The 233,003-nt window shown below is 56.2% G+C and overlaps 11 protein-coding genes and 1 long non-coding RNA gene across 17 annotated transcripts in view; 2 read left to right on the top strand and 10 right to left on the bottom strand.

Moving 5' to 3' along the window:
- The window catches only part of RHBDL1 (rhomboid like 1), a 7,760-nt gene extending 508 nt beyond the window's left edge, over positions 1-7,252 (bottom strand). Inside the window, exons 1-7 of the mRNA XM_063171431.1 lie at positions 7,142-7,252; positions 3,713-3,871; positions 3,303-3,527; positions 2,369-2,517; positions 2,174-2,286; positions 1,829-1,929; positions 1-36 (exon numbers count right to left, since the gene is read on the bottom strand). The exon at positions 1-36 is cut by the window's left edge and continues 25 nt beyond it. Of these exons, the coding sequence (XP_063027501.1) occupies positions 1-36; positions 1,829-1,929; positions 2,174-2,286; positions 2,369-2,517; positions 3,303-3,527; positions 3,713-3,871; positions 7,142-7,180 (822 nt within the window). The 5' untranslated portion in view covers positions 7,181-7,252. The remainder of the gene's footprint in view (positions 37-1,828; positions 1,930-2,173; positions 2,287-2,368; positions 2,518-3,302; positions 3,528-3,712; positions 3,872-7,141) is intronic.
- Positions 7,253-12,388: 5,136 nt separating this feature from the next.
- RHOT2 (ras homolog family member T2) lies at positions 12,389-27,338 on the bottom strand. Of its 2 annotated transcripts, none has more exons than XM_063171282.1 (19): positions 27,272-27,338; positions 26,935-26,988; positions 25,444-25,525; positions 25,294-25,337; positions 23,470-23,523; positions 23,103-23,155; positions 22,353-22,461; positions 21,851-21,952; positions 21,200-21,298; positions 20,706-20,814; positions 20,307-20,427; positions 18,711-18,795; positions 17,318-17,463; positions 17,137-17,237; positions 16,935-17,065; positions 16,470-16,550; positions 16,168-16,290; positions 15,824-16,026; positions 12,389-14,347 (listed from the first exon to the last, which is right to left on the bottom strand). In XM_063171282.1, the coding sequence occupies exons 2-19, from the start codon at positions 26,965-26,967 to the stop codon at positions 14,230-14,232; spliced, it is 1,794 nt and encodes a 597-aa protein (XP_063027352.1). In that variant the 5' UTR covers positions 26,968-26,988; positions 27,272-27,338; the 3' UTR covers positions 12,389-14,229. The 2 variants fall into 2 exon arrangements, with proteins under 2 accessions (XP_063027352.1, XP_063027351.1); XM_063171281.1 differs by having other exon boundaries at positions 26,935-26,993; positions 27,272-27,332.
- Positions 27,339-27,536: 198 nt separating this feature from the next.
- On the bottom strand, positions 27,537-66,583 carry WDR90 (WD repeat domain 90). The gene is made up of 42 exons (XM_063171280.1): positions 66,525-66,583; positions 65,760-65,851; positions 65,501-65,677; positions 65,115-65,232; positions 64,392-64,562; positions 63,106-63,229; positions 62,712-62,779; positions 62,511-62,617; positions 60,890-61,111; positions 60,159-60,227; positions 58,657-58,767; positions 58,435-58,580; positions 57,524-57,581; positions 56,217-56,335; positions 55,654-55,809; positions 51,611-51,738; positions 50,034-50,150; positions 48,918-49,153; positions 47,359-47,498; positions 46,732-46,862; positions 44,970-45,100; positions 44,451-44,612; positions 44,046-44,174; positions 43,402-43,535; positions 43,284-43,321; positions 42,766-42,885; positions 42,190-42,369; positions 40,708-40,802; positions 39,713-39,815; positions 38,976-39,097; positions 38,086-38,245; positions 36,689-36,879; positions 36,268-36,436; positions 34,488-34,599; positions 33,473-33,644; positions 32,762-32,884; positions 32,494-32,680; positions 31,935-32,065; positions 30,118-30,261; positions 28,928-29,047; positions 28,458-28,542; positions 27,537-27,794 (listed from the first exon to the last, which is right to left on the bottom strand). The coding sequence occupies exons 1-42, from the start codon at positions 66,574-66,576 to the stop codon at positions 27,637-27,639; spliced, it is 5,508 nt and encodes a 1,835-aa protein (XP_063027350.1). The 5' UTR covers positions 66,577-66,583; the 3' UTR covers positions 27,537-27,636.
- A 1,185-nt stretch (positions 66,584-67,768) lies between these two features.
- CFAP70 (cilia and flagella associated protein 70) lies at positions 67,769-95,409 on the bottom strand. Of its 2 annotated transcripts, none has more exons than XM_063171277.1 (27): positions 95,337-95,409; positions 94,221-94,335; positions 91,889-92,075; positions 91,499-91,594; positions 91,070-91,149; positions 89,871-90,044; positions 89,295-89,477; positions 88,808-88,899; positions 87,695-87,788; positions 86,519-86,653; positions 84,087-84,215; positions 82,972-83,063; positions 81,326-81,386; positions 79,931-80,122; positions 79,205-79,336; positions 78,289-78,414; positions 77,652-77,785; positions 76,820-76,935; positions 76,509-76,664; positions 75,437-75,532; positions 74,677-74,753; positions 73,815-73,967; positions 71,732-71,893; positions 70,825-70,914; positions 69,145-69,246; positions 68,360-68,407; positions 67,769-68,246 (listed from the first exon to the last, which is right to left on the bottom strand). In XM_063171277.1, exons 2-27 carry the CDS (start codon positions 94,269-94,271, stop codon positions 68,166-68,168), a joined length of 3,039 nt encoding a protein of 1,012 aa, XP_063027347.1. In that variant the 5' UTR covers positions 94,272-94,335; positions 95,337-95,409; the 3' UTR covers positions 67,769-68,165. The 2 variants fall into 2 exon arrangements, with proteins under 2 accessions (XP_063027347.1, XP_063027349.1); XM_063171279.1 differs by having other exon boundaries at positions 75,485-75,532.
- A 682-nt stretch (positions 95,410-96,091) lies between these two features.
- On the top strand, positions 96,092-98,960 carry MSS51 (MSS51 mitochondrial translational activator). The gene is made up of 6 exons (XM_063171274.1): positions 96,092-96,399; positions 96,681-96,836; positions 97,063-97,187; positions 97,297-97,860; positions 98,341-98,434; positions 98,511-98,960. The coding sequence occupies exons 1-6, from the start codon at positions 96,107-96,109 to the stop codon at positions 98,779-98,781; spliced, it is 1,503 nt and encodes a 500-aa protein (XP_063027344.1). The 5' UTR covers positions 96,092-96,106; the 3' UTR covers positions 98,782-98,960.
- Positions 98,961-98,962: 2 nt separating this feature from the next.
- On the bottom strand, positions 98,963-105,980 carry LOC134426339 (cytoplasmic phosphatidylinositol transfer protein 1-like). 3 transcript variants are annotated; one of them, XR_010029964.1, is made up of 11 exons: positions 105,431-105,454; positions 104,711-104,824; positions 103,466-103,614; positions 101,990-102,078; positions 101,820-101,827; positions 101,318-101,389; positions 101,136-101,231; positions 100,883-101,038; positions 100,746-100,809; positions 100,142-100,277; positions 99,720-99,843 (listed from the first exon to the last, which is right to left on the bottom strand). XR_010029964.1 is itself a non-coding variant. In XM_063171276.1 (10 exons), exons 2-10 carry the CDS (start codon positions 104,756-104,758, stop codon positions 99,578-99,580), a joined length of 948 nt encoding a protein of 315 aa, XP_063027346.1. In that variant the 5' UTR covers positions 104,759-104,824; positions 105,963-105,980; the 3' UTR covers positions 98,963-99,577. The 3 variants fall into 3 exon arrangements, 2 of the variants coding, with proteins under 2 accessions (XP_063027346.1, XP_063027345.1); XM_063171276.1 differs by lacking the exons at positions 100,142-100,277; positions 105,431-105,454 and adding an exon at positions 105,963-105,980 and having other exon boundaries at positions 98,963-99,843; XM_063171275.1 differs by lacking the exon at positions 100,142-100,277 and having other exon boundaries at positions 98,963-99,843.
- A 2,015-nt stretch (positions 105,981-107,995) lies between these two features.
- LOC134426336 (myeloid-associated differentiation marker homolog) lies at positions 107,996-109,697 on the bottom strand. Its single transcript, XM_063171272.1, has one exon. It carries the CDS (start codon positions 109,117-109,119, stop codon positions 108,253-108,255), a length of 867 nt encoding a protein of 288 aa, XP_063027342.1. The 5' UTR covers positions 109,120-109,697; the 3' UTR covers positions 107,996-108,252.
- A 139-nt stretch (positions 109,698-109,836) lies between these two features.
- SEPTIN12 (septin 12) lies at positions 109,837-122,039 on the bottom strand. Of its 2 annotated transcripts, XM_063171271.1 has the most exons (11): positions 121,963-122,039; positions 118,955-119,896; positions 113,074-113,292; positions 112,347-112,475; positions 112,101-112,182; positions 111,868-112,005; positions 110,888-111,005; positions 110,716-110,811; positions 110,509-110,605; positions 110,287-110,338; positions 109,837-110,184 (listed from the first exon to the last, which is right to left on the bottom strand). In XM_063171271.1, exons 1-11 carry the CDS (start codon positions 122,015-122,017, stop codon positions 110,040-110,042), a joined length of 2,073 nt encoding a protein of 690 aa, XP_063027341.1. In that variant the 5' UTR covers positions 122,018-122,039; the 3' UTR covers positions 109,837-110,039. The 2 variants fall into 2 exon arrangements, with proteins under 2 accessions (XP_063027341.1, XP_063027339.1); XM_063171269.1 differs by lacking the exons at positions 118,955-119,896; positions 121,963-122,039 and adding an exon at positions 113,944-114,044.
- Positions 115,927-118,368, bottom strand: LOC134426337 (spidroin-2-like). Its single transcript, XM_063171273.1, has 2 exons — positions 118,012-118,368; positions 115,927-117,970 (listed from the first exon to the last, which is right to left on the bottom strand). Exon 2 carries the CDS (start codon positions 117,337-117,339, stop codon positions 116,623-116,625), a length of 717 nt encoding a protein of 238 aa, XP_063027343.1. The 5' UTR covers positions 117,340-117,970; positions 118,012-118,368; the 3' UTR covers positions 115,927-116,622.
- Positions 122,040-127,419: 5,380 nt separating the features above from the next.
- RAB11FIP3 (RAB11 family interacting protein 3) lies at positions 127,420-216,545 on the bottom strand. The gene is given in 16 exon segments (XM_063171268.1): positions 127,420-129,533; positions 130,166-130,306; positions 130,668-130,823; positions 131,692-131,829; positions 134,419-134,500; positions 135,297-135,437; positions 137,532-137,635; positions 138,990-139,083; positions 142,749-142,784; positions 145,959-146,093; positions 150,899-151,072; positions 157,541-157,728; positions 169,949-170,040; positions 192,047-192,140; positions 215,921-216,297; positions 216,300-216,545. Coding segments are annotated over 16 exon segments (2,307 nt in total). The 5' UTR covers positions 216,541-216,545; the 3' UTR covers positions 127,420-129,419.
- Positions 141,900-150,498, top strand: LOC134426334 (uncharacterized). The gene is made up of 3 exons (XR_010029963.1): positions 141,900-141,923; positions 147,096-147,177; positions 150,481-150,498. It is a non-coding gene; the product is annotated as an uncharacterized LOC134426334 (long non-coding RNA).
- Positions 216,546-219,856: 3,311 nt separating the features above from the next.
- DECR2 (2,4-dienoyl-CoA reductase 2) lies at positions 219,857-226,862 on the bottom strand. The gene is given in 10 exon segments (XM_063171267.1): positions 219,857-220,041; positions 221,321-221,456; positions 221,458-221,510; positions 222,468-222,572; positions 223,226-223,319; positions 223,787-223,911; positions 225,024-225,159; positions 226,228-226,279; positions 226,613-226,681; positions 226,756-226,862. Coding segments are annotated over 10 exon segments (903 nt in total). The 5' UTR covers positions 226,854-226,862; the 3' UTR covers positions 219,857-220,006.
- Between the last annotated feature and the right edge of the window lie 6,141 nt (positions 226,863-233,003).

Genomic DNA, 233,003 nt, shown 5'->3' with positions numbered 1-233,003 from the left:
CAGCAGCTTGTAGGGACAGCGCATCCCGGCCCAGTTCTGCGGGAACGGAGAGAGAGAGGGATGGGGGATGGATGGATGGATGGAGGGATGGATGGATGGATGGATGGATGCATGGATGATGGATGGATGGATGGATGGATGGATGGATGGATGGATGGATGGATGGATGGATGGATGGATGGATGGATGGATGGAGGGATGGATGGATGATGGATGGATGGATGGATGGATGGATGGATGGATGGATGGATGGATGGATGGATGGATGAGGGATGGATGGATGGATGGGTGGATGGATGGATGGATGGATGGATGGATGGATGGATGGATGGATGAGGGAGGGATGGATGATGGATGGATGGATGGATGGATGGATGGATGGATGGATGGATGGATGGATGATGGATGGATGGATGGATGGATGGATGGATGGATGGATGGATGAGGGATGGATGGATGGATGGGTGGATGGATGGATGGATGGATGGATGGATGGATGGATGGATGGATGGGGAATGGATGGATGATGGATGGATGGATGGATGGATGGATGGATGGATGGATGGATGGATGGATGGATGATGGATGGATGAGGGATGGATGATGGATGGATGGATGATGGATGGATGGATGGATGGATGGAGGGATGGATGAGAGATGGATGATGGATGGATGGATGATGGATGGATGGATGGATGGATGGATGGATGGACGGATGGATGGATGGATGGATGGATGATGGATGGATGAGGGATGGATGATGGATGGATGGATGATGGATGGATGGATGGATGATGGATGGATGGATGGATGGATGATGGATGGATGGATGGATGGATGGATGGATGGATGGATGGATGGATGATGGATGGATGGATGGATGGATGGATGGATGGATGGATGGATGGATGGGGGATGGATGGATGGATGGATGGATGGATGGATGGATGGATGAGGGATGGATGGATGGATGGATGGATGGATGGATGGATGGATGATGGATGGATGGATGGATGAGGGATGGATGGATGGATGGATGGATGGATGGATGGATGGATGGAGGGATGGATGGATGATGGATGGATGGATGGATGGATGGATGGATGGATGGATGGATGGATGAGAGATGGATGGATGGATGATGGATGGATGGATGAGAGATGGATGGATGGATGGATGGATGGATGGATGGATGAGAGATGGATGGATGGATGATGGATGGATGGATGGATGGATGGATGGATGGATGGATGGATGATGGATGGATGGATGGATGATGGATGGATGAGGGATGGATGGATGGATGGATGGATGGATGGATGGATGGATGGATGATGGATGAGGGATGGATGGATGGATGGATGGATGGATGGATGGATGGATGATGGATGGATGAGGGATGGATGGATGGATGGATGGATGGATGGATGGATGGATGGATGGACGGATGGATGAGAGATGGATGACAGGCTGGCACCAGTGATGCTCCAGCACTGAGTCAGGTGCTTCTGCCAGAGAATGCTCCATGGAGCCCCCACAGGACCCTGCTCCTCCCCCCCCCACACCCACCCCATGATGTCACCCAAGGTGTCCCTCTGTGACAGTGCCACCCCTAATGCCACCCCTAATGCCACCCACAGCATCCCCCCACCACAGTGCCAGCCACCCCATGGCATCCCCCCAAATGTCCCACCCCCCTGATCAGCCTGCAGACAGTTCCCACCCCCGTGGTCACTCCAAGGCACCCCATACCATGCTGCCCGCCCTACAGAGCCATCCCCCCGTCCCCCTGTCCCCCCCCCCAGTGTCCCCTTGTCCCCTGGCTGACCATGACGACGTTGGCGAGGTGAGCAGAGCAGAGGGCGTAGACTCCCCCCGAGCCCCCGACCAGGGGCGCCCTCATGTCCGTGATGGAGACGGTGAGGGAGCCTGGGGGCACAGACAGGGCTCAGCATGGGGCCTCACCCCACTGCACTAATTAATTACTGCCTACATTAATTAATTACAGCCTGCTTTGCCCCCCAGCCCCCGGCCAGAGCCCAGCATCCCCACCAAACTCAGAGTGCCCCTCAGAGGACAGTGCCCCTCCCCGTGCCCTCCCGGGGCTGGTGACAGGGACGGACAGGGCGATGGGGACAGGGGCACAGGACAGTGCCCCCATGGCAGCACCCACCTGCCAGGACCCCGGCCAGGTAGAGGAAGCTGATGCGCAGGATGCCGTGCACCATCTCCAGGGGCACCCCGATCATCAGCTGCAGGAGGGCGTTGAACCCCAGCTGCTCCAGCCTGCCCGGGCACAGGAGGGGACGGGGGGGCTCAGCCTGTGCAGCCCTGGCTGTCCCCGTGTCCCCTCCCGGGCAGGACCTACCCCACGTGCATGAACATGTAGGTGAGGAAGCGCCAGGCGCGGGCACGGTGCCCGGGGTGATAGACCAGGGGGCTCTTCATGTACTCGGGGTGGTAGGTCTGCAGCACCCACTTGTTCAGCCGGGCCCCGTAGCACAGGAACACGATGATCTGGGACAAACCCCGTGGCTGTCACCCCCCTGCACCCCACGGACACCGGGGTGTCACAGCTGGGGTCACCCGTCCCTTCTACCCTGCATCTGAGCCTCTCCATGAGTCCCATCCGTGGGCACAAGGGCATCAAGACTGAGGTCACCCATCCCCTCTGTCCCCAGCACCACCCTGGGCACCAGGGCATCACCAGGGGGGTCACCAACCCTCATCCCATCCATGGGCACCAGAACAGCACAACTGGCACCAGCCAGCCCCACTGCCCCAGCTCTGAGCCACCCACGTGGGCACAGAGATGCCACACCCAGGGTCACACACCCCTTCATGCCCATCTGTGTGCCCAGGAGCTCACACCCAGGCTCACCCATCCCTTCATGCCCATCTGTGTGCCCAGAGATGCCACAGCCAGGGTCACCCATCCCTTCATGCCCATCTGTGTGCCCGGGAGCTCACACCCAGAGTCACACACCCCTTCATGCCCACTTCATGCCCATCTGTGTGCCCAGGAGCTCACACCCAGGGTCACACACCCCTTCATGCCCATCTGTGTGCCCAGGAGCTCACAGCCAGGGTCACAGATCCCTTCATGCCAGCTCTGTGTGCCCAGGAGCTCACAGCCAGGGTCACCCATCCCTTCATGCCAGCTCTGTGTGCCCAGGAGCTCACACCCAGAGTCACACACCCCTTCATGCCCATCTGTGTGCCCAGGAGCTCACAGCCAGGCTCACCCCGTGCCCTCCCCGAGCTCTCCAGCGGGACGGGCAGTGCCAGCCCCGTGCCCGCACCTGGGTGAGGGTGACGGCGGCCATGAAGACGGGCGGGGGGCAGCTGCGGTGCTGGTAGAAGTACCAGCGTCTGTCCATCTCGCAGGGCAGGATCTCGTAGGCCACGTAGCGCACGAAGCGTTTGTAGATGCCCAGGCCGGTCTCGTCCAGCAGCACGTCGCGGGGCAGTGCCCGCTGCCCGTTGGCGATGGCGCGCTTGAAGCTGCTGGAGCGCTTGCTGCTGATCTGCGGGGAGAGCCGTGCCCGCGGCAGCTCGGGACCCCCGGCCCGGTGCCACCCCCGCTGCCACCCCCGGTGCCACGGCCCGGAGCGGCCGCCCCGAGGCTGCGGTGCCACCCCCACCCCCGGGCACCCCCCGCCCCCCTCCCTGGCACCCGCCCCGTGCCCGTCCCCCCGTGCCCGGCACTGACCAGGTCTACCAGCTCCTGGTAGCAGACCTGGCCCTCGTCGTTGCCCTGTGCCAGGGCCACCAGCATGTCGAGCTTGGCGGGGTCCAGGGGCAGCTCATGGCTGTGCACCAGGCTGGCGAAGGTCTCCACGCCGATGAAGCCGGTGTTCTCGGGGTCCAGCTGCGGGCACGGCGCGGGGCATCACCGCGGTGCCAGGGCTGTGCCTCCCTGCTCGCCCGGGCACACCTCCCGGTGCCCCTGGCACCATGGCTGCTGTCCCTGCCTCTGTGCGGGCACTGCAGCCACCATGGGCCGTGCCCTGAGAGGTGCCCTGTGCCCCGTGCCGTGCCCCCTCAGTGCCACGCTGCTGCCTGTGCCGTGCCCCAAGAGGTGCCCTGCCCTCCATGCCGTGCCCCGAGAGGTGCCCTGTACCGTGCCCCTAGAAGTGCCCTGTGCCCTGTGCCGTGCCCCGAGAGGAGCCTTGTGCCCTGTACCGTGCCCCTAGAAGTGCCCTGTGCCCCGTGCCGTGCCCCAAGAGGTGCCCCGTGCCTGGAGTCGTGCCCCAAGAGGTGCCTTGTGCCCGTGCCCTGTGCCCCGTGCCGTGCCCCAAGAGGAGCCTTGTGCCCCGTGCCGTGCCCCGAGAGGTGCCCTGTGCCCTGTGCCGTGCCCCGAGAGGTGCCCTGTGCCCCGTGCCCGGTGCCGTGCCCCCTGTGCCACGCTGGTGCCCGTGCCATGCGCTGTCCCCGTCTCCCCGGGCACAGCCAGCGCTCTCCCACTCAGTTATTTCTCGCCGCCAGCCGCCTGCCAGCCAGGAAGGCACCAAGCTAAACACACGCGCAGCCCTGGCACAGCCTCCTCCTCCTCCTCCTCCTCCTCCTCCTCCCGCTCCTCCCGCCGCCCTTGCCGCTGGATCCACCGCGCCCGGCCCGGGGCACCGTGTGCCATCCCCGGGCACCGTGTGCCATCCCCGGGCACCGTGTGCCATCCCGGGGGCTCGGTGTGCCATCCCTGGGGCACCGTGTGCCATCCCTGGGGCTCCGTGTGCCATCCCCAGGCACCGTGTGCCATCCCGGGGCACCGTGTGCCATCCCCGGGCACCGTGTGCCATCCCCGGGCACCGTGTGCCATCCTTGGGGCTCTGTGTTTCATCCCCGGGGGTTCCGTGTGCCATCCCGGGGCACCGTGTGCCATCCCCGGGCACCGTGTGCCATGCCCCGGGCACTGTGTGCCATCCCGGGGCACTGTGTGCCATCCCTGGGGCTCCGTGTGCCATCTCGGGGGTCCTGGAGCGGGCCGGGCACCCCGACAGCGCCCAGCACGGGGTGCCCCACACGGGGCCGCTCCTGGGCACAGGGAGCCGGGGTGGCACAGGAGGGCGCAGATGGGGAGGGGGCACCCCCGGCCGGAGCGCAGCCCCTGCGGTCACCCCGAGGTCGTGCGGGGTTCGTGGGAGGGAAATGTGGGAGAGGAGCCGCAGCCTCGTGGGACGGGCAGGACAGGGAGAGCCGGGAGACGGGGCCGTGCCCTGCAGGGTGGGCACCCCGTCCCTCCCTGGTCCCCCGGCAGGAAACAGCCACAGCCTCTTCACCAGGGGGGTCTGGATGCCTGGAACGGGGTGCAGGGTGGGATGGGGTGCAGGGTGGGATCAGGGGTGCAGGGTGGGATCAGGGGTGCAGGGTGGGATGGGGGTGCAGGGTGGGCTGGGGGTGCAGGCTGCAGGGTGCAGGGTGGGATGGGGGTGCAGGGTGGGATGAGGGGTACAGGGGGTTATGAAGGAGCAGGGTGGGATGGGCAGTACAGAGCGGGATGAAAGGGTGCAAGGAGGGATGAGGGAGTAGGGTACGATGGGGGAGCAGGGCGGGATGAGGGGTGCAGAGCAGGATGAGGGGTGCAGGGTGGGATGAGGGTACTGGGTGAGATGAGGGTACAGGGTGGGATGGGGGTGCAGGGTGAGATGGGTGGTGCAGAGCAGGATGAGGGTGCAGGGTGGGATGAGGGTGCAGGGTGGGATGAGGGTGCAGGGTGGGATGAGGGTGCAGGGTGGGATGAGGGTGAAGGGTGCGATGAGGGTGAAGGGTGCGATGAGGGTGCAGGGTATGATGGGGGAGCAGGGTGGGATGAGGGTGCAGGGTGGGATGAGGGTACAGGGTGAGATGGGGGTGCAGGGTGGGATGGGGGTACAGGGTGGGATGGGGGTGCAGGGTGGGATGAGGGTGCAGAGCGGGATGAGGGTGCAGGGTGGGATGGGGGTGCAGGGTGGGATGAGGGTGCAGGGTGGGATGAGGGTGCAGGGTGGGATGAGGGTGCAGGGTGGGATGAGGGTGCAGAGCAGGATGAGGGTGCAGGGTGGGATGAGGGTGCAGGGTGGGATGAGGGTGCAGGGTGGGATGAGGGGTGCAGGCAGCACCTTCAGCCTCTCAGCAGCCTCCAGCCCACGGGAGCAGCCCCAGCCGTGAGGAGTGGAAGCGCCCTGGTGTCACCTGTGCCCCTGCCCCACAACCAGCACCCCACAGGCTCCACGTGTGTGTTTGTCACGCCGGCACCTGGCACACGCTCTCCCCACGCTGGCACACACTGAGGCACCGGCCCCAGGAGCACCAAGAGCCCTGTCAGCAGCCAGGGAGCCCTTTCTGCTTTTGGGGTGCATCTCCCCCCATGCCAACCTCACTGGCACCCTCCTCCCGCCCAGGAGGGCCCGATCCCAGCCCCGGCCCTCCCAGCGCCGCTCATCCCCGGGGATGAGGCTGCTCGTTCCCGGGGAGCTGGGGCTCACACGGAGCCCCTGTGCCCGAGGGGGTGACACGGGGGACAGCACCGCGGCTCCGGGCTGGGGACCCAGCCAAGGTCACGGCAACAGCGGGGGGCGAGCGGGGATCGGCTCATTCCCCTGAAATTCCTTCCCCGTGCCCAGGGCAGAGCCGCCAGCCGGGCCGGGGCTGGGTGGGGATGGAGGGACGAGGCGATGGAGCTCAGGGGGGCTGGGGAAAGGCGGGTGGAGCCCCTCGGGGCCGCCCCGAGCCGCGGGCAGAGCCCCCCCGATGCTCCCCGGCCTCATCCCGCAATCAGGTCACGGGGGTGGGCGCAGACCCCCGCCCCGCCCGCGGCCCCGAGCGAGGCACCCCCGGGGCTGCACCGGCACCCGGAGCCGCCGCTCCGTGCCCGGCACCCCCGTCCTTGAGGGCGCCCCGGGCAGGATCGGAGCCGGCGCTGCCGGAGGGAGAGGCCACAAGTGCCATGAGCGGCACCGGGCGGGGGGTGCCCGCGGCCGTCACGGGGGGCACCGAGGGGCGCTGGCGAGGATGGCACGGCCGCGGCGCCCGCCCTGGGCGGGCAGCGGTGCCCGCTGAGCGCAGCCGTGCCCGGAGCGTGCGGGCACCCCTCCCCGGTGGCGATGGCCGGTGCCCGGTGCCCCCCCCCGAGCGGTGCCCGGTGCCCCCCGGGCGGCCTCACCTGCTCCTGGATGAGCTGCAGCAGGGAGCTCCTGTCCATGCACCCGGCGGGCTGAGGGCTCCGCCGCTCCCCCGCGCCCGGGGCCGGCGAGCCGGGCAGGGGAGCGGCGCGGGCGGCGGGGGCGGCGGCGGGGGCGGCTCTCCCCGCCAGCCCCGCGTTGCGGCGGGCCCGGCAGCGAGCGGCGAGCGGCGGCGCCGGGAGCCGCCGATGGCAGCGGGGCGACGGCGGCGGCGGGGGCGGGAGCGGAGCCGAGCGGAGCCGCCCCCGCCGCAGCGCGCGGCGCAGCGCCCCCCCCTCCCCGCACCCCCCGCCGCCGCCGCCGCCGCCGCGCGGGGAACCGGGACCCGCCCCGCCCCGCCCCGCCGGCAGCGCCGGGACACGGCCACGGCACCGGCAGAGAGCCCGCACCGCGATGGCAGCCTGGGATGGGGCCGGCATCCCGGTGCGGCTGCATCCCAGTATGGGGAACCTGCATCCCAGTATGGGAACCTGCATCCCGGCATGGGAATCTGCATCCCTGTACAGGAACCTGCATCCCAGTATGGGAATCTGCATCCCAGTATGGGAATCTGCATCCCTGTACGGGAACCTGCATCCCGGTATGGGAACCTGCATCCCATTATGGGAACCTGCATCCCAGTATGGGAACCTGCATCCCAGTACAGGAACCTGCATCCCAGTATGGGAACCTGCATCCCAGTACAGGAACCTGCATCCCAGTATGGGAACCTGCATCCCAGTACAGGAACCCGCATCCCAGTATGGGGAACCTGCATCCCAGTATGGGAACCTGCATCCCAGTATAGGAACCTGCATCCCAGTATGGGAACCTGCATCCCAGTATGGGAACCTGCATCCCAGTACAGGAACCTGCATCCCAGTATGGGAACCTGCATCCCATTATGGGGAACCTGCATCCCAGTATGGGAACCTGCATCCCATTATGGGAACCTGCATCCCAGTACAGGAATCTGCATCCCAGTATGGGAACCTGCATCCCAGTATGGGAACCTGCATCCCATTATGGGAACCTGCATCCCAGTACAGGAATCTGCATCCCAGTATGGGAACCTGCATCCCAGTATGGGGAACCTGCATCCCAGTATGGGAATCTGCATCCCAGTATGGGAACCTGCATCCCAGTATGGGGAACCTGCATCCCAGTATGGGAACCTGCATTCCAGTATGGGAATCTGCATCCCAGTATGGGAACCTGCATCCCAGTATGGGAACCTGCATCCCAGTATGGGGAACCTGCATCCCAGTATGGGAACCTGCATCCCGGTATGGGAATCTGCATCCCAGTATGGGAACCTGCATCCCTGTATGGGGAACCTGCATCCCAGTATGGGAATCTGCATCCCTGTACGGGAACCTGCATCCCAGTATGGGAATCTGCATCCCAGTATGGGAACCTGCATCCCAGTATGGGAACCTGCATCCCATTATGGGAACCTGCATCCCCCTATGGGAACCTGCATCCCAGTACAGGAATCTGCATCCCAGTATGGGAACCTGCATCCCAGTATGGGAACCTGCATCCCAGTATGGGGAACCTGCATCCCAGTATGGGAACCTGCATCCCAGTATGGGAATCTGCATCCCAGTATGGGAACCTGCATCCCTGTATGGGGAACCTGCATTCCATTATGGGAACCTGCATCCCAGTACAGGAATCTGCATCCCAGTATGGGGAACCTGCATCCCAGTATGGGGAACCTGCATCCCAGTATGGGAATCTGCATCCCAGTACAGGAACCTGCATCCCAGTATGGGAACCTGCATCCCGGTATGGGAAACTGCATCCCTGTACGGGAACCCGCATCCCAGTATGGGAACCTGCATCCCAGTATGGGAACCTGCATCCCGGCATGGGAACCTGCATCCCAGTATGGGAACCTGCATCCCAGTATGGGAACCTGCATCCCTGTATGGGAACCTGCATCCCAGTACAGGAATCTGCATCCCAGTATGGGAACCTGCTTCCCAGTATGGGAACCTGCATCCCAGTATGGGGAACCTGCATCCCGGTATGGGAACCCGCATCCCAGTACAGGAACCTGCATCCCAGTATGGGGAACCTGCATCCCAGTATGGGAACCTGCATCCCTGTACGGGAACCCGCATCCCAGTACAGGAACCTGCATCCCAGTATGGGAACCTGCATCCCAGTATGGGGAACCTGCATCCCAGTATGGGAACCTGCATCCCTGTACGGGAACCTGCATCCCAGTATGGGGAACCTGCATCCCAGTATGGGAATCTGCATCCCAGTACAGGAACCTGCATCCCAGTATGGGGAACCTGCATCCCAGTATGGGGATCTGCATCCCAGTACAGGAACCTGCATCCCAGTATGGGAATCTGCATCCCAGTATGGGAACCTGCATCCCGGTATGGGGAACCTGCATCCCAGTATGGGGAACCTGCATCCCAGTATGGGGAACGTGCATCCCAGTATGGGGAACGTGCATCCCAGTATGGGAATCTACATCCCGGTACTGGTACCCACACCCCAATATGGTGACTGCCTCTGGGTGTGACAGCTGCTTCCCAGTGTGGTATTTACATCCCAGTATGGGCACTCACATCCCAGTACTGGTGCCCACAGCCTGGCCCAGTTCCTGCATCCCAGAGCAGCTCTGTGCATCCTGCTGTGGGTGCCTGCATCCAGCTCCGTGTCCCTGCTGTGATCCCTGTGTCCCAGCACAGGACCTGCACCTGGAATGGAAACCTGCATTCCATTTCCAGTGCTGCATCCCAGTACAGGTCCATGTGTTCCAGTACCCACATCCTGGTACCTGGTTGTGCAGCAGCACCCTGTGTGAGGAATCCATATCCTGGTACAGTACCAGCATCCCAGGATGGACACCAGCGTCCCAGGATGGACACCAGCATCCCAGGATGGACACCAGTGTCACGGGATGGACACCAGCGTCCCAGAATGGACACCAGCATCCCAGGATGGACACCAGTGTCACGGGATGAACACCAGCATCCCAGGATGGACACCAGTGTCACGGGATGGACCCCAGTGTCCCAGAATGGACACCAGTGTCCCAGAATGGACACCAGCGTCCCAGAATGGACACCAGCATCCCAGGATGGACACCAGCAGCCCGGAATGGACACCAGTGTCCCAGGATGGACACCAGTGTCCCGGGATGGACACCAGTGTCCCAGGATGGACACCAGTGTCCCGGGATGGACACCAGCATCCCAAAATGGACACCAGTGTCCCAGGATGGACACCAGCATCCCAGGATGGACCCCAGTGTCCCGGGATGGACCCCAGTGTCCCAGGATGGACACCAGTGTCCCGGGATGGACACCAGTGTCACGGGATGGACACCAGCATCCCAGAATGGACACCAGTGTCCCAGGATGGACACCAGTGTCCCAGAATGGACACCAGTGTCCCGGGATGGACACCAGCATCCCAGAATGGACACCAGTGTCCCAGGATGGACACCAGTGTCCCAGAATGGACACCAGTGTCCCGGGATGGACACCAGCACGCCAGCACCAGCTGCCTGCTGAATCTGGCACAGATTGCAAACATTCCCTCCATCCTGTCCCTGACCCCCAGGCCAGCACAGCCCGGGTACGCCCCTCATGGCACAGGGACCACAGAGCCTCCAGTGCTGTCCCCTGCCCCGGCACAGTGCTCATGGACAGCCTGGCACTGGGTCCCTGGAGCTGGCACCGCTATGGGACATGCCCATTGTCACCCAGGCCAGGCTCCCCTGGGTCTCCAGGACCCATCCCTGGTACTGTCCCCACTTCCCAGAGCTGCAGCTCAGCCCCACTGAGGTGCCCAGGGAGCTCTGGGCTGCCCAGCCCTGCCAGACCCTTCCCTGGTGTCCCGTGGCCGTGCCAGGCGTGTGCCCAGCCCCACACCCGCGTCGGTGCCAGCACAGCGCCCGTGCCCCGCACGGCAGAGCTGTGAATACCCAGCAGGGCACGTGGGCCGCGGCTCCCGGGGGATCCAGCCTGGTTTGGAGTCACCGGGGAGCCCCGCGCGTCCCGTCCGCCTGCGCCGCCCCCTCTGCCCGCACGGCAGCGCCGCTGCGTCCCCACTGTCCCCGTCCCCTGGCTGTGTCCCCACTGTCCCTGTCCCCCGGCTGTGTCCCCACTGTCCCTGTCCCCTGGCTGTGTCCCCACCGTCCCTGTCCCGGCTGTGTCCCCACTCTCCCTGTCCCCTGGCTGTGTCCCCACCGTCCCTGTCCCGGCTGTGTCCCCACCGTCCCTGTCCCGGCTGTGTCCCCATCCTCCCTGTCCCGGCTGTGTCCCCACTCTCCCTGTCCCCTGGCTGTGTCCCCACCGTCCCTGTCCCCTGGTTGTGTCCCCACCGTCCCTGTCCCCTGGCTGTGTCCCCATCCTCCCTGTCCCCTGGCTGTGTCCCCACTGTCCCTGTCTCGGCTGTGTCCCCACCGTCCCTGTCCCCTGGTTGTGTCCCCATCCTCCCTGTCCCCTGTTTGTGTCCCCACCGTCCCTGTCCCCTGGTTGTGTCCCCACCGTCCCTGTCCCCTGGCAGTGTCCCCACTCTCCCTGTCCCCTGGTTGTGTCCCCACCGTCCCTGTCCCCTGGCTGTGTCCCCACCCTCCCTGTCCCCTGGCTGTGTCCCCACTGTCCCTGTCCCCTGGCTGGCCCTGTGGGAAGGGTCTCCCCTCCCACCCCACAAGGATCCCCCCCATGTGGGAGCAGCCCGATCCCATCCAGTGCAGAGGCTCTGGAAAATCCTTTTCTCCGGCTGCGCCCACATTGCCTGTGCCCACATTGCCTGTGCCCAGCGCCCGTGGCTGAGGCAGGGACAGAAATAGCTGAGGGAAAATCTGCCACGGGAAAACAGGAGCAGGGAGGGGAGGGGAGGGGAGGTGGCACAGCCCTGCGAGCTGCAGGTGCAGGGGGAAAGTGACTGCAGGGAAGTGGGGAGCCCCAAACCCCACACAGGGATGGGCACAGAGACCACAGCTCCCAGGGCAGCCAAAGCTCCCCCTTCCCACGGATCCTGAGCACAGAACCACGGGATCCATCACCTCCTCCCCTGGCTCTGCACTCTGGCTGGCACTGGCACAAGGATCTGTGTCCCCAAGCACCAAGGAGTCCTGGCCAGCCCCAAGCCCTGTCCCAGCACACCAGGCCCTAAATCCCTGTCAGTGCCCTCAGGGTGGCCCTGCTCCCCCTGCCTGGGTGACAGGGACAGGGGTCCTGCTCCCCAGGGGATACAGGACACGGCGTGCAAGCTCAAGGTGTGTAAAAATTTATTTTGCTGTAGAGAACAAACCTAAAACATTACAGCTCCAGCAGATGTGGAGCAGGGAGACACCAACAGCAGGCACGGGCCCGGCTGGCAGAGCCACGCACGGTGGGCACAGAGGAGGACATTGAGCACGAGGGATTGGCCCTGGCAGTGCCAGGAACCAGCACTGAGTGTGTGCCCGACTGGCAGGGCAGCTCCAGCACAGGCAGGGACACGCAGAGCTGGGGACAGCAGGATGGGGACAGCACCCTGGGACTGTCCCAAGGAGAGACACTGGCGCTGCCCAGCAATTCCTCCATCCCCTCGCTGGTTCCAGGCCACCATAAAACATTTAAATAGACAAAACACAGAAAAAGCAGCTCTGGTGCTACCCTAGGATCTGCCCCTGCAGCTGCCTGGAGACTGACCCTGAGCGTGCTGGGGAACGCCAGGCTGGTGACACTGCCAGGCTGGTGACATGGCCAGGCTGGTGGCACGACCAGGTTGGTGACATGGCCAGGCTGGTGGCACAACCAGGTTGGTGACATGGCCAGGCTGATGGCATGACCAGGCTGGTGACACGGCCAGGCTGATGGCATGACCAGGTTGGTGGCACAACCAGGTTGGTGACATGGCCAGGCTGATGGCACAACCAGGTTGGTGACATGGCCAGGCTGATGGCACAACCAGGTTGGTGACATGGCCAGGCTGATGGCACAGCCAGGGCTGATCCAGGCTCCCCAGGAACCCAGGGATGGTGCTGGCCTGGCTCTTTGGGACTTGCACACAGGGACTGAGCTCAGTCCCAGCAGATGAAACCAGCTCAGGTGTGGGCAGGGGACGGGACAGGACAGGAAGGAGCTTCCAGTGGTGCCAGGAGATGCAATGCCCAGAGCCTCACGCTCTGGACAGGGCCCCACAGAGGGGACAGCAGGGCACAGGGCCTAGGGCACAGCGTGGCACCAGCTCAGTGATGGCACTGCCAGGGACAGACCGGGCACACAGCGGGCACCCAATGCCCTCCCAGTCCTTACCAGGGCTGCCAGAGCCCTGCAAACACTGCTGGCCATGAATACTGGTGGCCAGGGTGGGGAGGGGATGGGCCGAACGGGAGCCAGGAAAGGAGAGTGGATGGACCCAGAGCCTGGCACGCTGCAGGACTCACAAGATCGTTGTGTAGAAACAACAGAAAGGAGCTCAGGACAAACCCTGGTGGTCACTGTCCCCCCTCAGGCCAGGAGAGCAGCCCCTGTGCCTGGCAGGAGGGGCCAGGCTGATCCCTCACACTGGGCTGGGGGTGTCAGTGCCTGGCCCTCCCTCCCTGGCTCCCTGTGCCAGCCCTGGCTGAGGGAAACCGGGACAGGATCTGGAGCTGAGCCCCAGGGAGCTGCAGCCGTGAGCTCATCTGACAGCTCAGCTGCTGCTGGAGCTCCCCGGGGCCCCGGGAGCGCTGTGCCCTCCAGAATTGAGGGCACCAGCACAGCCCTCAGGGGAGGGGATGTGCCCAGTCCAACAGACACTGAAACACTCGTGTTTGAGCTTAAAAACAAGCGTTAAAAAAAACTGAACAGAATAAAAGACGAGGGTGATCCTCCAGCCGCTGGTGAGGCAGAGCTCTCCTGGCAGAGCTGCCAGCCCTGTGCCCACGGGGGCCAGGAGGCCACGGGCTGAGGCTGCCCGGTGCCAGGGCTGATCCTGCTGGTGCTGCGAGGTCTGGCTTCACTGCTCCTGCAATCCAGGCTGGGGGCAAAGGAGGATTTCCTACCGGGGCCAGCTTGAGGCGGGGCCCCTCCGGGCGTCGCTGGGGACGGAGCTGGTGTCACGGGGCCGGAGCGGGGCGTGGCTCTCACTTGTTCTTGGCCAGCAGGCGGTACAGGGTGAAGCCCACCAGCGCCGTCACCGCCGCCCCCAGCGCCACCCGCAGCCAGAAGGACGCGACTCCCAGCTCCACGGCGTTCAGGTGCCTGCAAGCAAACACAGAAGAAGCCGGTGAGTGTGGCTGTGCTGGTGCTCCCACCCCACACAGGGAGTGCCAGGAGGGTGAGCCCAGTGAGAATCTGAGATTCCCCATCCCTGCAAGCAGAGCTCTCATCACCCGGCATCAGCACCAAGCCAAGGGGGGGCTGTGGGATGGATGTGGCTGTCCCCTCCCCTGCCCTGGAAACAGCTCTCCAACACCTCAATAATTAGACAGGTATGTGTCTTTCTAGGTCAGGCTGCCTTTGCAACTCCCCAGGATGCCACCACAGGGACACTGGTGACAGGGACCGAAGGGCAGCGAGGGACAGGCCCTGGTGCTGCCCCAGGGTACACATCCCCTCCCCTAGCACGTGCTGGCCTGCACTAACAGCTCCTCTCCTCTCTCTGCCTCCATCCATAATTCATTCCCCACTACATCGGGGGAGCACAGCCAATCCCCGGCCCTCCATTACGCTGTTATTTATTTATACCACATACCCCAAGATATATTAAGAATATTTAAATTTTAATACTGCAGAGGGGAGGGAAAAAAAAAAAAAGCGTCAGCTCTAAAAATAAAGTTGTTTATTGAAAAGAAGCTGGAGGGAAAACTACTCACTAGTAATCCCATCCTGCCTTCCAACGCTCCCACACGCTCTCCCCGCCAGGGCTCGGCCCCTGGAGCTGTGCTGGCCCTGCCCAGCCCTGGAGCAGAGTGATTCCACTCACAGGGAGCCTCCTCTCTCCTCAGAGCCCCCCTCACCTCCTGTGACCAGCCTGGTGCTGTCCTGCCCCACTGCCAGCCCCTCTGGGGTGCAGTTTCTCTGTGTGACAGAGGTCTGGCTTCACTGACCTCTTTTCCAGCCTGATCCATCTCATCGGGAGAAAATAGCTGCCACCCCCCCCGTGGGCCTTGGCAAACTAAGCTGGCTACTCCTCTTCAGCATTTTTTTATCTTAGGCTTCAAAAATAAACACTCCTGTGGCAGGATCTATCTACTAAATCTGCCAGAGACATACACACAGGCAGCAGAAAACCTCCCCCCTCTGCAATTAGAGAAGAAGTGGCTTTTCTGTTTCAATTATTTGTATAAGCAGATCACAGAATCACAGAATCCTGGAATGGTTTGATTGGAAAGGAACATTAAAGCTCATCCCATCCCACCCCTGCCATGGGCAGGGACACCTCCCACTGTCCCAGGCTGCTCCCAGCCCTGCCCAGCCTGGCCTTGGGCACTGCCAGGGATCCAGGGGCAGCCACAGCTGCTCTGGGCACCCTGTGCCAGGGCCTGCCCACCCTCACAGGGAACAATTCCTTCCCAATATCCCCTCTAATCCTGTCCTCCTTCAGCTTAAGGCCATTCCCCCCTTGTCCTGTCACTGCATGCCCTAGATGACACCAAAAGCTGCAGAGAAACCAAAGCAAAAGCCCTGTGGCAGAGGCAGGGCTGGGACACAGCCCCCCGTGGGAAGGATACTAACGGGAAGGTGGCAGCAGTGGCCAGTTTGGTGTAGACAGCAGTGCTGGGTGGTCCCTGGCTGTGGCAGGAGAAGGGGAAGGGTGGAGGCAGGCAGTGCTTGTAGCAGAACTCAGCTGGGAAGAGCCCTGGCTGCTGGCTGGCTTCTGGCAGGTCTGTCTTGGAGGCCACGAACACACAGGGGATCTGGCTGTCCACGTAGTGTTGCTGCAGAGACAGAAACCCCAGCGAGGGGTTAGGGACCAACCCCAGGAGAGGCTGATGTCCCCTGTGCCCCTGGTGAGGTCTAACGGGACCCCTGGGTTGCCCAGGACCCCTGTGAAGGCCCCCAGGGTCCCTGCCAGGTACCTTGTAGATGCTGGCACAGTAGCTGAAGGATTTGGGGTCGCTCAGGCTGTAGATGAAGCAGGCGACGTCGCAGGCGGTGTCCGACGGCTTGGAGAAGGTGCTGTCAGCACTGACCTCGGACAGCTGCAGCACAGGGGACAGCAAGGTGGCACTGCAGGGTCCCAGGGCTCAGCTGCTCCTCACAGCAGCACAAGGACAGTGCCAGCACAGCCACAGGCACAGCCCAGCCCCATGGGCCAGGGTATGGGGACAGCCCAGCCATGCCAAGAGCCAGGCACAATTCCCTGCCCTCCCACACTTACTATGAGGTACTTCTCCTGGCCATTGACCTGCACTGTGTTGATGGTGTAGAGGGATGGCTTTCCTGGCTTCTCCTTCTGGGCCTGTCACAAGGAAAACAGCATCTCAGGTTGTGGAGACCCAAGCAGTGCTGGGTGAGGGACTGTTTCACACTGCCCTGAGCCCCCCTGGCCTGAAGGGCAGCCAGGGCCTGGCAAGGGATGTGGGGCTGCTCCTAACAGGCAGTGAAAGTCAGGTCAGAGCAGGGAAAGGGACAAGCAGAGGGAGCAGACCCACTGCTTTACCCACAATAAGGACACCAAAGCCACCAGCATAGAGGGGTGTGGAGCATGGGCAGGGAGGGCAGCACACAGAGGGGCCTGGCCAGGGGCAGGGAGGTGCCACCAAGGGACAGATCACTCCAGGACCCCCAGCTGTGCCTCCTGCTCCATCCTGGGAGCGTGGCCAGGCAGGGAGCAGCCACTCACCGCCAGGCTCCTGCCGAGGAAGGCCTGCAGGAAGGCAGACTTGCCTGCGCCCCGCGCTCCCAGCACCTTGCACAGGAACACATTCCTCTGGGTCTGCCCCTTCTCCAGGTCAATCCTCTTCTCCCGGGTCACTGGCAGCAGAGAGGGTGGTGAGAGCCAGGAGGGACCCAAGCTGGGACAGAAGGGGAGGGCATGGCTGTACCTGTGAGGGCCTGGGTCTGGGAGTCCTGCTCCGAGAGGATGGGGTAGCCCAGGTAGCCCAGGCACTCCAGGCAGTGCCGCACGTCCAGGTAAGCCACGAGCCTGCAGAGACAGAGCACGGCAGCAGGGTCAGCAAGGGCTCAGTGAGGTGAGCAAGGGCCAGGGAGAGGGACTGAGCTTACGTCCACTGGCAGAGGAATCCATGCAGGGAAAGCAGGCCTTTATCAGTGGTGCATACCGTGTTGTAGAGCTCGGGGCCCCAGGGCACGCAGGGGAACACGCTGAAGAAGTTCTGCAGCTCTGTGTGCGACAGGGCTCCATCCTGGTCCTGCCAAAACACACAGGGGAGTCACCAGGGGAGGCAGGGCCCAGCCTGTGCCCACGGGGGGCCCTGCCACACGGGCCACCTCCCTGCTGTGCACTGTCACAGGGATCTGTCAATGGCAGGCATCGATCGGCCGCAGCGAGGCCGGAGCTGGGCGAGCTCAGAGCCTCAGGGACTCCAGCACTGCACAGCAGCAAACAGGCCGTGGGACTGCAGCTGCAGCCAGGCAGGACTGTCCACGCCCACCCCACAGCCCTGAGCTGCCGTTGCTGGCACTCCTGGAGCCAGCTGTCCCACAGCAGCCTGCACCAGGCTAGCCTGGCCTTCCACAGCACTCAGCACTCAGGCTGCTGTGCCTGAGGAGGACCTGCTGGCACCTGGGCACCCAGGGATGTGCATCCGTTCAGTTCTGCTATTCCCCAGGGCTACAGAGCTGATCTGGACACTCAGGGATGTGTGTCCACTCTCTGCTGCCATTCCTGAGCCACTGCCCGTTGTCACAGAGCTGCCATTCCCCAGATGCACATCAACATTTGAATAGCCAGTCCGAGCAGGTGCATGCTGATCCAATACATCCCTTTCTCCCACTGTCCAAGAGCCTGAGTTTGGCACAAATGTGTTGCTTTCTCTCCCTCTCTCCAGCCTGGCAGCCCTCCACCAGGCTGGCAGATGCTGGTGTTCGGTCCATGGCTGCTGGCCAGCAGCTGTGCCCGCTTCCCTGCCCGCTTCCCTGCCCAATTCCCTCCCTCCCTGCCCAATTCCCTCCCTCCCTGCCCAATTCCCTGCCACCCTGCCCAATTCCCTGCCTCCCTGCCCAACTCCCTCCCTCCCTGCCCAACTCCCTCCCTGCCCAACTCCCTCCCTCCCTGCCCAGTTCCCTGCCACCCTGTCCAATTCCCTCCCTCCCTGCCCAATCCTCTGCTTCCCTGCCCAGCTCCCTCCCTGCCCAATTCCCTGCCTCCCTGCCTGCTGCAGCCCAGCACAAGGGCCATGCCAGCTTGATGCCAACTCAGACCCAGTCCCTCAAAGTCCAAACTGTCTCTTGGCCCAGAGTAGTGACCAAACCCCACGTCCCTGACAGGCCTCCAGACCACCTACAGCTTGCTGTGGCCTCTTCCTGCTCCCACAGCCTCCAAAGAGGGAATGCTGTGGCAGAGGAAAGCCTTTCCCTGGTGCTCCCTGGCACAGAGGAGGGTTAGGGGAGCACAGGTGTGCAGCCCCTGCCCTGCAGCCCCTGCCCTGCTGCCCACCTTGTCGTGCTTCTCAAAGAGCCTCTGCAGGAACTGGTATCCCAAGTGGTTGAGCTCTGTGGAGCAGCCAGGGGGCACACGGATCCTGTTGGGAAAAGCATGGAATTACTTAGGTTGGAAAAGCCCTCTCTGATTGAGTCCAACTGCTCCAACACTGTCAAGGCTATCATTGACCCATGTCCCCAAGTGCCACATCTATGCTGGAGAATTTTGCTCAGAGATGGCTTAAAAGGCAGCTGTGAGGAGCAAATTCTCACAGCCTGTTTCTGTAAACAACAAAAGTTCTCAGGCATGTTTATGTAAACAGCAGAAGTTCTCAGGCTGTTTTTAATAACAAGTAAATATCTTGTCCTTGGATAAGTTTTGGGAAAGCAAAAGTTGACAAACATGGAGGCCTTGAGAACTTTCATATCAGGGTGAGAACACAAATCTTGGTTTCAATAACAAACCACAGGTATTGAAAACAAAAGGAGGGGTTGGTGTGTAATCTGTGACCTATGATGAGCTCGGATTTTGTAATATGTATAAGCTTAATTAACAGCACTATAAAAGTGTGTGAGTGAGATCAATAAACTGGAGTTCAATGCTGATCAACAAAGGTGGGTCATCTCCCTTCACTTTCAACACATCTACAGAGCTTTGAATCCCTCCAGTGATGGGGGGACTCCACCACTGCCCTGGGCAGCTGTGCCAGTGCCTTTCAGCAGAGAAGTTTTTCCTACTACCCAACATAAACCTAGGAAAACCTAGGAAATTTTTCCTACTACCCAACCTAACTCTTTCAGCAGAGAAATTTTTCCTACTACCCAACTTAAAACCTCCCTTTTATCTTTCATATCTTATCCTGCAGTTCAGACACCCAAATGAACCTCCTCAAGCCCTGAATGAAGGGCAGTGTGTGAGCACATCTCACCCAGGGGAAACAGCTCCCCACTCCCTCCCTGCTCAAGGTCAGCTGTTGCCTCCAGGCCTGGCTATTCCTTGACACAGCCCCTTTATTTAGTGGAGAATCCCTTGAGGATGCACAGTGGCCTTTCCCTGGCACATCCCAGGCAGCCCAGGAGATGCTGTGCCCTCGCTCTGCCTCATGCCCAGGGCTTCAGCAGTGCCCTGGGTGCCATCCACCAGCGTGTCCCTGTCACCTCCCTGCAGCCTGCTCTCTGGGAAGAGGAGGAGGCAGCTCCCAAGCCAAACCCTTCCATTGCTGCCAGCTCCCCATCTCCAGAGTGGCAGGGAGCAGAGAGAAGACGGGAGCTGCACAATGCGCCGCGAGGGCTGTGCTGACAGCTCACTGCTCCCGACAGAGCCGCTGTGCCTCGCTCAGCCAGGCACATGGCAGCCTCCAAGAACCCCTTGCTGATGTCAAGGCAAGTCTGCATTTCATTCCCCACCTTGCTGTCTGCCTAAATCAGCAGCCCCAGGCGTGCTGTGTTTGTCCCTGAGCCCAAGTGTCAGCTCCTGCCCCAGGGGAAAGTGAGCACTGTGAACCTGACCCCAGAGCAGCTCCTGAGCTGCAGGGAGGATGCAGCCAGGGTGCTGGGGATGCTGGGCCATGCACCAGGGGGATGTGGCCCCTGGGCAGCCCTGGGCACTCACTGTGGGTACAGGTAATCATCTGTCAGCTCCAGCTCGTCGTCGTAGCCGAAGCGGCGCAGGATGGTCCAGGTGGTCTCGTGCCGGCCCCTCTGGATGAAGAGGGTGTTGAGGAAGAGGAAGCCTGCAGGAGAGACCAGGGGGCTCAGCCACAGGGGAGTCAGCTCAGCCTCAGGGCTCAGTGGAGTCAGCTCAGGCTCAGGGGTGCACCCCTCAGCCGTGCTTCCCCTGGGAAAACACTGCTGGCTCAGAGAGCCACAGCAGCTTGCTTTAACAACAGGGACTAACTAGGCCTGGACTAACTAGGCCAGGAGGCTCAGACCAAGGGCAGCCCCTGGGATGTGCTGAGGGAGGAGGATCCCCCCAACCCTGGGGAGGAGCAGGGAGCCCCTGGGCTGTTACCGTTCAAGGTGAGGCCGTTGTCCTGCACCCCGTCTGTCGTGTTCTTCCACACAACCATCTTCACATCCTCCAGGGCCTGGGGAGCCAGGGGGTTTCCAAAACAAGACTTCTGCCTCCCAAGAGAATGAACACCATTGTCAGAAAAGCACTCAGAGAGCACAATCCTGTCCCCTCTCCCTTGGCAAGGAATGGGGCTTCAGGGAGGGAAAATCCACCCAGCTCATGGATTTCTGTCTTATGCCTTGACCAAACTCCTGTTCTTCAGCATCTCAATAATTCAGGGCTCTCAGCACCTCCAGAGCCTCCTGGTCTTCCCATGGCAGAGCAAACAGCCCAAGCTTGGGAAGATGGAGCCCCACATGCTCAGAGATGCACCCAGCTGTGCCACAGAAACACCAAACAGGAACGGGATGGCTGTGCCAGGAGGGGCAGCTCCTCTGCTGGAAAGGGAATCCCAGGCACTGGAGAACTCCTCAACTCTGCAGCCACCCTACCTGGAAGTAGTTGAGCTCATCATCACTGAGGATCTGGTTGTTGTCCTGGTCTGAGAGGTTGAAGATGCGGGTCAGCGCTCGAGCACAGGAGGGTTTGAGCTGCAAGGACCAACCATGGTGACAGTGACAGGGCCAGCCACAGCCTGGCCCTTCCTCCTGCAGCCCCACACTCAGAGGGCTCCTTCCTGCACTTCTAGGCCTGTACCACAGCCTCCTTGGAGGTGGGACTCACGGAATCATTAAGGGTGGAAAACTGCCCCAAGATCTGAGTCCAGCTGTTCCCCCAGCACTGCCAAGGCCACCAGTAGCCCATGTCCCCAAGTGCCACATCCACAGAGCTTTAGAATCCTTCCAGGAATGCTGACTCCACCATTCCAGCTGTGCCAGTGCCTGACCACCCTTACCATGAAGAAATTTTTCCTACTATCCCATCTAAAGTCAGAGAGGACAATCCATGGGGAATTGTTCTTCTTGACCCTTCCCTCCACAACCAACACACAACCTGGAGCATGAGGGCTTCTGCCCCAACACACCCCAGTCCCTGCAGGTGTACTGAGCACAGGAGTCTGTGCCAGCCCAAACCCTCCACCTGCATTCCAAAACCTCCAGCCCAGAGCAGTGTGAGGGAAGGAGACTCCCCCAGGAACCCACCTGCTTCTCCTCTGGGTCATACAGCGGGGCAGTGGGGTGCAGCACAGCTTTCTGGGCATAGTAGAAGAGCTCAGAGATGTTCTTGAGGTTCTTGGCAGAGCACTGGGGATTAAGAAGAAGAGAGAGAGGATGATACAATCTCCCCCAGCCAGACTAGCTGTGCCTCAAAACCCAGAGCAACATTTTTCCACCATGAGGAAAAATCCAAAGGGGCAATCCCCGGGGTTTTGTTCTGGCTTTGCTGTGCCCATTCCACAGCCCCAGAACCAACAGGGCCTGTGTGGAGCTCCAACTAGAGAGCCACAGAGGGCAGACACAGAAAGCTGCTCCTTTGGCAAGGGGTTAAAGGACAGGAAGGCCAAAGGACAGGCTCTCAACCTCTGGACTTGTGTAGAGCAACACCATCAGGGCAGCTCTCCAGGAGCACAGGGGCTCCCTGGCTCCCACCAAACCAGCATTCCCACCCCTCAGGGAGGCCCTGCACACCCCCCAGCCCCCTCACCTCCACACAGGTCTCAATCTCCGAGAACTGGTTCATGATGGGTAGGATGACCTCCATGGAGCTGCCCACCTGCAGGTCAGACTTGTTTCCCACTAAAATAATGGGGGTTCTAGGAGAAGACACAGAGCACAAGTGAGGCCAGCCCTCCCAGCACTGTGCCAGCCATTGGTGCTCCCATGGGCACGTCAGGGAGGCCCCAGCTCTCCTCTGCAAGGTCCAGAGCAGCTTTCCTGCCTCCCACAGCCGGGAGCATCCATCTGGAGAAACAGACTGCCTGATCCTGCTTATGCTTTCACCCAGCAACAATATGCTCAGGAGCCTTTAATCCAGCACAGCAGCCTTCTGCCCAAGAGATCCACACACAAACTAAAGCTTCTGTGCTCCCACACCCCCCTGGCAGCCTCCTCTCCCTGCCTGTCTGCCTGAGATCACGGGGGGAGAAGGATCCCTCCTCAGTGACCCCCTGCCTCAACGGGATCTCAGGTGGAGGAAAGTGCCCCTGTGCTTCTGCTCTAAGTGGTCTGGCCACAAACCACAGTCCTGGAATGGTTTTGGTTGGGAGGGACCTTAAAGCTCATCCCATCCCACCCCCTGCCATAGGCAGGGACACCCCCATTAGACCATGGCTCCCATTCAACCCAGCCTGGATCAAACCACAAAGCTGGTTTGCTCTCAGCACCCTCAGTAGGAGGTAAGGATGGTGGGCACCCCACAGCCCCCAGAACCCCCCAATCACACCCCACACAGTACCTGGACCCCTTCTCAAGTCCCCCGTTGACCATGGGGATCCACTTTGTGCGAATCTGGAAGGTGAGCAGAGGGAAAGGACCGTGAGCACAGCTCCAGGCAGGCAGGAACATTCCCTGCAGCCATCTGCTCCCCAGCATCCCCTCACACCAGCAGGCAGAGCAGCCCCAGGGATGCTGGGTGCCAGCACTGGGATGCAACAAGCCTGCTGTCCTGCTGTGAGTAACAACCTTGGGTGGGACTCAGCTTCTGCTAGCAGGAATCTCTGACCCAAAATCCCACAGGGCTAGGGGCCATCAGTACGTGCCCACACCACAGGGCAGCACAGAAACCCCAGCACTGGAGCAGGGCCGTGGTGGGGACCCATCACCTTGTCAATGGTGGCTTCCTTGGTGACATCGTACACCATGCAGACCACGTTGGCCTGCAAGAGAAACAGGAGAGGGTGGTGAGGGGGTCCCTGCCACACTTGTGGCAGCAGGGAATGTCATGGAAGCAAGGAATGCCAGGGCAGCAGGGAATGCCAGGGCAGCAGGGAATGCCAGGGGAGCAGAGAAGGCCATGGAAGCAGGGAATGCCAGGGCAGCAGGGAATGCCAGGGGAGCAGGGAACGCCATGGAAGCATGGAATGCCAGGGGAGCAGGGAATGCCAGGGCAGCAGGGAATGCCAGGGGAGCAGGGAATGCCAGGGCAGCAGGGAATGCCAGGGGAGCAGAGAAGGCCATGGAAGCAGGGAATGCTAGGGGAGCAGGGAACGCCAGGGCAGCAGGGAACGCCATGGGAGCAGGGAATGACATGGGAGCAGAGAATGCCAGGGCAGCAGGGAATGCCAGGGGAGCAGAGAAGGCCATGGAAGCAGGGAATGCCAGGGGAGCAGGGAATGACATGGGAGCAGGGAATGCAAGGGCTGCAGGGAATGCCAGGGCAGCAGGGAATGACATGGGAGCAGGGAATGCAAGGGCTGCAGGGAATGCCATGGAAGCAGGGAATGCCAGGGCAGCAGGGAATGACATGGGAGCAGGGAATGCCAGGGGAACAGGGAATGCCAGGGCAGCAGGGAATGCCAGGGCAGCAGGGAATACCAGGGCAGCAGGGAATGCTATGGGAGCAGGGAATGCCAGGGCAGCAGGGAATACCAGGGGAACAGGGAATGCTGCCTGAGCTGCCAGGGAAGCGCTGGGCCGAGCGCACGTGAGCACGGACACGTACACAGCCCCCCGCGCCCTCAGCACGAGCCCTCGAGCCCCTGGGAGCAGCTCCTGTGCCTCAGGAGCTCCTGGGAGAAGTTCCTCTGCCTCAGGAGCTGCTGCTCCCACGCCTGCTGGCCCAGACCCCCCTCACAGCAGCCATGCCCCAGCTGTCCTCCCCTCCTGACCCCTGCAGACAGGGCCAGCACCGAGGCTTTATCGGAAGCAGACAGGAGGGATCACTGGTCCTTTCAGCAGAGAGTTTAATGCTAATCCGAGGACACACAAGGGTTTAGGCAGGATTTCCTGGAGCCATTTAAAGCTTCTGTGTACTCCTGCTGTCTGGGTGGAGGGAGCAGGACCCCCGTGCCCACCTTCTCGACTGTTAGCCACCGGGGTTGGGAGATTAAACAGCTTTGCTCACGTGAGAGAAATGGTTTTATTATCCATAATTAAAAGGTCCTCATGTCTGCAGAGTCAAGGTTAATCCCAGGGCAAAGAGCAGCTGGGTCCAACCCAGCCAGACAACTTAATTATTCCTCCATGGCTGCTCTGAGGGCTCCCTCATCCCTCCCTGCTCAGTGCTCGCCTGCAGCTCCAGCTCCCAGATTAACTCCTCTGTGCCACAGCTTCATCAGACAGCCACAGGGATCTAAGCAGGGGTCCTGCCCAAACCCAGCAACTGCTCCTCCCTCTTCTGAGTCTGTGGGGAATATCCTGAGGCTGAGAGCACAGTGTTTGCTCCTGCCTCCTCCTCCTCCCGTGGGCAGCGAGCTGCCCCCACTACTCGCCTTCTGGAGGCTCCCCGGAGGCCTTGGACAAGCCACACACAACAGCTTACAAGACAGAGCAGGATTAAACAAGCCTCTAAACAAACCAGGAGCATTAATCCATGGATAACAAACTGCCTGTGCCTCTCTGGGTGGCTAACAGGGAGGGGAGGGGAGCAGCCATGTGTCCCCTGGGGACCACAGCCTCCTGTGCCCATCCCGGCCAGCCCTGCTCACCTTGGCGATCTCCTCCTGCAGCTCCTCCTCCGTCTGCTCCGACTCTGCAAGGGGAATGAAGCCATCACCACCTGCCCAGGCAGGGCCACCCCGTCCCAAAGCCCTCGGGCAGGCAGGGAAGGGGAGAAGCCAGGCAGGACAGGGCCCTACCTGAGTAGTCCACAATGTGTGTGGGGACCTTCTCAGGGGTGACATCGGCCGGGATGGTGATCTCCTCTGCCCGGGGGGGCACCTGCAAAGGCAGCACACCCCCTCCAGCCAAGCAGCACAGGTGACAAGGGACTTCAGAGCCTTGGCCACTGCCAGGGCAGGATGAGCTGTGGATCATGGATCACTCTTGGCCCACCAGGCTGCAGCAGCCCCCTGCACTTCAGCCCTGGCACAGGCAGTGGCCTCCAGGTGGAACTTCCACCTGCCTCCCTCACACCGAGCTCCTGATCCCGGTGGAGATAAACCCTGGACACTCCCTGGGCTCCTCTGGTTGTATGGGCTGGGCTGGGAGCAGAGAAGGGGTGCAGGGCTGGTCCCCTCAAACCCCTGACCTGATGCTGCCCAGCACAACACCATGGAGGGCACACATGGGCAGCAGGAGAAACCACCTGAAGCTCAGGGAAAATGTGCCTGGACAGACTGATCCCATTTCCCTACCCAAACTATGCTGGGGCAGCCAGATGTTGAGGGGCACATCTGGCTGGATGCTGCTGCTCAGAGCACCAAACCCATCTCCAGAGGGTGCAGCGGGCAGGGAATGGAGCTGCCCCTTCCAAGGGCTTTGTGGTGGTGCCAGCCCTGCTGTGCTGGTGACAGAGACCCCCAGCAGCAGCAAGGGGGGCCCTGAGAGGCACCAACACCCTCCTCAGGGCAGAGAGAGCTGCAAGTCAGGATCAGCCCCCAGGTCGGAATCAGAGCACAAACTGAGAAAAACACCACCCCAGCTGGAGTTCCCTGCGGTCCTCACTGAGTTCACCTGAACCAGCCCCGTGACTGCCACAGCCCCGTGAGCTGCGAGCACCTCCCAGACAGTCCCACCTCCAGCGGGGACACTGGGACAGAGCTGTCCCACCCAGCCCCATCTCCAGCAGGGACACTGAGGACAGAGCTGTCCCACCCAGTCCCACCTCCAGCGGGGACACTGAGGACAGAGCTGTCCCACCCAGCCCCATCTCCAGCAGGGACACTGAGGACAGAGCTGTCCCACCCAGTCCCACCTCCAGCGGGGACACTGGGACAGAGCTGTCCCACCCAGCCCATCTCCAGCAGGGACACTGAGGACAGAGCTGTCCCACCCAGCCCCACCTCCAGCGGGGACACTGGGACAGAGCTGTCCCACCCAGCCCCATCTCCAGCAGGGACACTGGGACAGAGCTGTCCCACCCAGCCCCATCTCCAGCGGGGACACTGGGACAGAGCTGTCCCACCCAGCCCATCTCCAGCGGGGACACTGGGACAGAGCTGTCCCACCCAGCCCATCTCCAGCAGGGACACTGAGGACAGAGCTGTCCCACCCAGTCCCACCTCCAGCAGGGACACTGGGACAGAGCTGTCCCACCCAGTCCCACCTCCAGCGGGGACACTGGGACAGAGCTGTCCCACCCAGCGAGGGGCCTGGGCTGGGGCCGTGCGCGTCCCCTCCCCACTCACCTCTTCAGGAAACTCCTCTCCCACCAGAGCCATGATCAGGGACGTCTTCCCCACCTGGGCTAGGAAATAAAGGGAGGACGTTGACATGGGCACCGGCACGGCAGAGCTTGAGGGGGCCAGCGGCAGGTGGGAGCCACGTCCGGAGCCGGGATCGCCCGGTGACAATGACGGGCCCGGTCTGTCCCCTGGTCCCGCCTGTGACGGGGGGTCCGCCTGGGCCCCCTGCCCGCCCTCGCTCCTCCCTTGCAGAAGAACCCTCTCCCCCGGCTCCCCGTGCCCCCTGCCCCTTGCCGGGCTGCAGGAGCCTCCCCCGGCCCCGTGCCCGTGCCCCCCTCACCCTCCCCGAGCAGGAGGATCCGCACGTCCCGTTTCATGGCGGCGCCGCCGCCTGCCCGGCCCGGCCCCCCCCGCTTCCGGCCGCAGCAGCGAGCGGCGGCGCAGAGAGGCGCGGGCAGCGCGGCGCCCCCTGGCGGCGCCAGCATACACAGACCTCCAGCCTTGGTCTTTGGATGGTTTATTAACGAAAACAAAACGTTCAACGGCAACAAACGGCGAACGGGGCCGTGACACACATTCCAGGCCCGGGCGGGGCCGCGGGCGGGCCAGCCGCTGCAGCCGTGAGGGAGCGGTTCGGGCCTGGCTGCGGCCGGAGCCGGGGCCTGCCCTGCTGGCGAAGCGTCGCTGGTGCGGGGCCAGCCCGGCTCAGGCGCCCGGCAGCTCCCACACGAGCACGGCGCTGTGCGAGGCCGTGAGGAGGCGGCGGCCCGAGGGCGCGAAGCGGCAGAGGTGCACGGTGTCGTCATGGCCGGCGTAGTCCTGCGGGGTCCCGGCGGGGCAGGGCTGCAGCCGCAGCAGCCGGTCTGGGGAGAGCAGCGGCTCAGGGCTCTGCCAGGAGCCTCCCACTGGCCCCCATCGCCCTCCAGACCATTCCCTGTCACTCACAGACCTTCTCCATCTCTAGTCCCTTCCAGAAGCACCATTTGTGGTCACCTCCCACCCCCTTTCCATGTCTTGTTCTGGCCAGAAGCACCATTCCCCCTCAGCTTCAGCCTCTCTCCCGGTCCTTTCCCAGCCACAAGCCCTATTTCCAGTCACCCCCAGCCCCTGTCCCTGTCCTTTCCCAGCCAGAAGCACCGTTCCCAGTCACTCCCCAGGCTCCCTCCCTGCTGCTGAGCTGAGTGACACAGGACAGACAGACCCAAACTGCTCCAGGAGGAAGGTGCCCTTGCCAGGAGCAGGGTCCTGCCTGCACCCATGCTGTGGGAAGGTCCCTGCTGCCTCACAGGCTGCAGAAATGGAGACAGTCCAGAACCCTGGGAAGTCATTGCAGTGACAGATGCTGCCCATGGCCAAGAGGATTGACCTCATGCGTCTCATTTCTGAGCCAGGAGCCTCCTGGAGGTTTCTCCTCTCCCTGGACTGTAGCTCCCAGGTTTGAGGACATGTCTCTTGTTTGGATGAATGAGGACACTTGTTTCCCCTCTGGCAGAAGAAGAAGTGGCCCAGGCACCCCCAGCACTCACCACTAAAGCCAAGAGCCATGAAAGGTGCAGCTGGGGACAGGCTGAGGGATGTGGCAAAGGCTGGCAGGGAGATCTTCCTGAGCACCTGCAGGCCAGCAAGAGAAACACGGGCAGCTCAAAGGGGAGGGCAGAGCCACAGCTGTGCAGCCACAGCCCTACGGAGGGTGATGGGGAGGCTGAGGGTGCACAGCTCCTAAAGCTGCCCCAGGCATCCAGGAGACAATGGAGAGAGTGTTGGATGTTCTGGAAGCAGCCACCTTCCTCTCGCTGGGATCAGGGACTGGCTGCCTGCCTGGATGCAGCCTGAGGCTGGGGCAGGGCTCTGCTGCTCACCTGGGCCACACTCAGGAGTTTCCAAAATGAAAATCTGTTCCCTGAGTAGCTGCCTGAGCCCACCCCACCCCTGGGACTGAGGGTAACACACAGGGCAGCCTCCCCTGTCCCCACTGCCCGTGGCAGGGGACAGGTACCTGTTTTTTCCTCAGGCTGTAGAACAAAGCTTCCTTCTGCAGCCCAAAGCCCACGTAGACCAGGACACCATGTTCCCAAGGGCAGAACGCAGCCAGGCTGGGAGGCAGGCTGTCCAGACCCTGAAGAGGGAAACCAAAGGCAACAAAACAGGCTGGGTTCTCTTATTTGGATCAATGAGAGATAACAGGAGAGCACAGAGGGACCCCAGGGCTGTGAGGGTTTGAGCAGTGAGACATGAGTATGGTGGAGGCTGCTTCCTCCCTCTTGCATTCCCATCTCTGGCTCAGGGAAAGCAAGGGAAGAACAACCACACCCTGCCATGGAAACCTGAAGCAAATCATTTAGTGTTGTAGGAGCAGGTCCCATGAGGCTCCAACAGGTTGAATTCCCACTGACATATTACTGCTGCATGGGCTTGAAGCTGGGATTTGGTTGTGGATCAGCTTAACACAAGAAAACAGGGCCCAGGAGGCAGATCTTGAGCAGGGGATGCAAGATCAAACCTTCATGCTGCAGGGAGAGCTGTAGTGAGCTTCTTTCCAGAGCAAATCCATCTTTTTGGTAATAAATGGAAGAATTACTGACAGAGCCCAGGTGCTGCATGGACCCAGTCTGAGGCACTGCCTCTTTCCCCCCCAAAACCACCCAGCTCCCCTCTGTCTGCCAATGTCACCTGCACCAGGGCCCATCTCCATCCTCTCCAACCAACACAGATCCTCCTGCTTTTCCAGCAGGTGTCCTGCTGCCCAAACCCTGCCCCTGGGCTGGAGCCAGAGGCCTCTGCCAAGCAGCAGGGGCACACAGGGCTGAGTACTTGGCTCTGGGAAGCCATCACCACGCTCCTGGCTCAGAGCACTCACACTCAGGAGTGTCAGAATTAGCAGCAAGCTCATAATTAGCTCTCCCTCCTGCTCACTGCTGCCTGGGCTCTGCTTTGCTGCCACAGGGCTCTCAGCTCTTTGCAGGTGCAGTTTAGGGCTCCCATGCCTAAAGTCAGTGCTGCAGAGCAGTCTGGCCCTGCTACTTTATTTCCACACCCAAGAAGGTGCATTGGCAACACTCTGTGAGCTGGACTAACAGAGCTGCCTTCCCTAAGCACACAGTCACTCTCAGAGCCTTCCTCCTCCATCTCTGCTGGTGCCCAGCCTCACACCAGGAGCAGGCAGGGCCTGGCAGGTGCCACACTCACCTCAGGGCCAGCAGGGGCTGGGAAGCTGAGCCAGTCGAGGAGCTCACACTTGTCCTGGAGCCAGTCGGAGCCCCAGACGCTGACGCGGCGGTCGGAGCTGGCTGCCAGCCACAGCTCCCCTCCTTCCACCCCGAGCTCGTGGTACTGGGGGCAGAAACACAGCCCTGTCCTGGTGAGCTCCCCTCCTCATGGTACTGGGAGCAGAAACACAGCCCTGTCCTTTTGAGTTCCCTTCCTTCTCATGGTACTGAGAGCAGAAACACAGCCCTGTCCTTGTGAGCTCCCCTCCTTCTCATGGTTCTGGGAGCAGAAACACAGCCCTGTCCTTGTGAGCTCCCCTACTTCCTCCTCTCCTTCTCATGGTACTGGGAGCAGAAACACAGCCCTGTCCTTTTGAGTTCCCTTCCTTCTCATGGTACTGAGAGCAGAAACACAGCCCTGTCCTTGTGAGCTCCCCTCCTTCTCATGGTTCTGGGGGCAGAAACACAGCCCTGTCCTTCTGGGGGCACAGAGGCTTTGAAGGAGGGGGACAGTAAAGAGTGGGACAGGAACTCATGGGAACATGGGGCTTGTGTTTAGGGGATGAAAGCCAGGATTAATCTCTGTTTGTTGCTGCTCCATCCCTGGAAGTGTCCAAAGCCAGGCTGGACAGGGCTTGGAGCAACCTGGTCTAGTGAGAGGGGTCCCTGCACATGGCAGGGTGTTGCCACATTTCCCTTCACAGAGAAAAGCAAGGCACAATTCTTCCCAAGGATTTCTGAGATTCACATTCTCTGAACCTCAGAGAAAGGGAAAACACAATTCTTATCACTTGCTGTGCCTGTGTTTGTGCCAAAGTAGAATGCAATATGGAGATTGTTTATCCAAAGTGAGGATATTTTCTTTCCTTGACCTATCAGGGCCAAGAGTGTGTGTGTGTGGGGAATGTTGGGTGACAGTCATGAGATTCAGTGCAGTGTGAGCAGGTGTGTGCAGAGTGAATGCTTGGCAGATTCAGTTTAGATGAAATGTATATAGTATAGTATAATAAAGTAATTAATTAGCCTTCTGATATCAATGGAGTCAGATGCATCATTGTCTCCCCTTTGTCAGAGTTACCTTTGATTTACAATAGCAGGGGGCTGGAAATGGATGATTTTTAAGGCCCTTTCCAACCCAAATTCTGGTCTGAACAACTCAGTTCTCTTCATTGGGACACCCTGTGGATCTGCACATCTCCTAGGGGAGTTATTTCCAGGACCACGTGTCCCCTAACAACGTCTTTCACCTCAAATCAAGGAGGATTTCCTCAGTCTCAGATTACCAGGAAACACAGCCTTGCAGTGTATATGATCTTAAAGCCTGAGAGCTTAGAGAAAACTATTCTCATTTCTGCTGTGCAAAGGGAAAAAATGCTCCATGAAGAGAAGGATAAAGGAGTATCAAACCATCCCACTGCTGCACAGCCAAGACTTCCCAGCTCAGAGGAACCAAAAACCCTTTTTGGGGGGCACAGGGTCTGCAGGCTGACAGCCTGGGCTGCTCCTGAGGGATGCTGCTCTCCAAGAGCCTGTGGCACAGGTTCATGTCACACCCATGTGCAGGGTGTCAACAACTGCCACCAAAGGTCCCCCTGCAGGCACAGCCTCAACTCAGGCTGCACCTGCAATACATGGAGATTTATTCCACTGAATATATCCCTGGAAAAGCTGATCAGAACTTTCTGGAAGGGATGGAGGAAGACTTCCAAAGAGGAAAAGCAAGGGACACCAAAGCAAACTTGCTGACCAGAGCTGTGCAGTGACAGATGGGGACTGGGGTCACTCCTGAGGTCTCACCTGCTTCCTGGTGCACTGGAGAACAGTGATGGGGGAGCCTTTGTGGTCAGCCAGGACATGGATGGTCATTCCAGTGCGAGGGCTGCTGACAGCCACTATCCCATCCTTGCCCCCAGATAGGATCATTTCCCCTGGTGCCAGAGGAGAGGAAAGAATGGGACACTTCTTGTAGGAGGTAAAAAAAGAGGAGAAAGGTCCAAAGCTCTGGGATATCAGTGTCCTGAAACACTGTGAAAGGCTGGGAACATCCCAGTCAAGGGCTGGGTGTGATGAGATGTCTCAGAGACACCCACTACACCTCAATACTGAAGAAGAGCCACAGCAGATCATAAAACAAAGGTGTTTGTTGTACCCAAACCCCTTGGTTATCCCAGAGCCAATGCACCTCCTGTGCCCCACCCAGCACATGCCCAGCTGGCAGAGTCACCAGAGCTCACTGGGACAAGTTCTGTGGCTCTCCCTGGCCCTGGGGTTTTGGGAAGGGGGCCAGGACACAGAGCAGCACCAAGCCACATTCCCTGAGGTCCCATGTCCCCAGTGTCCCCTCAGGCAGCCTCACCATCAGTGGAGTAGGTGACTGCTGTCAGAGCAGCAGCGTGGGGGTGCATTTTCAGCTCCATCTCTGTCCTGGAGACGCTGAACACACGGACAGTGCCATCACTGTACCCTGCCACCACGTGCTGGCTCTCGCCGGGACGAGGCCACACCCCAACGGGACGAGGCTTCCAGGCCAGGCACTGGCAGCTCTGCAAGGAAATTGGCACAGACCTGCTGACACAGGGGACACTTCCCTGTGCCAAGAGGAAGGGACTGATGTGATCCCTTACCTGGTTGAGCACCTGGAACTGCACCACCAGCTCGGTGCTGCCCAGAGCCCAGATCCTCACGCTGCCGTCCTCGCCGCACGTGGCACAGTGACTCTCGTCAGGACTGAAGCACACCTCAGTCACCTGCTCCAGGGAAAAGGCACACAGCAGGGCTCCAAGGGTGTCACAGCCCAGAGCACATCAGCTGCCCTGCCCCTTCATCCACAGGATTGTGCTCATGGGACCCGCCAGATGAGAGGGAACAAAAAAGATGGTGCAGAGCTTTGCTTTTGGGCTAACAGGACAAGAGGGAATGTCCCCAACTTGCACCAGGGAAGATTTAGACTGAATATTAGGAAGAATTTCTTCACAGAAATGGTTGTAAAAGCACTGGCACAGGCTGCCTAGGGCAATGGTGGAGTCACCATATCCTAGAGTATTCAAAAATATTCACCATACCCAACAGTGTTCAAAAAATGTGTAGGTGTGGCATGTGAGGACATAGTTTAATGTCGTGGTGCTGGGTTGGTGCTTGAACTTGATGATCTTAAAGGTCTTTTCCAATCTTATCAATCATGGCAAAGAGTAAACCAACCCCAAAGGTAGTCCAGGCAAGGTGCACTGCAAGCTGTCATAAAATACCTTCTCTCCCACCATTTGAACCCCTTTTTTCTGTAACAGAAAGAGACCCTGAAGCAACAGCAAAACTCAAAGCAGGCTCAGCCCCCTGACCTTGCTCTTGTGGCCACTGATGAGTCGGATGCTGGTGCTCTCCAGCCAGTTGATGTACCACAGGGTCCCTGCCGTGGTGCCCACGATCCCCATCTCCAGGGAGTCATCAAAGGCTGCACTCACAATGGTCCCATCCAGGGTGATCTCGTGCTCCAGCAGCACTGAGCCAGACCTGCAGGAAGGCAGGGTGGGAGAAGGACTGCCTCAGATGTTGGAACAGCCACTCTGCCTGCTTTAAAACCAACTTCCTAATGAGCCAGTTCAATGAGGGGCTTGTGTCCATGGAACAGTCACGGGGAGAGCTGGGGTTGTTCATCCTGGGAGCCCTCAGAGCCCCTTCCAGTGCTCCAGGAGAGCTGGAGAAGGACTTTGGACAGGAGCCTGGAGTGACAGGACAAGGGAGAGGGGTTTCCCACTGCCAGGGGGCAGGGTTGGATGGGATATAGGGAAGGAATATTTTTTGTGAGGGTGGGCAGGCCCTGCACAGGGTGCCCAGAGCAGCTGTGGCTGCCCATGGATCCCTGGCAGTGTCCAGGGCCAGGCTGGACATGGCTTGGAGCAACCTGGGATAGTGAAAAGTGTCCCTGCCCATGGCAGGAAGGGTTGGAATGGGATGGTCTTGAAGGTTCCTCCCCACCCAAACCATTCAATTTCTGTGATTTGTACTTAAACCATCTTTTTACAGGAAAGAAAAGAATAGGGCATGCAATAGCATGAGAGAAGAAACAAAGGCAATGTATTTTCCCTACTTCTCCTAAAGGAATTCCTACAAACCACAGACACAAACTTCAGGCACGATAAACACCCACTTCCACTATTAAGAGGGTTCAGCTACCTGTGGCAAAAATTCAGTCAAAAGATCCAGACAGAAAGAACCAGCAGTCACAGGACGCAGAGAAAAAGCTAAGGATGAAGAGCAGCAGGAGCAGCGTGGTTGCACGTGGTGTCTGTCTGCAAAAAGCCACCTCTCAGACAGGTCCTGGGGGCTGCCAGCTGAGAGACCATGAGCTCCTACCTGGCATTGGGCCCTTTCAGCCTCAGCTCCTGCACGCTGCCCACGGACCACAGGCGGATGCGCTTGGTGTTGCTGCCGCTGAGCAGGCGCTGGTGCCGGCACAGCAGCACCCCTGGGGAGGAGCAAGGGCACCTGTCAGTGTGCAGGGTCCCTGCTGGGTGTGCTGGGGGTAAGGTGTGTGTGTGTATGCTGTCTGACAGCTGTCAGACATGGGGCAGGTATCCTCTGTTCATGGGGCAGTTTTATCTCTTCCACAACCAACCCTCTCTGCTGTCCATGGCCACTGAGTGTCCCTGCAGGGCTGATCCAATTCCAGCATCCCATGGGGAGATGGAGCCAAGCATTCCTCCCTGGATCCAATCTGGGCCTGGCACAGCACAGCAGCCTTTGCCCCCTGCACTGCCAGAGGAGCAGCTTTCTGCTGCCCTGCATGGCCAGAGGGAGCCCAGGCCCATCTGCAGCAGCCCTGGAGCTGCAGAGGAAAACTCCCCCCTTGTGCAGGATCCCTGCTGCAGCAGAGCCACAGCTGGCACTGCAGGAGGGCCATGGAATGAGACTGCTACCAGCACCCTGACCAACAGAGTGTCAGCTCCTATTCTGACTCTGGCAGTTTTTTGTTTTCTGGGTTTTTTGTACTATGGCATTTGTATTTTTAAATTTTTCCTAGCAAAAAACTGTTATTCCTATTCCCATATCTTTGCCTGGGAGCCTCTTAATTAAAAAGTTATAATAATTCAGAGGGAGGGGTTTCCATTTTCCATTTCAAGGAAGGCTCTTGCCTTCCTTAACAGACACCTGTCCGTTCAAACCAAGACATGTGGGAATTGGAAAAAACTGAAACTTCCACAGACACAGAAGGGTTTGATTTGCAGCCTCGGGAGAAGCTTGCATTGATGTAAAAATACAATACACAGACATTAAGCAGAAAATTCAGAAACTTATGTTTCTATAGTTGTAAGTAAGAATATGCCTTAAGCGAGTAAGAAACTGTATGGGAAAGATGGTGAAGGGTTTATACTGTAGGGGTGAGGTTGTACAGAATAAGCTAAGAGTTCTGCAGTTACAACAGAAGCATCAGTGTGCATGTGAGACAGAAGCCTATTGGATAAAATATCTGCAGTGCAGTAGAAGTAAGTAAAGGTGATAGGTTAGAAAAGCAAAATAAACCCTGTGGCAACTGTCCATTGGGTTAGAAAGTTCTATATCGTCTTGTAACAAAGAACTTGTGACTACTTTGTGCTATGGCTGACTGCCTGCTCCTCTAAAATCTCATGGCCTCTGAGACTGATGTTTGTCTGAGCTGTAAATCATTTTAAGCCCAACAATGGTCTCATCCCTTTATTACAGGTGGTGACAATGATACCCTGCCATCATCCCTGGGTGCTCCTGACAGCCACTCAGGCAGCAAAGTGGGAAAGTTCTACAGCCCAGCACTGTTTTACAGACTAGAGGGCTGTGGGTGCTTTGGCACAGGCTGCCCAGAGCAGTGGTGGAGCCACCATCCCTGCAAGACTCAAACAGATTGTGGATGTGGTGCTCAGGGCTTTATGGACCTGGCAGTGCTGGGTCAGGGGTTGGACCTGATGATCTTAGAGAACTTTTCCAACATTAATGATTCTATAAAGCCCCCAGGAGACCCAGGTCACAGATCCATTGCCACCCCACCCATCTTGCATCCAACACAGCAAACTGGTTCCCAAGCACAGCTGAAATGGGAAGTGTGTGAGCTCAGGGCTCCTTTCCCAGCACGTTCCCCTTGCAGCCCTGGCACTGCACCCACCGATCTCGCCCTCATCAGCCTCCCACGTCATGAAGCAGGAATTGGTCTCTGTGTCCCACACACAGATCTGGCCTGAGTTGGTCCCAGTGTAAAGGAGAGCCTCAGCACCATAGCAGAGAGATGTCAGCTCCACCAGCCCCAGCACGTCCGGGGCAGGGGCACGATGAACCTGCCAGAGCATAAAAACCAGCAATGTCAATGGCAATGAACTTAGAAAGAGCTTAGATGAATCAGGAGAAAAAACACCCTCCTCCCCTCAATTCCTGCAGTTAATTCCTCAATACAACCAAAAGCTGTTTGTGCACAGTCAATATCACCTCACTGAGAGAAATCATTAGCTCTCACAGAGCCCTCACCAGGAGCTTGGAAAATAAGTCAGAGATGCTGAAAATAAACCTTAAAAGGTAAAAGGGAGGTTTACCTTGAGTCTGACAGCAGCTTCCTGCTGCTCCAACACCCAGAATGTCACAGCTCCCCTCCCCACACAGGCAAGGTCTTGGTGAGAGAAAGGGCTAAAAGCCACATCGTGGAGAGGCTCTGAGATACAAGTGGACAGCACGAGCTCATAGGTGTGGGTGCTCCACAGAGCCATGGTCTGGTCACTGTAGTCCCCTAAGGAGAAAGGGAAACAGAGCAGGAAGAACTCTGCTGCCTCAGGATGCTCACAAGCATCCACACAGCACACACACATCAGCTGTGCCACCCCTCATCCAGCTGTTGGCAGACAGCTGTTCCCAACACCATTCCAGGCATGGACACAGCTCCTCCTGTGCTCAGCACAAGCTGCACAACACGACAGATGCTTGCCCAAGTTAAGGACAGGCAGAACTGGCCCAGCACTTCACCCTGGAGATTGTGGCAAGGCTGTCCTGGCAGTGGAGTCACCTGGAGCAGCCAGGGCTGGGATTGGGCAGGCAGAGCAATGTCAGAGCAGTTTCCCCATCCTTGGGAGTCTCTGCACACCTTGGGAATGCCCCACACAAACTCTCCAGTGACCTGGGCACTCAGGGCTAACCCTGTCTTGACAAAGAACGGGATGTCACCTTTGCCAAGGTCCCAGCTGAGGTGGGAGCTGACTTCCATGGGGGCCACCACAGCTGGGTGGGAGCAGAAGGCACTGACCTCAGTGATGGCAAAGCTCCTAAGCTTCCAGAGAGCTCAGGAGGACAGTGCTCTCCTGTTGCCTTTCCCAGGCTCCACAAGCTCTGTGGAGCTTTTCCCTCCCCTGCAGCCCAGACCAGAGCTGGAGGAGGAGAGCTCCTCTCCCACACTGCTCCCTGAAGAGCACAAAACTCCCTTTCTCTCCAGCAAAGCCTGCTTTTCTCTCCAAAGGCAGCCTCACCAGCCTGGAGGGAGTGTATTGCCTGCTCCACAGGTCCCCTCTCATGCAAAACAAGAGCTTCCTAATTGCATGTTGTCCTTTAAATGTCCCCTGCCTGAACAAAACAGACAGCTTGAGCATCCATCCTGTGCTGGCATGGCTGCCTGGCAGGAGGCTCACAGTTGGGAGCCTGGCTACTTCTGTCCAAGTCCATCTAGGCAGCAATAACAAGTCCAGAAGAAGGTTTTTCCCTCTGCACACTATAAATAGTACCCACAAACCATTTGCAGGGGGTCTAAGAAGCACCAGTGAGTCAGGAGAAGAAAGCTCTAACTGCTGCATTCCCTGCTGTCCCAAGGATACCACAGCACAGCTTCCTACCCACGAGCCTGCTGCACATCTGGCAGGAGTTTGGTGCTCACAGCACCCTCCTGCCATGAGCTGTCTGCTCTGGGGTGTCTTTTTGCACCCACAGCTGCTGTGAAAGGAGTGCTCACCTATGGTGACAAGGAATCTGTCATCCCAGGAGAACGCCATGGCTTGCACTTGTGTCTCGTGGTGGAACAGCTCTGCTGTGCAGGCCCCATCCTGGGTGCTCCAGATGCAGATCTGACAGTGGGAGTCTCCATCCTTCTGCCCTGAGGCAGAGGCAAGAACCTAAGAGACAATGTGTAAGTAATTAGAGAATGTGTAATTAGAGAATGCTCGTTAGCCTTAACGGTTTTTTCAGTTCTCTCACATTAAAGGGATGTGGCTGGCAAATGGAGAATTCAGTGAGAAACAACCATTCAGTGATGGCAGGAGGGAAAGGCAGCATCACCCACAGGAAGAGAACAGCCTTTACAGAATCACTGAGGCTGGGAAAGATCTCCAAGATCACCAAGTCCAACCTGTGACTGATCCCCATGTTGTCACCCAGCCCAGGGCATGGAGTGCCACATCCAGCTCCTCCTTGGACACCTCCAGGGATGGGGACTTCACCACTCCTGAGCAGCCCCTTCCAATGCCTGACCACCCTCTCCATGGAGAAATTCTTCCTGATGTCCAGCCTGAACCTCCCCAGGCACAGCTTGAGGTCGTTCCCTCTCATCCTGTCCCTGTTCAGAGAGCACAGCCTGACCCCTGCCAGCTGTCCCCTGCTGTCAGGAGTTGTGGAGAGCCACAAGGTGCCCCCTGAACCTCCTTTTCTCCACATCAGCCTCGTGCTCCAGCCCCTTCCCCAGCTCTGTTCCTTTCTCTGGACATTCTCCAGCACAACAGACAGCTGACTCCAAAACAATCTCCATAGCCTCCAGGCAGAAGGAGGAACAACAAAACGGATTTTAGGCTGTGGGACCGCAAAGCGACAGGGACAAGCCCTGTCCTGGGGCAGAGCAGCCCCTCCCACCTGGGCGTGGTGGCTGAGGGTGAGGGTGGAGATCTCCTCGGCGTGGCCCAGCCAGTGGCTCTGCGAGCCCGAGTGCAGGTCTTCAACCACGATGACGCAGCCACAGGAGTAGGCGAAGAAGCCTGGCAGAGGAGGGGGAGGAGAGGGGATGTTTTCATGGAAAGGCTGCACATCCAGCCCCCACCACAGCCCACGTGGAAAATGCTATGATTCATTAATACGTAAAAGCTGAGCCTTTGATGCAGCTCAGCAGCAGCAGGTTGGGAGCGGGGTGAAATCTCACTTTCCCTAACCTGAGTGAAGCAGAGCTGCTGGCCACCATTCCAGCTAGAGAAAGGAGGCAGGATGGGCTTTGGGAGCTCCCCTCCTGCTCTGTCCACTCAACAGCTGGAGTCTGAGTCTGTCCCACCAACTAAAGCTTGCCAACAGCAAGGAGCTACTGGATTTTACCAGCACAAAGAACCTCTGTGTTCAAGCAAAGATCCCCATCTAACAGTCAGATCATAACCTCACTCAGTACACACCCCCAGAATCACAGAACAGAATCACACACGGGTTGGGTTGGAAGGGAGCTTAAACTCATCTCCTTCCACCTCCTGCCACGGGCAGGGACACCTTCCACCATCCCAGGCTGCTCCAAGTCCTGTCCAACCTGGCACTGGGCACTTCAGGGATCCTGAGGCAGCCACAGCTGCTCTGGCAACACATCCCAGCCCTGCAGAGCATTCCCAGTGTACCTGTATCTGGGTTCCACACCATATTCCCTCTGCCATTCCCATTGTAGCCGATCACTGCTTTCAGCTTCAGCACCTCACTGCCCGCTGGAGGAGACACGAAACTCTGCAAGAAAAACAGACACTGGCTTAAAATAATCTCTGGAAGAATGGTCTGGTCAGATGCATCAACACCCACACAGGAAAAAGTGAGTGTCCTCAAACACATCCCACACAGATCCATGCCAACACTCACACAATTCCGTAACGGAAGAGACAAATAACATTCTATAACAAAAGAGGCACTGCCCCAGCACAGGCAGGCACAGATGCTTTTAGATAGGGCACAAAACAGGCTGGCAGCAAATGTCCAGCCAAGGAGCAGCTGCTAATCCTGCTGGGAAAGAGTTCCATGGGTTTGGCTGACTTGGGATGCAGATATTTCAACAGGAAGAGAACTGGGAGAAAAATGCTGCCAGGTGGAGGGACAGAGGAGAGGAGTGGGGATGAAATCTGGATGTAGCTGTTCTCCCAGCACTAGCAGCAGAGCTTAGGGAAGGGCTGAGTTAAGTTTCTGTTTTATCCCTGCTGTGTTTGTTAACAGAGCAGGAGCTGTGCTGTGTCTCTCCTCACTACGCTCCATGGATTTGCCTTCCCCAGCCTGCTCTGCCAATGCAGCTGCTCACAAATATGGGAGCACAATGAATCACTCCATTGCTCACTCGTCTTTCACTCTCAATAGCACATGCCATTTCCACTCCTTTTGAATAAAAATGTATGCAGATTTGGGCAACACAAAAAGAGTTGAGCACAACTCACTTTTTACTAGTCTGGGCAGAGTTACATGTAGAAGAGAACAGGGAATTAACATTAGGATTTCTGTGCTGAACATCAGCCTAGAGGCATAGCTCCCAAATTGCTTTCCAACAAAAGAGAACAAAATGGAAACAATTTGGAAAATCCACCTACCCCAGCCCCAAAATGCCTGTTCTCCACCAGGTAACCAGCAAAACTCTCACCTGGGGGAGCACTGATGCCTTGAAGCGAGGGGTGAAATGCCGGTAGGAATCTGGGCGGATGCAACATTTGGGAGCTCTGGTTCCCTTCCTGGGCTCTGCCACAAAAGGAGAAAATGGTACCTATGGGATGCTGCTCCTGGGAAGGGTTTGGGAGCAGCAGCCAGGCTGTGGCTTGCTTATATTCAGGTGCTGTGCATGTGTGAACACACACGAGGCAAAAAGCAAACTGCAGTGTCACGTGTGTGACACATACATAACGCATACACATTTACATATGTGTGACACATATACATATGCCAAGGGGGAAGGGACCCACAAGGATTCAACCCCTGGCCCTGCACAGACACCCCAACAATCCCACCCTGCACCTCAGAGCATCATCCCAGCGTTCCTGGAGCTCTGGCAGCCATGCCCATTCCCTGGGGAGCCTGTTCAATCAATGCCCTCTGGGGAAAGAACCTATTCCTGATATCCAGCCTGACCATCCCTGACTCAGCTCCAGCCATTCCCTGGAGTTCTCAGTTCCTTTCCCACTTGTAGCAATGTATCTGAACAACTTAGACTACAGTGTGCACCAGTCATTTCACTTGTAACTGTTCTTACCATAATTTTCTCAAAGTTCTCTAAAATTCAAAGTTACTAAGATATAAACTGTATCAAAATAAGAAAGAAGTAACTAAAAAACTGAATTCCAAGACCACAAAGAACTGTAAACCACCTAAACTATAACCAATCACATATTCTTAAAAGTACATACAAAACACATAGACAAACAAAAACACCAATAAAAAATATGTAATCAGTAGAGTTAGAATATATAAATAAGTACTTAATGTAAACAATACACAGCTTCTACTTAATCATATTAATTAGTTATCCAAAAATCCTAAATTTCCCACACCACACTGCAAGCAGCCTAAGGACAGCCACACCTTGTGCTGTGGGATCCCTGTGAAACCACGAGCCCCACAGCTCCAGCACTGGGGGCAGTTTTATCCTGAGGCTTTCCAACAAGTCCTGCAGGGGCTGAGCACTGGCAGCTGCCTGCTCCTGGCAGGCTGCCACACACCACTGCAGCTCCCAGGCTGTGCAGCTATTAATAGAGCCATTGGGAGCTTTAATTGCAGCTGGATTTAATGGGACGTGCCACTCAGAGATGATACTGGCTCCAGGCTGAAGGCAGGCTTCTGGTGTGCCCAGAAGCAGCAGCAGGGAAAGAGCCAGAAAAACGAGCAGATTTAGGGATCAATGTGAGTCCCCCTCAATACTGAGTGCCCTTGGAAGGTCATGACCAAGGGAAAACTCCTTAGGAACACATTGCAGCCTTTCACCTCACAGCTCAGGGCACGTGGCTGGGTCTCTCTGCTCCATAATAATAATAATAATAATAATAATCATGTTCTTTCTTTGGTTTTGGGGGATAGACCAAGCTGCCATGCAGGCCTGCAGCTCTGTACAAACCTGCAATACCCCTGGATTTACCATTTGCTGCTTTTTCAGGAGACCTCGAGCTCTCCTGCCTCACTCTGGGCCTCACAACAGGCTCCTCATTCCCATCTGATTCCACCACAATGACTGAGGCATCTCTGTGCTCATTTGCCACCTTCCTGCTGCTGCCTGGCAGTTCTGCTTCCTCCTCCCTGTCCGACTCAGAGGAAATACCTGGGGAGAGAAATCAGGGGGAAGATGGAGCCACCCATGTCCTTGGGAAGATGGAGCCACCCATGTCCTTCAGGACCACTTCACGTGTGCCTGACCCCTGCTCTGTGGAACAGCTCAGCTGTTAGAGTGGAGGGAAAAGCAGACAATTCCTACAGGAATGACCAACAAGGTGTTTAGCACAGTCAGAGAGGCTGTGCCAGCACCTCAGTGTGTGGAGGAGAGCAGAGGATAAAGGGGGGCTGAACCCCAGTAAAGCCGAGCTGAGGGGAAGGAATTGCAGACTGGTCTGCCAGAAGGGGTCACAGGCAGAGATGGCTCCAAGGATGCTGCTGAACTAGGCAAGTTTTTCCTAAAACAAGGTTAATTTTCCCCTTTCCTGCAAGGAGTTCCTCTTACTTTGAAACCCTGCTGGGTGGACAGAGCTGATATCCAAACATGGTGGGGAGGACAGCAGTGGAAGAGGCACTGTCTGCCGAGGGGTCTCAGAGCCATCCTTGGGCTTCTCAGAGCTTCTGTCTGGGAAAGAAAAGGGCTTGGTGTCACTTCCTTCAGCCCATGCTCCTCTCATCCTTCTGGATGGTGACACCTCAGCTTCCATGGAAACCACTTCTCTGTGTTTTAAGAAAGAGAGGGACAGAGAGAGAGGGGCAATAAGGGAGAAACAAGACAGAGGAGATGGAGGCAGAGAAAGACAGAAGGCAAAAGCTGAAAATCTACCAGAAAGCCCAGAGTGGCTCTGCTCAGAACATCCCCACCTAGGCAGACTGAGAGGTGCTGCCAATTAATTTGAGATTGTCCCTCAAGGCTAATTAGCTGGTTTGCCCCCCACTACATGACCCCCTCAGGGAAGGAACATCCCCCCAGATCCCTCTGGGAAAGCTGCCAGCACAACTCATGGGAAGAGGCAAACTCACCTGAGCCCAGCACCAGAGTGGACACAGGGGAACGAGCCCTGGGAAGGGGAGGAGACTGGAGTCACACAGGGAAGGGGCAGGGACAGGGGACACACACAGGCACTGCCAGCACCATTACCTGCCTGGGGATGACTTGACTGGAGGTGGAGCCAGGAAATCCCAGAGGAAGATGGCATCCCCAATGCTGATGACGTGCTCTTGGTCTGGGGTGAAGGCCACCTGGTGCACGGGCTCTGAGTGCCCGATGAACACCTGGGAGAGAGCAGGCCTTGAATCCCCATCACCACCTGTCCTGTCAGGATGGGGTTCTCCACTCCCTGTCCTGCCCAGCCAGGGTCTACAGGCCTCAGCAGAAGGTCCAGAAGAGGATCTATCACACGTACAGTTCTCACACCTGTGGGCTGATCAACCCGGGGCCGACCTCCAACACACTCACTCAGGGAAGGAAGCAAAAGCTGAAGAGTCCAAAGTCTTATCCTATCTCTGAAGCTTTGGGTGAACCATTTTCCTCTCCATTTTCTCTCTCTGTCCCTAACACAGAGCTATACCTACCTCTGTCCATTGCAGAGGCTCTCACTGGGGTGCTCTGGCAGCCCCAGCCTGTGCCCACTGCTGGGCACAGTGTGGGATCAGGGCTGCATTTCTCTGCTGGGCAAACTGGGACTGGGGACACTGGGCCAGGTCATAGAGAGCCCATTTGCTGCTCTCTTCCCTGGGGACTCACAATGCAGCACCACCCCCTTCCCCCTGGGTGGGCAGTACCTGGAAGTTGATGGTGAAGCGCATCCTGTAGTCCCACACCTTGATGACCTTGTCACCAGCAGTCAGCAGGTACTGGCCATCCTTGCTCAGTGCCAATGAGGAACAGCTCAGCTTGTGCACAGGGGACACCTGAGGACAAGAAATGGCACCAGCAGCCTTAGCTGAGCTGGTTCATATCCTTATTTACACTTCAGCAAGAGAAAAGCAGTGTGACAGCATGGAAAACAAGGACAAGCTCAGGCTCATCCTGAGCACGAGCACACTGGGACAGCTGCAGGCTTCTCACTTGTGCTTCTTTGAAGCCTGTGAGCTCCAGGAAGAGTTTTTCTCTCATTTAACCTCCCAGAAAGACAAGAAGTGCCCAGCCCCCACAGGAGACCTGGGGGATGAATTTCAGTGTCCTACCTCTCGCACCAGCCGCCCAGTTTTTGCATCAAGCACAAGGATTTTATTGGAAGAAGTGGACACCAGGAGCTCTCCCTGAGGCACAGGACCAAAGCAGACCTTCACTGCAGAGTCCAGGATGGTGCTGTGCAGGTCCAGGATGCTGATGTCCACCCTCAGCAGCTGTGGAACAAAGAGCCACTGAACAACACTGCAAGAGCCCCAGGATTGCTCCTAATACTAAGCTATGGAGCCCCCTGGACCCTTCCCTTCCACTTAACAAGGGGCTGCAGGTCCAGACAATGCCCAGGATAGCAGGTCAAGAGAGAGGTGAGAGCTGACAGCCTCCACAGCACACCTCAAATTATCTTTCTAACAGAGAGCGAAGGCAGAGGAGAAGAAACCTTGAATGTGTTATTTCTGTCTCAAAGAAGGGAAAGCAGGGAGCTCACTGTCAGCCCTGACCCACCTCCCCGGCTGCAGCCTGGGGGTTCCCAGGGGACAGCCCTGTCCCCAGAGTGAGGGGACTCTGCTGGGTACCTCATCGAGTGAGCAGGCCTCCATCACTGTCACCACGTACTTGGAGGGCCCCACGAAGGCCAGCAGGCGACTGTCCCCACTGAGCACCAGGGTGTCCACGCCACTGCCACCATCCCGGGCCACCACATTGCCTGGGGGACACAGCAAGGCAGTGAGCAGCAAGCAAAGCCCACTCTGATGGTGCTGCTCAGCAGCAGCTTGAGAAAAAAGCAACCTGTGCTTCTAGGAGATGCTGCAAATTTTATTTACACGCCCAGAATGTGCAGTGAACCACCTCAAAAACAAGGTTGAGATGCACAGCTTGTTGCCTGAGTGAACATGCAGTGTTTTCAAGGAGAGCAGAGCAAAGTCAAAGGAATAAAATTGATTTCAGGGCTTATTTTTTAGTGTTACAAGGGGCTGTGATGAGGAGCTCTGTGAGATCTCAGCTGCAGCCTGGGTGTCGGAACCCAGAGCAGAATGAGGTCAGTGCTCAGCACCACCACACTGATGTTAGTCCAGAGGGCAGAGAGACCCAGAGGTCTGAAAATCACAGAAATTACAGCAATTCTCTGTATTTATTCCATGACCATAATTCCACTGCTCTGTCCCTGGAACGTGACCAGGCAGCAAACACATTTTCAGAGCAGAGGCACCACGTGAAGGTCCAGCTGCAGCACTGACACCAAACCTGGGTGATTTTAGATTAATTCCCTGATTCCTCCAATCCCTGTTCCTTCTCCTGCACACCTCCTGGGGCAGGTTCCTCCTCTTTGTGCAGTATTACACTGTATAAAAATCAGAGTTCCCCTTCTCTGCCCAAGCTTGTGCTGTCACAACTCATTTCCCAAGTGTACATTAAATGTGACACTAATTTTTCCAAACTGCCTTGCCCCTGCCCTGCCTCCAGCTCTCCACCAGCTCCATTCACCAGCACAGAGCAGCTCTGCTGCAGGCAGGATTAGGGCAACAATCCACTTCAAACAAATTAAATTGCACATGTACAGAATGGAAAGAGTCAGGGCTTGGGCATGAATAAATCTCTGTGACCCCAGCACATTAATGAAATCATCAGAGCAGCAGGATGAGAGGGTTTGAACCAGGACAGGTAGGGAAGGGCTGGCAGTCCCTGGGGTTTGCTCACACAGAAGGTACAAACAGAAATCACAGAATTATTGAGGTTGGGAAAGCCCCCTAAGATCATCAAGTCCACTAAAACATGCCCCCAGGTGCCACATCCACAACTTTTATATCCTTCCAGGGATGGTGACTCCACCACTGCCTAGGGCAGCTGTGCCAGTGCCTGACCACCCTTCCAATGAAGGAATTTTCCCATGATCAAATCTAAACCTCCTCTGGTACAATCTGAGACCATTTCCCGTTGTCCTGTCCCTGTTCCCTGGGAGCAGAGCCCGACCCCCCTGGCTGTCCCCTCCTGTCAGGAGCTGTGCAGAGCCACAAGGTCCCCCCTGAGCCTCCTTTTCTCCAGGCTGAGCCCCTTCCCAGCTCCCTCAGCCCCTCCTGGTGCTCCAGCCCCTCCCCAGCTCTGTTCCCTTCTCTGGACACACTCCAGCCCCTCAGTGTCTGCCTTGTGAAGGGCCCAGAAGTGCCCCCAGGACTGGAGGTACCTCAGCAAAGCCCAGAGCAGGGGTAAATGCCAAAGCTCAGAAAGTTCATTGGGAAATATCACTCCAAGCAGGCTGAGCTTGGGCTGGCTCTGGCGTCAGCATGTCTGTGCTAATACAGAAAAAGAAGAAAGGCAATCCCAACCCCAGGGTCTTACCCAGGACTCTCAGAACCTGGATTTTCTGTGCCACAAGTCTGTACAGAGCCAGAGTTCCCTGCAGGCAGGAGCTGAACATCAAATTGCCATCAGGAGAGAAGGTCAGCCCTGTGACTGCAGTGCGGTGCTGCCTGAGAGGGGGCAGAAAACATGGAAAAAGAAAAAGGAATCACAGACAGGAGGAACAGTGGTGATGTTGAGTGTAACACTGTGAAGAACCCAAGAGGATAAATTAACCAGGAGCAGAGCAGGACCCTGCTGTGCTCACCCCTGCAGCAGCCCAGGACAAACAACACTCTTGACTGTCACAAAACCAAGCAGTGAGTGCAGGCTCCAGCCTGGATGGAACCTGCTCCCTTTTCCCTTGGAGCATCCTCCAAACCCCACACTGAGGCTCACAAGGGCTCCCTGCCCAGCACTTTCCTACTGCTGTCCACTGGGAAATCACAAAGAAAGCCCTCATAGCTTTCACAGCTTGGGCTTTCACCACCCAGAGCCTTGGCACAGCACATCTGCCCCAAGCCCACCCAGCTGGGACCTGAGGCTTGTGGAGCTCCATGAGTGTCACTGTGGCTGTCTCATCACCAGGACACCCAGTCAGACCCCTGGAACTCCCACTTCACTCACTTATGCTCCAGCAGGAGGTCAGAGGCAGCCAGGTTGAAGATCCTCACCACCCCGCTGTCGAAGCCACAGGCCAGCATCTTCCAGAAGGGGTGGAAGGCCACAGTACAGGGAGTCTCCTCTGCAGCTGAGAAGTCATACAGCTGCAGGGAAGAGACACCACAGGCACAAAGCTGGAGAGCACTGGAGCTGCAGCTGGACCCAACAACTGATCAGCCTCACATCTCCACCACGAGCATGTCCCTGCTCCTGCCTGGATGGATCCAAATCCCACTGAAGTCCTGGGTCTTTGGGCACTCAGATAAAGCCCTTGGGTGTTATGGTTTGTGCTAATAAGCAATCTTCAAAAGATGGAGGAAAGGGAAATAGTTGTGTCCAACAATCCCTCATTATCGGTAATATTTTTGCCTGACGTCCGGGAGGAATGATGAGGAGGACTTTATCTTATTAGAAGGCTAATTAATTACTTTATTATACTATTTTATATTATATTGCACTACATCACATTACATTTAAACTGAATCTGTACAAGTACTTAACTGCTTAGAATTTTGTGACTGTCTGCTGACTGACAGTCTGCACACTCGCCTGGCCCTGACAGGCCAAGGACACAAACCACCATCACTGTGGGGAAACAATTCTATACTGTATTTCACTTTGGCACCACACAGGAGCAGCCAATGAGATAAGAATTGTTTTGATCATGCTTTTTCTCTGCTTCTCTCAGGTTCAGAAAATGTGAATTCCACAACCTCTGTACTTCCAAAGGGTCTCTTGCCCACGGTACCCCTCACGCTTCAGGGAGGGCTCCTGAACTGTGGGGCTTTGATAATTGCACCAAACAGAGACCAGGGAGACTCTTAATAACCCTGAGACACCACCTCCTGTAAGAGCCTAAATGAGAGATGCAGGACTCCAGGCAGCTCTCTAAAATGCAGTTTATTCCATCCAAGAGGTTACAGCAGCCCAGGGTGGTGGGTGACAGAGCTGTGCCCACAGCTGTCAGCTGCAGCTGCAGGCAGGCCTGGAGACCCTTTGGTTTTGGTTACACTGCATTATAGACTTTTCTTTGCTGAGCATCTTCATACAGCAGAACCAATCTATACCTTAACTTTTATCTATAGCCTATCATAACTACTATAATTACCATATTCATGTCACTATTCTCCAGTCACTAAAAGTCAGTACATTACAGTTTGAGCTAGAAGTTGTTTTTCAGTTTTCTCGCAGTGGAAAATTCTGAGACCTTTTTTTTACTTCCAGCTTTGCTGCCTTGTTTGCCTGTGCTCTCTTTCTGCTTGGTAAAAACATCTTCTTGTTTGAGGTGGGTTTATCCTTTGCTCTAAGTCATAAAAACCCCTTCTAACTAACACACCCTTTGCCTCCTTGGTTATCCAGTGAGACTGGCTCAGCAATTCTTTTCTCCTATATCAAAACTTGCTTCCATCTCTATTCCATCAGACCCTACACTGAAAAATATTTCTGCTAAGCATACACATATCTGTGAGAGTTTCTTGTCAAACTTCCATCCTTCCTAACAACCTGCCTCTTGTGTCACCCACCTGCTGCCTGGAGGCGAGGTCCCACACTCGGATGGTGCTGTCCTGGGCCACTGTTGCCATGTGCCCCCCCTTGCCCTGCAGGGAGAAGCCCAGCACGGGGCCCCCGTGGGAGCGCATCAGCGTGCTGTAGTCCCGGGCCTGCACGTCCAGGTAGCCCAGGCTCCCAGCAGCTGTTGTGGAGAGCACTTTGTGGCCATCTGGGCTGATGCAGACACAACTCACTGAAGCCTCATGCTCTGGGGAAAGACACAGGAGTCAGTAAATCCTCTGGGAAAGGAGCAGCTGGAACATAGCTACAGACTGTGGCAGTGTTCGCAGGGGTCCCAGGATGAGGGAAGAGACAAGGATCTGACTCCATGTTTCAGAAGGCTTCATTTATTATTTTATGATATATATTATATTAAAACTATACTAAAAGAATAGAAGAAAGGATTTCATCAGAAGGCTAGCAAACAAAGGAAGAAAAATGAAATGAAAACAAAATCCTGTGACTGACTGAGACAGTCTGGACAGCTGGACTATGATTGGCCATTAATTAGAAACAACCACATGAGACCAATCACAGATGCATTCCACAGCAGCAGATAATCAATGTTTACTTTTTGTTTCTGAGGCCTCTCAGCTTCTCAGGAGAAAAAATCCTAAGGAAAGGATTTTTCATAAAACATGCCTGTGACACAGACCCACATTAAGGAAAGCAATGCCCATGACTCAAAGACTGAATGCTTGCAGGTGTGAGTTGTGACAGATTAGAGATTAGTCTCTGCCCTTCCTAGCATCCCTGGGCTCTGCTGTAATGGTGATTGTTTCAAAAACAATCAAGGACTGCTCGACTTCTCCCCTAATTTTTCATGGACAGATGAGCTGTGGCTAGAAGGGGACAGAAATCAAGATGGCAAGTCTGCTCTCTCCCAGGAGATCCTGCCTTTCTGCTATGAGTTACAAGAATAAACATGAATAATTGCCACTGAAGACTTCCAAGGCAGTGAGCCCTGGAGGCAGCACACGTCACACAGCCCTGACTCACGAGGATTGCTGTGGGAGCTGTGGCAGTGGAGCTCTGGATCTGCAGCAGGACATGTGCAGCTCAGAAGCTCCACTCCCACCTCTACTCACCTGCCTCCAGGACAGCAGCTGAGAAGTCCAGCAGCCACAGCCTCACGTAGCCATCCTCTGATCCCGTGGCACAGAAGCTCGAGGACATGCTGATACTGTTGATAGCAATCCCAGGGCCTGGAAACCCAAAAAGCAACAGCTCCTTATACAGGTGAAACAAGAAAACTCAACCTGACAGGGGGCCAATGCAAAAGCTGAGGCTGGTAGCCCACCCACACCCAGCTGAGCCTGAGGAGGATGCAGGAACCCCACAGTGACTGGCAGAACAGGCTGAAGGATCTCAGCCAGCCCTTCTCAGGGCTCCAAACTCCTCTTTACCAGAGTGAAACTCTTGCCAGGCACAGAAGATTCCTACCTCTGCTATATTTTTGCCTCAAACAGGATCCTATAGCAAAGGATATCCCAGATTAACTGCCTGAGGTACAAGCCATTTCACTGCCCTGTCCCAAAGTCTCTCTGCAGAAGGGAGATACAAATCCACAGACTGGGAGGTTTTGATTCATAGAATCATTAAGGTTGGAAAACATCATTGAGCCCAACCATTATCCCCCCCACCAGCCCATGTCCCCAGGTGCCACACTCAGGTGCCACCACAGGCTTTTTGAACATTTCCAGGGATAGAATGGGCAGCTTGCTCCAAAGCCTTACCACACTTTCAGTCAAGAAATTTTCCCCAATATCCAACCTAAATTCAGGTCTAAAGGCCATAAGTCAGAGCCAGCACTGAGACCAGGAGGCACCAAGGACTTTGCTTCATCTCCTCTTAGGCCCTTTCTTGCCCATGAAGTGAGAACTGCAGTTGCTTGCCTCTCAAAGGCCACGTTATAGATTGATTAGCTCAATTTGCCAAAGCAAACTATGCACTAAGTTTTAAGATATCAGAGCAATCACACTTGAAAGTGAATTCTTCCTGCTGCTCAAGTTAATGGAAGAGCTGAAAGTTGGTCTACTTAATGTAGAGCAACAAAGATTCCCCGAACGCTCTGCGGCAGCTGAATAATGAAAAAATCCCCAAATTCATCTTTTTCGTTAATCTTAGTTCTTTTTCCATCTCTCCATTAAGCCTCCCATCAGCAAATGAAGACCTTGTCTCATGTTTCTAAAAGTAGTGTTTCTCTGAAAGTGCAATCAGCATTTAAAATGCTAAAATCTTCCTTAAAACGATACTTTGCTGTACTAAGGAAGGTTATTTGTAGTCCTTAAGAGACAAATAGCAATGATCTAAACAACCTCAAAATAATCCTTCAGCAGTAGGTAAAAGAGCTGGCTGGTTTGAGCAGATTTCTGACCCCTGTGGTGGTGGAGGTGGTCACTGGTTGTTGGTCCCCCTCTCTCTGCCTGCTCCTGCTCCCACCTGAGCTGCTCCTGTTCCCACCTGAGTGTTCCCTGCCTGCTCCTGCTCCCACCTGAGCTGTTCCTTACCTGCTCCTGCTCCTACCTGAGTTGTTCCTGTTCCCTGCCTGCTCCTGCTTCCACCTGAGTGTTCCTTGCCTGCTCCTGCTCCCACCTGAGCTGCTCTCTGCCTGTTCCTGCTCCCACCTGAGCTGCTCCTGTTCCCTGCCTGTTGCTGTTCCCACCTGAGCTGCTCCCTGCCTGTTCCTGCCCGTCCTCCTGGGGCTGTGCAGGCAGCAGGCGCCGTGCACTCCGCACACAGACGTTCTTGTAGTCCACCTCCAGCACGTGGCCACTCCTGCTGCACACAAAGCTGTGGAAAAAAAATGGGAGAGATTTGCTTTTAATAAAAAACCACTTTGGTTTACTTTGTTTGTGTAAAGCAATCCTGGCTCACAAGAAATATAAGAGGTCAACAAGGTGTCCAAGTGTTCCGCACACCTTCAAAGAAGTCAGAGCTTCCTATTTAGTTTCCTGACCCTTTGGAATGGAAATTAGTAAAAGAGCTAAAAGCTTGCCATAAACTCCAGAAAGGAGGCTCCCTCTGCCACAGGCTGGCTGAGCTGACAGCTCTGCTTTGTGGGACAACATGGGGTGGCAACAAAAGTCTGGCTTTGATGATTAAAATAAAACAACAAAGCGTGTGTCTGTATGCAAGAAGATGTGTGCCAGGCTCCTCCCGCTGACCCAGGAATCCAACAGAGAGCTTCAGGTGGGGAGAGAGTCACTAAATATGGCACAACAGCAGCATGGCAAGAGGAAAGAGGCTGTTCTATGAGCAGCCAAAGCCCTTTTGGGAGGTGACACATGCTGAGTGGGGAGAGCCTGTCCCAGCTCCAGAGGGCAGCTGCATTTTGAGGGAGAAGCCCAGCACAGTGCCGTAGTGGAGGGGGAAGGAGAATGCTAACAGGGAGAGCTGCAGAGCTCCCTCCTCTGGGCTGCCAGGGACAGGTGACAGTGACAGGCTGTAAGAGACGTCTAAAGTCTCCCTCATGGTCTGAAGTTCCCCTCATTTGCCTCACGACCATCACAAAGACAGAGACCAAGACCCTATGGACCCTGACTGGAGTTCTGGCCTAGTTGGGGTGGATGCACACAGCACCTCACAGGGCACACAGAGCCCCTCACAGGGCACACACACACACAGAGCCCCTCACAGGGCACACACACAGCCCCTCCACAGGGCACACACACACAGCCCCTCACAGGGCTCACACAGAGCCCCTCACAGGGCACACGCACACACACAGCCCCTCACAGGGCACACAGAGCCCCTCACAGGGCACACACACACACAGAGCCCCTCACAGGGCACACACACAGCCCCTCCACAGGGCACACACACACACACACAGCCCCTCACAGGGCACACACAGAGCCCCTCACAGGGCACACACACAGCCCCTCCACAGGGCACAGACACAGAGCCCCTCACAGGGCACAAACACACACACACACACACACAGCCCCTCACAGGGCACACACACACAGCCCCTCACAGGGCACACACACAGAGCCCCTCACAGGGCACACACACAGCCCCTCACAGGGCGCACACACACACACACAGAGCCCCTCACAGGGCACACACACAGCCCCTCACAGAGCACACACAGAGCCCCTCACAGGGCACACACACACACACACACAGAGCCCCTCACAGAGCACACACACACACACACACAGAGCCCCTCACAGGGCACACACACTCAGCCCCTCACAGGGCGCACACACACACACACACACACACACACACACACACACACAGCCTCTCACAGGGCACAAACACACACACACACACAGAGCTCCTCACAGGGCACACACACACACACATGGCCCCTCACAGGGCACACACACACACACATGGCCCCTCACAGGGCACACACACACACACACACACAGCCCCTCACAGGGCACACACACACACACACACACACACACACACACAGAGCTCCTCACAGGGCACACACACACACACACAGCCCCTCACAGGGCACACACACAGAGCCCCTCACAGGGCACACACACACAGCCCCTCACAGGGCACACACACACACAGCCCCTCACAGGGCACACACACACAGTTCCTCACAGGGCACACACACACACACACACAAACACACACACACACAGAGCCCCTCACAGGGCACACACACACACACACACAGAGCCCCTCACAGGGCGCACACACAGCCCCTCACAGGGCACACACACACACACAGCCCCTCACAGGGCACACACACAGCCCCTCACAGGGCACACACACACAGCCCCTCACAGGGCACACACACAGCCCCTCACAGGGCTCACACACACACACACACACACACAGAGCCCCTCACTGGGCACACACACAGCCCCTCACAGGGCACACACACACACACAGCCCCTCACAGGGCACACACACACAGCCCCTCACAGGGCACACACACACACACACACACAGAGCCCCTCACAGGGCACACACACACACAGCCCCTCACAGGGCACACACACACACACACACACAGAGCCCCTCACAGGGCACACACACACACAGCCCCTCACAGGGCACACACACAGCCCCTCACAGGGCACACACACACAGCCCCTCACAGGGCACACATACACAGCCCCTCACAGGGCACACACACACACACAGCCCCTCACAGGGCACACACACACAGCCCCTCACAGGGCACACACACAGCCCCTCACAGGGCACACACAGAGCCCCTCACAGGGCACACACACACACAGCCCCTCACAGGGCGCACACACACACACATGGCCCCTCACAGGGCACACACACACACACAGCCCCTCACAGGGCACACACAGAGCCCCTCACAGGGCACACACACACACAGCCCCTCACAGGGCACACACACAGAGCCCCTCACAGGGCACACACACACACAGCCCCTCACAGGGCGCACACACACACACATGGCCCCTCACAGGGCACACACACACACACACACACAGGTCCTCACAGGGCTCACACAGACCCCCTCACAGGACACACACACACACAGCCCCTCACAGAGCACACACACACACAGAGCCCCTCACAGGGCTCACACACACACACAGCCCCTCACAGGGCACACACACACACACAGCCCCTCACAGGGCACACACACAGCCCCTCACAGAGCACACACACAGAGCCCCTCACAGGGCACACACACACACACAGCCCCTCACAGGGCACACACACACACACAGCCCCTCACAGGGCACACACACAGCCCCTCACAGAGCACACACACACAGCCCCTCACAGAGCACACACACACAGCCCCTCACAGGGCACACACACACAGCCCCTCACAGAGCACACACACACAGCCCCTCACAGGGCACACACACACACACACACACAGAGCCCCTCACAGGGCACACACACAGCCCCTCACAGGGCACACACACACACAGCCCCTCACAGGGGTCACACACACAGCCCCTCACAGGGCACACACACACACACAGCCCCTCACAGGGCACACACACAGAGCCCCTCACAGGGCACACACACACACAGCCCCTCACAGGGCACACACACAGCCCCTCACAGGGCACACACACACACAGCCCCTCACAGGGCACACACACACACAGCCCCTCACAGGGCACACACAGAGCCCCTCACAGGGCACACACACAGAGCCCCTCACAGGGCACACACACACAGAGCCCCTCACACAGGGCACACACACACACAGCCCCTCACAGGGCACACACACAGAGCCCCTCACAGGGCACACACACACACACACAGCCCCTCACAGGGCACACACACAGAGCCCCTCACAGGGCACACACACACACAGCCCCTCACAGGGCACACACACAGAGCCCCTCACAGGGCACACATACACAGCCCCTCACAGGGCACACACAGACACACAGCCCCTCACAGGGCGCACACACACACAGCCCCTCACAGGGCACACACAGAGCCCCTCACAGGGCACACACACAGAGCCCCTCACAGGGCACACATACACAGCCCCTCACAGGGCGCACACACACACATGGCCCCTCACAGGGCACACACACACACACACAGGTCCTCACAGGGCTCACACAAAGCCCCTCACAGGACACACACACACACAGCCCCTCACAGAGCACACACACACACAGCCCCTCACAGGGCACACACACACACACAGCCCCTCACTGGGCACACACACACAGCCCCTCACAGGGCACACACACATAGCCCCTCACAGCCCCTTACAGTGCACGGTCCTCTGGCTCCTGCTGGGGCCCCTCCTCGAAGGCCAGGTCGGTGAACTCCAGGGCGTGGTACTCGCCCAGGGGGACGGGACACGAGCGCAGGGCGCCGCTCCGCAATCGCCACAGCCTGATGTTGTCCCGGCCACACGACACCATCCTGTGCAGGGAGACACGGCCTGAGCACCAGGGCAGGGCTCCACGAGCCCCTGAGGGCAGGGCAGTGTCCCAAGGGCTGCTGACAGCAAGGACTGAGAGCAGGAATGGCAACCAATGGCTGCAGCACCACAATTCTCCCCCAGCCGTTCCAGAGTTATCAAATAAAAGGGGTTTGGGGTGAAGGGACCTTAAAGCTCATCTCATTCCAACCCTGCCATGGGGACACCTTCCATTGTCCCAGGCTGTCCCAAGCCCTGTCCAGCCTGGCCTTGGGCACTGCCAGGAATCCAGGGGCAGCCACAGCTGCTCTGGGCACCCTGTGCCAGGGCTCACTCCACCCTCAGAGGGAACAATTCCTGCCCAATATCTAAGAATCAATACTTTCAATTTCTTTTCCTGGCACACTACCTGGTATCATCAAAGAAAGCAATCTTCATGGCCTGGATGTCCACATCTGTGTGTGCTTTGGCCAGCACAGTCACGCCTCCACCACGGGTCACCTGAGCAGTGTTCCACACCACCACCATCTGAAACAAAAAAATGTGATGGGAGAGCTGCTCAAAACCTTGGCAGCACAAGAGCTTTTCATCCCACAGCTGCTCCAGAGCTGGGCACAAAGTATTGATAACAGAGCTGGAGCAGGGAAATAAAACCCATTGCACAGAGGGTTTAGGACAGTCCAACAGCTTTGCAAAGCTTCATGGCAATATCCTTTTCTGCAATCCATAATTACAGGTTCTAAATCCCAGGGCTGCCTGGCAACAGGGCTCATACTTGGAGAGAAAATCCACAGAGCAGTGGGAACTCTGCCTGCTGGGATACAGGAGCAGTCCCAGGGCTGGGGGAGCAGGAGGCAGCATGTGCCCACTGCTCAGGACAGCTCTGTGTGCCCTCAGTGCCCATCACCAGGGGCAAGAGTCAAACCCTCTGCCCGGAGCAAACAGAAATGCAGGAGGATGATCTGCATTCCAGCACAGTGTTAAACCAAACCCAGCATCACCCCAGAGGCTGGCATGGGCTGAGGCATCACCCTGGGGGAGATACTCCCCCAGCACCCCCATTCTCCCACCCAGCTTTCCCCCCACTGATCCCACCTCCCCTGCTCCCACACGGATCACAGAACACTGCCACGTGCAGGGAAAAACACAGAGCACTGTGTGGCTTCTCCTTCACTTAGTGATGGCACAGCTAATTGCTGATGGTCGTCACTAAAGGATAAAAAACAGTTCCACTGACAAAACAAAACCCCCAGTCCCATGGAACAAGTTTATTTTTGACTGCTCCACGTGGGATCTGCGTCATCCCCAGCTACAAAGCTGGGCGGCAGCTCCAGTGCCTGGCATCCCTTCCCACAGTCATGCCTGGAGCTGGAAGATTTCACCTCACATCTTGCCCTAAATGCTAGTAAAATAAAGATATAATCCCATCACCCTGCCTGGCTCCTAGCTGGGACCATTCCAGGGATAGAACAGCCCCAAAGCACAACCCCAGCATGTCTCTCCAGCTGCTTCCAGAAGGATTTGTTCACTTGCAGCTGAGGAACACCCACAAGCATCAGGCAGACGAAAAGTATTCTCTAGGCAGCTAATGAGACAGGGATGTGTCCCAAGAACATTTCTAGGAAAGCTGAGAGCAGAGTTTTGCCTGGAAAATAACTACAGAATCTGGGAGAACAGCTCTCCCAGGGAAACCTCCCAGCCCGTGTCAGCTCTCACCGTTTTGCTGTGCACGTCCTTCCCCACACCACACAGAACAGCTCCACTGTGGGAAAAGCTGCAGGAAGAGAGACCTGGTGAAAAACAGCTCCTTGTACCCTGGGTTCATCCTCACAGGGCATGAAAGGGGACAAGCAGTGGGGACGGGGAGACAGCAAGAGCTGAGGGATAAGCTCAGCACAGAGGTGGCAGCACATCCAGGCCAGCCACCAGCAGGTTCAGTGACAAACACAGGCAGCTGTAATTTATTGCTGGGGAAGATGAAACAGGAAAGCCTTATAAATATGATTGCCTGGCAAAAGATTTTGAGAATAAGGAAACTATAAGCGAGATTGAAATGAAAGCAAGCTTTGAGATACCTCAGTTACTGAACAAATGGAAAACAATGGTGTGGCCAGCTGAAGGTAATCCCCTCTTGATGGAACAACACCCTCTGCTTGCAGGCAGGCCCAAGGGTCAGAGCAGATGCTGCCAGCTTGGCAGAAGGGGCCCAAAGAGGAGTTTATAGGGCTTAAAATGTAAGACAGTATGGTGATGTAATGATTCTTATAGGCTGTATGGAAATGCTATAGGATTTGTATATTGTACTAGATTGGTTAGTGAGAATCAGAATATTCAACAGAGAAGAAGATTTTATTGTATTGTAACAGGAACCTCGCTGTCTTAGCTCTTACTCTTACCTTTTACTCTCTTATCCTCTCATCCTCTCTCCCCCTCTCTTCTCTCAGGCTGCTCTGAGCTGTGTTTGGCAGCTCCCAGCAGGGCCCTGCCCCCAGGCCCTTTGCAATAAACCCCAAGTTCCTGACTTGGCTGCAGAGATCTCTCATCTCCATCTGTCCCGACCGTGCTACCCCATCAATCCTACAATTCACCCCAGGAACAGCTGCTGTGCTGCACTGCTGAGCACCCACCTGAGGGACACCAGGCCGTGCAGGTGGGTTTTGAAGAGGCTCAGGCAGGTTCCTGTGGGGAAGTCCCAGAGGCGGCCGAGGCCGCGGGGCCCGGCCTGCGCCGAGGCCAGCACGGAGCCGCTGCTGCTGAAGGCCAGCGCTGCCACCTGCGGGGACACGGCCACAGGGGAGCACAGAGAGCCCAGGGCACAGGACAGGGATGGAGCAGGGGGTCTCACTCACCTTGTCTGTGTGGCCAAGGAAGAACCTCTGCTCGCCAGTCTGGAGGAGCAGGGCCACGATGACGGCATGGCAGGGGTACACCACGGCCGTGCTGTCCCGCGTCCACAGGGCCTGCAGCATGGACACACAGGACACTGTGGGAATGTGCCCCCTTGAGGGAGTGACAAAACTATCCTCTGTCTCCTTAAAAAGGAAAAAAACCCAGAAGTTTCTCTCCTCGATTAGGTAAAGACACCTCATAGGACCTGGGGGACTTCACCTCAAATTTAAGGATAGCGAATTGGACAGGAGCCAAAAAGCCCCCCTGAACAATTTACTAGAAAAAGAAGACAATAAAGGAACTAATTCCTTTTGTGAGGTGTTTTACCGGGGCAAGAACCTCTTGCACCTGGCTCAGCTTTTTGCTGTAAAGTTTTGTTATTTTGCCTTTTCTTAAAACTTTTCTGTTTCCAACACTACCACAGAAGCCATCCTGCTGATTTTATGCCTTCTCAGGTAGCTGAGCTATCCTGGGTGTGAAATAAATCTCCAAAAGCTTATGAGACCCAGCTGGAAGAGACCATATATGAGGACACAGCTCCAGAACCGCCCCACAGCCCAGGCACAGCTCTTCCCCAGCCCTGGCAGTGTCCAAGGCTGGGTTGGACAGGGTGTGGAACAACCTGGGCTCGTGGCAGGTGGCCCTGCCCATGGCAGGGGATGGAATGGGATGGGCTTTAAGGTCCCTTCCCTACTACTGGACAGCAGATCCAAGGAAAATGACATTGCTGGCAGAGCCTTCAATTGACTGAAGCAAACCAACCCTTCCTTTATGTTAACACAGACCACAGGCAAGGCCCAGTGTGCCACAGAAACAATCCAAACCACACCCCTTCCTTTCCAGCCTCCAACAAAGCAGCACCAGTTTTAATGTGTTAAAAAGAAGTGGAATTTAGTGAAGGGTCTGGAGAACAAGTCTGATGAGAGGCAGCTGGGGGGCCTCAGCCTGGACCTTCTGGGTCTCCACAACTCCCTGACAGGAGGGGGCAGCCAGGTGAGGGTCAGGCTCTGCTCCCAGGGAAAAAGGGAGGAAATGGCCTCAAGTTTTGCCAGGGGAGGTTTATACTGGATATTAGGAAAACTTCACAGAAAGGGCTGTCAGGCACTGGCACAGCTGCCCAGGGCAGAGGTGGAGACACCATCCCTGGAGGGATTTAAAAGACATGTGGTTGTGGCACTTGAGGACATGGGTCAGTGGAAGGCTGGGGATTCCTGAGAAAATCAGCTGGAATTGATGTCCTTAGAGGGCTTTCCCATCCTATAATTCTGTCTAATGGGCCCCATAATTTTTAATTCACCATCCTAACAGCAGAGCAGTTGTCACAGACGCTCAGGCTCACCCACTTTGGGATCATTTTCCACATCAAGCAGTGCCACACTCAGCTGCATTTCACAGCTCCAAAACATCCATATCCTGGCCACACAGTGACAGATCAACTCCCCAGCTCACCCAAGCCACTGACCCATTTGGTGCTGCAGCCTCCAAAGCCAATAATTGTTCTCAGCTTCAGGATGGGATCTGGCACAAGCCCCTGGAAAAGAAAACCAGAGAGCACCATCATGCTCAGAGCCAGGCTGGGGTCCACCCTCCATGGGCACCCCAGCCCCAGTGCTTGGCTCTCTGGAGCACAGAGGCAGCTTTGGGTTTCTCCTGCCAGAGGGGACAACTTGAAAGCATTTAACCTGGCAGAGTCAGAGCTGGCAGCAGGAGGAGCTGGGGTTTCTGAGTTGAGCAGCTCTCCCACCCAGCCCCAGTGATGCACTGTCACAATCCCAGACTGGTTTGGGCAGGAAGGCACCTTAAAGTCCACCCACCTCCACCCCCCTGGCCATGGACAGGGACACCTTCCACCAGCCCAGGTTGCTCCAAGCCCTGTCCAACCTGGCCTTGGACACCTCCAGGGCTGTCCTGCAGGCTGGGGCTCACCTGTGGGATGGCAAAAGGGCCAGAGCCCTCCTGTACACACCTGGGCAAACCTGGGCTTAAGGTCAGCACATTTGAGCACAGGGTCCCTCTGTGAAGGCAGGGAGGATGCTAGTGGAAAGAACTGCTCCTCTGCATCTTTGGGACTCCATGAGTTTAACTGAAACCCATGAACATTGTGTTCCCTCTCTCCCTTCAGTAGAAATAAAGGGAAATACCCCAAAGAAAAAACCCCAAAGGCACCTTGCGACCCTCCAGAACTTCACACACCTCCTGTGAGCCAGGGACAGCTCGGGCTGTCTGTCCCCTCCTCTGATGAGCATAGACATGGATGCCACCAGCACTGAGTGGCAGTGGCTGCCTCGTGTCCCCTGCACTGTGCAGCTTCTCCTCCAGCACGGGGTCTGCAGCAGGCACAGCTCCCCCAGGCCCTGGCACTGCCAGGTGAACCTCAGGGATGCTTTTTGTGACCACAGGACACCGACGTGGCACCTGAGAAAGAGCAAAGCCTCAGACAGAGCTCAGCTCTCCTCCCAGCGCCCTCCACCTGCCCAGGGGCAAGGAGGAAACATTCTGGAGGGAGAGCAGCCCTGTGGGTACCTGGCTGTTAATCCAGATTGTTAACCAGCCCTCTCCTCACACCCCAGCACTGTCTGTGCACGGTTCATCTCCTCCAGACAGCAAGCCAGAGCCTTGTCCAAATGCTCCTGGGGCTCTGGCACGTTTGGACCCCTGCCCTGGGGAGACTGCTCAGTGCCCAACCACCTTCTGGGGAAGAACCTTTATCTAATATCCATTAAAACCTGCCCTGACACAGCTCCAGCCATTCCCTGGGTCCTGTCCCTGTCACAGGGAGCAGAGATCAGAGCTGCAGCCCCTGACAAGGTGTGACCTCAGTCTCTTTTCCTCCATCTGATCAAACCAAGTGGCTGCTGTACCTCTTAACCCTTCCCCTCTAGACCTTTCACCACCCTCACAGCCATCCTTTGGACACCTCTCCTTTTGGAGAGGTCGTGCTCCTCAGTTCTCCCTCTCCACAGCATGAGGATGGCTTCCCAACATCCCCCACCACACTGGTGAGCCAGCCTGGACCCCAGATCCCACATCACCCCAGTGGGGAAGTGTCACAGACAACTTTTATGAAAAATCCTTTCCTTAGGATTTTTCATCCTGAAGAAGCTGACAGGCCTCAGGAACAAAATGTAAACAATGATTATCTGCTGCTGTGAAATGCAACAGGTGCATCTGTGATTGGCCCATGTTGGATGTTTGCAATTAATGGCCAATCACAGTCAGCTGGCTCAGACAGAGAGCTGAGCCACAAACCTTTGTTATCATTCTTTGCTATTCTATTCTTAGCCAGCCTTCTGATGAAACCTTTTCTTCTATTCTTTTAGTATAGTTTTAATGTAATATATATCATAAAATAATAAATCAAGCCTTCTGAAACATGGAGTCAGATCCTCATCTCTTCCCTCATCTGAAAACCCCTGGGAACACTGTCACAGGGAAGGGGAAACCAAGCTGAGGGTAGCTGCCTGCAGCCCCAGCAATGCCAGCTCCACACCCTGCTCTGCTGGCTCAGGGCACTGCTCACATTCCTTGGTCTCCACACCTCACTGCCTTATCTATAACTTGAAGCCACACGGATCTGCTGCCTCCACAGACACAGGGAAGATGGATGTCTGGAGATGCCAAGGTACTTGGCACATCTCCTGTCTGTGCTGCACTGCACCCCCAGGCAGTCACTGCAGGGCTGCGGTCACCAGACCGTGCCTGCAGCAGCTGCCAATGACAACAAGCAGCTTCTACCTCTTAAATTAAGACCCAGGGAAAAGCTCCATGGGAAGCAGGAAGGAAGGAGCTGCAGCCTCCTCCGTGGTGCACTTACAGCTTTGGGACTGCTCATCTGCTGGACAGGGGGCAGGTCACAGGCTGCTCTGGAGCGTGTCACCAGCTGGGTCGGTGGGTGGCCAGGCTCCTGCAGGACTTGGTCACCTGGGCAACACAAGGAGCAGGTGGAGCTCTTTTGGAAACCCAGGCCACCCAGCTGGGCTGGCACAGCCTTGGTTGCCATCCCTAGCATTCCCACCTGCCACAGGATGTGGGAAACTCTTCTGGATGGAGTTGTGCAGCAGCTCAGGCCCCTCAGATGGGAACCTGAGCAGAAGCAGAGGAAGGCACTGTGTCACTGGGATACTGCATTGGCACCCAGCAGTATCACCGGGCACCTCAGCCTGGCACAGAGGCCTCTTTGCTGTCATAAGATCCCTCCCTTGTTCCTCATGGTCCTCCAAACACAGGGTACCAAAGGCAGATGGCACCAAAGGTGTCTTTGTTACCAACACCAAAATGCTGGAGGTGAGGGGACCAAAACCCAGCCCAGGTTCACCTGGTCTGTCATTCCTTAAGTGGCACTGCCCATCCTGCCCCTCCCAGGGGCACGGGGAGCTCTGGGAGCTGCAGAGGGGTGGGAGCAGCCATACCTGATGTAGTCATAGAGGTCGTGCCACTTCTGCCCCTTGGGCACAGGGAAGGCCAACTCGCGGGGCATGGGAGCCACCCCACGGCAGGACAGGTCACCCAGGCGGGCCCTGGCCAATGTCACACCTGGCAGGACAGGGACACACACACACACACTGAGCTCCCCAAGCCCAGGGAGCTACCTGGAATCCCTGAGGGATACAGGCACACACCCCTTCCCACCAGAGCAACAAAGAGCACAACAAGCCTGAGGTTTGCAACAAACCCACATTTCACAGGTGTATTCCTGCAACTCTGAACCTCCAAAGAAGAACCCAGAGCACAAACCTTTGGGTTTCAGTTATAAACCCCCAGGCTCAAGAATCATGTCATTTCTGTTCACTGATTCAGCAGTTTCATATGATTTCTCTTAAAGCTCATTGCCCATTTTCTTATTTCCTCCACGAATTTTTAAATTTATGAAAGTGAAACAGAAAAGGTTTCAGGAAAGATGCAGTAAGTTTCAGGAATTTGAAAGCAGCCCCTATAACTTCTTCCTCACTGATGCTTCCCAGCAGGCCAGGCAGTTCAGACAGAATTCCAGCACAAAAAAGGAAAGAGAGAAAACAAAGAATTTGACCAAAGTACCTCTGCCACACTGAGCAGGTGGATAAAAAAAGCAGGTTGGAAGATTTTTGACACAAAAAAAAGCACAGGCTCTTCAAACAGATAAAAGCACAAGTCTTGCAGAAGTGAAGTTTGATGATACCTTTCATTTTCACCCCTGAAAAAATTTCTAACCTTAGAAAGATATTTAACTTTGCTCTTTTCATTCACTTTTACAGCTGGAAAATGAGCGGATACTTTCCTCCAGAGGTTGGGAGACTGTATTCCATTTCAGATTTCCTTCCAGTGCCTAAAGGGGGCTCCAAGAGAGGAGGGGAGGGACTTTGGACAAGGGATGGAGGGACAGGACCCAGGGAATGGCTCCCACTGCCAGAGGGCAGGGCTGGATGGGATATCGGGAAGGAATTGTTCCCTGGGGGAGTGGGAGGCCCTGGCACAGGGTGCCCAGAGCAGCTGTGGCTGCCCCTGGATCCCTGGCAGTGCCCAAGGTCAGGCTGGATGGGGCTTGGAGGCGTCCCAAACTTAACACTGTACCAAGTATTTTCCCCTTTCTGTTCACACCATAGAGCACCAGGGTTCTGCCAGGGATGCAAACTCAGCTCTGAGCCCCCATGGTCTCCGCCCAGGCTGGGCTGCAGTCTCAGGAGGCAGCAGAGTTCAGCCCAGGCTCTGGGCTCCTCACCTGGCTCAAAGAGCAGGTCGCTGGTGCAGAGGTTCTTCACGAGCAGGTTGCAGCAGAGTTTGACCCCCCTGAGGTGGCTGTAGCTGCGGGCCAGGTACAGGGCCAGGATGGAGGGCAGGTCCAGCACCAGGCACGTCCAGCGCGCGTCACCCGGGGCTGCTCCGGGCACACCTGGGGACAGGAGGGATGGTGGGAAACAGGCTGCAGACAGGGACCTTGTGGACAGGAGACACAGGGGTCACAGGGCTCAGCATGAAGTATTTACCAGGCAAGATTCCCAAGTGGGAAAACATGTCTTGTAGGCTCAGGGATGGGGAAGGACAGACAGAGATCCCACCACCTCCGTGGGCTCATGCCTGGCCTGACACTGCACCCACTGTTTGGGAGAGCAGGGATGGGGGACAGCACAAGCAGGAGCTACAGCTCTGGCCTGGCTGCAGAGGGGCTCCTGCTCAGGCCCACCACTGTTACCATAAAATCTTGGAATGGTTTGTGTTGGGAGGGACAACCTTTAAACCCATCTCATTCCATCCCCTGCCACGGGCAGGGCCACTTTCCACCAGCCCAGACTGCTCCACCCCCCATCCAACCTGGCCTTGGGCCATCCCAGCGATAAGGTAGCCACAGTTTCTCTTCAAACACATCGAGCCATCTTGAGAGCTCAATTTACTCTCTAACAATTAGTTCTGGTGGTGGTGTGGCAGCCCAGCCCTAGCTCCTCACCCCGCCGGGCCGTGCCCTCGCTGGCTGCCCCGCAGACGAAGGGGAACTGCAGCCAGGTGGCCGAGGATTTGAATTCCTTGAAGAGGTTGGAGAAGGAGATGCGAACCACCTGGTTTTCCTGGGTAGAGACACACACGGAGCTTTAGTCACCCTGGTGGCTTCGGCAGGGAAGTGCTGCAGAGGAGGAGGCATGTGGCCCTGTCTCCTGTCCCCTCCAAGTCCCCTGGCCCTGGCAGAGCTGCCACCAGGATGGAAACCACCTCCAGCCCGGAGTGACCCACCAGCAGCAAAGAACAGCCACATCCTGCAGCCCCCGAGCCCACCAGCGCCATCCCCAGTGCTTCAATCAATGATGGCAGTGTAAGAGGCCACCCCGTGTCACGGACCTCGGTGGTGACATCCAGGTGCACGAGGAAGTGCTTGCGGGGCAGGGGCCTGAAGAGCAGGTAGAGATAGCGCCCTGTGAGCCCCAGGGACTGCGTCCCTGCCCGGGGCAGCTGCAGGTAGCTGCTGGCTGGGTTGGAGCCTCGGATCCGATAGATTGTTCCCTTCATCCTCGTGTCCTTTGGAAGCCAGGGAAGGACGGGGGTGGGTCAGCACTGCCCACCCCTGGCAGTACCCCCTGCCCCATGGTGGCCCCGTTACCGTGAGGGCGGCCACGTCCCCCTCCTTGGCAGAGCGCTTCCACTCCTCCACACGGAAGTGCTTGAAGATGTTCAGGTAGGGACGCTGCCAGGCTGCCAGCACCGGGATCATCAAGCCCCACTGCCCCCTGTATGCCCCCAGGTCCCCTGCCCCATTAGCACCCCACTGTCTGCATGTCCTGAGTCTCCCCAGCTTGTTTCAGTCTCATGATGCAGTCCTGGTGACATCTCCATTATCTCTTTACCCCAATTCCCCCCAGCCTTGGTGACACCCCCAAACCCCAGAGTCCTGCTGAAAACCCCTTTACTCCCCAGGAACCTCCAAGCCCTGAGCTCCTCCAGCACCTCCACAGTCCTGACCCCGCCACCCCAGTGCTGTCCCTGTGCCCCCAGCACGGTTACAGACCTGCTTGTGGAATCCTACGCTCCCCATTCTCCCCGGCCCTGGTGACAACCCAGTATCTGCACGTTCCAAGGCTCCCCAGCCCTGGTGGCACCCGGTTACCTCCGTGCCCAGAGTCCCCATGCCCAGTGACGATGCAGCCCCCCCGATCCAGCAACGCCCCTGTGCCCCCCCCAGTACCCCCTGCCCGGTGACAGTGCCCTGAGCCCCCAGCCCCAGTGAGGACCCTGAGCGCGAATCCAACCAACCCAGCCCGAGTGACATCCCTGTTACCACCACGCTCCAAACCTACAGGCCCTTCACCCCTGGTACCCCTGTGCTCCGGATGCCCCCCATCCCCGGTGCCCACCCCCCTCTGGTTACCGCTGTGCTCCGAGCCCCGCCGGAGCTGCTCCATCCGCGGTGACACCGCCATGCTCCGAACCCCCATCCCCAGTGACGCCGCGTTCCCACACCCCAGTGACGCCCCACATCCCCGGTCACACCCCCATTACCCCGTGTCCCATCCCCGGTCACACCCCCATTACCCCGTGTCCCCCCGTGTCCCCCCATACCGGTCACACCCCCCTTACCCCCTACCCCTCCATCCCCGGTCACACCCCCATTGCCCCGGGTCCCCCCATACCGGTCACACCCCCATTACCCCGTGTCCCCCCATACCCGGTCACACCCCCATTACCCCGTGTCCCCCCGTCCCCGGTCACGCCCCCCCCTTACCCCGTGTGTCCCCATCTCCGGTCACACCCCCATTGCCCCGTGTCCCCCCATTCCCGGTCACATTCCCATTGCCCCCTACCCCTCCATCCCCGGTCACACCCCCATTACCCTGTGTCTCCCCGTGTGCCCCCATCCCCGGTCACACCCCCATTATTACCCCGTGTCCCCCCATCCCCGGTCATACCACCCCATTACCCCGTGTCCCCCCATCCCCGGTCACGCCCCCATTGCCCCCTACCCCTCCATCCCCGGCCACGCCCCCATTATTACCCCGTGTCCCCCCATCCCGGTCATACCCCCATTACCCTGTGTCCCCCCATTACCCCGTGTGTCCCCATACCCGGTCACACCCCCATTACCCCGTGTCCCCCCATCCCGGTCACACCCCCATTACCCTGTGTCTCCCCATTACCCCGTGTCCCCCCATCCCCGGTCACGCCCCCATTGCCCCCTACCCCTCCATCCCCGGTCACGCCCCCATTATTACCCCGTGTCCCCCCATCCCGGTCACACCCCCATTACCCTGTGTCCCCCCGTGTGCCCCCATCCCCGGTCACACCCCCATTACCCCGTGTGTCCCCCCGTCCCCGGTCACACCCCCATTACCCCGCGTCCCCTCATCCTCGGTCACGCCCCCATTACCCGATATCCCCCCTCCCGTCCCTACTGTCGCCCCCGTCCCCCCCGTGCCCCCCCACCTGCCGCCATGGCGCTCGCCGCCGGATCAACCGTCCCGCGCGGCTGCAGCCAATCAGCGGCGCGATAGCGCCTATCACGTGATTATGTCCCGCCTCCAGCCCCGCCCCCGGGCGCTGACCCCGCCCCTTTCCCCTCCCCTCGGTGGCGACTCGATCGCGACAGAGCCGGGCATGATCTCTCGGGGCGGGGACTTTATGTGCGCGGGGTCACAGCGAGGGGTCAGGGGACTTTATGTGTGAGGGGTCAGAGCGAGGGGTCAGGGGACTTTATGTGCGCGGGGTCACAGCGAGGGGTCAGGGGACTTTATGTGTGAGGGGTCAGAGCGAGGGGGTCAGGGGACTTTATGTGTGCGGGGTCAGAGGGAAGAGTCAGGGGACTTTATGTGCGCGGGGTCACAGCGAGGGCTCAGGGGACTTTATGTGCGCGGGGTCACAGCGAGGGCTCAGGGGACTTTATGTGTGCGAGGTCAGAGGACTTTAGGTGTGCGAGGTCAGAGCGAGGGGTCAGGGGACTTTATGTGTGCAGGGTCAGGGGACTTTATGTGCGCGGGGTCAGAGGGAAGGGTCAGGGGACTTTATGTGTGCGGGCTCAGAGCGAGGGGTCCCCGAAGCCGAAGCGCTGCTGGGCCTCGCGGATCTCGTGCAGCAGCGCCTTGTTCTGCAGGCCGAGCTGCGGGAAAGGGGAGCGGGTCAGGCCGGGCTGCCGGGACACGCGGGGCTGCTCGGTGCCCCGGCTGCGACACCGGCGGGACAGGGAGCGCCCCGCAGGGCACGGACACGCACCTTGACGGTGTATTTGTAACACTGCTCCGCCTCCAGCTGCCGCCCGCCCTGCAACACAGCACCGGGAGCACATCCTGGGGTGCGCCAGGCACGGAAAGACCCCGAGACCATCAAATCCACCCATTCCCTCAGCACTGCCAAGGCCACCACTAAAACATGTCCCCAAGTGTACATCCAAGCGGCTTTTAAATCCCAAAAGGCATGGGGACCCCCCCACTGCCCTGGGCAGCTGTGCCAGGGCCTGACCACCCTTCCATGAAGATTTCCCAATATCCATTCTAAACCTCCCCTGGCACAGCCTGAGGCTGTTTCCCCTTGTCCTGTCCCTGTTCCCTGCTGTCCCCTCCTGTCAGGAGCTGTGCAGAGCCACAAGGTCCCCCCTGAGCCTCCTTTTCTCCAGGCTGAGCCCCTTCCCAGCTCCCTCAGCCCCTCCTGGTGCTCCAGACCCTTCCCAGCTCTGTTCCCTTCCCTAGACATGCTCCAGCCCCTCAGTGTCTGTCTTGTCATGAAGGGCGCCCCATAGGATCCCAGGATTTAGGGTGCCTCAGCAGTGGCCAGCACCCCAGGAAAGACATGAGAGAGATCTCTGTGGAAGGACATTTGTAAGAAGCTCAGCAATCAGTGCCTCAGGGTGCTGCTTTTGCCATCCAAGCACTTCCTTTCCCCAAGAACAGCCCCAAACAGAGCTCTACACCAGCTCTTCAGGTTCATGAGCAGATGCCAACCCCCTCAATAAACCCCCAGGAATCCCTACCCCATCAGGCTGGCACAGGCTGGGCACTCACCTGCAGGCAGATGAGGGCGAGATACCCCCACACTTCAGCGTTGGTGTTATTCAGGGCATTGGCTTCAGAGAGAGCATCTTCTGCTTCCAGCATCTCTTCCAGCTTGAGGGAGAGAGGAGAGGCATGGACAAATGACAGAGAGCAGGCAGAAAGGGCTTCCCAACTCAACAGGCATTGCTCTAACAGCAGGAGTGCAACAGAAAGCTCCTAGGAGGGCTTCCCTGAGAGAAACGTGGGGGAAAGGATTTAGGGCACAGACAAGGAGTCATCCTCAGTGCCAGAGCATCCAGATCTCCAGTCTGGAGCAGGAGCTTCCACTGCTGACCCCTGTGGGATCACACACTATTTCTAACTTAGCCTCCAGCTGTAAGGGAAGCTGCACAAAGCCCTTCACCTCCAGGAACAGAGTGATCCAGCTGCATGAGGAAACACGGCTGTGTTCCTGCTCCCTGTTCCTGCTGTGCAGCTGCTCTGGGCATGCAGGGGTAGCTGATGCCCTCTCACCTCCCTAACCTGATTCCACAGGAGGTAAACACTTGGCCAAGGGGGAACAGAAGTTTAAATTCCTTCCTTGATTGCTTCCTCAGCCAAGCTCCCTTGGAGGAACCTGGCAAGGTGTCCCTTGGGGAGACACTGCACTGCTGGTGCCTGGGTGTCCTTGGCAGCCCTTCAGAGGTGCTGGATTCCCTTGGACAGGGAAAGCACCGAGATTCCTCCCTGCTGACATCCCACCCATGCAGGTCATGTGCAGGCAGGAGCTCAGAGCAGAGCCCAGATTGTTTGCCTTGACTCCCTGGGGAAGGAGGTGCTGCCAGGAGCTGGGATGAGGCAAAGGATGGCTGTCCCCTGTCACTGTGATATTTTATGAAAATCCTTTCACTAGGATTTTTCTCCTGAGAAGCTGAGAAGCCTCAGAAAATAAATGCAAACAATAATCTGATGGCTGTGGCATGTGGTCTGGAGATGGTTCACCAACATCTTTGGTTGGGCTCATGTGGATACTTAATGACCAATCCGAGTCCAGCTGCGTCAGACTCTCTGGTCAGTCACAATATTTTATTATTCATTCCTTTCTAGCCTTCTGATGAAATCCTTTCTTCTATTCTTTTATTATAGTTTTAGTATATTTAGGATATATGTTACATTTTCTTTTAATATAATATATATAATAAAATATATAATGTATAATATATAATAATATATAATATATAATAATATATTATATATAATAATATATAACATATATATATATAATATATATAATAAAATTATATAATAAATAAAAATAATAAACCAGCCTTCTGAAACATGGAGTCAAGATTCTCATCTATTTTCTCATCTTGGGGATCCTCAAACACCACCACAGTTCCCAGAGCAGGGGCTGAAGGTGACACCATCCAGGTGCCACGCTGGGGCAGTCACAGCACACAGGACATGGTGGCATTTGGGGGCATTGGCTCACATGCAGCCAAGAGTTGCTTTAAACAAGGGGATCCTGCAAAAGCCAAGCCCTGTGTCCTGTGCCACCAAGGGGAGACTGAAGCAGAGATTAACTCAGCATTTCTTTCTGAAGGGTTTAAGTTTTGTAGGAGATCTGAAAAGAAATTACACTCTTCACCCACTAATTTCCCAGTCCAAACCTAGAGGAAAAGGACAGCTTTGTCCTGCAGCTGCACTCACCCTGTAGCAGGCAATGCCCACGCCCAGCCAGGTGAGGCAGGAGGCAGAGTTGTCACAGGCGAGCAGGAAGATGTGCTTGGCCTGAGCATACTGCCAGGAGAGAGACAGACAGACACATCTCTGCATCACCCCACAGACACACAGGGCTTTGCCAAACACCCTGCTCCCACGGGGCTCAGACACCCACTGGCCCCACTGCTGCTGCAGCAGGGATTTGTTCTGTGCTGTCAGAACTCAGTGCATCCCTCTGGGTGTCCAGAGTTGCCAGGACCCCTGCCAGGGGGTCAGACCCTGGCACACAGCCCAGAGCACCTGCAGGTTTGATTATGACCCCTGGAGCAAATTACCAGCTTTGTATGAGGACCTGAAAGCCACAGAAGTTTAAATAGTATAATAATAAAATTATCACAGGGTGAAAATGTAGATTTTAGGATTTTTTGAATGGGGGGTTTGGGGACAAGATGGAGGAATCTGGGCATGTCCAGCCTTTCTTCTTCTTCTTCTTGGTCTCCATCTTCTGCTGTGATGCTGGCACATTGGGATTGGTTTAGAATAGAAGTTCACTGTCTAACATAGGTGATAGGTATTGGAAAGTAATTGGAAATATGTTATAAAGGTGATAGGTATTGGGAATTAAGTGTTAATATGTTATATGTAGTTTGTAGTATAAAACGACAACACCAAGGGTGGTCAGAGTGCTGCTGGCTGCTGAGCAGATCTCAGCTGGGCAGAAAGAAAATTTTATAGATAAAATTTAATAACCAACTTCAAGAGCGAAAATTGATGAGCTCTGACTCATTCTTGGGACATGCAGGCCAAAACAGAGACTTTTCACACATCTCAGGGCTGCAATTAACAACCAAACTCTGAGAGTCACTTGCCCTCCACAGCCCTGCTGGCTGCTCACCTTTTTCTCGTCCAGGTAGATGGAGCCCAGGCGCAGGTACACGAAGTGCATATCTGCAGCATCCTCCTCAAAGCTGATCACCCGCTCGTAGCAATCCTTGGCTTTCTCAAAGTCCTTCTGCTGGTAGCACAGGTGCCCTTTCTGAGCCCAGACATTTGGATTCTGTGCACCAAAAACCAGGAGTGAGACACGGATGGGAGAAAGGCCTGAGAGGGGAGCTGGGACACTGCAAGCAGCAGAAAGGAGCTGAGCAGTGTTTCAGTGTGTCATCACAACTCCCTGTGCAGCGCTCCAGGCTGGGGACAGTGTGGCAAAGGAAGGACCTGGGGGTGCTGGTTGGCAGCTGCTGAAGCAGAGCCAGGTGTGCCCAGGTGGGCAAGCAGGCCAATGCCCCCTGGCCTGTGCCAGCCATGGCGTGGCTGGCAGGAGCAGGGCAGTGCTTGTGGCCCTGTGCTGGGCACTGGGGGTGCCACAGCTCCAGTGCTAGTCCAGCTGTGGGCCCCTTAATTGTGGGGGGACATTGAGGGGCTGGAGGGGGTGCAGGGAAAAAAAGGGATCACCAGGAGCAGCTGAGGGAGCTGGGAAGGGGCTCAGCCTGGAGCAAAGGAAGCTCAGGGGGGCCCTTCAGGCTCTGCACAGCTCCTGACAGGAAGGGACAGCCAGGTGGGGGTCAGGCTCTGCTCCCAGGGAACAGGGACAGGATGAGAGGAAACAGCCTCAAGTTATGCAAAGACAGCTTCAGATTGGCTATTAGGAGAATTTCTTCATGGAAAGGGTGGCCAGGTGCTGGCACAGCTGCCCAGGGCAGTGGTGGATTCGCCATATCTGGAGGGATTTTAAACCTGTGAGGATGTGGCACTTGGGGACATTGTTTAATTATGAACATGGTGGTCTGAGGAATGGGTGGATTTCATGATCTCAGAGGGCTTTTCCAACCTAAACAATTCCATGATTCTGTGATATCAGGGCAGGGTTTATGGAGAGAGTTAAGGTCATCACTAGCAATGGGATCCCCCTCCATCTCCCTGCCCAGTGTCCTGCCTGCACACAGCATTCCCAGGTGTCATCTTCCCCCTGCTTTCCTTTCACTCTGCCTCCCCAAAGAGAGATCAATAGCAACTTTGTTTGTCATGAAACAGAACCTGACTCTCCCACCCAGGGACAGAGGAATAGGATATACCTGAGAGAGAAAAGAAAAGCAGATGTAGAGAGGGAGAGGCAGAGAGAGGCTCTGAGATGCTGCCTGCCTGTGCAGGGAGTGACAGGAGGCTGTGACAATGGGATAACAAAGAGAGCACAGCCTGCTGTGACTGCCCTCCCACTGAATGCTCTGGACTGCACTGGAATGGTAAACTGGGAATGCAGCAGGGGCTCTGGAATGGTGAAATGGGAATGCAGCAGGGGCTCTGGAATGGTGAATTGGGAATGAAGGGGGCTCTGGAATGGTAAATTGGGAATGCAGCAGGGGCTCTGGAATGGTGAATTGGGAATGAAGGGGGCTCTGGAGTAGTAAATTGGGAATGAGCAGGGGCTCTGGAATGGTAAAGTGGGAATGGAGCAGGGGCTCTGGAATGGTGAATTGGGAATGCAGGGGCTCTGGGATGGTGAACTGGGAATGCAGGGGCTCTGGGATGATCAATGGGAATGCAGGGGCTCTGGAATGGTGAATTGGGAATGCAAGGGCTCTTGGATGATCCATGGGAATGAAGGGGCTCTGGAATGATGAATTGGGAATGCAGGGGCTCTGGGATGGTGAATTGGGAGTGCAGGGGCTCTGGGATAGTGAATTGGGAATGCAGGGGCTCTGGGATGATCAGTGGGAATGCAGGGGCTCTGGGATGGTGAACTGGGAGTGCAGGGGCTCTGGGATAGTGAATTGGGAGTGCAGGGGCTCTGGGATGATCAGTGGCAATGCAGGGGCTCTGGGATGGTGAATTGGGAATGCAGGGGCTCTGGGATGATCCATGGGAGTGCAGGGGCTCTGGGATGATCAGTGGGAATGCAGGGGCTCTGGGATGGTGAACTGGGAGTGCAGGGGCTCTGGGATGATCAGTGGCAATGCAGGGGCTCTGGGCTCACGCACCAGCGGCTCGATGCGCACGGCCTCGCGCAGACACTCCTCCCATCGGGGCAGGTCCTCCCGCAGCTCGTAGGTCCAGCCCAGGGCCAGGTAATAGGCACAGGTGGGGCCTCCCTGAAGGCTCAGCAGCTCGTGGGCCAGTGCCTTGTGAACAAACTGGGGAGCAACAGCACAGGGGGTGGTGTTAGGGGAGCAGGGACATCATGGACACCCCAGCAGGACAGAGGAGCTGCCTGACACCTCTCTGACTTCCACAAACAGAAAACACAAAGGAAATTTCTTTCTCCCCTCTTTTGAATGTTGGTCTAGCGGAAGGTATCCCTGGTCTAGTGGAAAATGTCTCTGCCCAGAGCAGGGGGTTAAAATCAGATGAACTTCAAGGTCCCTTCCAACTTAAACCATTCCAGGATTCCATTTAGTTGCTTTAAGCAACTCTTTCTGCCGTGCCAAATTTAGGCAGGCAGCAGAATGTGACAACCAGAGATGTCCCAGAGATGACTTGGTAGGACAGGCACATTCCACAGCTGATACAAAAATCCCTCCAGCATACACAAGTGTCTGAATCACAGGAGTTCAGGCACCTGGGGAGCACCACAATAATGGATCCCATCTCTGAATGCCCTGTACCATCTCTGAGCTGCTCCTCTGCAGCAGGCAGTGCTGGGCTGTGTGTCCACAGCCAGCATTGTGGGCTCCACACTCTGCCTGGCCACACTTCTGCATCTCTGGGCAGTGGTGGCTTTGCTCCCTCTTGTGCTCAGCCTCTGGAGTAGCCATGGCTCATTCCCTGAGGCCCAGAAAGGGGCTGGCTGGAGCTCTCTGGGAAGAAACCAGCCTCCCTCCCCACTCCTCCTGCTAAACTGACCCTCACAGCGTTGAATTGCATCAGGAATTCCACTGACTTCATGAAGATTGTGCAGGGAGGTGGCTGAGGTTCTGGAGCTGCAAGAAAATGTGTCTCTGTCAGTCTCAAAGTGGGGTTTTTATTTCTGGAGCCAAAGCAGGTCCTGACATCCCAGTGGAGACAGAAAAATCCCTGCAACATGGAGCAAAACCCAGGAGGTGGCAGGGGAGGCTGAAGCAGAGATTAACTCAGCATTTCTTTCTGAAAGGGCTTAAGTTTTGTAGGAGATCTGAAAAGAAATTACACTCTTCACCCACTAATTTTCCAGTCCAAAACCAGAGGAAAAAAGGTGGGAATTTATGAATTATGTTTGTCAGAGACAGCTACAGTGAGGCTCCTGCCTCCTCAAAGCAACCAGGGGTCCCTGAGGCACTCAGCAGTGCCATTTCCACCACCACAGGGGCTGTGGAGGAGGCAGATCCCATTCCACACTACCAGAGGAGATCTCCAGGGACACTTTAAGAGCTGGCATCTTGGGAGGAAGAAAAGGAAGGTGCAGGATGCAGTGATGTGTGAGAGAGAGCTGCATTCACCTGCTGGCTGTCCCTCCTGAGAGGTGCTGCTCTGAAAATCAGAGTGAACCTGCTTTGCCTGCAGATTCCCTGGCTCAGGAGAGACAACAGGCCCTGGCAGCACAGGGGCCAGGGCTCACTGCTCCCACATTACTCCCCACCATTCCCACAGGACCATCTCCCAGCTCTCCACGTCCCCATTCCCAAACCTGGTGGGGCTTCCTGCACTGCTGGAGTCTCTTCCTTGGGTGTCTCACCTTCCTCGACCTCTGGTGGTTTGTCAGCTGAGCCATCTGGAATCTCCTCTGCAATGAAACCCCCAAGAACCATTAGGTGTAAAGCCATAAACTTCCCAGTCTAGAACATGATTCCACAAAACAAAAAACAAACAAACAAAAACCAACCAAAAAACCCAACGAAAAAAAACCCAAAAACACAAAAAAAAAAAAAAAAAAAAAAAAAAGAAGGGAAGAAGGGAGAAAATATAAAAGATCTATCAGGTTTTCAAAGCTGGGAAGAAATTTCTTTGCAGGAGGCAATACCTGGGGCAGAGATTTTTAGCACAAGATTACCATGGGAAGCCAGAAACAGGTATAAATGAGGCAGGATGAGAGGAAACAGCCTCAAGTTGCACCAAGGAGGTCTAAGTTCAATGATAGCAAAAAATGTATTGACAGAAAGGGTGGTCAGGCATTGGGTCAGGCTGCCCAGGGCAGTGGTGGAGTCCCCATCCCTGGAAGTGTTCAAAGGCCCTGTGGATGTGACAGCTGGGATTTGGGTTAGTGATGAACACAGCAGTGCTGGGTTAACAGTTGGACTCGATCTTGGAGGCCTTTTCCAGCCTTAGTCATGCCATGATTCTATGAATATCCCTTTCCTCATAATCAGAAGGGACAAAAACCCGCATGTGTCACGAGCCTGCCTGCCTGAGGCACTGTGCATGAGTGGTGATAATGTTAAAAATAAAGCCAGTCAGCATTTCCTGCAGCCTGGCCAAATATTTGGGACTCAGGACAGACAGCCTCAGCTCAGGCTGGACTCAGAGGGGCTCCAAAGGAAGCCTTGGCCTCAGGGTCAGTGCCAAGCAGCTGGTTTGCCCTTTGGATTGCTGTGCTGGGAACTCACAGTGACAGCTTCCATGGAATTCTGTTCTAGCTCACAGTCCACATCTACCTTTACCCTTTGTACTTCTCCTGTTAAAAAATCTCCTCCTTCCACTGTTCACCACACAATCCATCCCTCCTTGCTGGTGTCAGGGCACCTCCTGGCTTTGTCTGTTACCTGGCTCTGTTCTGGGAGAACTGGGCTTTTTCCCTTCTGCCTCAGCAGCCTCAAGGATTCTCCTCTCCTCCTCAAGCTCAGCTCGCAGGAGCTTCTTAGCCTCACGGAAGCTCCTTTCTGCCTGAATGTAATTATTCTGCATCTCATAAAACAAACCTGTGGGAGAGACACAGCAGCATCAGCACACACCCAAAGGAAGCAAAATGCTCCCCTTAGCCCTCAGCTCAGAGCAGGGAGAAGAGGACTGTGGGCAGGAACAATGCTTGGCTCCACAGGAATACCTTGAGCACCAGACTGGCTTGGTTTTGTACCTGTGAGGGTCCAGGCTATGATGCTGGGTGGCTCCAAGGAGCAGGCATCCTCAAAGAAAATCTCTGCCTCTTCATAGGTGCGCAGCTTGACACACGCAATGCCACAGAGCAGCAAGCTGGGGCAGGGGCAGGGGCAGAGCAGTCAGCCTGGCAGCCCCACAGTGGTGTGGTGTGCTGTAGTGTCCCATTTTGGACTTCCAGGTCATCCCCCCAGGTGTGCCTATACCTCTCTCCCTTCCCCCTTGCCCCCATGCTGAGTGAGTCCTGTCAATCAGGCTGAACATTCCAGCAAGGCGTCGTGTGGTTGGTCAAGTTCAAAGGATGCCCCTATGCCCAGGGGTCATTGGCCTGTCTGGGTGTCATCTTCCCCTGAGACCCTGCCCCTCTCACCTGGTTGGTGGCTCACCTGTACCTCCCCTCCCCCTGTCCCTGAGCTTAAAAGGTGATCAGAGCATGCAGCCGATGTTCTGTTGGAGCAGTTGCTCACGTTCAGACCTCTGTAACCATGGAATAAACCTCTGGACATTAAACCCTCCAGCAGAATCCTCTCCTTTTTCTCTTCACCATCGCCTGAAGCCATTCCTCCTGAGGTAAACGGGGTTCCTAACAAGCCTGGACTTGTTCAGTGCCCAGCTGCAACCTCCAGCAAGCCAAGGTATCTCTGGGGTGACACACCGCAGTTGCTGCCTTTGGCCCAGCAGCGAGGGTCAGACTGGCCCAGGCACAATCTAACTGGGAATATTGGGAGCCTTTTTCCAATACCACAGTGGTGTGGGGGACACACCCCACACCACCCCCACCCAGCCAGCCACCCAGCAGGAGCACTGAGCACCTTTGCACGTGCTGGGGGTCCAGACAAACAGCCTGCTGGAAGCACTCCAGGGCTTTGGTGGCATCCTCATACAGGAGGCAGAAGGCTCCATAGTCCAGCCAGGCCTGGATGCTGCGCTGGTCCCGAGCTATTCTCTGCACAACAGAGATCAGTCAGCACTGCAGGCAGGCTCAGCAGAGCCATGGACTGGGCAGGCAGTTCTGCAATCACCACAGCTTCCCTGGCCACCCCAGCCCAGCTGAGCAGGAATCAAGACCTTGTCTGTACATGCAAAGGTGTCCCCTAAATGGGATTGTGCTGGAAGCCCACTTCCTCTAACCTAACACATGTTCTCCAGCTCCAGCTGACACCTCCTAGGGCCCAGTGTCCCCAGAACAGGCCCAGCACATCCCATTTCCCCTGGCCTCGAGGCTGGAGTCCCCAGTGACCTGCCCAGGGACAATCTCACATCCTGCAGGGAGCAGCATCTCCCTGGGAAATCCCTCCCACATCCTACTTCAGCCTGAGTATCCTGGTGATGCTCAGCTCCTTCCTCCCTCCCTCCAGCACAGCCTGAGCTGTGAACAGTGCCCCAACTGTGCTGCTGGGCTGTGCCAGTCCCCACAGGTGATGGCAGAGAGATCTGGGGCTCCCTCACCTGATTGTAGAACAGAGAGGCCAGTTTGAGGTCCTTGATGGCTTCAGCTTCACGAGCAAAGAGCAGGAGCTGCTTCCTGGTTGAGTTGGGTGGAGGGGCAGGAGAAACATCTTCCCCAGACAGGAGCTGGCAGGGAAGGAGACAGTGTTAGCCCTGGGGAAGGGGAGAGTGCTCTGTGTGATCCCAGCATGGCACACCAGCACTGCACACAGTACACACCAGTATGGCTGGGGCTGGCACTGGGAAGGGCAAGCTGCTCTGTGCTGGACACATCCCCACCATTCCCAGGTACCTCTGCCACACAGGCACAGGGCAGTATCAATCTTTACAAGGACATGGAGGGACAGGACAAGGGGCAAGGACTTCCCATTGCCAGAGGGTTAGATATTAGAAAGGAATTCTTCCCTGTGAGGATGAGGAGGCCCTGGCACAGGATGCCCACAGAAGCTGTGGCTGCCCCTGGATCCTTGGAAATGTCCAGGGCCTGGATGGGGTTTGGAGCAACCTGAGATGGTGGAAGGTGTCCCTGCCCATGGCAGGGGGTGAATGAAATGAGCTTTAAGGTCCCTTCCAACCCAAACCTGTCTGTGATCCTATGATTATTCACAGCATTCCCTAGGTCAAAGTGATGACAAACTTCAGTGGGACCACTCACTGGTGAGCCCAGCTCCTGCTCTGCCCAGCCACCCTCACCATGTGCCAGCTACAGCAGCTTCACCAGTGCCATCTCACACCTACCCCAGGATTTTGAGCATGGGATACAAAGGGATGCCTGCCTCGAGTGTGGCTCAGGGTCTGCAAGTGACAACTCCAGCAGATGAAAGCATGAGCCTGCTTCTGCCTTGAAGGCCACAGTCCTTCCCCTGCCCTGGAGCCAGAGTGAAGCCATGGCCTGAGTGACCCCCATTTCCCCCACCTTGTTCAGGGCCATGTGCATGTGGTCCACGAGGTACACATAGAGCTCACTGAGGAATGCCTGCAGCTGCTCCTTGGTCTCAAACGCTGTGGTCTTCAGGTATTTCTCCCTCACAATCTTCACCACAGAATACTGTGGAGACAAGGGACATTGCACAAGGCAGCTTCCCTCCCATGCCCCCCACCACAGACAGAGCCTGAAGCTCCAACTTAGTTCTGAGAAATAAATCCAGTCCAGCACTGATAAAAGCAAAAAAAAAAGCAAGCAAAGGGGATTTCCTTTCCCACCTCCCTGACAGCCTTTAGGGACAGCATGTGGATGGCTCATCTCCTCAGGACAGGAAGGAGGGCTCCAGGAAGAGTGTGGAACTTCCTTTCCCTGCCAGGGCAGACTGGGAATGTAGGAATAGCCAGCTTTGCTGGGGCAGACTGGGAATGTGAGAGCAGCCAGCTTTGCCTTTCCCAGGTTATGAGCATGGGGCAAATGGATAGGAGTAGCTCCCATTGATAGGAAGTGCTCTCTTGTTGTGGGACCAAAGCAACTTGGTGCCTGATCCATTAGAGGGGAATCTTGTCCCTCAGTGCTCACTGCAACAGCTCCAGGTGGCAGGAAAGGACTCTAGAGCACCACATCATCCTGAGTTACCACCACAGAGCAGCAGTTTCTCACTGAGAAAGCATCTGGACAAAACAAGTAGGGAAGCAAAAAGCACAAAGGAGCCTTCACCTTAAGCTGTTCCTTAAAAGCAAAATATTTCCCAGAGGTATTGAGCTCATAGTTGAGCTGACGTTTCTGTTCCTCCATGGTTTCGTGGTCCATCACTCCCTGCTCAAGCAGCTGCTTCCCAAAAAGCTCATGGTACTCCCTCAGGATGGCAACAGCAACACTGGTGACACGTTTGTGATAATCTTCCACCACCTAGGAAAGAAATAAATAAATTTCACAAGCCACTTATGCAATCAACCTTGATATGTGTTTGATTTGCCACAGCCCACGCCTCCCATTAACTCCACCTGACTCAGGTCTCAATTAGTCTGTCACACATCCTTTCCTGTCCACGCCTGAGGGCTGAGAAAATATCTGCAGGTAAACATAAAAGCTCCTTCCTGCTAGGATTTTCCATCACAACCCAGTATTCCAGTCACTGCTATCTCTCCTATAGCAATATAATTGGCTGTGAGTAAAATAGATCTCATTTACTGGGAGCCTTGAAACCCAAGGCCAGCCCTCTTCAGCAGAACCTGTCATCTCCATAATCTTGATCCTCAAAAATTCTTGGTGACCTGAGGAAGGTCAAGGCTGATTCTGTTCAGGTTTGTCTGGCTCTGATAAAGCACAGGGGCTGCTCTGAGACAAGGAACTGTTGGGACTGCCCAGGATATAAATAAGGTGCTGATAGCCTCTTTTCCCAGCACCCCATTTCCTTCCAAACATCCCCCCATGGCTGCCTTCCCTCCCTTTGCTCCATCTCTTCATGGCTCCCTTTGAATGGGATGTGAACACGAGTGATGGAAGGGCTCCCAAGGCAAACTGCTCTGGACATAACCCATACAGAAGTTCCCTTTTCTGTTTGTTTCATAGAATGTGTTGAATTGGAAGGGATCCACAAGGATCAAGTCCAGCTCCTGGCCCTGCACAGACACTCCAACAATCCCACCCTGGGCATTCCTGAGAGTGTTGTTCAAATGCTCTTGGAGCTCTGGCAGCCTCGGGGCTGTGCCCATTCCCTGGGGAGCCTGGGAAGTGCCCAGCCACTCTTTTCCTAAAATCCATTTTCCTAAAATCCTAAATTCCTAAAATTAAAATAAATTCCTAAAATCCTAAATTCCTAAAATCTTTGTCTAAAATCTTTTCCTAAAATCCAGCAGAGATTGAAGCTGCCCTTTGTGAGGAAGCTGCAGACCCCAATGAGCTCCACCCTCAGTCTCTCTTCTCCAGGCTGAACATTCCAAGTGACCTCACACTCCTCACATTTCCCTATTCCCTTCTAGACCCTTCACCACCTTTGTGGCCCTGCACCCCTGATCTCTCCAAACCTCATCCCCACGTTGCTGTGGGCTGAGAATGAAGGCTCTGAGGGCAGGGTGGGGTGGCAGGATGGTCACAGGCTCTCACACCAACCTTCTTGGCTCCTTCAGTCCGTGGGGCCAGCGCAGGGCGGGGAGGAATCAGCTCCTGAACCCTGTCAGTGAGAGCAGAGGAGAATCAGCAGAGCCACTGCCAGGGATGTTGGCTTGTGTAGTGTGAGGGCTTCACTCTGCCATCGTGTCCATGAGACACCTCACAGGCACCTGGGAGGAAACCTGGAATCTCAGACCAAGAGTGAACAGCTCCCTACAGCTGATGGTTGTGCTTTGTCATGACAGGGTTAACATTTACTGCCAACCCAAACTGCTCTCCTGGAGCAGCAGAGCTGAATCTTGGAGCTCCTGGTTCTGCAGAACAGGTGTAAGGAAGGAACCAGCCTGAGGAAAGCAGAATTGGGTCACTAAACAGCCCAGACCACACTTCCAACACTGCCCAGTTTGGCCACACATCGACCCCCAGACACCAACCTCAGACCCCCAGACAGCCCCCAGCCCTGCTTGGGCCTCTGTGCAGTTCCAGTGACCTTCCATTAGGATTAGCATATTTCAAACTCAGATTTTATTAAGGAGAGGGTGGCTGAGCAGATTCTCTGGAAGTCTCCTTCCCTTGATACATCCAAAAAGCATCTGGACACAGAGGAACGTGCTCTGGGGAACCCCAGTTGAACATGAATGTTGGTCTAGGTGACTTTCAGGGGTCACTTGCAAACTGAATAAATTTGGGATTCTGGAATTAAAATCCCTGGTGCCAAACCAGCCTTAATTAATTTTTTTCACTATTTCCTGCTTGCTGGACTCCAGAACACCCTCAGTCCTCAGAACATGATCCATCCCACCAAGCCAAGGTGCCACAGGCCTTGTTCAAGGAGGAGTGACACTGAATCCACACACACTGTAGAAGAGCAGAAATGTATAAAATAGGGCAGGAAAAGGTCTGTTCTAAGAGGGGTTCACCTTCCTCAGCCTGTTCCTCCTAGAAGACAGCAGGGAGCAGTGAGGACAACACATACACCTTCAATGGATGACATTTCTGTTTGAGAGATCTAAATCTGCACTTCTTATATCTTATTCATCTGCTGTATTTTCTTTTTTTTTTTTTTTTATTCCATAAATTAGATGTTTTATGCTTTTCTAACCCATAACACAGCAGGGCTGCCACTGGACAGGAACTGAAATCTCAAAGCAGCAGAGATGAAAGAGCAGCTCTGCAGCAGAACAACATGAAAACTAACATAAAAGCTGAGGAATGGGTAAAACATTGTGAGAAAACTTCTGGAAAGCTAAAAATGAGAGAACGCTCTGATGAAGCAACAGCAGCACTACCCAGGGCAGTCCACGCTGGTGGCCAGGACTGACCAAGCCACTGAACATCACATGCAAGAGGAAAGCATATGGGGATTAGAGGGAAACAAAGCCCAGACAGGAACACAGACATTGCTGTGCTGCTCTGGTGTCTCTTGTTTTGAGAGGAATGGCAGGGAGATGCCAGCTGGGATGAACAAGTGTTTTCCCAACACACCAGATGCCACGTCTAAAGCAGTCTGGCCAAATCCTCCCCCTGATTCCTGTGGGCTTTGCCTCAGGCCCTCTTTATGGAGCATTCCAAGGGGGGTTTGCTGTACAAGGCTCTCTCCAGTGTGCAGAGAGGAGCTGTCAGCCCCACAGCCCATCCTTACGCACCGCTGGGCCAGCTCCTCCCGCAGCCGCTTTGGGACCAGGGGCCTGTCCAGCTTTATCTCCATCACCAGGAACGTTCCTGCCTCGCTGTAGAGCTGTGGACAGAAACATTGCTCCCTGTGTGGTGCTGTCTGCAGCCAGTGCTGGCACAGTGAAATACTGAGCCCACAGCCACACATCTCCCAAGTGCAGAGATCCAGCTTGTTTTATAACCCGCCCTCGGAATGAGTTACAGCAAAATCCAGCTCGAGAAACCAGGCTAGGGAAAAGGAGAGAGCCCAGATAATCAATCTGCCTGCAGAATGAATGTGCATTCCAGAGGAAGAAGTCAAAATATGAGGGGATAATTTAAATAAATGCCTGACAATTTACAGAGACCTTCTAGCCCAGTGTGCCAGCCTGCTCTCCAGATGGACGTCACTGGAAGAACTCTGGGACAGCATCTGCGTAACACATCCTTTGTCCCCTCACTCTTGAGGAATTTAATTGTGTGAAAGGTGTGAGACACCAGCACAATGATGCTCTACACTCTCTCCTTGTCTTTGGAGAGACATAATTACCTGTCCTTCAAGGCTGAGATTTGTGACATTTTCAGATTCTCCAGTGCCATCTGACAACTGGATTTTGGATGGGCTGAGTAACTCTTAGGAAAAAGAAATGATGTCTTTTGTTTCAGACTCAATAAATCTCAAATCTTTGCAAGTTCCAGCAGCACATCCTAGGATTTCAGACAAGGGAAAGCTGCAGCTTCCTTACAAGAAGCAGCTCCAGCATCTGCTCTCTGTGACCAGTGACAGGACCTTAGAGAATGGCTGGAGCTGTACCAGGGATGGGTTAGGCTGGATGTCAGGGAAAGATTCTTCCCCCAGAGGTTGTCAGGACCCCAAGGCTATCAGAGCTCCAGGAGTGCTTAGACAACACTGTCAGGCACAGAGTGGGATTGTTGGGGTGTCTGTGCACAGCCAGGAGTTGGACTCATGGTCCTTGTGGATCCCTTCATGTTGAGAAGATTCTATGGGTCTGGGATAAGGAGTATCTCTCATCCATCCCTGGTTCTGTGTGTCCCAGCTTCCTGTGACACAGAACCAGAGCAACCATGGTGCCTCCCCAGACCTTACCATGGCATTGGAATCTTCCTTCAGAGGCTTGTTGGTAGTAGCTTTGCTGGAAGGAGAGGTCCCCAGCCTTTCCTTGCCCAGACTGAGCTGTGACCTGCGGTCCCGGAAAATACTGTACTGAACTCTGGTCTGAAAAACAGAGACAATCAAGGGACAAAGCAGGCTTCCCTCACTCATTTGCCTTAACCTCTCTCATCACAAAACACACTGTCAGGGTCTTAAATGCCTTAAGAAGTTTTGTAACCTCATTGTCTCCTCCTCGAGTTCAGCTGCTGGTGCTCCAGCCCAGCTCTGATCCTGTGTGGCTGTGAAGCCTCAGGTCAGACTGACAGTCAGTGTGGATGTCTCCATGTTCCCTCCAAGAGCTGTGTTTGTGTTTTCACTGAGGACTGGCCCTTGGTCCTTGCCTGAGATGTGTGCTGAACATGCTGGAACCCAGATCTGTGATTCTGAATTCCTGGTGGGATCCTGGACCTGCCCCACAGACATGGATGTGCTTGGTGATGAGGGCTGCTGGATGAATCTGGCTTCTCTCACCAGGCCTGCTCCACACATTTGTGGGGGCCCCCACCTGCCTGACAGCATCCCTTGGCTCCCAGCTCATCTTCTGGTGTGGAGCTGCTTCCCTGACACACATCAGGGAATTGCAAGGAATAGGTTTGTCAGACTTTGTGTTTACAAAGTGTTTGACCACCCCGACAGGCTGCTCCCTCCCACACACCCTGGTTACAGGAATTGGGCTAGCAAGAGTTATGGGGTTCCTGGGGAGAGGATGGAGCAGCTGTAGGGAAACTCCTTAAACCAAGAGGCAACCCAAAGCACCTGGGGAGTAAGAAGGACTTCACATGTGACAGATAAATGGCACAGGACAAGCAGCACCATGCAGCCATTCATGGCAGGGAAGCAGAGCCCAGCAGACACACTCATGCCCAGCCCAGGTCTGCAGCAGCCAGTGGGAGCAGGGGGGCAGGAGAAGGGCTGGAATTCACCCAGCCCCTGCACCTGGAGCACAGCCCCACAGGGAACATGGGGGGTAGAACCAGGCTGTACATCTGCCCTCCTGAAACAAGCTCAGGTCTGTTCCAGGAGGGAGAGACTGTGGGAAAATGGAGATGTAACTGTCACACTTAGTAACAGAGAGGGAAAAAAAGAAAAGACAAATAAACCTCGGCGAGCTAGAGCTGAAAGAGCTCCAGTGACAGCTTTTTTGGTGGTTGCCGGGGGTAACGCAATCCTTTTAAAGCCACTGTTTGCTCTTCCCAGCAGCACCCTTCCCTTGCCCATGTTCCAGCATGGGGAGAGTGGATCATGCTGGCATAGGAGGGAGTGGAGTGAGATTCAAAGCCTCTCTCAGCCCCCAGACTTATTCACTCCCCCCTAGAAATCCCCTGCCTTGGAAAAACCTGCACCTAAAAGCTTGTATCATTAATTTTCTCAATCACCCGAAGGGCACTCAAGGTTCAGATCCAGCTTCAACTAGCACACTGTCCACTCTGCCTGCTCCCAAACACTCCCTGTCCACCCTGCCTGCTCCCAAACGTCCTCTATCCACTCTACCTGCTCCCAAACACTCTCTGTCCACTGTGCCTGCTCCCAAATACCCTCTGTCCATCCTGCCTGCTCCCAAACACCCTCTGTTCACTCTCCCTGCTCCCAAACACCTCCTGTTTACCCTGCCTGCTCCCATACACCCTCTGTCCACTGCCCCTGCTCCCAAACACCCTTCTGCCTTCCCTACCTGCCCCCAAACACCCTCTGTCCACTGTCCCTGCTCCCAAACACCCTTCTGCCTTCACTGCCTGCTCCCAAACACTCCCTGTCCACTCTACCTGCTTCCAAACACCCTCTGTCCACTCTGCCTGCTCCCAAACACCCTCTGTCCACTGCCCCTGCTCCCAAACACCCTTCTGCCTTCACTACCTGCTCCCAAACACCCTCTGTCCACTGTCCCTGCTCCCAAACACCCTTCTGCCTTCACTGCCTGCTCCCAAACACTCCCTGTCCACTCTACCTGCTTCCAAACACCTTTCTGCCTTCACTGCCTGCTCCCAAACACTCCCTGTCCACTCTACCTGCTTCCAAACACCCTCTGTCCAGACTCCCTGCTTCCAAACACCCTCTGTCCACTCTGCCTGCTCCCAAACACCTCCTGTTTACCCTGCCTGCTCCCAAACATCCTCTGTCCACCCTGCCTACTTCCAAACACCCTCTGCCACTGTCCCTGTTCCCAAACACCCTCTGTCCACTCTACCTGCTCCCAAACACCCTCTGTCCACTGTCCCTGCTCCCAAACACCCTCTGTCCACTCTACCTGCTTCCAAACACCCTCTGTCCACTGTCCCTGCTCCCAAACACCCTCTGCCACTGTCCCTGCTCCCAAGCCCCCAGTGCAAACCCAGCTGCAGAGCTGGAGCAGGGCCTGCTGCTCTCACCTTCTCAAACACCTCGCTGTCCTCGTAGTTGAAGACACGGAAGGCCCCTCGGATCTGCGTCACCCCGGGGCACAGCAAATGCATCATGTTGACATATGCCACACCATGGAAGGCAATCGGCTTGTCCTCATCTTTCTGGAAACACAGAGCAAGGCACTGAGATGCTGAACACACTGTTATTCTCCTTAAGGGAACAAGGTCACCAATCTCATTAAGAGAAGGCCACACAGCAAACTGATGCACCTGATGAGCCCATGGTTCTGTCACTGGCACGCAGCCGAGACAACCTGGATGAACACACTGGAGTCATTCCACATGCAGAATATTAATTTTGTCCCAATCCCCATGGGTCAGCTTTTGTCTCTAATTCCTGCACTCTCCTGTTCCTCAGGGTTGAGATACAGCTGCTGCTCCTGTTGAGGTACAGCTGGAAGATTATCAGCTGTGTGTGGTTAGAAACCCAGGTGACCCTACCAGAGTTGTGCATCTCAGGTTGGACAGACACCAAGTGGCTTAGGAGGTGTGGGAGGCCTGGCTGGAAGGATCATCATCAGAGCTGCAAAATCCTGGCACTGTGAGTGCTGAAAGGGATTTACACCAACTTATATGGCTTTGTCCTGGGATAGATTAGGAGCTCTCACACAATCATCTGCCAGCAGCAGAGCCATTCTCTAAGGGGCTGTTTCTCTGTTAAACCACCCTGGTTTAGATGCAAAAGGATAACTTACCTACAGCCTGAGAAAGAATGCAAGAGCCTCCTCAAGCTGTTTCAAAACTCCACTGACCACAGATCAGCTCAGTGAATTACTTTTAATTCTTTTCAGAGCCAGGCTGGACAAGCCTCTGAGCCACCTGGTCTATGGAAAGTGTCCCTGTCCGTGGTGGGGAGTTGGAAGGAGGTGGAGTCTGGGGTCCCTTCCAACCCAAACTATTCTGTGATTTGAAAAGTCACCCTGTCCCCTTTCCAGTGAGCTACCACAGACCATCAGTGAGAGCTATAAGGAAAAAATATGACTCTGTATCTATTTAACAGCCCTACAAAGCTGATTTTTCACAAAGCCTCCTGCTCTCTGACTCACTTTGGCAGCTTCAAGGCCGATTTTGCTATCACAAAGGCCTCAAGAGGAAAATGCCTGCTCATGCAATGCTCCTCCACAAGCCAGACCCCACTTTTACCTTGTCAGGTTTGTTGCCTTTCCCCTTGCCACCTGTGGACATCCTGCAGAGCTCCACGGGCCAGTGGCGGCGCTCGGCAATGCGCATCTGCAGGCTGGGCACAAAGGATGCGCTGAGGAGATGCAGGAACCCAGCTGGAGAGCCCCACCACCCCCCTCTGTGCCCCAGCAGCTCCCCTCGGGTTTGCTTCACCCCATTCCCTCAGCAAACACCCTCAGGCCATGGGAACACTGTGATTTTCTGCTCTACCCACTGCTGTGTGGCATTTATGGCACAGCCAGCTTTAAAACAACAGTGAGAGCAACACATTGGGCTTTCTCTCTCCCCCAGTTACTTCAGAAATAAGTGAGAAGGAATGTGATTAGCTTTGGTATAAATCCTGAATTGTACAGAGCAAGTGGATCTTGAGCTTGCATTCGAAGTGGCTGGTGACTCTGACAGCAGCAGGCAGGTGGATGGATGTGTAGGGAAAAGAATTTTAAAAATCAAATGAGATAGAAGTGAGTATTTCCACACAAGGAGTAATTTGGCAGTGAAATGCACAGCCATGATGCAGCTGAGGCCAGAAAATAGCAGGATTCAAAGATAAATGGAACACTCGTCCTGATCGTGAGCGTATCTGGAGCTGCTAAAGGCAACACTTATCCAATAAAAAAGCAAATGAAGAGTGCCCACATGGAGTGAAAGGTTTGAATGTATTTGAGATTCAGTAAAACTTAATTAGCAGCTCAGAGGAGAGCTGTGGATACCACTCTAGTCCAGGTCTGCTCACTATAACTGCTGCCCCTTCCTTCAAGCTATGCAGGGACCAGCCCCCAGCCCCAGCTGCTGCCAGCAGGAGAGAGCATTTGTGGCCTGGAGATAGCAGCTCCAGACAATCCATCTTTTCCCAGCACAGCAGAACAAAGCTGCTGCCAGCAGTTCAAGGCACTTCAAGAGCTGTGCCCTTGCTCAGGTGAATGCTTGTGGCCAAAAGACAGCCACAGCAGCCATGGCAGGTGGGGGCAGAGCCACAGTTTGACCCCTAAGTGGTCCAAGAGCAGCTGCATGTGGCAGCTCCTTGCCTCAGGTCACTCTGAGCATGTTCTGGGCTGGGTTGCTCAGGTCCCTTACACGGCCACAGCATCAGCATCCAGGAAACAGCGTGTCTCTGTGTCCCACACGACCCTCCTCGAGCTCTCTGCCTGGGTCCTGAATTCCTTGTCCTGTGAGGAACAGCGTGCAGTCAAAGCCAGCACAGCAAACTCCACAGCCTGCACCATCCTCAGAAGCGTCCCCAGGAGAGAATGTGAGTCACACAGAGGTGTCCAAGTGCCCAAAGGCAGGCCAGCCCTGCAGAGAGGCTGACAGCCTTTCCTGCAGACACCATCAGCGCTAAGTGCCTGGCTCACTGGAGATAACCCAGCTCAGTGTGGGTGTTTCCTGGGACCAGACCTGCCACATTCTCCCTTGGGATGTCTCCAGCAGTGAGCCAGCATGTCTGCTGCCCCAGGAGAACCACCTCTGTGCTGGACACTGCACAGTGACCACCCACCTCCCTCTCATACCAAGTCTCTCCATCCCTCCTGGTTCCCTTCTAAACTTGCCAGTCCTTCCTCACCTCACTTTTGTTGAGGTCTCCATCCTCATCCTCATAGGGCCCACCAACAATGAAGGAGTCAGGTATGTTCAGAGCATTAGGGGCCAGGATGGGGCCAACAGGCCAGTTTTTGGGTCGGGGAAATGGTTCTTTTTCACCACCAGCCTTCAGGATGCCATTCTTGAAGAGCAATGGCAATTCTTTCTAGAGACACAGGAGAAAAAAAGGATTTGCATTTCTAACAGGAGCAGGAGCAAGAGCCAGCTGCTCCAAGCTGGGATAACAAAGCAAAGCAACAGTACAGGGTGCCTGGCTTGGAAAATGCACTCCACCACACGCACACAAAGAATGGAATAAAAATAAAGAGCCATGTGGAAAAAAACCCTGCCAGTTCGAATCCAAATCTTTCCAAACAGACCTTTGTTTGTGTTAAAGAAACACATCACGCCACAGAGACTCTGAGACCTCCCAGCAAAGGCTGCTGGTGCACAAGCCCGGAAGCTGTGCACCCCACGTGCCTGGACACTTGTTCCATGGGGTGGGAGAAGAACCCAAACCCAGCCAAGCCCCCTGTCACTGGGCCTGGGCCATTCTCACCTCAGCAGCTGCCGGCATTTGCAAGCAAACCATGTAGTTTTGCTGGCTGTCAGCAGTAAAGGCATCAGGGACAGAATAAGCTGCCTCCAGAGTGACACTCAGGAGGTTCCCACTTGAGAAATCGGTAGCAGAGAGCAGGAGCTCTCTGGTGCTCACTATCACTTCAAGGCCAGCCTGTGAGACAAAGATAAAATCAAGCCAGTAAACAATTATAGCTTGCCTGCTCTTAGGGAGAAGCAAGCAGAAACCCAAGGCCAGAACATATAATGTTATCTTGTGCCTCATCTTGGATGTAAAAGAAAACAGCCCAGCACAGGAAAGGAATCTCAGGACCAATTTGGCTCAATTGTGGTGTTTGTTTGCTTAAATCACAGCCTGGCTGAGGTATTGGCACATGCCCCAAGGGTCTCATAAAATGAGCTGTGGAGAAAGAGGCAGGGTCTCATGAAAGGAGCCACAGAGTAAGAACATCAAGGGTGGAAAATGATGCTTTTCCCCTGGTAATTCAGAGAGCCACAGCTTTGCCCCTGCCCTATCTCCATGCTCTGTGTGCAGCCTTTAATTAGCCCTGGATGGATGGTGTGTGAGGGAAAACCAGCTGGTCAGCATTTATTACCTGTCCTCCCTAATGAGTGCCCCCCCACCTTGCTCACTGTGAACTCCTCCTAAACACAGAGCTGTTAATGGGATATCCACCCCTCCAGTTTGCTCCCGGTGCTCACTGCAGGCAGGCTCAGCAGCAAAATTGGACACATTTTCCCAGCCTCATGCTTCATTCCTTATTTTAGTCACTGAGTACTTTGCAACCTGCTGAATGAGTAAGGACCTTGCAGGAAAGGCAGTCAGAGTTTGTACAATAATGGACTCAGGCATTTCATCTGCAGAAAGGAAGGCTAATAGAGCTGGGCAGGTGACCCTGCCGCTGCCTTTTGGGGGGTTTTCAGCTCTGTGCTTTCCATCTTTGTTGTTTTTTGCAGAGCAATTGAGTAGCTGCACACATTAACATTTCCCAGCACGACCTCCCCTATCAGAGGGAAGCAGGGACAGACGTCAGAGGGAGCGGGAAAGGCCTCCAAGCCTGTAACATATAGGGCTGTACCACATCCGTGATGAGCCAGGCAGCTGAGTCATGCTCTCCCTCCCATTAAAAAGCAGCAGAGAGCTGAATGAGGGAAGGAACAGTTCCAAATTCCACATACCGTGGCCTCAGGGCAAAGCTTCGCTGATGGGGAGGCAGGCACTGCATACAAAGGAGCTAAGACCTTCAGTGAACGCACTCCTGGGAAGAAACAGGAATGAGAATAGCCTCAAGTGAGACCCTCTGCAAAGAATCACACTCATGCAACGATCTGGGTTGGAAGGGGCCTTAAAGATCACCTTGTTCCAGCCCCCTGCCATGGGCAGGAACACCTTACATGAGGCAAAAATCATGGTTCTGAATTTTGATCTCATTCGGAATAAATTCTGAATGCTGAGCTACTCTCTCTCCCCCTGGGTCAGATTTTGCAGAGCTATGAAGGTTACTTTGTCCAAAGGAGATAAATTGTAGTCAGGGGTCCATAAGCAGAGATCAGAAAGTGCCAGGGAGCAAGGAGTGGTCATGGAGGCTGTCAAACTCAATGCTGTACCTTGCAGCAGAGGCAGAAGGTCCACCACAGCTTGGGCAAGAGGAGTGATTTTGTCTGGTTTTTTCTTGTCCTTTGATGTCACTTCTAGCAGGGTCACTAGGGAGATAAAAAGAGAGGAGCTGGCAGAATTCCTTGGAGCAGCAGGTCAGGCACCAAGGAAGGTCTGTGCGAGCTCTGGCACGAGCTCCTCTTCACCTCCCAAGGCTGACAAGCACAGCAAAGCCAAAGGAGCACGGGCCAACATGAAAGGGGATTCTTCCAGCTGGCAGAGATGGACAAGAAGTGCTGAGAGCCTCCCACCACTGCGGCTGAAGTGCTGTTCCTGAACCAGTGACTCCTGCAGCCACAGCACCCAGCTCCAAGGTGGGACATCTGGCAGCAGCTACTTACAGAGCAGTGGTTTCTGCACCAGGATGTCCAAGGAGTTGGGCCCCTCGGGGCTGTACTCAAAGCTGCTGCTGAAGTCATACTCTGCTGTCCCATCTGGCAGCACATGAGTCTTGGAGGAGTCTCCCAGCACTGCTCCGTTGTACTCCACACGCACCACCGTATAAGCCAAGCTGCTTTTGAGAGTTTTCTGTCAAAAAAAAAAAAAAAAAAAAAGAGAGCTCAGAGAGCAGCTGGCTCTGCAGCAGCATCCCAGCATCAGTTCCTCTGGCAGCAGGAGGGAAATTTCCTTTTTTGCCATGCTGTGATGCCCCAAAGATTATCAGGAGCTGTGGCAAGGGAGATAGAGAGGTTCAGGCTTCACCTCAGGAAAGACACATCTAAAACAAATGCCAAAATACTCCACTGATATTTTTGTACTTCCAGGAAGCTTGAGACCTTCGCTGTCTCCTAAGAAAGCAGCTCCTGAGCTACAGGGATGAGCTCACAGGACACCTGTGGATGTCGTGTGGTGCAAAATGTCCTGAAATGGACAAGAGAAAAGAGCCTTGAGTTGTGCCAGGGGAGGTTTAGGTTGGATAATTAGGGAAAATTTATTCACTGTAAGGGTGGTCAGGCACTGGCACAGCTTCCTCAGGGAAGTGGGGGAGTTCCCAACCCTACAAGTGTTCAAAAGACAGTGCATGTGGCACTTGGGAAGATGCTTTAGTGGTGTCCTTGGCAGTGCTGAGTTAAAGGTTGGACTTGATGGTCTCAGAAGCCTCTTCCAACCTACATGATTCTGTGAAATCAAAGGAAGGGCTCCAGCAAGCTCTTAGGGAGCTTTGCAATTTGTTGTTACACCACCTTCATACCACTTGCTTTAATCAGAGATGAGGAGATTCAGATTTTACTTTGAATTTCAAATGTCTAAACAGAGGGGCTTAAACAGGGCTGGAGAGGGACAGTGAGGGCACAGCACATGGCACTGGGGACCCACAGGGGCAGCACTGGGCACCCCCACAGCACAGGAAGGGCTGGGCAGCAGGTACCAAAGGGCTCCCTGCAGCAGAAACACAGTTTAGCTCTCAATCCACAGAGAAGTGGCTGAACACAAGGGCCATTGTACCCAAGCCCAGCTTTTCCTTAGTGCTGGGCCACAGGGATGCCTAACCCGCCCTCAGCTCCCTCTCTCCCTGTCACTGGGGTAATTAGCTCCATGCTGGTTCTTGTACAAAAAGAGATCTCTTTCACTTGGTTTTAATTTTCAGCCCTTCTCACTGTCTCCTTGAGCATACATCCCATGAATGGCTAAAGAGAAGAATCCAATTAACCTTTCCCTGTACCATTAATTATCCCAGACTCCTCTCTCATCCTTCCCTACATTGCCTCTAATTAAGCAGATTCCACACTTATAGCCAGAAGTGGATTCCACATTCTTACAGCCGGGTTTTTTTTCATCCTGTTGCTGTGATTATTGCCCTTTTGTAACCCCCCCCCTCCCTTTTGTACAGCCCTTTCTCACGGTGGAGCAATCAGAAGCACAAAGCAACATTCCAGATGCAATCAATCCAGCAGTCTGTTCTCCCCAGCATTGTTTATCCTCCTCTCACCTCATACCTCACCTAAGCTGCTGTTTGCTGAATCCATCAGTGTAAGAGGTACTTCAATACTACAGTGTGAAAGCCTCAAGCAGGTGCTTTTGGATTGCTTTTTCTGTCTGCTGCTGGAGCAGAAGCAGGGATTTGCATTTTTTCTGCTTGCAGCAGGAGCTGAGCTTCTCCTCCACATTCCCTCCCAAATGGCAGTTCCTCTGGAAGACTTTAGGGACAGACAGCTGGGTGCATCACATGGAAATCACAGCAGTGGTGGTTTGATTGGCACCAGCTCACAGCCTTGAACTGGATCCACTGCCTTTTTAGAACCAGAGCCACCCTATTGTTTTCAATATGATTTAAACAGCTGGAGCTGAGATGAAAATCTGGCTTTACACCCAAGGTGAGGTCCTTCCACAGGTTTTTGTCTCACTGATCACATTTTTGCTGTGTTCTGTTTAAAAAACCTGCATTTCCATATAGTTAGAGGAGGCAGAGAGGTACATTTCACCCCAGTATCTCTGGCCAGCTGCTAGGGAAGTGTGCTCCCCAATTTATGTGCCTCATAAGATTTTTCCTCTGTGTGAACTTCTCAGCAGGGAGGAGGAAGCCACAGTGTGGCATTGCTGAACCTCTGATACTCCCACCACTCCTTCCTTTAGCCTTATCACCCCCTGCCTGCTCTCACAGGGGATCCCTGTGCACACGGAATTGCTCTGGCCTTGTTTATTAAATGAGTAGAGATATTTTCAGAACTTTACCAGGTCCTGTGCACTCACGACCGTGATCTGTACTGGTATTGGCTGTGACATACTGGGAAGAGCTGCAGCAGCAGGCTCCTTCCCACCAGTCAGCCCCGCAGGGACCTCCTCGGCTCTGCAGGAGAAAGAATGAGGAAAGAAACATGAAACTGCTCCATTCCTCTCCCAGATACCTCTGCAGGACACAGCAGTGCGGGCTGCAAGCGCTATTCAGGGCTTGGCTGTCAAAACACCATTGAATGTGCAGGGCTTTGGCAGTGACGAATCTCTCACGAGGTGCAGGGGGAGGACTGGGAAAAATGTAATGTGAAAATTATCCATCTCTGTAAGCTTCACCCAGCTGCTGCTCCCAGGAAAGGTTTGTTGTGCCAGGCTGCTCTCGGCTCCCAGTACATCCCTGGCTCTCTTTTACTCCCTTTTTACGTTAACGGTGACCCCATGGGCCAAAGGCTGGCGGCCACCAGCTGTCCCCTCACGGCTCCTAAATGCTGTGGGGACCTGGGTCCTTCTGCTCCTCAGGTTTGTGAAACCCTCAGGATTCCCTCAGGGCTCCCCCATGGCCCCCTTGCCTCACACCCCCACAGCCTGGCAGCTCCCTCAGGGCAGCATTGATGGGCTCGAGGCTCCTCTCACCCTGCTGGGTCCTGCAGCCCTTCATCCCCGGGCCTGGCAGTTCTCCTGCCCCAGAACGGTCCTGCAGCCCCTCAGCTCCGGGCCTGGCAGTTCTCCTGCCCCAGAACGGTCCTGCAGCCCCTCACCCACAGTCCTGGGGTCTGCAGCAGCCCTTCATCCCCGGGCCTGGCAGTTCTCCTGCCCCAGAACAGTCCTGCAGCCCCTCACTGACCCGGGGGTCTGCAGCAGCCCCTCAGCCCTGGGCCTGGCGGTTCTCCTGCCCCAGAACGGTCCTGCAGCCCCTCACCGACGGTCCCTGGGGTTTTCCCGACCTGGGGTGCACCTACAGCCCCCAAGCCCCGGGCCTAGGCGCTCTGCTGGCTCGAGAGCTCCTCACCCACGGGCCTGGAAGCTCTAAGCTCTCCTGCCCCAGAATGGTCCTGCAGCCCCTCACCCACAGCTCTGGAGGCCCTCCCGCCCCGGGGGGATCCTGCAGCCCCTCACCGGGAGCCAGCTGGGGCACCGTGCGGCGCCGGGGCTCGAACCTGCGGCTTGCCCGACTCGGCGGAGGGCTCGCGTCCCGTCACCACAGCGACGCGGCGGCTCCCGCCGGTCCCCGAAACCTCGCGGGACCCCCGCCCAGCCCCGCGTGTTGGGGGCGTGCCCGTGAGGCCGCGGCCGCCGCCATGATGGGTGTGGGCAGCCCTCACCAGCCCCCGGGGTGGCCGGGGCCCCCCGAGCCGTCCTGTGTGAGCGGGCGGTGCTCTCCGGCCGCCATGTCCCCCTCTGCAGCCTGGTGTGCTCGGCTCTGCATCCCAGAGCCCACTGCTGGTCTCGCCCCGGCTGGCACAGGCTGTGGTGCCCACCCAGGCACTCCCTCACACCCCGCTGGGAGCCCCGAGGCGCTGGGACGGGCCAGGCTGGGGTGGGGTCGCTATGGCGAGGCTATGGGGCAATGACTTTGTGTCCCTACGGTCACAGAGGGGTCCCAGGAGTTTGGGCAGCCCCCCGAAGGTTTACAGTGTTTGCTACAGGGTTTTGGGGCACGCCACTGCCACCAGCGCGGCTTTTGGGGCGGGAGCCGGACCCCCGGAGCGGGTTGGCCCGTTCCCGGGGAGGGGATGCCCAGAATAGCTCCGCTATCTGATTCCGAGGGGCCGCGGCCGTCTGCACCGCCGGCTCCCGGGGGCTGACATTTGAGCCCCGCCGCGGGACGGGACGGGACGGGGCGGGCGCCGGGACTGCCCGGGATCTCCTGCCGGGACAGGAGCGGGATGGCGGGCGGGAGGCGCCGTGGGGGCCACGGGCGGCGCGGGGGACCCCGGCAGCACCCCGGGACCCCCGGAGCGGCCTCCTCGCCCGCACCTCTCTCTCTTGCAGCCGCCCCGGCCCAGCCAAACGCAGGCGCTGCCCCTAAAACCGGCCGCTCCAAGAAGGCCCCGGAGGAGCCAGCGGCGAGGGCTCCAGACGTGGACTCGCTGGGCTTCCAGGCCATGGACCGCAACGTGCCGGGGCTGTCCCACGTCATCCTGCAGAAGCTCAACATGAAGAGCTATGAGGACTACAAGTGAGTGAGCACCCATGGGTGCCTGTTCCCCACCCCCTTCCCCGGGAAGAGCATCCCGTGTGGCCCCCAGCAGCTGGAGCAGCTCCCATGGCTCATCCCACCCTTCCGGCTCAGCCCACCGGGAACTCTGATGGGCTCCTGGGTGGACCCCTCCAGAGTGCCTGGCTCCCTGTCCCCACCCAGGCCAGGATGCTCCTGCCTGGAGCTAAAAGACTTGGCAGCCTCAGAGGATATGAGCCCCACCTTTGTGGCAGCCGGCTGGATTCTGCTCACCTCTGCAGATCTGCTATGGATGGGAGGAAGAGCGGCAGCGATTTTGGCATCCGGACGTATTTTGACATGTTCCAGAAGATGGAAGACACCTTCAAGTTTTGTGTTGAGTGCAAGAAGCTCCCTGATGCCCTCCCGGACCCCAAGAGCCTCCGGCGTTGCAAGAGGTATGGTGGGGAGATGGTCTGGTGGCACAGGGATGGACCCATCCCTCACTTCCAGCCTGCTGACTGGGGTGAAGTGAGCAGTGTCTGACCCCAGTGCCCACCTCCAGCCACTGGGCACCCCTAGGAACAGTGACACAGCTCTGAGAGGGGGTGGCAGGGAACCAGGCTGGGTGGGCTGGATCGTGCCCTCCCTCCCCATGGCTGGGCATTCTGCCTGTGTGCCCAGGTGCCAAAATGTGTACTACTGCGGCGTGGCGTGCCAGCGTGCCAACTGGCCGCTGCACAAGAAGTTCTGCAAGAAGCTGAAGCTGGTGGCACTGGACCGGCTGGTGGAGTGGCTCATCTTCACAGGTGAGGCATGTGTCCCCCTAGGATCCCCATCCCAGGCTGCACAGGTCCTGTGGTGGGATGGGGTGTCCATTCTCCCTGGCACCACCGCTGTACCATCCTGACCCCCCAGGAGACATCCCCTTTCCCACGGACACCTGGACAAAACCTGCCCGGGACGTGAAGGGCTGGGAGGACTGGTTCTCCATGCAGGAGCAGCTGGAGGAGAAGCTGGGTGCCATCGTGGCCGGGCGCTACATGACCCTGCTGTGGGCCAACGCCGGGAAGCCGCGGCCGGAGGACGCGGAGCTGCGGGAATCCATCCGGCGCTTGGTCACTGACTTCCACTCGCGCCCGCTCACCATTGGCCTGGGACTGCGGCTCTTCGGCATCGACCCCCTCACCAGGCCCCTCACCGTGCACGTGGTGGGGGCTTCCCACGTGGAGACCCTCAACACGCGCCTGACGGACTACGATGAGCTGACACGCATGTTCCCGGGGCACCAGGGCGTGGAGATGGTCATGGTGGGCGTGGACGTGGTGGACGGACCCATCATGAGGCCACCCCTGACCACGCTGGCGCCCCGGGGAAAAGTCTATCTCAGCAGCTACAAGGGGCTCTACCACGACTTCTGGGAAAGCTACGTGGAGACCAAACTGGCTGCCCCTCCTGACCTGGTGGTGGGCTTTCACCCAGGTGAGTGCCTGTGCCATGGAGGGGTCGGACCCTCACACCCCACAGCAGGGATAGGGACATCCACAGGGCACGTGGGCTCAGGGACCACACTGAGCACCCTGGCAGCACCTGTGGCTGGGCCTGAAGCTGGCCTGGGACATGCTCAGGGCTTTGCACCAAGGCACAACAGTGAGCTGGGGGGGACCCCCTGGGACATGGCTGCCTTGTCTTCCCACCAGGCACTCTGTCCTGCCTGTGTCACCCACCTGCAGGTGAAATGGATCCTTCCCTTCAAGTCTCAGTGCTGTGGCTTAGCCCAGGACACAGAGTTTGGGGTGCCTCACCTTGCTGAGAGAAGCCAGACCCCACCTTGCTGAGGGCTACCAAACTCACTGCGTGCTAGGGGTGTCCAGCACAGAGTGGATGCAGTTGGAGCCGGCTTTCCCGGGGATGAGGATGGGATGGGAAAGGGGTGGAATCCTCATGGCTGTGTCCCCACAGGTTTCCATGCCTGCCCAGACCTGCTGGCGGGCTGGCTGCCCACCCTGCTGCTGCTGCGGGACTATCGCCTGCCCGTGCTCTTCACCGTGTACAGGTGAGCACAGCCCCGCCCACAGCCCGCTGAGCCGGCACAGACACCCACTCACCGTGCCTGTCCTCTCTTCTGGCAGTGAGCAGGAGCTGAAGGCCTCCCTGCAGATCCTGGTGGAGCTGGAGATGCACATTGTGGGTTATGCCAGCAACCCCTTTGCCTCCCTGCGGCCCGAGCAGGTCTACTCGAGCCCCAACAAACCCCCCGTCTACTGCAGCTCCCACTACATCGCCCTGCTGGGAGCAGAGGCTGTGCCAGGGGCTGAGGAGCTGGAGGATGATGATGGCTGGCAGGGAGGAGAGCCCAGTGCTGCTGCTGTGGCTGGGGGCATTGCCCCAGGGCTGGGCTGATTCCTGCCTGCCCTGACCACCTGACCCCCAGAGCCTCGCTGCCCATCCAGGACCCTCCACATCCTGGGATCAGCCATCCAGAAATCCCTCACTGAACAAGGAGAGGGCTGGGGGATGCAGCACCCCAGCACAGGCATGGCACACTTCCCCAGCACCAAATAAATCACTATCAGCAACCAGCTGCCGTGTCTCGAGCTTTATTTCCAAAAAGGCCTTTGTTTCCCTAAAGAAAACGAGGGGCTGAGCCCACCCCAGCCCCCTCAAGCAGCCACAGCCTCTGGAGGGACAGCAAAGGGGACCCTGACTGTGGGACCAGCCGTGCACGGGGCCGTGCAGCCCCTTGGGGTCCAGTGGGGAGCCCCAGCCGTGGCTGTCACTGTCACTGTCACCCTCACTGTGCCTCCACGCTGGTGCCTACCCTGCAGGGCACTGCTCCAGCCTGGCACCGGCCACCAGCCCGGCCACGGCAAATGGGCACCAGCTCTCACCTCCCCACTGCTTGCCAGCCTCGGTGGCCCTTGGGGACACCGGGGCGGGTGGAGTCGAGGGAAGCAGCTCCCGCGGCATCGCCCGACGCTGCCGGGGGCCCGCACTGGCCTGGCGTCCGCTCCCGGTGCAGCCAGCGGGTCTGGCGTGGCAGTGCTGGCACTGACCCGAGTGGGCACCCACGGTGGCTCAGGGAGGCCAGCACACCCCAGGGCTGCCAGCGCCCTGGCAGCGGCTCCGGGTCCCTCCCTGGGCTCTGCACCTGGGCGGCAGAGCTGGCACAGTCCGGCACGGAGCGGCACTGCCGGCGTCACTCGGCGCCAGCGCGTTCCCGCAGCGCGGGCAGCGTCAGGGTCTCCGGAGCCGACTTCTTCCTTGGGCGAGTCTTGGGGGGAGCCAGGAACTCGGGGGCCTCGTCGCTGAGGGGGGTGGAGGGGGCGCTGGCAGGGGCCGAGTGCGTGGCCGTGGGCTGCCCCACCTCGCTGACCGAGATGGCCGGTGGCACCAGGCCGATGAGCTCGTTGGTGGCCTCCTGCGTCTCCTGCTCGTAGCGCCGCACCTCCTCCATGGTCATCCCTGCCGAGCACAGCCGCGCTTGGGGCCGCTCGGCACGGCCGCCTCCGGCACCCCTCATCCCGGGCAGCCTCCCCACCGAGCTGGGGGACAGGAAGGGACGGGGGGACGGGCAGGGAAGGGGATGCTGGGCAGCGCAGCCAGCTCCCCAGCTCCAGCGCCAGCCCAGACAGCAGGCGGGAAGGGATGGGCAGGTGACGCAGGCAGCGCAGGCAGGGGACACGCAGGGAGGGCGGCTGGGAAGGGGGCACACTCCGCCGCGGGGTGCAGGGGGGGCACAAGCCCCCCTGCCTGCACCCACCCCCAGGCAGCAAGGCGGGCTCCGGGGTGTCTGTCCCCGGCAGGCAGAGGGGCTTAGGGGTGCTGGCTCCCCAGCTTTTGGTTTGTGGCCACTTGCATCTGAGTCTCGAAGGCCCGGACCTCTTCCAGGGACATGTCTGGAAGGCAGAGAGCCACTCACCAGGATGGCCTGGCACCCACTGCCAGCTGTCACCAAACCCGGGGCTCCCGTCCCCGTGCCCGCACGTGGCAGCGCGTGTCCCTGCCAGAATGGGGGTGCAGGCAGCACAGGCAGGGTGCTGGGACCCCTCTGCCCATCCTCCCCAAGGGGTGCAGGGGGGCGTGTGCAGGCAGGGGTGAGCTGGAAGCACAGGCAGTGCAGGCAGTGCAGGGAATGCAGGCAGTGCAGGCAGCATAGGCAGCACAGGCAGTGCAGGCAGCATAGGCAGTGCAGGCAGTGCAGGGAGTGCAGGGAATGCAGGCAGTGCAGGCAGTGCAGGCAGCAGCACAGGCAGAGGAGGAGCAGGAGCTGTGGTGGGGTCAGTGGCATCAGCAGTCTGCCCTGCAGCCCCTGCCTCCATGGGCACTGTGTGCCCCCTCCCCACCGTGTGCCCCCTCGGACTCACCGCACCACTCGTCCACCCAGGCGAAAGCCTGCCGGTGCCCGATCAGCAGGATGTCCCGGATCACCTGCAACCCCATGGGGGTCAGCACCCTGTCACTGCCCCCCCAATGCCCCCCAGCCCCCCTTGGCCCCCCTCACCTTGTGCACGAACTGCTCCACGCGTGTCTGCAGCCCCCACACCTCGAACTTGACGCTCACCAGTTTGTAGGAGCACATGATGGGCTTGGTGTGCTGGCGCCAGCCCTCCCGCAGCGGCCCCCGGCCCGTCTTGGCCGAGCTGAAGAAACGGGGGTCCTGGGGGGGTGGGGAACATCAGGGTCATGAGTTCCCTCTCTCGGGACAGGAGACAAGGGGGTGGCTCAAGGAGCTCCCTGGTCCCCAGCCCTGGTACCTCCAGGCTGCGGTAGTAGCGCTCAGGGATCTCATCGAAGGCGATGTCCAGGAAAGAGACCTCGTGGTCACCAAGGATTTTGTCACTGTGGAAGATCTGGGGAGGGGAGGGAGGATGAGTGACACGGGCCACAAGTCATGAGGTGATGAGTTTGCCAGGTCTCAGCTGCACTGCTCACTCACATTCTCGCTGTCCCCGCAGTTGTCCTCGTACTTGGTCTCGATGTAGATGGAGAACTTGGGCAGGAAGGAGCACTGCAGGGAGTGGCTGTCAGCTGTGCCCCGAGGGACACCACTCCCAGGGACACCCCACCCCGAGGGACACCCCACACCCAAAAGATGTGCAGTCCAGGGACACCGATCCTGAGGGACCACCCAGCCCTGAGGGACACCCACCTCCAAGGATGCTCATCCTCAAGGAACACCCAGCCACAAGGACACCCTCTCCAGGGGATTCCCATTTCCAAGGAAATCTGAGCCCCAAGGGACACCCACCCCGAGGGGTGCCCAGCCCTAAGGACATCCACCCAAGGGCCACCCCCATGGTGACACTCACCCTGATGGACACCCACTCCTAAAGGATGTCCATCCCAAAGGACACCCACCCCCAAAAATGCCCACCCAGTGCCCCCTGCCCAGCCACCTACTGGGGGAGGGCACGGGTCATCCCATGCCAGCCCCTTACCGTGTACTCTGCAGGGACACCATGGCACATTGGCATCACAGGGCGGCATCACCGGGTGATATCACAGGGGAGAGAGGGAGCAGTGAGACCGGGGGCAGCTCCTGCAGCTCCCACCCAGTGGGCAGGGACAGGGTGCCCAGGGTGCCCATGCCATGCCCTGCCAGGCTCACCTGTGATGGTGTAGGGGTAGTAGTTCCAGGCCTTCTCGGTGATGTAGAAGATGCGGGGGGTCACTGCCCGTGCCCAGCTTGGCAGTTTGCTGTGGGCACCACGTCAGGAGACCCCCTCAGAACAGGACACGGCTGGTGCCACCCAGCCCTGCACTGCCAAGCACAGCCTGGCTCTGGGATCCCCATTCCCACCCCAGGAACCCCACCTGCTACCTGGCACCCTCACCTCCACCCCAGAGACTCTCACCTGCACCTCAGGACCCTCATCTGCATCCCAGCACCTCTCCCAGGAGCCACTCCCACCTCCCCAGCACCTCCGTCTGTATTCCAACACTGTCATGTGCACCTCAGGACACCCCCAGGGACCCCTGTCACCTCCCCAGGACCCTCCTTTACACCCCTGGATCATCACCTGCCCCTCACAGCACCCTCAGGGACCCCTGTTACCTCCCCAGGACCCTCCCCAGTGCCCCAGCCCTCCCCTACCAGAGACCCCAGCCACCTCCCCAGCACCTTCACCTGTACTCCAGGACCCCCAGGGATCTGTGCCAACTCCTCATCTCCACCCGAGTGCCCCTCAGCTTCCCCAGCTCCTCCCCAGACACCCTGACCCCTCCCCAAGGAACACCCACCCCCCATCCTGGACCCTCACCCTTCCCCAGGACCCCTTGCCCTCCCCAGGGCTGAGCCCCCCGGGTGCTCCTGTCCCTCCCCAGCCCCCCGGCAGGATCGGGTCCCCTGGGGGCTCGGGAGGTGGGTTTTGATTAATTTTCAGGGGTTATAAATAAATTTCAGGCGAGAGGGGAATCGTGAGTGCCGCAGCTAAAAATAACCTGTCTCACACCAGCAGCTCCTGGTGGGGAGCAGCCCGTGCCCGCAGGAGCTGAGGGGACATGGGGACAGTGCTGCTGCCCCACGGGGACACCCCCGCGGCCAGGGCACTGCCAAGGCCCAGATCAGGCACCCAGCAGCACCCAGGGGTGCACCCCTGCAAGGTGGGCGCATGTCCTGGGGTGGGTGCACCCCGTGAGAAGAGGGCAGCCCCCTGGAGAGGGGTGAACCCCTAGGATGGGCCGACCCAAAGCTCCCAAAGATGGGTGCAGCCCCCCCAAGATCAGAGCACCCCAGGAGATGGGTGCAGCCTGAGAGATAAAGGCAGCTCCCAAAATTGGATGCACACCCCAAAGATGGCCGCAAGGATTTGGGGGTCCCACTGGGAGACACACACACAGCCCTTGAAGATGGGTGGGTGCCTGGGGGATGGGTGCAGCCCCCCAAGATCAGTGCAGCCCCCCAAGATCACTGGACCCCAGGAGATGAGGGCACCCCGGGAAATGATGGAAGGAGCACAGGAAATAATGGGGGTAACCCTGGGAATCAGGCTGTCCACGACCCAGCAAAGACGTTCCCCGGTGATTTTGGAGGATGCTCCTGCCATGCACCCCTGCCCTGCCCCCAGCGCCATCCCAGGCTCACCTGGAGAGGTGCACTCGCTTCTCCGTGAACTGCCCGGGGCCGTGCACGGGGTCCTCGTGGGGCTCGTTCTTCACCACCTCCACGCCCTCGCCCTTCTCGCTCTCCTGGTGGCTGTGCTTGCTGATGGTGTAGAGCTGCCCCACGCGGTACTGCCGGCACAGAGCCCGCCCTCAGCGCCCCCGGCCCCGCTGGCACCGCCCGGGGGCTGCGCCACGCTGCCCAGAGGGGAAACTGAGGCACGGAGCAAGGGGTGGCAGAGCCTGAGCCGTGCAGAGGGCAGGGGGTTCCTGGGGCACCCTGTGTGACCTCCCGTGTCCCTGAGCTGTCCCAGCTCCCAGGCAGGGGCTGGATCCTGCTCTCCCTGTGCTGTCCCAGTGCCTTGCAGAATTCCTGAAGGTTTTCTGCTCAGCAAACTACCTGGGATCCAGGGAGAAAGATCTGTATGATATTTGATATAGATTATTATCTGTGTGATGTATCTGGACCTGTCTGTGTCAGGTATATGACCATGAGGGTGTAGATGTGTGTTTGGGGATGGAAGCCAGGGAGAAATGTCTATATTATACAATCTATATGGTATATCTGGATGTCCCTGTGTCAGGTATATGACCATGAGGGTGTAGATGTGTGTTTGGGGATGGAAGCCAGGGAGAAATGTCTATATTATATTATCTATATGATGTGTCTGGATGTCCCTGTGTCAGGTATATGACCATGAGGGTGTAGATGTGTGTTTGGGGGTGCAGCTGTGCAATAAGGCTTGGACTGTTCTGCTGAAGATCCCATCCACCACCACAATCACCAGCAGGATTTTACCACCCCGCTCTGCCTGAATTAAACCCTTCCCCAGGTGCTTCCAAGGAGGGATGGCACTGCCCAGGGTGGGCACCACTCCCCAAAGAGCAGGCACCAGGGAGAGACCTTTGCCCACGGGTGCTGCCAGCGCTGTTTGCCGACAGCATCCAGGCTCCATGCCCGAGCAGGGACGGAGTTTATGGTCCCTGCCGTGCCACGGGCATCCATCCCCCGGTCCTGCTGTGCCCCGAGGTCACCGTGCCCAGGACGGGCTGTCCCCACACCCACAGCCCAAAGCACGGCTCGGCCCTGGCACGGCACACCCCGAGCCCATCCCATCCCTGCCACCAGCCGTGCAACGAGGGCACAGCACAGGGGTCACCGCGTCCCTCCCAGGGCAGAACCGATCCCCTGGCCGTGAGCCCCGCAGCCCCCCCCTGGCCCCCTCACCTCCTCGGTGGTGAGCGGCATGCAGATGCGGTACTCCTTGACCAGCATGGTGGCACCTCGGGCGGGGTGCCACGGGCACGGCGGGCAGCGCGGGCTCAGGCGGAGGCGTGGGCGCTGCCGGGGACACGGCTCATGCTGGGGCGGGCGGGCAGCGGGGGGGACGCGGCGCTGCCTCCCGCGCTGCCGGCCCCGCTCCCCGGCTCGGAGCTGCCGCCCCGCTCGCCGTGACTTCACGAGCGTTGCCATGGCAGTGGCGTGAGGTCACCCGTGCGAGGAGCAGCCTGGGTGTACCCAGCTGGGGACACCCCGGCACCCCAAAACCCTCCCGGCCTTAACCCCGTCCCTGCCGGGCGCACAAACGCGTCCCCTCGGAGCGCACGTGTCCCCCCAAAACAGGGTGCTGTCCCTTCGGGGTGCCACATCCCCGCCCGGCTGTGGTGGCCAGTGTGGCAGGAGGGTTGTAGGGACGTGAGGATGGGGTCAGGCTTACCCGGTGCTCCTGGGGCCCAGCTGCGGGCACCCACACTGCCCTGTCCTGAGGGGTACTCAGGTGTCCCCCCTGATGGAGGACATCCCTTCCCTGGGCAGGACCTGGATCCCCTTCCCCGAGGCTTCCCCCAGCACCCATCCCAGGCAGCACCACCCTGGGGCTGCCCCCCAGCACCCGCCACACCCATGGCACTGCCAGGCTGTCACCCTGCCAGGGCTGGGGATACTCACAGTGAGCATCAGGACAGCTCGGGGGGCTCCTGGATGTGCCCCCAGCCCCACAGAGAAGGGAGGGGATGTGGGCCCTCCTGAAAGTCACCCCGGATGGGGGGTCAGGCCTTGGAAGGGCAGATGGGGGCTCACATGGGATTTTACCAGCTGGGGACACAGGGACATCCTTGGGGTACAGGGTTATAGCGGGGCACAAGGGCAGCTTTGGGGGCACCGGGGGACACAGGAGCGTCCCTGGGGCCGCAAAGCCGTCTGAGGCTACAGGGGCATCCCTGGGGGACACCCTGCTGACGGGGCAGAGGGCAGGGTGCTGGTGCCAGCTGCAGGAACCCCAACGCCGGGGCAAACGGGAGGGGACAGCCCCGGGACTCACCGGAACGCTGCAGGGCACGGATTCCCCTCCCCATCCCGGCAGCCCAGACCGGCCCCCGCCGGCTGCTAAAGGAGGAGCCCCCCGGCCGGGCTCGGCCGCCCCTTCCCCAGCGCTGCCCGCGGCCGCGTCCCCCCGGGCCGAGCCCCCGCCCGCACTCACCGGCCCGCGGCGGTGCCCGCTCCCTCCGCCGCCGCCGCCGCCGCCGCCGTGCCCCGGCCGTCCCGGGCCGTGCGCAGGAGCGAGCCGCCCCCCGCACCGCCTCCCGCGCCGCGGCACACCGACCCCTAGGGGGAGGAATGCACCGGCACCGGCACCGGCACCGCACTGACACCGGCACCGCACCTACACCGGCACCGCACCTACACCGGCACCGGTACCGCACCGACACCGGTACCGCACCGACACCGGCACCGGCACTGCACCTACACCGGCACTGGCACCGCACCAGCACCGGCACCGGCACCGCACTGACACCGGCACCGGCACCGCACCTACACCGACACCGGCACCGCACCTACACCGGCACCGGCACCGCACCGGCACCGCACTGCACCTGGACCGGGACCGGCACCGCACCTACACCGGCACCGGCACCACACTGACACCAGCATCGCACTGCACCTACACAGCACCACACCTACACCGGCACCGGCACCGCACCGACACCGGCACCGGCACCGCACCGGCAGCGGCACCACACCTACACCGGCACCAACACCGCACCGACACCGGCATCGCACCGCACCTGGACCGGACCGGCACCGGCATTGGCACCACAGTGACAGCGACACCGGCACCACGCCACCGTGGCACGGCACCGAGACACCCTCCAGCCCCAGGGTTCCTCTGGCACGGCAGAGACCGGCACCGGGGCACCCAGCACTGCACAGACCGGCACCGGGGCTTCCCGCAGCCACCAGGTCTCCGGTCCCCCAGCACCATCATGTGTCCCAGCTGAGAGATGCCCCCGTGGGGCTCCTGGGCTGCACCCCCCGGGCACCCCCAAAGCCCCTCAGCCACTCACCTGCACCCCGCTGCCAGGCTGGCCCTGTCCCCCAGCCTCAGCACACCCCACGTGCTGGCACTGCCCACGTGCCACCCACGGCCACCAGCACAGCTCATCAGCAGTGACACCCCTGTCACTCCCTGCGCCTCCCGTCCTCCTTCCTCTGCTAATCTCCATCATCCCGGGCATTGCTGGGCCTCACCGCTGCCATTTTCCTGTTATTTCCTCCCAAAACTCTGCCATGATCTCCAGCCCAGCTGCCTGGGGTGCAGGGCAATGGCCCATCAGTGTCAACGTGTGGGGACAGGGATTGGGCAAAGGGGACCCCCCAGGCCACCCTGTGGTGCTGCCATCACTGGCACTGCTGGGACCCAGCACTGCAGTGGCCATAGAAGTCCCACCTGCCAGTCTGTGCCACCTCCTGGTGGTGGGGACCCCACTTTGTGCCACCCTGTGAGCCCCAGGGCAGGGCTGAGGGGCCCCGACACAGCCCCAAGGCAGCAGGGATGGCCGCAGGCTGTGGCCAGGACAAGCGGTGGCAGAAGGAGCAGCGTGGGGACAGTGGCCCCAAAACCTGCCAGGGTGCCCCACGGGCACCCATGCCACATCCGGGAGGGCAGTGCCAGGAGCTCTGCCCGCAGGAACACCTTCCCTGCCTGCCTGCACCTCTGCCTCCTTCCCACATACCAGCCTGTGGTGTCACTGTCCCCGTGGTGTGTGACAGCACCCCCAGCTCTGGTGGCAGTGGTGGCAGCCACCCCCCTCCCCATTTTCCCCAGGGAGGAAACACCACAGCATTCCCCAGAGGAGGACTCCAGCCTGCGTGGCTGAGACCAAAGCCAGCAGGGCTCCCACTGTGGGACTGTGGTGGTGACAAGGACCCGGCCATGCTGGTGACAAGTACTGGAGCGCTCTCAGCCCCCCCAACAGCTGCATTCCTCCTGAACCTGTTTGGCAGGGCTCTGTGCAGGTGCCAAAAAAAAGGCATCCGGGCTGGGCTTTTCCTGGTCATGCCCTGCTTCACTCCAGTGCCGAGTCAACAAGGAGTAGGAAGGGTTTTCTGGAGCCTGGTGCCCCCCAAAGTCACCCACGGCTCCCAGTGCCAATGGTGCCCCCCAGTTTCTCAGCCCCCAGCAGGGATTCTGCAGCAGGTTGGGAAGGGGAAGAAAGAGGAGGCAGAAACAAGTGAAAAATGACCCAATTTAATGCCAAAGCCCCCTCAAGCTCCGTGGTTCCGGGAGCCCCTGGTGGCCCCTCCAGCCCCCGTGTCTGTGCAGCCCCTGGGGCCCCGGGCTGAGCGCACCCCCGGCTCACCCCCGGCTCACCCCCGGCTCAGCCCTGGCTCTCTGCCCCGGCACAAGGAGCTCTCCGAGGCACCCGGCCCCTTCCTCAGCTCCGCCAGCACCAGCCGCGTCCCACCGCCCCCAGCCCCGCCCCGAGCCCTTAGGGAGGCGCCCTGAAGAAAACCATCCTGGTGGAGTAGACCAGGTCCACCAAGTAGGCGATGAGGTTGAAGATGGTGAGGAAGGTGATCCCCAGGTTCTTGTTCCACGGGCAGTTCGGGCCGCAGGGATCGGGGCGGCCCCGGCCCCCCAAGCTGTAGAGGGGCCACACGACCATGGCAGTGAGGTACATCAGCAGGGCCAGCGCGTTGTAGCCCACCAGCACCTTCTCCAGCGGGCAGGGGATGTAGGTGAGGCAGCGGCCGATGGTGAAGATGATGATGAGGAGGGTGAAGATGAAGCAGAGCGAGTAGACAGCCACGCACCACATCAGGCCAGATCGCCTTGTGTATTCACCCGTGTCCAGCAGGGAGAAGATCAGGCAAGCCACGTAGGCTTCAAAGACCTTGAGGAGCCCGGGCACGGTGGAGAGGAAGCTGCTGATGTCGCCGGGCTTGGCGCGGGTCAGCGACACCTCGAGGGCGTAGGCGACGAAGCAGAGGCAGGAGGAGGTGGTGGCCACGGCCTGCCGGGCACACTGGCTGCTGCTGCAGGGGCTCTTGATGAACGTGGCAGGGAACACCACCGAGGAGGTGAAGACCATCAGAGCGGCCAGCATGGAGAAAGCCGAGGTGAAGTCATCCCAGGAGAGCGGCAGCAGCGGGTAGAGCTCCAGCAGCTCCAGCAGCAGCACCAGCAGCGTCACGGCGAAGCAGAAGCACCAGGTGAACATGCACCACGTCCCGTAGGGACCCCAGAAGTCCCCGGTGGAGGCCACCAGGCTGAAGGAGAGGCAGGACAGCACCACGGCGAGGAGGCGGGCGATGCCCACCCAGGAGGTGAGGGCGCGCAGGTTCAGCGTGGCCATGGCGCGGCCGCTCTGCCCGCTGGGCGCTGCCCGCAGCCGCTCTTATCCGGGGCTGGGCAGGAGGGCAGAGCCGCCAGCCCCCCCGAGCCGCCCGTGCCAAGGACCCCCGGCTCTGCTGCCGCTGCCACCACGCCGCTGGCTGCCGGGGCTGGTGGATCATTAACGCGGGGCCGGGCAAAGGGCGGGGACGGCGGGGCCGGGGCGGGCAGGAAGCCGCCGTGTGCCACCGTGTGCCAGCGCCCTGGCAGCGAGCCGCAGCCCTGCCCGCGACAGGAGGTACAAAAGGGCCTTTCATGCACCCCTGGAGTACCGGGGGGCACCCCGACACTGTGACAGGTGGCAGGGCTTGGCAGCCCTGGGGCAGCACCCACTGGGTCACCCTGAGGGGTTTAGGGGCTGCACCCATGCAGTGCCCCTGGCACACACAGCTGGGTGTAGCCCCTTCACACCCTTGCAGGCGACACCTCCACACCCCTCTGGCACCTCCGCTCCCCTCCCGGCACCTCCAGCACCCGATAAGCGGCTCAAAGTCCAGCTGTGCCAGCTGCCTGGCTGGGGAGGGTGGGTGAGGTGGCCAGGGGAGGGCATCTGCAACCCGGGCACACCCCACAGGCGGCACCTCCCCTTCCCCAGCCTGCCCGGGGGCCACAGCAGCCAGGGCAGCACAGGAGGGCGGTGGCACATCAAAACTTGGGAGTCCAGCAGGAGGGCGAAGGCTGAAGGCTCTGGATTAACCTTTAATGTCACACAGGGTCCGGGGGTCTGTGCCCGTGGCAGAGCTTGGGGATGAGGGACCCATGTCAGGGCAGGTGGGCACTCCTGGGGGGGCTCTTCACCCCAGGCAGGTTCCTGGCACAGCCATGGTGGGCAGGGGTGGGCACTGCCATGGGTGCAGCGGTGCTCTGGGGGCACAGGGTGGCTCAGAGGTGGCTGCTGGCCTCGCCCTTGGCGGGCAGCCCGTTGAGGGGGCCCAGCCCCGGCCGGTTGCTCTCGTTCAGCCGCCGCACGCGGTAACTCTCGTAGTGGACGTTGTGGGTGATGTCCTTCAGGTCCTGCAGGTGTGACCTGCCCAGGGTGGCACGGGGAGGAAGGGCATCATGTCACTGTCCCCCCCACCCTGCTGTCACCCCGGGGGGGTCCAGCACTCCCAGCCCTGTCCCCTCTCACCGGATCAGCAGGTCCTGCAGCAGGGGGAACTCGCAGTGGGCCGGGTTCTCCACTGCAAGGCAAGGCAGAGGGGCAGCGTTGGCAGGAGGGCTCGCTGGCACTGGGATGCTCTGGGTGCCACCAGAGCCCAGCACAGCTCTGTGCCACCTGCCATGGCCTGGCACCCCCCCAGGCGAGGACACACCGTGGGTGCAGGGCCTGGGGGTGAGGGGCTCTGCTCACCTTCGATGATGCCCCACTTGGTCTTGCGGCCCAGCACCCGCTTGCCATTCACCTGGTGCTCCTGGTCTGCCCCCACCACGGCGAAGGGAATCTTCTCCTGCCAGCAGAGGCTGTGCTCGCCCTTGGTGTCCCCTGGGGTCCCCAGGGTCCCTGTGCCCCACCCTGCCCCCCAGGATGGTCCCTCAGTCCCAGGACCCCGGCACTCACACGAATCCTGTTGTTCAGTGCCCTGTCCTCGGGGTCCTGGTCGAAGTCCTCCTGCGGGTACACGCTGATGGCGTGGGTCCTCAGGTCCTCCTGGATCTGGGGGACACAGGGCTTGAGCCAGGCTGGGGGGGACATGGGGCAGCCCAGGAGCCCCCTGGGGAGCTGTCCTCACCCTCTGCTTGAATTCTGCCCGTTCCTCCAGGGTGAGCGTGTCGGCCTTGGCGATCACCGGCACCACGTTGACGATCTTGCTGAGCCGCCGCATGAACTCCAGGTCCAGCGGGCGCAGCCTGGCAAGGGCCAGCGTCACTCCAGGCTGTGCCCACCTCTGTCACTGTGGGGTGACCCCACCACTACCATGGCAGGTCACTCTGAGGTGACCCCAGCGCTATCACCCTGAGAGACCACCCCACGACCTCCCCATGTTGATACCCTATCTCTGTCACCCTGGGGTGACCCCACCATCATCATCCCAGGGTGACACAACCACCCCACAGTGACCACCCTGCCACTGTCACCATGGGGTGACCACACCACGACCACTCCAGAGTCACCCTGAGGTGCCTCCACCACCATCACCTCAGGGTGGGGTTATCACCCCAGACTCCACCACCATCACTTCAGGATGGGTTTATCACACCAGACTCCACCACCATCACCTCAGGGTGGGTTTATCACACCAGACTCCACCACCATCACTTCAGGATGGGGTTATCACCCCAGACTCCACCACCATCACCTCAGGGTGGGGTTATCACCCCAGACACCACCACCATCACCTCAGGGTGGGTTTATCACCCCAGACACCACCACCATCACCTCAGGGTGGGGTTATCACCCCAGACTCCACCACCATCACCTCAGGGTGGGGTTATCACCCCAGACTCCACCACCATCACCTCAGGGTGGGGTTATGTCCCCAGACTCCACCACCATCACCTCAGGGTGGGTTTATCACCCCAGACTCCACCACCATCACTTCAGGATGGGGTTATCACCCCAGACTCCACCACCATCACCTCAGGGTGGGGTTATGTCCCCAGACTCCACCACCATCACCTCAGGGTGACCCCACCACTGTCATCCCAGGGTGGCACAACCACCCCATGGTGACCCCATCACCTGTGGGTGCTGTGAGCGGGGGCCACTCACCAGTGACCTGTGGGGGGCACAAAGTAGACACATCCATGGACTCGGGTGTCCGGGATCTTCCTCTTGCGGGTGATGAGGATCTCCTCCCGCAGGTACCTCTCGTACTGCTCGTTGATGTATTTGATGATGGGGTCCCAGCTGAGGATGAGGAGTTGAGGGACGGCACCTGAGCTCAACCCTCACCCCAAAGTGCCACCCAGGGAGCTGGGCTCCTGCTCCCCATTGAGTCCTACCAGTTGTCATTGTTGATCTGGTCCCCAAAGCCTGGCGTGTCGGTCACCGTCAGCTTCATCTTCACCCCCTTCTCCTGGATGACTGTGGGGCACAGGTGGGTCAGGGGGAGGGAACATTGGGGAAAAGCAGGGGAGCAGGCATGGGGGATGGTTTGAGGCTGTGAACACAGCTTCAGACCCCAGCCCAGCCCCCTGCTTCTCCCGAGGGCTGGTGGGAGGTGATGGTGACCATGGTGGTGACCTTACTGTGGGTGATGGACTGCAGCTGCACAGTTTTGGGAATGCGTTCCTCCTGGCCGGGCTGCGAGGACTTGCGGCTCACCTTGGACTTGAAGAGGGTGTTCACCATCGTGGACTTCCCCAGCCCGCTCTGCCCTGAGGGGACACCAGCACCTCTGGTTTGTCCCCCAGGCCAGTAACATCTCCATATCCCCTTGGGAGCCACCCAGAGTTTGGGATAACTCTGCTTTATCCCCAAATAAATTTCTTCCCCAAGGCAATAACCTCTTGATATCTACTTGGGAGCAACCAGAGTTTGGGGTAACTCTGCTTTATCCCCAAATAAATTTCTTCCCCAAGGCAATAACCCCTTGGTATCTACTTGGGACCACACCAGAGGTTGGGACAGTCCATTTTATCCCAGGAATAAATTTGTTCCCCAAGGTGACAACCCCTGGTACACATCTGGGGGCATCCCAGATTGGGCTAGTCTGGTTTATCTTCCAAACAAATTCATTCCCCAAGGCGACAGCCCCTCAAAATCCATTTGGGAGCATCTCAGAGGCTGAGATGAGCTCACCTACCAGCATTACTATGCTATGCGGTATGGGATATTACTCATTTTCGATTGCTTGCTACTTAAATCAGTTAAATTTCCTTAGAATCCCTTAAAAGCATGATTTCTCCTGGCATGGTGGAATCGGAGCCAGTATTCCCACCCCACCCAGGAGCAAACCCCACGCCCGGCGCTCACCCACAACCATGATGTTGAACTCAAAGCCTGTCTTCATGGTTTTGATTTTCATCTGGTCGAGCACGGCTTCGATTCCCACGTATCCGAAGAGCTGGCAGCCCACGGGGCCGGGCGCCATGGAGAGGGGCACCGCCCCCTCCTCCTCCTCCTCCTCCTCCTCCTCCTGCTCCGGCACGGCCGGCGGCTCCATGCTGCGCTCCTCGGGCTCCAGGCTGCTCCCTGCACCGCGGGATGGGCAAAGCGGTGAGCCTGGAGCCCGGGTGCCCACCCCTCCGTGCCCACCCCTCGGTGCCACCCCTCGGTGCCCACCCTCGGTGCCAGCCCTGCGCCGGCAGCGTTGCCCCGGCAGCGGCGGTGGCGGCGGGCACGCAGCCCTGGCACATTCCCGGGCGCCGGTGAGGCCGGGCATGGCAACGGGGGCACGGCACCCCCCGCGCCAGGCTCCGGGCAGGTGCCAGGGGCATCTTTGGGGTGGTCGTGCCACCGGACCCCGCGGTGCCACCGGCTGCCCTGCGATCGTCGGGCACCGCGGCCGTGCCCAGCACCTTCTGCCCAGCCCACGCGGTCACCGGGCACCGCTCCGGCCCCGGGGCAGGCTGTGCCACCCCACAGCGCACCCACGCTGTGCCCCGGCACTGGGCACGGGGGCACCGCGGGTGCAGCGCAATCCCCGGCACAACCCGACCCCCAGGGACACGCGGGGTTTGCCCGGGCACGGTGCCCGGAGCGTGCCCCACACCGGGGCCACCGGAGCGCCGTGCCCGCCCCAGCCCTTTGTGCGGCAGCCCCAAATCCCCTTCCTCCTCCTCCTCCTCCTCCTCCTCCTCCTGCCGCTGCCGCCTCCCAGCCCGGCCATTGTTCGGGTCCTACCTCGGCGCCGCGGTGCCCTCGCTCAGCGCCCCGCTACGGCCGGGGGGGTCCCGGGGGCGCCACCCGCGCCCCCATCGCAGCCCGGCCCCTTCCCTCCCTTCCCTTCCCTTCGCTCCGAGCTCCCGGCTGGCACCAGCCCCGCTCCGCCGAGGCTGCGGCTCCCACGCATGACCAGCATGGCAATGCCCGCCCCCCGCAGCCCCCTCCCCAGCGCGGCCGAGCCCCTGCGCCCGCTCTGCCGATCGCCTGGGGGCGGGGAGGCTGTGCCAGCCCGGCTGTGCCAGCCCGGCAGTGCCAACCCGGCTGTGCCCACCCGGCTGTGCCAACCCGGCTGTGCCCACCCGGCTGCGCCCACCCGGCTGTGCCAACCCGGCTGTGGCAGCCCGGCAGTGCCAACCCGGCTGTGCCAACGCGGCTGTGCCCACCCGGCTGTTGAAACACGGCTGTGCCCACCCGGCTGTGGCAGCCCGGCTGTGCCAACCCGGCTGTGGCAGCCCGGCAGTGCCAGCCCGGCAGTGCCCACCCGGCTGTGCCCACCCGGCTGTGCCAACCCGGCTGTGCCAGCCCGGCAGTGCCAACCCGGCTGTGCCCACCCGGCTGTGCCAACCTGGCTGTGCCAGCCCGGCAGTGCCCACCCGGCTATGCCCACCCTGTGCCGGACCAGCACGGATGGGGACCCCTCCCACGGCACAGGACACCCCCAATCCTCGCTTTGTCCCCCTCACCCCGTGGCCCTGACTGGGAGCGGGAGTGCTCGGCCGTGGGCACGATCCCCACTGGCACCCGCGGACCGCCCCGCGCTGTCTGTGCCCCCCGCCCTCCCCAGCAGCCCCTGTGCCCGGCGGGGTGGGACAGGGGGTGGTGGCCCTGCCACCCGCCCCACTGCCGCAGTGCCCCACGGCGCTTGCGTCCCCACACGCCGCAGCCTCCCCCGCGTGTGCCAGCCGGCGCTTGGCACCGGCGGGGCTGGAGCGGCAGCTTGCGATGGCCCAGGCTGCGAGGGACCTGCTGAGACCGTGTCCGTGTGCCACGCAGCCAGGGGACAAGGGACATGAGGGCAGGGCCCGGCCTGAGCCAGCCCGGGCGCCCGGAGATGATGGAGATGAACACCCCCATTGCCATGGCAACGGCATCCCGGCGTGGGAGCCACCCGCACCCCGTGCCCACCGGGTGCCAGAGGGATGGCAGGCTTGGGGACAGCGCTGTCGCACGTCCCAGCTGTCCCTGCGCCCCCTTGGTCGGGGTGTTCCTCGGAAGTGGTGAAACAGCCGCGGATTTCCTGGTGACAGCGGCGACACCCGGCCGGGGGGCTGGGGAGGGCGGGATGCCCATCCCAGCGGGGATCCACCCACCCAGCACCGACCGTGCCAACAGGGTGCTGCTCCACAGGCTGGCAGCGACGGCGGGTGGGAGGCGCCCAGCAGGGAGAGGAGCCCGACAGCTACGGCAGCCCTCAGCCCAGAGAGACATCACCCCTGTGCCCCCAGCCTGGCACCCTTCCCATCCCTGCCAGCCTTGGCAGCTGCCAGGACACATCCAGAGCCAAGTGGTGCAGCCTCTGGGGCCATCCAGGGTGCTGGGCACTGCAGGAGGGAGCACTGGAATATTCTGGATGGCTGGGCACTGCAGGAGACAGCACTGGGATATCCTGGCAGTGCAGGAAGGAGCAGTGGGATGGGATATCCCGGGTTCTGGGATATCCCGGGTGCTGGGCACTGCAGGCACTGGGATATCCCGGGCACAGGGCAGTGCAGGAAGGAGCAGTGGGATGGGATATCCCAGGTTCTGGGCACTGCAGGAGGGAGCACTGGGATGGGATATCCCGGGTTCTGGGATATCCCTGGTACTGGGCACTGCAGGAGGAGCACTGGGATATCCCTGGTACTGGGCACTGCAGGCACTGGGATATCCCGGGCGCTGGGCACTGCAGGAGGGAGCAGTGGGATGGGATATCCCGGGTTCTGGGACATCCCGGGCGCAGGAGGGAGCAGGTGGGATTTGGTGCTTGTCCCCCCCAGCTCCCCGGGGTGGTCCCTGGGGTGCAGCCCCCACAGAGGGGCTCAGCCACTGCCCTGTGCCCTGCCAGGACACAGCCACAGCCAGAGGGCACATCTGGGGTGACACTGGGAGCTGCACCCCCCGCTGCCACCCCCAGGGTCCAGAGCCCCCCGTGGCCCTGCCCTCGGTGCCCAAAGCCCCGCTGGCAATGGGCAGCAGCCCGGCAGCCACGTGGGAGCTCTCGGCATCCCCAGGGAGCCCCGGGGCAAATGGCTCCTGCCGCCAGACCTGTTCCAGGACTCATCACGGATGCTCTTATTTTCCAGACAGGGACAAGTAATCCCGGGTCCGTGGTCTGTCCTCCATGGATTTTAATTACCGATGCAGGGTTAATTGGCCAGTTCCCCGGGAAGCCTGTAATAAAGCTTCTAGGGTGGAGGGTGCTGGGAGAGGATGAGCTGGGACAGGAGCTCCCGTCCGGCTGCTCACCACTGCTCCAGACCCATCCCGGGCACGGGATGGGGAGAGCCAGCTCTGGGTCCAGCACAGGGGAGCTGATCCCCCTGGCACAGGGATGGAGGTTTTTGGGCATGCACCCACCACCCTGGCACACCACAGCTCTGCCTGCCCGGCTGATCCGACCCAGAAACACCAGCGCCTCTCCCAGTGCCACACACGACCTCAGGGGACAGAGGTGACAGTCCCCATGTGCAGCCAGACTCGGAGCCAGCCCGTCCGTCTGGCCCTGGGAGCCACGGGACCGGGCTGGGGTGGCTGGGGACCCACGGCGAGCAGAAGCAGAAGTGAAGCATCGAGCGAAACCCCGCGCCTGCAGCGCTGCTGGGGACAGGGGACAAGGGACAGGGACGAGTCACCCGGCCCCTGTGCCCGCACACCCCCTGCCCGCTGCCACCGCGCCATCCCTACCTGAGCCGGGGCTGCTGCCGCCGAGAGCCGGACACCGGGGCCAAATGGCTCCTGGGGTGCGAGGCAGAAGGCGGCTGCTGCCCACGGCTCCTCCTCCGCTCCTCCTCCTCCTCGCCCCGGGCCCTGCGTGGGCGACCCGGCGTGGAAGTGAAATGCGAAATGCGGCGGCTCGCTGGGAGCTTCCTCCTGCGGGGCTCCCTCCTGCGGGACCCACCGCGCCTCGGTGCCCGCGGCCACCGCGGGTGTCAGCGGCTGGGGGCCGGGCTGGCCTCCCGGGAGAGGAAACCGCACGATCCCACCTCTTCCTGGCACAGAACCCGCCGTGCCCAGCAGCGCCTGCCAGCCCCCTGCCAGCCCCGGGCCATCTGCAGGGCAGCCGGTGCCACCCGCTGCCCGCTGGCTCCGTGTGCCCCCAGCCTGGGCTCGGCTGCCGGCCACCAACACGGCTCTGGCCTGAGCGTGTCCCCTCATCGCCCCGCCTCCGTGTCCCCATTTCCCTGTCACCCCAGCTTGCTCTTGAGCGCTGTGTCCCTGTCACAGCCCTGAGCGCTGTCCCTTGTCTCCCTGTGACCCTGGCTTGGCCCCGAGCACCGTGTCCCCATGACTCCAGCTCAGCCCTGAGCACGACTGCATCACCACAGCTTGGTCCTGTGTCCTTGTCACCTCCTCTTAGCCCTCAGCACTTTCCCTTTGCGCTCCCATCAGCCCGGCTTGGCCCCAAGTACAGCGTCCCCATGTCCCTGTCACCTCGGCATCACCCCAACTGCTGACCCTTTGTGTCCCCATGACCTGTGTCAGCATTGTCCCTCAGTGTCCCCATCACCTGTCTCACCTCGAGCTCTGTTCCCCCATGTCCCTGTCACCTTGGCACTGTCCCAACTGCTGTCCTTTGGGTCCCCATCACTCCTGACAGCCCTGAACACCACATCCTTGTCCCCATCAACCTGTGTCAGCCCTGAGCACTGTCCCTCAGTGTCCCCATCACCTCTCAGCCCTGAGCACTGTCCCTCAGTGTCCCCACAACCTCTCAGCCCTGAGCACTGTCCTTCAGTGTCCCCATCACCTCTCAGCCCTGAGCATTGTCCCTCAGTGTCCCCATCACCTGTGTCAGCCCTGAGCACTGTCCCTCAGTGTCCCCATCACCTCTCAGCCCTGAGCACTGTCCCTCAGTGTCCCCATCACCTGTCTCAGCCCTGAGCACTGTCCTTCAGTGTCCCCATCACCTCTCAGCCCTGAGCATTGTCCCTCAGTGTCCCCATCACCTCTCAGCCCTGAGCACTGTCCTTCAGTGTCCCCATCACCTCTCTCACCTCGGGCTCTGTTGCCCCGTGTCCCCATGACCCGGGCTGTCCCCAGCCCCATCCCTGGCCCGGGGAGCCGCGGGCAGCCGGGCTGGCTGGGCAGCAGGGCCAGGGGCATTGCTGGGGATGATTCAGAGCAGATGTATGGATGCCTTCGCCGCGTCAGTACTTAGGGCCCGGCCACGGCGGCTCCGCGACAGCAGCGAGACGGGCAAAGAGCCCCGAGCACCCAGCCAGGGAGCAGCGGCAGCCGCGTCCCGGCCCGCCCGGCGCCCTCCGGAGCAGCCGCTGGGCAAAGGGACACTTGGGGCCCGGGCACGGGCACGGGGCTGGCACGGCGGGAGCCGAGGGCACGGGAGCGGCGCCGGGATCCGGGCAGCGCTGCCCGCGGCACCGGGCGCACGCCGAGCACGCCCCGCTCCGCCTGGCCCCCCGCCACCCGCCGAGGCCCGCGGGGAGGGAGGAACAGGATCCAGCCCCGTGCCAAGCCGCGAGGGATGCGAGGGGAAGAAAGCGCTGGACGCGGGACAAGATCGGGCGATAGGCGGGCGGCACGCGCGGGGCTCACGGGCCGCTCCAGCGCCGGGCGGGCCGGGAGCGCCGCCAGCACCGCGGGGACGGGCGGGCCGGGAGCGCCGCCAGCTCCGCTCGGCTCCACAGCTCCGCTCGGCACGGGGAGCGGCGGGCGGCCCGTCCCCAAAGCCGCCGTCACCGCTCGCTCCTCCCGCATCGGCTCCTGCGCCCGCCGAGGGGGACAGAGGGACGGGGACAGCAACGAGTCCTACCGTGCTCCGGCGTCGCCGCTGCCCCGCCGCCGTCCGCAGGCTCGCCGGGAGCCGCTGCCACCACGCGGGGTCCCCGCGGTGCCGCCTGCCCGGCGCTAGGGAGGGGGCCCGGGGCCGGCAGCAGCACCAGCGCCCCCGGGAAGGCGGGCTGGGAGCTCACCTGCACCGTCTGAGGCTGCGACACCAGCCTGAAGGTGGCGGCCTGGGGGGCTGGCAGCGCTGGCAGCGCCCCTGCCCTGCCCTCAGCCGCATCCCCCGGTGCCCAGGGCTGGGCAGGGGCTCGGCGGGACGGGCTGGGGCTGAGGGGGACCCTGCGCTGGGGCTGGGACACCGCGCGGGGAGCCGGGGGCAGCCCCGGGGCCGTCTCTGTGCCATCGTACGGGGGCAGCGCGGAGGAGGAGGATGAGGAGGAAGGCTGCTGGGTGCGAGGCTGCGCTGCAGAGCTCTGCGTGCCCCAGGGCTGCGTCCCCAGGCCCGGCTCCTCGGCGATGTGCAGGTCCAGCGCCGGCAGGGAGCCGTGGCTGGCGGCGGCCCCGCGGAGGGGATGGTCCAGCTCCGCCGGGAACACGCTGCCGTGGGACGGGACCTTCTTCAGGCCGGGGCTGGAGACCGGGGGGCTGCCCGGGGGCTGGGGGGGCCCGGTGGGCGCGGGGCTCTCCAGGCTGGAGGAGGAGCTGCGCTGGCTCTCCCCGTCGCTGCCCGGGCCCGCGGCCGAGGCCTGGCGGCTCTGGAAGGAGGCGGCGCGGGCGATGCCGGTGCCGCCGGTGCCGTTGGCTCTGCCGGTGGCCGGGCCGGTGCCGAGGCGGGTCCGCAGCACGGGGCTGGGCACGGGGCCCAGGCGGGGCGGGTGGCCGGGCTGCAGGGGCTGGTGGCTCTCGCCTGGGGACAGCAATGAGCCCGGGGCCTCGTCCCCATCTTCTGCCTCAAACGACTTCTTGAGCGCTGGGGACAGAGAGAGAGAGATGGTGGCACCGGAGTGGTCCCCGATGGCACCCGTGCCCTGCCCTGCCCCATGTGTGTCCCCCCATCACCCAGAGGTGCCCCTGATGGTGAGCCCGTCCCACCGAGGACCCCGGCCCGGCGCCAGCTCCTCCCCAGCCCCGCTGTCCCCGAGGGTTTATCATTGTTCCCCGGTCGATCTGGCCGGTGCTGCCGGCTCCCCTCGCAGCACACTGCCCGCTTTATTCCCCCTGAAAGGGATCCGGCCGAGTAACCGGATCCCCGCCTGACCCTCTCCCCTCTCCCCCTGCATCCCTCCCGGCAGCCGGGGAGGATTCCTGCCCTTTCCCGGCCCTTAACCCTGCAGCCCGCTGGCGGCAGCGCCATCGCCCCGCTCGGGGACTGTCACAGCCCGCTCTGCTGCTGCTGCTGCGCCTCCCACGGGCCCTGGCACAGCCCCGGTGCCAACATCCCCACACGGGCCCTCGGCTCCCCGGGGCCGCAAAGCTCCCGCAGGGCCGCTCCGGGTGGCACCGACCCCACGGGGGGACCCCGTGAAGCCCCCGCGGTGCAGCCGCCCCCTCCTTGCCCCGGGAAGCAGCCGGGACAGCGCGGGGAGCCCGGAGCCTCCCTCGCTGCCAGCGCCGAGCGGCTGCTTCCCCCGGGGGGCTCCGTGGGGGCGGCCTCGCTGCGCCCCTGCATCCTGTCCGCGTGTGCCAGCCTGCCCCGGCACCCACGGGCTGGCACCGGCCCGCCCGCACCCTCCTCTTCCTCGGTGCGGGGGCAGCGGGGGCTCAGGGTCCGTGTCTGTGCCCTCCCCTGTGCCCCGTGCCCTCCCCGGTGCCCCGTGCCCTGCGCGCTGTGCCCGGGGCAGGGTCAGGGTCAGGGGCCGGGGCGTGGGCGCTGCCGATCACCGCTGTCCCCAGGGCAGGGAATTGTCCGGCCCTGCCCCACCGAGGGCCACGGGGTCACGGGGCCGCGACCCCCTCCCCACATCCCCGCCTGTGCTTTGTTACCGCCCAAAATGCCTCCTTTCACCCCAAACCTGCCTCTGGCTCCTGAGCCGGCCTCATCCAGGTGTGATGGGCAGCGGCAGCAACGAGGGGATGCGGGGCAAGGTGGGGGTGGCAGAGGGAGAAGGGGGGGCGGCAGGAGGTTTGGGACGGATGGGGGCTCGGGGGAATGGCAGAGGGTGCAGGTGGGGCGTCAGGAGGTGGAGATGTTGAGAGGGGGTGCCAGGGGGTTTAGAGGGGTGGCAGGGTGCTCGGGGGCGCCAGGAGGTTCAGGGGGGCTGTGGGGGTTCGGCGGGGGCTGGGGGTGTCCCCGGCAGCGGCGGGGTTAAGGTGCCCGGGGTAGGTGCACACATTCCTCCCCGGCGAGGGCAGCAGCAGCCCCCGGGTCGGGTTTCGCCTCCCGCCCCCGGCCCGGCCCGCGGGCAGAGCGCGCACACGCGGGAGCGCGCACGGGGACACCGCGGGCTGGGGGGTCCCGCACCTTCCCCGCAGCCTCGGCCGCCCCCCAGAGCAGCCCCGCAGCCCCCGGGCCGGGGGCAGAGCAGCCCCCACGGTGCCCATTCCTGGGGTCACCCGTGTCCCCGCCATGTGCAGCCCCGGGGGCGCCACCCCCCAACCCAGTGCCCACCCCCGAGGGGAGCGCAGCCCCTGCGGCGCTGAGAGCTCGGGGAGCCCCTCAGGCTCCAGCTCAGCATCCCCCAAATCGCAGCCCCCACCACGCTCAGCCCACCCAGGGTCCCCAACCCAGCAGCAGCCGAACCCCCGGACCGAACCCCAGTGCCCCCCGCTCCCTCTTGGGGACACCCAGGCCCCCCAAAAGCTCAGCCAGCAGCATCGCCCCCAAAATCAGCCTCCGGGCGGGGGGAGTGCAGCCCCCACCATGCTCAGCCCTTGGGGGGCACCCCCGGCCCCGAGACCCCAGGGCAGCAGAGCCCCCCCCACCTTGGGGACACCCCCGGGACACCCCCGGGACATCCCCGGGACACCCCAGGGACACCCCCGGGACACCCGCCAGGGAACCCCCGCTCCTCCCAGCCCCGAGGGGGGGTCCCGCACCTTCGAAGTCGGAGAGGATCCCGTCCAGGTGCTCCTTGACCGAGAGCCGGGCCATGGCGGGCCGGGGGGGGCCGGGGCTGCCGCCCACCCGCGACCCCCGCACGCGGAGGGGGCAGCGCGGCCGAGCCCACCGAGCCCGGCACGGGACGGGCCGGCGCCGCTGCCCTCGGCGGGAGGGGAAGGAGGAGGGGACGGGCCGGGGGAGGGGAGGGGAAAGGGAGGGGAGGGGGAGGTCCCGCCTGCGCCCCCGCCCCGGCCCGGGACCCCCCCGCTGCCCCGGGCCCGCCCCGTGCCGGGATGGGGATGGCGATGGGGATGGGGATGGGGGTGCAGCAGCCCCGAATGGGGGCCCGGGCAGCCTGGGGGGCCCGGAGAGCCGGGGGGCTCCTGGCCAGGCCGGAGCGATCCCAGCAAGGCTGGGGAGGGCTGGAGGATGCCGGGCGGGATGGAGGTGCCGGAGAGGCGGGGAGGGACCCTGGCCAGGCTGGGGGCAGGCTCAGGGGCAGGGGGCTTCCAGCAGCCTGTCCTCCCCGATTCTGCATCACCAGGAGTTCCCAGCTTGGAGCAAGAGGAGGAAAACGCTCTGCAACAGGCAGGGCTGCTGTCGCTGTGTCCCCGCTGGGTGTCGGGTCCTTGCTGGAGTGTCCCCCCCTCCGGTGTGACCCTGCCCGCGGCTTGTCCCCTGCTGGAGCGCCTGGAGCATCCCTGGGGCTGCCCCCCAAACCAGGGCCGGGGCTCTGCTCCCCCAGCCCGGCTGCCAAGGGTTAACCCCATCCCAGCCCAGGCCCGCGGCCGGCTGCAGATGGGGAAGGGGAAAGAGCTGGAAATGCCTCCTGCACCCAGAGCAATCCCTGCAGCACCCACAGCAATCCCTGCACCCAGAGCAATCCCTGCAGCACCCACAGCAATCCCTGCAGCACCCACAGCAATCCCTGCAGCACCCACAGCAATCCCTGCACCCACAGCAATCCCTGCACCCAGAGCAATCCCTGCAGCACCCACAGCAATCCCTGCAGCACCCACAGCAATCCCTGCACCCACAGCAATCCCTGCAGCACCCAGAGCAATCCCTGCAGCACCCACAGCAATCCCTGCACCCAGAGCAATCCATTGTGCACCCAGAGCAATCCCTGCACCCACAGCAATCCCTGCAGCACCCAGAGCAATCCCTGCACCCACAGCAATCCCTGCAGCACCCACAGCAATCCCTGCACCCAGAGCAATCTCTGCAGCACCCACAGCAATCCCTGCACCCACAGCAATCCCTGCACCCACAGCAATCCCTGCAGCACCCACAGCAATCCCTGCACCCACAGCAATCCCTGCAGCACCCACAGCAATCCCTGCAGCACCCACAGCAATCCCTGCAGCACCCACAGCAATCCCTGCACCCACAGCAATCCCTGCAGCACCCACAGCAATCCCTGCACCCACAGCAATCCCTGCAGCACCCACAGCAATCCCTGCAGCACCCAGAGCAATCCCTGCACCCACAGCCATCCCTTCCTGCCCCAGATGGGGCACAGGGACACGGCCACAGAGCCCTGCTGGGCCCAGCCCTGATGTGGAGACACAGGACAGGGACCAGGCATGTGGGACATGAGGGTGGTGGCCTTGGTCATGGCCAGGCTTTGGGGATGTTCAGAAGTGTCACTGGCCCAGGGAACCACAGGAATGTTGTGGTTGGGAAAGTCCTGAGATCATCAACTCCAAGCATCCCTCAGCACTGCACACCCATGTCCCCAAGTGCCACATCAATGTCTTCAGGTGGTGACCCCACCACTGCCCTGGGCAGCTGTTCCAGTGCCTGATCACCCTTCCCATGAAAGAATATTCCCAATATCCAACCTGAACCTCCCCTGGCCCAGCTTGGGGCTGTTCCCCCTTGTCCTGTCCCTGTTCCCCGGCTGTCCCCTCCTGTCAGGAGCTGTGCAGAGCCACAAGGTCCCCCCTGAGCCTCCTTTTCTCCAGGCTGAGCCCCTTCCCAGCTCCCTCAGCCCCTCCTGGTGCTCCAGCCCCTCCCCAGCTCTGTTCCCTTCTCTGGATCTGCTCCAGCCCCTCCAGGTCCCTCTGGCCATGAGTGGCCCAGACCTGTCCCCAGCCCTGGAGCTTTGTCACCATGCTCAGCCCCCACAGCTGGGTGGAAGGGCTGGAGCTGGGCTGGGAGCAGCTCTGGAGCTGTTCTGAAGAATGCAGAGACCTTCAGAGCTTTGGGACTTTTCTGGAGCAGCTTTGAAAAGGCTGGAGAGGTTTTAAGCCATTCAGAGCCCCTTTCAGAGGAAGTGCAGAAGAGCTGGAGTGCTTTGGAGCAGCTCTGATTATTTTTTATGAGTTTTTGGGTTGTTTTAGGGTTGCCTGTGCCCCTCTGATGTCATTCAGAGGGGGTTTGGGGTAGTTGCAAACTGAGTTTAGAGATATTATTAAAAATTTTAACCCTTTTGAGAGGCCCATGAGGAAGGTCCAGAGGAGTTTCAAGGGCCTTTTGGAGGCTGTTGGGGCACTCGAGGAGTTTCACAGCTGCACAGAGGAGGCTTGGAGAGCTTCAGAGCTGCCAGGAGACCTTTTCTATAATCCATTTTGAGCTATGTCGAGGAGTTTTAGAAGAGTTTGGAGAGCTTCAAGTGCTACTTCGAGGCAGTTTTGGCATCTTGGTGCCTTGCAGGGCTGGTTGGAGAGGCATGAGAGCTGTTTGAGCAGCTCAAGTGGTTCAGTAATGGCCACAGCTCCATCCTTCCAGAGCCTGAGCTGCTCAAAAAGGAGATTTACAGCCCCTTGAAGCCACCCAGCAGCACAGAAACACTCCCAGAGCTGTTTACCTACCCCATTTCTAGAGCAGCTTCGGGACTGAGAGGTTGAGATTTCAGAGGAGTTTTCAAAAGGAAGTTTCAGAGGTGTTCAGGGAAATCTTTGGTGCACTCCAGAGCTGCTTGGAGGGTGCAGAGCAGTTGGGAATGCAACAGAGGTGATTTACAGATGCTCAGGGATGCTTTGGACGTGCTCAGAGATGGTTCAGGGCAGCTCAGAGGTGGTTTAGGGCAGCTCCAGGATGTTTCAGAGGTGCTCAGGGATGCTTAGGGCAACTCAGGGATGGTTTAGAACAGCTCAGGGATGGTTTAGAACAGCTCAGGGACACTTTGGAGCATGGCAGGGATGTTTTGGAGGAGCTCTGGGATGGTTTTGAGCAGCTCAGGGATGTTTTATGCATCTCAGGGATGGTTTTGGGCAGCTCAGGGACATTTTGGAGGAGCTCTGGGATGTTTTTGAGCAGCTCAGGGATGTTTTAGAGCAGTTCAGGGACACTTTGGAGCATGGAAGGGATGTTTTGGAGGAGCTCTAGGATGGTTTTGGGCAGCTCAGGGATGGTTTAGAACAGCTCTGGGATGGTTTTTAGCAGCTCAGGGATGCTTAGGACAGTTCAGGGATGGTTCAGGGACACTTTGGAGCATGACAGGGATGTTTTGGAAGAGCTCTGAGATGGTTTTGGGCAGCTCAGGGATATTTTGGAGGAGCTCTGGGACGTTTTTGAGCAGCTCTGGGACGTTTTAGAGCAGTTCAGGGACACTTTGGAGCATGGCAGGGATGTTTTGGAAGAGCTCTGAGATGGTTTTGGGCAGCTCAGGGACATTTTGGAGGAGCTCTGGGATGGTTTTGAGCAGCTCAGGGATATTTTGGAGGAGCTCTGGGATGTTTTTGAGCAGCTCTGGGACGTATTATGCAGCTCAGGGACATTTTAGAGCAGCTCAGGGACATTTTGGATCATGTCAGGGATGTTTTGGGACAGCTCTGGGATGTTTTGGCGCGGCTCTGGGGGTGTTTTGGAGGAGCTCTGGGACGTTTTTGAGCAGCTCTGGGACGTTTTATGCAGCTCAGGGATGTTTTACAGCAGTTCAGGGACACTTAGGACAGCTCAGGGATGGTTCAGGGACACTTTGGAGCATGGCAGGGATGTTTTGGAGGAGCTCTGGGATGGTTTTTGAGCAGCTCTGGGACGTTTTATGCAGCTCAGGGATATTTTAGAGCATATCAGGGATATTTTGGAGGAGCTCTGGGGGGTGTTTTGGAGCCTCGGTGCTGCCCTGAGCAGCCTGAAGCGATCTGGGGGGTTTCAGAGCTCCCAGGGTGTGTCAGAGCCTTTCCCAGCTCTTCGCTGCTGCCCCGAGCAGTTCAGAGGAACAGTCTGGAGCCATCCGGAGGCACGGCGGGGGCTGGGAGGGGATTCTGCACGTTCAGGCCCTTTGGGGCGGCTTAAAGGGGTGGGGAGGGGTGGAGGAGGCTTAGAGGGGTGGGGAGCAGCTTAGCAGGGAGCTGAGGGCGTTTAAGGGATTTTGGAGCCGTCCAGAACAGCCGAGGGCTCCGAGGGGGCTCTCCCGGGGCGGAGGGAAGGGAAAGCTCCGAGTTCTGCTGGAGGGGAGGGAGCCAGAGCCCCGTCCCAGCCCTGGGCAGCAGGACCAGCGCCCAGGGTCCCGCCTGGATCCTCCGGGAGGGTGAGCAGGGAATTCCCCCATTGCCACCCACACAGCTTGGCGGGATTCTGGCTCCCTCCGACCTTGATCCCTCTGGAATCAGCGGGTCCTGCCTTCCTCATTCTCATCCTCCCAAAATCAGGGCATTCCAGCCAAGTCCAGCCTCCCTCAATCCTCATTCTCATCCTCATCCTCCTCCTCCTCATGCTCCCCAAATCAGGGCATTCCAGCCAGCTCCAGCCTCCCTCACCCTCATCCTCATCCTCCCAAAATCAGGGCATTCCAGCCAGCTCCAGCCTCCCTCACCCTCATCCTCATCCTCCCAAAATCAGGGCATTCCAGCCAGCTCCAGCCTCCACCTCCTCCTCCTCATCCTCATCCTCCCAAAATCAGGAGATTCCAGCCAGCTCTAGCTTTTCTCATTCTCATTCTCATTCTTTCTCATTCATCCTCCTCCTCCTCCTCCTCCTCCCAAAATCAGGGCACTCCAGCCAAGTCCAGCCTCCCTCACCCTCATCCTCATCCTCCCAAAATCAGGGCATTCCAGCCAGCTCCAGCCTCCCTCATCCTCACCTTCATCCTCATCCTCCCAAAATCAGGTCCAGCCAGCTCTAGCTTTCCTCATCCTCATTCTTATTCTTATTTTCATTCTCATCCTCCTCCTCATCCTCCCAAAATCAGGGCATCCCAGCCAGCTCCAGCCTCCCTCATCCTGATCCTCATCCTCATCCTCCCAAAATCAGGAGATTCCAACCAGCTCCAGCCTCCCTCATCCTCATCCTCATCCTCATCCTCATCCTCATCCTCATCCTCATCCTCATCCTCATCCTTTCTCGTTCATCCTCATCCTCCTCCTCCCAAAACCAGGGCACTCCTTGGTGCAGGAGCATTTCCACTCAGTCCAGCCCCCCTGGAGATCCAGCACTTGGATATTTGGGATGCTCCAATGCAGCACTGGGATCCTCAGGATGCTCTGTGCAAGAACAGGCTCTGGGCAGGAATAGTAACAGCTTTTAATCCGACAAGAATTGATACATCAGTTAAGACAATACCATTTTTGCCTCTTTTTTGGGGGGACTTCCTTCACATAGCGGTCGGGAAAGAGGAACATTTTCAGGATGTACAGTTTTTGTCTTGTTTTTGTTTTTGTTTTTCTCTCTCCATAGGGACTTTAAAGCATGGTGAATGTGCAAGTCAGTGCTTTTTGTTTGCTTAAAACTTTTTTCCCCCCCCGGTGCTTATTTACAGTTACAGTACCTCTGTGAGAGCGACAGGAAAAAACAAACGATTGTTTGAGACCTGGGGATCCAGGATCCCAAGTCGAGAAAGGCAGATCTCCAATATTTATATATTTATACATATATATATATATATATATGCTTTTGTGTATACACAGATACATTTCTCTCTTCTTTTAAAGTATTAAAAAAATGGATCAACCTTCATTCTATAAAAATACCTACTCTACAAGATAGAAAAATTTTCCCTCTCCAAGTATACACTGATTTACACCCAAAGCTTCTCTGGAAATGTACATTACGTGGCTTCTTCCCGCGGCCTCGGGGCAGGGAGGGGAGCAGGGAGGGAGGGCCGGGGTGGTGCAGGGGCTGCCCCGGGGTTTGGGGCTCACCCTGAGCCCGCTGCCCCGCAGGATCAGCCCCAGAGTGGCTCGGCCGCTGTCCCCTGCATGAGTGGTGACAGTGTCCCCCTGCACCGGGTCACCCCCAGGGCTGGAGGGCTTTGGGGGGAGCAGGCACCCCCGGGACTGCTGTGGCTTCTGCTTCCAGGCCGTCCTGGCACTCCCAAACCTGAGGAGCAGGAGGAAGAGGAGCGGCGGGCTGAAGCCGGTGCCGGGGATGGCGCTGGCTGGGAGGGGACAGCGGCCACTGCCGGGCCACGCTGCGCCACGGCCGCTGGTGCCAGCGCGCACAGAGCTGTCTGATGTAAACATGGCTTTTGTTTCCAGGGAGCTGCTGGTGTTCTCCAGCTCCCCTCCCCGTCGGCACAGAGATTCCAGCCCCGGCCGGTGCCAGGGATGAGGAACGAGGGGGCTCCTCCAGCCCAGGATCGGGGGAAGGAGCCGGAGCAGGCTCTCCCTCCAGGGCTGCAGCTATCACCAGCAGAGCCCTGCTCCGGCTGGCAATGGCACAGGCCACTGTCCCAAAGCTTCGGGAGGCGAGCCGGCCACCTCGGGGCTCCACTGCAGCTCCAAAGCGCTGCTGTCCCAGCCAGGACGAGGAGAGGCGGCCGGAGGCGCTGCAGCCTTGCCCCGGTGCCGCACAGAGCCTGTCCCCAGCTGGGGACGAGGGACAGCTCCTCCCGGAGCCACCTCAGCGGCAGAGCCCGGCAGCAGCAGGAGCAGGAGGAGGAGGAGGAGGGAGCAGAGCCGGGATGCCGAGACGTGCCGACAGTACCGAGCCACGGACAGCAACAATAAATAAGGAGGCAGGTGACCGAGTGTGCTCAGCCCTGTCCCCGAGAGCCCCGCGGGCTCTGCACGCAGCCCGAGCACGGGGCGAGGACGGGCTGAGCCAGCTGGATGAGGCCATTTGCATTAAGTTAATTAAAAAATAAACCAAAACCCCAAACCAAAAGCAAACCCCAACCCTGTGCGAGTCCGGGAGGCGCTGCCCTGGCTCTGCCCGGTGGGTGTGTCAGGGACACTTTGGCACAGCGGGGCAAAGTCAGCGCTGGCGCTTCCATCGCCGTGTCCCTCGGAGGGGCGGTGCCTGTCGGGACAGTCCCCAGCGCCACAGGCACTTCCTGCAGTGTCCCTTTCCTGAGCTCCTTCTCCAGGTTCCCTTTCACCCCTCCACAGCCAGGAGGGCTTCGAAATAACGCAGTCAGACAACAAAGCCTGCCTGCTGCTTTTCCTTTTCCCTGGTCCGTGGCTCAGTCACTCCCCGACCTGAGGCTTCCTTGTGCCTTCATCAAGTGCAAAGACGTCTGGAGTCCCTCTTCATCCTCTCAGAGCACCAAATCCTCCCGGCTGCACTACTTGACCTCCAGGATGGAGGGGTTGGTCTCCATGATGGCCACGATGATCCTGTCGATGTAATCCTGCAGGCGGAAGTTGATCTCCTCCTGCTTCTGGATTGCTTCCATGAGCTGCAGCACAGGGAGAGGAGGGAGAGCTCACTGCCTGGCACTGCCCAGAGCTCTGTGCATCCCTGCCTGGGACATTCCTGACCTTGATCAAATGGCCAGGGGAAAACTGGTTCTGCTCACTCCTGTGAGCTCTCAGCCTGATGGAGAGAGCTGCCCTGCAGAGAGCAGGGAGCATCACACCTCCATTGGATCCCCAAGATATCCAGGTGTGTTTCCCCACTTCCTGAGGTGTTAAAGATCTAATTCCAGTGTTTGTGCAGGCACAGCCACCCCTGGTTGGTGCTCAGGGAGAAAATGTGCTGGAGGAGCTGGGATCTCCAGGGGGAATGTCCTGGCTCCCAGGGGTTTGCAGCCAGCTCCAGACTGATGGACACAGCCAGGGCAGGCAAAGCAGAGCTGCCAGAATCAGCAACGGGCAGGGAGCAGCTCCCCTGTTCCCAGCAGGGAGGGCTGGCAGGCAGGGTCAGTCCTGAGAGCTCTGCAGATAATTGTGTGGGGATTTCTCTGCTCTTGCCAGCTTTCAGGGGGATTTTGAGCATGGGCTGGGCCAAACAGGGCACATCCCCTCCCCCCAGGCCATGCCAGGTGCAGGTACCCAGGAAGGAGCAGTGTGAGCTCCTCATGGCACATACCTCATCTCTGGAGACAGAGCTGATCTCGGCTGCCAGGGACTCGGAGAAGGAGGCTGAGAACAGGTTCTTGGCTCCCTGGATGCTCAGGTTGATGATCTGCCCATTGAGCTCATCGTTCTGCTCCTTCAGGTTCCTGTTATCCTGTTCACACACACAAACCACACACTGCTGGAGCAGCTGGTGCTCAGAGCTGATCCAGACCAGCAAAGGCAGACAGGGGCTTTCACCCTAAAACAGCTCACACAGGGCTGGGAACAGCACATGGGCTGCTGCCTCCACCTCAGCAGAGCCTGGAGAACCTCTGGAAGCATGGGAACACTGGGAAGATCCAGGGGGCACAGCAGAGAGAGAAGGGCTCTTGCTGTCCCTGAGAAAGCACCAACCTCCCTCTCCCAGGACTGGGCTCCTGGATCCCCTCCACCCCTGGGAGAGAGCCCCTGGGCCCTGCAGGTCCTCCCTTGGCATCAGGGAATGGTTTCCCTGCCAGCCCAGCCCTCCTTACCTGCTTGAGCTGCTTGATCTCCTGCTCCAGCTCAGTCTCCCGTGTCCTGCTGTTGTACTCCTGCAGCCCCATGCTGCTGCTGCGGCCCCGGCGCTGCTCTGCCTCCAGCTTGAAGAGCTGCAGGTGCTCCAGCTGCTTCCTGAGGTCCTCAATGAGCTGCAGGGCAAGGCAAGGGGACAGCTGAGTGCCACAGGCCTGCCAGATCCAGCAGCAGCCTCTGGGTGTGGCTGCTGTGGCAGCAGCTCATGGATTGCTGCAGCAGGATTGTTGGCCACAGCAGGGGCTGCCCCTGGATCCCTGGCAGTGCCCAAGGTCAGGCTGGATGGAGTTTGGGGCAATCTGGGACAGTGGGAGCTGTCCCTGCCCATAGCAGGGGGTGGAACAAGATGAGCTTTGAGATCCTTCTCAACCCAAACCATTCCATGATTGAATTCCTTTCTGGGGGGAACTTGGTTTCCCCTTGCTCCCTCACACCCCCAGCAAGCAGGAGATGGAGAGGAGAGCTACTGAAACACATGAACACAGCCCTGCAAGGACCTTGTTGGAGAGCCAAAGGTGCTGGGTTTGGGTCTGCAGCAGCACAGACCCCCCAGCAATGTGGGTCCCCCCCAGCCAGCTCCCTCTGCTGCAGGGCTGGGTCCCCTCAGTGACACCACGGTGACAACTCATTCCACTTTGGGCCAGAGCTCCTTTCCTGCCACCACAGCCAGCCCTGCCTGGGCCCCCAGTTCAGAATCAGCAGGCACAGGTGATGGAGCACTGGGAGGGTGTGATCCAGCCCCAAGCACTCAGCTCTAACCCCTCTGCAGGAGGGGAAGGGGCAGGGTGGCACAGCCCCTGCAGGGACAAGGCTGGGTGAATTCCAGAGCAGCACAAGGGACTGAGGTGCTGCAGCTCAGCTCCTGCAGCCCTCCCCACTGCCCAGGCAGCACTCCCTGCTCCAGGCACCCATTCTGGAGAGGCTGCCAAGGCCACATTCCCACACTTTGGGGACAGGGCTGTGGCAGGCCCAGACCCCACTCACCTCCTGCGTTGACTCCTTCTCCTTCTGGAACTGGTGCCTCTCCTGACTCAGCTTGTCCCCCATCTTCCTCTTTTTCTCCTGCTCCTCTGTGAGCTGCACAGTGAGGTCCTCAATCTCATCCAGCAGCTTCTGCTTCTCCTGCAAGGACACGAGCAGCCCAGTGAGAGGCCCAGCTGGGTGCTGGCTCTGCAGGGAATGCTCCTCTCCTGAGGCACCAGGAGGCTCTGCCTGCTGGGATTCATCTGCTCAGAGCTTGGCAGCACTGAGGGAGCACTCAGGGATGGCTCCAGAGTGAATCCACATGAATATCCACCCTTGTGCTGCTTTCTGGGAAGCACCATGCTGGTGTGGGATGGGCTGGAGCCAGCACGGGGCTCCAGGCCAAGGAGAGACATTAAATCATAAAGCTCCTTATGTCTGGATTTCAGAAAACTCCTGCATCTGAGATCTTTACCTCCCTCTTGGTTTCAGACATGAAAGGTTTGAATTGAGGGCTGATCCAAGAAGGAACAGAGCAGTTCAAGCTGGGATGTAAAACACACAGGCCAGCTCTGTTCCCTTCTGCTTCCCAAAGCCTTGGCTGAATGTTTGGGATGCATGTGAAGATGCCAACAGCCCCTAGAGCAGCACCTCTGCCTGTGCCCAGCTTTTCCTGCTTCTCACTCCACCCCACCATCATGGATTCTGGGGGTGCACAAGGAGCTGGGAGGGGACACAGCTGGGACAGCTGATCCCCAAACTCAAAATGGATATTTAATACTAAATGACAACATGTTCATCAATACAAACTGGGGGAAGAATGAGAAAAGGAGGTGTCTGCAGTGATGGCATTTGCCTTCCCAAGTCACTGTTGGGCTCCCTGACTGATGATGGAGCTCTGCTTTCCAGGAGATGCCTGAACACCTGTCTGCCTTGGGAAGCACTGATTAACTCCTTATTTTGCTTTGCTTTTACTTTACTTAATAAACTGTCTTTTCCCTCAACCCACAAGTTTTACCATTGTTGCCCTGTCCCATGGGAAAGGTTTTGGCTTTCAGAACTCCACAAATGCCACAGGAGCCCTGCAGTGCTGGTGATGGATGGCCCCTGGCACACAGGGCTGAGGAGCAGCTCATGGGGCAGCTCCAGATGCTGGCTCTGTGCTGGAACCCTGGCTGTGGGAATTTCAGACTTTCTGTGCTGCCAGGCACTGACCCCCCAGAGAACACTGCACTGACCTGAGGCCGTGGAGAAGCTTCCAGAATGGAATGGCAGAACTGGGATTGTGGGTGTGGAGTTTGAACAGAGCTGTGTAATAACCCAGGGTGGAAAACTCACAGTTTAAGGGTTTAGAATACAGTAATACAAATAAAGCAAGATGGAGGTTTTAGGGCAGAGGCTGCTCCTTCTTCTTCAATTTCTTCTGCATGGGTTGGGGTGGTTTTGTGTAATTGGATAGGAAGTCCACATTACAGATCAGGGGTGGTTGGTTATTGGGTTAAAAGTAAAAATAATTTAGGTGTCATTTCTTAATTGGACAGTTTATCCTTAAAAGGCCTTGGAGAAAGAGAGAGAGAGAGAGAGAGAGAGAGAGAGAGAGAGAGAGAGAGAGAGAGAGAGATGGGGCTCCATTTTTAGTTTGTTAAAGTGAAGTGCTGCAGAACTCACAGTTTGTGAGACTGTAACAGAGATAAGAACTAATAAAGATCTGAGCCCCAACAAGAAATACCTTCTTGTGATTTAATCCTGGCCCGGGCAGAAAAGAAGCAAAGACTCCACAGCTCAGGGGTGTCCTGCTCCATGGAGCAGCACCAAGCAGGAAAGGCAACAGTGACAACAAAATCCTGATTTTTGGGCACTGGTCAGGAGAGCAGCTCATCAGCCAGGCTTGTCCTGGGCAGGGAGGGCAGTGAGTGCAGCTCCTGCTCCTCCTTCACCTATTCACTGTGGAGGAAAGGAGAATGGCTCTGCATGATCACAACCAACTCCCCATGGCTGGGAATTCACCCTCAGAGCCACTGGGGCTTTCCTGCCCCCAGCCTCAGCTGTGCTCACAGGGCCCTGGCAGATGAAGAGCACATCAGGAGGATGGAGCTGCAGACCACTCCCATGGAATTAAACATGGATATAAGGTCCTTCAGCTAGGAGAGAGGGTTTGATCTCAGTTCAGTTTTAACTTTAATTCTGCCCCCAAGCTTGGCAGAGACAAAATGCAGCCCCTGCTCCAGGTGTCCCACCTGTAACCCAGCCCATCCCTGAAGGTGAGGCTCCTGCCCATCCCAAGGAGTCTGGGGAGGCCCCAGCCCTGCAGGGCCTTGGGTCCTGGGCAGGGTGACATGAGAGGGGCTGGGAGGTGACACAGATCTTTGGAAACTCAACTGACAAATCCCAGGACATAGAGATGGAGCATCCCTGCTCCTCCTCCTCCCCTGCACTGGACTGGCCACAGGGACGGGGACAGGGATGGGGACAAGCTTCCACAAGAGGGCACGAGTCCCCTCCTGAGCAGGCACTGCCACAGGGATTTATCAGGGGTTTATTCCCAGCTTCCAGGCTGAAGAGTGGGAGACTGCAAGGATAACTGTGTGGGATAGTGCTGTCCAAAGTGGGGTCTGCAGAGACTGGAAAATGGAAGGAAATGGTTTGTTACATTAAATGGATCTTGTGTTCATGAAAATTCATACCAAAGCCAGAATTTCACCCCAAAACCAGCATTTCACCCCCAAACCAGGCACCCTCTGGCCTCACCTCCTCAAGCCTCTCGATGTTGGCTCTCAGGCAGGGGACACAGGACCTCAGCTCGCTGTTCTCATCATCCAGCTGCTGCAGCCTGCAGAGGGAACGGGTGTGACACTCATCCCAGCATCCCACACAGGGAGAACACCTCCCCAGGAATATGAAACCCAAGGGAAGCCATCAGGGATTCATGTGTTCAAGGCAAACCCTGAGATATTTCTGCTGCCAGGGGAAAGAGAGGGGCATCTACACAACCCTGACATCCATCAGCTCCAGTGCTATTCTTTGTTCCAAGGGTTTTTCTGCTCCTGGACAAGCCTCAGCAGCAGAGACAACAGAGCAGGGGGTCAGAGAGGGCTTTGGGTTTGCATTCCCAGGTAGAACCCCACTGTCTTCACCTCCCATGGACTGCAAGGGATGAACAACAGCAAAACACTTTGGGGAAGATGGAAAAGCCCTGTCAAATACCTGACACCTCTCCCACCCCACTTCTGCCTTTGGAATCCACCAGGCAGCACAGAGCACCCTGGCTGGGACACTCTGCCTCTTTCCCAGCTGTTTGCCTGTTTCCATCAAGGTGAAAAACATCTGGGCATCAAAAGTACCCCAAGGGGTCATTTATAGGAAGCAGCATTAACAAATCCCCTCTTCATCCCCTCACTGCAGGACAAAGGGTGGGAGCTCAACTTAAAATGCATCAGAGCAGCTCAAATAAAGAACCCAAGATTAGGTCTGTGGGCCAAAGGTGGAAATTACCAAAACTCAGGGTTTGTGGTGATTTTAGTCACCTTGAACCCATTAAACTCCCTGCCTGCCTCCCTGTGTGCCCCCAAGGCTGCCTGGGCACAGACTCTGGGCTGGCTCCAGGAGTGCTGCCCCCCCAGCCCCACCTGGCCTGCAGGTTCTCAATCTCAATGCTCTTCTCCCTCTCCATTTTGCTGAGCAGCTCCCTCTGCTTCTTGATCTCCTCCAGCAGGGTCTGGTCAGCCCTCAGCTCCTGCTCCTTCAGCTGCTCCTCGAGTGCATTTGCTCTGCAGAGAGGACAAAGAGGGGATTAAACTGCCCTGAGGAGCAGCTGCCATCCCAAGGCAGGGACCAGACTCCCCTCCCAGCCCCTCTTCCACCCCTCAGGTGAGCTGGGAGAAGCAGATGGTAAAACAGAACAAGCTTCCAGGGAAAACACAGCAATGACCATCTCAAACAGCTTCACTGCATCCCAGCACATGCAGCAGGAGAAGCAGCACCTCTTCCATCACAGGTTTCCCAAGTCAGGTTCCTTAAGGAACACAAGTATGCTATTCAATTTCCAGCCTGGGAAAGAAGTCTATTTTTAATTATTTTTAAATGTCTTCTATGCATTAGAATTATTTCCAATTGCAGCCACACACATAGACATCTCTTCATGGGAATCTCAGAGTCACTGAGGTTGCAAAAGACCTTTAAGAACTTCTAAGCCAAACCCAAATCCCAGGGTTTGTGGTTCCACCTGCAGCAGTCATGGCAGAGAAATCCTCCTTCAGCTGTTTCCAGCAGGAAGTGGTGTCATTGCACAGAGAAAAGGCAACAGCCTCAATCCTTCTTCTATTCACTCTCTTGTGATGCCAACAAAAACCAGGGGATCTGCAGGTCACCCTTCCCTGTGTGTCAGCAGAACTGCAGATCACAGAATCCCAGAATAGTTTGGGCTAGGAGGGACCTTAAAGCCCACCCAGTGCCACCCCTGCCATGGCAGGGACACCTCCCACTGTCCCAGGCTGCTCCCAGCCCTGCCCAGCCTGGCCTTGGGCACTGCCAGGGATCCAGGGGCAGCCACAGCTGCTCTGGGCACCCTGTGCCAGGGCCTGCCCACCCTCACAGGGAACAATTTCCAATTCCCAATATCCCATCCATCCCTGCCCTCTGGCAGTGGGAGCCATTCCCTGTGTCCTGTCCCTCCATCCCTTGTCCCCAGTCCCTCTGCAGCTCTCCTGGAGCCCCTTCAGGCCCTGGCAGGGGCTCTGAGGTGTCCCTGGAGCTTCTCCTCTCCAGGTGAGCACCCCCAGCTCTGCCAGCCTGGCTCCAAGCCCTGTCCAACCTGGCCATGAGCACTTGCAGAGATGGGGCTGGAGCTGGAATTTCTGCAGTGGCTTTTCCCAGGAGAAGGATTTTCCCAGCTGATCCCACTCTCCCCAGCACCCAGCTCACCCAGAGCCAGCTGACACTTCCAGGCCAAGCTGCTGAAGTGAAAACATTTCCCTCACTCTCAAGTTTATCAGGGCTTAGGGAAACCTTTGTTTGAGTGGCTCAGTTCCCTGACAGGACTGTTACTTAACAGAATTACAGCCCTATAGATAAACTCTGCTGGCTTTATCTGCCCAGGGTACAGCTATGCTGGGAGAGAGGAGCCTGGCAGATTAGCACGCACAGGGATTACATCATGTGGGATCCAAAGGGCTGCACCCTGGCCTGGATCCAGCAGGAGGCAAGCCTTGGAGCTCCAGGGACCATTTGGGGCAGGAAAATATATTAAACATAAATATGATATGATACAAATATAGCCATGATCTAAATATAACCATGATATAACTATATAACTATAACTAACTATAAATGTTTTTTAAAAAATCAAGACCCAGAGTTCCAGAGACTTTTTGGGAGGGACACATGGAGCAGGGAAGCAATTAGAAAAAAAAACAAATCAAAAGACAAACGAGAATAACAACAAAACCTCATCCTGAGTAGGAAGGGAACCACAAGGATCATGGATTTCAACTCCCAGCCCTGCACAGACACCCCAACAATCCCAACCTGAGAGCATTGTCCCAACACTCCTGGAGCTCTGGCAGCCTCAGGGCTGTGCCCATTCCCCTGGGCAGTGCCAGCACCCTCTGGGGGAAGAACCTTTCCTGATCTCTACCCTGACCCTCCCTGATATAGCTCCAGCAATTAAAAGCCACATGTAAAAACCACCAAAAGCCAAGTCCTGGAGCTCCAGAGAACTTGAGCCCATAAAATAGAAAATCTCCATGTCGCTGTGCCCTGTTCCCAGCTGGGATGGAGTCAATCTCCCAGGAAAGGGCTGTGGTTTGGATTTGGGAAGGGACTGCAGCAGGAGGAGGGGAAAGGCCCCCAGGTGAGGCTCTCACCTGTGCACCAGCTGCAGGTTCTCCTGCCGCAGGCGGCTGTGCTGCTCCCCGTTGGCAGCCGTGTCCTTCTCCAGCTCCGTCACCCGCTTCTCCAGGAACACCACCTGCAGCAGGGACAGGGATCAGCCCCTGGGGAACCCCAAACCCAGAGCAGCCCCCACAGCATCCCCAAACAAGCAGGGCTCCCACTGGAACTGAGCAGTCACGCCTTGTGTATCAGCATCCCTTTAAAACATCCTTTTCCATCTGTTTTCCCAGGTTCTGATGGCTCCTGTGAACCAGTTTGGGGTCAAACACTTCACTCTTTCCTTTCTTCAACCCCTTCCTGATGGCATCCTAAAAGCAATCTAGAGGGAAAGATCCTGGTGGATCCCCAGAGCTCCATGTGCAGCACTGAGGCTGGATAACTCCCCACTGCCTGGAACAGGATGGAAACCCTGAATTTACAGATGGAAGGATCAATGACAGCTGGTGGGGAAGGAACAGAGGTGAGGATTTTCTCCCTGTACCTCTACAGGGTTTATTCCAGCTGTATTTGCATTTAATTCATTCAAATTCCATATAAAACAATCCTGGGGGAGAAGAAATGAGGAGCATGCCTGGAAAAGCCAAACCCTGGCTCTGGGAGAAGGGCAGGAGACATGGGAGAATTAGAGAGGCCATGCAGACACACCAGGCCTTCCCATCAGAAGTTCCCCAAGTCAAATGCCTTAAAGAACTCAACTATTTTATTCAACTTCCCCTTGGAAAAATGATGTTATTTATTTATTTTTCAAAGGTTTTCCCTGCATTATAATTATTTCTGAGTGCAGCTACACACATACACATTTCTCTTCCACACCAAGCTCCTCAGGACATTCATATTCCATAGCTGAAAGGCCATTCCCAAGGAATTTCAGGACTTCAGTAGACATCTACACAATCTTAGCTTCTTTTCCCTGTTTTTTAACTAGGAATACTCAGACAAAATCTTTCCTGTGCTCCCATCTTATCCTACAACTCTTTTCTTGTAATACCCCAGGAAAATCCATCAGCATCAGCACAAAACCAACCCTACCCTGACAGCACGAGCAGAGTGTGACAGCACGAGCAGAGTGTGCCAAGGAGAGGAAGTTTCTCTTTCACATTGGGTGGGCTGCCTCAGAAAAGCAGAACATCTTCTTGTGTGAAGGAGAAGTGAAAATGCTGCCTGTGAACAGCCCATTCCTCCTCCCAGCACTCTGGGGGAAGCCACAGCCCCTGGAGAAGATGCAGTGTCACCTCCTGACCCTGCAGAGCGCCTGGAGCGCTGCTCTGCTCCTCCATCCCCTCCATATGGGGAGGGCTCATCTGAAGGGAGGAGCTTCACCCTGATCCTGCCTGGGAACACTGCAGGGTCCCACAGACTTTACCCTAGAACCCCTTTCCTCCCAACATTTCAGCAAAGCTCAGGGCACCAGCACGGGGAGGAGGCCCCACCTTGTCGGTGATGTCCTCGTCGGTGCACTCCAGGCTCTCCCGGTAGGATTCCTCCATCACCCCCACGGCCAGCGAGCTCGTCTGGTGCAGCTGCCTGAAACAGAGACAAACCACCCCGACCCACAGCAGCAGCGGCATCAGCCCCAGCACCGGCACCATGGCGACACCAGGTGACAGCGGCCGGCCCCGCCGCCACCTCCCGCCCTCCTCAGCCTCTCCAGAGGATCTGCTCTCCGAGCGCTGCCTGTCCCCTCACCGCGGAGCTGTCCCGGGAAATCCAGCGCTCCAACGTGGACACGGGGCCGGGACTTCACACCGCGATCATTGATTGCTCTTTGGAATGGGGAGAGATAAGAGCTGCCGCTTCCCACTTTCCTTCTTTAGCCCAGCCCCAAGGCCGTGCATTATCCAGCAAAGGCCAGAGTACTGCCAGGGCTGATAAGACTGGGAAGAAGTGGGGTGCAAGGGGAGGGAGGGGGGCAAACCCCCCTGAGGCTGCTGTGACCCCCCCCAGCCCAGTTAATGAGCTAATCATTAACGAGGCCTCGTGACAGCGGTGTCCCAGCTTTGTGACAAACTAAAGGAGATCCTGGCTGCTCGGTGTCCCAGCTTTGTGACAAACTAAAGGACACCCTGGAGAGGCTGCTCAGTGTCCCCAGCTTTGTGACAAACTAAAGGACACCATGGAGAGGGGCTGCTCAGTGTCCCCAGCTTTGTGACAAACTAAAGGACACCCTGGAGAGGCTGCTCAGTGTCCCCAGCTTTGTGACAAGGAGGGGGAATCAAGCAACCCCTTCCCAGAGTGCCCTTTAGCTTGTCACAAAGCCAGGGACACCCTGAGAAGGGGCCGCTCGGTGTCCCCAGATTTGTGACAAACTAAAGGACACCCTGAGGAGGGGCTGCTTGGTGTTTCCACTTTTGTGACAAGCTAAAGGACACCCTGGAGAGGCTGCTCGGTGTCCCAGCTTTGTGACAAACTAAAGGACACCCTGAGGAGGGGCTGCTTGGTGTTTCCAGTTTTGTGACAAACTAAAAGACATCCTGAGGAGGGGCTGCTTGGTGTCCCCAGCTTTGTGACAACCTAAAGGACACCCTGGAGAGGGGCTGCTTGGTGTCCCCAGCTTTGTGACAAATTAAAGGACACCCTGGAGAGGCTGCTCAGTGTCCCCAGCTTTGTGACAAGGAGGGGAAACCAAGCAACCCCTTCCCAGAGTGCCCTTTAGCTTGTCACAAAGCCAGGGACACCCTGAGAAGGGGCTGCTTGGTGTCCCCAGCTTTGTGACAAGCTAAAGGACATCCTGAGGAGGGGCTGCTCGGTGTCCCCAGCTTTGTGACAAACTAAAGGACACACTGGAGAGGCTGCTCAGTGTCCCCAGCTTTGTGACAAATTAAAGGACACCCTGGAGAGGCTGCTCAGTGTCCCCAGCTTTGTGACAAGGAGGGGAAACCAAGCAACCCCTTCCCAGAGTGCCCTTTAGCTTGTCACAAAGCCAGGGACACCCTGAGAAGGGGCTGCTTGGTGTCCCCAGCTTTGTGACAAGCTAAAGGACATCCTGAGGAGGGGCTGCTCGGTGTCCCCAGCTTTGTGACAAACTAAAGGACACACTGGAGAGGCTGCTCAGTGTCCCCAGCTTTGTGACAAACTAAAGGACACCCTGAGGAGGGGCTGCTTGGTGTTTCCAGTTTTGTGACAAACTAAAAGACACCCTGAGGAGAGGCTGCTTGGTATTTCCAGTTTTGTGATAAGCTAAAGGACATCCTGAGGAGGGGCTGCTCGGTGTCCCCAGCTTTGTGACAAACCAAAGGACACCCTGAGGAGGGGCTGCTCCCTCAGCATGGCTGTGGATCTGCCCTGGAAAGGGGGTGTGTTCCAGCCCTGGCACCCCAGGCAGGAGAAGAACACTCTGCTCTCCTGCTCTGAGCAGACGATGGATGACAAAACCCCAGAGGTCTCTTTAAAGTTCTGTTGCTCCCAGGAATTTGTACCATTGGCTCTTGAAATCCTCCCACTCCACAGTGTGTTCATGCCAGGACTCACTAAGCACAACTGGCATTTACCAAGAGACCACAGCCTGATTTTACATCCTCACCCTCAGTTTATATTTAGATTTTAAAGTCTCAGGCACATTTGTCATTTAAATGGTGCCAAGCACAACAGGGCTTAAGCAGCTGAGATTTCTTGGCACGAGCAGAACCCGGATAAGAAAAATGAGGAAAGAGCTCTTACCAAAATAAAATCAATTTTCCAAAAGCAAATGTTTTGGGATTATTCACTAATTACAGTATCTGCAACAAAGGATTTGCTTTGGGCTGAGCTTAAGGATCTGGCTGGGCAAAACCCTGTTATCTCCCTCCTTATCACAAACCAAACCTGACTGCTCTTGAATTAACTAATATTTACACAAGCCCACACATTGCTGCCTCAGAAAAGCAAAGGGCCAGGAGGGCTCAATCCCCCATAAGATAGGGTATCTCTGTTCCCAAAAGTTTAACTCAAATCCTCCCAAAATTATCTGTGCTAGGCACGGGACAAAAACAAGTCCTAAAACAGGAAACCTGGGACAGGCTGCTCCCCTCAGCCCTCCTTCCTGCCAGTGTTTTTAACAAAGCTCTAGAAAGTAAGATGAGTGGAAGTAGGAAATGTAATATCAAGGATCTGCTTCCTTTCCAGGAGGGGAATTGTGCCAGGGGAGATTGCTGAGTGCAGGAAAAATGGAGAAGGGAAAGGTGTGAGAGCACAGTGGGAGGAAGAGGTGCAGGGAAGCTGCTTGGTCAGCACAGGGAGCAGAGAGAGTGTCAGGAACAGCAACGTTCCCAAACTGAGCTGCCTGCTCCTCCACAGTGTCCCTGTGCTGCTGGGAAACCAGCAAGGAGAAATCCAACAAGTGCAGAGGGAAATCTCCCTCCTGAGTGTGGCAGAGGCAGAACAGTGAGGTAAGAGTCAGTTTATCCTTAAAATCAGGCTGGCATGGGATAGGAGGGAGCTGGGAGAGGAAAGGTGAGCACCAGGTGACACTGAGAGGGGAGGAAAGGACCCTGTGCTCCAGAGATCTGCCTAGATATATCCAATACATCCAATATCCCTGGGGATATGCTCACACAGAAAAGGTGACTGACATCACACAAGGTGGTTGTGCAGGACAGAAGCAGCACAGCATTCAACCTAGGTTTAAACCAGGGCTAAACCAGGGTTAAAATTCAATCAGAGCCATCTGCAGCCCACCCAGGTGTCCCAGAGCCCCTGACTGAGCAGGGGGAGCTGCTCCCACAAAACCAAGTGCTGAGGAGGACATGGAATGAAGTGAAACAGGACCAAGAGCTGTCTGAGGCAGCTGGAATTTTTGGGGTGCTGTAGAATCCCTCCAGGTGGGGGTACTGACTGGTCTGGTCCTGCAGAACTCTACAGACATGGTGATACTGGGAGGGATCCCAGACTGGGACATATCCCAGAGGAATATGTCCTTGTAGAGACTCCTTCCCTGCTCCATGTGCCCCCTGCTATGGCACTGGCAGGACAGACCATGAGGAAAAGCCCCCCCATTTTTCCTGGAAGGAATCAGGTTGCCAGCAGCCTCCAGCTGTGTGCACAAGTGAGAAACCCCCATTCCAGAAAAAAAGATCTCAGAATTAAACCCATTTTTCCCCAGCACTATGGAATATATCCAGAAATACAACCCTCCAAGCTTATTTTGAGTTTTCCTTCCATGGAGCCGGCAGCTCACACGGATCAAGCAAACAACAACAGGAGTATGAGCTTACCTTGCCACCTTCTTGCTGGAAAGTCTTTTATTGGGGCTGCAAAATGAAGAAAAAACAGGAAAGAGTTAGAAAAGCTGACAGTGGAGAGCCAGGGAAACAGGAAACTGCATGGAATCCGGGGCACATCCTCTGCTCTGGCAGGGAGCCCTTGGCATGCACCCCCAAACCCCTGGGAAGGGCAGGAGAGGGGCCACTCCTGTGCTGAAGAACAAGGAATAACAAAGCACATGGAATAATGCTGGAGGAGAGCTCGCTGCCCCCTGCCAGGCTCTGCTCTCCTGCTGATCCCTGCCTGAAAACCGATCCCCAAGGAAAGAGCTAAGAATAGCAGGGAGCCTGGGGGGGCTGCAGCCCAGTGCTGAGGGCACACTGAGCCACATGTCCTGCACCCAGGGCTCCCCAGGCCACCCTGCCACCCCCAGAGCTCCCCTGCACTGGGCAACACCAGCACATCCATCCTTCTGCCATGATCCCACTGATCAATCCATCCTCCTGCCCTTCCACAGCCACCATGCCACTGCTGGGCTCTGGGTCACCAGGAGATGCTGCCTGCTCCTGGCCCAGAGGCTTTAGGAGCTGTTGGTGGTGTCCCTGTCTGGATTTTGAGCATGGCACTGTTGCAGTGGCTGGGGAGGGGGATGAGCTTTCTCTCCTTTTCAGGGATAACCGACAGGAATCACTCCTTGGATCCATGTCTGAGCCAGCTGCCACCATGCCACAGCGGTCAGGGATCAGTGTCACCACAGGACGAGCAGCCAAGGGCTGTGTCACCGTGTCCCACCTGCAGGGGACAGGCTGCAGGCTCTTCCTGCTGAGAAGAACCAGCCTTTTCCACAAGCAGCTCCTTGCTGAGATGCTCCTTCCAGTCTTCTGCTCCTGACTGGTGCTGGGGAAGTGGACAGGGCTTGGATCTCACTCCTCATCTTCCACCCATGCCGGTGTAACAAGATGCCACCGGGCCACACCAAATCCTCACTCAGCTCCAATCCAAGAAGCAGCAGCCGCATTCCCTGGTGCTTAGCTCAGTTTTAGGAAAAAATAACAAATAAAATCCTCTGGAAGTCCACTCCTGCCTGGAGCTGCAACACGAGTTCTTCGAAGGAGGGATTAAAAATAGCTTAGGACAATTTGCTTTGTAAAGTAACCCCCAAACCTGACTGGGGGCTGTTGTCAGGGTGACCAGCCCTGGGTCAAAGTGCATCCTCAAATCCCAGACTTCCAGGGAGCACAAGAGCTGCTGCTGGCTGGGCTTCAAGGCAGCTCGGCGCCCAAGGGGAGGAGGTCAGGGCCTGGTGTTTGCCAGGAATTGTAAGGAATGGCCCCAGCACTGGGGGGAAAATATTTTCCTCTGGAAAAATCTCCTGGGGAAGCGATGGCACCTGCAGTGTCCAAAGGCTGAGACACCAGCAAGGGCACTGGAACAAAACAGAGGCACAAAGCACTTCATGCCAAGCTCCTGGAGGAATCTTCCCTGCTTTCCCAGGCTGCACCCCAATGCTGGGAGCAAGCTCCCCAGTTTGTTCCAAGGATAAAACACTGTCTGTGTGTCCACAGTTCTTATGAGTGAGGCTGTTCTGGGGTGCTTTGGGCTTCATCCCAGCTGCCAGAATCCCCTGGAGGAGGTGTCTTCAGGCTTGTCCCAGATTTTGGTCCAGTTCCTGCTGCTCCAGGACTTGTCCCCTCTCTGAGGGCCTCACGTCAGTGGTGATGCAGGGAGGAGCAGCAGGTCCTGCATGTCCCACACACTGCACAGGACACCTCCCATCCACAGCACACAAACAGGGGACACTGCCCCTTCCACACAGGCCCTTGGAATGTGTTCCCAGTAAATGTGCACTTGGTGAGCCCTGAACACAGATGGAGGAATTGCACCTACTCACAGGGCAAACCAAAGCCTGTGGAATTCCCGCCATGATGGGACAGAGAAGCTCCACAGGAAATCCCACCCATCACAGGAGGCTCTGAGGTGTTAGGTAGATGTGGGGGAGAAAACCTGAAATGGAGTGGGGCTTCCAGGGAAAACCAGTGTTCTCCTTAATACCTGCATAACCTGAGACCCATCACTGACCCTCAAGGCCTCCAACAGCAAAACCAACTATTTCGCCAAGAAAAACAAAGGGAGAGACCTTTTTTCTCATTAAAAAGAATGAAATTCAAGCTCCTATTTGTTTTGCAGTTCTCTTCCCATAGACCAGGAGAGCTCCCAGATCCCACTGTCCCTGCAAAGGACAGACACAGACCAAGAACATGACAGACACCAGGTCTGAATAGCCACAACAGCCAAGAGAAGAAAGATTTATCACCAATGCCGCCATCCTTCCACCCAGAGGGCTGCAACCAGCTCTGAATGAACAAATCAACAGGCAGAAATCCCTCTCCACTAGTCAGACACCACATCCAGCTGCTGCCTGGGAGACCTCCAAAACTCCATCCAAAACCTCCTGATGTTCCTGGTGTCTGTCACATCTCCCCAGCCCATGGTGACACCGGGGTGGGCAGGCTGTGGGTGAAGCTGGGTGAGATGAGACTTTACTGCTCCTTGTGGAGCAGGCTGATGCCTTCAGGTTGTTCCTGCAGCAGGAGGATGGGCTGTTCCTGCCCTTGCACACCACTCCCAGTCTTTCCTTGGTGACAAATACTGTGCATGGCTGTCACCCTGATTTTTTAAGATTTTCTAAGCCTTCTGATGTTTACATTCTTGTAATGAACTTTCTCACCCACTTTCTGTAAATAACTTATTGGCTTGCATTCTTTTATGAAAGAAGAAAAATCTGATAGACTGTTAGTTTGTCCAGTGTCATTGGAGAGGTGGCGCTGTCACCCTCCAATCCACTGGCACTTTTTTAGAAATCTATAAATGTTAGAGTCAGAAAATAAACTCCCCCTTTCTCACCTTGAGAACAGCAGTGTGTGCACGTTGTGTTGTTTTGTGTCCTGTAGTGACACATGGGCAGCTCACTGCTCCCATGGAACCCACCATGCACAGGCATGCAAAGGGCAGGGAATGCTCTCCTTGTCTGCATCAAAGGCTCCTCCTGCTCACCCTCCATGAGCTCCCCACCACCTCAAACACCCCCAGAGCCTCCTGTGGCTGGGTGAAACTCATCCCCTCCCCACCAGCACACAGAGGGAAAAGCTGTTGCAGACAAGGAGAGCCTCCCCAGGCAGAACATCCTTCCCAGGCTGGGATGGCCATGCACATCCAGTTACCTATTCATCTCAAGATCATTGAGGCGAGCAGAGAGATCCTCGAGGCGGTTGATTTGTTTGTGGCACTGGCTACAGTAAAACTCAAAAGCTTCATCTGCGAGAATGCTGTGCAGTTTGGCAGCGAGGGGATTGGTGCTAGAGAGATCACAAGGGTCATGTCAACAGCACAGAAGGCACAGGGAGCAGCTGCAGCCGTGGCTTCCACAAGCTGGGGGTACCTCAAGGTAGGGGAATTGTTGGTGGGAGCTATGAAATTTGAATAAAAATCTCAGGGCAGGTGGGGTTGCCTCCCACCATGGTTTTCAAAGCCAAATTAAAACCAATGTGGGGATGCTGATAATAATATATAGAAAATTTCTAATTTACACTAGTTTTTAACAATATGCTGCTAATTGATAATTTGTAATTGCTCAATAGAATTTATATATACTGAGGGTACCTCATTTTGGTGGGAAGCATAAAATTTGAATTAAAATCTCAGGGCAGGTGGGGTCGTCCCCCACCGTGGTTTTCGAAGCCAAATTAAAACCAATGTGGGGATGCTGATAATAATATATAGAAAATTTCTAATTTAGACTAGATTTTAACAATATGCTGCTAATTGATAATTTGTAATTGCTCAATAGAATTTATATATACTGAGGATACCTCAAGGTAAGGGAGGTTTTGGTAGGAGGTATGAAATTTGAATTAAAATCTCAGGGCAGGTTGGGTCGCCTCCCACCATGGTTTTCAAAGCCAAATTAAATGTTCTATATATTATTATCAGCCAATGTGGGGATGCTGATAATAATATATAGAACATTTCTAATTTAGACTAGTTTTTAACAATATGCTGCTAATTAATAATTTGTAATTGCTCAATAGAATTTATATATACTGAGGGTACCTCAAGGTAGGGGAGGTTTTGGTGGGAGGTATGAAATTTGAATTAAAAATCTCAGGGCAGGTCGGGTCGCCTCCCACCATGGTTTTCAAAGCCAAATTAAAACCAATGTGGGGATGCTGACAATAATATAGAGAACATTTCTAATTTAGACTAGTTTTTAACAATACGCTGCTAATTGATAATTTGTAATTGCTCAACAGAATTTATATAGTTGATAATTAGCAACATTTCCATCACTCTCCTTCCAGAGACTCCCAGCAGCTCTGAGCTTGGCCCACATTTCCAAACCCCTGAGCCAATCTCAATCCCCAGGAGCCCAGGGCAGGTGAGGTAAGTGCTTCCCACAAACCTACACCACTGCAAAGTTTATTTTCCAACAGGATTTTCCAGGCAATCTGTCTCAGGAGGCTCCTGGTTTGCCTCAGTAAGTGCAGAATGAACTTGCACACTGCAGGACTGGGTGCTGTGGGCCAGGGCTGAATCTAAGGGGGATTTTAATGGATTTTGGGAAAAGGTTCTTCCCCCAGAGGGTGCTGGCACTGCTCAGGCTCCCCAGGGAATGGGCACAGCCCTGAGGCTGCCAGAGCTCCAGGAGTGCTTGGACAATGCTCTCAGGGATGCCCAGGGTGGGATTGTTGGGGTGTCTGAGCAGGGCCAGGAGCTGCCCTGGATGATCCTGGTGGGTCTATTCCCACTCAGGATATTGTGGGATTCCACCATCCTTTGGTCAGTGTCCCACTTTTCAATGGGATGCTTTAAAAGTAGAGCAGCTGTGCTGCTGCAGACCTGCCTTAGTAAACCACAGAGTCAGATTTTCACTGGAAATTTTTCACTTTTAAGGCAAGATGAAATGGATAGGTGCAGTTTAACACCTCACTCCTCCAAAGCACAGCCCAGCAGCAGTGCTGTGCTCCTACAGGGATTGCCATTTGGGAAGGGCCATGGGGGTCTGTAGGACTTTCACAGCTTGGGAAGCTGGGAGATATTTCCTTGTGATTTGGGCAGGACAGAGAGGATTCTCAGCTGCAAATGGTTTGTGTTCATTTGGGGCCAGACTCCACAAACCCTTCCTGTGCTTCTGGAAGCCACGGATGTGAAACAAAGAAAGGTTAAATAGTGAAAAACCCAAGCAGTTCCATAAGAGAGACAGGTAAAGGTGTGAGCAAACACAAGCAAGATAAACCCAACAGGCATCAGGGAGGGGCAGTGAATCCTGGGATACACAAACACACCAGAAACTCCTGGCCTGGAGCATCCTGAGGGTGCCCTGGCCCAGCCCCCAGCCCAGGGTCAGGCCTGGAGGCTGTGCTGTCTGTACAGTATTCCCCAGCCCCCTCAGACAGGCTGGACACCAGCAAATGCCAAATTATCATCTCTTCCTATTCCTGGAAAAAAAAAATCAATTGCAAACCATTCCCTCTGCCTCTCAGGGCAGGTGTGGCCCTGGGATAACCTTCTCCCAGCAGCAGACAGGTCTGTGGCTCAGGGTTTGTGCAGGGAAGAGGTGACAGCAGCTGTGTGGCACCTGGGGGAAGGGATGTCCCTTTTCTGGGTGCTCTTGGGTGCATTCCCTTCCCAGGTGGTGCAGCCTGGGCCAGGTGGGAACCCAAATTTAACCAGCATTAATCTACATGAGAAGAGAAGTGTGGAGGAGAGGCCCCAGGCCAGGCTGGCAGCTCCTGGGGTGTGTGCAGATCCTGCTGGCCTCGGGCTGCCCTGGCTCCCTGCCCCTGGAGTGGGTGAGAGCTCAGCCCTGGGCTGTCCCCACCCACTCCAGGATGCTGATGGGTCCCCTCCAGCTCAGCACATTCTGTGGTTGTACAACACAGAGCCTCCCTGGGCCTCCCTCCATCTCCTGGAGCAACATTTGTCTTCCCCAGGTCTCTTCCTGGTGGCTGGGATGGGCTCAAGGAGCTTTTCCTTTTATGTCCCACTGAGAGCTGCAAAGAGGCTTTTCCACTGGATGGATATGCAAGGGAAGGCTCAAGAGGAGGGATCACAAAGAAGAATACAAGGACTGAGCAGGAAAGCACTGCACCCCAATGTTCCCTGAAGGCTCTTGGGGTTTGTCTTCATCTTCTGGAGTTGTGGCAGGAGAATTTCTAGAAATTATTCCCATTTAGAGATTCCTGGAATGGAAAGAGGCTATGGGGATGTGGCCCTTTAGAAGTGATGCTGTGCTTTGTATTCAAAATACAGCCAAAAAAACCATTCAGCCTGAACCAGGGACAGTCTGTGTCCCCTCAGGTGTGTTTAAACACCCTGGGGCTGCTCAGGCATGGAATGGTTTGGGTGGGAAAGGGCATTAGAGCCCATCCCACTCCACTTCTGCCATGGCAGGGACACTTTCCACTGTCCCAGGCTGCTCCAAGCCCTGTCCAGCCTGGCCTTGGGCACTGCCAGGGATCCAGGGGCAGCCACAGCTTCCCAGGGCCTGCCCACCCTGCCAGGGAACAATTCCCAATATCCCATCCAGCCCTGCCCTCTGGCAGTGGGAGCCATTCCCTGTGTCCCTTCCTACCCAAAGTCAGAAGAGCTGCACAGACTCAGGGAATGTTTAGGGCAGGATTTCACACACACAACAATAATCCAAGGGGAGGCTAGGCCTGAGAGGCATGAGGAAATCCTTCAGCTCCAACAACCCCACGTTCCTGACTCCAGAGGCTTTGCAGGGTTTATCTGCAGCCTCCCTCCCCAGCAAGCCCCAGCAGAGAGGCTCCAGCACAAACCACCACAACCTGTGTGGCCACGTGCCCAGGGAGCCCCTCCCAGCACAGGGAAGATGGGATAAGGTGTGGATCAGATCCAGAGACAGAGCAGAGCAGAGATGCTGCCCTGGCAGAGCAAGATTGGAACGCTGGCAGCGTGGGGAAACTGGGAGCTCTGGCCTGATGGTAAAGAAAAAGTTCAAGAGATTGAAAAGCTCCTTTAGCTGGGTATTTTCTTGCCAGGAGCCTTCTGGATGAGGCTGGCAGGAAAAATGAACACCAAGGCTGGGTTTTAATCAGAGTTCTTCCTGTGCCACAGCACCAGCACAGCCAGCCCCACATTCCTGTATGGAGCAAGCCAAGGACAAGCAGGGATCAGAGACTGTGCAGGGTATCCCAGTGCTGGAGCACTGCTTTCCTAAAGGGAAAGGTTGTGGATTCTTTACAGCAACTCTCCTATTTGCCATTAACACCTCCAACATTGCTGCTGCACCAGCCAAAAAGAGATGAGCCCTGACCTGCTCTTCCCTGCCAGCCCTGTGCACCCAGAATTGTCCAAACTCTGTGAAGGGTTTGGGAAGCTGGGAAAAACAGAAAGATGGGAAAAAAAGAAGTTTTGGGAAGTTTACATGGCTGCAGAAAGGCATAGATGTGTCATTCCAAAGAGAAAGAAGTATATTTTTGCCTTTAGCACAGGTGTGTGGCTGGCAGGGAACACTCCTGCTGGCAGAGTTGTGCCTCCAATGCAGGAACACATTCCCAGAGTTACCTGTCATCCCAGACACTTTGTGGGCTGCAGCACTGATGATATTCCAGCTTTTACTAATTTTCTTTAGACAGTAAGTATTGATAGGGTGTGTGCCACCCCACCAGCTCCTCAGCCCATCCTGCTCAGACTGGAAAATGGACTTTTTCCTGGTTTCAGACCCTAAAGCAAGGAGGAAATGCTACAGCCTGCTTCCCGCTCTGCACATCCCTAGAGAAGGAATGCTGCTGCAGCTCATGCAAATCCAACCAAACATTGCATCAAAGCCCAAAATAATAAAAGTGGAAAAAACCATTAGAGTCATCCTGCAGGATCAGGGGTAAAGCTGCAGGTGATTTTCTCTCCTGGAAGGTTCAGTGAGGGAGAGTGTGACACTGGAAATGCAGACAGCTCTTCCACCTCCTGCTGGTGCCACAGGACAGGCACTGACCAGGGAAAGGAACCATGAGGGGGGGGAATTCCTCCTCCACTTCCAAGCCCATTATCCCCTCGGATCCAGAGTCTGCCAGGCTGGCAAATCCCAAGGAAACCCCAGTCCCACAGAGCAGAGTGAAGCAGCACCAGGGCTGGGCATTACCTGGGAGAGAGGAAGGAGGAGCTGCCAAAGCTGCTTTCCCCATTACACAAAGGGTCTGGGAACAGGTCGGCCTCGTTGCCCTCCCCGTAATCCTCGAAATGCTCCTCCCCGCTGATGACGGTGACAATGGAGGGGCTGAGCTCGGAGCCCAGGGCCAGCTCGTGGGGGTGGGACCTGGGGGAACAGACAGACAGAGGTTAGAGGGGCCACAGCAGCCTTGGCATTGCATCCAGGACATCCTCCTTCTGAGGATGGGGTTTGCACTTGGCAGGGGAGTGTGAGAAGCTGATGGAAGTTTCCCCCACGTCCAGCAGAGCCCATCCCTGGAATCCTCTCCCATGTCCAGCAGAGCCCATCCCTGGAATCCTCTCCCATGTCCAGCAGAGCCCATCCCTGGCAGTTTCCCCCATGTCCAGCAGAGCCCATCTCTGGAAGTTTCCCCCATTCCAGCAGAGCCCATCCCTGGACGTTTCCCCCATTCCAGCAGAACCCATCCCTGGAATCCTCTCCCATGTCCAGCAGAGCCCATCTCTGGAAGTTTCCCCCATATCCAGCAGAGCCCATCTCTGGAAGTTTCCCCCATATCCAGCAGAGCCCATCCCTGGAAGTTTCCCCCATTCCAGCAGAGCCCATCCCTGGACGTTTCCCCCATGTCCAGCAGAGCCCATCCCTGGAATCCTCTCCCATGTCCAGCAGAGCCCATCCCTGGCAGTTTCCCCCATGTCCAGCAGAGCCCATCCCTGGAAGTTTCCTCCATGTCCAGCAGAGCCCATCCCTGGAAGTTTCCTCCATGTCCAGCAGAGCCCATCTCTGGAAGTTTCCCCCATTCCAGCAGAGCCCATCCCTGGTGGCTCCAAGATGGACTTGCTGCTGGCTGAGGTTGACCCCACCAGGAATGGCACCTCTGGGATACCAGATTTGAGAAGGAAAACACAAAAAAGGGATGGGGCAGTGAACTGAGTGCAGAGAAGAGTGAGGTGAGGACACTGGAGAGGAACAGCTCTGCAGGGCCAGGAGCTGCTCCAGGCACCAGAGCTGAGATTCCCCTGAGATTCCTGGGATGACCCCGAGATTCTGTGCCCACGGGGAGGCAGCTGTGTCCCAGCAGCCCATGGAGGGCAGGGAGGTGCAGAGATGCACCTGCAGCCCCTGCAGCAGCCCAGGCCTGGAGCAGGGGGTGCCTGAGAGGGGCTGTGAGCCCGTGGGAAGCTGTGCTGGGACAGGATCCTGCAGGGACCTGCAGATCCATGGAGCCATGCTGGAGCAGGGTCCTGGTTGGATCTGTGACCCTGTGAGGGACCCAGGCTGTGCCTGAAGGAGTGACCCCACAGCAGTGACACACAGGGCAGCTGTTCCTGGAGAAGCCATGGGATGGACTCAGGCTGGAGAGGCTCAGGGAGAGCTGTCTCCTGTGCAATGGACCCACACTGGGGCAGGGAAGGGAACTCTGACTGCTCTCCCTGAGCAGTGGCTGGAACAATTTGTGATGAACTGACCACAACCCCCACTCCCATCTCCCTGTCCCTTGGGGAAGGAGGGATGATAAGGGGGTGAATGATTTTTTAAGGTCTGATTTTACTTCTCATTATCCTGCTCTGATTTGTTCAGTAATAAATTCAATTAATATCCCAAATTCCAGTCTGTTTTGCCCATGATGGTATTTGATGAGTGATTTCTCCCTGTCCTTATCTCAGCTCATGAACCCTTTGTTATATTTTCTTTTCCTGTCCATCTCTGGAGGGCAGGGATGGAGCAGCTTTGGTGGGTTCCTGGTGTCCAGCCAGGGTCAACCCACCCCACCAAGGGAGTGATGTCCAAGTGAGTGATGTGCCCATTTTGACAGAGTAGGACAGGACAGAAACAGCCCAGGCACCACTAGGAAGTTCATGGTGATTTTTTACCCCAATAAACCAAGTTTTTCCACTGACAGCTGCAACTGGGGACACTCAGACTTGCAGGACAGTGGCCAGGGTTGGTGACAAGCCCTTGCTTGACTAAAACACCAATTTCTGTGATTGGCATGGCAGAGAAAGAGCTGGGCATATCCCAGCCCCATCCCAAATGCTGTGAGTTCCACAGCAGCCCGTGCCAGGCTCACACTTGCTCGTTGCTGCCTAATCCTCTCAAGGCTTTAACCCCATAACCCTGGGGGATTGGTGCTGGGGAGGGGAGGGCTCAGGCAGCTGGGACAGACCCCCTGCAAGACAAAGGAGCCCTTTCCCTGCTCCTGCTGGGAACACACTGTGTGTGACAATGCTGCAGTGGGGAATGCTGCTCCACGTGTTTTTAACACCAGAGCCAGGAGGCTGCAGCGTGTTAAAGCTCAGTGCAAACCCTGAACACACCCAGCACAGCTCCTGGGATGTCCCTTGCTCCTGAGGGGACACAGCTGAGCACAGAAAAGCTCTGGAAGAGCCTTCCCATTGCATGGAGACACAGAACCCTGGAATGGTTTGGGCTGGAAGGATCTTAAAGCTCAGCCCATTCCATCCCCTGCCATGGCAGGGACGCCTTCCACTGTCCCAGGCTGCCCCAAGCCCCATCCAGCACTGCCAGGGATCCAGGGGCAGCCACAGCTGCTCTGGGCACCCTGTGCCAGGGCCTGCCCACCAAGCCAAGCCCCCTTTCCTGCCCAGGACTATGGAAGTTTCCAAATTAAGCTGGAGCAAAGGCAGGAGGGATTTGCAACAAACGGGCTGTGAAAGCAGCCACAGGGCCACAGCTCTGTGTTTTGGGGGGTTTAACAATGCTCTGCTCTCCAAAATTCTAGGCTAAAAATCATAATAATATTGGTTTATTACAGAAATTGGTATTGGCTATGCCCTTATCTCCATGCACTTGCTAGCAGAGGGAAATGGGATATGAGCAGATTGCTGGACTAAACCAGAAAGAAAAAAAGATTACAGATAAACCATTTATGACAAAAAACCTGCTCTATCTGAAGGATTTGCCCTTATCCTGCTAATATAAACATGTCAACCCTCCAGATCTCTATTTAACCACAAATAAATCCAGCCCAGCTTGTGGGTATCTGCACATACTCCTCCTGCCCTTGGAAGCACCAATATTCCACGGTGGGATCCACTGGAACCCATCCATCCCTGTGGTGAGTCAGACCTTCACCAAAAGCAGTGGAAATCACTCCAGGAATAGAAGCCAGGGGGTGGAATTGATAATTCAGAAGCAAAACCCAAGCCCAGAACTCTAAATTTGGGGTTGTGGTTTGATAAGCACTGCACAGAAGCAGATCTGATCAGGCACCTGGAAACCCTCAACCTAGGCAGTAAATTATATTTCCTATTCCCATCTTGAGGCTCAGGCAGCTTCAGGATCCAGAGTCCAACTAATCTTCAGTACACACAGCCTAAACAAGCTTTAAGCTCAAACCATTTCAGGTATGTTGAGCTCTGAGAGCTCCTGAGAAGTGATGCTGAAGCTGATTGAGCCCAGCAGCTGCACTGGGGGACTGTACTCTGAGCACCAGAGGTTTCCTCCTGTGAGGTCTGATGGCACCAAAACCAGCCCTCAGCACTCCCACAGGTTCCCATTTCAAACCTTTCAAATCTAGAAATCAAACCAAGTTCTTGGGTGCCTGGAATTTGCACACATTGAACAATCTGGGAAAAGGCCTGGACAGGGTGCACAAAGGACATCTGACCTTCCCAAGCCCACAGCTGGGGTAACAGGGAATAACAGAATGGTTTGGGTTGGAAGGACCTTAAGGCCCATCCAGTGCCACCCCTGCCATGGCAGGGACACCTCCCACTGTCCCAGGCTGCTCCCAGCCCTGCCCAGCCTGGCCTTGGGCACTGCCAGGGATCCAGGGGCAGCCACAGCTGCTCTGGGCACCCTGTGCCAGGGCCTGCCCACCCTCACAGGGAACAATTCCTCATTCCCAATATCCCATCCAGCCCTGCCCTCTGGCAGTGGGAGCCATTCCCTGTGTCCTGTCCCTCCATCCCTTGTCCCCAGTCCCTCTCCAGCTCTCCTGGAGCCCCTTCAGGCCCTGGCAGGGGCTCTGAGGTGTCCCTGGAGCTTCTCCTCTCCAGGTGAGCACCCCCAGCTCTGCCAGCCTGGCTCAGAGCAGAGGGGCTCTGAAGCATCCCTGTGGCTTCCTCTGGACTCTCTCCAACAATCCTGTCCCTCCTGTCCTGCTGACCCCAGCCTTGACAAGCATGGGGACCACCTGCTCTCCCCCCTTTCCCCAGGCAGTTCTGTACCTACAGGCAGCTGAATCCTCTCCCCATGTCCCCAGGCAGTTCTGTACCTACAGGCAGCTGAATCCTCTCCCCATGTCCCCAGGCAGTTCTGTACCTACAGGCAGCTGAATCCTCTCCCCATGTCCCCAGGCAGTTCTGTACCTACAGGCAGGTGAATCCTGTCCCCAATTCCCCAGGCAGTTCTGTACCTACAGGCAGGTGAATCCTCTCCCCCCTTTCCCCAGGCAGTTCTGTACCTACAGGCAGGTGAATCCTCTCCCCCCTTTCCCCAGTCAGTTCTGTACCTACAGGCAGGTGAATCCTGTCCCCAATTCCCCAGTCAGTTCTGTACCTACAGGCAGGTGAATCCTCTCCCCCCTTTCCCCAGTCAGTTCTGTACCTACAGGCAGGTGAATCCTGTCCCCAATTCCCCAGGCAGTTCTGTACTACAGGCAGGTGAATCCTGTCCCCAATTCCCCAGTCAGTTCTGTACCTACAGGCAGGTGAATCCTCTCCCCAATTCCCCAGTCAGTTCTGTACCTACAGGCAGCTGAATCCTCTCCCCAATTCCCCAGTCAGTTCTGTACCTACAGGCAGGTGAATCCTCTCCCCATGTCCCCAGGCAGTTCTGTACCTACAGGCAGGTGAATCCTCTCCCCAATTCCCCAGTCAGTTCTGTACCTACAGGCAGGTGAATCCTCTCCCCATTTCCCCAGGCAGTTCTGTACCTACAGGCAGGTGAATCCTGTCCCCCCTTTCCCCAGGCAGTTCTGTACCTACAGGCAGGTGAATCCTCTCCCCATGTCCCCAGGCAGTTCTGTACCTACAGGCAGGTGAATCCCAAGCAGGCTGCCTTCCCCAGCGGGTGGGAGTGCACGCAGGCTGCCATGGCCCTGCAGGGACCCCGTGCTGCTGGCAGGGAGCTCTCAGCTGATTATCTCCCAATTTAACTGTCACTGAGCTGGCCTGCTGCAGTGAGAAGAGCCCAGCTGGATAATCCCATTTCTGCTCTAATCCACAGCACCCTTTCAGCCCCGTGCCTAGTGCTGCTTGTTGCCTCTGTGATGCCCCCAGATGGGATTTTGGGGTGGGAGGGAAGCTTGGAGCTCCCAAAAAGCAGAGCTGCAAGCACTCCCTGGAGCACCAACTCTGGGCCTTGTGTTTTGGGACAAACCTCATCCTGTGTGTTACAGACCTTAAGCAAAGGGGATTCCAGAGGTTTGGTGTAGATTGGTGTTCTTGGGGCACTAATCTGGCACTGGCAGATGGACTGACATGTCCAGAATGGGGCTTGGACAAACCTGGTCTAGTGGAAGGTGTCCCTACCCATGGCAGAAGGTGGAATGAGATGAGCTTTAAGGTCCCTGTCAACCCAAACCATTCTGTGATTCTGATCCTAAAGGACTTCTTCCCTGCCCTCCTGCCTGCCAGCATCCCAGTTTCACCCCAAACCCCAGTTTTCCTCCAAAAATGGGGTGGGCCCAGGAGCAGTTTTGCCAGCAGCAGTTCAGACCCAGGGAAGGAGATCTTGGCTCACATTTCTGTGCTCCAGGCAGAGGTTTCAAACCAGTTATTACAGGAGGTGGTTGCACATCAAAGGCACACATGTTTTTAGGGAAAACAAAAATAGAACAAGTTCCCCTCCTGACTGAAAATTATATGTTGTGTTTCTGGCTTAAGTGATAGATTAAAAACTGCAAGTCTTTCAGGTGTTTGGATCACCTGAGAAGTTATTTTAGAGGTTAAAGATGCTAATGAGGGTACAGAAGATCTCCCAAGGCAAGCAACGATTAACTCAAAGAGATTGCCAGGCTGGGCTCCAAACCAGCCTACACAAACCAGCCTAATTATTCTCCGTATTCCTCCAGAAGAGCTATTTTGGTCTTGCACGTTGTTACAAACACAAAATGATGCCTCAGGTTTCAGCTTTTATATTTTTCATAATCTGTACAGCTTTAGTGTGTGGGTCTGGGATTTGTATTAGGGGATGGTGAGCTCTCTTCACAGAGCAGGGAGACAAAACAATTCCTTCTCTAGCTGGGGAGCAAGGACAAAGGATCCAAATCTCAGGCCCAAGACTATGAACAACATGGACTGAAGAGTGAAAAACAAGGAGGATGGGACTGCATGGGCTGGGGGTATAATTGATGAATTAAGTCCAATATGCAAATGGAGCAGAACTTATAAACGTGACTGGTTGTTCATTTTGTGACCATTTTGGTTCACCTTGGGTGCAGCCCTGGCTGGGCTCTTGTGCTGCCCAAGGTGGATCCATCGAACCCTCCTAACAAATTCCTACTTTATTCTTTACCTCCATCAAATCTCTGTTCTAGGGCAGCCTTCACAAGGCATCAGAAGAACAGCCGGATTTCCAGCAAGACAAACTGGGTGTGAAGCCCTGGGGCTGTGTCTCCCCCATGCCCTGTGTGGGGTTTCTCCTCACCCATGCTCCGGCTCCTCGATGGCATCGGTGAACTCCGAGTGCACGGCGGAGTCGATGGCGCTGTCGGTCTCCACCTCGTCGTGCATCTCGTGCTGCACCAGGGTGCTGGTGTCCTCATCTGTGAAGGTCTCACACTCGCTGTAGGTGCTCTCTGAGCCCATGTAGGCACTGTCAGTCACCTCATTTGCCTGCTTGAAACAAATACACAAGAAGCAAAAGGATAAGATTCTACAGCTGAGTGGGTTCGTGGCAGAAATTTCGGCTGTGTTGCATTTCTGAGCACAGGAATCCAACTTCTGGAATCACCCCAGGCCCAGGTGCTGCTCTGTGGGCACCACAGGGTGCACCTCAGCCTTTGCAGGGCTTGGGAAGCAGATCACAGAAACAGGGACTAAATAAGAGTTGGAGGGAGGTTTTGTTGTGAGCCAGGATGGATTTGGCCAGGGCAGGAGGGATTACCCACTGCTGACTCAGCAGTTCCCATCACTGCTGCTTTCTCCCACCCCATTCCAAGAGGACATGCTATTATTAATTGAATTCCCTGCAAAAACCACCATTCAAAACTCCCAATTAGCCCTCGGAGCACCTTTTTTTTTTGTCCTGTCTGGTAAAACCATCCATCCCTCAACAGCAAATTAACTGTTTCTGAATCTCCAATACATCTTCTGATTTGCAGGGACTCAAATCCCCACACTTCAGCTGGAGCAGCATCTCAAATCCATTTGGGTTTGTGTTTTAAGATTTATAGAGCAAAGAGAACTGAGTTTTCCAGTTCTGCACCCCAGGCAGGTTCAGCTTCAGTTTCAGCTCCCACACACAGGCAGGGACAATCCCTTCTGATGCTGATCTCTGGAGAGCCATGGCAGCAGCAGCAGAACCCCCGCAAAAGGCAAAGTTCTTGTTCCCCCTCACAGTGCCAGCCCCTCTCCTAAGATTTGGGGATTTCCCCAGCATGCCTTGGAGCAAATGAAGGAATTTTGGGATTGCCAGTGCTGGTGCTGAGCTCCAGCTGATTCCCTGTCACTGGGCAGAGGGGTGGGAGCCCTCCTGCCAGGCCTCCAGGTGAAGAGCTGCCCATGAGAAGCCATCTGCTCCTCCTGAAGTTCACCTGGTGGGATCCCACGTGCTCAGCTGCTCCTCCAGCACAGCAGCAGAGCAAACAGCAGCAGTTTGAATGCAGGCATGACTGAAGCAAAACCCTTTACCCCTGCCAGGGCACTCAGAACAGTTTTCAGGGCTTTTCCCAAGGGTTTTAGAGAAAATCACGTTTCTCAAAGCACTGTATTCATAAAATCATGGAGTGGTTTGAGTTGGAAGGGACTTTAAAGCCCATCTCATTCCACTCCCTGCCTATTCCACTACCCCAGGTGGCTCCAAGCCCCACCCAGCCTGACCTTGGACACTTCCAGGGGCAAAAAGGGATAGAAAACCCTGAAGGGATGGAGAGAAAGAGCTGATACCAGCAATTCCCACTCCATGTGGCCACTGGGAGCAGCCAAATGCCTCAGCCCAGCCCTGCTTTGCTCTCCCAGCCCTGTGCCCACCACACTCAGCAGGATGGACACAGCCAGGAGCTGCTCTTGGAAGCCTGGCTCAGCTCCCACCTGGTTTGTGGACACCAGCACCTCCAGGACACCTCCCTGAAGTTAAACACAACACAAACCTGCCCAGAGCTGAAGTCAGGGTTTGCTCCAGGGAACTCCACCAGGGCAGAGCCTGTGCATGTCTTGCAGAGAAGAAACAAAAGCCTCTAAAACCCCCACCCACTTAAAAATGCATCAATCCACCAAAACCACTTACACACCTAAAGCTGGGACTTGCTTAAGTGCTTTACTGGATTTATGCTGCATTTTCTAGAAACACCATTAATGCTCCAGCAGGAGGGACGAAGGGAAGGAGAGGCTTGACCTGCCTTGGCTTGGTCACAGACAGAGAGAGCCCAAGAGATGACAGCAGCCACCCCCAGCTGCACATTCCCCTCCCTTCTGCCTGTTTGAAAAGGATTTCATGCCAAACTGGAAAGAATTTTGCTTGCACACTACAAAATAAAGGCTGCTTTTTAAATACCAACCCCGCCCCCCTCCTTCTCACTGGAAAAGCTTACATTTAAACACAGGTTGAAGTATTATAATGAGCAAATTGAAGTATTATAATAAGCACAGAGTAAAGACAACTACTGAAAGAAGCCAGAAAAACTCCAATTCACAAGTAATTTGATTAGAAACCCTGCTGTGGTTGCTGCTGACCCTCTCAACATGAAGCAAAGCAGGAGCTGAACAGTGCCCTCAGTCAAATGTTGGAACAAGAGGACCTTTAAGGTTCCTTCCAACCCAAACTATTCCATGATTCTATGATTTCTCTATCAAATTGTTCCAAAACACATTATTGGTGAGAAATGCATACATGGACAGGCTGGATTTGGGAGCAACCCTTTTGGAGTAGGAGAAGCACAGCACATCAACCACTGTCCTTCAGCCACACCAAAGATATGCATCAATTTATTACCTAAAAATTGAATTTTTCCTTTGTGATACCAGCCTAGATGAGGTTTCAAAAGCAAGGGAGCCCTATTAAAATTAAACCTGTGTGGACAATGAGTTAAGAAGCAGCTGAAACTGTAAACAAAGTCCTTCCCCTGAGCACGAGCGTGGAGAACTTTGCTGCACATTTCACCACAGAATCAGTAACTAAACCTCAGGAAGAGATGCCAGGAGGAGATAGGCAAACCAAGGGGGTTCAGGTATTGCCAAATACCTGACAGAGCCAAATCTCTGTCCCTGGCCAAGTGTGAAGGTACAGAAAGTTCTTATTTCTGGCCTCATGAGCAGCTGGTTTGTGCAGTGACCCTTCAAACCCCCCTGCCACAGCTCTCCTTCAGCCAGCTTTGCCTTCCTGTGAGCAGAAAGTAAATATTTTTTCCAGCTTAAAAAAAGCCAAATGCACACTTAAAAAACATCCATGGGCTCAGGACAGCCAGGCTGGGCTACACCCACCCCAGGGGACTTGCCAGGAACATCAGTGCCACATTCAGAGCGGGGCTGGTGTCACCAATATCAGTGCATTTTGATTTTTTATCCAATAAAACACACCCTGAGGTGCTTCAGGTAAATTCAGACATTAAAACTGGGACTCAGGCACACACAGAGTTCTGAGCTGGAACAGGATCGGGGTTTGATGGAGGTACCAATCCCAAATCCAGCAGGTATTTCCCCAGAGCCACACCTGGCTGACAAGACAGGGGCCACCCAGAGGCATCTCTGCCTGCTCAGGGAAACTCCAGGGATCTGAGAGCCCAGGTGAGCACTCCTGCTTCTAAAAGCAAATAAATGGTGAAGTCAGCACTGGGATGATGTAACATGCCCTGATGAAACACGTGAGGGGCCTTTAGGAGCCTTCTCCAGCAGCAGCTCATCCATCCCAGGCATCTGATGACATCTGGGAGTAAAGATTACTCAATTAGATGTTGTAGAGTGCCATAAAACCACCTGGATTTTTAAAAAAGCTGCTGCAGTGTGAGGAGAGGAATTCTTGGGAATCACCTGCAAGGTCCAGGCAGGGACAGAAGGTTCAGCACAAGCTCAGCCAAGGCGTTGCCTTGGAAAGGAGGGCAAAGTCTGGCTCCCAGGGAGGTTCCTTCCAGGCAGGGCTGTCCCTGGAGCTGTCCTGGCATCCCAAAGCTCTGCTGTCCTTGAACACACTCTGAAGGTTGGGAGGGGAAGTGAGTGACAAGGAAAAGGAAAAACAACTCTGTTTTGCCAGCAGTGCGAGCCTGTTCCTGAAGAATCCAGCCCTGATTGTGCACAGGATGCAGAGGAGATAGATCAGCTACAAAAATCCCCCTCCAAGGACACCCTGTGGCCCTGACAGCGGTGACAGTGCCAGGCTGGGAGCCAGGGAGAAGGGACACTGTTGTGTTTATAGTCCCACATGAATGCAGCTGGCCCCAGGGCAGCTCAGCCTCTGGGATGCCACTTTGGGGTCTCAGTTCTGCCCTCTTCCCACACACCAGGGCAATGCCAGCTTTTCAGGGAGCCTCTGCTCAGCCCTGGCTGAAGGCAGCTTGCACAGCTCAGCCCCTGGAGGTGGGGATGTTACACTCCATCAAGGCTGGGCAAGAGAAATGTGCTGCATCTGTTTGGACAGATTGAAAACTCACTCAGCCCAAAACCAAACCCCAAACCAACTCACAAAACACCGCAGCTGGCAGGATGTCCCCAGCACCCCAAAAACCAGCAGGCACCATCCCTGCTGGTCCAGCTCCTCAGGGAGAACAGGCAGAGAGGAGTGAGAAGTTACACCACAGTCTATGGAGTCACAGAATTGTGGAATGGTTTGGGTTAGAATGGACATTAAAGTTTTGCCCAGTCCCACCTCTGCCATGGACAGAGACACCCTCCACTATCCCAGGCTGCTCCAAGCCTGGCTTTTGACACTTCCAGGGATCCAGGGGCAGCCACAGCTTCTCTGGGCACCCCGTGCCAAGGCCTGCCCACCCTGCCAGGGAACAATTCCTTCCCAATATCCCATCTAAATCTCTCCTCTTTTAAACCATTCCCATGAAAAAAAAATCAGGTGCATGTGCCCATGTAACAAGTCAGGTGCATTCCTTGCACCTCCAGGGCTGAACCCGATCCCTCTGGAAATCCAAGCCCTCCTCACTTTGTGTCAGCTCGCAAAAACCCACCTGTGGAGACATCCTGTCCGGAGGCAGAGCCAGCTCCGGGAGCTGCTTCTGCGAGGCGGGAGGGAAGCAAAGTCCAGGGGAGCCGAGAGGCTTAAGGAGTGAGCTGGAGTCCCAACAGAGCGCCTTTTGTTCCCGAGCTGCCGATAAGGAGCAGAGCTCCGGCTCACTTCCCTGCCGGTGAGCGCAGCCTCCTCCCGCTCCCCTGGATTCCAAAATAAAAGCTCGTTTTGGGAGCACTCCGGGTGCTCACACTTCCCAGGAATCCATCCCCAGAGAAAAAGGTTGAATCTGAAAGCGACCTGTCGAGGTTTATCTCGGCCTTCCTGGTGTTTCTGGTGAATAATTAAGCGTTAAGTAGCAAATTCCTTCCTTATAGCCACGAATAGAGGGATGTATAAAGCTTGGATTGCTCACCAGGGGCAGGTCAGAAGCGCTTTGGTGACTCAGAGGATGGTCTGTGGCAGGCGGTGACAGTGCTGACCCCAAAGAAGGTTATAACCACCCCAATGCCAGCCTGCTCTGCAAACAGGAGCCAGCCCTGTGGGAGAGCTGAGCCATGGGATTTTCCTCTCTCCACGGCACAGAGAGGCCTCGGCACCGCTCGCACCTACAAGTTCTGAGGGTTTCCTCAGGTTTTCTGTTTCCTCTCTGCAGAAACCACATGCACATCAGCGCTGCTAACCCAGCACAAACCCCCAGATTTACTGCCATTACCTTCCTTTTGCCCTTTTCTCTGGGTTATCCTCGCTGTGCTGCGGGGTGATCCCTCCCGAGCTCGGAGCAGAGGGCAGTGCTGAGCAGCGCTGCCCGCAGTGTCCGGACCCTGACAGGAGCCGAGCTGCCCCAGGCCAGCCCGGACTGCTGCTCCCAGCACGGCAGCAAGGAGTTATGCTTTAACCCGAGCTCTGCCCCTGCCTGCTCCTCACACAGCAGGGCACAGCCCCTGTGCTCCTCTGCTTGTGCCTCACGACGTCAGAGAACATCTGAACTCCCAGCAGAGCCCAAAATCAGACACTGAAATGAATTAGGAAACCCCAATCCCTGCCTGTTTTACTTGTCAAACTCTTATTGAGACACCTCTGCTTGCACTGCTGCCCCCTCAGCTCCCAGCCCTCCCGTGTCCCACAGCCCAGTTCCCATGTTCCCAATCTCACACACTCTGCTGTGGTTCAAGATAAGGCTCCAAGGACTTTGTTTTCCAAACTCCTTCCAGCCTATTTCCTACTGGGCAAACACTTCAAATGGGATCTTTTCTGACCAGCAGAGAAATTTTTCACCATAGCCCTGCACTTGGGTCCTGCCTTCAGGGACATCCCTGTCCCATTTACACTCCCACCCTTCCCTCTACACAATAAATTTATTTCCTTGGTATTTTCAGGCTTCAAGATATCAAATTATCACCATGGACTGATTTGGGAGAGCTGGAGCCCCTCTGCTCTGGAGCCAGGCTGGCAGAGCTGGGGGTGCTCCCCTGGAGAGGAGAAGCTCCAGGGACACCTCAGAGCCCCTGCCAGGGCCTGAAGGGGCTCCAGGAGAGCTGCAGAGGGACTGGGGACAAGGGATGGAGGGACAGGACACAGGGAATGGCTCCCACTGCCAGAGGGCAGGGCTGGATGGGATATTGGGAATTGGGAATTGTTCCCTGTGAGGGTGGGCAGGCCCTGGCACAGGGTGCCCAGAGCAGCTGTGGCTGCCCCTGGATCCCTGGCAGTGCCCAAGGCCAGGCTGGGCAGGGCTGGGAGCAGCCTGGGACAGTGGGAGGTGTCCCTGCCATGGCAGGGGTGGCACTGGGTGGGCTTTAAGGTTCTTTCCAACACAAAGCATTCCAGGATTCTGTGAATACAAGGATAATATGGGACTGTTCACTTGCTGTCCACAGGGCTCATGGCCCTTTGTCTCTCACTGCAGAAAGGCTTTGGGGACAATGGGGACACTGCTCAAGGCTCCAGGTGAACAGGCACTGAACTGCATCTCTCACATTCCACAGCCCTGCAGTTCCAACCTCCTGCAAGATTTCAAGCCCATCAGCTGCTCAGGACAAAATGCTCACCAATTCCAGCAGCCAGCCCCTGGACAGGGGTTTGTGACCATTTCATTCATGGTGGGTTTGGGTCAGCCCTGTGAGCAGAGGCCTATGAGGCCATTCCAGAAGGTGGGAATGGCTCTGGTGCAGAAAACCTGAGCTCTCACCTCCATGTCCCCATTCCAACCAGGAGCCCTTCACTCCTGGGCTAGGACAGCCAGGGAACAGCTGAACCCAGGCCTGTCCTGGTGCTTTGAGCCCCTTGCACAGCTCAGAGGGGCTCCCAAAGCTCAACCCCATCTTTTCAGCCTGGCTGGACCCTGCCAGACATGCACCCTGTGCCAACAGTGGTGTGGAGAGGAAGAGGAGGAAAAAACCTCACCTGAAACACTACAGATTGCAAAGCAGGACCCTCCCAAAGGCTCTGTGCTCACCAGGCTCAGCTCTGCCTTCAGGAAGGAAAGTATCTTCCTGGGAATTCTGCACTAGGAAAGAAAGGAGGGCTCAGAAGGTCCACAGGGCTCCTAGGAGGGGACACAAGGAGCCTGCAGCAGCCTCCTCCTGTGGAAGAGGTTTTACAGTGACTCCTGTGAACCAGAGAGAAGTTTGATAAGAGGATCCATGTTTGCTCCTGGAAGAATTTTCTACCAAGGTCTTTGACATAAACCAAGAAAGAAAGAAGGATAAATAAGAGAAATCTGTAACTGTCTATTCCAATGAGCACTTTGTTTGTCTTTCCTGACCAATGAGTAAACTTAGGAATTTTGTAAGAATGTATAAAAAGCATGCATGCTAAAATAAAAACAGGTTTGAAGCCTTCTGAAAACAGAGCATTGCTTTATATTGTGACCATCCTATGATATCCTACAGCCACCCCACATGAGTTCCCTGCAAAACACAAGGCACCAGGAATGACAGTGATGCCTCTGGGAGCAGGTCCCCATGTGCTCCCACCACAGCTTCTGTGTTCCAACACACAGCTGGGGCCCTGCAAGTCCCTGGTCCACTTTGCAGAAGCTCTGAGCAGCTGGAGAAACACAGCAATGTGGATTTTTGCCCTCAAAGAAGCCTTAAGTTCAATTGCTCAACATGGAAAACAATCCTGGCTTTAAGGGAGTTAAAGTTTCACAGAGGTGAAGTGTTGGCCCTAAAGCTGCTGCTCAGTGTAGCACAGAATGTCACAGAATATTCTGGAGTTCTCCCAGCTGCACCTGTAGGCAGGAAGGCAGGCTGGGAGAGCCAGGAGTAGCTCCTACTCCCAAAATACACAAAACTTGGGACGTGCCCAAGTCCCATTTTCCTCCCCAGATCCGCTCCTTCCCTGCTGTACAACTCCCTGCTGCACAAACAGCCAGAGGGGACGTGCCTGGGCCGGTGCAGCTTCCAGGGAAAGCCAAATTCTCCCCTGGTGGCCGTGCAGAACGTGTTTTCCTGGCTGCTTCCAGCAGGAGCCACGGCAGCTGCCCAGCAGATGGCAACAGTCCTGCACAAGGCACTGCAGCCGCACGAGTGACACTGCCCCTCCTGCAGAGCTCAGCCAGAGCCTTCCTCTGACCCTGCTGGCCCAAAACACGAGTGCCAGGGCTAAAAATCCCTGTTTGGGGTATCTATGGTGTTCCCAGGCAGCCTTTACAGAGCACTGGCTGTGCCTCTCCTCCAGCCCACCTGAGGTTACACAGCTCCATGCCCAGCCTAGCCCAATCCCAGCATTTTCATGCCTCGTTTTCCTTTCTCTGGAGTCATCCTTCCCACTCTGCACTGCCCCAGGAGCAGAGCAGAGGGGCAGAGCCCTCACCCTAGGGCAAGGCACAGTGGGTATCCCTGTGGTGCTTGAGCTTGGAGTTCCTTTCCAGCCTAAATGATTCCATGATCCCAAGAAAACGAACTCCAAATTCCCCTCCATGTCCCCCCAGAGCATTCCAAACGAGTCCTGTGCCTCAGCACTGAGTCATGAACACCACAGGAGCTCTCAAGGGAGAGGCAAGGAGAACTCCCACCTTCCAGGCAGTCAGCAGCCAAGCTGTGCCAGCCCAGCCTGAGGGAAAACAGGGCTCAGGTGTCCAGATGGAAAAGCTCCAAGCTCCCTTACATGTGACTTTGACAAAGCAGGAAGGCTGTCATTAGTTTTTGGTGGTTTCTCACCCAGCAACCACCACGCTTCCACCTGAGGCAGGAGGAACACACTGGGAAGTGATCCCAGGCAGGGAATGCTCTCCCTGCTCCAGCTGGGTGCCCAGGGATGAGGTTCCTCGAATGTGTCACAGAAGAGCTGCAGGGATTGGGATGAGCCCCCTGCAAGCCCAGCTGGAGGCACAAGAACCCACGTGGCTGCAGGAGCTGATTCTCAGTGGAGCCATGGGAGCAGAAATCCCCTCTGGAAGCACCTTAACAGACAGCCCTGTCTGCTGGACACTCCTGGAATGGTGCCACAGGAGCCAGGAGATCCCTGGTACATCCAGAGCCACATCAGTGTCTGCTGGACACTCCTGGAATGGTGCAAGAGGAGCCAGGAGATCCCTGGCACATCCAGAGCCACTCCTGCAATGGTGCAAGAGGAGCCAGGAGATCCCTGGCACATCCAGAGCCACTCCTGCAATGGTGCCACAGGAGCCAGGAGATCCATGGCACATCCAGAGCCACTCCTGCAATGGTGCCACAGGAGCCAGGAGATCCATGGCACATCCAGAGCCACTCCTGGAATGGTGCAAGAGGAGCCAGGAGATCCATGGCACATCCAGAGCCACTCCTGGAATGGTGCCACAGGAGCCAGGAGATCCATGGCACATCCAGAGCCACACCAGTGGCTGAACTGGGGCAGTATCCAGCATTAAAAATTCCTGAGTTCCCACCTTGTCCCCTTCCAAAGCCTTCTCCTGGAGGAAGCAGGTGGTGGTGGCTCTCTCTGGAGAGCAAACACTGGGTCAAAGTCCCCAGCTCTGGGCTCTCAGGGCTCTCCATGGATGCTGAGCTCTCCTGGTGACAGTCACCAGAAGAGGACATGACTCATCGAGCAGAGCAACCTCATTAACAAAGAGAAGACATTTTCCTGGAGACTGCTTAAAGCACTTGTTTACACTTGTTTGAACAAACACTGAGGAGAAAAGCTCCTGTCAGACCCCAGCCCTTGGAAGAGCTGAGCACTCCAGCCACTGGGATTTTGGGCTGTTTCAGAGGGACCACAGCCAGTGCTCCACTCAAGAACCACAAACGCTCCCAGCACTTCTGCAAATGCAGCAAGTCCTTCAGCTCTGATGTGACAGGGGAGGAGAAATCCCAGCTGTGCCACTTCCCCCCATGGCCCTGCCACAGCCAGAGGGGAATCTCAGGCAGTGCCTGAGGTGTCCCAGGTGTGTTTTGGGGTGTGTTTAACTGAGTGTCCCAGTGCAGCACCTTCCCAGGGCTGACACAGGGATACCCCAGAGCCCAAACTGCTGCTTGCTGCAGTGAGAAGTTTACTCTGAGAAAGGTGATGGTTTCACTAAGAAAGGTGATTTTTTTTTTTCCCCTCACCTCTTCTGGAGACTCCAAGCAAGAGGGACTACAGTATTGGGAACAGCTCTTTATTCTGTTCTCTGCCTGGCTGATTCCCTGCTGCACCTAAGGAAGAAGGGAATGCTGGAGCCCTCTCCAGCTCTTCCCAGTGCTCCCACGAGGAACACACCTTTGCTGCTCCCAGCAGGATGCTTTGTGCCACAGCTTCTCCCTCCCTGGGCCAGCTCCAGCTTTCCAAGCACAGCACTGCAGGACATGTGGGATAAAAGGCACGTTGGGAGCTCACAGCTCAGGCAGAAGAGAACAAAACCCCCTCTCCCCAAGACTCCAGTTTATTTTTACACTCCCCAGGCTGAGTGGTATTTCTTGAGCATGTTCTCATTTGCTGAACCTCTACGAAATCCTGGCAGGCTGGAAATGATTTCAAATCATGTATCCAAGACAACAAGGATAATTCTTCCCTGGCATGTTAAACGTAGAGCTGTCCCTTAGATGTGAATTCAGTAGAAAAATCCACTCAGATCTTTTGGAAAAGGAGATTTCAGGACTCATCACCTTTTTCCTTTGGGTCACCTTGTCTTTACAAGGAAAGGCTGGCCCAGCAGCAGAAGTATTTCATGCCAGTGGGGCACACACCTGCCTGTTGGTATTGCTGCCCAGAATAGCTCCCAGTGCTGACAGAGCTCATCTATGTGAAATTAGCCCTTGGAAAACATCCCTGCTCGGAATCTCAGGCAAGATGGTCCCTTGACACAGGTCTGAGGAGCAAAAAGTGAAAGCCTTTTCCTGTCACAGCCTCCACACTGCTCACTCCAGCACTAAAATGCACATTTGTGACCCTGCACCATCTAAAAACCATGGAAATCCATCTCCCTGCCTGCCCTCCTGTCCCACTTCTCTCCTCAGCTGTTCCTGGGGCTTGGAACTACCTTTCAAAAAAGAAAAATAAACCAGTATTCAGCCTTGCCTGGAGAAGCTGTGGCTGCCCCTGGATCCCTGGAAGTGCCCAAGGCCAGGCTGGACAGGGCTTGGAGCAGCCTGGGACAGTGTAAAGTGTCCCTGCCCATAGCAGGGGGTGGCACTGGATCTTTAAGGTCCCTTCCACCCAAATCATTCCATGATTTTAGGACCAGCTGCCCAACACCCAAGCTATCAGAAATCACAAGTCCAAAATTATGTACTACAGACTACACCAAGCAAAAATACAAATATAAATAAATATATTTGCATGCAAATACAAAGTAGGTCAGGAGTCTCATTACCAGCAACAGTGTGATAAAAATCACAAAGAATCATAAAATATCCTGAGTGGAAAGGGGTCAACAAGGATCATAGCCCAGCTCCTGGTCCTGCACAGGACAACCCCAAAAACATCCAGGGTATCATGACACAGGTGTCACACCCCTGAAGAGGCAAGTTTGGAAAAGAAAAAGCAGAGGGGAGTGATTCAGTCCCCACGTGGGACAGGGACCCAGCCATCCCTTTGCTCCCAAGGCTCCTGCAGCACCTCCTGCTCCAGGCTGGAAGGCACAGAGCAGAAATGGGTGAAGCCTTCCAAGCCAAGCCCAAAACACCCAGGCACAGACAAGAGGTCTGTCCTTTCCAGCTGGGAACAGCAGAATCACTGCTGCATGTGCTCCTGTGGTAAGGAATGCAGGAGGGAACCAAGGCATGGAGGCTTTAACTAGAGGAAAACAACCCAAATCAGAGAAACAGCCTTCATCAAGCCCAAGAATACAGAGAAAATGTAGATTTTTGTCCTTGGCTCTGCCTTTTACCGACCAAACAGCACCAAATGTCAGCATCCCACTGCTCTGCTGTGCCTCTCAGGCAGGCTCCTGGCTGGTACATCTCAAAGCCAAGCTCAGGTTTTAGAACCTCAGAAACTCCAGCAGGAAGACAAACCCAAGAGCAGCAGGACCCCTTCCAGTGTCACCAGTGTTTCACCACAGAAAGGGTCTCCCTTTCCACCCAGAGCACCGTGCTCTGCTCTTTCAGTTTTATCAACACCAATTTTAACTTAAACAGCACCAAATGCTTGGTGCAGCTTCTCTGGGCCCATCACCCAGAGACTGAATTTGTGTTCACATGTTCAGCATCCCTGAGCCCTGTCACAGCACACTCCCCTCTCCCCAGGCACAGCCTCCATGCCCAAATCCCACTCCACGTGCAGCCAACACTTATGGGAACAAACAGAGCTCATACTTGCCTCAAACGTGACGAAATCATCAAACTCATCGGAACAGGCCGGGGCTTCCTCCTCGGGGGTATATCCCATATCATACAGCTGGCTGTCAGGGTCTGCAGGGGGAAAAAACACACAGCTGCAATGACCCAGAGGGAAATCCACGCCCTCACGCCCAGGGTGGGTTTGGGAGGTGTGACAGCGGTGGGACAGGAGCTTCTGTGTGCACGGACCGGCGGCTCCAGCCCTCAGGAAGGGCCTGTGCTCCCAGGCATGCCACCTGCACAGGGCTGAGGGCAATGGCTGCACTTCTCCCTGACTCAGATCCTACACGGCCCTTGCTGCTCCAGTGGGGCCGGCTCCTGGCTTCATCCCTACCCTTCCATTCCTTTCCCTATCTCCGTTCCCTGCATCCTCTCATTCCTCTCCCAGAAGGCTTTAATCCCGCTGTGGGCAGGGAATGCCTGGGATGTGTGTGTGTGACAGCCAAGTGCCATGGGAACGGCGGGGAAGGCAGGCTGCAGCTCCGCGGCGCGGCGCCTGCTCCTCCCGCGGCCGCCCGCAGCAGGAGCGACCGCACAAAACAGGAGATTTCAGCGAGAGAGCCTCCACATGAATTCTGCTCCTCCCGTGGCCACACGCAGCAGGAGCCTCCACACAAACACAGGAGCTTTGCAGAGAGAGAGACTTCACACAAAACCAGGAGCTTTGCAGAGAGAGAGCCTCCACACGAATTCTGCTCCTCCTGTGGCCACATGCATCAGAAGCCTCCATAAAAAACCAGGAGTTTTGCAGCGAGAGAGCCTCCCCATGAATTCCTCCTCCCAGCCCACAGCCCCGTCTGCAGCATTGCTCCCGGCCAGGAGCTTTGCAGCCTCCACATGAATTCCTGTGAAGAGAGCCTCCACATGAATTCTGCTCCTCCCGTGGCCACATGCATCAGGAGCACAAAAATAGGAGCTTTGCAGTGAGAGAGCCTCCACATGAATTCTGCTCCTCCCGTGGCCACATGCATCAGGAGCCTCCACACAAAACCTGGAGCTTTACAGCGAGAGAGCCTCCACATGAATTCTGCTCCTCCTGTGGCCACACGCATCAGGAGCATCCACACAAAAGCAGGAGTTTTGCAGCCTCCACATGAATTCCTGTGGAGAGAGCCTCCACACAAAACCTGGAGCTTTACAGCGAGAGAGCCTCCACATGAATTCTGCTCCTCCCGTGGCCACATGCATCAGGAGCATCCACACAAAACCAGGAGCTTTGCAGCCTCCACATGAACTCCTGTGAAGACAGCCTCCACATGAATTCTGCGCCTCCTGTGGCCACACACATCAGGAGCACAAAAACAGGAGCTTTGCAGCAAGAAAGCCTCCACACGAATTCTGCTCCTCCCGTGGCCACATGCATCAGGAGCATCCACACAAAACCAGGAGCTTCCACACAAAACCAGGAGCTTTGCAGCCTCCACATGAATTCCTGTGGAGAGAGCCTCCTCACAAAACCAGGAGTTTTGCAGAGAGAGAGCCTCCACACGAATTCTGCTCCTCCTGTGGCCACACACACCAGGAGCCTCCACACAAGACCAGGAGCTTTGCAGCCTCCCCATGAATTCCTGTGGAGAGAGCCCCCACACAAAAACAGGAGCTTTGCAGCAAGAAAGCCTCCACATGAATTCTGCTCCTCCTGTGGCCACATGCATCAGGAGCCTCCACACAAAACCAGGAGCCTCCACACAAAACCAGGAGCTTTGCAGCCTCCACATGAATTCTGCGCCTCCTGTGGCCACACACATCAGGAGCACAAAAACAGGAGCTTTGCAGCAAGAAAGCCGCCACACGAATTCTGCTCCTCCTGTGGCCACACACACCAGGAGCCTCCACACAAAACCAGGAGCTTTGCAGCCTCCCCATGAATTCCCCCTCCCAGCCCACAGCCCCCTCAGCAGCGCTGCTCCCGGCCCTCGCAGGGAGGAAAGGAGCGAGAATTCCCCGTGCTCCCTCAGGCAGCAGCTAATGGCCGATCCGGCACACGGCCTAGATCCCGGGCGGGAGGCACTGGATCGGGAGCAGTGCTGCAGTCCCAAAATAAACAGCCCACACGCCTCGGAGCTGCCATGGCTGACGAGGAAGCGGGCCCGGAGAGGAGGACGAGGCACCTGGCCGTGCTCCCAGGGAATGCACAAGGATTTGGGAAGGAACAGTGGTCATCTTTCTGTGCCCTTCAGAGCCCCCTCCTTGGCCCCTCAAAGGGACACACAGGTTGCCCCGATGGGACAGTGCCAGACTCATCCAGAGGCACAGGCAGAGCTCCTGCTCTGGGCCCCTCTCCAGGTGTCAAGAAAGGCCATTTTTCATTAAGGAGTGACACTGTGGTCATTTCATACATCTGGTAAAAGGTCAAGGGATTGGGGGTTGGTCAAGGCACTGGGAGTGCTCAACCTGGAGAGGAGAAGGCTCCAGGGACACATTTCAGGGCCCAAAGGGCTCCAGGAGAGCTGGAGAGGGACCTGGGACAAGAGGCTGGTGTGACAGGACACAGATAATGGCTCCCAGTGCCAGAGGGCAGGGATGGATGGGATATTGGGAATGAGGAATTGTTCCCTGTGAGGGTGGGCAGGCCCTGGCACAGGGTGCCCAGAGCAGCTGTGGCTGACCCTGGATCCCTGGCAGTGCCCAAGGCCAGTCTGGGCAGGGCTTGGAGCAGCCTGGGACAGTGGAAGGTGCCCCTGCCTATGGAATGAGATGAATTTTACAGTCTCTTCCAACCCAAAGCATTCTGAGAATCTCTGATTAGGGCACAGGCCTGCAGCAACACCTCCTACCTAAACACCATCCCCAGGGCCTCTCAGGTAACCATTAAATGCACACACAGGTTAGCACCCAGGAGATATTGGAGCCACCAGGAGATACTGCAGCCACCAACCTGAGGGGTTCCCTGGGGTGGAGAAACTGAACATGTGGCACCAAGAAATGATCCCTCCCCTCACCAGGGCCTGACTCCCAGGCTGTGAATCCACTCCAGAATGACCCAAATTGCTTTTCCAGTGCCAGACCCAACAATGTGCCCCACAGGGTCAGGGCTGAAGCAGGGGAAAGGTGCTCTTGGTCACTCCAATATCCCACTGCTGTCCCACCATGGCAGCAGCAGTGGTGCTGCTCTGAGCTCTCCCCCAGCTGCAAAACCAGAGCAGGGCCCTGGATACAGCTGGAAATGCTGATGCTGCCTGCACCCTGCTCAGGGCAAGGCCACTCCTGCTCTGACTGTTGGGATAGCATGGATGCATCTTGGACTTGATGACCTTGGAGGTCTTTTCCAACCTTAATGTTTCTATAATCTGAAGATGGCATTGTCCCTCTCCCCAGATGTCCCTCTGCCCACCTGTGAGCCTGAGCCTACTATCTGGAGGAGTTTTCCCATTAATCATCTCTGGTGCTATCCTGGGATTGGAGCCTGGTGGCTGACAGCAGGAAGGAGATGGGGACAGTGACCTGCTCACCTCAGTTGATGCCACCAAGAGAAGCCTTTGCCCACATCTGAGAGCAAAACCAAAACCAAACAGTGCTCCTGGAAGGCAACTTGTGTCACACCACCCAGAGGGGACAGGCCACCTCTCCTGCCCACCACAGGCAGTGGTCAGCTCCAGGCCATGTCCAGAGATCCTGCTGCACCCCACAGCAGCCCTGGAACCACATCCCAAAGGCACAGGCTTCTCCCCTCTCCTTTTTCCCCTCTTCATTTCTCTTCCTCCCCCTCTAAGTAGACACACAAACACTTCCTACTCTTCTACAGACACATATAAAGATATTTATTCTCCTCGTTTCTTCCAGAGGGGCTTGAAAAGGGAGGATTTGCAGGCAAGTGAAAGCTTCCTTTTGGAATCAGGGGTATGAAGCGTGGGCAGAGCACAGGCACAGGCAGCTCCTGCCATCCATCACCTGCCTCCTGCCCAGCTCCTGCCCAAACCAGGAGCTCTGGATACTTCCCAGCCCTTCAGGGAATGAACATGCTGGGCATGAACAGGATCCTTGTTGCTCCATCTGTGTGCAGAGAGCCCAGCCCAAAGAGGGGGTCTCTGTGTACCATGCGTTTATTTTCAGAGCAAATTCCAGTGTAAAAATCTAGGAAAGGCCATCTGAGAGGTCACCTGCACCCTGGTGGTGGCATGGCCAGCACAAGCCATGCCCAGGAGCCAGCATTCCATGTTTCCACCTCCCCATGAGTCACAGAGAGCAAAGACAAACAGCACCACAAACAAAGGTTGATTTTCTGCTGGATTCATTCCCTCCCCCTCCAAAAAAAGCCATATGGTGCTTTGTGTATAGGGAGAGTTGCCATGGAGAGCCTGCAAGTCTGCCAGCACAACAGGCTGCATTAGGCTCACAAATTCCTGCCCAAAAGAGCCAAAAAACCCCAGGAGCCAAAAAAATCGGTGACCTTTGGTGTGGAGTGGCACTCCCCATGTGGAGAGCACTGTCCCCAGGGGCAGAGGGGGCCACGTGGTGACAGCTGGAGGGGTTTGCTCCCCCACACCAGGAACAGAGCCAGGGGGGGCTGTGGCCCACCAGCAGCAGCACTGAACAGCCCCAATCTGTGGCACAGGCTGAGCTCAGACCCTCATGTTCCCTCTGCTCTCCACTCTGGACATCAAAGTCAAGCCCCAGCTGACCCCTGCTCTGCTTCACATGCCCTTCTCCCTGCCCCTCACACACAAAGCAGCCTTTCCTTGCTTACACCCATCCCTGATTTCTCTTTATCCTTCCTGATGTGGTCACAACACTTGGGGTCACCTCTGCCCTACTCTGCTCAAACCCATCTTGTGCCCAGGGCTGGGGGTGGCATCAGGGACTGCCTTTTGTCCTCTGAGTGCCCATGACCACCTTCTCCTGCACTTCCAGCTCTATCCATCACTCCCACTGCCAGGCCAGTCACATCCATAAACATCCAAAAACCTGAAGGGTAAAATCAGGCTCTGAGAGACCTTCCAGGCAGCTTTACTGCTAAACCACCACAGAATCATGGAATCACTCAGGCTGGAAAAGCCCTCTCAAGTGATCAAGTCCAACTGCTCTCCCAGCACTGCCAAGGCCACCATTAATCTATGTCCCCAAGTGCCACATCCACATGGCTTTTAAATCCCTCCAGGGATGGTGAATCCACCACTGCCCTGGCAGCTGTGCCAGTGCCTGACCACCCCTTCCATGAAGGAATATTCCCAATATCCAACCTAAACCTCCCCTGGCACAGCTTGGGGCTGTTTCCTCTTGTCCTGTCACTGGAAGCCACCATTGAAAAGCCATGTAGATGTGACACTTGGGGACATGGGTTAGAGGTGGCCTTGGCAGTGCTGGGGGAATGGTTGGTCTCAGTGATCTCAGAGGGCTTTCCCAACCTGAATCATTCCATGGCTCTCCATGGGGGTGGGTGAGACCTCTTCTCATGTCTTGTTGAGCTTCAGAGCTCTCAGGTGTGCCAGAATCACCTGGGCTCTCCCAGGAACCTTCAGGGGTTATCTTTATCCAGCCGTTCTGGGATAAAGCTCCTGAAATAGATTCTAAAAACTGCTTCCAGAAGGCAGGATGGCAGTGGAAAGGCACCTTGAGTGAAGGGCTGTGGGTACAGCATGGGTCACACAGAGCCAGTTTTATCAGCTCCATATAGGAGTGACCTAGAAAAGAGCCTTTCAGGAGCATTTAAGTCATCTACCAACACACCAAACACACTGCTGCAAGCCACAGAGCCTCCAGCCCCGAGGGATCCCACAGGATGGATTTTGTGAGCTCACAGACCTGCACTGATCAGTGTGGGAATAAGGCTTGGAACCTGCCTGAGTGGCACAGAACAAAACAGACCCCAGAAAGGAGCAGGATGAAGTTCTGGTTGGCTTAAGGGAGAACAAATTATATAAATCCAGCTCCCTAACTGGGAATGCTGCTGGAAAACAAGAGACACAGAGCCAAGGATTTGAAACTGCAGGAATTCAGGAGGATCCTGCACAGGGCAAGCCACTATCCAGCATTTCCAGAGGCAGCTCAGGGTCTCGTGCTCCAGCAGCCATGTGGAGTGATCCCTGTGGGATAAAGCCACACCAATCCCACCCACCCCCCTTTTCCTTCCCCAGAGTGGCCCAGGAGCACATTTATAACCTGATGCTCCCAGAAAAGAGCAGCTTTCTGCCCCATGATTTCCTGCAGCTCAGCTTCCCCCAGAGATGGGCCAAGGAGCAGCAGCACTTACTGCAAACTATCATTTCCCAAAAATGCCCCAGGGGAGGAGCAGAGGCAGCCCAGGCTCCCAGGGAGGCAGTGGCACAATGAAGATTGCTTACACAAGCCTGGCTAAAGCTCTTCAGCAGGCCCTCATGTCCTGACTCCATGTTCTCAGAAGGCTAATTTATTATTTTATGATACTATATTATATTAAAGAATGCTATACTAAACTATACTAAAGAATACAGAAAGGATATTTACAGAATGCAAAAAAGATAATAATGAAAATTTGTGACTTTTTTCCAGAGTCTTGACACAGCTTGGCCCTGATTGACCAAAGAGTGAAAACAGCTCACAGCAGAAACCAATAAAACAATCACCTGTGGGTAGACAATCTCCAAACACATTCCACAAAACACAGGAGAAACAAATGATATAATAATTTGTTTTCTTTTTTCTCTGAGGCTTCTCAGCTTCCCAGGAGTAAAATCCTGGGCGAAGGAATTTTACAGAAAATGTGAATGTGACACGGGAGGCACAAATCCAGCTGCCCTCCCTTCATCCCACAGGCCTGGTGAGGATCTGCCCCAGAGACAGAGCAGGAGGCCACCCCCAGCACCTGGAATCTGTGCTGAGTTTAACACCTGGAAACTGCTGAGTTCAGTTTAACACCTGGAATCTGTGCTGAGTTTAACACCTGGAATTTGTGCTGAGTTTAACAGCTGGAACTGGGTGCTGAGTTTAACACCTGGAATTGGGTGCTGAGTTTAACACCTGGAATTGGGTGCTGAGTTCAGTTTAACACCTGGAATCTGTCTGAGTTTAACACCTGGAATTTGTGCTGAGTTCAGTTTAACACCTGGAATCTGTGCTGAGTTTAACACCTGGAAACTGCTGAGTTCAGTTTAACACCTGGAATCTGTGCTGAGTTTAACACCTGGAATTTGTGCTGAGTTTAACAGCTGGAACTGGGTGCTGAGTTTAACACCTGGAATTGGGTGCTGAGTTTAACACCTGGAATTGGGTGCTGAGTTCAGTTTAACACCTGGAATCTGTCTGAGTTTAACACCTGGAATTTGTGCTGAGTTCAGTTTAACACCTGGAATCTGTGCTGAATTTAACACCTGGAATTTGTGCTGAGTTTAAAACACAGGGTCTCATTTTTGATTCCCAGCAATCTGAGTGGCCTTTTCAGAGTGTCCAGTCACAAAGCCCAGCTCATATTCCTGCAGGCTTGTGCAAGAACAGAGTCTCACTGCTGGAGGTGTGAGATGCTGGAAAATGAGATGCTGGCTAGGGCCAGCAGTGGCTTAGAGCCACTTTCTGATGGAGAGACTGAGCCTCCAAAATAGCACTTGCTGCTGGTGAGGAGACCTCCAGCTCCTTCACTCCTTCTACTTCCAAATCTCCACACTTCTGCAAACTAAACTGGATTTTTAGACAGAGATCACAGAATCATGAAGGCTGGAAAAGCTCCAAAGTTTGAGAACACTGAAGCAGAAACTCCTTGAGATGCTCCACACCCAGGAGCTCACAGAAGACAATCTTATCTTTACCTTTTATATTTATCTTTATATATTTTCTTTAATATTTTAATAGTAATTATATATATATACAATATATATAATTATTATACATATTTATATATAATAAATATATGTTATATTTTATATAGTCTTTTATATATTTTATCTTTATATTTTATCTTTATATAAGATTGTCCCACAAACAAAATAAAATTAAAGAGAACCCTGACTCAGCAGCTCAAATGGACCCAAGGAGGTGACACCCCAAATAAAACAGGCACAAACCAGGCAGTTCCACAGGCTGGGACTGACTCGACACTCCCATTCCATCCTGAAGGCTTCAGCCTTCCAGCTCAAAGCTCCCACATGGAGAAATGAGGATAAGAATTAAACCCAGTTCAATCCTCCCCAGCTCAGAGCTTCCAACCCTGGGCCCAGGAAATGCTCACAATGTTCTTACCTCCAAGCATGGCTGAATTTCATTTTCAGAGCAATGCCTGAGTGGTCCAGGACCCACAAGGATCAAAGGGAACACTTTCAATACCTACAGCACTTCCATCAATCTGCAGGCATTAGTATTTGTCAGTCAGGTCTCATTTACCATTTCTGCCCTCCACTAGCCACACCAAAAACTGAACACAATTAATGGCAAACCTCTCCAAAGCTGTCACTGAGCCCTGGGGAGGGGTTTGCACCAGAACCACCCAGGTGCCTCTGGAAAAGATGTGATGGACACAGGAGAGCTGTGAGCCTGGGCAGGCACTACAGTCACCCCCTGCTCCAGCCTAGGCTCCAACCTCAGCAACTGAGCTGCAAAATCACCAATGAAAATTATTTATAAAGTTATTTATAAAGCCTCTGATCTCAGACTTGCCCTCTGTGCCCATTTCATGTGGGTCCTTTTTCAGGCTTATTTTGCCCAGAAAAGGTACCCAGACTGTCAGTAACTCTTTGTTTTTATTGTCTCATATTGTCCTAAATCCTAATTGTCCAAATTTTTATTACTCTGATTATATTACTACTTTTATAACCATTTTATTACTAATAAACTTTTAAAATTTTAAAAACAATGGCGTTTTTCACAACAGGGGTGCCAGGTCACCCAGTGCAGTCCCAGCCCCCAGGCTGTGACAGAGCCGGGCAGGGAGGAGCAGAAGTGCTGGGTGAGTAATTATCCCTTTGTTAATAATTCTGGATTGACTGGATTCCTCAGGAGAAACAGCTGAGAGCTCTGCAGGGCTGCTTTCCTAACTCTAAGGATGTCCTGAACCCTGTCCAGGTGCTCCTGCTCAGGAGGAAGGACACATTCCCCACTGACAATCCCTCCAGACCCACAAGGATTAAAGGGAACACTTTCAATACCTACAGCACTTCCATCAACGTGCAGGCATTAGTATTTGTCAGTCAGGTCTCACTTGGTGCTCCTGCTCAGGAGGAAGGACACATTCCCCACCTTCCAGGGCTGACCCAAGCACTGACAATCCCTCACTCTGGCCTAACATCCAAACCTGGGACAGCAGAACAGGCAGGACAGAAACCACCTCTCACACCCACGTGGAGCCACCAGCCCTGCCCATCCCAGTTCAGCTAAGCCCAGCCCATCCCATCCTATCCCGTCCCATCCCAGCCCAGCCTCCTCCCACGCACTCCCCAAACCGCAGCCGAGCCCGGCTCCCAAAAGCATTCCCAGCTCCAGATGTGGAGGAAAACAGCAGAGCCCAGAAAGGGAATCCTGCACTGGAGAAACACAGGCAGGAGAGGGAAGAGGAGAAATGTTATTTAACAGAAACTGCCTCTCTTTTCTCTTTAGTCATCATCTCCAGAGAAGACCATGCTAATGTTATAAATACATATTATAATACTGGCTTTTTGCAAATATTAAAATGGATTTGATATTTGTAATGTCTAAGTAACTTTGTTATAAAGATACAGTTTGTATTTCTGTTGTTAATTAAGCTTAGTGAAATAGCTGATAGAAGTGTGCTTGTGTTAAAATGCCTGTTTGGGTGGGATAACACCCAATGCACACAGGATGAGGACACCTGTACAGATCTGCCAACCATCAGCACTCACTGTCTGAACAGAGTGTGCACCAAGTCCCAAAAATTGGAGCTGATAAAAAAGGAGTTAAACCACAGCCAAGGAATACCCATGCTCTAAAAAGGTGGAACCAAGGAGGAGATGTGCTAAACAGCTCTTGGAACGTGTAAACTAGTTTGGGGGAAAGTTTACTATGCATAAGGGTCTATGAATATGCAAAGAGCTGATGTAATTAAAATGTATTTTAATTAAAAAGGGTATTCCCAAAGATAACAGGGTGCTCTTAGCTGAATGCCATAATAACTTTTGCTACACAGTCTTGGTCTCCTATTGTCCTTCATTAAACTTTTTACATTTTCACAGGAGAGTGAATGTGTTTTTCACACTAAGAACTGCTCCAAAGCTCCAATAAAGCACTGCTCCCTATTTTCATCATCCTGGGAAAGCAGGTAGTCCCTGCAGTGGGTTTTATCCTCCTTTCCCAGTAAAATTTGCTTTCTTTTGGGCATCAGATTTGTCTTTATCAGGTTGGGTTATGGTCTGTGGGTCAAAAGACCACCACAGGTTTCCTTCACTTCAGGATACATGGAAGTCTCTCCACTCTGGAATTAGCTTTGATTTCCAGGGGATCTGGCTACACAGCAATGCTTTTCCCTGCCAAGGAATGCTGAACCAACAGTGATTCTTTGGGGATTTGATCCCAGGTTTAATCCCAGCTTAGAACCAGAACTCCCTTGGACTCGGGGTGTATTTCAGACCTGTTACAGTCCACAATGGTGACTGGACACAGCCAGATTTCTCAGGCATATGCTCCAAAGCAGGAATTCATGAAAGGGAAGAGATTCCTAAAGAAGGAATTCTCAGAGGGGAAGAGATTGGGATGGAAGATGCAGCTGGGGCTGTGTGTTCTGTTCCCATCTGTCAGAGCTGGGGCAGTTCTCTGCTGTTCCTGGGGCAGTTTTTTCTTTATCTCTCCCACAGCCAACCCTCCCTGCAGGAGATCTCTGCTGTCCAGGGCCACTGAGTGTCCCTGCAGGGCTGATCCAATCCCAGCATCCCATGGGGAGATGGAGCCAAGCATTCCTGCCTGGATCCAATCTGAGCCTGGCACAGCACAGCAGCCTTTGCCCCCTGCATTGCCAGAGGAGCAGCTTTCTGCTGCCCTGCATGGCCAGAGGGAGCCCAGGCCCATCTGCAGCAGCCCTGGAGCTGCAGAGGAAAACTCCCCCCTTGTGCAGGATCCCTGCTGCAGCAGAGCCACAGCTGGGGCTGCAGGAGGGCTGAGCCCCCCTGGGATGGGGCTGGGACACCCCCTGGCACACAGGGGACAGGGCATGGGCTGACTCTAGCAGTGTTGTTTTGTATTATTACATCTTTATTTTATTTTTATTTCCTTCCCTAATAAAGAACTGGTATTCCTATTCCCATATCTTTCCCTGAGAGTCTCTTTATTTCAAAATTACAATAATTTTAGAGGGAGGAGATTTACCTTTTCCACTTCAAGGGAGGCTCCTGCCTTCCTCAGCAGACACCTGGCTTTTCAAACCAAGACATTCCCATGCCAATCTCCCATTCCTGGCCCCCAGAGCCTCCACAGCATTTTGCAGCAGCGTGTTTGAGCCATTCCTTGCTGCTCTCATCCCAGAACTGCCTACAGACACAGCTCTCCCAACACTTGTGCTCCTCTCCCAAAAGTAGGTCAATGCAGTATGTCATGTGCCAGGCTGCTTTGGGGAAGCACAGCTCCCTCTGAGCCATGGAGCACCCAGCAGCCTCCCCCCTGTCACCCTTCACCCAGCTGCCACCCCGATGAATTCACTACAAACAAGTGTTTATGGAAATCAAAAGAGAAATGCAAGTGCAGAAACTGCTCTGCTGAGCCAGAAGTGCCCCCCCCCCCCCACATCAGCAGCCAAGTCCTTGCTCTGGTTTATTGTTATTAGATCAGATCCATTAATGGTTGGATTCAATCATTCTGAAGGAGTTTTTCAACTTAAATGATTTTATGTCTGTATTAGAGCAGAAAGAGGGACTTCCAAAGAGCTTGAGAACAGTGTGATTGTGGTTCCTCTCCCAGCAATTGCTCCAGCTTCCAGGGGGAACAGAAAATGCCCCCTGCTCATCCAAGCCTCCCTGCTCACCCTGCCATGGGGAGGAGGGCTGCAGCCAGGATCTGCTGATCCTGGGGGCTGCACAGCTGGAGAGAAAGTTCCTCACACACACAGGAGCATTTTGGGGCTCCTGGGAGCAGAAGAGGGACTTTTCTTCTCCAGGGACACTGGGGCTGGAGGAAAGGAGCACCCAGCTCTGTGTCCCTGCCCTGGGGCTGTACCTGTGTCCTGCTCTTCCCTGGAACAGCCTCCAGCTGGGCTGGGTCCATCTCTGCTTGGTGCTCCTGCTGTTTGCATCTCCATAGAGCATCAGCCCCTCCAGAGGGGTCTCTGTGCCCTGGTCACACCCAACCCTCCTGTCAGGAGAGGGATGGAGACAGACCCAGGTCCTTGTGACCAAGAGCACCCCCAAAGCAGCTCAGTTCCATCCCTCACACACCTAATTCCCCATTCTCTGCAAGCACACAGTTACAGACTCAACAGAACCCCAGAATCACTGAGTCTGGAAAGACCCCTGAGACCATCAGGTCCAATCTGTGCCCAGTGCCCAGCTTGTCACCAGCCCAGAGCACTGAGTGCCACATCCAGGCTTTCCCTGGACACCTCCAGGGATGGGGGACTACAACCCCAACCTGGGCAGCCCCTGCCAAGGCCTGGCCACCCTTTCCATGAAGAAATTCCTCCTGATGTCCAGCCTGACCCTCCCCTGGCACAGTTTGAGGCTGTTCCCTCTCCTCCTGTCCCTGTTCAGGGAGCAGAGCCTGACCCCCACCCGTGTCCACCCTCCTGTCAGGAGCTGTGCAGAGCCAGAAGATCCCCCTGAGCCTCCTTTTCTCCAGGCTAAAGAACCCCAGTGAAGCCCTCACACATTTTTATGGGCAGGCCCAGTGGTTTCCAATATAACCCTCTAAGCACCACTATTTCAAGGGGAAAAAAAAAATCCAAATTAATTTCAAGAAAGCCTTGGCTGCTCCTGTCCCTGGCAGAAGGGGGCACAGACAAGCACATGGACCCCAAACCTGACCAGCACAATCCTGGTGCTACAATCCTCCTCCTGCACCACAGAGATGAGCACAATCCCCAGCTCCCAAGAACAGCACAGGGATTATATTTTTTTCAAGTACCCATATAAATTTTAAAGAGCCATTTAAATCTCCACTCCTTTCAGGGACAGAATTAACACTCATCTTCCTAAAGCCCTTATCCCCACCAGCAGTATGTATAGCACATCCATATGGATCTGCCAGAGCACAGCAAGATGCAAAGGCAAAAATAAAACAGCAGAAGACATAATGAGAGCAATTTGGGTTTTATTCTCGCTCATGAATCAATCTTGATTTCCCATTCACAGCACCCCCCGTTCCCTGCACGCCAGCTGTACACAAAGAGGCATCTGTCCTACCTTCAGCCATCCAAGGAGCTGTGTCCCTGTGGATGCTGCTTCAGCCAGGGTTAGGAGCAGCAGGAGCAGCAGGGAGGTCTCCACTGCAGCAGTGCTGCACGAATCCAGGGATCAGCAGATCCCAGGGGAACGTAGGAAGTGCTCAGAGCGGTGCCAGCTACTCCCTGAGTTTAGTCAAACGGGCACACGGGCTCTGCTTCCATCTGCTGAGCCCTGGGCAAGGCTTTCCTCCTCAAAGGCAAAAGCTGCAATATTCACCTGGGCCTGGGCACCCCCTGTTGCAAACCCACTGCACCTGCAGCAGCCAGGAGGGGCAGAGGGTGCTGAGGATGGCCACAGACAGAAATAACTGCAGGATGGGGAGTGGAGGGGAATGCAAGCTTGGGCTTCTGCAATTATCCCTGGGCAAGGAAAGCTTTCCTTTTGCGTAGCAAAACCCATCTGCAATGCAGATCCTACAGAGGGGGGAAAAACCTCCACACAAAGCAAACAGGGGTTCCCTTACTGGGTATCCCACAGCCTGGAATGCTCCCAGGAGCCAGCAGGATCCAGGTCACCAGGGCAGCCAGCCTGTGCCACCACGTGCTGCCTGCAGTGCCTCTGAGAGGCTTCTGGGCACACTGGGCTCGGAGGTGACATCTGAGCACTGTCACAGCCCGAGGCACAGCCAGGGCAGTGGGAGCAGGGAATGTGGCACACAGCATGCACGTGGGAAGGCTCTGTGGATCTGGGTTTGGGAGCTGATGTGCAGCTCCCTCCTGGCTCTAAGCCTTTAAGGTATTGTGGGAACAATAGTAAAGGTGAGAAGCTCAGGGCTTCTAATTAAAACAGGGGGATTTCCTTTCAGTTTCATCTGTGTGTTATTTGAAAAATGCCTAAAGATTGATGGATTGGGTTCTGCCTCTTCTTACCTTTACTGTTTTTCCCACAAGGTACAACACTCACATCCTTTATTCAGAGAAGGGCTGCATGTGGCCTTTCCTCTCAGGAAATTCCCAGCTGACACTCAGCTGCCAGGAGCTCACCAACCTTTCTGGACAGGGCTGCAGAAACCCTGGGAATGCCCCCTGAGATCCTCCCAGGGATCCTCCCAAGGTTTGGGGAGCAGGGAACACCCCCAGATCCTCCCAGGGATGCTCCAAGATCACAGAGCAGAAACTCTGGGAATGCCCTTGAGATCCTCCCAGGGATGCTCCAGGATCACAGAGCAGAAAATCTGGGAATGCCCCTGAGACCCTCCCATGGATGCTCCAGGATCAGAGAGCAGAAACCCTGGAAATGCCCCCGAGATCCGCCCAGGGATGCTCCAAGATCACAGAGCAGAAACTCTGGGAATGCCCCTGAGATCTTCCCAGGGATGCTCCAGGATCACAGAGCAGAAACTCTGGGAACACCCCCTGAGATCCTCCCATGGATGCTCCAAGATTGGAGAGCAGAAACCCTGGGAACACCTCCTGAGATCCTTCCAGGGATGCTCCAAGATTGGAGAGCAGAAACTCTGGGAATGCCCCTGAGATCCGCCCAGGGATACTCCAGGATCACAGAGCAGAAACCCTGGAAATGCCCCCTGAGATCCTCCCATGGATGCTCCCAATATTGGAGAGCAGAAACCCTGGAAATGCCCCCTGAGATCCTCCCAGGGATGCTCCAGGATCACAGAGCAGAAACTCTGGAATTGCCCCTGAGATCCTCCCAGGGATGCTCCAGGATCAGAGAGCAGAAACTCTGGGAACACCCCCTGAGATCCTTCCAGGGATGCTCCAAGATTGGAGAGCAGAAACTCTGGGAACACCCCCTGAGATCCTCCCATGGATGCTCCAAGATTGGAGAGCAGAAACCCTGGAAATGCCCCCGAGATCCGCCCAGGGATGCTCCAAGATCACAGAGCAGAAACCCTGGGAACACCCCCTGAGATCCTTCCAGGGATGCTCCAAGATCACAGAGCAGAAACTCTGGGAATGCCCCTGAGATCCTCCCAGGGATGCTCCAGGATCAGAGAGCAGAAACTCTGGGAACACCCCCTGAGATCCTCCCATGGATGCTCCAAGATTGGAGAGCAGAAACTCTGGGAATGCCCCTGAGATCCTCCCAGGGATGCTCCTGGGATGGGGACTGAAGAGCTGCAGCCCCACAAAGGCTCTGCAGTTCCAGTTAGGAACAGGGTGGTGTTCCCACCCAGGCAGAGCCACAGCCTGACCCCCAGCCCTGGATTTGCTCCTCAGCATCCTGCCATGCCTGCTCCAGCTTCCCAGCTCCAGGATTTTCCCTCCAGCCAGCCTCTGGAAGTGCCTCTGGGGAGCTGAAGGTGCTCCTCCTGCTCCTCTTACTCAGCCCCTGGAGCATCTTTCCCTTGGCACAGTGGATTTGTGACCCAGCTCCTCCAAAGCTGGCACTGCCAGGCGTCTCCCAGGTCTCTATCCTTGCAAACAGGAGCTCTCTTAGAGTTTCCAGGTTTGGGTGTTGGCTCTTGAGCTGGATTTTCCATCTCCCCAAATCCAACGGGCTTTTAGTTGAAGCATTTAGAAAATAAACAATAATTTTAAAAAGAGCTGTGATTATTTCCATCCTGGGGCCCTCCCTGAGCTCCTGGACACATCCATCCCTCCGTGGATGCCCTGTCTGTTCTCAGTGCACAGGGGCCCCTTTGTTCAGGGATCAGAAGCCAAGGCAGAAGGGCTGGGTGAGGCTGGCAGCTGCAGGAGTGCCCCTTTCCCTGCCTTTCCCTTTCCCTGTGCCTGGCACAGGGGTCCCTAAAGGTGCCACCTCCAGCAGTGCCCTGTGTGCACCTCCCACAGCCCCTTCCCTGCAAGGCAGATGTTCCAGATGTTTTAGCTCCTAGGATGCGTGAGCATGACACAACTTGCTCCTCACCCTTCTGAGCTGCCGTGTGAGCACAGAGATGTTCAGAGAGGCCTCTGCAGAAACACCAGGTGTCTGAAGCTTTGAGGGTTTCAGTACCTGGACAAGGGAAGGGCTCTGTGGGTGAGCACAGGCCTGGCTGTGTGCCTGGCCCAGCTAAGCCTGATCCTGTTTGCCACCACAACTCCTCCTCCAGCTGCTCCTGCAGCCAGGACCAGAGGGGCAGAGCTGCTCCTTGCTCCAGGCACCTCAGTTTGTGATTCTAGCCCCTGGAACCTCACTGCCCATCCCAGGGCAGCTCCTCAGTTTGTGATTCCAGCCCCTGGAACTTCACTGCCCCATCCCAGGGCTGCTCCTTGCTCCAGGCACCTCAATTTATGATTCCAGCCCCCTGGAATGTCACTGTCCCATCCCAGGGCAGCTCCTCAGCTTGTGATTCCAGTCCCTGGAACTTCACTGTCCCATCCCAGGGCTGCTCCTTGCTCCAGGCACCTCAATTTGTGATTCCAGCCCCTGGAACTTCACTGCCACATCCCAGAGCTGCTCCTTGCTCCAGGCACCTCAGTTTGTGATTCCAGCCCCTGGGAGCTCACTGTCCCATCCCAGGGCTGCTCCTTGCTCCAGATACCTCAATTTGGGATTCCAGCCCCCCTGGAATGTCACTGTCCCAATCCCAGGGCTGCTCCTTGCTCCAGGCACCTCAATTTGTGATGCCAGCCTCTGGAACCTCACTGCCCATCCCAGGGCAGCTCCTCAGCTTGTGATTCCAGCCCCTGGAACCTCACTGCCCCATCCCAGGGCTGCTCCTTGTTCCAGGCACCTCAGTTTGTGATTCCAGCCCCTGGGAGCTCACTGTCCCATCCCAGGGCTGCTCCTTGTTCCAGGCACCTCAATTTATGATTCCAGCCCCCTGGAATGTCACTGTCCCATCCCAGGGCAGCTCCTCAGCTTGTGATTCCAGTCCCTGGAACCTCACTGTCCCATCCCAGAGCTGCTCCTTGCTCCAGGCACCTCAGTTTGTGATTCCAGCCCCCTGGAATGTCACTGTCCCAATCCCAGAGCTGCTCCTTGCTCCAGGCACCTCAGTTTGTGATTCCAGCCCCCTGGGAGCTCACTGCCCCATCCCAGGGCTGCTCCTTGCTCCAGGCACCTCAGTTTGTGATTCCAGCCCCCTGGAATGTCACTGTCCCAATCCCAGGGCTGCTCCTTGCTCCAGGCACCTCAGTTTGTGATTCCAGCCCCCTGGGATGTCACTGCCCCATCCCAGGGCTGCTCCTTGCCCACAAACAGGCTCCTTCCTTCCTGCTAGGCTGAGCTTTCCAAGGGGCTGGGATGTGATCCCTGGTTCCTGTTTCTCCCTGAGGAGATCCTCCAGGAGCTGGACCTCCTTACTCTGATGATGCAGGGACTCACTCTGGCTCCCTCTGTTTCTTTTCCCTTCCATCTCACTGATGGTTGTGGGAAATATTTTTTTTTCCATTCAAGGAAAAAAAGGAAATGAGGGAAATTAATTTGTAGAGAATTCTCAAAGCCTGACAGAAGGCTCACATAGCATACATCTGTATACAAACCCTGAAATAAAAAATACTATCCTAGAAATGCCATAGAATAAGACAGGCATTATTAAGAGAGAAATAGAACTAGAAACAAGTTTCAAAAAATAACCTTACAAATAAAACTAGATACTTTAGAGAAACAGAACTATAAAAGATACATTGTAGTAAGCAATTTTAAATGATTAGCTTAAAGACATTTACAGTATAGTGTACCAAGCCAAACCCAGACCAAGAAATGCTTATAATGTATTATAATTAAGAAAAAAATTTCTTCTGCTTATAATAGCATAGATTGGAAAAGCAGGCAAGCCACTCCCTGAGTAGCAGGGAAGGACAAGGGGACTCAGTCACACTAAGCCTTCCCCTGACGCAGAGACGGGGCATTTTAAAAATTTTAAAAATTCTGAGAGGCATTTTAAAAATTTTTATTCCATTTAAAAAAAAATGTTTAAACATTTTAATTAAAAAATAAATTTTGTTTTTTAAATTTTATTTTTTAAATTTTAAAAATTTTAATTTTTAAAATTTTAGTTTAAAAAATTAAAATTCTGAGAGGCATTTTAAAACTTTTATTCCATTTTTAGTCTCATGAGAAGGCTGAGACAACACAGATGTTATAATTCACACCATCACAATCAGAAGCCAACTATTTCTTAATTACAATACACTGTGTTTCTTGGCCTATTATATGGCTTAGTCTTTTTTGTAAGGCTATCTAAGTCCTTTCCCTGCAACCAAAAAAAAGCAGAGTTACCTATGGAATCCTTGCAGGAAACAGCAGCTTCCAGCACAGAAACACCTTGCAACCAACTTTTTCCTCTTTATTGAAAAAATAACAGGGAATTTCTTGAGCTGCCCCCCAAACTGTGTCTGTTCTCCTTGAAGGGAACATAAATAATCAGCAGGGAAGGACAAGGGGACTCAGCAGCCACGAGCAGGAACAGGGACCATGGGGAGCTGAGCCTGCCCCACAGCCCCAGGGCTGAGAACAGAGCTCAGCACCTCCCAGAGCAGGGAGAGCCTCTGGATTTACTGGTATTTGGGTGATTTACCCAAATTTACTGGGAAATTTACTAGTAAATTACTCTGGAAGCACTCCCTGGCCATCCACACTGCAGGCATAAAAAAACCCCTACATCCATGAGAACCTACAAAAACTACACTCATGAGAACCTACCAAAAACTACATCTATGAGAACCTACCAAAATCTACATCCATGAACACCTACAAAAAAACTACATCTATGAGAACCTACAAAATCTACATCCATGAGCACCTACAAAAAAACTACATCTATGAGAACCTACAAAATCTACACTCAAGAGAACCTACAAAATCTACATCCATGAGAACCTGCAAAAACTACACCCATTAGAACCTACAAAAAACTACACCCACAAGAACCTAAAAAATCTACACTCAAGAGAACCTACAAAATCTATATCCATGAGAACCTACCAAAAATTACATCCATAAAAACCTACAAAAAACTACACCCATGAGAACCTAAAAAATCTACATCTATGAGAACCTACAAAATCTACACTCAAGAGAACCTACAAAAATCTACATCCATGAGAACCTGCAAAAACTACACCCATTAGAACCTACAAAAAAACTACACCCACGAGAACCTACAGAAAACTACATCCATAAAAACCTACAAAAAACTACACCCATGAGAACCTAAAAAATCTACATCCATGAGAACCTGCATCCATGAGAATCTACAAAAAATCTACACTCATGAGAACCTAAAAAATCTACATCCATGAGAACCTACAAAAATCCACATCCATGTGAACCAGGCTTTCTCATCCAGCCCTCACTGTGGGAGGGCAGAAGGCAGCCAGGAGTGGCTAAAACCTCTCCTTAAAGCCTCAAATCCCAATTCCTCTGCTCTGTCCCTCTCAGTCAGCATCACCTGGCCAGACAGACACAGAGCTGGCCCGGGGCAGTGCAGAGGTGGCCCTGGGGCTTTGTGTGAGGGCTTCAGTGGCTCCTGCTCCAGGCTGGAGGGCAGTGGGACATGCCCTGGCACAGGGACAGACAGACAGCTCAGCATCCTGCATGGAAAGGCCAAGTGGACATGAAGCAGTTGTGAGAAATGCAGCTGACAGAGGAAATTTGGCTGGGTTTGTAACTGCACCTTCGGTTTGTCAGACTCCAAGCAAATCCCAGGAAATCTCCTCCCAGACAGAAGAGAGGCAGAGAAGAGTGGGACATCCTCAAAAATAAACCCTGCATTAACACAGACACCAAAAGATGAGGACTTCACCAAAAGGTCCAAGCTGACACCAGCTCTCTCTTCTATAACTGACCCAAGAATTTCAGAGCACCGAGAAATCCAGCAGAGCATTCCCTGACCAAAAATAGGCCCAGCTAATTAACAAACCTTGTTAAAAGGCACACCCAGCAGCAGCATGACCTCTGCTTTGGTTACAAAGGGATGATCAATATTGACTGTCTAAAAAACAGCAGCAAATCCTTCAGGTGCCTTCAATGTGAGCAATGCTCAGTTGTGTAAAAAAGAACCTGCTCTGCTCCCTGCCCTGGGCTTCTTTTATAACCATTTAATGCCATGTGTTGTTAGAGAGCTCAGCCCTTCCTAACCACTGTAATAAACACATATCAATCTCTTTCAAATTTAATAAATAGAGCCCCTAAAAGCTTTGCCTGGATCTGCTTTTCCCATTCAATTAATAGAACACAACACCAAAGTGATGAATTATTGAGGAGAAACACGAGCCTGGCCTTTCACAAATGCTCTACTCCAATGGCAATTTATTACAAATTAATAGTGTGCTGCAGCTCCTCCTGCTTCCTGGCAGCTGGGAATTGCTCAGGAAACTTGGGAGCTGCCATAAAACACTGCAGCCCTGAGCTCAAATCATCCTGGAGGGGTTTGGGTGGGAAGGGAGCTCAAAGCTCCAAGGGTTTGGACAGCACTGCCAGGGATGCACAGGGTGGGATTGTTGGGGGCTCTGAGCAGGGCAGGAGTGGGACTGGGTGCTCCCCTCAGTCCTTCCCAGCTCAGGATATTCTGTGCTTCCAGGGTTATAAGTAAGAGAGCCCAAAGTCTGGAGAGTCCAAATCCCACAATCACCTTTTCTGCAGCTGCATTTTTGTAGCATTTGGGCACCCCTTACTCCATTTTGGGTAATTTTTGAATCCCATTCCAACTCCAACACCTTCCACTGCCCCTGGCTGCTCCAATCCCTGTCCAGCCTGGCCTTGGGCACTGCCAGGGATCCAGGGACATCCAACCCAAATCATGCTCTGGGCACCCTGTGCCAGGGCCTGCCCACTCTTGCAGTAAATAAATTAATAAATAAAGTGAGAGTGGAACTGGGGAGAAGGAGGAAGGATAGAAAACTGACAGAAGAACAGGAGCAACCTTTGCTTTGAGGGGTTTTTACTCCTGGAACAGCACAGTTTTTATAGGAAGGATGGTTCTTTGCCACCCTTGCAGCACACTCCATGGGCAGGGCTGGAATCCCAGATAAGCATCTCTGAGCAGAGCTGACTATTGTGCAAGGATGATAATTCACATTTGCACATTCAGAACTCCAGCTGCTCAGAAAGGAGATCCCCAGATTTCTCACACCCTGCCTGGCCCAAAATGACCCTCTGACACTCTGAGAGAAATCCCAAACTGAAAAAACAACTGTAAAAAAAAAAAAAAAACCTTTTCTGCAGCAAAGGGGTTCAAATGGCAACCAGCCAGAAAGATACTTCACACTTCACCAAGCTGCTGCTCTGGAAGCACCACCAGGAATCCCTCAGGAGCCAGGTGTGGATTGGCACTGGCCTGTTGGAAGATCATCCTGACCCCAGCCAGGGAGTTCAAAGATCTGGTTTCATGTGCTGCTTGCTAAAAACCATCTGAGCATGTTGGAGTGAAGGTCATAAATGCATTGGTAAATTCATCAATAAATTGGTAAATGCAGGTAATTCCCATTCCAGTGGAAGGTGCCCTGCCCATGGATGGTGTGAGTTGAGTGTTAAGGCCCTTCCAACCCAAACCATTCCATGCTCAGTGCCAGTGTTGGAAGATGTCACAGCCAGCAGCATTGGTAGCCACTCCACCACAGCAAGAACCCCCAAAAACACAGGTGAGAGACACCAAACCAGAAGGAAATTATTTCCCAGTGATGTTTCTTTGTAGGAAGGAACTTTCCTGATTAACAACAAAACATGGAACCACCACCACAACTGCTGTACCACATTTTTCAACCCCTATTTAATGCCCCCAACCTCTCCACCTTCCCCTCCACCCAGCACAGAGCAGGAACTCAGAAAACCAAACCCAGATGGTTTTCCCCAAGCTTTTCCCTCTCTTCGAACAATCTTCTCAGCTCATCCATGGTGTTAAATTTGACCAGTTCCCATCCTCACTCAGAGCACAGCAGGAAACTCACCTCCATTTCTGATGGCTCTGATGCCCCGATGGAAATCTTCAAAGCTGATAACTCCCAACCCACTGGGATCCAGGTATTTTGTTAGGTCCTTCACCTGCAACCAAAAAAAGCAGAGTTACCTATGGAATCCTTGCAGGAAACAGCAGCTTCCAGCACAGAAACACCTTGCAACCAACTTTTTTCTCTTTATCAGAAAGATTTGAGAAAATAACAGTGAATTTCTTGAGCTGTCCCCAAACTGGGTCTGTTCTCCTTGAAGGGAACATAAGTAATCAGAACAAAGGGGTTAATTAGGACTTGGTTGGTGTTGAAAGTATTGTTTAGCCTTGAAGCTGCATTTCAGGCAGTGTCTCCTGTAACATGGACCTGCTTTGCCAGGGATTTGTTTATTTTTATGGGTTTTAAAGAGGTCCTGTCTTAATTGGGAAACTCTGTAATAGGCTGCCTGGTAGGAGGGCCCAATTAAGGGGATTTGGTGATAATGAACTGCTCCATGTTACAAATTTAGGCCGTATAATTGAAACATTTTCCCAATTAGACAATGCCTGGGGGGGAGGGGAATCACATCAAGCCAGGGTTGGGATGGGGGTGCTGCAGCAAGGGGCACTCTGAGGATGCTCTGGGCTGTTCAAAGAGAATGGGAACAGGGCAGAACCACAGGGCCCAAAGGGTCTCCAAAAGGTGCATTTGGTTCCTTCCTTCTGCCATGAGCAGAAAATCCTTTACACCAGATGCTTCTCAAGCTCAACCAGACATTTATCCATCATTTTAAGAGCTTTTGAGGTCTATTTTTGCAGCTGAGGAACAATCCCAGGAGGGAGCTGGTGAGGTGAGAGAGGTGAGCTCCATACTGCAGACCTGCCCTAACCTGCCACACACATCTTCCTCCTCCTCCTCTTCCTCATGCACAGGAGGGAGTCTCCAGGGCTGCACCTGTGCAGTTTCAGTTTGGGGTTTCAGTTTGTTCCTGGGGAAGGAGCTGGTGAATCACCAAAGCTCTCCTTTCACACAGGTCTCACAGAGACTCAGCCCATGGAGCTCAGAGCTGCCCTGCTCACCCTGCAGCACCACTGGGGAGTGGTTTGAGCTCTTTCAGGTTTTCTGGAAGCCAGCTATGTGTTTCTATAGGAAAATCACATCTACAGCACACTCAGAGCTGCTCACCCACGGCTCCACGTGCTTTGGTCATCCCACATTCCCACAGGAACAGCTAAAATTCTGCTGGCATGGAGGAACCCACAGGGCTGAGACCATAAAACATGGAATCAGAATATTCTGAGTGGGAAGGGTTCCACAGGGATCATTCAGTCCAAGCCCTGCACAGACCCCCAACAATCCCACCCTGGGCATCCCTGAGATCATTGTCCAAGCTCTCCTGGAGCTCTGGCAGCCTCGGGGCTCAATGATCTCAGAGCTCTTTCCAAGCTCACCTGAGAATCAGTGAACAGGAGAAGACAACACAAACACCTTCTCCAGTTTTCTAGAGCACTCTTTTTTGGCAGACGGACCTCCTAAACTCACATGGCACTCATCATCTTGGCTGAGTCAGGTTTCTTGTATGTTAAACAAAGGTATTTGAGACTAATAAAAACAACTCGTAGGAATGTGTCAGCTCCAGTTAATGCATCTGGCAGCTGCCTGGATGAAGCTGTCACTTAATTTGTTATCTGTGTACAGAGATAACAGAAGGGCAAGTGACATTTAATCAGACTTGATTAGCCTATAAGGGATTAGCATGACACACTCTAAATTACAGTTTCTGTGGTTTTCAGCTCCTCAGGACCACAGAGGGCTTCAAACCCTGGTGCCAATGGCACAGGAGGGCACCTCACCCACCCAGAGCTCAGCAGGACACACAGGGAGGTGTCTGCTCTATGCAAAAGAGAAACAATAAAAAGGAATTTAAATTGGGCTGTGGGCAGGGGGAAATGAGGGGAAATGGTTCTGAAACCTCCCCAACCCCGACATCATGGATGCAAACAACAAAAGGCACACAGTGAAGAGGCTGGATCAGTATGTGCTGATCCAAACCTGCCTGGATTTGCTGGCCAGGCTTAAAATCACCGTTACCAGTTGAGAAACCACCCCAGGCTGAGGTGAGTGGCTGCTGACACTCCAAAGAACTCGCAGACAGAAAACAAGAATATTTCCTGTGCCTGGACTGCTCCCCTCACCAAGCATCACCCAGCAATCGAGCTGGAGCCCCTCTGCTCTGGAGCCAGGCTGGCAGAGCTGGGGGTGCTCCCCTGGAGAGGAGAAGCTCCAGGGACACCTCAGAGCCCCTGCCAGGGCCTGAAGGGGCTCCAGGAGAGCTGGAGAGGGACTGGGGACAAGGGATGGAGGGACAGGACACAGGGAATGGCTCCCAGTGCCAGAGGGCAGGGATGGATGGGATATTGGGAATTGGGAATTGTTCCCTGTCAGGGTGGGCAGGCCCTGGCACAGGGTGCCCAGAGCAGCTGTGGCTGCCCCTGGATCCCTGGCAGTGCCCAAGGCCAGGCTGGGCAGGGCTGGGAGCAGCCTGGGATTGTTTTCTTCATTTGTTCATTTTGATGACTGGGCTAAACCCAGCACCTCATCAGGGCAGCTGGGAAAACCACAGCACTGAGGCTCAAACTGCTTTAGGTGCCTGCAGTAAAAGTGAGCAGCTCTGAGCTCCCAGATTTGAGGTTTCAGCTGAATCCTGAGCACAGCAGCTCCCAGCACTCTCCTGTGGCACAGCACCAAACAGGAACGCTCCACCAAGCTGAACACCGATCTCAACCCACGAGACAGAAGCCACAATTCTGCTTCTGGCCAGCAAAAATACTTCAAATAAAGGGTTTGCTTCCTGTGTGTGTCTGTGGCTGCTCACAAACCCTGCTTGGAGCTCAAGCGGCTGAAACACAGAGCATTAAAGAGTGAAAGAGGATGAGGTGGGTTAAGTAGCTGACTTAAATCCTGCTGGAAAGTGAGAGCTTTAAACTGCTTGAAGGCAGCCAGGCTGCCTGGAGCTGAGCACAGACACAGCAGCAGGAGCAGAGCTGGGGTTGTGGGGGTGTTTGAGGGTCCCCAGGATGAGAGAAGAGATGAGAATCTTGACTCCATGTTTCAGAAGACTATTATTATCTTATTATACATTATATATTTATTTTTACATTTATATGTATATATTTATATAAATATGTTTATTTTATAATCATTATTTTTATATAAATATAAATAAATATATATTTATAAATATATATTTATTTTATAATTATTTTATAATAATATATTTGTTTTATATATTAGTTATATATTACAGATTTATTCTATATTATGGATGATAGATTTATATATTAAAACTAATAATGTATTATATATTATTATGTATATTATAATATATAATATATAATATATAATATATAATATATAATATATAATATATAATATATAATATTAAAACTATTTCTATAATATTAAAACTATTTATATAATGTATATTATATCTTAATAGTTTTCATTATATATCATAATATAATTTATATTATATTATAATATTATATTATATTATATTATATTATATTATATTATATTATATTATATTATATTATATTATATTATATTATATTATATTATATTATATTATATTATATTATATTATATTAATAATATATAATATATAATATGTAATATATAATATACAATATATAATATACAATATACAATATATAATATATAATATATAATATATTATATATTATATATTATATATTATATATTATATATTATATATTATATATTATATATTATATATTATATATTATATAAAAAACTATACTAAAGAATAGAAAAAAAGGATTTCATCAGAAGGCTTGAAAGGAAAAGAATTATGATAAAATCTTGTGACTGACCAGAGTCCTGACACAGCTGGGCTGGGATTGGTCATCAAGTAGAAACAATTCACATGAGATCAATCAAAGATTCACCTGCCACATCCCACAGCAGCAAATAATTATTGTTTATATTTCATTTCTGAGGCCTCTCAGCTTCTCAGGAGAAGAAATCCTGGCAAAAGTATTTTTCATAAAATGTGTCTGTGACAGGGGGTGGCACCTGCCAAGGGGGCTCTGGTCACTCCTGTGCCAGGGACATGACCAGACCAGGGGATTCCTCCTGGAAAAGGACACGGGGCAGGAGGGGACAATGAGGGGAGGTCCCCTGGCACCTCAGCAGCGCCACAGGGACTCCCTGCAGCATCCCCACCCCACAGCCCTGCATCCTGGGCACACCCCAGGCTGCTCCACCTCCAATCCCAGGGGCTCAGAGCCCACTCTGCCATGCCATGGGGCCCTCGCTGCACAAAAAGAGTTTCCTTGCTTTGGTGCACTGAGCTCAGCTCAGCAAATGACCCTGAGCTCCAGCAGTGACAGCTCCACACTCCAGCTCACACACAAAGCCTTGGCAGGGGAAGTTTCCCAGGGAGGTGAAGGATTCCCCAGCTGTGAATTCCCTGTTTAGAAAAGGAGAAGGAAGCTTTGGGCCTCTCCTCTCCATCCTCAGGGATGCTCCATGCCTGCAGCACACCCCAGATGGATTTAGCAGGACAGAATATCCACTGGGCTTGTTTGAGGTGGGATCCCTGAGGGAATTCTGGGCAGCCAACACCCCCTGCAAGCCCTGAGCCTGCCAGCAGCTTTCCCCCATATCCTGGCACAGGTCAGGGCTGAAACAGATCTCAGAAAGACATTATTTGGAGGGGAAAGGGGGGTGGGAGATTTCTAGTGGCCACAGCACCCCTAAGAAGAGCTGGAGGAGCTCAGAGCATCAAATCATGCGGGGTCCCACAGGGATGATGATTCCATGTCCTGCCCTGGGAATAAAATCAACCCCCAGGGATGCTCTAATCTACACAGTCTGGGGGCAAATCCAAAGGGGGGAAAGAGGAGGAAAGAGTACTGATATATTCCTGATAAAGATCTCAAAATACCCAAGCAAATGGGGAGGGAAAAGGAGAAAAGGAAAAAAGGGAAAAGGAGTAAAGGTAAAAAGGAAAAAAAAAAGGGGAAAAAAGGGGGAAAGAAGGGGGGGGGGGAAGGGGGAGAAAAGGGGGGGAAAAGGTGTGAAAAGCAGGGGAAATGAAGGGGAAAAGAAGGAGGAAAAGGGGGGGAAAGGAGAAAAAGGAGAAAAATGGGGAAAAAGAAAACAGAGGAAAAAAGGAAAAAGGTCCTGGTGTCCTGCTTGGCTGTGGCAGGACATGAAAATCCAAGCACTTCTCATGTAACTTTAATTACTCTCCCCTGCCTGCCAGAAGCCCAGATCTGCTCTGAACATCCTGTATCTCTGTACTGTGAGACAATCCCTGAACTCAGGCAGAGGGAAGGACGAGCAGAAGTGCCAAAGTGAGGCATTTTTAGCACTGCAAAGGAAGGAGGGCTCACAGCAGCTGCTGTCCTCTCTGCTCAGGCCCACAGGAACCCACCTGAGTGGGAACACCCTGTGTAAAACCTCTCATGGTTACACAAAGGTGGATGCAGCACCTCCACCCTCTGTGTTTAACACCAGGCATGAGCCAAAGCTCCCTGAAAGCCCACCTTGCCTCTCAGGGCTAAACCAAAGGAAAACGTGTAATATTTTTAAATGCTGATGACAGAAGGCAGAGTATCCTTTTTTTCACCTTTGGGAAACAGGCTGGAACTGCTGCAGCCAAACCAAAGGGGCTGTGCCAAAGACACAGCTGTCCCACAGAGGACAGATTCCCCCACTCCCTGAGCCCATGGGCTGCAGTGGGATCAGCTGAAATGCCTGATCCCTGCTAATGCAGCATTTCTGTGGGCTCAGAGCACACCCCTGCCCTGTGCTGGCTGCTGACGGGGTGAGCACAGCTCCCCACACTGCTGCAGGGATGGGAAGCACAGCTGCAGCATTCCCAAAGCCAGAACAGCCTCCCAGCCCTCCACTGCTGTGGTTCATCACCATAAACAGCCAGGCCCAGGGGAGGCTGAGAGCCCTGGCCCCAGCCCTGCTCTCAGCATCTGCCTCCCAAACTTCTGAAGGAGCTGGCACTCCACAGAGCACTCAGAACCTCAAAGCAGGTCTCTATTCTGCTGCAATTACACCTAATTAAGTAACCTTTAAAACACCCCCGAGGGGAGGATCTCATTGCAGGGAGCAGCCCTGGCCAATTGTGAGTGAGCAGTGCAAGAGCTGCATTATTTATTTCACAAATGGCAGTGCTGACCCAGGGCTGCTGCCAGGATTTTGCTCTCCCAGCCTTTCCCAAAGCTCCAGGAGGAGCTCAGCAGGCAGATCCAGCCTGCTCAGTCTCTATTTAAAGGTCCACCACAAGCAAGCCTGGTGAAGAAGCTTTCTGCAACATCTCTCCCTAATCTGGCCCAGAGATCAGCTCAGCCCTCCCATCCCTTCATCCCTTCATCCCTCCCATCCCTTCATCCCCAGGCTCCAGCACTGCAACATCCAGACACCTTCCTGAGCAGGAGACAAAGGAAACCCCAGCCTGGTTTGTTCTCATCTTTTCCTGACACAGAAGAAATAATCAGAGCTCCTATTTAAGTTAGAAGAATTATATATTATATTCCCCTGTGTTCGGCAGGGGAATAATTATGGTAAGGATAAACCTACAAGTATTAAATAAATAATAAATTTAAAAATAACAAATAAATAATAAATAAACCATAATAAATTATGGTAAGGATAAACCTGCAAGTATTAAAAAGCAGAGGAATGGGAGAGAAACCACCCACAAACCAAGACAGAGAAGGAGCAAAGTGAGCAAATTACCAAAGGGAAGACAGATTCCTCTTCCAGGAAGAGATCCTTGGCTTACAAACCCTCTTGCCTAACAAATCCTCCTTTTCCAGGAATCCAAGAGAAAAGCTCTCAGCCTGCCACAGCTTTTGCTGTTCATCACCTCCCTGGGGCAGTTTCTCCCCCAGTCTTGCCCCAAAGCCTCTCCCAGGCTCCTTCTGCAGGAAATACCAGAGTGGAAAATGCAAATACAGACTGGGCAGCAGAGAATTCCCTCCCCACCAAACTCCTCTTTTCCTCTTTTGGAAGGGGGAGGAAGAGATCTCCAAGCCAGCTGTGAGCCAGCACCAGCCCAAAGCTGATGCTGAGGACCAGATCCCCCCCACTCATCAGGAGCCTGCAGAGGAGAAGACTTTCCCTCAAACACTCCAAATTCACCACGGAAGCAGGAAAAAAAGCCAGAATGTGTTTCAAAGAGCTGGCAGCCAAAGAAGCCTGAGGACCACATCCTTCCTGCCCACAGCCATGAGAAACCAGGACAAACAGACCCAGCCAGGCCTGGAGTGAACTGTGGAGATCTCCTCCACCTGCAGCACTCACAGCTGGAATTTTGGGGTATTTTCCTGTGGGATCCCAGGACATTCCTCTGGCTGCCCTGGATGAGTCAAGACCCTCACAGGGGGCTCAGACACCTTGGCATGGAGTCACAAATACCAAAAACACCTTTGGCCTTGATTTTAGCCCATGGAAACAATTCCCAACTTTGTGTGAGGATTTACAAGGCCACAAGAGTTTGAGTAGAACGATAGTGAATTTGTCACAGGGTGAAAAAGTAGAATTTTGGGGTTTTAGAATGGGAGTTCAAGAGGCAAAATGGAGGAATCTGGGCACATCCTGTCCTTCTTCTTTTTCTTCTTCTTGTTCTTCGTCTCCTTCTTGTTTTCTTCTTCTTGTTTTCTTCTTCTTGTTTTCTTCTTCTTGTTTTCTTCTTCTTGTTTCCTTCTTCTTGTTTTCTTCTTCTTGTTTTCTTCTTCTTGTTTCCTTCTTCTTGTTTCCTTCTTCTTTTCTTCTTCTTCATCTTTGTCTTCTTCTTCTTCTTGTCCTCCATCTTCTGCTGTGATGGTGACACTTCTGGATTGGTTTAGAGTAGAGACAGACTGTCTAACACAGGTGATAGGTATTGGAAAATTATTGTAAATAAAGTACAAGTAGTTTTTAGTATAAAAAGCCAACACCACACCAAGGGCAGGGGCTGTGCCACAACCCAACCTGCAGGACAGATCTCAGCAGGTCAGAGAGAGAATGGAACAGATAAGAGAAAATAAACAATCTTGGAAAGCAGAACTGAGCAATCTCAACTTCTTCCTTGGTAGCAGGGCTGGGAAAAAGATTCTTGAATACCTTGGGGTCATCTCAACCACAGAAACCTGAGATTTTCCCTGCTGGCAGAAATTCCTCTGGTCTGTACAGGACCTTTCTGGCCTGACCCCAGCAGCTCCATGGATATCTGGAGGCAGGAACACCTCCCTGCTCAGCAGGAGCCTCAGTTTGTGCTATTTAAGTGTGTTCTCAAATGCCAAATGTGACATTTCCAAATTATCCCTCAATTGTTGCCGCTGAAGCATAAAAATGTATTTAAACAAACAACTTCAAGGATGGTTTGGAAACATTAGCAGGAATATAAGTTACGCTGAGATGGTTTTAATCCAAATTTAATTGTTTGTCTCAAGTGTTCCACATTTCCTGTAGCTCCCTAAGTGCTCAAAGGCTTCAGCAGCCACCATGCTCTGCTCTAAACATTTATTTGTTTAATGAACTTCAAGAGGGCTCTTCCTCCACCCTCCAAGCCTTTGTTTGTAGCTTCTGTTCCTCTGATGACAAGAGAAACCTGTTCTCACCCTTCCAAACACGGCTCAGGGGCAGGAGGCTGGGTTAAATCAAGAAAGAAGGAAAGGTTTAGAGCCTGGCTGCTGCTCAGGGTAAAACACACACACACCTGGGTGGAGCCACCCTGGGACAGAGCTCAGTGCCACCCAGAGCCACCCTTGCTGTCCTACAGAACAGGGACAGGAGCTTCCCAGGGTTTGGAGCTGATCTGAACAAAAATAGAAAAAAAAAAAACAAAAAAGAAAAAAAAAACCAAACCAAACAAGCAACCAAAAAAAAAACCCCCAAAACCCCCCCCCCCCAAAAAAAAAAACCCAACCAACCAACAAAAACCCAAAAACAAAAAAAAAAAAAAAAAAAAAAAAAACAAACCAAAAAAACCCCAAAAAAACCAAAAAAAAAAAACCCCAAAAACCCCCCAACCAACCAAAAAAACCCAACCAAACCAAAAAACAAACAAACAAACAAAAACCCAAAACACCCAAAAAACCAAAAAAAAACCCACAAACCCAACCCAACCAAACACTCCAGGAGGTCACACACTGAGGATGAGGCATTTTAAGATGCTGAATGTTTTTTTGCCTGCTGTGGCAAAGCTCCCTGCAGCAAACCCAGGTGTTCCTGTGATGGGGCTGTTTGGTTCCAGAGGCTGCCCAGGCTCAGAAATCCAGAATTTTAAGTGTGTAAATCCAGGATTTTCGGGGTTTGCTTCCCTGTGCTCCCCTCCAGGATGGAAAGCAGCACAAAACACCCATGGGCAAATCCCAGACTGAATCCTCCATGGCCTGGCACACTCACCCTCCCAAGCACACTGTACAGGCTGTAACTCATACATGGCTTACAGTCAGAGAATCACTGAATTATCTGCGTGGGAAGGGACCTGAAATCCACCCAGTGCCACCCCTGCCATGGCAGGGACACCTCCCACTGTCCCAGGCTGCTCCCAGCCCTGCCCAGCCTGGCCTTGGGCACTGCCAGGGATCCAGTGGCAGCCACAGCTGCTCTGGGCACCCTGTGCCAGGGCCGGCCCACCCTCACAGGGAACAATTCCCAATTCCCAATATCCCATCCATCCCTGCCCTCTGGCACTGGGAGCCATTCCCTGTGTCCTGTCCCTCCATCCCTTGTCCCCAGTCCCTCTGCAGCTCTCCTGGAGCCCCTTCAGGCCCTGGCAGGGGCTCTGAGGTGTCCCTGGAGCTTCTCCTCTGCAGGGGAGCACCCCCAGCTCTGCCAGCCTGGCTCCAGAGCAGAGGGGCTCCAGCTCTCCCAAATCAGTCCATGGTGATAATTTGCTATCTTGAAGCCTGAAAATACCAAGGAAATAAATTTATTGTGTAGAGGGAAGGGTTGGAGTGTAAAGGGGACAGGGATGTCCTGAAGGCAGGACCCAAGTGCAGGGCTATGGTGAAAAATTTCTCTGCTGGTCAGAAAAGATCCATTTGAAGTGTTTGCCCAGTAGGAAATAGGCTGGAAGGAGTTTGGAAAACAAAGTCCTTGGAGCCTTATCTTGAACCACAGCAGAGTGTGTGAGCACCCCCAGCTCGGCCAGAGCAGAGGGGCTCCATCCTTGGGCTCCCCTGGGCTCTCTCCAGCTGTGCAGGGCAGGGAGCTGCTCCTCCCAGCTGTAAATGTTGGGATTCTGGGGGACACAGGGAACCTCTGGGGCAGTGATCTGGAGCTGCAAACAGCAGCAGCTGAGCAGGAGAGAAGGAACCTGCCTGCCCAGCCCTGCTGCGCCTGCCACCCTGGCAAAACTGAGCTTATTGTGCCACAAACAAGCCTGAACCAGAGCCCAGCAAAATATAAAAACTCATTTCTTTTTCAGAGCTGCTTCAGGTTATTCCCCTCCCTTTGGCACCTCCTCAGGCAGCTCCAGAAAGGGCTGTTTGTGTGAAGGACACACAGCACACTGCCAGAGAGGGAAAAGGAGCCCAGAAGGGATCAGAGGCTCAGAGGTAGATTCCTGGAGCAAGGCAGAAGAGGCTGAGATGCCATGCATAGTTTGGGAAGCCCAGCACCTGAGGGACTGGAAGCTCTGGGCATGAAGGCATCAGCACAGCAAGAACCAGCCCATGGCGCCTCCCAAAGCACAGCAACAGCCTGGATCTGCCCCCACGGCTCTGCAGGGGTGTGCCAGGCTGGCAGGCAAGAGCCACCTCTGTGCCACCATGGGATGGGTGCCCACACAGCCTGGAGGAGCAGCTCAGAGCACAAGAGAATTCCCTGCTACACACAAAGAGCCCTCCTGCTCCAAACCAGGGTCTCCAGAACGCTCCCACTGCACGCCCAGCACGCTCCTGTTCCAAACCAAAGCTCCCAAAATTCCCCATGGACCCTTCAGGGAAGGTTCCACAAACCCTGCTCTGCTCTGTGCTGTGATGGTGTTCACAGGGGTCTGAGGATGAGGGAAGAGATGAGAATGTTGACTCCATGTTTCAGAAGGCTGATTTATTATTTTATGATATATATTACATTAAAAGTGTACTGTGAAAAAATGCATGTATTTTATGACTGGGCTTTTTGCAAATATTAAAATGCATATTATATGTGTTGTGTTAGAAAGTAATGCTGGATTGATTCTCTTAAGTACTGTGGTAAATATAGATTTAGGTTATAAAAATTGTTAAAATAGAAACTATGCTATGTAAGATGCTTTGTTTAAAAGAAAGGACTTGCAGCGAGATAGCAGCCCCAGGACATCTGAATCTTTCAGAGAAAAAGAAATTTATTGCTCCATTATCAGAAGAAATGAACTTCTTCCTGCCTGGAAGGTGCTGTCAGGATTCAGAGGAAGAAGTTGACAATGACCAGACAGAATCCTGTGTTTGAATGGAATTTATGCATCATGTATGAAGTGTATGACTATGCAACATATACTAAAAGAATAGAAGACAAGGTTTCACCAGAAGGCTAGCTAATTAATAATAGAATCAGAAAGAATGATTATAAAGGTTTGTGGCTTGGCTCTCTGTCTGAGCCAGCTGACTGCGATTGGCCATTAATCAGAAACAACCACATGAGACCAATCACAGATGCACCTGTTGCATTCCACAGCAGCAGATAATAATTGTTTACATTTTGTTTCTGAGGCCTCTCAGCTCCTCAGGAGGAAAAACTTAAGGAAAGGATTTTTCATAAAAGATGTCTGTGACACTGTGCACCCTCCCTGCCAGGACAGCAGTCCCAGAGCTCCAAGCAGCCAGAGAGTAACAGCTCCTTGCTGCACCCATGTAGCAAACACAGAAAAATAATTCCACAAGGATATCCAAATTTTGGTTTATCCCCCAGCTGTAAACTGCTCACACACACACCCACAGTGAGCAGGGCGAAGAGCAGCCACTCCCTTGGAAAAAACAGGGAATGTGGCCAGGCAAAAGGGAGCTAACAGCTGCCTCCTCATCCCTGCCCAGCCAAGGGACACTGACAGGACACAGGAGGACACAGGACATCCCCAGCAGCCTCCACACCCAGCCTGGGGCTGGGTGTCATCCCCCCATTCCCCCATCAGGGCAGAAAAACCTTCTCCAAGCAGAGCCCCTGGTTTCTGTGTTTGCTGGGGATTTTGTGCGGTGTTTGTTTGGGATGTGGGATGGCAGAGCAGCCCTGTGCCCACAGCAGCCTCACCCTTTGTGGATGTGGGATGTGGGATATGGGATATATATGGGATATGGGATTTGGGATGTGGGATATGGGATAAGAGATATGGGATATGGGATAAGGGATGTGGGATATGGGATATGGGATAAGGGATATGGGATAAGGGATGTGGGGATATGGGATAAGGGATATGGGATATGGGATAAGGGATATGGGATGTGGGATGGCAGAGCAGCCCTGTGCCCACAGCAGCTTCACCCTTTGTGGATATGGGATATGGGATATGGGATATGGGATAAGGGATATGGGATATGGGATGTGGGATATGGGATAAGGGATATGGGATGTGGGATATGGGATATGGGATAAGGGATGTGGGATATGGGATATGGGATAAGGGATATGGGATGGCAGAGCAGCCCCTGTGCCCACAGCAGCTTCACCTTTGTGGATATGGGATATGGAATATGGGATGTGGGATGTGGGATGTGGGATATGGGATATGGGATGTGAGATATGGGATGTGGGATGTGGGATATGGGATGTGGGATATGGGATATGGGATGTGGGATATGGGATGTGGGATGTGGGATGTGGGATGTGGGATGTGGGATGTGGGATGTGGCATATGGGATAAGGGATATGGGATATGGGATATGGGATAAGGGATATGGGATAGGGGATATGGGATATGGGATGTGGGATGGCAGAGCAGCCCTGTGCCCACAGCAGCTTCACCTTTGTGGATATGGAATATGGGATATGGGATATGTGATATGGGATATGGGATATGGGATGTGGGATATGGGATGTGGGATATGGGATGTGGGATATGGGATATGGGATGTGGGATATGGGATATGGGATATGGGATGTGGGATATGGGATGTGGGATATGGGATATGGGATATGGGATGTGAGATATGGGATATGGGATGGCAGAGCAGCCCTGTGCCCACAGCAGCCTCACCCTTTGCTCTCTCTACAAGCTCTGGGCTCCTTGCTCACATGCTGCTGGAGCCCAGCTTCCCCTGCACTCTGGCAGATGCATTTCCCACAGCCAGGCCCTGCCAGATGACGCAGCTCCTCTCCCTCTGCCTCTCCTCCTCCTCCTCAGGGGACAGGAGGAAGCAGAACAGGCTGAGGAGCCCTTCCAGCAGCAGCAGTGACTCAGACACAACACAACAGCCCTGGCATTTCACCACAGGACACTGCACAGGGGGAATTGGAGATCTTTCTTATGGAAAACTACAGTGTGTTATTAAAAATAATATTAAAATAAATAAATTGGGGTGGTCTGAGGCTGCTCACCACGCTGCCAAACAGGGAAACAGCCTGGAAACAAAGCTGTAACCCCCACTGGGCACTGCCAGGGATCCAGGGGCAGCCACAGCTGCTCTGGGCACCCTGTGCCAGGGCCTGCCCACCCTCACAGGGAACAATTCCCAATTCCCAATATCCCATCCATCCCTGCCCTCTGGCACTGGGAGCCATTCCCTGACAGGACACCCCCAGAGCTGTCACCAGCCCATGCCACACAGAGCTGGGACACACCAGGACAAAAAAAGGAACTCAGGAATTCATGTTTGTGTGCCCAGCACACAAATTCCCAGCAAACACCACTGTCCCTCAGTGCTTCAGCTTCAACAGAATCACAGAATGTGGGAATTTGCTGTGGCACTCCAAGGAGCTGGATGGGAGAAGTCTCCCAGCAGCCTCCATAATTCCCTGCTTTAAGAGCAGTTTTCTCCCTAGAGAGGGAAAAATTCTGACCAAAATCAGGAATAAAGTGCCTGGGCCAAGGCCACAGCCATGAGAAGCCTCATCCCTGACCCACTGGGCTGTCTCAGGCTGGAAGATGCAGCTGGGGCTGTGTGTTCTGTTCCCATCTGTCAGAGCTGGGGCAGGTATCCTCTGTTCATGGGCAGTTTTTTCTTTATCTCTCCCCCAGCCAACCCTCCCTGCAGGAGATCTCTGCTGTCCAGGGCCACTGAGTGTCCCTGCAGGGCTGATCCAATCCCAGCATCCCATGGGGAGATGGAGCCAAGCATTCCTGCCTGGATCCAATCTGGGCCTGGCACAGCACAGCAGCCTTTGCCCCCTGCATTGCCAGAGGAGCAGCTTTCTGCTGCCCTGCATGGCCAGAGGGAGCCCAGGCCCATCTGCAGCAGCCCTGGAGCTGCAGAGGAAAACTCCCCCCTTGTGCAGGATCCCTGCTGCAGCAGAGCCACAGCTGGCACTGCAGGAGGGCCATGGAATGAGACCCTGACCAAGAGAGTGTCAGCTCCTATTCTGACTCTGGCAGTGTTGTTTTGTATCATTGCATCTTTATTTTATTTTATTTTTATTTTCTTCTCTAATAAAGAGCTGTTATTCCTATTCCCATATCTTTGCTGAGAGCCCCTTAATTTCAAAATGACAATAATTCAGAGGGAGAGGGTTTGCATTTTCCATTTCAGGGGAGGCTCCTGCCTTCCTTAGCCTTTCCAAACCAGGACAGGCTGACCCATCCTCAGCTCCCTGGAGGAAAAGCCCAGCCCAGCCCCAGCAGCAGCAGAGCTGTGTGCCAGGGCAGGATCCACCACCACTCTCAGGGATTTGGGCTCTCCCAGTGTGGGATCTCAGCACCTCAGGACTGATGTGCAGAGTGACCGAGACCACCCTTGGGGGGCTCAGAGGTCCTGGGATGTTGCCAGCAGTGTCTGGTGGCTGGACTTTGATCCTGCACGGGAGACAACACCTGTATGAGGATGGGAGGATTTCACTGGGGTAAATGGTGAAGGGATAAGTTAATTAGAGTGTGAGACACAGGGTTTAAGATTTCTGTACAGGGGGGTCTAAAGAAGTAAGATGGAGGAATTGGGGCGTGTCCTGTCCTTCTTCTTCTTCTTCTTCTTCTTGGCCTCCATCTTCTGTGGTGATGTTGGCACTTTGGGATTGGTTATTACTAAAAGTGCACTGGTCAATAAGGGTGAAAGGTATTGGGGGAAATAGGTAAATATTGTATACGTAGTTTTGGGTATAAAGATAAGTGACCGCCCCGGGGGCTCTCAGTGTGCTCATGGCTGGCTGCTGTGCAGACCTCTGTTGGGCCAAGAGAAAATCTTTTAGATAAACAATTAATAAACACTGAGACTGAGAAAAGATCTGAAGCCTCTCCTCGTCCTTAGAAGCGCCAGACTGTCCAAGGCCACCCCGGGCCTTTCCAGGTCACCCAAACAGCCGAGAAACCAACATCCCAGCTGCTCTCCCCATGGAGCCAGCACCAAGCATCCAGCTCAGCACCAGTGGCACTTTGGCAGGAATTGTCCCCATGGCTCTCCTTGGCCATGGCCCCTCCTCCTCCCTCCCCCACAACCCACAGCACCATTAATAATTTACTCTGCCCCACACCAGCTCCAGCAAAAGCTCTGCAGGGAATGGGAGCCTCATCAGAACCCAAGATCTGGGAGAGGAGACCATTCCTGGAGCTGTGAGCCGTGCAGGGAGCCCAGGCTGGCACTGCCATGGCTCCATGGCACCTTCAGGGCTGCTCCTTGGCCTTGGAATTTTGGGATCCCAGAACAAGGTTCCTGCCAGGCACCACTGATGTGATCTGGGACACCCCTGTGGATACAGAGCTCTCTTTCAGCCTGGAGCTGTCTCTGATGTGACACCAGCACATCCAAGGCCTCCAGCATAAGGACATGGAGCTGCAGTCATTCCAGAGCCCATGGAGATGCTCCAGGGCTGGAGCCCCTCTGCTCTGAGCCAGGCTGGCAGAGCTGGGGGTGCTCACCTGGAGAGGAGAAGCTCCAGGGACACCTCAGAGCCCCTGCCAGGGCCTGAAGGGGCTCCAGGAGAGCTGCAGAGGGACTGGGGACAAGGGATGGAGGGACAGGACACAGGGAATGGCTCCCAGTGCCAGAGGGCAGGGATGGATGGGATATTGGGAATTGGGAATTGTTCCCTGTGAGGGTGGGCAGGCCCTGGCACAGGGTGCCCAGAGCAGCTGTGGCTGCCCCTGGATCCCTGGCAGTGCCCAAGGCCAGGCTGGGCAGGGCTGGGAGCAGCCTGGGACAGTGGGAGGTGTCCCTGCCATGGCAGGGGTGGCACTGGGTGGGCTTTAAGGTCCCTTCCCACACAATACTGGAAGATCCAAAGCACAAACACATGAGGATATGAACAACCAGTGATTCTGAGCAGCCTGAGGAGATCCCTGCTGTTCCTCCCCCTGTGGCTGCAGTCCTGCCTCTGCTGGAGGCCTCAGGCCTGGACCTAAAGCATCAGCCCCAGCACCATCCCATGTGTGGAAGGGGACCGAAAGATGCAAAGGTCTGAAAGTGGAAAAGGAAAGCTGAGAGGAGCTTTAACTGATGTGGGACAGTGAGGGAAGCACCAAGTCCTGCACACTGGGCTGGCTCAGCACCGGCTGCACTACAGATGTCCCAAAAACCTTGTCAGGAGGGCAGCCCAGAGCACACCCAGAGCAGGGACTGCACTCTGGGAGCAGCTGGGAATGCTTCTGGCATGTGGGAGAGGCACTGCAGGTACAAAATGCACAAATCCCCAAGGGCAGAGTCCCTCTGTGTGTCCACAGGCACCTGCACATGGGGACAAGGCCTGGGATCAGCCCCAGGGCAGCTCTGGGCCCTCCTGACCAAACACACCTGGAGGGGTCCAGGCGAGGGAACAGGGCTCCCAATCCTCAGCAAACTCTCATTTTCAGCAGTTTGGGGAGGCAAAACCTCCCTCAGGCTCATCTAAACCCATCACCCAGGTGGGACCCTCACAAGGACATTGAGGGGTTGGAGGGTGTCCAGGGGAGGGAACAGAGCTGGGAAGGGGCTGGAGCACCAGGAGGGGCTGAGGGAGCTGGGAAGGGGCTCAGCCTGGAGCAAATGAGGCTCAGGGGGGACCCTGTGGCTCTGCACAGCTCCTGACAGGAGGGGACAGCAGGAGGAGTCCCAGGGAACAGGGACAGGACAAGGGGAAACAGCCTCAGGCTGGGCCAGGTTGGATATTGGGAAAATTCCTTCATGGGAAGGGGTGGTCAGGCCCTGGCACAGCTGCCCAGAGCAGTGGAGGGTCCCCATCCCTGAAGAGCTCACAAAGATGTGGCTGTGGCACTGGGGACGCCTTTCAGGGGTGGCCCTGGCAGTGATGGAGCAGAGATGGATCCCAGAGCTCCCCAGAGCCTCCCTGAGTGCCAGCCCAGCAGAACCAGTCTGGCAGCTTTGTATCTCCATTCTCCACAGGTGCCTGAACTCACAGAACCACACAGAGGGAAGGGCTCCCACTGCTCCCCCAGGGCTGACAGGGCCAGGAACCCACACAGGAATGATGGAGAGATGGAGCCAGGCATGAGGAACAGGGAGAAGCAAGCCATGCCTCACTGCCAGCAGACTCCCAGAGCTGGAACAATGTTGGTTCATTGCTGTTCAGGCTCCACTCCTAGGAAAAACATTGGTGCCATGGCAGAGGGGATGCTGAGGGTGGCCCAGCAGCAGAGGTTAAAGGGAATTCATTTGTTTTGTAAAATTCCAAAGCCAGGAATTAGGGGGAAAAAAAAAAAAAAAAGGCCCCTGGGTTCCAAGCAGATCATTCCTCTGACAATGAGCAGCAAACGAAAGTCAAACAGGAATAAAGTGCAGAGGAATTCTGTGGGCAATGGTAATGATTACCAATTATTGTCTGGGCTGAGTTACATAATGCTATCAGCAGCCTGGGAATGCTTTGGGAGAGGGCTCTGTGAGCAAGAGCAGCTCCAAATGAGCCCTGTCTTGTGGTGCACTATCATATCCCAGTTAATTATGGTGACCCCAATCCAATTTTAATCAATCACAGCCTCAGGAAATACTCTGCTCCTGGGAGGAACCTTCTTGTGAATCCTCCTCTCCTCTCTCAGTATTTACAGGGGGTTATAAAGAAGAGGGAGAAGGAATTTCACACAGGCAGACAGTGACAGGACAAGGGGGAATGGGTTGGAACTAAGAGATTTACATTGGATATTGCAGGGAAATTCTGCCCTGTGAGGGTGGGCAGGGAACAATTCCTAATTGTTCCCTCACAGGGAACAATTCCCAATTCCCAATATCCCATCCATCCCTGCCCTCTGGCACTGGGAGCCATTCCCTGTGCCCTGTCCCTCCATCCCTTGTCCCCAGTCCCTCTCCCAAAAATCCACATTCACTGCACTCTCAACCTGCAGGAGCCAGGCAGAATGAAAAGGTTGATTTAATAAACTGGGAGCTGGGATAAAATTACCAGCAGCACCCTCCTGCCAGCCCACAGAGACAAACCCAGCCTTTGAGCATTCACAGCCCTGCAGGCTCCATCCCTCCAGGATAAGCATCCCTCCATCTGATCCCAGCCACAAACACAGCACCAGAGCTCTGCCCAGCTCTGATCTGCACCCAGCCCTCCCCACCACTCCCAGCAGCTTAAAGCCAAACCCAGGCAGGAGCAGCTAAAAAAACCCAGGAGCAGCTCACAGGAATCATCTCCTCCTTGGAGGCTTTGGGGATATTTATAAGTGAATCAAGCGAGCTGAAAATGAATTTGCAAAGCAGCCACCACCTCGCCCAAAATTACACAAAATATGTTGGCTTGGAAGCCTTTTCCTCTCTGAGGGAGAAAGAAAAACTCCTGTCTTGCAGCTCCTGGGGCACACAGACCTGCTATTTATTGGTGGTGGTAAAAGCCCTTTGAAGAGGGAGGAGAGGAGGGAGGAGGAGAGGAAAAGGCTCCCACCCAATCTCCCCAAACCCACAAATTCCTGCCATGATTTTCTTTGGGGAGGGGAAAAAACTGGGCCCTGGTCAAAGCAAGCAAAATATTGCAGATTTGTTGCTGTTCCAAAGCACACAGGGGTGTCCACAGGCACCTCCTGCACAGCCAGAGCAGGAACCAAATCCAGGAGCTGGAATGCTGCTCCTTCCAGGCCAGGGTATTCCATGGAGTTAAACAGCAATTAAAGCCTCTGGAAGGTGCAGCAGCAGCAGCAGCAGCACAGTTGGAGCAATTAAAGCCTCACTGGCCTGTGAAAGCATGAGAGGTAATTTTAGAAATCTCTTCATAAAAGCAGCATTTCCTCTGCTCAAACTGGGTAAGAACCACGAGAAAATGGAAAATAAAAACAAAAAAGGGGTTTCCTCGTGACAGATCATTATATTTCACAGGGAAGTGGGAGAAAACCAAGGGGATGAGGGAGGAGATCCCAAATCAGCTGCCAGGCCAGCAAGGGCAGGGAGATGGAAGGAGGAAACCCTGGAGGCAGCACCCAGTTCCCAAGGGATCCATCAGAGGGGAGCAGGAACAGCAGCCTGGCATCACCACAGGGGAACCTCTAAAAGGGTTTGCAATGCAGTTTGACACTGTCCAGACCTCATTACAGGAAATAACTGCCAGCTTTTCAGATTGTTTTATTCAAAAAATAAAAACCAAGCGCAGGATTCTTCGCAGCTGCTGGCTGGAGTGATCCCTGCCAGCCCCAAAATGGGATTTGTTCTGCAGCTCTCAGCTCAGACTGGGCACCCCATTCCAAAAGGCTGAGAAAAGTACAAAAAAACCTGATAAAAGCCCTCAGGAACCATCCCCAGAGGGAAAGTTAATAGCTGAATATGGAGAGCTCAGCTGAGGATGAGCTGATGTGGTGGCAGGACAGGTGTTGAGGGATGGAAATGTTAAAGAAAGCAGAATAAATCACACTGGAATGAAGCTCAAACTGATCATCCACCGGAGAAAAAAAAGGCTGAAGATCCCTTGGAACAGGAGCCTCTGGAAGTGAGCGAGACAAACTCTGGGATTTCTCTTAATTGAGCCAAGGCAGTGAGATCATGTGGTGCAAGAGGCTTTTCCTTCTCCAATTGTCTGTTAGATCAAAACAGAAAAGGAAAAACAACCCAAGGTGCCAGCAGGACGCTTGTCCTCAGCCTCACAAACAATCCATTCTCCTCTGAGCCTGCTGGAAATGAATCCAGGCAGAAGAGCCTTGGGCTCTGTCACCCCAGCCAGCCAAACACAATGCAGGGCTACAGGAAAATTTAATTTTGGAATAAAAACTTAAACCAAAAGTGGCGGCACAATGGCTTTAGGTTCTGTGCAACCCCAGAATTGCAGGACACAACCCCTCCTGCTTTACAAGGTGACACAAAAGTGACATCAAGTGTGTCCCCAGCTCCCTGCTCGCTGTTTAAGCCAACCTTCCTCCATCCTTCTGTCCCAGCCAGTGGCTCCAGGGAGCAGCAGATCTCAGAGAAACGCAGGGAAAAGGGGGAGGAAGGAGACAATAAATACACAGCACCCCTGGCAGCTGCCTCCCAGGTGGGTTGGGAGCAGTCCAGGGGGTTTGGATGAAAAATCAAGCGGTTCTCAAGGAAAGTTAAGTTGTCCTCAAGACCTTTCGTGTTTGTAAATCCACGGAGCATATCAGAAGTCCATGGGAGCGAATCTGTGTTGGACACACACCCTCATGGGAGAGGCTGTGGGGGGACCATCCCAAGGCTGTCCCTCCCCTGCTCAAGGTGGGCTCTGGACCATCCCCAAGGCTGTCCCTTCCCTGCTCAAGGTGCCCTCTGGACCATCCCAAGGCTGTCCCTCCCCTGCTCAAGGTGGGCTCTGGACCATCCCCAAGGCTGTCCCTCCCCTGCTCAAGGTGCCCTCTGGACCATCCCCAAGGCTGTCCCTCCCCTGCTCAAGGTGGGCTCTGGACCATCCCCAAGGCTGTCCCTCCCCTGCTCAAGGTGGGCTCTGGACCATCCCCAAGGCTGTCCCTTCCCTTGGCTCAGGTGTCACCCCCACACCACCCTCGGGAGATGAAGGTACTGCCAAGATCTCAATCCCTATCAGCTGTTATCTCTGCAGATCAAAACAAACTGCCTTTATCTCTGCCCTGATCTCTTCCCCATGCCAGCAGCACTGCCACAGAGCTCTCCCACAGAGCCCTCCAACACCACAAGCTGCTTAAGCAAAACCCCATCCCAATCCCATTTTTGATCGCTGTGGAGAGAAAACCACCCAATTCACCCGAGCAGAAACCCCCAATCCCACGGTGCTTATGGAATAAACGCCAGCTGGTGCCTTCCCTTTGACATTTAGCTAATAATTGTTGCAGCCAAACGAGCTGACAGCGCTCACTCAGCAGCCCGTGAATGCCTCTGGTGTTTGACTGAGCGCTAAAGACAACACTTGCTGCTCTCCAGCTCCTCATCCATGAGGGCACACACACACACACAGAGCCTCTCCTGCAGCCCTGCCCAGCCTCGGGGATCAGCTGCTGGTCCTGCTCCAGTTTAGCCATTTGTTCCAGCCCTGTGGGCAGCAGGCAGGAGGGCAGGAGAAAGGGAAGGAGGCACCTCCAGCAAGGGGCTGGAATTTGTTCCTCATGAGCTGCCCTCTGTGATTAGCCAGGCAGCCACCACACCCCGACCCCTCTCAAGTCATGGTTGTGGCACAAGCTTTATTTACACCTTCAGGGTCCCATTTAATCCCCTGACCACTGTTTCTGCCCTTTAACTCCCACCTGAGCTGGACCTCCATTTTCCACAAGCCCCACTCTGGGCCCAAGTTCAGCTGCTTCACAAAAAATAGGTCAAGGAACTCCTCCAGAGCTCCTCCCTTTATTACTCCACACATCAGGGGGCTCAGGGTGGATCTCAGGAAAGGTTCATCCCCAGAGGGTGCTGGCACTGCCCAGGCTCCCCAGGGAATGGGCACAGCCCCGGGGCTGCCAGAGCTCCAGGAGTGCTTGGACAGGGATGCCCAGGGTGGGATTGTTGGGGCTCTGTGCAGGGCCAGGAGCTGGACTCAGTGATTCCTGTGGGACTAAAAGGGACCCTCAAGGTGTAAATAAAGGTTGTGCCACAACCATGCCTGGGGTGCTGTGAGAGAGGGGTCAGGGGGTGATGGCTGCCTGGGTAATCACAGAGGGACAAATTTGATCTGCTGGGAGCTTACAGACACAATGACCAACCCCTTCTCCTCCTCCCTCAGCGTGCCCTGGGCCTTTCCAAGCTGCAGACTCACACCAAGCGTGACCTCCTGCACACACAGGCACCCCCTTTCCTCCTGTGCCAGTCCCCTGCAGTGCCCAGGCACTGCCACACCAACGTCCCCAAGGTGCCCAGGCCCAGCTGTGCCAGGAGCTGCCCGTGCCAGCCTCCTGCTGAAGAGAAATGGCTTTGCAAAGCATCATTTAGGGCAGCACAGGCTGTGCTCAGCAGGAGGGAACAGGGAGCTGCAGAGAGCCCCTTCCCACCCAGATCCATGTGGACGGACACCATCCAATGGCACAAACCCTCTGGGGACACCCCCTGAGCTTTGGGGTGACCTTAGCAGCCCACAGCCCCTCCTAAGCCATGCCCTGAGGTGTTTTCCAGGCTCAGTGAGACCCCTCTGGAGCTCCGGCCCCATCCCCACGCTGGCACCGGGCACTGCTGGGCTGAGCTGCACCCCCAGAGCCACCTGCCACGTCTCTGCCACCTCCTGTCCCCATTTCCCACGTCCTTGGGCTGCTCCTGCCAAGGGACACGAAGGGACACAGTCCCCGGGGAGGTGGCACCGTGTGCAGGAGCCTCCATGGACTGTCTGCTGCTGCCTCCTCTGCTGGGGACAGCAGTGGGACATGGTGATGGCACAGGGAGCCTGGCACGGTGGCACAGGGAGCCTGGCCCACACAGGACAGGGCAGAAGAGAGGATTTAGGAATAAAACCTCTCTGCTGGCACAGGTAGAGGTACCTGAGCTCACACCTTCAGACCCCCTGCACACAGAGTGCCCCCTCAGCAACACAAAGAAGTTCCCTGCCTCCACTCTGCAGGGCTGTTTTTCTGAAATAAACGCCTTTGTTTTATCTTTGAGAGGTGTTTCTAGCAGGAGGACAGGGGTAAAAAGCCCTCCTCCACCGAAAGCCTCCTTCACACATGATTTGCTTTGTCATGGCACTTAAATACCCGCGCAGCAGCCAGGGATGGAGAACGAGAGCGGACCTGGGCAGGCACAGGGAAACTTCACAGCAATACCTGCGTTCCTTAAAAAAAACAAAATCTTCTTTTCCTGGTAGCGATGCCAGCCCAGGCCAATGCACGAAACACCAACAGATCCATCTCCGTGCCCCGGTGAGCGCTGCCGGAGCTTGCTCCATTTTGGGTCAGCCCAGGCAGCTTCAGATTACATCGCTGTCATCTGCGGCAGGGGAACAGCGGCTGGCCAGGGCACAGGGCAGCAGAAAAGGGAAAATGCACATTGAGGCTGTCAGAGCCCGACAAGCGAGCAGGGAGCCAGGGAATGGCCTGGGCTGGAGAGGCCCTGAAGGATCCCCTCGCTCCAAGGCGCTGCCAGGGCAGGGATGCTCCCGTTGTGGGGTGAGCACGGTCAGCAAGGGCGGCACGGAGCAGCCCCGGGATGTGCCCGTGCCCAGGCGAGCCCCGGGGCGGCAGCGATGGAGAACAAAGAGCCGCGGGCTGCCGGCGGCTCCGGCTCCTCCCGGGCGCAGCGGGGGCCGCTCGGGCCGGCGTGCCCTTCACCCGGGCGATGCCAGCGCTGTCCTTGGGGACACTGAGCTCTGCAAGGGCCGCAGCCCGGACAGAAGCCACCATCACCCTCACCCTGGGGCGGCGGGGCCACCGGGCACCAAGCGGTGCCGCCCCCCGGTGCCCACGGTGCACAGGTGCCCGGTGCTCACCTGCTCGGCGCCGTAGGCCGTGGCGAACTGCACGAACTCCTCCACACGCACGAAGCCATCGCCGTCGCGGTCCAGGGCGTCGAAGACCGGCCGGAGGCGCGGCTCCTCCTCGGGCGGGGGCTCGGCGGAGCCCTCCGGGCCCGGGCTGTCCCCGGCCTGCCCCGGGCACCAGGGCGGCGGCCCCGCGCCGGCAGCGGCGGCATCAAGGGCCCAGAGGTCCAGATCCAGCTCCGGGCCCAGCTCTGCCTCCTGTTCCAGCTCCGGCTCCAGGTCCAGCTCGGGCTCCGGGCTCAGATCTGCCTCCTGTTCCAGCTCCGGGTCCGGTTCTGGTTCCAGCTCCGGCTCCGGGTACAGGTCCAGCTCTGGCTCCGGTTCTGGTCCAGCTCCGGCTCCGGTTCCCGTTGCAAGTCCAGGTCCGGCTCCGGTTCCAGGTCCAGCTCGGGTTCTAGGTCCAGCACTGGAACCGGTTCTGGTTCCAGCTCCGGTTCCAGATCCAGCTCCGGTCCTGGTTCCAACTCCGGTTCTGGTTCCAGCTCCGGCTCCGGTTCCAGCTCTGGCTCGGGCCCCGGTCCCGGCCCCCGGGGCAGCGGGGGCTCGGTCCCAGGCGGACGCGGCTCCATCTTCACCGCCGGCGCTCCGCGCCCGCCGCCGCCCGCCCCGGGCCATGCCCCGCGGCCATGCCCCGCTCACATCGGGGCGGTGCCGGTACCGGTGCGGTCTCCGCGGCACTCACGGCTTTGTGCGAGGAACGCCGGCCCCGCCTGCCGACACCGGGGGCGGCCCCGCCGGTCCCGCCCTGCTCGGGGAGCGGCGGCTCCGAGCGCCGGGGCCGCGGGTCCTGCCCGGGACCGGGGATTAGGGGAGGCGGCGGCGGCACCGAGGAACAGCCCCGCGGCCCGCCCGCCCTCGCCGCCGCTCCGGGGCCGCCCGCGGACAAGCGGCAGCTCCAGCCCGGCCGCCGCCGCAGTAGCCGGGGCGGTGACGTCACTCGCCTGCCCGTCCGGTTGGCCCCGCCCCTCCGCGGCGCGAGCCCGTGCCGAGACCACGCCCCCTGCCCGGCTCGCGCGCGACGGGGGCGGGGCCGGCGGAGAGGGGCGGGGCCAGGGGAGCGCGAGCACGTGGGACCGGGGGGGGCACCGTGAATGGGGACCCCAAATTGCCCGGCTGGGAAACCGTGCCCGGGACCCCAAACCTCAAACTCAAACCGTGCTCCGGGACTCCAAACCTCAAACTCAAACCGTGCTCCGGGACCCCAAAGACAAACCCAAACCGCACTCTGGGACCCCAAACCTCAAACTCAAACCGTGCTCCGGGACCCCAAACCGTGCTCCGGGGCCCAAAACCCAAACTGCGCTCCAGGACCTCAAACTGTGCTTTGGGACCCCAAACACAAACCCAAACTGCACTCCAGGACCCCAAACCCAAACTGTGCTCTGGGACCCCAAACCACACTCCGGAACCCCAACCCCAAACTGTGCTCCAGGACCCTAAACCAAACCACGCTCCGTGACCCCAACCCCAAACACAAACTGTGCTATGGGACCCAAAACCCAAACTGCACTCCAAGACCTCAAACCCAAACCGTGCCTTGGGACCCCAAACCCAAACTGTGCTCCAGGACCCCAAACCGCCCTCCAGGACCCCAAACTCAAACCCAAACCGTGCTCTGGGACCCTAAACCAAACCATGCTCTGGGACCTCAAAGCCCTGTGAGGGGATCTGTGCAACAGGACTGCCCAGCTGCTCCAGGTGTGAGCCCCAAATCCCCCCGGGGAGATGAGCCGTGCTCCAGGACCCCCAACCCCAGTGGGGCAGCACTGTGTGCCCCGGGATGCCTGAGCTGCTCCAGGGGGAGCCGGGCACTGGGACACCCCCGGGACCCTCAATGGGTTAATTCATTAATTAATGCCCGTGCTTAGGGCTCACAGCCTGCAGGCTCCGGGCAGCTGCAGTTTCTGCTGGAGCACCCCGGGATGGCCCTGCTAACACAGCCCTGAGCTGCCCCAGCAGGTGGAATTACAGCCCCTGGGTATAATTAGCAGCAAACTTGATGAGTGAGAGCATCCCTGGCCCCAGTGACCCTGCCCAGGCCACGGCTGTGTGTGACATCTCAGGAGCAGCCTGGCTGGGCCACCATGTGTCCCTGAGCACGCTCAGCCTCGAGAGCCAGAGCTCAGCAGCATCCCCAGGGAGGATGTCACCCCTGTCCTTCAGCCCCGTGCTGGAAGGATGGGAGCCCCCACTCCAAATCCTCTTCCTCAGCACAGCCATTCCTAAAGGTGAGCAGGGCAGGAGGGGGCTCCTGGCTCTGTCCCACGGGGGGAAGCTTCAGGCATCCCCTGCCAAATCCCCTGGGCAACACAATTCCCCCTTCCCAGACAGCTCAGGCTGTGGGTTCCTGCATGGATGGGGCTGGAGGAGCCTGCAGGGCAGGAGGTGACAGCCCTGCATGGGGCTGGCAGGGAGTGAGGTCCCAGAACAGGGATGGAGGTGACAGCCCAATGCTGTGAGAGGCAGCTCTGCAGCCCTGCACGGGCTCCTGCAGCTCCAGGCTGGGCCCAGAGCTCTGTCCTTGCCCTGGTGCTGGGACACGTGGCCAAACTCAGCTCCCTCCTCCTGGGGTGGCCACGGAGCCAGGACAGCCCTGACAGTGCCCAAGTCACCCGGTGATGGTGGAACAGTGAAATCCACGGAGCCTCCCAGAGCAGGGCTGCAGGTCACAGATGAGGCTGCAGCTGGGCAGGAGGGCCAGCACACACCACACAAGCACCTTCTCCAGGAGAAAACACATCCTGGGATCCAGCAAGAGCAATACTGCAGCCAAATCCCCAGAGCCCAGGCAAAGGATGCACCCAGATGCCAGATCCCAGCCCAAGCACTGCATCCCCATCCCCCTGAAGGGCTGAGCCTCCCACCAAAGCCCTCAGCACCTCTGCTGGTGGAACCACCTTCCCAGAGCAGGGGCTGAGCAGCTGGCAGGTCCCCAAGCCCCTGGCCTGGAGCCTTGGGCACCACAGAGCCCAGGACCAGAGCCACACAAGGCCTGGCAGTGGGAGCAGTGGCTCTTCCCCTCCCTCAGTGCCCAGTTTGGAGCAGTGAGCTGGGCAAGGCACTGGTGCTCGTGCAGCACAGAGAGGCATCACTGCTCCAGGGGCAAGTTCTTTATTTGTGGCCTGGAGGCAGGAGTAAAACCTGGCAAGTCTACAATCAAGTAGGAAATACAATTAAGTGGGAGAACAAGCTTCATTGAATCCAGGGTGAGCCTAAAAACTACCAGCAGCAGCAGCAGCAGCAGAAGGGTGCACACGAGCAGTGTGTGCCCCCAGGGCAGCAGGGACAGGGCTGGCTCCAGCAGTGCCATCCTGCAGCCCAGCAGGAGGAAAGGATTGCATTCCAGCTCCAGCCCTTTGCTTGGTCTCAGCCTGAGTGTCTGCAGGACACAGTGTGACAGACAGGTGGCTGTGGACAGACCACTGGACACACAGTGCACAGCTGGGCCTGGGGCATCTACCCTCACACCACCTCTGCTCCAGGAGAGGGGCCCAGCTGCATCCCAGGAGCACTGTCCCAGCCAGGACCCCTCAGGGGACACAGCCACCTCCCCTGCCAGGGTTTCCCCTCCCAAGAGTTGCCAAGGCAGAACTGAGCCCCCCACACTGGGTGACCCCGACCCCAGGCAGGCTGAGGGATCCCCCTCCCAAAAAGGAGCTGCTGCTGCTGCTGCTGCTGGGGCTCCTGTGCAGTGCTCAGGCTAAGACAGGGGAGGAAGAGGATGGGTACCCACGGGTGGCACTGCCTGGGGCTTGGCAAAGGCCACAGGAGCAGCTTGGAGGGAACCACAAAGGGCCAGTGACCATCTGAGCCCTCCAAGCTGTCTCTGTGTCACAGCCACAGCAGCTCAGAGGGCAGCAATGGCACAGGGTGGGCTTGGTCCCCACCCAGCACCCCAGAGCTGTGTCCCCCAGGCAGACACAGGGCTGGCAGTGCCACCAGAGGCTGTGGCTGTCGGCACTGGCTCTGGGAGATGTCCCCACACGGTGTCCCAGGTCACGTCTGTCTCTCTGTCAGTCAGTCCCAGGCTGTCCATCAGTGGGGTTGGTTTGCTCCTGCAGCCCAGACATCTGCAAGAGAGGGTGGAGGTGGGGACAGAGCCCTGCTGGGGCCTGCCAGCTCAGGGAGGCTCCCAGGAGGAAGGCAGGACACCCCTTCCCTGCCAGGCTGCAGGAATCCATGGAAGGAAGAGGCTCTGGGACTCTTTGTGCTCAATCCTGCTGCTGGGGCACAGAAAATGGGCATCAGGATTCTCTAGGGGAATCTCAGAGGTGTCTGGACAAGTGTCCACAAGACACCACACCACAAGCCAGGCTCAAAGGGAAAATCCAGCAGGTTCTGCTCATCCCAAGTCATCCCTAGAACTGGCCATGAGGACACTGTACCCACTGCTCCAGCAGCTGTGCCCCAGGAGAATCGTGGTTAAGAATCATCATTTAAGTTGGAAAAGCCCTCTAAGACCATTAAATCCAACTGTTCCCCCAGCACTGCCAAGGCCACCACTAAAACATGTCCCCAAGTGCCACATCCACACGGTTTTTAAATCCCTGCAGGGATGGGGACTCCCCCACTGCCCTGGGCAGCTGTGCCAGAGCTTGACTGTAGGAACGTGCCCCCTGTTGACCAAGTGACAAAATTATCCTTTGTGTCCTTAGAAAGGAAAAAAGGCCAAAAGTTTCTCTCCTGGATCAGGTAAAAGGACACCTCATAGGACTTGGGGACTTCACCTCAAACTGAAGGATAGCCAATTGGATAGAAGCCAAAAAGTACCCCCTGAGCAATTTACTAGAAAAATGAGACAACAAAGGAACTAATGGCTTTTGTGAGGTGTGTCACCAGGAGCAAGAACCTCTTGCACCTGGCTGGGTTTTTCTCTGTAAAGAGTTTTGTTATTTTGCCTTTTCTTAAAACTTTTTTGTTTCTGACACTACCACAGAAGCCATCCTGCTGATTTATGCCACCTGAGTATAGATCTCCAAGAGCTTATAAGACCTGGCTCAAGGAGACCATTACATCACCTGTCCACCCCTTCCATGAAGAAATTTTCTCTTAATACCCAACCTACACCTCCCCTGGCACAGCTTGAGGCTGTTTCCCCTTGTCCTGTCCCTGTTCCCTGGGATCAGAGTCCAAACCACTCAGCTGTCCCCTCCTGTCAGGAGCTGTGCAGAGCCACAAGGTCCCCCCTGAGCCTCCTTTTCTCCAGGCTGAGCCCCTTCCCAGCTCCCTCAGCCCCTCCTCACAGCCGCCGTGCCCCAGGGAACAGCAGCGATTCCCTGAGGAGCCCTGCTCCAATCCCACGAGGGGGAAATGCAGTCACCTAGAGTTTAGCAGAGGAGGAGGCAATACCCAGCAAGGCAGAGAAGCTGTTGGGGGAGGTGAGCCAGCTGCCCCCGTCCACGACCAGGGTGGTGCCGGTGACGTAGGACGAGAGGGGGCTGGCCAGGTACAGCGCGCTGTGCGCGATCTCCGTCTTGTTCCCCGCAGCGCTGCAGCGGGATCGCCGAAAACTGGTTGGACTTCTCTGCAAATTTCCCACCTAAAAGGAGCAGGAAAAAGGTCAGTTTGGACCCATGGGAGGATTGTCCACCACCATGGCTGGCCAGGCACTGCAGCACTGCCCGTGGGGATGGCTGAGTGCGCCAGGGAACTGGGGTGAGATCCTGGCACTGCCCTGGGATATAAAACCCGGGAAGATTTAAATGAGGAAGGGTTAAATAAATCACCAAGCCCAGCAGGGATTTTGTACTGACCCAGAGAGCTCAAAGACCTCAGAAAGCTTTAGAACCAAGGAATGGTTGGGCTGGGAGGGATCTCTCTTTCTCCTCCTGCCCTGCCATGGCAGGGACACCTCCCACTGTCCCAGGGGCTCCCAGCCCTGCCCAGCCTGGCCTTGGGCACTGCCAGGGATCCAGGGGCAGCCACAGCTGCTCTGGGCACCCTGTGCCAGGGCCTGCCCACCCTCACAGGGAACAATTCCTCATTCCCAATATCCCATCCATCCCTGCCCTCTGGCACTGGGAGCCATTCCCTGTGTCCTGTCCCTCCATCTCTTGTCCCCAGTCCCTCTGCAGCTCTCCTGGAGCCCCTTTAGGCTCTGGAAGAGATTCTGAGGTCTCCATGGCCCCAGAGCAGAGCACCTTGGAGCATCTCCATGGCCTCTGGACCCACTCTAAGAGCTCCAGGTCTTTCCCACCCTCTGGGGCTGCACCAGCACTCTGCTGATGGACTACAAGAGCCAACCCCTCAGGCAGGGCAGAGTTTTGGGGGAGCACATTCCATCATGGCATCAGGGAGCCCAAACTGCTGCCAAAGCAGTGCCCTGGGAGGTACCAGGGATGTGGGAAGGGCTGTTCCCACAGAGCTGTGCCAGCCAAGGCACAGCCCAGCAGCAATCCCCATGAGCTGTGTGGCACTGGGGGTCCCTCCCAGTCCCACCCCAGTCCCCTCCCAGCAGGGCAGTGCCAGGGCAGGGCTGGGAGCCCAGGGGCCTCACCCAGGCGTCGGAAGCCCTCGGTGCCCGTGATGGGGCCGGGGGCCAGGCTGTTCACACGGATCTTGTTGGGCCCCCACTCCACGGCAAGGTGACGGGTCATGGCATCTGGGGAGGGATTGCAACAGCACTGAGGAACAGAGCCAAGCCATGCCAGAAACTTCTTGGGAGGGGGGGAAAAATGCCACAGAACAGTGTGGCAGAGAGCAAAGAGCCCTGGAGGGGAGAAGAGCCTCATCCCAAACCCAGGCATGCAGCACCCACACCTATTCACCCCCACTGCCCCTCCCCAAGGTATCTTGTCACAGACATCTTTTATGGAAGATCCTTCCCTTAGGATTTTTCCTCCTGAGAAGCTGGGAGGCCTCAGAAACAAAATGTAAACAATGATTATCTGCTGCTGTGGAGTGCAACAGGTGCATCTGTGATTGGACCATGTTGGATGTTTGTAATTAATGGGCAATCACAGTCAGCTGGCTCGGGCTCTCTGTCCGAGCCACAAACCTTTGTTATCATTCCTTCTCTATTCTATTCTTAGCTAGCCTTCTGAGGAAACCCTTTCTTCTATTCTTTTAGTATAGTTTTAATATAATATATATCATAAAATAATAAATCAGCCTTCTGAAACATGGAGTCAGATCCTCATCTGTTCCCTCATCCTCAGACCCCTGTGAGCACCATCACAGCATCTTCCCTGCCAGTATTTAGGAAGGACTGGCTTCTTTTGTGGCTCAGAGCCCCAGCAGGGTGTGTGCAGGTACCTATGGCAGCCTTGGCAGCCCCAGCGTGCACCTGCAGGGCCTGCCCTCGGTAGCTCAGGGTGGCCGTGATGTTAACGATGACCCCGCCGTGGTCCTGGGGAAGGAGAGGAGATGTGGAGTGAGGCAGGGAGCAGCACAAAGACTCACAGAGGGCTCTGAGGGACAGGAGAGCTGGGCTTGGAGGGACAGTCACCCACAGGCACTGCCAAGCCATCACTGGGGCAGCTCTGATAAATCTCAGGGGTGGGGCAGCCAGCAGGAGAGGTGGGACATGCAGGGTAGAAGGAAAGGCCAAGGGAAAGTGGCAGAGCTGGAAAGGGAGCAGGAGATCAGCTCCTCCAGGTGGCAGAGCATGGAAAGGTGCTGCAACAGCACAAAGCCCCAGGGCAAGGGACAGGAGGAGCCCCAGTTCAGGGCTGGGATCCCTGGAAGGGAACAGAGTGGATCTGTGCAGGGAGGCTCCGGGTCCTTGCACTTCCCTGATTTCCCCAGGAGCACAGTGGGGTTTGACACTACCCCTGCCTAGCAGAGCCTCTCCTCAGAGCCCCCTGTGCCACTTACCCGGAAATATTTCTCAAAGAGCACCTTGGAGGTGTTGAAGGTGCCCAGGGTGTCGATGTCGATCACTGTCTTGAAGGCGTTGAAGGACAGGGCACTGGCTGGGCACAGGAAATTCCCTGCAGCACCTGAAGCACAGGGACAGACAGTCAGGGCTGGGACAGGTGTCAGGGCCCTTCTGGGACAGGGAGGGTGAGGGACAATGTCTGCATGCTTGGAGACAGCCCTGCTGAGGGATAAACTGGGGCTCTGGTGATATCCCAGCAGCACAGCCAGCACGAGGGGAGCAGGGATGATCCACACCCAGGCAAACAGGGATGGCCAGGCAGCACACACAGATCTCTGCTTCCTCTGAGCCCCCAGTGTTGTGGTGTGCGATGTTGTGGTGTGCTGTAATGTCCCATTTTGGCCTTCCAGGTCATCCCCCCAAGTGTGCCTATACCTCTCTCCCTTCCCCCTTGCCCCCATGCTGAGTGAGTCCTGTCAATCAGGCTGAACATTCCAGCAAGGCGTCGTGTGGTTGGCCAAGTTCAAAGGATGCCCCTATGCCCAGAGGTCATTGGCCTGTCTGGGTGTCATCTTCCCCTGAGACCCTGCCCCTCTCACCTGGTTGGTGGCTCACCTGTCCCTCCCCTCCCCCTGTCCCTGAGCTTAAAAAGGTGATCAGAGCATGTGGCCATGTTCTGTTGGAGCAGTTGCTCACGTTCAGACCTCTGTAACCATGGAATAAACCTCTGGACATTAAACCCTCTAGCAGAATCCTCTCCTTTTTCTCTTCACTATCGCCTGAAGCTATTCCTCCTGAGGTAAATGGGGTTCCTAACAAGCCTGGACTTGTTCAGTGCCCAGCTGCAACCACCAGCAAGCCAAGGTATCTCTGGGGTGACACACCGCAGTTGCTGCCTTTGGCCCAGCAGCGAGGGTCAGACTGGCCCAGGCACAATCTAACTGGGAATACTGGGAGGAAAACACCCTGCCCAGCAGTGAGCCCAGACAGCTGGGAGCCCTGGCAATAGTGCAGTAGGAAGGATAGTGCAGAGTGGCTCCAGAGCATCTCCATGGCCTCTGCACTTAGTCCAAGAGCTCCAGATCTTTCCCATCCTCTGGGGCTGCACCAGCACTCTGCTGATGGACTCCAAGAACCAACCCCTTAGGCAGGGCTGAGTTTTGGGGGAGCACACTCCATCATGGCATCAGAGAGCCCAAACTGCTGCCAAAGCAGAGTCTTGTGCAGCCTCACCATTGATGAGGATGTCAATCCTCTGGAACTCCTGCAGTGCCTCATCCACTGCGGCCACAATGGTCTGTGGCTGCCGCACGTCCATGCACAGGGGCAGGCACTGCTGCCCTGTGGCTGCCACCAGCTTCTTTGAGGCCTGAAAGGACAAAAAAAAACACCTGAGAGAGCCTGGCTGCAGCCTGCTAGCCCTGGGGCAGCCAGGGAAAGCTGCTGCATGGTGCAACCCAGCACGCTGGGCAGGCTGAGCCCAGGTACCTGCGTGGGCTGCCATGGATCAGCACAGCCCAGGCAACATCTCTGCAGGGCAAGGACAAAGGTTGGACCCCAGCAAGGCTTTTTTTGGCATGAGCCCAGGCATAATTGCCCTTTAAATCCAAAGAGTCAGTGAGCAAAAGGGCAAGGACAGAGCAGCCAGGTGTCAGGCTGTGAAACAGAGCAGCTCTGCAGCTCAGGGTTTGTCACGTGCCACCCCTACAGCTCATTAAGAGCAAGATTTTCCCCAGTAAATTAAGCACAGGGGAAACACAAGCTCAGCAGCAACTCCACACAACACCCAGAGCTGCTCCAGCCTCTGTTTTGGGCTCTGTGAGAGGTCCTGAACCCCAACAACACACAGTTGCACAAGCAGCTGGAGTCCTGGACTACAGATTCTGTGGCCTCAGAAGACTCTGGCCCCTGAGGATTAAAAACCTGCTGAGCCAGCTTCTTCTGGCACATGAGCATGAGGGGGTGGGAAATGACAGCCAATCACACCTGCACTGTCCCCTCTGCCCCAAAACACAGGACACCTGTGCAGCCCACAAACCACACTGCCCCTGGCATCTGCTCCTACTCCACACTGAGCTTTCAGTCCAACCTTGGGCTCTGCCCTGCTGACAAAACCTCCCCCACAGCTCATTTCTGCCTCTCTCCCCTACAAAAAGACATCATGATCATGGAGTAGTCCTCACAAAGCAGGCTCCAGGTTAAAAGAGCTGTGCTGGAGACGGGGTGGGTGCAGCCCCAAACCCACACCCACACTGCTGGAGTGGCCGGGGCTTGCAGGCTGGGAAGCACTGGGAGGCAATGGGAAGCACTGGGAAGCACTGGGAAGCACTGGGAGGCACTGGGAAGCCATTCCTCCTACTGCACTATTGCCAGGGCTCCGGCTCCACAGGCAGAGAGCAGAAGGATGTCGGGGGCTCGCAGGTGAGCCCGCACTCACCTCGGCCACCCGCTGCAGGTTCCTGCTGGCAATGACGGTGCGGCAGCCGTGCCTGCGGGGAAGGGGCAGGTGAGACGGGCCGGGCTCCCCAGCGGCACCCCGGCATCAGCTCGGGGGCTCCCTGAAGGAATCGCTGCTGCTCCAGGCCCGCGGGACGGGGAGAGGCAGGGCCCGGTGCCCGGAGCCTCCCTGAGGGCTCTGCCGGCCTCGGCTGCACATCCCGGGGAAAGGGATGGGACGGGGGAGAGAGAAGAGAAAAGAGAAGAGAAAAGAGAACAGAAGAGAAGAGAAGGAAAGTGAGGGGAAAGAAGGGAAAAGTGGGGAAGAGAAGAAGGGGAAAGAAGGAGAGAAGGAGGGGCCGGTGCCAGGGCAGGGGCTCCCGCACCTCATGAAGATCTCGGCGATGCGGAAGCCGATGCCGGAGCCGCCGCCGGTGATGAAGGCCACCTGGCCCCTGTGGGACAGAGGCACGGTGAGAGCCGGGCCCCGGGGAGGCGGCCCCGCGGCCCCCGGGGCGCCGGCACTCACTGGAGCAGGTCGGGGCTGAGCAGGTGCCGGTACTGCGGCAGACACTCGTCCCCGTCCTCGTCCGGGGGCACCAGCGCGGCCATGGCGGCCTCGGCCATGGCGGGGGAGCTGCTGCTCACTGCGCCTGCGCGGGCGCCGCCGCCGTCGCCTGGCAACGGGGAGCGCTCCGGGACACAGCGACACCGAGCGGCCACGGCGGGAACTGCAGCGCGGGGAGAGCGGGGCCGTCCCAGGGCTCCGGTGAGATCCCGGGGAGATATCCCAGAGATAACCCAGAGATATTCCTGAGATATCCCAGTGAGATATCCCTGTGAGATCCCGGGGAGATATCCCAGAGATAACCCAGAGATATTCCAGAGATATCCCAGTGAGATATCCCGGTGAGATCCCGGGGAGATATCCCAGAGATAACCCAGAGATATTCCAGAGATAACCCAGTGAGATATCCCAGTGAGATATCCCGGTGAGATCCCAGTGAGATATTCCAGAGATAACACAGAGATATCCCAGTGAGATATCCCAGTGAGATATCCCGGTGAGATCCCAGTGAGATATTCCAGAGATAACACAGAGATATCCCAGTGAGAGATCCCAGTGAGAGATCCCAGTGAGAGATCCCAGTGAGATATCCCGGTGAGATCCCAGTGAGATATTCCAGAGATAACACAGAGATATTCCAGTGAGATATCCCCATGAGAGATCCCAGAGATATCTCAGTGAGATATCCCAGAGAGAGATCCCAGTGAGAGATCCCAGAGACGTCCCAGTGAGATGCCTCAGTGAGAGATCCCAGTGAGATATCCCAGTGAGATCCCAGTGAGATATTCCAGAGATATCCCAGTGAGATATCCCGATGAGATCCCAGTGAGATATCCCAGAGACATCCCAGTGAGACATCCCAGAGAGATATCCCAGTGAGAGATCCCAGAGATATCCTAGTGCTTCCAAAGATATCACAGACATATCCCAGAGATGGCCCTCTGATCCCTGTGCTCCCAGTGATATCCACCGTGCCAGTGCTGTCCCAGTGCTCCCAGCGCTGTCCTGGAGCTGTCCCAGTGCTCCCAGTGATATCCATTGTGCCAGTGGTGTCCCAGTGCTCCCAGTGCCGTCCCAGTGCTTTCCCAAGGGTCCCAGTGGCCCCCGGTGCCACCCAGCGGTGTCTCAGCGCTTCACAGCAGCATCCCAGCACCTCTCAGCGGTGTCCCAGTGCCACCCAGAGGTGTCCTAGTGGTACCCAGTTGTGTCCCACTGCCACCTAGCGGTGTCCCAGTGGTTCCCAGTGGCTCCCAGCGTCGCAGGGCGCCCCCAGTTTTACAGCTCAGACCCCAACCCGGTCTCTTCCCGTCACTTGCACAGCCCAGTTCTTCACAGGGCCTCCCAGTACAGCCTGAGTGCTCTCGGAGCCATCCCAGTCCATCCCAAAACTTCCCAGCACTGTCCCAGTTTCCCACAGAGCTCCCCAGCACCGATCCAGTGCCCCCCAGGAACAGTCCATGGACACCCCGAGCTTCTCAGAGTCTCCCAGGGACATCCCAGTGCCTCCCAAAGCTTCCAGTACCAACCAGTACCTTCCATGGATGTACCAGTGCCTCCCAGAGCTTCCCAGTACAGCCCCAGGGCCCTCTGGGGACATCCCAGTTCCTCCTAGAGCTTCCAGTACCAACCAGTACCTCCCACACATGTACTAGTGACATCCCAGAGCTTCCCAGTACCACCCCAGTGCCCTCTGGGGACCTCCCAGTGCCCCCCATGATCACCCAGTGCCTCCCAGAGCCTTCCTGGGACACCCCCAGTGCCCTCTGGTGTTACCTCAGTGCATCCCCAGAGCTTCCCAGTGCCACCCCAGTCTCCCAGTGACATCCCAGTGCCTCCCAAAGCTTCTCAGTGCCTCTGCAGGGACATCCCAGAGCTTCCCAGTGCCCTCTGGGGACATGCCAGTGCCTCCCAGTACAGCCCCAGTGCCCTCTGGGGACATGCCAGTGTCTCCAGAGCTTCCTGGTGCCATCCGAGGGAGGAGACCGGAGCCAGAGCTGGGGGCACGGGGGTTTATTGGGGTTTGGGGTGCTCCGGCCGGGGCCCTAGAGCCCGTAGATGTTGTCCCTGTCGCTGCTGTCCCAGGCCACCAGCTCGTCCCGCCGGAACCAGAAGCCGATCTCCCTCTGGGCCGTCTCGGTGGAGTCGCTGGCGTGGACCACGTTCCTGCGAGGGGACAGGGATGGGGACAGTGCCACGGCCCCGGGGTCCCGCCCCCGCGGCCCTACCTGGTGATGTGCACGCTGAGGTCCCCGCGGATTGTCCCCACGGCGCTGCTGTCCCCGACCATGGCCCGCGTGCACCGCACCACGTTGTAGCCCTCCCACACCTGCGGGACAGGGACAGGGACAAGGACAGGGACAGCGACAGCTGAGTCCCCCGCGCCCCCCAGGACCCCCGGGCTGTCCCCTCACCATGGCCACCACCGGCCCCGAGGTCATGTAGGCGACGAGCGCGGGGTAGAAGGGCTTCAGCCGCAGCTGCTCGTAGTGCTGCTCCACGAGCCTCCGGTCCGCCTGCGGCAGGGCGGTGACAGTGACACCCGGGCGGTGTCCCCGCCAGCCCCGCTCCCGGAGCGGTGTCCCCGGCTACCTGGAGCAGCTTCATGGCCACCAGCTTGAAGCCGCGGCGCTCGAAGCGCTGGATGATGTCCCCGAGCAGGCGCCGCTGCACCGCGTCCGGCTTGGCCAGCAGCAGCGTCCGCTCCTGCAGCGCCGCGGGGGCTGCGCGGGTCACTGTCACCGCCACTGTCCCCAGCGCGGGACACCGGGCACACCCGACACCGGCACGGCGGCAGCAGGGCCCCGACTCGCCCCTCCGCACTACGGGCTGTACCCGGCCCCGAGGTGCCGATGGGAACCCGCCCCCATGGCTGTCCCCATTGCTGTCCCCATCGCTGTCCCCATCCCGGGGCGTGTCCCTGGCCAAGCTGTGCCTCTCAGGCTGCTGGGGTCCCAGGGGATGTGTCGTAAAGCCCTGATGGGTGTTGGGGACATGTCCGTGGCCAGAAAACAGCCTTTAAGCCAGCCATGTCTGTGCCTTGTCCCCGTGTCCCCGTGCTGGGCACTGTCCCCTGCCTGGCCCCGGGTCTTCCCCCCGACCCGTCACAGCGCTTCGCTGCTGGAGGGGAAAATCGGTGACCGAGGATCGGCAGGGTCCGGTCCCGCTGTCACCCGAGGGACAGCACGGTCCGGTCCCGGTGTCACCCGAGGGAGAGCACGGTCCGGTCCCGGTGTCACCCGAGGGACAGCACGGTCCGGTCCCGGTGTCACCCGAGGGACAGCACGGTCCGGTCCCGCTGTCACCCGAGGGACAGCACGGTCCGGTCCCGCTGTCACCCGAGGGACAGCACGGTCCGGTCCCGGTGTCACCCGCGGGACAGCACGGTCCCACACCGCCGCTGGCCCTGCCGCGGCTGCGCCGCAGGAGGGGACAGCAGCCCCAGGGGACAGCGCATCCCGTCCGCTGGAGGGACAGAGGGGACAGGAAGGAGGGGAAGGGAGAGAGGAGGAAGGGAGGGGACATTTCATTCCCAATCTCTTCGGGGTCCCGTCGCGGGCTGGGGGTGGCCCCGGGGCTGGCGGGGACAGGAGCCGGACAAACCGAGCCCGTGAGCTCCCCCGGGCACTGCTGGGCACGGCTCGGCTCTGCCAGGGCACTGCCCTGTCCCTGTCCCCCGCATCGAGGTCCCCCCAGCGCCGCCCTGGGGACACTGAACCCCTTGGGACCAGCTCCGGGCTCTGTCCCACCCTGGTACACGGGGCTGGGGACAGCAGGGCCTGGCACTGACTTGTCCCACGAAGGGGTGACAGGAGCCCGTGAGCCGCCACCCTGGAGGGACCGGGGACACTGCGAGGGGACGGGGCACCGAGGGGACAGCGTGGGAACGGGAGCTCTGAGGGGCGGCACAAGCAGGGGACCGGGAACAGGATGGGGATGAGGACAAGGTCCCCAGGAGCAGGGCAGGGAAGGGGCTGAAGGCCCCCAGGGATGGGGACCGGGGACACTGGAGCAGGGGTGGGGACAGGTCCCCAGGGGCAGGATGAGGTTAGGGACAGGGTCCCCAGGGGTAGGATGAGGTTAGGGACAGGGTCCCCCGGGCAGTACAAGGGTGGGCACAGGGTCCCCAGGGGCAGGACGAGGGTGGGGACAGGGTCCCCAGGGGCAGGATGTGGGTGGGCACAGGGTCCCCAGGGGCAGGATGAGGGTGGGCACAGGGTCCCCAGGGGCAGGATGAGGTTAGGGACAGGGTCCCCAGGGGCAGGACAGGGACGGGCCGTGTCTCACCGGAGCCGTAGCAGCGGGGCGCGGCGGGGCTCAGGCCGGGCTGTCCCCGCGGGAGGCTCCGGGCCAGGCAGCGCCCCAGGGAGCCCATGGCGGCCCCCGCGGGTCCCGGCCGGGCTCGGTCGCTCTGCGGAGGCTTTAAGGGCCGGGGACGGGTCAGGATTCCGTCCCTCCCCTTAAAGGCCGCCGCGCCTGCTCGGGACATCCCGGGCCGGAGCATCCTCCCCATGCAGAGCATTCCAGCACGGAGCATCCTGGCACGGAACATCCCGGCTTGGAAGCCCAAATCCTGCCAGGGTGGGAGCACAGCCCACGGCCACCCCGAGGGGAGCCAGACCCTGCCAGGACCCAAACCTGGATCGTGCTTTGCCCTCGATTCAGCAGCAGGGAGACGCCGGGTCAGCCCATGCCAGGCTGAGCTGGGACACAAGGGCAGCCAGGGCAGTGTCCCCCAGCGGGCACACACCTGCCCTGGGCACAGGGGGTGCTGGGGAAGGGCTGCAAGGCCCCGCCAGGTGGGACCCCTGTGATCACTTCTCCAAGGCCCATTCCAGACCCAGTTTGGGAAATCACTCTGTGCTGGGCTTCCCTGCACTCTGACACCTCATGGGAGAGCAGCCTGGCAGCTTGGAGCCTGCTTCCCAAATCTGTGCTCATCTGAAGGACTGAGGAGCGTCCTGAAGAAACAAGTGAGGGTTGGGCTCGATCCCAGTGTCCCTGTTCCCACCCTGCCTTCCCAAGGCACAGGGATGGGGGGACAGAGCCCCTGCCACAGCCTGGGGGGCTCTGGGGACCTGTTGTGCTCAGCACTGTGACAAAAACACCCCAGTGCCTTCCCATGGGCAAATGGATTCAACAGGCTGTGGAAAAGAGCCCCAAACAAGGGGCTGGAGGTGGGAAAGGCCCCTCTGCCAGGCCAGGGGGAACAGGACAGAAGGGTGGCAAAGGGGAAAGAGGTTTTAGGACAAGGGGTGGCAGATTGGAGGCTGGGCTTCGGTCCCCTGGCAGCTGCTGGCACTGACCAAGGGAAAATCTACTTTCACCCTGTGTGAAGCCAAGAGAAGCAGCATGAGCCTGGAGAGGTGTGCTGGGATGGAATCCCTTCAGCCCCAAAGGGAAGTGGTGGAGGAGGAGGCTGCCAGCTCTCCATGCCCCGCCGTGCCCCCCAGGGCAGGGCAGAGCTGCTGGGGTGCCCAGGAGGAGCTCAGGAGCAGGGCCAGGGCTGGACCCTGCACTGGGGGCTGCTGCAGCGTCACCAGCAGGAACAACGAGGACCCCAAGTGGAGACAGGGGCACTGCTCCAGGTGTGGCTGGCAGGGAGTCAGGATGGCACAGACCATCACCCCCTTCCTCCCCTCCTCTCTCACCCCTTAGAGGCAGCTCAGCCCTCACTTGGCAAGGCCTGGAGCAGGTGAGGCCCATCCTGGGCACCTGGACTCTGCTCCAGGGCAGGGAGCACAGAGATCCAGCTGGTGCCAGCTCGGAGCCTGGATGCAGGGATGGCACAGATCATCCAAGGAGCATCCACCCTCCCCCATGACAAACGGGCACAGGGAAGGGGATTGTCCACAAAACTGAATCACGGGAACCATGGAAGAAGTGCTGCCACACTGCAGCTCACCCCTGGCACCTCCCAGCTCACCCCTGGCACCTCCCAGCTCACCCCTGGCACCTCCCAGCTGTGCAGGTGCAGCCACAGCACAGCCACATCTCCAAACTCTCCCAGGAGAACATCCCAGGAGTGTTCCCTTCCCACAGCCTGAGGCTGCTCCTGTCCCTGCAGCTGCCCACCTAAACACAGGGAATTAAGAATTATTCCACAGAATCATGGAATGGTTTGGGTTGGAAGGGACCTCAAAGATCATCACACCCCCTGTCATGGGCAGGAACACTTTCCACCATCCCAGGCTGCTCCCAGCCCTGCCCAG

Source organism: Melospiza melodia, chromosome 18, assembly GCF_035770615.1.
Source record: "Melospiza melodia melodia isolate bMelMel2 chromosome 18, bMelMel2.pri, whole genome shotgun sequence".
Lineage (NCBI taxonomy): Eukaryota > Metazoa > Chordata > Aves > Passeriformes > Passerellidae > Melospiza > Melospiza melodia.
This window is presented reverse-complemented; position numbering and strand designations above follow the sequence as displayed.

Bases quoted from the DNA above. Each gene is read 5' to 3' on its own strand.
- SEPTIN12 (XM_063171271.1), bottom strand. From the start codon at position 122,017: ATGGCCCGGCTCTCGGTCAAGGAGCACCTGGACGGGATCCTCTCCGAC. The intron at 111,006-111,867 runs GTGAGTGGCCCC...GGCCCTTGCCAG, and splicing joins GTGCCCCCCACAGGTCACTG to GCTGCGCCCGCTGGACCTGG. The intron at 110,185-110,286 runs GTGAGAGGGGAC...CACCCTGGGCAG, and splicing joins CTGCAGGACCTGCTGATCCG to GTCACACCTGCAGGACCTGA.
- CFAP70 (XM_063171277.1), bottom strand. From the start codon at position 94,271: ATGTCACAGCCAATACCAGTACAGATCACGGTCGTGAGTGCACAGGAC. The intron at 79,337-79,930 runs GTGAAGGCTCCT...TTGTCTCCACAG, and splicing joins CTTTTAAGGAACAGCTTAAG to TATTCTGTGGTGAAGATTGT. The intron at 68,408-69,144 runs GTGAGTGCCCAG...GCTGTGTTGCAG, and splicing joins TCGCCCTCATCTGCCTGCAG to GGCGGGCGGCAGCTGGAGGC.
- LOC134426336 (XM_063171272.1), bottom strand. From the start codon at position 109,119: ATGGCCACGCTGAACCTGCGCGCCCTCACCTCCTGGGTGGGCATCGCC.
- RHOT2 (XM_063171281.1), bottom strand. From the start codon at position 27,308: ATGAAACGGGACGTGCGGATCCTCCTGCTCGGGGAGG. The intron at 23,156-23,469 runs GTGATGGGTCCC...CTCACCTTCCAG, and splicing joins AGGAAGCCACCATTGACAAG to ATTCGCACAAAGTGGATCCC. The intron at 20,815-21,199 runs GTAGGGTGGCTG...CTTGGGAGGCAG, and splicing joins ATGAGCTCAACTACTTCCAG to AAGTCTTGTTTTGGAAACCC.
- MSS51 (XM_063171274.1), top strand. From the start codon at position 96,107: ATGGCGGGCGGGAGGCGCCGTGGGGGCCACGGGCGGCGCGGGGGACCC. The intron at 96,837-97,062 runs GTATGGTGGGGA...CTGTGTGCCCAG, and splicing joins AGCCTCCGGCGTTGCAAGAG to GTGCCAAAATGTGTACTACT. The intron at 97,861-98,340 runs GTGAGTGCCTGT...GTGTCCCCACAG, and splicing joins GGTGGTGGGCTTTCACCCAG to GTTTCCATGCCTGCCCAGAC.
- LOC134426339 (XM_063171275.1), bottom strand. The intron at 103,615-104,710 runs GTGAGGGGGCCA...CTGTGCCGGCAG, and splicing joins TGCCGCTCACCACCGAGGAG to TACCGCGTGGGGCAGCTCTA. The intron at 101,232-101,317 runs GTGAGTGAGCAG...TCCCCTCCCCAG, and splicing joins ACTGCGGGGACAGCGAGAAT to ATCTTCCACAGTGACAAAAT.
- WDR90 (XM_063171280.1), bottom strand. From the start codon at position 66,576: ATGGCGGTGTCACCGCGGATGGAGCAGCTCCGGCGGGGCTCGGAGCAC. The intron at 65,233-65,500 runs GTCCGTGACACG...GTCTCTACCCAG, and splicing joins ACCTGGATGTCACCACCGAG to GAAAACCAGGTGGTTCGCAT. The intron at 58,768-60,158 runs GTCAGTGGCTTG...TCCATGCTGCAG, and splicing joins GAGGCTGCAGCACCAAATGG to GCCCTGTGGACGCGGGACAG.
- LOC134426337 (XM_063171273.1), bottom strand. From the start codon at position 117,339: ATGAGGGGACACGCTCAGGCCAGAGCCGTGTTGGTGGCCGGCAGCCGA.